Source organism: Erithacus rubecula (assembly GCF_903797595.1).
Source record: "Erithacus rubecula genome assembly, chromosome: 14".
NCBI classification, from domain to species: Eukaryota; Metazoa; Chordata; class Aves; order Passeriformes; family Muscicapidae; genus Erithacus; species Erithacus rubecula.
Window position 1 is genome coordinate 11,319,805 of NC_136666.1, and position 236,931 is coordinate 11,556,735.

A 236,931-nucleotide genomic window follows, 5' to 3' on the forward strand; every position below is an offset into this window, starting at 1 on the left:
TTCTCCACAGCCAGGCAAACCCCAGGCTCCTTCCCCACGCTGCCTTGAGCCAGAGCCCGAGCCGGGGGCCCTGTGCCCACAAACAGCCAAAGGATGCTTGTGCTGACACCCGGCTCAGCCCCGAGGTCACCGTGCTTGGTATGAACGGCGCCCAAACGGCACCGAGGGGAGCAAAGAGCAGCGGGCTATTGAGCAAGAGCAGCGTCACTGCTCTTATTCAGGCCCTGTATCCAAGGCAGAATGTAATTCATTATCCACCAAATGTTATATTCCAGTCCTTGGCAGCAAAGCTGACAATTTTTCGAAAAATTAAGGCCTACAAGATAGCACAGGTTAACACAAAGCAAAAGTAAGCTCTCATTTGAAAAAATTGATCAAATCTGTCAGACAACATAAATGTTAACGTTTCAGCAAGGGCTGCACCACTTATATGGAAACACTTCTGCTCCAATCTCTCAGATGATAGAAGCACTGTTAGCGATAATGAGATCGTGCCTACATGGGCAATTAACTTGTGATTCCTCACCAAACAGCAAACAATTGTGCTGCTAGAAGAGTGAGGAAATGGCACCAAGATAATTGGAAAAGGAGGAAAAAGCAGAGCTGTGTCAAGAGCTAATAGACATTGTCCCTTGTGGTGTCCCCTGAGCTCAAGCCATATATAATACAAGATTCTCAAATGTGCTTAAAAATCTAGTGCCAGCAGGGCTGTCTCAGCAGCGTGTTCATGAGCAGCAGCCTGTGTGTGCTGGGCAGCTGTGGGTTTGAGCAGGTTCACAAAGCTCAAGTGCTACAGCAGTCATGATAATCAGTGGTAATATACAGCCTGTTTTCTATCAGGTTGACCCCTACTGAGCACAGACTGAAGGGATATGTTCCTGTGAAAACCTCCCTAGTGGGGCCATTGTCTGCTTTCTTCATTAAAATTAGCTATCCAGGGCTGTGGCATACACACACAGAGGGATGATGTACAGATATGTATAAGCATATGCAATGGTATGACTTTTTTTTCTAAATTCTGATTTTTTTTCTAATATATTGTCATGATTCCAATCCAGTTCCATAGAAAAGCTTCTGCTAATTTGAGAGAGATGACTTTACCAGTAAGTGTTTGTAAAGAACAGAACAGGTACTTCCACTAAGTTGTGCAACTCTGTAAACACATGTCCAGCCATGTGAGTTGTTTGCACATTTTGTGTATCCCACACAGGATACTCTGCCTAACACCCCAGCCTTGGCAATCACACCCAGAGGCAATGAATGCACTCTGCATTGTTTATTAATACCACCTCCAAAAGCGAGGGGGTACTCTGGCTTCAGTGAGGGCTCTCTGTAACTGTTCTAAGTACTTCAGACCCAGGAATGAACCTTCAGAGCCTGTTCTCCGTGTATGACATTCATCCTGGTGACACTCAAGTAGCACACTGCTGAAGGACAGCCGGGGCACATCTATATTTGTGCCATTGCTCATTGCTGGCGTGCCCCTGTCTGAGCAAAGAGCCAGGGTAAGGTTACCGCAATAAGTCTTCCAACTGCAGTTATAGGAAAGTGGCAAGGAATTGCTTTCATGTGAATTAATTTTTACTAAGGGGAATAGAAGTTAACTTTGATGCCATCTGAGCTATCAGAAGAATTTATGACGTCTTAAGATAGAAGGCAAGTTTTTAGGTAGTAACATTCTTTGTTATGTATTTACGATAACCGACAGTCACGGATCTAAACGTGCTTCGTGTAATTTTATCTGTGCCTGCAAAGCAAGCAAACACTGAGCAACCATCTGAAAATCTTATTTAGGCAGCAGGATTGCAGACAAGCTTAATTATGCTCATTTTAATTTATTTCATTTCATTTTGGTAGGAAAAATAGATGTTACTTCACTTTTCTAATTAGTAATAGCTTCTAAAGCAAGCCTTATTGTTTTAATTATGGGGAAAAAAGTCTTTGCGGGAGCCAGACAACATTTTCTGGTATGTGTTAAGACCTTTTCTCTGTTTAAAATGTTAGAATTTGCATGATTTATTTTATTGCCTTTAGCATAATAGTATTTCTGCCTAACTTCAGTGTTTTTGTCTATAGTAGGGTATTGCTAGCTGTAAAATCCACACCCATGTCGGCAGTGCCAGAAGACAAATGATGAACTTCTGTGTGGGTTTTCTTACAGATCTGTGGGGTTGGACTCACCCAGGGATATAAAACCAGAGAGGGCAAAATGTCTCAGTATTTTTCACTGGTTTGGGAAGTTGCTTTCTACTAAATCACTGATTGTGTTGACTCTGTTAGCTAAGGATTTCTCAGGAAAATTAGTAAAATATTGATGAAATAAATTTGAGGCAACAGCAACTACCCAGAACTAAAAAAACCATAAATATTAGTTTTAAAGCAAACTTATGTGAAGTTTTGATAGAATTGATATATGACTGATCTTTTGGCTTTTCTTCTTCTGTGAGAAAGTGATTAAAACTTTCATATGCTTCACTTACCTAGGACTAGATGTAACGACAGATTAATTATTATTCAGCTGAAATCTTTCCATGAAGTGTTTTGCTTGTGGTACTAAACTTCTGATAAGTTGATCTGAGTAGTTTTGTAGCTGTGATTCCATTCATGCTGGTGGGCAGTGGAAGGCTGTGGGGACATTTCAGCTCAGAGACAGCTCTGGCTCTGTACTGGCATTATTTCACTGCTGTTAATATAGGCTGGTTGGAAAGAGTGGGCTTGGGGAAACAGCATTAAAATTGCCTTTGCACTTTTAATGTTGTCCCATGCATCTGCTTTGTTGTACAGCTTTGCTTGTCACCTGCACATTCTCTCTTCACACCTCCCTTCTTGCACAGAATGTGCAAGGTTTGGGTCAGAGCAGGCATCTCTCAGCCCGGAGATCAATGGCTTGCCTTGCTCCCTAGTTACTGGATGCTTTATATGTTAAAATGCATCTTTTCCACAGCATATGAGAAGCCCCAAAGGGCAGTATTTCTCTGTGGTATTTTTTAGAAAGGACCCAGGACCTGTACTCAAGTTTCAGTATTAAGAATGGCAACTTGAAAAATACAGAGCAGGACTTTTCAGGGCACTTATGAGTGTGTCCTGTGTCATCAGTGGTCCCAACAGAGGACATTCTACATTGTGCCTGACTGACAGTTCAGAAAACATGCTTGACAGCAGCTGAAGGGTGAGCAGGCTTCAAACCAGGCCATTTCCAATTGCACAGAACAGCACTAACTGTGCCTGAAGCACAGTCACAGTGTTTATCTGAGGACAGGACTACTCCACAGTTGGGAAATCAGGCATCAGGGTCACAGATGAGGTAGTCAGAAAAGAGGATGCACAGCAGAGACAGCTCTCTGCTGTGCTTGGCACTGAGGTGAGAGGAAAACAAGCTTCCTGTGGCTTCCCTTCAGAAGCTTCACTCAAAGAGCAAAGCTACTGGCTTTGGTCTTTCCCATGCTTACCTCCTGGACCTGATCAGTCCTCAGCCAAATCTATTCTATCCATATACTTTTAAGCAAGTAAAACTCAATCCTGATACCCAAGTATGTAGCTAAAGATCTTTCTTATCTTTTACAAGCTTGAGACTCATCATCTCAAAGGCCTCCCTGAGGATACCAATGTCATCCAGATCTGGCTATGAGACTAGCGGCCAGTCACGCGATCAATCAGCTTCCCCAGCAGTCCCAGAGCCTAGTGACACTGAGACTGGTTTGATATTTTATCACATGGATCTTTATGGGTCAAAGGAGAGGTTTGATATCTTTCCTGAAGAGCTGTCTGGTCGAGGAGACAGATCTTTGCGGGATACAAGAAGGGAACCTGCACTGAGTAGTGAAAAAGTTCAGCGCCCACAAGAAGTTAGCTATGACTTGGAAAAGGAGGTTGCAGAGTTGGCTAAGATGTATGGACTTGATGAGGATAGAGAAAAAGAGCTTGAGCTTCTTGGAGGACATCTGGAGAAGATGGGGAGCAGATGGCCACCTTCTCGCACAGAAAAACCAGGATCACAAGGCTCCATATATAACACATCAAAAAGCAGCTCTTCAGTGAAGGATCCAAATCAGAGCACAAAGCAGCAAGGACTTCCTGATGAGGTTTCTCAAGGTGAAAATCAGAGCAAAGCCAGAGCAGATGATGAAGCTGAGAGCAACATATGGTCCAGAGGGGAAATAAGCAGTGGTGGTGTGTCAGAGGAGTGGAACAATCAGGCTATCAGTGAGGAGGAGGAAGAAGAGGAAGAGGAGGAAGAGGAAGAAGCAGCAGATGTTTTTTGTTCTACCTGCAAGATACCAATCCGAGCTTTTGACAAACTGTTTGGTGAACACAAGGATCATGAGGTTGCTCAGCTCCCCAGTGCCCTGGAAAGTGAAAAGGTGAGAGTAACACAGATGTACTGTGGTGCCTCTAAACAGTCTTCAGGCACAGTAAGAATCACACTGGGTGTTTTATAGGAGGAGATCCATAAAAACATGTGCAAGTTGGAAGAACAGATTGCTCAGATGGAAAATGTTGCCAGCCATTTGGAAGAAATCTTCATCACTGTAGAGGTAAGGCATTTTCACTTGGGCTAGCTTTATGGTAGTGGGGTTAAACAGTTTTGACAGTCATACTGACATTCATAGTGTTAAGTTGCTAATGAGGTGAATACTTACAGTATAAGAGTACAGAATTATCTTGGAGTTTGTCTAGACTGAAGTACTCAGGAAAACTCATCCTAAAGATTTTTTTTTTTTTAAGTGGGCTTGTAAAACTACATTTATAATTTGCACAGAAGTTTGCATTCAGAAATAAAGTGACCCTCACTCAGGTTATGTTAGTTTTAAATGGCCAAAGAGCTGCAATCTATATACTCCATCCAGAATGCAGCCCTTGTTCCCTCAGCTTAATTCACAGAAGTGTGATCCAGGCAAATCCTTAGACCAGCTGCTTCAAGATGAAGACTTCAAGAGTTGTGCTTCCACTCGGCTGCTCTCAGCTTGGCCCCAGGGGAAGGAAGTCAGCTGAAAGCAAGTTCAAACTGAGCAATAACTCAAGGCACTGCAGTCTTTTCTCTGCTGCATGTGGCACAGGAGGACATCAATGCCTGAACAGTGGGCAGCTGGTGGCAATAAAGACTTGCCTGCTCCTTAAATCTTACTTCCTAATGCTCTCTCCAGCTGTGAGTGAGGATACCAGCATTAGCTGCCCAGCTCCCTCAGCACAAATCCATGGATCCCACTGGGTTGCCATGGTTTCTCTCATGGAAGGATGAGCTTGACGGTGTTGGTGGAGATTATGGCTAGGATATATCCTAGTTGCTCTCCCTGGATTTAGGTTACTTTACATCATTGTTCCTGTTGTATTTCTATTGCTCTTATGTCTGGAACAAAATCCAACACTTTTGTTCTTTGGTGGGGGTGAATGATCAGAGTAAACCCCTAAAAATGCACATAAGTCAAATTACAGCTTCTGTGTATGGGTACTGTGTCCTAGTTTTGTGAATTAAATAATGACATATTACTTAGCATAGAGATGCTAAGGAGAAGTTTAGGCAGAGCAGAGTAAGATTTTCCTCTGCGTGACCTGTGGTTCAGGTTTGATGCCAAGATACAAACCCTCAAATACCTTGCAGGAAAATTTTGGGAGGCAGGAGCAGAACTTTGAGGTGCATTACAATGATGCTGTGCAAGTGCTTGCTCAGAAGTATGAAGAGCAGCTGGAAGCACTGGGAGAAGAAAAGAGGCAGAAGCTGGAAACTCTGTATGAGCAGCTGGTCAATTGTGGGAAACATCTTGACACCTGCAAGGAGCTGACAGATGAAACCCAGGAGCTTCTCCTGGAAAATGACAAAGCTGAATTTATGAAGGTAAAGAGCTTTAACTGTCAAAATGCTTTTTTGCTGCTTGCAAGTAGTCCCCATCTGAAAAGTCCCAAGCAGCCTTATTGCTAGGGAGAATTTGGGATGTTCAGTCCATGATGCTGTCACTGCTCCAGGTGCTTGGCATGATGGCATTGACTTAGTAGGGCAACACAATGGGGGCAAGATGCAGAAGCAGAAATTTGTAATTTGGATGCTCGTTGATTTGTGAGTCACATGGCTTCAAAGAGAAGATATCCTGTTGAAGTGCTTATCTGGGGAAACTCTGGAAGCACTTAGTGTTCCTTGCCTTGTGCAGGCTCAGCTCTCTTGCTCTATTCTGGGCTCACAGCAGGCAGGCTGATGTAATCACTTAGGAAGATGTTTCCTTTTCTTGCTCATTTTGGAGGAAAGTTCAGCTGAAATATGTCAAGAGCTGTAGCAAAGTGATGGATGAAATCCTACTCTTGAGGTGGTGTCAAGAAGATATTTTTCTTTGGAAGGTAGAAAAATAATTGGAAAAAAATCAGAATTTTCACTGATGATGAGTGATTGCGCTCACCTGAGCTGTCTGTGACTAAGGTGGGTGGGAGCATTTCTGTAGCACAGTGACAGTAACTTCTGAACTGGACAAGAAACAAATCTCATAACACCTCCAGTCTACTTCAGTTTGCTGTGACTCCAACCTGCTGAGTTCTTCACATGAGCTTTTCCCATTCCTCTGCATCTCTGGAATAAACTTATTTTCTCCTTAGTTTATAAACAATTTTACATAGTCCCTAAGAACCATTATTCACCAAGAAGTGAATGCTGGTCATGAGTTCTCCGCTGCTTAGGTTTCTCCTGGGACTGTACATCTGTCTTCCAGTTACATGCACTGCTCAGACACCCTCCAGCACAGAGTATTTCACTGAGTTCTTTTGTCAGCTGATTTTGGTTTCTGTTCGTGAGGGATCTTTTGGCACTTTGGACAGCCAAGGGAGGAATCAGTCTAAAATCTAGGTGGGCAGACACTGATGACTCATTATCTTACTGTAAATTCAGCCAAGATCAGTCCATTTGAGTAGAAAGGGCTGGCTTTGTTCTCAGAGTTGGGTAAGAGCAAATTACTTCACTCCAAGAGCTACATTTGGGGCAATTCGTGTAAGACAGATCAACAGCATGATGTAGTCTGACTATGGACTTTTCTACCTCTAACACTCTCTCTTTTTTTCCAACAGGCAGCAGTAACCATGGTTGACAGGTAGTATCACAGTCTGAGATTTTATGTCACATTTCTTCCTGCTGATTGGACAGGTTCTTGGAGATGCTTGCATGTTCTGGACTTTGTTCAGGCACACAAATGTTGTCTAAGCCACTAGAGCTATTGAAATATTCAGAATTTTTGTTTTAAAGTGCACCAGAAAAAGTTGCTCTAAGAAACTTAACACTCAACACTTGTTTGTATCTAATTTCAAGAATCCAAAAGGAGAGTTAGAGCCTGAATAAATCAGTGTTTTCAGCTTAGTCATAAGGAACTAATTTCACTGAGAAACAGGATTGCTAAAGCTCTTGTAAGAAACACTCTGGATCCAAATGACACTAAAACTGAGCTCCCTAAATATACTGTAACAGGTTTATTTATGCATTAATATAGTGGGGTAGAAAGTCAAGCTGTGGGAGTTCAAAACAGATACTGAAAAATCTTGGAGCAATTAGAAGAAGTCTTAGGGCACACTAAATCATATACAAAAAACACCCTCTTAATTGACTGTTATTGTTTATGAAAACACAGGGAAAGGATGTCCCTTTTTTCGAATTTGCAACACTTAGAGCCACGAGGTCATGAATTAGTAACAGTGTAAATTCAAAATAATGCAGGTTCTGGAGCTAAGAGGGTGCTTGCCAGAGCGAGGTGCTGGGCACACCTCAGTCCCTGCTGGGTGTGTGCAGCCAGCTCTCTGCAGGAGCAGGGCACACGAGGGTGACAGTCCCAGCTGCAGCCAGCTCTCTGCAGGAGCAGGACACACGAGGGTGTTCCTCAGTCCCAGCTGCAGCCAGCTCTCTGCAGGAGCAGGGCACACGAGGGTGACAGTCCCAGCTGCAGCCAGCTCTCTGCAGGAGCAGGGCACATGAGGGTGACAGTCCCAGCTGCAGCCAGCTCTCTCTGGCATCTTGCAGCACTGATGGTCACATATCTCCAGGCTATAGGCACGAGGAGGCTGAGCTTGTACAGCTATGAAAATGGTGTTTTAAGGAAATAGATATTAATTTAGAGTCTGCTGTTCTTTTTCTTTTACAAATAGGCATCATAGATAGATATCTTCAACACTATGGTACTTCCAATTAGAGAATTTTTTTCCCCCTACAATTGCAGGCTGGAAGAATTCTTAAAGAAAGAAGTGAATTTAGAGCTTTCAACGCTGCCAGACTTTGAAGAGCGAGTCATAGATGTCTCAGAAGTTGAACAACTAATGAACTCCATTAATGCTGTTCCAGGTACTCTTCCTGCCTGATCATTATTCCACACATATTTACATTTAAGTCAGGACATATATGAAACATTACTTCTTTTAAAGAAGATCTGCAAAAGCAGAATTAACTTCTCCCTAGTTTTCCTTCTTGGTTGTTTTTGGTTTTTTTTTTTTTTAATTTGCTTATATATACAGAGACACTGGAAGATATTTTTGGAATTTTTTTCCATTTGTTTTCAATATAAAATTACCAGAATTACTGCTAAATTGGGACTTCCTTGCTTTTGCTGGATGTTTTCCTAGAAGACTCATGAAGATAACCCACTTCTGTTGAGGGGTCAGGCATGATTAGTCAGTGATAACTTGTTTTACCTTGTAGTTGCTTGAACAAAATAAAGAGGAGCCCCTGATTGCTTTAAATAACTTACACAGCTTCTCTTGATAAACAGATTTCAGTGACTTATTCCTCTGCTTTTTAGCAAGCAGTTTTTTCCCCATAATCCACAGGAAACAGAACAACATAAACAAATTTTGAATTAAAAATGCCTAAAATTTTAAATCTTTTCTAATGCATCACAAATGGTCAGAAAGGACATGATTCTTTTTTACACCCCATACTGTGTTTTCTTAACATGAAACAGCGTTTGGTGCTTGTTTGCTTGTGCTGATGCCCCCCCTGCTGTACAGCTTTTCCCTGGTGCCCAGGGCTGGTGCCAGCAGAGCTGGCATGGCAGATGTTGGGCTGCCTGGGACAGCCCTCAGAGCAGGGGAGGTGGAGTTTACAGAGGAGGGGTAGCCCGAGTATTCTTTATTTTGTTGTTTTGACTTTGATGTGAAGCAAGACTAGTCCCACACACCAGTGACCTGATTACTATCTGCAACTGTTTTCAGAGTCAGCTCCTGACTTTTCTCCATGTGGGAGGAATGGGTTAGGGTTGTGCAAAGCTTTGTGAGAGAGGTACATCAAACCATGATTATACATTCAAAAACTGACCTGGTTTTCCCTCTGCAGCTCCTTGTGCCCCTGTGATCAATCCCCAGGCTCCCAATGCAGCAACTGGCACTTCTTTGAGAGTTTGCTGGGGCCTGTTCTCAGATGACACTGTGGAATGCTACCAGCTGTGCTACAAACCAGTGAGCAATGAGATGCACAGTGATGGGCAAGCAGGTAAGGGGACCTGGGCTCAAAGGGACACCTCAGCCCTCCACTGGCAAAACCAGCTGATGGCAAAGTGCCTCTGCATGTCTTGTGCACTCTGCCATCAAAACTGTCATGTCTGCCACCACCATCTGCTTTGTCCCTCTTCCCCTGGCAGGTCTGCCATGCTGCCAGCTGCAGCAGGACCCATCACAGGAGCAAAGACAGGACATGGCAGCAGCAGAGATAGCAGGAATGGGAAAGGGCCAGTGGATGAAGTCATAAGGATTTCTGGAGGGTGGGCACTGCATTAGAACACATGTGCTGCATCCATGGTCAAGCACAGTATTTTTAAAGAGCAAATCATCATATCATCAGCACTCCCACTGAAACCCCCAGATGATTTTACATCTTATCTTAGTGCTAATAATAGGCTGTAATTCTCTAAGGGGGACAGGCACACAAAGAACCACAGAACTAAAATGTGCCAGCCTTGTGACAAAACTGCCTTTGCTAGTAGTGCTCTTGCAGAACCTTCAGAAGTAGAAGCCAGTAGAATGCCAGTGGCCAGTTGAGAAAGAAAAGCAGAAACTATCCAAATTTTATAAGATGAAGAATGAGAAATAAGCAGTAAAGCAGCTTCAGCTCTTGTCTCATCTGATTTATGCTGCTTTAGAGGAATCATCGTGACACTGCCTGCCAGCTGGTCAAAGGGTGTGGAGCACAAGGAGCTGTGCTGACCTCAGCACCCAAAACAATGCACCCCAACTCCACTGTGTGATGCAGCTTTGGGGAGGAGTGGACAACTGTGTAAAGGCACTGCAAATGCTTTGTTGTTGTCATTTCAGAGCATACACTAAAAGTCAAAGAAACATACTGCACCATCACTGACCTGTTGCCAAACACACAGTATGAATTTTGGGTCAGTGCTTTAAATGCCTCCGGTATCAGTCCACCAAGTGAAAGAGCAGTTTATGTAACAGGTAAAAAATATTTTATTCATGTGAGTTTGTAACTTTTATAGTGAAATTCAAAATCACCTCTGAATTTTATGCCAGTAATGCTTTCTGGGCACTTTCTTCTGTTGTAAGCCTACTGACTGCTTGGGAATTCCCTACTTTTATTTGGAGAGCCTATCATGCCAACTGTTCCTGTTTTAGAGCGGAAGAAACAGAAGCAGAGAGACAAAACAACTTATTTAAATATAAGCATGTAAACCAGCTGTGAATAAGGTTCAAATTTTCTAGTTATGCCAGATGAATCCCAGCTCTCCTTTTATTGGCCTGTAGGTATATTGTGGATACACCTGTTATGCTGTTCTTTTTTAACTGCAATTCAGTCTAGAACATTGTGTGAAATCCTGACATTAGATTGAGAAAGTCGGTATAAGACCTTCAAGTGCTTGCTCCAGATGTCTTTCACATCTCAGAGCAGAGAAGAGATGCACCTTTATAACAAAGATAAAACTAATGACGAAAACAGTTGTGAAACCAGTCTTTATGTTACTTCTCTGTTTAATTCTCTTGGGACCTTTATAGTCTAAATGAAGTCTTTAAATAGCATTGTTAATTATTCTACCTGCTGTTTATTGGGGAAGCAGATTTCTTTAACTATATAGTATTAGCAAACAACATTTTTCTAGTATTTTGTCTTCAAAGCATGTTGCTTGCAAACACCTTCAAGCAACACCTTAGAATTGTTCTTTTGCCTACTTTTTAGCTCCTTCACCACCTACCATAAAGAATAAAAGGATTCAAAGCTGTGAAAATGCAGTACTGGTGTGCTGGGAATCCAGAGACATCAACCCTGTTGATTCCTACACAGTTGAATTGTCCAAGCTGACAGATGAAGAAAATGATGATATTATTACTGAGTGAGTTACTCTTCTCTTGAGCCCATGACCTGTAGAGATGTAACCATTTCAATCGTGTGGCATTGGATAGGACTAAGAAAGGATCTGTGACCTTCTGGTGACTTTACATTTACAAACAATCCTCTTAGTAAAATAAGTTGTAAAATGTAAATCAAAAATTACTATATGAGAATTATGGGTATGGGAAAAGAGCAGAAGCAAATGTAAAAATCTACAGTCTGTCACAGACTCTCTCTTGCCCTGCTACTGGCAGCTGTACAAGGTAAAATGTTGTTGATTGGTTACAAGTTGAAGTGTAATTTCTTCTTTGTTGCTCAGAAAAATAATTTCAAAGGCCTACCTTTGTTTTCTGCCCTATCATTTTCCATGGATTTGTCTTCTGTAGATCTATTGTTGGGATCCCTAACTGTGAAGTCCTAATTCACCTCCAGCCAACACAAAGGTATCGCATCTGTGTCAGAGCCCAAAACCTGGGTGGCTCCAGTGAAAGAAGTGAACCTGTCCTGATACACACCACAGGTACTGTACAGCATGGAACAACTCCAGCAGCCTATTGTAGCATCTATTGTTTTAACAGAAAGATTCCTGCTGCTTTCAATGGCCTCTGGACCAGGTCCTAATCTTTTACATCTAATTACACACCTGGTAACCTTTTAGGAATGAAAAAAAACACTTCTTGTAACAGTAAGTGCATTGCTTTAGCTCTGTAATTTATATTATTTCTGTCTGGTACATTTGATACTTGAAAGTTACTAATTGTTAAATATTTTAAAAGACAGTGTCAACTCAACGCCCACGTATTGCCAGCCAGCAAAGTATGAGACATACCAATGAGGAAAGTTGTAGTGTGATTTTAGTTCAGAGATTACCATGTAAAGAAGCTGCTGCTGGAAATTATGGCTGAGACAGCAATTTCTAGAGCCATTTAGCAGACATCAGTGCTCACCTTCATCACTGCTGCAATGACACTGCAACTTCACTGCTCATCTCAAATCTCCCCCACCACTCATGGATGTGTTCACACCTTACCTGTGTCTCTTCCGCCCCTACCTTCTGTGAGACATTTGAAAATTGTATTTATTCAGCAAGATGACCACACAAAGTTATGTTTCAGTAAAAAAACCTGTCTGCCACACAGCAGTGACACTACAGAAAAGAAATGCTCGTCCTTAAATCCCTGGAGAGGAAGACTGTCATTGTGTTACCACCATTTGTGTGTATTCCAACTGCTTAAATCAAACTCAATATTTGAAATTGCCCATTCTGTTTGCACAGCATGTGTTTGTTTTCAGCAGCACATGCTTGTAATTGCCCTGTCATTGTTTGTATTGTATTTGCAATGAAGTAACTTGCAGTTTGATTATAATGATTTCACTTGGGATTACCATGGGGAGATTTATCTTCTTGGAGTCTACATTATGCAAACAGCTGATGCAAATTGATCTGTCGGCTGCAAGAACCCACCTCCAACACTGTGAATGGCCTTTGATCCTTTCTGGGGTGGATAAACAAACACCAGCTACAAACAGCAGCTGTGCAATCCTGGCTGCCCCTCAGGCCCCAGTGTGTCACACCTGCTCTGTGAACTCTCTGCAGGAAGAAAGGCAAAAGCTCTTTCATCCTGGGCTGGACTTACCTCTCTGAGGACTGGTCTGACAAGGAAGGTGCTGAAGCAGGAGGGATCCTTTCTCTTCAAACTGTGCCCAGCATTTATGTGGATGAGTGAGGCCATGGAAACTCCTTTAAGGCACCTTTCTCATCTCAGTGATTAAAAATAGATTACTTGAAACCAGGCATTGCAGGAGGACCCCTCATCTCTGAATAGCTACTTCCTGCACAATGCCTGCAGCTTTGAGCCCTGGTAGGGTTCAAAACCAGGCTAAGTCCCCTGCTTTTCACAAGGCTGAAATGAAACAGTGTTAAGCTGTAAAACCGCCATTTATAAGAAAAACTTTAAAAATATGATCTTGACCTTTCAATGTCAACCACAGATTCTTTCTAGAGCACTGGTGAATCTTTTTGTGGATCCAAACAAGATTTTATCACACCCTTGCTGCAATTCTAATGTTCTAAGGAGTTATTTGAGTTATCCTCAAGCATTTTCTCTTGCAGGCACCTGCTTCTACCTTAATGAGGACACAGCCCATCCTTTACTGGCAATTCTGGATGATGGATTTACCATTTCATGTGATGAACTGGAAAACCCAGAATGTGATCTGCCTGTCTATGATAACAGCTTTACAAGGTAAACAGAGGCATTTCAATTTCTTTGGTTCTTTTAACAGATGCCAGGAAATGTCTAATGGGGCTTTCAGCAGTTCTGATTAACTTTTTGAGTTGAAATCCCTCTCTCCAGCTGCTCTTTGGAACTTGGAAATTAATGCAAGTTCTTAAATAGGATTACAGATGCAGCAGCCACGATTATGTACAGCCCTACTTACATGTCTGGCACACTGAGCTAAATTTGAACAGATATTTAGGTGCCATAACAAATGCTAAGGAAAGGAGAGGGATCTGAAAACTTACCTCTTGCTGAAAGATATAACTGATACTATTTGAACCAACAGGAATTACTTTCAAAAAAGAATTAGGCCCTTTGCCATTGAAGTGAGAGGCTAAGCTTGCCAAAATGCATATTTCCAGTCAAAACCACAGAAACATCATATAACCAGGACAGGCATCTGCAGATGCAGGATAACACAAGTCTCCAATTTATTCCCTCCATGGAAATGCAGTGCTACTAGAGGGCTCAGTAGAAAAGAGTTGGGAGACTGATGAATCTTTTCATTAAAGCCATCATGGTAATCTTAAATGGGCTTTCATCCCACTTCTATGGGATGCTTTTATTTTTCACATAAACAGCCAGAGCTGGCAGTAATCTCATTCAAAGGCTGAGGTTTTGGTATCACTATGAACTTGAACAAATCTCCTTCAAACCAAGATACTGAAAAGAAAAAAAAAAGCTCCCAAGGAAATTATATGGCGAGCTCTTCAACTCTTCTTTCAACTCTCCTTTCTGAAGTTTGTGTGGCTGATGTATTTCCTAACTGCTTCTTCAGCACAGCTCAGGTTTGCCCTGGTGGCTTTGCAGCTCTCATCACTGTGGTCATGTTTTGTTCACAGATGTTTATCCATCCATTTTGCATCATTCCTTTTCCTTCTCAAGCTGTAGTAACACAGCCCCTCTGAGTTGTGATTTCAGCAGCCTTTAAGTTGTTCCCAAGACAAGTTCATGCACTTGCAATGAACTGTACACTTGCTCTAAGCAAGTGCAGCTGCAGAGTACAGCTATTGTGATGTGTGTGCCCATCCTCACACAACAGGCCCTCCAAATGATGAGTGCAGCTCTCTCTCAGCATTGCCTAGAAGAGCTCAGTGTCTGCCAGCAACATCCTTTTCCTTTGTAACTTACAACTTTAGACACTACCATAGAAACAAGTTTTGGGTGTTTGAAACCTGCTGTCCCCCTTGACAATGACAGTTAATACACCATGTATTTTTCCTCAGAAAAATCTGAGGTGTAAGCTGACAGGACTCACGTTGCCCTCCTAAGAGTGTTTCAGAAGCATTTGGAGTGGGTTTTTTGACCAATTTTCTTGCTTTAGAACCTGTGTTTTTGCAGAATTGTATCTTCAAAGCACACAGTTCCTTTGACTCCAAGACTGTGCCAGTAAATCAAGCTGAAGGGTCTCTCTGTAGTACATTGTCTTTGTCTCTAGTACACAGTTTTCAAGAGTGTTATTTTCTGCACGGTTCCTTATCATACATTTCATGGCCCAGGTACTCAGCATATTACAAGTTCTCCGACCATGTTCAATTCTTCCAAATCTCTCCAAGCACTGTAGACAGGCTTCCTCCTCCCCAGCTGCCTCAGGAACTTCATGCTGTTGCAGTGCTCAGTTCCTGATGGTGAGTGACGTTCAAAATCCTGGGCTGTTTGGAAAGAAAATGCAAAATCTGTAGACTTTTTTCCCCTGCTATGCTGGAGCTCACCAGAGCACTCTCTTTTCTAACAAGCATTAGCTTTTCCAGAAAACCCAGGCACTATGGGACTTCTTCCTGGAAGTGCCCAGGGCACTCACTTATACAAAGCTACCCACAAGTAAAAACAGGGCTGGTGTCACAAAGAAACCTGCAGGCTGAGTGTCAGCTCCTCAGCATGGGGATTTCACTGGAGTCAAAAATTCACTCTGCACTGCTATGGAGACAGCAGAAGTGGCTTTTGTTTATTGCTGTGTAATGTCCAGGTATATACATACCTGAACATATCTAAACAGTGTAAGAGCATTATAGAGAAGCCCTGCCAAAACACATATTCCTGTCTCCCACAGATGCATTGCGATCCTGGGCAGTCTGATCCCGTTTCCAGGAAAGCATTACTGGGAGGTGGAAGTAGAGGAAGATACAGAGTACAGAACTGGTGTGGCTTTTGAGAACACTCCGAGACACGGGCACCTGGGGGCAAACAACTCATCCTGGTGCATGAGGCACATCATCACACCCTCCAGGTAAGGGCTGTGGAGGCTGCAGGTGTGTGACAGCAACACCTCCTGCACCTGCAGGCAGAGAAGCCTGAGATTTTACATCAGCACCTGGGCCTCTAACATTTCATTGCTGTCACTGTAAACTGGGGTTGGAAGGATACTGGAACACTTAAGCAAATCCTCCTGCTTTTTTAGGATGTTTCAGAAGCATTTGGCATAGGTTATTTTGCCCAACTTCCTTGCTTCAGAACTTGTTTTTTTGCAGATTTGCATCTTCAAAGCACCCGGTGCCATTGACTCTGGGAGGATGCTAGTGAATCAAGCTGAAGGGTCTCTCTGTGGTACATTGTCTCATTGAAATGAGACATTGTCACATTGAAACAAGCAGTTGCAGGAACAAATCTGAATAAAATCAGAATTGCAGAATTTAGCTGTAAATGTTACCAAAACCTCACTGGGAAGACAGAGAGTAATAGACCTATGCAACCCTGAAACTATGTATCTGGCTAAACGCAGCCGTACCCAACTGATTTTGATCTGTCCTACCAATGGCAGTATGTCGTACCTGCCTGCAGAAATGCCAGCTCCCCTCTTGCCTCAGCTGCACTGCTGGCTCTCTCCTGGACACTGGTACATTGACATTATTGCCTTTAACTCTCATGAGCAAACTGGGCACCTGTGTGCACAAAGTGCTTCCCTTTGAGAGCAGACAGGGTGCCTTCAGCTCTTCTTTCTTGCCTGCAGGCACAAGTATGAATTCCTGCACAGTGGGATGACACCTGACATCAGAATTACTATTCCCCCCAGAAGGATTGGCATCCTGCTGGACTATGAGAACTGCAGACTGTCATTTTTCAATGCAGATATTGCCCAGCACCTTCACACATTCAACTCACACTTCCAGCATTATGTCCACCCCTGCTTTGCCCTGGAAACACCTGGGATCTTAAGGATACATACTGGAATTACAACACCCCCTTGGACTGCCCTGCCATAACCTGTGTTCTGCAGCTACCACATCTATGTGTAACCTGCCCTGAGCAATGCCCTCTTTCAGCATTAACTGCTCCATCACACTCACTATATATAAACTAGCTGTTTCCCCTGAGTGACCCTAATCCAAACCAGCTGCCAAGCCTGAGCTCTCAGTTCACATCCTCTTAGCAAAAAGCCACTGTGCTCACAAGATCCATCAGCATCCCAGAACTCTTGATAGAAATGAATACCATTCTTCTCAGAGGTGATGCTGTCACCACACAGCAGTGGCAGCTGGATCACAGGTTCCCCCAACACCCACCTAAAGCCTTAGGATCTCCCCAGTTCCAAAGCACTTGTTAATTCTACCCGAGTCTACTCAAGAGCTAAAAACTAGAAGAAAAACAAAAACAGCAAAAGGCATAATCACTGTACAGCTGCTGGAGCTGAAAACACTCCAGCCATGAAGCTGATCTCCCAATCAAGTGTTCTTGTTCCTACATGAAGTCTGTGATACAAGATAATCAAAAACACCTCCAGTGTGTGAACTGCCAGTGCCCAGGTACCCAGTGAGGCTTTCTGGAACACCCAAGCCTGCACTTGTCTCAAATATAAGCCATTTTTACAGAATGCTTGCCAGTCCTGCAGCCAGGGACAAAAAATACAGGCTTTTTGCAGTGCCTGATTGTCCTTATAAAAAAACCTAAAGCAACATTTTTAGCTGCTTCTTTTTAGCTATGCTCACCTCCACTTGGGTGTATCCTCCTTCCACACTTAAGAGATCTGCCCTCCCCCTCAGCACTGAAGAATTCCACTCCAATGCTCTGCCCTTGAAGCTTTGAGTGTCCAGTGAGGCTGGAAGGACTCTGGCCCAGCACACAATTGAGACATCCTTGTTTGGGCTTCTTTTCCAGACACCAATCAAGACAGGCCCTGCCTGTCAAGCAGGCTTGGCCAGCTCTGATCAGCTTCATCCACATATGTCAAAACTACCTGAACTCAATCAAGAGTCATTAACAAAGCAGCTTTTTCACAGATTTATTGCACATTCATTACAAATACCATTTGTTCAAGTTTCCATTCTAGAGAATTGCCAGGAACAAGCAGTGGCATCTACAATATGCAGGGTCTCTACAAATAAACACCACTGGCAAAACTAAAGAAATTTTACACAGAACTGTGTGTGAAAAGATTGTCTTTCTTTCTCAAACAGCTTTAAAAGAGTCTTACCAAACAGGCCTTTAGAAACCACAAACCCAGGAGCTGAGTATGTCACTACAGCAGTGATGAGTACCATCTACTCTTGGATATGTTTGAAAACCCTCAGAAGATTTGGTTTAGCAATACTGAGCTATACCAGTACAGGGTCATTTGTTAACCTACCAGGATTTAAGATATTTTCAGGGCAGAAAAGGTTGCTATGGTCACTTTGTCAGACCTGCTGTAAGCAGGCCAGAGACCTTCAGTTTCTGCCAGTGAGCAGAGCAGCTTGTGTGCCCTGGGGAACAGCAGCTCTTAAGGTACAGCTCCTGTGCAGGGGATTAAAGTGGTGAGAAAGCAGCATTCTTTGCTTAAAAATGCACTCCTTGACTCTGTGTCCAACTTCTACCCACTGGAACATGTTCTACCCCTATCAGCCAAGAACTGAGCAGCCCACTCTTATTTTCAACAAGATACCTGAAAGAGTGTAACACACAGGTATCAGAATATCTGAACCTCCAAAGAAAGCCTCTAATGCACAAAGGCTGCTGGTGAACCCATGATTCCACTCCCCAACACCAGCTTTCACCTCAAGTGTTTAAACCATAGCTGTAACCTAGCAAAATACTTTCCAGCTAGTGAACTGAACTCGAAAATCTTCACAACCCTCTTTCTGGACTGTGCAAGGGCAGATTTTCTGAGCCAAATGTGAGGTGCTCAGACTCCCTTGCAGAGGGACTCCACAGTACCAAACAGCTCTGCTGTTATGCTGCCAGCTTGATGAATCTACTGGAGAATGCAGGCTGGGTGGTTGAGTACAGAGCAGTGTGCTCAGGAGAATGGCCCCATGGTCATCACCAGGCATGGCACAGGACAGCTAAGGCAGTGACAGTGATCTGAAAGAAAGAACAAATACACAGTAATTGGCTTCTAGGTTAAAAACAGTAAGGGAAATGAGTTTTTATGTTTCTGTTTAATAAAAGCCGCACCTATTGGCACCAGCCCAAGCTTTTCCTCCCTTAGGAATCCAAATCCCATCATTTAAATATTTATACAGCAAAGGAAACTTGCTGACAATGTGTATTTCTTAGAACCAGCTGTCGCTCAGAACAATCTCCCTAAAAATCCTTTACAAGGAGGCCACCACTTCCACAGCAGAGGTCTACTAAGCTGTAAGTTCACATCAATTCTACACGTCTCCAGATGTATTCAGTTTATTGGAACTCTGGGTATAGCACTCAACTCGGAGAATTGTTCTGAGCTGTTGATCTGAGATCTGTTTTTCTGCACTGAATGTTATCTCAGATGAGGCAAAAACTTACCTCTCCTGTATACAGGAATCCTGGCTGAACTACATCATGTGGCAGGGAACAGTCAGTTAAAAATGAGTTGTCCTTGTCTCTAACATTATGTGCTGAAAGCTGCATTTTTCCTGGTACCTGTTGGCTCTTTTTTTCCCTGTTCCTTTTCCTTACGGACATTTACTGGCACACAGCAAAATCCATCCTCTGCAAAGGACAAAACCTCATGTCCAAAACTCTGGTTTTGGCCAGCTGAAGCCCACAGGCAGTCCTCATGTGCAGCAGTGATCCACACATCCCTGCAGGACTTGCAGCACCAGGAACTGCCCAAGGACAGGGCACCCCCAGCCATGCCTCCCCCTGCAGCTAACCTTGCCAGGGCTGCCCAAACCCCTCCAGGGCGGGCCAGAAGGATCCGTTTTCCCTGTGATTTCAAATTCACGTTGTTGCCACTGGAGGGCATCACGTGAAGCCCTTTCAGAAGGCCACACTGGTCGCACACAGGTTTCTGAGGCTGAAAACAGTTTTCAAACCGGTTACCGTAATCGAAGGCATGTCCTGTCTCCTCACCCAGTGCCAGAGCCGGGAACAAAGGGCCTGTGAGCAATTACACAGGTGAGACATGTCAAAAGCACAAATACAAGAGACAACACAATAGCCCTGAAATACAGTTTAATGTAGCTTTAAAACAAACACACCCAACCTTTTACTACAGAAACATATGACTTTTAACTTGCTCTCTTTCACTGCAATTAAAACATTGTAGGTAGATCAAGTAAGTCCTGACTTTTATCTCACAGGCAGGCCTTGTTCTTCCACCATTTAATGTAGGAGGATAGTATCAGTGGAGTCAATATAGTGCCACTGGCTCCACTTTCTTAGTCCTCCAGATGAAGCTCCGCAAGAAACTCCTGAAAAGTCTCAGAACAGACTGAGTCCTCCTAAAGTAACTGCAGAGCCTAACCACTCAGCCAGGAAGGCAATTCCCTATTCCTGTCTCCAAACTCAGTTCAATCATTTTATTTCCCACCTGTTTCCCGACAGAAACCAGTATCCCCCATCAGCAGCACACAGCAAAGCAACCAGGGACCACAAAAAGGTGAGGCTGTGCCTCCTGTTCAGACTCTACTGCAGTCCTGGGCCAGTCCGAAACACAACACTGCCTTTTTACTGAATTTCCTCCCCTCGCCTTTGCGGTGCTGTGCTCAGTTGACTCAGCTGTCCCAGCCCACCTTACTTAAACCTTTTCCAAACAGGCTTTTTTTTTTTTTGCTTTACTTGCTCTGATGGAAGCGATACGGAGACCTAAACCGCCTCACAACATGGCTGTAAAGAGCTGTGCTCTCTGCCAAAAGCGTGCTCATCCCACAGCTGGAGCTAAATAAAAGCTAAATAAAATCCAGACGCCAAGGCGTACCTTAAACAGCCCCAGAGGCAGCAGCGGTGGGTCCCGGCTACCTCACAAACCAACACCACGCGCAGCCCGTCCCGGGCGGCAGCGCTTACCTGGGCCCGGGCGGGAGCTCCTCCTCAGGGCCCCGCGGCGGCCGCTCCGCACGGGACACGGGACGCGGGGCTCAGGGGCACGGCCGCGGGCAGCCCGCACGGGACGCGGGGCTCAGGGGCACGGCCGCGGGCAGCCCGCACGGGACGCGGGGCTCAGGGGCACGGCCGCGGGCAGCCCGCACGGGACGCGGGGCTCAAGGGCACGGCCGCGGGCAGCCCGCACGGGACGCGGGGCTCAGGGGCACGGCCGCGGGCAGCCCGCGCGGCGGCGGCGCCTCTCCGTGTGCGAGCGAGCGCGGGAGGCCGTGCCCGAGCCCCGCCGCCGGGGCCCCGCCGCCATTCGCCCCTCACCGCCCCGCGTGGCGCCGCCATTCCCTCCGGCCGGCGGGGCTCGGCAGAGGGCGGGGAGAGGGCGGGCGCTGCCTTCCTGCTTCCCTTCCTCTCTTCCTTCCCGCCTTCCTTCTTTCTTTCCCTGCCTCCCTGTGCCGGGGCGGCGCCTCGGGCAGGGAGGGGCCGCTCGAGGTTCCCCCGGGCCCGGAGCGCTGTTCCCGCAGCCCCGCCTCGCTCACTCAGCCTTTTCCCAGGCATTACGGACCAAGCCGAGCTCGGCACCCACCTGAGCGCTGCCTGACCTCGGCTGGGCCGTGGAGCGGCTTCCCCAGGGATGGCTCCATCCACATGCAGATGAATTGTTGCCTCCAGCAGCCACCATCCTGTGCGGCGCTGCTGTGCCTGTCATCTCCATTCCCTCCCACAAGGTGTGCTCGATCCTGCAGACTGAAGCACGAGAATAACACAGCCCTGGCAAGGCTGGGGGACAGCCGCCCGCTCTCTGCAGCTCCTGGGTCTCCCCCAGCAGGACTGGGGCCGGACAGAGCTGCTATTCCCCAGCCCTGAGATGGGTGTTCACAGCTCCCAAATCGCCTGCACGGCCGCCCTGCTCCCGGCTGGCCTGGGCCAGAAGGACCATGTTAACTCCTTTGCCTTGGAGGTATTCTGCAGCCAGTTTATTAAACTCTCGTTTTCTCTCAATCTCTTAACAAAATTCCTCTCTGATACTGGAAAGTGAATCATCAGGTGATGCCTGGGGCTACTCCAAGACCTGCCTTGTGCCCTGTGCTGATGTGAAAGCTGCAGCCAGGCTGCTGTAATAGAACTGGGTATTGTGCCCACGCAGTGAGAGGCAGATATTTTTCATGGTCTGTGTAATAAAATGCTTGATGAAATAAACATTTTGCCTCTCGTACATGGAAGCATGTGATTTACAGTGAGAATTTAATTTCTGAGCATGCCCAAAGAGATGGCTTATATTGACATAACTGGAAAGGATGTAAGCCCCAAAGTGGGGTTACTGGTAGGCAGGTGGAAGAAATAAAACCCCAAATCCAAAGTCCCTTTTTTCAGACCACCTTCTGCAAACATGATTGACTCCTGTTACAACAAAAGCAACACAAATACCACTTTGCTAATACCGACTGAGCCAGACTTAAACGTGTCACTGATATTTACTTAACAAACATTGTTAGGTATGTACTGTGCTGTGGTTCAAAGAACACTTGTTTATTTAAAACAGCTTATTTTAAAACAAGGCTTTGAGTAGTTTGTTTTTTCTGTTGTTGTTGGGGTTTGTGTGGTTTTTGATTGGTCGGCTGGTTGGTGTTTTGGTTTTTTTTTTTTTGTTCCTGGCATGATAGAGCAGCTAAAACGTCGCATTTTCTGACCTTGCCTTGTCAGAGATCTGTCATAACAGGGGACAGCACATTGGCACTGAGTCTGCCAGCGTGGATTTTGAGGGCCTGGGAGAGACTGCTTGCTTGGTTATCAGGTGAGGAGTACTTCACTCTGCTCTCACAATGTCCTGAAAACTGTCTGTATTCAAGCAACTGGAGCCTTTCCCCCTCATTAACCCCAAAAGCCGTGTCTGATGCTATGTGTGTTGTTCCCAGCCCAGTCCCAGAGGGGTGGCTGGGCATCCTGCCTGTTCCTGAGCACTCCCATTCCTGCTGTGTCCCTGCAGTCTGCCCTACTTACCGTAATCAGAGTGAGACAGCTGGCAGCACCCAGCACAGGGACAGGGCTGGGACTGGCAGCACCCAGGGTGGGGACAGTGCTGGGACTGGCAGCTCCCAGCACAGGGACAGGGCTGGGACTGGCAGCATCCAGCACACGGACAGGGCTGGGACTGGCAGCTCCCAGCACAGGGACAGTGCTGGGACTGGCAGCACCCAGGGTGGGGACAGTGCTGGGACTGGCAGCTCCCAGCACAGGGACAGTGCTGGGACTGGCAGCACCCAGCACAGGGATAGGGCTGGGACTGGCAGCACCCAGAGTGGGGACAGTGCTGGGACTGGCAGCTCCCAGCACAGGGACAGGGCTGGGACTGGCAGCACCCAGCACAGGGACAGTGCTGGGACTGGCAGCACCCAGGGTGGGGACAGTGCTGGGACTGGCAGCTCCCAGCAGAGGGACAGGGCTGGGACTGGCAGCACCCAGGGTGGGGACAGTGCTGGGACTGGCAGCTCCCAGCAGAGGGACAGGGCTGGGACTGGCAGCTCCCAGCACAGGGACAGGGCTGGGACTGGCAGCATCCAGCACACGGACAGGGCTGGGACTGGCAGCTCCCAGCACAGGGACAGGGCTGGGACTGGCAGCACCCAGGGTGGGGACAGTGCTGGGACTGGCAGCTCCCAGCACAGGGACAGGGCTGGGACTGGCAGCTCCCAGCACAGGGACAGTGCTGCATGGGGACAGTGCTGGGACTGGCAGCACCCCCACAGGGACAGGGCTGGGACTGGCAGCACCTGCCGATGGCACTTGGCTCTGCCAGGACTCACCAAGCTCAGCACACAGTGGGCTGGGGGGATGAAACTCTGGCATCTCAGGAGCTCTGACCAGTATCTCTGAAAAACACCAGAGACAAGCCCTTATGAAAGAACCTCCTTTCTGCATTTCTCTTCCCATTTTATGGCAGTCAGCAGGATCCTCACCAGAGCCCTCAGCAGCAGTCAGGCAACCCCAGGACTAGGACAGGGTTTGCCATGGCTTGGATGTCCACAAGCCCCTGTGCTCTCCTGCAGCTCCTTTGACCAACCTGTGAAAGGCCCCTATGGGTTTGCTTTTAAAGCTTAGGGATCTGTAAAGAAAAATTTCCATTTTCTGTGTAGAATAATATTACAAACAAAGTAACTTTTTTTTTTTTTTTTTTTTTTTAGGCAAAAAGGGATAGTTCTTGCTGGAGGTAAAAAGCAATATTCCTCACATATTTTACACAGCAAATACCAATAAACTCTTATCAAACATATTCCATTTCATCTTTAGGCTGAAGACAAAGCCATACCTCCTCCCCTGAGCTGGGGAGCTGCAGGATCACCAGGCTGACATCATTCTCCTTGGTGATAAAATATGCTGCATCCTGAACTTGGCACTCAGCATGCTCAGGTTGAGCTAAGAGCTAATGCAATGAACTCTGGGGAAGGATTTACATCAAATACCACTCCAAAATATTAAATATAGACAGGACCAACTTCTCACTTGAATAATTACACACTGGCTAAATTCCTTCTTTTGTTTCAAAGACCTTTCTCACTTCCTCTTGAAAATTGTATGCATTAGTGCACTATTTCACTTCCTATGTAATAAAAGGATGAAGTGATTTTTGTTAATTACCATGGGCTGATCTGAGTTGCAGCTCTAGCAATGACTCTTGCCACTCGATGGGGGGAGCAAGCAAACCAAGAAAAGGCAGATTCAAATTTCAACAAGTGTCCCCAGCTGCTTGTGCTTGCTAACATAACCTCAAAGGCAGAGGTGCCTGGGAACACTCCTGAACTTCAGTTTGCATGTGGGAGTACAGAAACAAAGACCTTGCACACATATTCCCACTGTCCCAGCAGCACTGCAGTGCTCACAAACTATTCCAGTTAACTGTTTTTGTCTTCTCCTTCTGTCTGTGGATACCTATGTATCCAGTTTTACCACATTTTATCACTGTAAAAGGCTTTCAGCCATTATAAGATATTTCTCCAGGCTCACTGTGAGTCAGAAAGAAAAAGATTTGCTTGTGATAAAAGCTGTAGTAAGCACCAAGAGTCAGGCAGTGTTTATTCCCAGCATTATGGCTGTGTGTTTGAGGGAGGTATTTGGCCAGTGGAAGTTAAAGCAAAGACTCCTAGCAAATGAGCTAAGAAGGAAAATAAAAGCAGAGAAGCTGGAAGAGAGTGAAACATGTGGAACATGAGAAGACCAGAAGACTGTTTCCTAGCCTAATACTTACTGTTAAACCACAATCAGGGCTTGAAGATCCAGGACTTCAAGGATATTTAGAAGCCTCAAAGATACTTTGCTTAGTGGCTCTGGGTTCCCTGGCCTTTCCTAACTCAGCTGCCTTGCTTGCTAAAGAGGCAACTGCCATTGCTTCACAGGGTTTGCAGAGCTGAGTCCACTGAGGTTTGCATGGGAAGTGAGGGAGGAGAGTCTTAAAGATCTTAAACAAGAGGGGAAAAGGAAACCATGAGACACTTTGCCCAAGTAACATTCAAAGCAGGCACCAAGAGAAAGCCTTCAGTGGAGTTAAGCCACAGTCCTTTGCCCACAGGGCCAAAGCTTCAGCAAAAGCATCTGAAACACCTGGACATCCTCTTTGTTCTGAAGCAGCAGCACAGGCTGCACAGGGACGTGGCAGCAATTTGAAAGCTTGTTTTCTGCATCTAAACATCATGTCAGGACAAACTGCACTTCATCCTGCTATCACTTAACAGCACCCCTGGGACCCCTGTACCTTGGAGACATGATGTTACACATCAGCACAGAGATTATTTGTTTTGAAGCTCTGAAACCTCATTTCAAAGCACTCCTTGCAGAGTCATGACTCAAACCCTTCTGGCCTCACTGAAGGGCACAACTCACTGTTTGCCTGTGCTGTTTCTCAGCACCCAGGAAGTGATTATTAGATATCTGTTATCCTTCCTTTTCTTTTATGCAGGAATGGCTTTGCCATTGCTCAATTCCTTCATATTTATGACACATTTTCTTAAAGGTTTTATCAATGATTCCTCTACTGAGACAAGCAGAAAGCACCCAGATGAAAAGGCACTGTGACAAAATACAAAGCATTAATTCTATTTCAGGTGATTTTTAATTTATATATAGTCATAGAGTAAACTGCAGTATGAAAGCCATCTTCAGACCTGTGATAAGGTAGCTGTGCACACCACCTGTCTGGTTTCTTCTTTTGTCAGAATAAACAATTATTATTCTGAATCTTCTACAAGGGAAAAGGATATTAATCTAGGCAATTTGCTGAAAAGCCAACAATTTTTACCAGATCATAATAGTTCAGATTCACTTGGAAGCTCCTAGAGTGATAGAAGGTTTAGGTTTAGAAGCAGGATTACCTGATAGAAAACATGCAGCATGGAAAATAGAGCCAGTCATTCTGTCATTTAATGCTGAATTGTTGAACCTTATTAAGTTTTAAAACACAAAGCTTTATACTAAAGCCCTGGAGATGCATAAAGGACCTTCCCTTCATCATGTCTACCCTGGAATTTACTCTTGTATTAGCATTAAAGCAAGAACAAATGACAAGGGCAGACACTGCCTAAGACTGCCAACCTAACTGAAATTTGGAACACTTCAATCACACTCTGTTTATTCCAGTGTTCTCCCTTCCATGGTGAAGGACCATCAGTAAAACCAGAAGTTCCATCACTGAGTGACAGTTCAAAAAGCTGGAAAGGGTTCAGAGCATGTGATATTGCTGTGTAATCTTGGAATAAAGGATCTGGAATGGCTGAAGCGTTTGCAATGGGATCCAAAGAATGAGCATTGTGGAGCAGGGAATATCAGGTTAGAGCTATTACTGCTCCACAGCAGCCTGGAATCACCCCCATGGAATGGGCACTGCCTCATGGCAGGCTTCAGAGCTGTGGCTGGGAGAGAGAACTTCAGTGGGAACAAAATAAAGAACAGGCATCATGGTTCCAGATTTTAATTATAGTATGTCCTTGGCAAATTTAGATGGACAGGAGAGTGAACAAAGCTGCAATGACTGAAAATCAGTGTTTTATGTTAAGTGAAATTATTGTACACCAATATGGTCATAAATCTGGCTTATAGAGAGAGTTAATTAACACAGTTCTACAGTCCAAGTAATGGAAATAAAGATGCAGTGTGAATTTCAGGGAATTAATCATATTGATCACATCTTTTCAATGACAATACATCAGGCATTTTTATAGCAGATGAAATTAACTGCTTTTTACCATATATTAACATAACCCAGAATATTAACTATGCTTGTGGAGAAATGTTTTGGGTTTTTTTTCTGGGCAGTTCTGTTTAATATCTTTATTGAGGATCTGGATGAGGAGATCAAGTGCACCCTCAGTCCGTTTGCAGATGACACCAAGTTGGATGGGAGTGCTGCTCTGCTTCCCATGACAAGAAGGACACTGAGGTGCTGGAATTTGTGTCCAGAGAAGGCAGTGGAGCTGGGGAAGGGTCTGGAGCACAAGTATTGTGAAAAGCAGCTGAGGGAGCTGGGGGTGTTCAGCCTGGAGAAAAGGAGGCTCAGGGGAGACCTTATCACACCCTAGAACTACCTGAAGGGAAGGAAACTGTAGCTGGGTGGGAGTCAGTCTCTCCCAAGAAACAAGTGATAGGACAAGAGGAAATGACCTCAAGTTGCACCAGGGGAAGTTTAGATTGGATATTAGGATTTTTTTTTTTTTTTTTTAATTTGAAAGGTTGTCAAGCATTGGAACAGGCTGCCCAGAGCAGTGGTGGAGTCACCACCCCTGGAGGGATTTAAAATGTGTGTAGGTGTGACACGGTTTAGTGGTGGATTTTGCAGTGCTGGAGGAATGGTTGGATTCCATAATCTTACAGGTCTTTTCCAGCCTAAATTATTCCATGATTTTTACCTGCAGACAAGTCTCTGGGCCCACATGCTCATGCCCACACTTCCTCTCCCATCCCCATTGCAGCAGATAAGCAGAGGAGATACTGATGGTGTGATGCAGTTTTCCTCTAATGCAGACACAGGAGCCTGCAGGGAACAGAAGAAATTAATACCAGGTAGCAAATTACAGCTGTTTACAATAGATGCAGCATAGGGAAATACAATGTAATATTGCCACAGAAACTGTCAGCCAGTTCTCCCTCTCCTTGCATATTCCCTGTGAAAACAGGATGCTTGTTTTATTGGGCCTTCAATGAAAATATATCTGCTCCTTCAGCACTGACTGTAGAACCTCTGGAAGACTGACCAGAGCAGGTTCTGTCCTATTGCTGCCAGTGTGACAGGGGCACAGTCTGGGCACCCCTCACAGGATCTGAGCCCCCTGGCTTAGGCAGTGTGCACACAACAATGAACTTAATGGAATTAGGAAAGGGAGCTCCCTGCCCTGAGAGCACCAGAGACCCACAAGCAGGGTAAGGGCAGAAAGGCATGACACTAAAAGCAAAAAATGGTGGTAGCCCATCAGTCTCACTGGAGAGGAAGGAGAAACCCAGAAGCAGATAACATCTGGAGAGGTCACCTGTTCCTTTCTTACCTTAAGGCTGCAGTCCCTGAACTGCTCCATCATCCACCTCGCCCCAGCTTCTGCTTCTTCAGAACAGTTCAAAATGTCTCTGAAGTCAATTGTCTCTGCAGTAAGGACAGTCAGCAACTCTTCCAGTGCCTCTGGATTCCTTTGTTGGCTGGGAAGGCTGACAGGACACCCCTCGAGTGGAGCAGAGCCTGGCACTCATGAGCTGTGCAGAGACTTGTCCAGGGTACAGGGCTGTGATGGGCTTGCCACCTTTCACCACCCTCATGCCAGTTCAACCCTCTCAACTTTTCCCTTCCCCACACAAAAAGCATCTTTTTTTTTAAAGAATTTCTTGTGTTGGTTAGTCTGCAAACTACAAAGCGCATATACATTTCAAATGAAATTGGTAGGACTTGACACTTCTTAAAATATACATTTTATTATTTTCTGGTAGTTGCTATGAAGGTTTCATTCAAATTGTGAAGGTACACAGCCTTTACAAACTTCTTGAGTTAAAGGTTTTTGTTGATGGTTTTATGTTCTTTTTCTTTTATGGCAGAGGAAAATCCATTGGCTATAAAATGTTGAAATTCATTAGATGCTTGGTATCACCTCTCCTTATATGCTGTGGAATGCTTTGTAGAAATACTATATAAAATAAGGCAGACTTTACCAGGGAATTAAGTCATAAAATGCCATGGGAGAAAACAGAGTTCCAACATATTATTATTTTTCTAGCCAAGAGAAGGTCAGGTGATCCTCACTGATTTGTGGGAGAACTACTACAGTTCTGGTGCTCAGACAGTATACAGTTCTTGTTTATTCTACTATTCTCAAGTGAGACCTTTTTAATAAAACTTACTTTAATTAACATAAATCAGACAATATTTAAACATACACATCTATCCTTACAGTGCAATAAAAATGTATCATTGTATAGTATTTTGTATTTGCATTATGAAAATAAAAGGTCTGTACATCAATTAAATGTATATTAATGAGTATGAATCATGTAAATTTATAATGCATCTAAAGTTGGCTTTGGCTTTTAAGTATTTATAAATTCATAGAAAATATTGAACATCTAACAAAATAAATAAAACATAACATTTTAATCATAGATGCTAACGATCAACCTCAAAAATTCTCGTGTTATTTTTACATTTGCTACTAAATTTCTTAAGGAGAACTCACTTTCAGTAGTGCTCAGAAGTGAATGATTGCACCTTCTGTGATGTGAAAAAATACAGTACATCTATTTTTCATAGATCAAAAATTCTTTCATAGACAGTTGCATTTTAAATGTCTTGATTGTTCTACATAACTGTCTTAAGTGCTTATAAAAAGCATGTAGCTTTCTCATAAAAGCTGTGAGTCTCTATTGATAGATAAACTTCTAGTGAATGTCCTTTTTAAGAGGATTCTCTTCAAGGTCTTCCAGCTTCACATGCTGGTATGATATTGCAGAAGTATGTCCATAATAAACCCTCTTCAGTACAAGTACTGCAGCAATCCAGTGTAATTCCACTTGGTGGCCTTATTCCATCCGAGTCCACACATGGTACTTTGTGGAAGCCAACTGCTGACCTCGTGTTCTCTTGAATGTCAAAGTTCCCCAAGTGCATGGGCTAGCTTTACTGTAATACTGAAGAGACCAAAACAAATCTGAATTCACACAGATAGAAGTGAGCTTGAATAAATATGCATCTGGCCAGTGAAGGGCACACCATGGTCTAGCTGCTATTCTGGGGGTGGGCGAAGGACTCGCAGGTTCCTTCCATCCAGTCCTTTCCAATATTTGATGTTATTATTCAGATGCTCCATCAGATTTGGCAGGTCTGCAAATGCTAGGGAAGAAAGGGCAGAGAGCATTGAGTCTGCAGAAACAGTCACAGATTCTGTCTGCTTAAGTCTCACTTGAAATGTCTGGGCAACTGTGTTAAGTAGAAAAGCTTAAATTTGCCATACTGATGCTTGAAATAGTTTTTTTTTTGGCTGTATAGCTCTCAGCACTTGTGTAGCACTCAGGCCACTGAGAACTGTTCTGTAAATCTACTTAATACTGGTATTGCAAGTCCCAGCAAAGGAACACAGTTTTCCAGGAGGGGCACAGCTCATTATGGCTTTAATTATCCTGCCCCATCAAACCTCAGTCACATGTCATGATCTGGCATTTAGGAGAGTCACATTTCTGACCACTTTTACCATGGAGGCAGCACTTGGAAGAAAACAGCTGCTGCCCCAAGCAGTTTCCAGACTGTAGAAATTTGCCTTGAAGAATAACCAATATTAACATGGATAAAATGATCGTACTCAAAGAGCTATCAAAGAGAATGTGTTCTATTCTCCACTTACAGAGAAGCAAGTTAAAAAAGTTAAAGATAGCCTGAGTCTAATATATTAAAGTCAAGCCATGAGAATTGCTTGTAGCAATACTTACAAGAAATAATAAAGTTATTAATCTTACTTGAACTGCAGGAATCTTCCCTTTTCTCTCCCTTTATTTAGGAGCCATAAAAAAGACATTTTGCATCACAACAGTTTCAAATGTTCCCAAAATGTTCACATCACAAAAGAGCAGAGTTTTGCTTACCATCCCAGGCATCAAACATATCAATAATGAAGTAATCAATGAATGATAATTGGGATTTAGGGATGCTGCAAGTATTTCTGTCAAAAACTGGCATCACAACAGGTAAACCTTGCCTCCTTTCTTCATCAGTCTGCAAAAAAATTAGCAATTATTCATCTAAGACACATTCTTTTAATGGACATTTTTTAGCAGCAGATTGCTGGCACTGACTAGAACGTGCCTCTGCTAAATCAAAGGAGGAACCTGAACAACTCTGAAGCAGCAGCAACCTAATCTTAAGCACCTGGTTGTTCAGTTTTAGCAAAACAGCAGACAAATAGAGCCTTCCAGTGTTTACCTTCTGTATCTGCACACAAGCTGATGCTAAGTAACTTCACATATTACCAAGTTATGACTACTTTGGATCTAGGACTGCTCAACGATTTTCAATCTCTGATAAAAGTTGTGCTCTGTCCCACTCAGAGATGGCAAAGTACCTTTTTTACTCTTTTGCCCCTTGCTTGGGGTGCCAAGTTCCAACTGCAGTGTTTGGTCTATCATATATAATGATGATTTCCCTCTCCTTTTCCACATCTTCCTTAAACCTTTCCTCAGCACAATGTGCTAAGGGCTTACAGCATTTCTTGGAGTGAGTGCTGCTCCCATCCAAACACTGCTGATCCTATTCCTGAGGCAAAGCCAGCATGTGGGTACTGAGGCATCCTTGCTCTGCCTTATGTGATGGGAGTGCATTTGCAGACAAGGCTTAAAAAGTTCAGTTCCAAACTGAACAATTGAAAGCTTAAATTTTTCAGAAACTACACAATAGAAGTTGTCACCTTTCATCTCTCTGAAGGCACCTAGTTGTGTATCAGCATGAGTAATACCCATCATTTAAAATAAAAAGGTTGTTATTTTTCACATTACATAATGCAGGCTGAGATACTCTGTGACACTGGCACCCTTCTCCTCCCTTTTGAAGAGATGCTCAGCTGCAGTTTCAGCTGCCTTACCTGTGCAAAGTACTCCTCAGAGATGCGTCCAGCCCATTCTATGCACTGTTCTCTGGGTCTGCAGGGATTGGAAATGTCAGCACACTTTATCAGCATGCGCTTGATAAGGATACGGTTTTCAGGAGACCTGAGAACAGTTTTGATTGACTCTCCATCACCATTATTCTGTAACATTTAAGAATTAAAAACAATCCATTAGCAAGTCTCCATGCACTAACCCAAAAGCTTTTGTGCTTTGGGAATGTGCTTTCAGCACATCCTACAGGGATCAGTCCTGCTACTGGCTACCAGATTTGATGTCTAACTGAATTTATAGGTGGATTATCAAAGTTAGCCACAGCTCTGAGCTAGCACTCAACTCTAGTTTCTGGATTCCATCACTGTCTTTGTGACAGATCTCTTGGGCATCTTTGGGCAAGTCATCTAATCCCTCTATTCCTTATCTGCCTTCTTAAAAGTGTGGAGAGGATCAATTCATCACTACACACATAGTGATGAGGACCGTGCAGGCAGAAAAATGTAACTCTCTGCTGAAACCCAAGGATTAATGGACTTGCACATTAAGAGTGGAATAGTTGGTTTGAAAAGAGAGGCTGACCCAAGATGCAGAGTCACTCTTGGCACACAAACCCTATCAGTGTATCAATCATCCTGACAGCACTTCTGCTATTCAGAGAGTCAGATCCCACATTGCCTCCCAGGCACATTCCTCATTCCCTTCCCTTGTTGTTGGACTCTTCAAGGATGGATAGGTACAGGATTTTACAATGCTGTCTACTCAGAATAGAAACTCTTTGAATCAAGGAACATACAAGACTTCTCTGGAACCTAACAAGGTCTTGCTCTACAGTCAGAGCAGGGAAGAAGTAATGAACAATAAATGACAATAATAATGTGCTACCAGTTCCTGCAGTGTTTTGTACAAAGATACAAAGCAGCAGAAACATTCTGACTTTTTATTAGGTCAGAATAACCATGACATTTTTCAGAAGAAAATTCTTGTGGGGAAGAAAGTTCTTCCTAAAGGAAGAAAGTGACAGTAATAAGACAATTATTTGATAGTATAGAAATGGCTCAGAAATACCAGCTCCACAGTTCTCACCAAAATGAGATGCCCAAACCAATTCTTTTCCCTCATTTTTAGGTATGTGGAAGGGAAAGCAGAAGAAACAAAGTGAGATGTATACACCTCCAAATTAATGGAAAAATTATATATGAGAAAGCCAACATAAAGTGATGGAAGTTTCAAAAACACAAGTATGGAAATCAGGTATGGAAAATTAGAGATTGTTCAGTTACAGATAGCAGAGAACATCCTAGTAGGTAAAGCACCAGGAATCAAGAAAGGATGTTCACCTCTGAGATCTGTTCAAACCAAAGGCACAGTTCTACTTGCTGGATGCAGATGTCTTGGGAATGTTTTAACTGTGCTTACTCCCAGCATCCTGCTCAGAGTGCAGAGGTGTCTCTGCATGTCAGATGTTGCCTTCCTGTCAAAGCTTAGGTGACATCATAAGGGGAAATGGGAGGATAAAGGATGCTGGAGCTGGAAAGGGTTTTTTTCAGTTTATGAAACAAAAGCAGAAAGGAAACAAACAGAGCAGCTTCTCAGCATGGCTCTTTGAACAAATTTGTACAAAAATAATAAATAAAAAAATGAAGTGGAACTGTCCCATTTGGAACAGGCTGTTGGCAGCTCAGCCTGCAAACACGACACTGAGTCACCACCATGACTGGAAAGCCAGGCCAGAAAACACACACTGCTGCTGCAGCCACAGGGACAACAGACTTGAAAGAGGGGCTGACAGCGTTGTTCTGCTCAGCACAGTAAATAATTTGCTTTACCCACTCACATATTACAGGCCTTTTAATAGGAACTTGCCAAGCTGAAACTCCCAGCTGAAAGAAGGAAAACATTTTGCTTCTTGTTTTCAATGGAAATTATATATTCTTTGTCTTTCTTCCCATCCTTGGGCACAATTTGCTGTGAATCACAAATGCCTTGTGGGGCAGACAATTTCCCTGCAGTCTCTGGGGATTAAGGGTAGAACTAAACTTTTATTTCATTTTTTTATGTCCCTGTTTGTGTTTTTACTCTCTGATTGTACAGGTCCAAGCCCTTTCTTCAGCAGCACCAGCTGTTCAGCTCTGTAATAAAGAGGAGTTTGGCTCTCTGGATGGATGCTGCTGCTCCAACCACTGCTGCATCCCAACCCTGGGAGCTGGGAGGAGGGGTCTGCACATGCAGCCAGGCCAGTGCAGAGCTCTTCAGCAGGACCACTGCAGAGTTCCACACTCCAAGGGCCAATGCAGTGCACTACACCCAGCAGCTGCTGCCTTGTTCTCCTGCACCAGTGCTGCTCTGCTCATCCAGAGAGCTTGTCCAGCTGGGAACTTAACAGCCTTTCTTCTAATTTATTCACTACAACCAGTGTCCTACTGGGACGTTGGCTTCACATTCAGAGTTCCCATTAGCATTGCTGGGTGCCAAGAACAAAGCTAATTCTAGCCCATACTCCTGTGGACAAAGGCACAGTTCTCCAATTAAGCTCCAGTCTGCTTCTCATGGGTGAAGGAACAAGACCTGTTTCTCTCCCACTCCCAGATAATAAAAAGACTTCACTTCCCCCATTACACACAACAGTCATAAATGTGGTTTTCTAAAAAACATGGTAAGAAAATACAGAAAACCATTATGGCTCCTGCATGACGTTGCCACCAGTGCAAACTTTATCATAACCATTTCTGCAAGTCTTCTCTTTGCAAAAATCATTCCAACAAAATTATACACTGCTCTTACTGGCAACAAAACTGCTGGTTGAAGCTGTTATTGAAACTGGTGTGGTTTTTCAGAAAGACTTCTTAACAGGCAATTTCTTTGTGTCCATGGGGTTCCAGATGGCTATTGATTATGTCTACATGATATTTAATGTCACCATCATCTAGTTTAGAGATTAAAAAAGAAAGCAGGCAGAAACCCCATGCATGCTCCAGGCAGCACTGGAGCAGAGAGCCCTTATTCCCAGAGAATGCACCACATGCCAGCCCACAGACCTGCCCTTATGCTGCACCCCCAGCACCTCCCTTGGGAGGGATGCAGTTCAGCCTCTGCTTGGAAGCAAACCTTGTCTCCTTTGCAGAAACTGCCAACAACAATGCCCAGTCTTGCTACTCTGTCCATGGAGTGACTGAGTTAATCAAAATGACATTTTTACATGAAAACATACAGCCCAGGGTCCTGGATCCAAGTATGACATCACAGTGATATTAATGGATCCAAGTGAGTCCCACTCACCCTCAAAATGAGTGACAACAGTTAAGCAGAAGAGGATTCAAACCCAGAAGTGAAAGATAAATCTCCAGCTCTCTTTCTCCACACTTCTGATAAACTTTCTCAGAACCCCATGTGGGAATTTCCTACTGCCAAGGGCTCCCAGTCCCTGCCTAGGCATTTTAAGGAGGACTTGCAGTGTTGCTTACCCCATTTTCTTCTAGTGCTGCCAAGGGTTTATTAATGCTGTTGACAAACTTGTTGACATGCTCAAAGTGCTTTGTCATTTCTGTTGCTAAGACCATGTCAATAATGACTTGGCGAAGGGTTCGATACTCATTCCTGTTTAAAGAAGGAAACAATTAAGAATGCTGGCTGGGTCACAAAGGGCTGGTTGCTAAAACAAGTCTAACAAAAATGCAACACACCATTCCTGTTTGAGAGAGGTGCTAGGGGAAGAAAGAACAGTACTAAAGGCTTGGGCAGCTGCGTCTCTGGTAGATGGAGTACCTTTGGTGTGTAGAGACACGTGCTCCAGGCATGACTGGATCTCTAGGAGAAACAGATATGCCACACCTGCATGTTCTCAAGGCTTTTAGCACAGACACTCAGCAGTGGCTCACTTCCAGTCAAGTTTTCAGCAATACTTTTCTGCTGTATCTTGAGAGAACCAAGGCAATGGTCACATCCTTGCCCTTAATAATTCTCTGAGGCTGCAAGAGCAACAGGTCCTTCACTATCCTTCACACTGCAACAAGGTATTTTATTTTTGTCTGATGCTCTGTGACTCTTTTTCTCTTTGTTCTCTACCCACCCAGCCATAGCTTGTTCTCTGCATTCAGTGACACAAAATAACTCTCCTAGATTTATTCACATTAAGATTTACACTAAGTTCCTTAGGTAGGGTCTGCCTTTTTATGGACAGGAGAACTGACAGTGGGGAATTACTCAGAAGTCTCTGCAGGACAGACAGAAGCATTCTACTCTTTTAGAAGCAAATTTCACAAGGGCCATGGACTGTTATCCACCAGGCACTGCCCTCTTCTAGGACACTTTTTTGCCTTATGCTACACAGAGGGAAGTGAGAGATGTTAGTGGGCAGACAAGGGGATGAGCTCACCTCTCCATGTTTTTGAAGATGTTGCATTTGCCATCACGGGTGGTGAGCTGGAAGGCCAGGGCAGCGTGGTGGCTCTCCAGCACAGCTGTGTCATTGTACAGAATTGCCAGCTCGCTGCCAGCATTGCACAGGAAAGAATTTGTTCTTCCTGGGTGATCCACGTCATGGACTGTGGCTGCAATGAGCGCTGCAACCTCATCAATCGGATCCAGAGTTTGCTGAAAATAGAAGGGTGCTTAGTTTTCCTGGCAGACTCATTAGAAACCCTATTCTGTCCATAAGACTAAGCCAAGTTGCTGAGGAATAAAAGCCAAAACTCTGGAGATCAGTAAGGGTCAGATGTTCAACACAGAGCAATGGAAAATTCATTATAAGCTTCATTGAACATCGCGTGACTTTTTTGGCCATTTTGTACCTCTAAAATTTTGCCTTAACCACACCTTTGTCACAGCACATCAAATTAAACAAATGTAAAGTAATAAATTAGTTTGTGTTTTCTAGTAACACTGAAACCACCTTCACTTGGATTTAAGGTACTTGGCTTGGGAAAACAGTCCAATACTGCTAAAAATTATTGTATTACCACCAGACTCCTAATTTCCTTTGGCAATTTAATGTTCCTAATCATGTTCCACTTATGTGCTGGCTAGGTTTGTAATTGAAAGGAATGTTATCCATACATGCAGTTCTTTAAAAACAGTGTCCTGAGGTTACAGCTAATGCATATTCTATGGAGAATATTTGATATTTTGCATCCATGGATAAATTACATGACACATGTTCTGTACTTTCTGTATCACATCCTGATTCTGGTAGAATGCTGCACTCCATGCTTTATGTCTACTTGCAATGGGCATTGCTTTATGTCTATTTTTATCTACCCTGTCATGCAATACAAAACTATTTGACTCTTAAGATTTTACACTTAAATGTTAATAATTTATTAAGGAGAAGAACTAAACATCTCAGAAATAGTTCATATACTTTTGGAAACTATCCTTGGTACTATTTTTATACTGGCATTTGTGAAGGACCACAGATAGAAAACAATTATATTAAAAATTTTAATAAAAGGAAGGAGACACAAGAGCAGAAATATTCCCATTTGAATTTGGGAACAGGGTAGATAATTTTTATTCCAATTTGCTTTAATTTTAGGTCCAAATTCTCTATGGGCCCTCTTCTACCATTCAGAATTGTTACACTTGGTAGGTGAAAAGACAAACTCTACCCTCCTTTACAACTGAAATTATGCAATGAGTTGACTTTGCAGGAGCAGGGATATTATTCACTGAAGACTGTCAAGAAAATCTCATGGAGAACAAGGGAAGGCAAATAATTCTTTCTGCTCTAGTTCATATTTAGCATTGTCTGAAATACTCTGCTGTGTATTAACTTCTTCATTCTTTCTTTCAGCTGCTGCTCATGGGGTTCTATTTTTGTGGTCTGAAGTTAGGAGAGAGGGATTTGAGAACAAGCTCTCTCTCCTCAGAGGGACACACTGACCAGCATTCAACCTGGCTGAGGAAGACCTGTGCAGATGGGAAATGGCCAGAAACATGAGAACCCCTGACCTGGAGGACCAGAGCAGTCTACCTGACACTTATTTCCCAGGGATTTACAGCACTTTTACACACAACATCAAGTCAAAGATTCTAACTTTCTTATCTTAACAGAAGTGGAAATGATTCTGAGAATATGGCTTTAATTTGGGAGTCAGAAAATTTTCTTAGGCAAGTTGAACTGAATTCAAATCACTAAAAAAGAATATTCTCAGCATGAATTTCAATGGCAGAATTGGGCCTTCTGTGTTTAGATTAAGTTGAACTCTGAGCAACACAGAAGCAGCTGGGCTATAAATTTGGAAAGATAAAGAGAGAATTCTGAACTTTGATTCTGTTCCTTCTGCTGCTGCAACATGTTTTTTTTCCTCTTCCTATGCCTACAGAGGAATGAAAATAACATTCTGGAAAAAGAGGAGACAGTCATGCTTCTGTGGCATTGAAATGGATCCAGATCTTGTCTGTTTTTCATAGATATTCTTGGGAAGACCAGCTAAACCTCTGGCAAATCAGGGGCTGAAAAAATCCAGTGACACTCTATCCACACTTGGCATAGAGTATTTGTAAATCAGCCTCTGGAGAGCATACTAATGAGCTGCAGCTCCAAGTTAACAGGATTACTACAGTTTAATGAGCTGTCACAAGCATGTTTACAGTCACAGATTTCTCAGCCAGGTACCCATCACTGCTGCTATCCTTAAGCAGGCCAGGTGAGAATTTCTACACAAGACTGTGACTCAGAAATATGTCCCACCACTCTATTGCACACACATTACTTTATTTTCCTTTTCCAGTCTGGGCCTGTGAGAGCAAAAGTTGTTCTGATTTATTCTGTGGTTCTAATACCCCAGTGGGTGTTATGGTAATGACAAATAATTTTTTTCAATACTCTCCTCCAGTGCAGTCTCTATAAGCCTCAGGGCATCTTCTCCAGTGAGTGATACAGCCTACTGTATGGCCTATATTTTCCTGGGAATCTTTTGCAGAATGACCATCACAAGGCATAAGAGATGGTAATTTATCACATTAGATCTGTATTTGCCATGTACCATCACAAAAGTAATTATGTTGTTAGCTCCCCTATCTGAGAAGTTTTAACTATATGAAGAAGTTTTACCTGAAAATAAGATTTTATTATTCTCCCAAGAATTATTCAATTCTGTAATATTAATATCCATCCTTCTTCACATACTATGAGAGAGATCCTAGAATTCATGCAAAGCAGCCCAGTCCTTTGACCCCAGAGTTACCAAACTGGCTGGCACTAGGCAGACTTTGGCTTTTGAATCTTTCTGAGAGATCCCTTTGATTGCATCCATATTTCCCACCTATACTGGTTTCCACAAATGTGAACTCACCTTTACTCTTTCTTTAGACAAGAAGTAAGCAGTAGCATGTAGTACATCTGCTGAATGAGTAGAATTATGGTAGGAGTTGGAGGAATGGTAGTTAGCCTCAATAACTTGTAACCATGACCTCAGAGTGGATTCTGAACAGTTTAGGAATTCACAGATTCCAAAGCGAGCAAATATTTTGAGACCCAGATAAACCAAAGGCCTGTGGAGAAAAATAAACAGAAAGTTTTAAAATGAATGCAGCTGAAAGAATATTATACAGCATAAACTGTATGAATCCACACAGCATTTTTAGCTAATGACAAATGAAATGATGTACAAGGGCTCATTACAGAATTACTGTGTCATATACTGGAATTGCAACATATATAAAGTCAAATTCCCCTTAATCCCCCCCAGTGTCAGACAAAGGTGTCTCCAGGTTTCTCTGTCAGGGAACTAAATGCACTAAAATTTAATTAATTATCCTGGCTTTATTACCATATGTCTGCTTGGACTTAAGGCAATACTAGTAATATATACATACTTGTGAGTCATTGAAAATCACTTTACTTCTCTTAACAAATGAACTGCCATTATTTAAACACAGTAGGATGCAATCATAATTATACTACCTTTAATAAGAGTACAGGCAACAAAGCACCTCCTTTGTCCCTCTGTGGTCTCTCCAGATCAGTAAGAACAGAGAGACCTACCTGGTGATCTCATGCATAGTGGCTGAGATAATTAATTAAGTTACTGCAATGTACCCATTAAATGTTGTAAATCACAAAGACTGACTATATTTTTACATTTTTCTTTTTATTATCTGTATTACTTCCTTAAAAATCAAAATGTAGCAAAAGAAAGAAAACCTAAAACAAGTGCATGTAAATACCTTCATTTAAAATAAAATAATTTTAAAGAAGAATAAAACCCTAGGGGGTTTTGCACCTTTTTGGCTCATAAAACCACAGTATAAAAATAAAGTGCATATTTGTTAACTAAGTGCCTGATATCTTTCTTAGACTTTGGTTTTGAATAACTTTCAAAACTCTTACAGATTTGGTACAAAGAACAATTTGCAGTCTTTGGAGGAGTCTTTGCTGCTAATGAAGTACAGTCTATCAAAGCTGCTGATCTGCTTTTGAAAACTTCCATGATGGAAATTGGTATGCCCTGCTTTTTATCAGTAAATGTTCTTCAGTTAAGCTTATACATAAAATGTAACCAGCCAAGATTTTAGAATAAAGACCTTCCTCTAATCCCAGAGAAAGGTAATGGTAATTCTGCTGAAAGGCTGTATTGGAACTGTTCAGGAATAAAACCTACCCAATCGAATGGAAAGAAAATAAAACCTGATCTGTATTAATTGATCAAATCAAGACCAGCATGTTGACTCTGTGTGTAGTTTGCCATAATAGGAATTTGAATCCCCACAAGAAAATAATTTGATTTGTGTAACTTTTCTATTACTGAATAAAGGAAGACTTTAAAAATTAGGCTGTACTGTCATTATATCATACCAAAGATATATAATTTCACTTATATCCACTGGGAATTTGCAGGAAATAGTGTCTGATGAAATAGAAGGTATTTAAGATGTATACACAACCAGAAATGACAAGTAGAAAATTTCAAACATCTGACATTGAAAATAAAATTAATTCAGTTTTTAAATCACAGGTAGAGAACTTAAGGATCTGATTACAGGATGACATTTAAGTCACTTCTCAGAAACTTCAGTTTATGAGCTCTTGTATTTACTGACCTTTTATGGGTGGCAGCCTCAAGTTCAAAGATATCAAAATCCCACTGCTCCTCATTTTCCATTGCCTGTGTTATCCGTGGGGGTATGTCATTGAGGGAGATTGGAGAGCTAAGACTGCCAGCAACCTGGTGAGTTTCTTTTGAGGAATACAGTTATTACTACATGTATTTATTAACAGCATATTAAGTAGTATATTTAATAGTGAGATACAATTTTAATAAATGATCATGCTTTCTCTTCTGTAGTAACACCCGGCTCAGTACTGCTGCAGAAAAACAATTATAGAAAAAAAAACCCACCCAAACAGAAAAGAAATGCTCATAAAAAAGGACATCTAATCACATTTCCCCTGTTTCTTAAATTTCTGAACATGTTTTAGTATCTCAGTAGCTGCCAAATTCAAACTTACGTTTTGCAGACAGTATATATTCATTCCCTGATAATCTTCGTAAACCATCCTGTTAAACAAAAGTTGCAGGTTAAATGGAGGGTATGGCACAACAGGTCTAGGAGAGGATGACACCAAGCAGTAGCACAACTTCAGAGAAGGCTGAGTGCAGCCTTGACAGTCATCAGAGCTGCCTCTCCCTCACTGTCTGTACTGCTCACGTTTGCCTGGTTTGCACACAGCTCACACAGGTGAGGGAATGGGGCTAGGGGATACAATATGGACTCAGGTAAAACTCAAGTTCCTCAGGTGCAGATGGAGGCTGGAATTGCAGCCTCCCACCTGTCTTTGGCCAACATGCACACCAGCTGTGGGTCTGTGTCAAAGCAGACACAGTGAGTCCACACTTCCCCAGCCAGCCAAGGGGGCACTGGGAGGGAGGATGGGACATTCCCCTGCTCCCTGCCCTGGCATTGGCAGATCCAATCACCTCAGCAGTGTAGGAATCTCATGACTGCAGAGGAACAAATTACTCTGAGGCTTCCTTTCCACACACAGAACGTGTGCTTGTTTATTCTTCAGTTCAGTCCCTCCTAGGCTTCATCCTGGCATGATGCCTAGATGAGAACACTGAGATGATGGATTAAAACTAACAGAATTATGTATTTAATATTTACTTTTTGTTTTATAATTCTAAATGCTGTGGCCCAAATCCTGCTTGCTCTTTTGAGGTTACAGCTGTTAGCTCATGTTTATTTAGCCCATGATGTAAAAAAAGTGTTTAAAAAAAAATTATGAATGCACCTTACTAAATCATTACAAGAAGTAAATGTGAATGCTGTGCCTGAACATGGAATATCTACTCTTAAAAGAACCGTTATATCAGATTTTTGTTTTCACATTTGTAAGTAAATGAGTCTGGAGTTCTGTGATTTAAAAGAAAAGGGAGTGCAACAGTGGCTCTTCATTAGAACTGCTATGACACAAATATTTAGGTCACCAGATGCTGCCTATCATTTAGAATCAAAGATTAGTTTTTAAGAGTTGAAATAGCAGGTGTAATTGTATCTAGTAAATCTATCTTTGAACTCCAAATGCCCTTCCTGCTTGAGAGTTCAAATCCAATAACATATTACTTGTTTCCTTCTCAGACATAACTTCTGAATGCAAATGGAACAATATAATTCTGTTTTCAGCAGACCCTTTGATGGAAAAATGTTTCTCTCCAATAACTTTAAAACTCACACCATGCTATATGCTCTGAAATTAATTTTCTCAGCTTTTCTTACTGCTCCATAAAAGAGCCTTGGGTTTATTTTAGTAAGGATTTTATATTCTGCAATATTGTTACCTTCATGTTCATGGACCAATTGCAATCAGAATACAAATGCATGTAAGAATCAACAATCCACAAAAAGGAGAAAACAGTTGAGTTTATGGACTCTTACATATTCAGCAGGAGAAAAGATTCACTTCAAGACTAATGATTATATGTATCAATATTCTTCCTATATTTTTATAGTTAAGGTACAAATAAATTTTGGCTACTCAGCTGGTAAATACAACCCAATATGAAAAACATTCAGGTCTTCTTCTAGAATTCTTGGAGTCTCCCACATTTCTCCTAATTAGATATTTGCTGTGGTATTTTTAAAGGTAAAAATACACAAACTGTTTGAAGATTCTGACAGATACTGCAAAGGCATTATGATTGTTCCATTATGAAATTATAATAGCCCAGAGACATCTCTGAGAAGCTCACATCTTGTGAGCCTTTTTGCATTCAACACACTGTATATTTTTTTCCTGATGTAGCCTTTCATAAGGAACCTACAAACTAATGAGAATACATATCCTTAGGGCACAGGTAACATTAATCTAAATGAATGGGGGGTCAGACTCCAGGCTCTGAAGGTTGGGGTTCAGTTCTTGCTTCATTATGTGCCCTTTGTTCAACTTTGGGTGCTATGCTACAAATATAATTCCAGAAACAGCAGCAAAATATATATTTTGCATTACTTTGAAAACATATTCTTTTGATAGACTGAAAAGCCCCCCCAGACCATGTCATTCCAATCCTCATTAATAAATACAAGTATCTGGTTCTCTTTCTTTCTTCCTCTCCCATCTATATCTTACTCAAACGAATCACTTTGAAAAACAAAATTGTTTCTACCTTCCATTTTTAGGGCAACTAATGTTTTAAAAGGCCTGGTCAATTTTCTTCCTATTTTCAGAGCTACATTATTCAAGTAGGAGGGTAAAGTCCAGAAAAGGACGTGTGCAGTTCTCTCTGAAAATCTGGCATTGTAGAGGCAGAGCACCTAGCAGATGATAAAGATCAAGTAACTGGGAAAATCAGGCAGTGAACATTAATCAAGAGCTGTTTGTGGCAGTGAGTACTTACTGTCATTAACCCTCCAACAAGGTCACTTGTATGTGGATCCTCATCTTTAGTCCCCAGTTGTGGAGAGTACAATTCAGTGGTTCTTAAAATCTCCAAAGCGCGGTCTAAAGCTTCTGCAACTGGCATGGGACTGCTCTCTTGGGCAGCATTGATGATGTTTATTACCTAATGCAGCATCAGACATATTGTGAATTTAGAAGTGATTGTAAAAAAACAGAGACACTCATTAATTGCTGTGGAAAACTCAGGAAAATAACAAGATCTGAAACTTTAATCCACATGGGGGAAAATCAAAATTAAATGCTGATGTTTGCTACTGACTCTGGGAATAAGATCATGGCCTTAAAGACAGCCATCTTATTAATGACTTTCCCTCCAAGGCACAGCCTCCAAATGTCTCTGAATGGATTTCATGGAACTCCCACTTGCCTTTAGCAATTTGTTAAAGAGTTGTTTTTTGACAAATCCTTGAACGGTTTCAGAAAGCAGTTGACAATGCATAAGTAAGAAGAAGGAACTTTAGTCCCTCCTTCTTAAAAAGGATCATGTGATGGCTGACCCATGGATGACACTCTGGTTTGGGAGATCTTTGTTCAGAGAATCTGCCTTTTGGAAGCTGCAGCAGTGGGTAGGTGGAACAGGGAAGGAGATGCTCCAGAGGTTGTGCTGTTCTGGAGCCCCGTGGCTCAGCACAGCACTGCACAGCAGAGCAGAGCAGAGCAGAGCAGAGCACAGCACTGCACAGCAGAGCAGAGCAGAGCAGAGCAGAGCAGTGACAGTACCTTGGTGATGGGAGCCTCGATAGTCATGGAATGCACCCTGGCCATGGAGGAGCGGCGCCGCTGGGAGCTGCCTGTGTGCAAAACAGAGCAGAATCCATACCCTGACTGCAGAGGCAGGAGGAGCAGCCAGCAGCTCCTGAGGCCTTTTCTGCTTCCCCTGCTGTGCCTTTCAGGGGCAATCTACTGCAGAAGGCAAAGAGATGCTGGCTGAACCACTGATGTCCCTGATTAGAGATGAGTGGCTGTAACAGCCTGGCAAAATCATGGCTTTGCTTTATTATTTTAACTAATTAAAATATTCAGTTACAAACTCAGTTAAAAGATTATACAGATGTGTGTGTATAAACTGGCAGGCACAGGTAGGAAACCACTGAATTTAGATTATTACAGGATGTATCTACTCTTGCTGCCTGATGCAATACGACAAGTCATAATGAGTCAGCTTCCAAACTGAGGTAAATCACTGAAGCTCTTTTGAAGTGGGTACCTATGCCAAATAAAAATAACAGAGGTTCTGGCCTATTATTCATTGGAAATTTAAAAACAAATGTTTTATATCAGTTAGCAATTTTGGTTCTGCAGAGAAAAGGTCAAGATGAGATTTTTCTGGATATTGTGCTAGCTATAAAATGCAGACATATCTCTGTTACTCATTGTGCTGAACAGTTCTTAAGAAGAAGAGTCAATGCTATTTTTGCTATACTGGAACATGACTGTATTCTCACTGCCACAGACATGCTTCACTAGTGTATGCTGCCTAGACTGTGATGAGGTATGATTTAACAAAAGCATGTAAGTGCTAGCAACAGTTTTGAGTATGTGACTCATCCATCAAGTTTGGGGTGATCTAACAGAGCAAAATACAACACAGTGAAAGAAAACAAAATTAAGGAAAAATATCTTTATATCTTTATCAAGGGAAGAGGTAAGAAATGTAATAATTTGTTTATTGAGTTTGCATAACAACTCCAACTCAGCCAGACCCAACATGATGCGTTTCACATACCATCACTCCCACGTGATGTTGTGGATCTGACATCCAGGGATCCTTTCCTCATGTCTTTGTGTCTGCAAGTCTGAGTATCTGTGAAGAAAACAATACTGCATGACACAAAGTTCTGCCTAAGATGCATGTTAAAGGAACTGAAGCTCAGAAAAACCTGGCAGCAGCTGAGTTCATTGACCTCAACACTTCAGCAGATCAGAGCTGACCAAAAGCTTTTAAAGCTTTTGCCCTATTACACTGTCCTGAAGCCAGGCAGAACATGCCTAAACATCTGTGCAGAAGGAAACAGAGTGGAGAGAAAAGCTCCTCTCTTGTCACTGTGACACAATTGCAGTTGTGAACACAACTTGTGCAGCAAACCTGAGTTCACTCAAGTAACCAGTGCCACCAGGAACTGGTGTCCCAAAGCAGAGCAGTGCCAGCAAACAGGGCAGTGTAACCCGGGCTCCTTATGGACTCCAAGATTCAGGCTGTGCTAAGAATACTGCTGACAACTACCTACAGCATGGATGCCAAGGGTGTCCTAGCTGAAGGGCTGATCTGTGGGATGAGGGTGAGTGACAGTGCTGGTCATCCTCCTTCCACCCACATGCAAACTCCCACAAAGCAGCACAGACACAGGTGCCATGTGCAGCAGAGCAGCCACAGCAGCACGACAGCATCCTTCCCATTTCTACTTCTGTCACAGGGATCCACCACCTACAATTGAACTGTGGCACTGAATCCAGCAACACCAGGATACCAACTTGGGGCCTGTGACAGCATTTTCAAAGGGGGGGTTGTTTTATGACACCCCTAAAGTGTGTGTGAGGCAGGTAGAGAGGGGGCTGGTATTTACTTTCCTGCCTTCTGAGTTGGATTCCCAGCTCATCACTGGGTAAATAGGACTGCTCTGAAACTGTTTTTTCAGTCAAATCACTAACAATGGCCTTCATTTGCTCCCCAGGTATGTTCTCCACTTCTTGGGACAAAAGAGACATGTCATACCTGTCTGAGATTCAGCCTGAATACATTCACATGTCTTCTCCACCTACAATTCAGCATGAGAAATCCAGTTAGTCAGAACTTTGCCATTATTTTGTTATACTTAGGGCTCAAACTAAAGTGAGCATAGCACTATTTTCACTTACCTTATTGTTGTCATTGCACAGTCTACTAATTGACACATAGTGTCTAATCTTTCTGTAGGCAAAAAACAGTGTGTTAATTCCCATCCAAACCTCAGCTCTAATTCAGTGCTCATACTTGGGTGCTCCAAAGGCTTGATTTGGGAACCAAGTGGATAAAAATCTAGACATGCTTGAATCTTGCCCATGACCAAAGGACACCAGCTTCATCCCATAACAACCCCTGACAACAGCCATGAAAGGAGGTCAGAAAAGGGAGAATGAAAGGACACAGCTCAGTGAAATAGGTCCTGGTGACACCAACACGAAGCACAGAAAGACAGGAGGGGGCACTTGCACTTCAGGGACAATTAGAAGAGTCAGTCACAAGTGAGCACATCTGCATCTTTGGCTCCTTTTGGGGGAGAATTAGGAGAATTTCACTTTCCCTGTATACAGCTTGTAAAGTTGATTTTGCACAAGGAATTAAGCACAGAGGTCTGAAGCACCCTTCATTGCATAAATTTCCGTTATACTCATTAGCAGAATAATCCAATATCTGTTGAAGGGAACTGAACTCTAAACTGAGCCTTCATTCAGACACAAATCATTACTTTAGCTTTCACACTTACCCTCCCTGTCCAATGACAGGTAGTATCTTCACATTTTGTTGTATGCTATCTCCATTTTTCTTTTTCGCATAGTACATTCCTTGCCATTCCTGAAAAAAAAATAATTCAAGTGGAAGGAAGTTCAGATTAAACATGAAGAGAAGCTGTGGCTTCATACCTTCTTTCCCTGAAAGCTGTCTCACAATACAAAACCAGGCAGGACTGGTTAACCCTCCAATTTCTCCCCTGTAAGTAACCTGTAGGTCACTGTGTTGCTGCCAATCATGGACAACTTCCAGAGGGGCAGCCTGGAAATGCTCTGATGGCACAGCTGTATTCAGGAGCTGTGGGAACTAGCTGCCTTCTCTTCCCCATCCCAAAGGTGTTGCAGGTCATTTTGGGGAGAGCAGGAGTCCAGGCCAGCCCTTCAGGGACCCAGGACAGGAGGGTCAGTGCAAAGCTGTCACCACCCTGATCACCTTCCCTGCTGGATACACCATCTCTCTTGCATGGCTGGGATGTCTTATCACTGATTAACACTAAATGTATCTGTGACTAAAAGTGCTTTGATATCCCAGAACATTTACTTTCCATGCTGTCAGTTTACTATCAAATGTAGAAGAGATTTATTCTGTTTCTTATAAAGCAGATGAGAGCCCAGTAGAAGAGCTCCTGGATTCTGCCTCCCTCTAAATGCCCTCTGGTTTTGGGATTGCCTATGTGTTTCCATCCCTAGAATAGCTGTTGGTGGTCTTTTTAAACAGATGCATATTTTGAGCTGGTCATTTACTAAATACCAAGTGATTGATGAATAATTGAATCCATTTTGCATGTTCACTGCTCAGGCCAACTGCTGTATTTCAGTTGAGTTCAGCAAACTGTAGATCTGATCTTATGTATGTGAAAATACCCTCATGAGGCACACAATATGTATTTATTTATGTGAGACTGACAGATTTCACAGTCAAGCAGGCCAGAACACAGGTACAGAGAGAATACTTTTACATTTATGTTGATGGAGCCAGTAAATAGAGACTCCAGCCCACAGAGAACTGCATGTTGACATGCAGCACAGAAAAAAATATGAAAGGCTTTTCTGAGGATCTATGAGAGAACTGTGCATAACAAACTGTGTAGTGAGCATAATGTCTTCTGTGAGCTACTTGAGGAATACAAATGAAGATAAAGCAAGCACCACAAAATTCAATGCTCTCATAATTAAAAAGTATGCACATCAATAGTTTCCTGACAACCAGGATGAGGTAGAGATGAGTAATTGATCTCTAACCCAGGTAATAAACCCAGGATGTGCACAAAGAGGTGAAGTCATAAACTACAGACTGGATAATTCCCTCATTTGAAAGTACATCCTTTTCAAGGCAGGTTATTCACTAATGTGTTCTTCTGTCAACAGATCGATTTTTCAACTTGTGAATTTCTAAATCCTGTGAAACTGTGGCAGGAAATGTGTGAGGGAAAAGGTCAATGCAATTCTGAGAAACAGGAGGTCCAAGCCAAACTCCTGCTGGTAGGTGAAGTTCTCCCAGGGATGTCACTTAAAGGTATTTTAAGAACACCATATGCTCTCTCCCAGAGCTCCTGTCAGCAATCCAGCAGGGAAGAGCTATTCCCAAGATGTACTGTCAGTCAAACCCATGGTTGTGTCTGCACTGCCAGCACCATGACCAGCTCCTGGGGAGAGCTGGGATCAAACAAGAGCAAACAGCACTCAGCAAACCCCACAGTGTCCCTCCTCACAGACTGAGTCAGTGCTGAGCTGCCAAACTCCACGAAGGAGCCAGGACACAAAATCTAACTGAGATCTCACAGTGAGGAACTCCCCAGCTCAGCCTTTCTTTTAGACTGGGGCTTCTTGCACTAGAGCAAAGTCCAGCAAACTGCTTGGAAAACAGAGCAAACCAAAATAAACACAAGACATCATGAAGACAGTCTCAAAGAACTGAAGGCTGAGCTGGGAAGGTGCTGCCATATCTGCTTTATCAGTGTGACTGCTCTGCCACCCCCTCTGCAAAGACCTTGCAAACAGTTCCCAAAGAGCGAGAGGAATTGCATGCCTTGCCTGCTCTATTAGTAGCTGTTCATCTCACTTCAGAAAAAGCAAAACTGAGAGCAAACTGCAGAGATCAGAGGCAGCAAGAATTCTAAACTGCATGTTTCATCTTAATGGATGCAATTTGAATAGTGAAACAGAAGAATGAAGGAAAGCATAACTCTTTTTTAACTCCTCGAGTATGGATGGATGAACATTTCAATAACATTGCATTTTGGCAAGTTACAGCCAGCTATAGTAATAAAAAATTAACTTCCAGAGATATTTTTGCTAAGAGAAACAACATCCTGACCCACGAATCACTATGTACCTTGCAATTTCCAATTTTTGAGTATAATATCTATGAATTTATATTGAACTTGCTCACAGCACTATGCTTGTCAGCACAAGAGGTGAAATGCTACAAGAGTCCATCTTACTAAATTCCATTTAAAGACAAGATAAATTTCATGCAGTGTAGATTTTTCCAAAGATCAGAAGAACTTGCTTTCTATTATTTTTATTACTATGTTAATATAGTACCACATTTATTCAAAACAGAAAAGTCAAACCTATTGAGAGGAGATTATCACAGCAGCAGAGAGTTTCCCTCTTGATATGCTGTAACCTACAGTAGCCAAAATATGGCCTATTGTAGTAAGAAGTAATATTTTAAATTTAGGATGTAAAGAAATCACAAGACTTAAAACTATGATTCTGACTATGCTGGAATCATCCAGGTAACTCAGGCACCTCTAAAAATGCTGTAATGTCTTGGCACAAATTATTTCAAAACTGCAGGTATTTCAAAAATTGTTCCTCACAGTTAGCCTCTACTTGCAAATGATTCTTGTAATAATTTTATTGGCAATTCATTTTTATATTAATATATAAATGTAAGGTTGTATAGGTTACATATTATAAAATGTTCCAGAGGGAAACAAAGAACACTTGAAAACAGAATATATCCACCTAAAAAGCTTAAGCTCTTCCAGACACACATTTTTAAGTAGGCAGTATTTCATTAGCCCTCACTGTTCAAGCTACACAGTCAGGAGTAAAATTAGTACAAGGAAGGAGATAAATTAGATTTGGATTTCAATCATTCATAGAGTAAAATACATTTCCATTATTAATAAAATTTTTATCAGCTCACTAAAATATTAAAAAATTTATCACTTTATATCTTGAGAATTGATGGTGTGGATATAAAGCCTGGCACATCTAACGTATTTGAATTATAACTTAATAAATACTCCCTCCTAACATCAGTTTTGTATTGTACACATTTGCTGAAATAACTCCATCCAGGCAACAGAGGTGTGAAGCACCATAATCCAAACTGCTGTCTGTGGCTGGGATCTCTTCCAACAGGCCAGCACACATGGAAAGAGCCACAGAGTCTCCTTGAAATGCACATGGAACCTGCACCCAGCCTTAGCCACTGAGTCTGTATCAGCACCCTGACCTACAGAGCTCAGCTCAGCTCTGAGTTTGTGCTTGTGCATCCCTGTCTGGCTCCAGAGGGCCATGACTCCCTCTGGATCTCCCTGCCCTGTGCCAGGGAGATTCCCAAGGACAGTCCCCTGACCCAGCCAGCTCTCCTGAGCCCAGGAGCAGCATCTCACACTGGGCAGCCTCCTGATCCCCCTGCAAGGCACTGTGTCATGTCCAAGGACATCAGGAGCCAGCTCACCTCGGTGCAGTGAGCATTCCTAATGGAAATCCATCAGACAGCTCCCATGCCATTAGGGAATTAAACAGATTGGCAGCTGGCAGCTGACACTGCCTATCACTTTCAAGTGATATTGCAAATGTCTCCTTGGTATTTTTACATTCTGAACTTGCAAATCAGCTTCCACATTTCATGGTGAAATTCTTCAATATGGTACTTTTCTCATTTACACAGCACCATATAACATGTGCTTCCATCTCATTTTTCTTTGCTACTCCCACACCATTTGCTATGAACAGCATAAATTATAAAGAAACCCAGCAAATCACTTATTTTTGTAAAACAAGTACCTCTACCAAGCAAGAAAAGATAAAAAAGCCCTTAAAAAATAACAATTTTTTACTTCCTGTTCTTGTTTTAAGTAAGTTGCAAATGCTATGTGTCTGTGAAGCTGCAAGTCCCAATGTGCATCACTGCTGGACTACAATAACTTCTACAGATAGCAAATAAAAGTGATATAATGCCATTACTCACCTTTCCTATTTTTATGCAGGAATTAATAGTATCTAGGAAATCAGCTTTTTTTTCATTTATAGGCACTTCTGTTAATTCCTTTTCTATTAGTTCACCTATTTGATAGCCCATCATTGTTTCAAAAGCAGGATTGACGTACTGTGAAATAAAAAAAACAAATACCCATTCAACAGCATACTTAAAGCACAAGAGAATTCCTTGTTTTGTCTGCTTAACCAGATCTCCTTCCCAGCCTGAAATAAATATCTGCATGTGCTATTCCTGAGAGATATGCTCACATTTTTTTCTTTGTAAAACAAACCAGGAATTTCCATGCTAGCATAGTTGTGCAGAGTGTGTGCATGTCAGCAAAGAGAGGGAAGTTATGCAAACAGCTGAATATCACACATCCACAGAGTTTAGACAGACAACATAAATTCCTGAAAAAACTGGCTTTGTCAGTTACCACACCAATAAACCTCAAACCTACCTCAGTGTTCCTAAAAATCACAAACTTGGTGGAGGAATACCATAGGAATATTATTCATATCTACTGGCAAATGCATCATCTTATTCTGTGTAAGGGCCAACCATCACTATTCCCCTGTCCAGGCAAATCCCAGCCAAGCAGAGGGGAAGAAGTGGGATTTGATAAAGCAGGATTCCAGAAGGGAATGTTGCATTTCACTGCAGTTTTTGGCCCCTGCCCAATAAAGCTGAAGATTGGAGCCACAGCCCACCCCTCCATGGCCTCACCTGCAGAGTCACAGGCACAGTGCTGTCAAAGCAGCACCTGGCTGCCTTTACAACTGACAATGTTTTAATATGAGAGAAAGGAAAAGGTGCCACTCTATTTCTAATGGCTCTCCACTAAAGCTCCTTCCAAAGGAACCCCTTCCTCCCCTCCCTGTGCAAAAACTGTGCCTGCTGGAGCTCCAGGATTTCTGCAGGTGTCAGTTCTCATACTCCGGGGCTGTCAGCAGAGGGACACAATTTGGTCTGAAAAACGTGTATTTAAAACAACTTCAGGATGTGTTCTGTTATTTTTGTAAAAGGGGTGAAGAAGGCACATCCTTCAATGAAGTTGCCTTTGTCAAGATTTGGCTCAAGAAGGCAGAATTTGTATGCATGTTACAATTCCCAGAGCCTTAGACTCAAGCTCTTTACTCATAATAAAATCACTCATCACTGCTTCACAGCTAGGGATGGAACTAACTCCTTTAAAAAGATGATGGTTTTAGAACTGCAAAACTAAGCTCTATTTCTTTTCCCTGTTTTAAAGAAATTTCTAAGAGAGGATTACATTCAAAAACAGTTGGCCCAAAAATTCTGATACATCAAACAGTATCAGATTTTAGAAAAAAAAAAAAAAAAAAGTACAGTTATTTGAATAGAACATCCATTAGATTTTAAAGAGCATCAAATTAACATACAATATTTCTGGAAAAGAATGCACATAAACCAGTGGCTGCATTCACTCTGGTTATAGAGAAGGAATGAATAATAGAGATAAAGAATCAATACAAAAAATAGAAACAAGAGAGTAAATCTTTATTCATTCAGGAAAAACAATCTCCCTTATAATTTATTTGATTTATGCCAGACACTTTAAATGGAGAAAATTCTAGTCTACCGCTAAACTCACTTCAATCTTTTAAAAGCATTAAGTTATATCCTTGTGCTGTAATCATAGACAAAATAAAATATAGAGCAATCTTCTGTACTTATGACTGGAACAAACCTGTATTACATGGTCTTCACTTGTGATCTCAATGGCTTCTTGACTTTTCTCTAATGCTGTAAATAATGAATTACATGCCCTGGAGAAAAAAGAAAAAGGCATCCAAAAATTGTGTCCACTTAATGCTTCTTATATATGATAAAGTTTTACAACTTCATACTGAATAATGTTGTAGTTTAACAATTAATTTCTTTTCTTCAAGTAACTGACATTCTATAATTAACTACTGCACATTAAAATAAATATTTTATTAAGGATCTGGCTAAATTGGAAGTTCTTTTTTGATAGTGTTTTTGGTAAAATTACCTTAGTTTGAATTGTGCCTGCACCTGTCCAAATTCCAGCTGAATCAACTCATTGTAACAGGCCATTCTACTAGAATTTTCCACATATCTCTGCAAATAAAAGGTTAGAAATATTTCATTAATACACATTTCTGTCTGCAAGGATTTGAAGCTCTGATTTCTCTTGCTTGCTAAAGAACCAGAAAAGGAATAGACATGCTAAAAATGAACATGCTGAGACACGAGCAATGAGAGAAGATTATTTTTTGGTACTAGCAAAACTTTTCAAGTTACTGCATTTTGAAAAGGTGACAGATCCTCATGGCAATGAGATTCAACCAACCTGTTTATTCTCTGTGACTGTCAGCAGGATCAATGTTATTTTTAAAAATCTACTTTTAGCTTTCATGCTGCTTATTTAAAATAACGGTGAAAAAATTGTTGGTAGTTAAAATTATTACAGAATTATTATGAGTTTCTAATTGCTAATATCCCAAATTGTCTATAGAGATGAAATAAAACTTCCTGTGATGTATACCTGATAGACCTGGGGCTTTTATAGCAATGATCTCAGTATCTTTCACTTTTTAAAACACATTTCCTATTTACCAGGTATGAGCCTGAATGGTAAATCTTTGCTCACACTAAATCCCACAGACATGGATAGTTTGGGCAGGAGGATTGATTATCACAGGTAAGCCACCACAATCAAAGCTGCTAAACAAAATTTTCTGTGCTTTGCCATTAGCCCCATCTCCAAGGCTCCATAAATAATTCAGAGCCTGTGCTGAATTACTTATGTGCCCACTTGAATGACTCCGTTCATACAAATGCCATTATCTTCAGGCTGTAGCATTTCCTGGATCTCCTTGCTAGAAATAAGGAGATGGGTGCAAATGGAATGTGATGGGACAGCAAAAATCTGGTGAGCATGCAACCAAATATCTGGAATAGCACTGTAACTCAGGCCTGTTCTTGCTCCATTGCCAGCTGAAGGCAGTAAGGTACCCACTGCACTGATGCACTAACAAGAACCTTTTCTGCTCAGCTGGAATAGTTGCCAAGGAACAGATTCAATGCAATTCTTCCCAGGTGCCTCCAAACAATAGCTAATGGCACTTGACAGTGTGGGAAGCCTGTTTACAATGGGAATTGGCATTTGATAGAAGAAATTTCCCACAGAGCATTCTGCTGTTCATTGCAAGCTGCTCTCTGGCTCTGCCACAGCCACTAATCAATTTGTCAGTGTCAACTTTTCAAGGAAAGGATCAAGTATTTAATCTGAAATAAATGTATGAAGTAGAGTGTCCTGTCAGCCTTCAGAACTGGGGCGTAGCAGAATGAGCAGCAAAAAAAAGATCCACAGGTTGGATCACTGACACAGATGGTGACTGACAGCCAGACTTCTGGAGAGCTCCTGGCATGACAACTTGGAAATGTCAGAGCAAGCCAGCCAAGTGTAGCACATACCCTTGTGAAGCCAGCAGAGATCAGGGGCAATATTGATGACTCTTCACGATCAGGGTGCCTTTGAAACAAGGAGGATAAATCAGAGATTATCTTTGTAATTAACTCAGACCAAATTTCACAATCCATTCATCTGCTTGTATTCCAGATATCACACCAATGGTAATACTGCTAGATCCTTAAAGGATATAGGAATTAAACATTTTTTTTGTATTTTTTATAAGCTTTCATCTTTGTCATGGGTAAGCCAAAATGTTATTTTCCTTCATGCATGTAATGAACTGCTTACATAAAAAAAACTCTAATGGTTCAAGGAAACCAATTAAAGAACTAGATCAAACCAATTAAAGAACTAGATCAAACCAATTAATGAGCTAGATCATTAAACTCTTTCTGTACTGGATCCTTGTTGTTAATGCTGGCATTAGTCAGAAATGCACCTGAAAGTCTGCACAGCCAAAGTTTTAAGAAATTGCTTGTTATCTCAATGTACCAAATCTTAGATGAGCAACTCAAGGTGCCTGAATGAAGATGGATTTTCTAGTGTTGCCTACCCACTCCCTTCTAGTTAATCACATTTGGGACACATTCCCAAGTGAAGTCCCTGAATAATCTGGCTATACTAACTGTGGAAAGACCCTTTAACACACATGAATGTATGTATTTTTCATGGGAAATTCCAACACCTCAGAACTAGTTTTCAGAATTAATGTGTTCTGAAATGTCCATTCCCAAATTATGCTTTGAGGAAATTATCTTCCAGTTATTTAATTTCATGAAATATACACAATTTCTTTATGTTTTATTTTTACATTATTTTGTAAGTAATGTTTTCAAAGGAAGGGGAAGGAAATAGCATATGTAGTACATTACTGAGATGTCATAATCTCTTACAACTTCTGTGGTCAGATGATACTTTGTACTGATCACATTGTTCCATATTGCTTTTCATACTCAGCAGATCTCTGGTTTTTGCTGAGATCAATCATATTAAAAGGCAGGTTAAGAAAGATTCAAAACACAGAGCAGCAAGACAGTTTTGTACAGGATGTTGCAGAAGTTGTTTTAAACACACTCTGAAAGCCTGCAGTGATTGGGGGGAGTGTGAGGAGGAACCCAAAACAAAACTCAAAGTGACATTCTTCAGTGAAAAAACCAGAAATTTAAAAAAAAAAAAAAATCCAGTCAAAGATAGTAAAACATCTGGTACAGCACGTTATTATTAGCACAGTAGGAAGTTCTAATTTAGGTTTAATGTAGTGTTTACTTTTATAATGGTAAGATTTACAGTTTTGATCACAGGTGAAAGTGAAGATATGAGTATTTACCTTTGTACTACACAAATAATGACTGTATTTTCTGAGGCTTTCGTTGTTCTGATAGACCTTTAAATAAAAAGCAAATTAAATTATTTTTAAGTTCACATTTCAGAAAATATGACTTTACAGAACCTTCAGACAGCACTTTTCTTAAAATATCTCTTTTAAACCACTTAACAACAAAAGTCAAATCCTGAGTCTGCTGCTAAGAAAGGAGAATAAATTATATCTGAGACTCCATGAACAAAGATTAACCTATAGCTCAAATACTCTCAGTGGGGGATAGCAAAAAACATCATCTCTGAAAGAGCATATAATGGACTTTTAATGGACTTGCTTTAGAGGCTTGACCTCACTCATTTAAGGTGCATTTTACTGAGTTCTGGGACAGATTGTTAAAAATGGAACAAGGGAACAGTGCTGCTGCCTAGTCTTGGCCTGGCACAGATCTCATCTACTGCCCCAGTGCAGCAAGAAGAGTCTTTGCCCCAGCACAGTGCCCAGGGCACAGTGTCACCCTGCCACCCCAGGGACTGTCAGTCCAGACACATTCCCAAGGGTGATTCCACTGCAAAGCCACTGGAGCAGGCACTGCTGCCTGGCACGTCCTGTGGAGGCTCACAAAGGCAAATCCTCTCCTCCTTTTCCATACTTTACAGCAGTTTCTAAAATTTATTTTGAATCTGTTTGCAGTTTTGCTCTTCATAACATATTTTGAAATGTTGTAGATACAGAAACGTGCACACCAAACATTGTCTGTTTGCATTGGGAGTTATTCAGTTATTCACTTCAACAGGAAGTCATATTGCAAAAAAATTAGAAAAATAATGAAGTGAATGAATTAATTAAGGTGCTTGGTAGCACATGCTACCTTTGCAGTTGATTTGGTGTGAAAACAGGGAACCAGGTAATTGAAAAAAGCACCAAACAACAAAAGAAAACAAAAAAAAAAAATACCCAACAGTTCACTATGGCAAAATTTGTATACTGTGGCTCCAAACCAGATGGAGCTTCAGAGACCCTAGGACACAAAACCAAAAATGCTGCTGCTATCAGATGGAAAGCACTGAAGTAACAGTATTTGATGTTGTCAGTGCACACCTGTCTAAAACGAAAAAAAAAAAAAACAAATCAATGCAGGATAGAATTTATAAAAACATCATATAAAATCAAGAAAACTTTGATGATGTGCTGAGCACTAATTACACTGAAACGGTGCTTACCTGCATAATGCTTCTGCATCAAAGTATCTGGAATGTCTATGGTCAATGATGATAATGTCATGGTGCTTATCTAGAAAACATTCTAGTGCAGACTGAGGCGTCCTGGCAATATTGCATCGAAATCCAGCCTTGTCACACGCCCAGCGGAACCCGTTACTCTGCTCGTCTTCCTCAGCAAACACTAAAAGTACCTGGGGAGAAGGCAGGCAGTGGATCATCACAAACACATCTTACAGCAGATTCTGTGACTTTTCCCTGCTCTTAACATGCTTTTTAAAGTCATTTTTGAGGCTTTATCAATTGTTTTTAATATAGTTGGTTTCTCCGGACCACTGCTGTTTCATGGTTGCCTGTGTACAGAGGTGTTTCAAGTGTATGGAACAGTGTGCCAGAGGCAAGTATATCCACATGGGAAGAACAAGCTTTGGAACTGTCTCTCTTGTCATTGTCTACAAAGAGAGCTTAGGCAATCAGCTGAGACAAGATTCCTGTGTTTCAGTGTACATGAAGCAACAGCAAGTCCACTTCTCCAAAACTGTCTCACATGCAACTTTTTCCTTGGGGTTATTTTTCTTGCCATGATCATATTCCAGAAAAGGGGAAAACAAATAAACAAAAAAACCCCAATAACAACAAAAACCCCACAGTTCATCTTGTGTGATTCAGTATTTAATGCTGCTTCAATGGCATGACAAAAAGTCTGGTTTCCTTTCCATCTCATCCTAATTCCCCAAAGTACTGGATGCTGCCAGCTCTGTGGGGTTTCTAGAAATTCTGGACAGGCTGGTCCAAAGGAACTCGTGCCAGACTGAAATCATAAGCAGCATCACTGTATATGGAGTATGTCCCCGTGTGACTCCTACACAAATCCTGCCATGGGATTTATATCACAGAAGGAGATTATCATAGCTGAAATCCAGAACTGGAGGTCAGATCTGGGAGCCACTATTTGCCCTGTCCTAACTTGCCATGTAATTGCCAGTAAATAATCTCTCTAAGCCTTTTTTAAATCAACACAATGCCTATACACTAAAAGTATGATAAGGCCCAATTCCTTTAAAATGTATTCTAGGATTTAATATAGAAGATGAACAAAGTCTGCTAAGGAAGACTTACTGATGTGATTGTGCTTTGCATTAGGATAATGTTTTGCAGAAGAAAGCTACAGATCTATGTTGTGTTGATTTTGGGGATGGCCCAGCACATGCAGCCTTTTGGGAAAGGTGGGTAACTAAGCCAGCATTTGGTCTGTTTCCCAAAGACACCAATCTTTCAGCAGCTGATTTAAACCACACTCAGATATGTTTTGGTCAGGCAAAGTGAAGCATGTGTAACTCACATCACATCCCACTGCTGTTTATCTTCTGTGTGATTTTAGGAACTCCAGTGCTGTTACACTTTGGACCAGGCTGGTGAAATGTCTATCAGTAAATCTTAATATTTCCATGTACTGCGTATTTTTGTAAGAATGAAGGATTTTGGACACATTCAGTTCAGGTTCCTTTTACAGCAACCTGCAAAACTGTTTGCAAAAACATGTCATAGTCTGGGCTACATTTAGTGAAGTTAATCTGTAACACTCCTTAAGAGGGGAAGAATGCATTTTAGCAATAGCACAGAAAGTCAGCAGATCTGAGTTGTATGATTGAATCTGGCAAAAATGTGATGTTGCCTACCTTTTCCTTCCCTCACACCTGCCAGCTATACCACCAGGATAAATCAGTGGCATTTCAGAGTGGTCCATGACTGGACAGAAGTGATACAATAATTAAAAACAACACAGGTGACAGAAATACTCAAGGACTATTCTGCTTTTGGGGAACAGCTGGATGAGGATATCCAACAATCTGATTTTTGATGATATAACTGTTCTCAAGAAGATGTTAAACTGCAGTTCTTAAGAAAGACATTTTCAAATTATTAGGTCCACATTGCCTCTACTGAGGAGTTTTGCAATTACTGACTGAGGAACATCTTGGATGATTAATGGTTCCTTGGGATATGGGAGAATTTCAAAGGAAGTCCAAAGGAGCCATAACTCCAAACCTCATGTCCATCCCAGGCAAAGTAAGGGGACAAATGACATAAACCTTTTATTAATAAAGGGATAAAAGAGGATTAATTATCAGTCAGTAATGAATAATTTTTTTAAAAAAGTATTTTGCCAAGTTCACTTCCTATCTTTTGCAATGATATTGCAAATTTGGTTGGCTTGGTATCAGTTTGGTGAGATTTTAAGAATTTGACTAGCAGTAAAACACAAAATGAGGCACAAGCTAAGTTGATTACAAGGTAACTGATAGCAAAAAAATAGATAGTTCTATTTTTATGAGCTGAGAGATGGTTGGAGAAAACAGGCAGGGTTTTTGGATAACACACAGACAGAATCTCATTATAAAAATCTGTTATGTCCACATTATCTCTTGAGCAAAATACTCTGTGAAGATCTCTACAATATGAAAAATTCCAGTCATAAATTTCAGCTAACATCTGTGATGTTTTAGAAATCAAGACTTCAGTTTGAACTGCTGTGTTACCTGAAGTTGATCTCGATGAAGTCTCATGGGGCCAAACTGCACATCTGTTACTGGTGCCTAGAAGAAATAAGAAGGGAAATTATTAATTAATAATACCTAAGAAAGAAGAAACATTGTATCTGTTATCTCTCTTATCTACCATTGTCTGGGGGATATATTGCTATGAGGCTGCATCTTGATGAGGGTCTTATTCTGGTTTTGTACATTTATATGCTAAGCTGTCTTAACAGTTAGAAACAACAAGCTAGTCTTCAAGATATTTTTTAATTCTTATTTTAAATGTAAACTAACAGATTAGTCATGGAAGTCTGGGAGACAGATTGTTATTTTTCACTATCTTCTGTATCACTCCAGCTGTTCTGCAAAACACAGAAGTGTTTAAAAACTGCTTCTTTTAAAGTCCAAAAAAGCATTACAGCTCCAGGAGAAATGCAAAAATACATAATTCTGATAGAATTTGAAATGGAACAGGTGACCAAGGGTGCTACAGGAACACACTGATTTAATTTCTCCAAGAGCATTTTGCTGCATTCCCTGCAGCCCACCCAGGGAAGGTTCCAGAACTCAGGAACATTTGGGATGAAGCTTTGTTTGAAAACCCCTGCAAAAATGCTGTCCTGTGTCATGCTTTTGACACATCAGTGATTCCCACATTAGGTTCTGTTCAGTGTAGGACCCAGGGACTCGTTGGCCACACAGGCTTTGCTCTGGTGAGTGGGTAGGTGATTAAAGGAGCACTCCAGGGAGTGGGGCAAACAGGAGTGGGGCAAACAGGAGTGGGGCAAACAGGAGTGGGGCAAACATGAGCATGGCACAGCAGTTCACACAGGCAGGGTGACAGGTTTCCTCCTGCTAGTGGGAATTTTAGTTTGTTGTGTTTCTGTTGGTTGGTTGGTTTGGGGTTTTTTTGTTAGTAAAACAAAAAAATCTTTCAGAACTGCATGCTCCACTCTTCCTATGACCTTAATGCTTCATTGCTCAGCCCCAAGAGTATGCCATTTGTGATTTTATTTATTTATCAACTTGGAAGTCATCACTGCAACGTTAAATAAGCAACAAACATGAGTCAAGGAAAAATGGCAACACAGTGCCTACAAATGCATGCCAGGAACCAGTGTTTGCCTGTCTTAAGGGGGTCTTTAAGAGCTGATGTTAAAATGACATGGAGGAGTTTCAGATTTATTCAGTCATTCTGGTCAGATTGGCTTAGTTTAAATACATTCCAGCCATTACCTTTTTTCTCATTTTGACCAAAAATCTCTCCTCAATTGAAAAACTCAAGCAGCTTTACTGTCCCCTGTGGTACATCATCCAATTATTCAAAATCTGCACTACAAAACAGCAAAGACTTTTGGTGATATAACACACATAGAAGGACAGAATCCAGCTCTTTGCAGCAGTGTTACTGGTTTTGCAGCACTAACAGTAGTGAATCAGTAAGATCAACAGAAATGCCTGAAGGACATGGAGAGAGCATGTCAATTGAGTAAAAGATACTTTTTTACATTCACTTTTGTGTCCAGAACTGTACTTCAAATCAAACCTTGGACTTTCTGTGCACTCTACCTGCCAGCAAGAACCAGTGAGTGTTCCATGTCACTGGGCAATGGCCTGAGCTGGAGGGTCCAGATCCAGAGCTGAACTTCACTGGCATCTGGGGGGATGCAAAACCCCATCACACCAATGCCAGTGTCCCCCTGGACTATCAGTCCCAGCCCAAAGGGAATTTAACAAAGGAGACAGACACAGTATTGCCAGTTACTGCTTTTCAGATGCTTCTTTCTTTTAAGACGTTTATGAATGATCACCAAAGTATTTAAAGGACTGAGCCTGAAAAACACTTTTCTGCCAGAAATCTGTGGCTATTGCTGCAATGAAAATACCTGCCTATGCACCATTTATGCCTAAGTCACAAGAAGTGACCAGATGAGATAACCTGGCTTGTTACACATTAACTTGGTGTCCTGAGTAGAATTAAAGCCTTGGTCTGCATCTCAGCTGGAAAATTTTGGTGAACTCCAGTTAATTCTTAATCCTGTTGAAATCTCTTCAAATAACTTGATTAATCATTTAAACTTTTTGTGTGCTGCAGGTAGCACTGAGAAGTAATATGTTGTTTAGCTATTGTGTCAAAAACCAAGGCTTCAGCAAGGATTAGCTGAAACTCTCAACGATCGCTGAACTAAATGAGCTTTAAAAATACCTCTAATGCTGAAAGCTTCTAACAAAACCAACCACAGCCAAAGCTCACACGTATAGTAACTGCACAAACATATTTTTATTCACTCACACCTTCTTCTACTTCTTCCTGGGAATTACTTCCCTAGACAAAAGCTTGAGGACATTTTCAGACTGGCAGACACGACTTAGGCATGTGACAGCCTTCCAGGCAGGCACAGATTGAGAAGAGTGTCTGAGAAGACAGAGGTAGAACCTGTTGTGGGTTCCTGGAACTGCCTGTGACCGAGCTGGGTCTGGTGCCAAGGAGCTGCTGACGCAAAGTCTGTAAGAGCAGCGTGAGTGACTGTGGCTCTTCAAACACACACAGGGCAATGCAGCCATTTTACCTTCTCTGACCCTGAACTACTGCTGGTAGCACTTATTTTCCCTCAAATCTGCCTTTCTTATTTGAACACTGTTTTCTGTCCTGTGGAATTCATCCCAAGGCAATAGAATGAGCCATAAGTGATTGACAGCTGTCATCCACTGACTGCTGTGAGCAGCTCAGCACTCGCCAGAAATTATCTTTGTGTTGTAGCAGCTGCATTGCAAACACTGAAATTGCCTATAGAAATAGCCCATGTTTCCAATGCCCTGAGAAAAGTGAATGTTGGGTAAATAAAAACAAGTGAAATAAGCCTTAAAAACACAGATCTACACAACTGTGACTGATCTGATTAAAGTACAACAAAGCCAGTGCTGACCCAATGTAACCTGGTAAAGTACTTCTTTCTGTGAGTCATTCTTCATACTTTACCAGAACAGAATCCTGTAGAGGAATAGTCTGTTCATCAGTGCTGAACTGTTTTTATTTTCTTCTTACAGCTAGAAAAACTTCAGATGAATTTGCTCAATGAATAAATGCAGAAAGGAATAAAGGGTGGCCATAAAGTCAGCTTGATTCACATTTGGTGATAAATTGCCTGGCTGGTGACAGGGACAGATGTATGCAGCCCATAGGTCTCCTGTTTGCTAGAAGTGGTGTATCCTGGCTTTCTCCAAAATATCTCTTACCATTACCCATTGGAGAGGAGAGCACACCTAAAATTTTGGGCAGAATCAGCTCCTGAAAAATCCTTTGGCTACTTCCATGCAATACTCCTGCTATGGAGGCATAAATGCATTCCTTCTGGAAGATGATTTTCTCAAGACACCTCTTTGCTGAAGTTTTTTATTTTCCCTAGCATCCACAGCACTCCATCCCTTCCTTTCTGCCACAGCAGGAGCTGTGCTGGTGACAGGAATGGCTCCTGCTCTGACCATTCCATGCACAGCCCTGTTCTCCTGACAGTCCCTCTCCCTAAAGGGCAGCTGGCAGCTCTGCTGCTCCTGCTGCTCTTCTCACCTTTTCCAGGTGAGCACAGCTTCTTTTTCCTGCAGCTCACTTGAAAAGAGGTGCCATGAACTTTTGCTGAATGGATTGCTGATGGAAGCTGCTGCTGGAGGGCAACATCTGCGTTCAGTGGGCAGACAGTCAGAATCTCTGACTCATTGTAATACATGACAAATAACTACAGTGATTAGACACATGACTTCACTGCTGGTCCTAATGGAACACAGCCAGCAAAATTCACGTTCCTCAGATCAACGTTTTAAGACATCACCAAAATTTTTAATCTGATTTTAAAATACATACTTATATTTTCTACATATACTAGGTACATGATATGAATCTGCATGAGTTGACTCATCACAGTGAGAATTAACAGTCTTCATTATCAAGAAATGCTGGAAGCCACAGGACTGTTAGCATACACTTAATTTTTGTAATTCTAAGAAAAACAGATTCATTTCACAAAGGAAAAAAATCCTTTCTCTTAACCTACCATTTTAAGCATAGATTTATCATCCCAGAAAACAAAAGCTCAAATGAACGTATAGATTTATACCATCCCCATTCAGGTTCTATTTGCTGCAGAAATTTGAATTCTGCATGATAATATACTTTCTCAGAAACCTGAGCCAAATCTTCCTGGATGCTAAAAGCTGGGAAATAAACAATTTTCTTACAAACTAGCATGACAAGGTACAGGATCTTGTCCAGTCAGGTCATACCAGCATGGTTTTTTTCTCAACAGAGAGAGGCTTTGTGACTTTTTGTAGCTCATACTACAGAGAAAGAAAGTCTCCATGTTCAGGATCAAGTTTTCACAATTCACATTTTTCTTTGCTTATCACAACATTCAGCACTTCCTGAAGTATATGAATTCTAGTCCAATCCATGTTCATCTACCTATTTTTTTTCCCAAGGAAATGCACCTATGTAGATGACTTAAGATCTTCTCTCCTATTTTCCATGAGCTTTCTGCTAGACACTGAACATCACTCTTCATGTGCTCCTTGTAGATTTTGACAGCATCTTTTTGTTACCAAGTCAACATCAGTGCAAGTAACATGAAATGATGTCCAAGCAGATCTTCCTAACAGGCCACTGTTCAGAGCATAAAATTAATTGTATAGCCCATGGACTGAATTCTGACCTGTCAGGAAATCCTGTGAAATCCAGAGCAATTCCATCAAATGCAAGGAAAATATACTGGATGTACTTCAGTGTAAACAAAGTGGGGGTCCAGCCCTGTGCAGTTCTTTCTTTTGTTGTTTGGAGGCCACAACAGTTTGAATAAAGAATAAGAGAGAACAAAGTGTCCAAGGTTTCTGCCTTTGCTCAGCAATTCAAGGACAAAGGTAAACTTGGCCTTCAAAGACCCTATGCTGTACAGAGTCAGTTTATTCTTTGCTGAAATAAAAAAAAACATGAGTTCTGAAAGGCATTTATTTACCAAATACCAAATTTACCAAAACTGCTCTTCAACCTGGATGAAATCAATTATTCCAGCCCTTGCTATTTTTTTCCTATTTCTGCTTCATAAAAGATGCAGACAAATGTCACAGACTCTAAACTCATAATGTAGCATCCTGACTCAGTGCTTTGATAAAATCTAGCATTTAGATTAATCTAAACCGTGTTCTCACTGATGCATCTCTCTCAGCAAAACAATTCAGATTTATATCTATATCACAGGGCCTGCAGATCACTCGGTGTTTTGCTCTGGTATAGTTTTCCTTTTATCAGTTTCTTGTTTTTAATTGATTCCTAGAAGAATTATCTGAATGCTACCATGTAACAATACAGCAGACAGTAAGTGATGGGATAACACACCCTCTGTTTCTTAATCTCTTAAATTTTAGTGCCCGTTTTTGAACCTATTTACCTAAATGAGCTCAAGAGCCCAACTCTGGCCTCCAATTCACATCATTAGCAGCACACAATTTTGACAGCTTGCAGTTTTTGTGAGAAGAAAAGCTTTATTGAGTGTAATGAGTTGCCAGAGCTCTCACATCAGGGATGTAACCATCTCTCTGGGGATGTAACCAGCCACAGGACTCACTTTCTTATTCCCAATAAACTTGCAACACCTTTACTCCTCCCAAAATCCAGCACCTCTTCCATTACTCACCCTGGGGGTAATTTTTGTGTTAAGCCAGGTCCTGAGGAAGCCTCCCAGGAAATTCCCACCCTGGTGGCACTGGGACTGCTTTAGGGGAGTGTGGGCACACAGGGCTGAGCACAAGGACTGTCTGAGCTGCACCAGGGCTCTCCCTGCCACAGCTGATTTTTGGCTATGTGCTCAGCTTGCCACACATGCCAACCACTATTATAGATATTTGTTAGTTTGTGTTTTGGGCCTGGCTGCCCACTGCCCTCAGTGCAGTAAGTGAAGTTAAGTTAGAACAGAACTTCAACAATTGCTGTTGGGAAATCACACTTGCTACCTTCTTGCACACTTCAGACATAACCAAAACCTCCCACTTTCTACTGTTTGTAAGTTCTTCCCTTATGCTTCACAGGAAACTTTGGTTATCAAACTGCAAGCGCAGCACATGCAAAAGTGAATCATTGTTGGGCTGGAATAATTAATGATGCTGTCCCAAAGTGACTTGCATTATCATCTGCACTGTGGTAAGGCCTGGATGGCCTCTGGTCCATGTGGTCACACTGTACAATGACAGCAGAAAAAGCCAGCCAGCAGTCCCTGCCCACTGGTAAGGGTCTGAACTTTTACACAGAACAGGCTGACAATTTGGGGGACTGTTTCAGCTCCTGATAGGGTATTGAAGCGGTAACATAAATGTCATTATCACTTAGTGTGCCTATGGAACGACTGCACAGATCTCCAAACCTGAAAAGGCAGGTTGCTGGTTTCATTCTGACATTCAGAGGCAGTGAGGCACTGAGGGAGGGGACACCCCCAGCCCTGCCTGTGCTGAGCCCTGGCATCCCTGGGCAGGGTGTCCTGTGCCCCTCCTTGCTGGCCAACTTACAGCAGCAAGCACTGGCAATACTGAGACCATGAGGCTGATGCCTGGGAAACACCCACTTATTTCTGAAATTCAGAAGTGTGTTGGTGAGAATTCAAACAAGTTGTATAACATCTTGGTAATCACAGAAGTACTGTAGGTTTCTAAGCTATGCAGATACAACTTGTGCAAAACAACTGCAAATTTCACACTACATACGTACACAAGAGTCCTCCCTCTCAATGAATCACACATCAAAAAGGGATGGAATACACCAGCCAAGTCAGGAAAAGAGCCATTTACTCATTAATCCACACTTTTCTGTCTGATGAGAACAAAGTAGAATAGAAACTAGTCCTCATATAAAAAACCATTAAAATCCAGCAAATTGTATTTGCTGCAGCATCTACCTGATTCAAAGACCCCTTTTAGACCTGCATTTTATTCACAAGTAAGCTGAGCTTGAAATTTCATCTATTTGTCCCTTTAAAAGAGAAAAAAAATGTGAATCATACACTCCACAACAACAAATGTGAATAACCATAAAACTGGTCTGTGCCTCATGGTTGTCATTTTGCCAAACCCTATTCTGACCAACCAGCACAAAATTTAAAGTGCCCTAAGTCCTCATAATCTTAAGATTTGAGATGGATCACTGGGGTCTTCATGAAGGTCCCACTTTCTGACTGAAAGTGCTGGAAAGAACTTCTCCATTCAAGCCAAACATGCACAGAACTTTGTCTGGAGGCATATTGAATCCTTGGGTTGCTCACTAAACTATAGTCAAGTATTTCTGTGTGGTGAGAGCATTCTGTGGAGCATCTGTAGTTATATCCTGCCCTAAGAGAAAACCAGCAGCTTAAATGATCTGGCTGTGCTTTAGAATAATTTTTTAAACCCTATAATAATGGTTTTCTATACATAGGCTGCAGAAATGGTTGCCTTTATCAATGAAAAAAACCCAACCAACTAGTATGAACATTTTCAGCTGTTCAAACAGGAACAGAATGTGCAACATGCAGAAACTGAATTGGTTCAGTTGAAGAAAAAAAAAGAGGTTATCTTTAAAGCACTAGCACCTAATTTCACATTTTATTAGTTTCTGACAAAATTAAAGGGTCAGACAGAATGCCTGCACTTCAGAGCAAATGTCCTGCAAAGTCAGACATCCCTGGTATTCTGGGCTTATGTACAGGTAAGGGCTGTGATTGCCCCTGTGAGATGGTACCTCATGGGCAGCTGAACAGCACATCTGGGTGGATATTGCAGCTTGCTGAGTTTCAGCAGCTCTTCCCTTGTACTCCAGCGACTCTGAGACTCCTCTGTTTTCCCCCTGGCAATCAGGGCCAGCCACACTCTATCTCACAAAATGCTTTAATGGCAGCCACATAAAAAACAACGTGCCTAGCAGCTCCCAGAAGGCTGAGAGACCTCTTCCCCTCAGCTGACAGAATTCTGGTTACTCCACTGGCTGGCAGAGCTGTGACTGAGCTCTGGGGACCAACTCGCTCCTCGCGCGCCGCCACTGCTATGAAAGTTTCAGTGTGCTGTCCTCTCTCATCTGCTGGCAGCAGCAACTTCTACCCAGATGTAAAGACTAGCCAAGTCAACAGAGAAGAAATTGGTCTGTAAGTCTTGCAGGTCATCAGCCAAGACGTGTTCAGAATCAGAGCATTAAATATATCGGTGTTCACATAACTCCTAACAAATAAATGCAGCCTTTGGCTCCACCAACATCTTTGTCTAACAGGAAAGGAACTTCTCACTCGTCTGCTGTCGCCTCAGGTGTATTCATTTTACAGGCAGGCTGTGGCTGACTTTCCATCCCCCCTGCTTGAGCAGACACTTTAGTACAAATACAACATTCTTCTGGCCCTGAGGGAAATTCTTCCTGCCTGCATTTTAACAGTTGAACTGCACGGCACTCTGGGAGACTTAAATATGGCACAGTAGTTCTATTGTTTAATATTATTAAAACTGCTTGCTCTCTTGTGATTCTGCAAGATCCTGAAGTATAGCAGTAATAGCTAACTTATTTCCTATCTATCAGCTAGTTCTCTTGTTTTTTCTGGTGGATACCACTTACTAGTTTTATTTTAGAGATGATTACAGATGCATCAGAATACAACAGAACTCCATTATCAGTTTTCATTTTTTCCTTATGAATATGAATTTCAGTGACAGTTTTCTTTGAACCATCTGGATTTGAACAGACTCATCTGACTAAAAGGAAGTTCCAGTCTACCAGGAAGTTTTCCAACTACTTTATGCCAGACAAACTTTTCATGGCTTGATCTACCAACACTACAATCCTCACAAACAGACCAAGCAAAGCAAGAGAGTACAGCCCAAAAATAGCACAATTCAGTCAGTGGATCTGCTAGGCTTCCTAGAAGATCTCAGTTTTATCCTAAATCTCAATTGTTAAGGAATAAACTTGCTTTTTTTTTTTTTTTTTTGGTCACTATTAACACATTTTTCGTGCTGACACAGTTCAGGCTTTACTGTCAACAGTAATTTTTTTAACCTGCTGCCATCTGTTATCTTTTCTTAGAGATCTCCAGCCTCTGCATAAGTGGATCAAGCATCCTGGATGTGCCAGTTTAGTCCTCCAAGACTGGATGGTGACAGTATGAAGCTGCCTCCTCCTCTTCCCCCTTCCCTGTTCTCCCAGCCATCTGCCACACACATCATCTTCACAAGCTCACCCAGGTGTCTGTGAACCTGCTGGACATCACTAGAATTCTTTAGGGTCAAGGGGTGGCTCTGCCCACCTTCAGGATGAACAAACTCACCTGTGCTCTATCCTGCCTGGGAACTCCCTGAGCCACAACAAAGGAACAAAGGTGCTGTCTCTGAGATGGGATTTTGTAGATAGAATAAATGCAAAGTCAGTGGGACAGCAGCCAGGACAGCAAAGGAGAAATGTTCAATACTGATAATAAGCATAACTGTATTTTTGTCTAGAGTACATGTTTCTCAGACTGAGTGGAACTGTCAATTGACACTTGAGAAAACCAAGAGGAGTTCTTGGCAGTCAAACCTTTTCTAAATATGGAACTTTGTCTCCAACAAATGAAGACTTGAGACTGCAGGCATATTCAAGATGTCTTTTTAAAAACCTGAAGAAATTCACAACAGTACATTTTTATTTTTTTTTTACTCTAAGGTTTAGCATTAATTTTGTTTGCTCACAGCTATAACCAAGCCAACAGATTAACTTCAGGTTTTATGATAAGGAGCAAAACAGATTTAAGAGTCCTGGGCATCCCTTTCTTTTGACCACTAGGAACCCCAGTGGCAGGGGGGATGAGTGACTGGCTTCCTCTAATACAGATGCCTCTTCATTCCTGAGGACCTACAGGGTAGTTTGAAACCTGACACTGGTTTTCTGCCTGACTCTGGCTCAGTAACACACAGAGCTTCTGCCAGCCCACAGGGCTCGTTAAATATCACAGGCCTGGGGTGGGATCACGTCTTTTTTTCCTTGAGTAGAACTTTTTACAGTTATGCCAATCCCCCTAACTCTGCATGTCTTTAATAAAGTAGGATTTTCATTATAATCAGAACTGCAATTAAGTAGAATTTATTGCAACAAAGGAGTTTTTCATGCTAGTTTTCTTGTAAATATAATTTCACTCTATCTGGATTTGTGGTAGGCACACTCCATTTTATTTCATTTAAATTTTAAAAATCTGTGTAATTATACTATTATCTTTGATACAAAGCAATTTCTGCATCTTCTGCCTATGAGTATCATTTTCTTTACAAAAGAACTGCTGGATGTGCCAAAGGAGATGCTGCTGGTACAAAATAAACTATTATTTTGTACCAGCAGCACGATTTTCTCCATAGAGACACACAAGCAGTCAATATCTTACCATCTCCTAGTAAAATTTCACAGGATTAAAGCTGTGGCAGGCAAGGAGCAACCAACTCCAGCACAGGAGTCCCTCACAAGGCAGCTCTTTAATAAACAATCCATCATCAAGGAAGCTCTGACATTGTAGCCCTTAACTGGGAAACAAATCCAGCTGGGTATCAAATATCCACTTAAGATGAAATCTTGCCCTACTGTCCAAATACACTCTCTCCAGGTACCATGTTAGCATTTCTCAAATTAAGTACATGGGTCATAATTATCAAGATAACAATCTATAGATGTTGAATAGCCTCACAGAAATTATTTAACCTTGAGATTTCCAGGAAAGAGAGAGAACATCTGGAGATACTTGCATCAAATACTTTTACAAGTTGTATGGCATCAGTGAAGCTTTGTAACAGAGCTGCTGCAATCACAAAGTTTGAAAGATTTGCAAAGATCTGTAACATGGGGGGTAAGAAGAGAAGATGCAAAAACAGAGTAAATCTTTAATGTAAATGTGTTCACCTGCAAACTGCCCAGCATAAGTGCTGTATAAACCATGAATGTTTATAAGCACACAGCCAGCAGTGGCTGAAAGGTGCATTTGATGGAGCAGATGTGGACTTTTCATGTGTCACTTGAAGAGACACTACAGAACAGTGCTTGCCTTCCCTATAATGAGAGTGGGTGTCAGAAATTTTTTTTCTCAGAAGCTTTATCAGACTCCTCAGGTTACCAGTCCTCAGACCCTTGAGTGGGCCCTTCCACAGGGCATGTCTGAACACCAGCACCATGTGCTGCCTCTCAAACGAGCAGATTCTCTGCTCCTCCCTGCAAGTACTGCAAAACTTCAGCCAAGCCAAGACTTGAACAGCAAAAACAGCTTCTCAAATATCAGGGTCAGCAGGTGCTCATCACCTTCTGCACAATTTTATTGACACCTAAATTCATCTGTCTCTTCTAAAAAGGTCTGATGTTGCCACTGAGAGTGGCACAAATGTTTCACAACAGGACCCAGTGCTGGAGCTGTGCAGAGGTGGCTCTTCTGTCACAGAACAGAGCTTCACACAGCCCCTTTCAGTCAGGCAGCAACATCCCCATTCAATTTGGGTAACAGTGATGAACTAAAAGGAGGAGCAATATGAAAGAGAGAGGCTCCACTTACTCATTACATAAATAAATAGAGTCCACCTATGCAAAACCCCCATAATTAGCTGCAAGGAACACTGGCCTCTATCCAAAATCAATCTCCCTTGAGATCCGAATTCTGGCATTAGACAAGCTTGTCTAATCTGTTTTGCAGCTATCCAGAATATGTTTCTCACTCTGCTGGTTTTTTAAGCAAAGGATGCAGAAGCCTTGGGCCTTCTTTTGAGAGTGTGAAAGCTTTATGCCAAAGAACAAATGAGAAAATAGACATTAAAGTCCTGTCTGGCGACACCATTAATAAGTTCACAGTCACCATTTCCTTCTTCCTCCCCTGCACCAAGTGCTTCTTCCCAGACAGTGATCCAGACTGCTGATAGCTCTGGCTGGGAGCTTTTACCAGAAATTTTAGCAGGAAATGTTAATTTGCAAGCTTCAGTGTCCTCCCTTGGGGAGGATGGATGCTGTATCTGCACGACCAGACTGTGGGGACTTAACTGGAAACTGTGTGAACTGAGAGTTCCTCAGACCTGCCTGCAACAGGCAGAAGAGAAACTCCTCTGTATCTCCAGCAAAGCTGAGTAAAAAACCAACTGTACTCATTTATTTTCTTTTGCCTTTCCCCCCAAGCTACGAAATACTAGGAAGAATGTCCAAAGCAAACAGAAAAATTCTATTAATGAAATATGCAATTTAGTGCAGTTTCATGGCCTGACTCTGAGCTCAGCCAGACTTTTAAGACACAAAATGTAGCTGCAATTCATAGAACTAAAATAAAACAAATCTATTGCTTTGAGTAAAAAAATATGCTGCATTGCTATAAACCAGCTTAATGGGAAAGATATCCTGTGTGAATCAGTAAATATAACCCGTTACAAATAAATTAGATATCAAAGGCTAATAGTTTTTTAGTATAAAGTCTAAAGTCTCATATGTAAGTAACAGAAAGGAAAAACCAGACTCACTTTATTAACAGTTCCAGTAAAGCTACAGTAAAACTTTAGGTCATTTTGAGAATTAAAAAATTAAAGTAAACCTATAAACTCACTGAAGAATGACATAGATCTGACTCTTGAAAAGTTTATTACTCAGATATATCACCTGATTTCTTTTTCTTCCTCTATGAACTTTGAGCATAAGGCTGTAATTACTTACAGTGTCCTTGATTATGGAAGCTTTTCTCAACCCTGGGAAATTTCATTTGACTAGTTTTATGTGTTTGCATGTTCCTTTAAGCCAGGACAAATGTTCTTACCACATTCATATTTCTGTGGTTAGCAGCTTTTTCTGCATTTCTTTTGTCCTCATCCTCTAAAGACAAAATAAATGGTGTGCTGCTCAGTGTTGAACTTTATAATTTTAGTAATAGGCTGCATCAGGAATATATTTTGACTAACTCTGAGCCACTACCACATACAGTCTAGGCACCTACCATGGAACACCACAGTTCTAATTGTTTTCTTCACTGCTTAATTTGAACCAATATGTCATACTCTGGAAAACCAGAATATACTGTGAGGCACATAATGTAATCCAGTTATATTCTGTAATCTGATTTTGCTAAGAACCTTCAAATATATTCCAACAAAAAATGCACCCCTTATGTGAAACAGCAGGAACACATTAGAGGTGGCATCAAACCACTACTCCATTAGACATAAATTACTCACAGTGTGCTCCCCACCAAAACAGAGTAACAAAATTTGCAGGCCACAGTATGAGGCTGCACCCAGAAATATTTTCCAGATGAAGCAAGGAAGATTTGCAGTGGTTTTGTGACACAACTGGCAGTTTCCTGCAAGTGGGAGAGGTTATCTGGTGCCTTTGCTGCTCGGATTCTGTCCTTGCACATCTCCTTTTCTGAGTTCCACAGAAAGCTGAAGAGGGCACTTGTACAAGCCAAGGTCCATGGTGACTCTGTGTCCTTCCCTCTCTGCCCAGCTGGCCCTGAATGCTGAATAATTGATCACCTGGGAGCTCCTCTGTCAGACAAATCCAACAAATCCATTGCCAGCCAACTGTGTGTGGTATTCCAGCCTGGTGCACTTGTTGATTCTACACAACAAAGCCCTTTGGGAAGGAAGTGAAGCATGGCCTGTTTGTACCATAAATGAATAATGCTTACAACATTTAAGACTAATTTAAATTTTTTACAAGAGAAACATGCCCATATTGGGTAAAATACTTTTCTGATACTGTAAATATGAAGCCATGGGTGTCACAACTCACACTGCACTTATTACATTTATACTTCAGACCAAGTTTCAAGACAGAATTTTACAGTGTTTATGACAATTTAATAACTTAACTGATAATTTTGCTTTGCAATTCTGCTCTGTATTTTTAGCCCATTCTATTTGTTTCTAATCTGCATGGCATATAGGGCATATAGAATTACCAGAACTACCATTGCCTTGCTATTTTTTCCTAGGGTAAGAATAATCTCTTGGCTCTGACAGTCAAAGAAAGACACTTCTTCCCCCAAGTTTGACTTTGAGAATTAAGCTACAGCCTTTGCAAGCAGCACTATGCAAATCAATGTTTCCTACATAAGAAGCTTTTCACAGAGTCTGTAGCAAGAAACACCTTATGATAAGTATAGACCTATTTTTTGCAGTACATGGTAGCATACTTTCTTTCTGAAATGTTCCATTATTTCCATCTTTTCTGCCATACAAGATTATCTCATTTTCTTTTAAATCTAGTTACTACTGTTCCATCACTGCAGTGCCAGCCAGTTGTTTTCTCAACTCAATCCACCCAGTTTCATCTTTTTAGAAAAACTTGTGTCCCTTTGACTGCAAACCACTGGCAATGGAGAGCATTCATTTCACTCTCTGCTCTGTCATCCAACACAAGACTGAACAACTGGAGCCCCAAGCTGATCATATCAGCACTCTGGGAGTTAGAGGCAAACATCTGGAATTTATTTGTTAGAAATAAAATGAATGACATATTTTCAGGAGTTTTAGTTTGCACCTGTACTTATAAATCTCCATGAGGGTAAGGTATGAATAAATTTAACCAGGAACAGAAGGCAGAAGCTCAGATTTTGAGCCCTTTGGCTCAGTCCCTGTCAAGGGCCCCAGGAAGAAGGTTGGTACTAGGATGCCCTGGAGGCACAATTTGTTGAGCTCTCCTCTTCCAGTACAGGATAATGAACAGACTGTGTTAGGCATCCAGTCCAGTTCTCCACATATTGACTATGGGCCCCATTATGGATGCAGGATGCTGCAAGAACAGGAACTCGGTATTGCAAGGGAACCCTCCTATATTCCTTTCTCACTATAATGGAAAATACTCTGAGGTAAGCACCATTTTTGTATCTGCAGAGATCCAAGCAGGATGATGTCAGAAATGATGACAAGAACTCAGCATTTCAATGAGGTGAAGCCCACATGCTCCACACTCAGTACTTCACACACTCAGACTATTTCCAGTTATAAGCGTCAGTGAGACAGTGCAATAAAACTGAATTTAGCAGAGAAAGGCAGTAAGCAAAATGTTCTGGCTGCACCTTAATAAAAACCTTTTAAAAATAAAGACAAACTCAATGTCCCAGTGGTGGGATAGCTCCTATAAATCACTCCAGCATACCCTGTAGTTCTGTCTGTCATCAGATACTCCTGCATTTTTCCAACACTCTGCAATTTGACTCCAAATGTTATGTGTTGTGGGATTCTTATTTTTCTGGTATTTGGGGCAGGGACTGTTTTGGTTTTTTTGTTTTGTTTCTTTGTGTTGTTTTGTTTTGTTTTAATGAAGGATCTTAGGAGAATCCTTACAAGAATTGTTTTCATGAAGTGATCAAATGCTCTTTGGAGAAAGGAAAATAGAATTCCAAGACAGAGCAACACTAAGTGGAGGGAAACCACCTGGAGCATGACAGACCTACAGAGGGGAGGGAAGCACAAGACTCAGGTACCATAAAGCACACAGCATGCCCTATTTTACAAAGGTTGGGTGGGTTTTCTAACAGCAGGTGTTCCCTCTTGCTATGGATGACAGAAGGCCAACATGACAATGCTGGTGATATCAATGAAAGCACCCCAAACTTTGTCTGGAAGACTTGCTGAACAAAGGTCTGCTCTGCTTATTGCTAGTGCTTGCCCAAGTGGAAGGAATGGCCCTGTGGCACTGGCCAGAAGACAGGGAAACCAAAAATGTAAGGGGATCAGCCCCCTGGCAGAGTGTCAGCACTCTGGGCTCAGCACCAGCCTGCTGCTCTGGCAGTAGAGTTAGTGATGAACACACTGCTGGCAGCACCAGCCTGCAGAACTAGAGCACCAGCAGCAGAATGCTGTCAATACCTGACAGAGGTGTTTTCTCATATCACACAGCACCACATTATAAACTATTTCAGGCTGCTTCAGGAAGCTGCTAACACAAATTCACAGAAAAAAAATCCAAAAGCCATTCAAAAACCCCACAACCTGAAACAAGTATTTTATCACTGCTCAATGTTTGAACTGTCAGCTTTATCCCTCTGGCAAGAAGGCAGCTCTGGTTCCCAGCTAACACCTACTTTATTTATTTAGCTCTGCTGCATTAACCCTACATCCTGTCCGCTGGTGCATCCGCTCCACGGATCCCCACGCAGCAAAGCCTGAGCAGAAGGTGGGGGAGCTACTTTCCACAAGCCAAAAAACAGGAAATTTGATGACATTGTTCAGTGAGCAGACGTCAGCAGAGAGTGATACAAAAGAGTAAACAACTTCCTAGCAGCAGCAGACAAATGGGCCGGAACTACTGGAATCCTGTGCTGTCTGGTGTGTTGTGCATGAAAATTACTGTTTCAATGAAACAGGGAGAGATCTTTGGCTAATGCAAGCTGGAGCTGCCCCTTAGAAATCTAGGAACTACACCAGTTTTGTCTGTTTAATATCTGACTCCAAGTCCTTACCTTTCTGATCCTGAAAACATAATTTTTAAGAATTCATATTGGCATTCTACATATTTTGCAAATATTCTCAGTCATGTCTAGAAAAGTTGATTTGAGTAAAAAGGATTAACTTCAGTCAAAGTATGGAAGGCAGTGCCAATGATGCAGGTGCCACTTCATTCTGATCATACTACCATCAATCTTATATATACAATGAATATCTAGACATATGACCTATAATCTTGTCTAAATACTTTGATATGAAGGAAGCTCTTTGCTGGTGGAACCACACAGTAGGTATTACATCTCCCTTTTGGATTTCAGTGTTTGTTTTGTGAAATCTGCTCTCCTATTTTCCAGCTATGGGCAAATGTGAAATGTGATCCGAAAAATTAATTTCTCAGGTAGGCATATGATGAAGGTTCAAATCCAGGTTACAACAGGCAGGAAGGAAATGTAAGGGAGGATATTTCTACTCCAACAGAATTCTATTCTGCCCATCTCTGTCCAGCCTCTTAACTGCAAGAAGTAATATTTTACCAGTGGCCACAAACATGGAGCTTCACCAATGAATTCCAGTCAACTGTGTTGAGAAACATGGTAGCTCCTGGAAAAACTCTCTTGCCTGCATATCTATATGTAAAGAGACCACCAAGGCATGTAATTTTGCCTTCTGTACTATCCCTTTCAAAGGGATGCAGAGAAATTAAGTTCTATTCTGAACTAGTTCTTAAACTGTTGACAAACAAGTCAGACCAGGACTTAGCTGTGGCTTTAGAACATGGAAACATCTGAGGATCTTACAGAAAATACACAGGGATATTCCCAGGGGGATGTAATTCAGCAGGTACCAAACCAGGACTCTCATCTCATTCAACTATCCCCTCTAGCCAAAATCTAAGCAGAACTGACTCCTAAGATGAAAATTAGCAGCTAAATTTAGAGCTGTCCATGAGACTGCCCAACTCTCAGTAACAGAGAGAGAGAACAACAGGAAAGAGCCAGATGCTTCTTGGCTGTCCTTGCCAAATTCTGCTCTCTTTGGAGACAGAAAATGTACTGCATAATCGTGGGGAGGAAGACACACCAATAACCATGTCAACACTGCACTCAAATGACAAGGCAAACACACTGGGCCAGATCTATCTGCAATATAACCAGTGATTTGAGCAAACTTTGTTCTTCCTAAATCCTGGCAAGTAGCTACAGGCTAACAAACAGCTAGGCAAAAATAAATAAATACATGCACCCAAAGAAAAAATGCCAATAAAACACAGCAGGTCTATAAACAAAACAAAACTGCTTTTCACTCACCACTCTACCTACATCAGAATCTTCCTGGCTTCAATTAATTTGTTCTTTCAGCAGAGTATGAGTTTGCACCAGTTCTGTCATTCTTCCCTGTATCCTTGGTTTGAATGTAAGAATAAAGAGTTTAGAAAACAAACTCACCTCTGAATCTAATCATTCTCAATCTTCTTCTGTATTTGGTTACATGGTGAAATTACAAGTGTATACATATCACTAGCAAAAACTTCCAAGAATAAGCAAATCAACCTGGAGGAACTCCAAAGTGTTTATCAGAGAATGATATTCACTTGGGTGTGCCAACAATGTCAAGAAGTCACTTGTGTCAGAAGACAGGTTTGCTGTGAACCCCACACGGCTTCAAGACGAAATAATTATTTGGCTCAACTCCCTTTCCAACGTTCCACTGCACCAAAATTATGGCTGGGGGACAAGACCTGGCTCTGAGCTGCAGAACTGTGATGATGGTGCTGTGACCCCGTGGAGATACATGGCTGCACAAACCTGTCAGCCACATGGACCACTCATTTAGGGCCTTCATTGTTAGGTTCTGATATATACCAACTGAGGTGACCAAAGGCAGACAGCATGTGGTTTTAAATATAAATGAGACCATGCAATGCCATTGTGTGCAAGCACAGAAGCAAGCACAGTGTAGGAAGGGTGGGTGCTGTGCTGAGCATTCTGCAGGGCAGGGACAGGGATTAGTTTCTAACTCTTCTCAATAGGATCTGGCACAAAGGACAGCAATTTCTACAGAAATTCCCTCTCCCTTCCAATGGGCTGAGGCCCCAGACTAGCAGGTAAGCCACAAAACACAAAATGCTTTCCAGTTATCACAACAATGCCATACTGCTAAGATTGATTCAGCAGCCACTGTTTCCTGCTTTTTCCTGTGCACCTAAGCAGAGAACTCGTTTTAACATTCTGTGCCTGGCATCTGTCATTATCCCCCATGTTCAATTACATTTCTACATATGATTTTATTTCATGGAGGTGTATTTTGAAATTTTACTTCTTCAGTGTAATATAAAAGCAGTTTTTAATAAGATTAAATTAGTTATAAAAACCCAACCTAGGTTTAGAATGGAGTGAAGCTGAAGACCACTAACTATGGTATTTCCCCAATTTCCCCTATTTCAGGTCACTTTACATTAAATTAGCAAATGGACTAAACTATGTTCTGATATAAAAAGAGTTCTTGTCATGAAAAACAAGAGCTCCAAGAGTTTGATGCACCTACCATGTGCCCATCCACAAAGGGGAATGTGTTTCTTACAGGATCACTGCACAGTGGTAAGCTTTGTTTCTGTAGAGATTTTGACATATGGCTGAAGTTAGACTTAAATTAGAATATTCCTCTTTGAATTGAGAAATGATCTTTCTGTGCAAATGAATAGTGTATTCAGTGTGAATAAAGCTCCTGCTATTGCACAGCTCATCTTATCTACTGATGTAATTTCCTCTTAGCTGATTCTGTAATATTAATAATCACCATACAGCCAAAGAGGTCATACACTAGGAATGTATACTTAAAAATTCTTCAACATAGCAGAAGAGTTGGAACAAAATAATCTATGTTTCTGTCTACATGAACACACTGAATGACTTGCATGAACATGACATTATGCCATTTAAAGGTGGGGATAAAGAAACCTGGCTGCTCAGGGGAAAAAAGACTCCAGACTGCAATAGAAACACAACAATTGAACATAGGAAGGAAAATCACAAATGAACAGTGAACCTAAGCTTCCTATAAAAGGGCCATAAATAAAGTAATCATGCTGATATAGGTAACAGATCATGCACAAAATTATGATTTGATTTATGGATTCAGGACATTTCTTATTTGATCCTTGATAAGGCAATTCTTGTTCTAAAACTGACTTCCAGCAGTGACTTCTCTTTCCCTGAACACAACAGAAGCAGCATCCTGAACACAGTTATTTTCAGGACTCAATATCTGGATGCACAGACACTCCAAGGATCCCCACTTACTCATCCAGCTGAAGAGCAGAAAAAAGGAAAACATGCAGGTGCAGAAAAATTGATGTTTTTAAGGCACACTGGTACCTTTCAGGGTATAAAGCTGGAGTACTGGTTATTTTCCTTTAAGTCAAAGCATTTAAACCATTTTAAAAACCGCAAAGAAAGGTTGTAATTTTAAGTTAAGCTTGTGCCTAAACTCTTGCTGAAACACAGCTTGGTGTTGCACACAAGCGACTTTGTAATAGACATTCATTTCCAATCAGACAACCTAGACACTGCAGGAATTACATCTTACTCTTAGGATTGCACTTGGACTGATTCTGTCAGTCCCCAAAGAGAGAATTCCACTGTTTATTACCAGAGCTGGGATTAACTATGTACTCTAGTAAAGACACTAGAAATCCTAGCAGGATATAACTGTATAATTACACTTCTCACAGACATCTCAGAACACAATACAAATCTCAGTTAGTGTTTACTGACACCCCCAGAGCATACAAACTCATAAATGAAGTTTTTGTAGATTTATAAACAGATAGAGAAAAGCTTATTGGAAAACAACAGACTAGCCACACTTACCACACTTAAGCTCAATGAGGTTCTGGCAAACTAGAAAATATAAAGGAAATAGTTGTGTAATGCCTAATATCTGCTAAAATGGAAAAAAAATGTTTCTTTTATCTTGGCATGTTTTAAGGGGATGGTCAGAGAGCACAGCACTGCTTCAATATGAAATCATGCCTATGATCCACTGAAGTTTTAAAAGCTGTGTGCATGCACTGTACAGTACCAGGTTAGCTTTGTTGAAAAGAGAGCAATTTCTATTTGCTGGGAAGCTGTGGCTTTAACCTAACAGCTCAAAAGCAATACATTGATTTTCCTGCAACTAAGCCAAGGAGGATGGAGTAAATATTCTCAGCAGACTAGGAAATAAATCTACATATACATTTATATCTATAAACCTGTTTGATACTGATAAATCTATATTCCATTTCTTTGCTCTTTCACTCTCTATACATTAAACAGCTATTGCAAATTACCAGGAAACTGTCATTATTGTATACTTCCAAAGCTTCCCACTTTCATATATCCCAGCTCCTGGAAGGTGCTATCATTGAGCACCAAGAAGGCAATGAACAAGGGGAATCTTTGTGAGAGCACTCCTTGGTATTGGCCCTGCTCAGGAGATGTGAGGCATGTGCTGCTCCTCAGCACAGCTTTTCTGAGAGTCACAGGGGATCTGTTTCTACAGATGCAGCAGAAACAAAAAGGTAAATGTAGTCCTGGCCTATACAGTCACAGCTCTCACAGCTCTGTCTCTGAGCTGTCCCAGCAAAAAACTTTATTTTATACCACATAAATAGGCTTTGAGTGTCCACAAACAATATACTCTTTTTTTGCACTGCAATATTATGCCTTATATTGTATATGTCCAACCAACTGCTTCACTCTATAAATATTACCCTCAGATCAGCCAGATCTGAGCTCTCCCTCAGCTGCAGCTGGACTGCAGCACCCATGAGCCTCCCCTTGGGCAGGCATCTCTCTCCAGGTTTGAGATTCTTCATCTAAGAGAGCCTTCCCTGCCCAAGGCAGAGATCCCCTTGCTAAGTGACTGGTAGCACACTGAATTAATTCTAATGAAACATTATTAAACTATGTAGCTACTCAATATTAATTAGCATAAGCTTAATAGAGATAATTTCATCAGACTTATGCCTTTGTCCAAGTCTAAGACTTAGACTGGCCCAGTTGCACTAAGGCTCTATAAGGGGCTCAGAAAGCAAGGGGGTCCACTCTGAACCTCATGACTCAACAGGAAGATCTGTGGGCTCTGTGTGAATCATACTAACCAGATTCTCATCCAATTTTCCTTTGGATGTTTCTTCCATGCAGTAATTAATAAGGTGAACCTTGCCATCAAACTTACTGACCTGTAGCAAACCCCTGTTAAATTTTATTAAATATCATCAAATTTATTGAACTCTGCCAAATTATTATTTCACCTTAATAAAACATACTGCTACTTCTGTCTTTTGAATGAAGTGCATTCTACTCATCCCCAACAGCCAGAATAGCTCACATTCCAGGACAGAATAAGAGCAACTAATTCTATGTCTTCATTCCAACACTTGGACATCTTTTTGGAGTTTTGTCTCAGGTACCAAAGATCTAAGGCTGCCCTGAAGCTAATGCATCCCTTCTCAATTCAGCATATTCTCCACCAGCATACTGTCCCTGTGACAGATGAAATCCATCCCTTTCCTTTGTTGTTTTTCCTCAGACAACAAAGAAATCTCACAAAGGGTCAAAATGTATCATCTCTGTTGCCAGCTAACAATTCCTTATCACCATTACTCATTTATTCTGTTTATGTTTTCTTATTGCCATAGTAACAACACAGCTACAAAAGGCTTGCATGAAATAAATCAATGGAGTCTGCAGACATGAAAGCTGCTCAGTCAAACAATGGTCCAGCCTGAGGAGAGAGGGTGAGGAACAAAACCTGCAACACATTAATACAGCTTTTTATCATGCCCTGGTAACTAAAGAAAACTTATTTTATTAAAATCTAATAGGGAATGTAATACAAGGAGGAAGACTTGAATGAGATGGTCCTGAGTATATTAATTAAGTGTTGATATTACATGCAAACATCAGAAATTTGGCCTCTAGCCTAATGATCCTGCAGTTTAAGAGACACAGCCCTCAATTCTTCCTTATACTAGTGTCCTTTTTTATATGAAAAGCCTCACCACTTGAAATGCAAGACAATTCCACAAACAAAACTTCACAATAGACAAGACATACTGAGAAAAATAATCTAATAATGGTGATCTGCTAATACTTTAGGGAAAGCATGGAGAGAGCCTGTTGTATAAAGGGCAGGTAGGCAAGTTCGGTTCAGTTTGTTTTAGTTTTTTATCTGCTCTCTCTGGATTTCCCTTTACTGCAAGTCTCAAAATATATTTACTGTTAGTCTTTTTACTTATAATTAAGTGCATCACAATGTTGATACACTAAGAAAAATGCCCAGAAAGAGAACTTTTAAGATCACAGCCATTTTCATCTGAACACAGGCAATTTGCCCATTTGAGGTGCCCTGGTGTCTCCACATGATTTTTCCCAACTGGATGGGCAATGTCTCACAGATCAAATACATGACACAGAGGGAACATCAGGGACAGGTGGATGAATGTAACACAGGGGGAAAAGCAGTGCCAGAGTGGAAGGCAGTGCTTTCCACAGGCTGGAGACAACCACAGTTAACTGGGTCTGGCATGGCTGCTGCTGTCAGCAATACTGGAAAGCTTTCAGAGCAGCAAATAAACCCAAGCAGGTATCAACTCACTGAAAATAAGTTTAGCCTTGAAATAAGTTGTTCTCAGAAAGAACAACTTCTAATAGAAACAGGGACAGGCTGAAAAGTAATTAGCTTTGAGACAGTGCAGGATGCATTTAAGAAAGACATTTAATGCTGTGGCTGCCCATAATAGCAGAGGAGTGACCTTCATGACCCAGGTTATCCTCCTACTCCAATAACTGTGTATGTCCCCAGAACACAAAAAAAAAATCCAAAAGCTTTTGTTCAAAGCCCTTGTGCCTCTATGTGCTTGTTGTGTGCTTAATCCATTCTACAGTGGCCAGTGAAACAGTGAACAAGTGGTATGAAAGAAGGTTTTAAAATGCAAGAAAATGCATTAAGCAGAAACAGAGTAAGGTACTACATCAGAACCCCAAATGTACTCTATTTGAAATTTAATTTTTAAATCTTCCATCCCCAACTCCAAAGCAACAAGAGCACAGAAGTGATTAGGGAACCAAATCTCCTGGTTTTATGGTTGTCATTACACAGGTCATAAAAATTTCTGGCTCTTTATGCCTTTAATACATTAAACATAATTACAACCATGCCCTAACAGAAAAGTAATCTCACCAGTCAGCATGTGATTTTAGGGTTTGGAAGAAGAGCAACTGCTCAGCAGCACACAGAGCTCACTCAAACCAGAGAAGAGGAGCAGGCAGCTGCACAGCCACGTGATTGGGAGTGCATCTTACAACAGTTTGTGTAGTCCTCTGGCCTGAGCTAAAATCCTTCATTACCACCATTACCTCAACAGGCAGCTACTCCCTGAAACTACAAGAGAGTTGCTTGAATTCTAATGAAAAAGAGAAGGAAGGTTTTTCAGACAGTTGGGAGGAAAAGTGGTCCCAGAGACAGCACTCACAGTGTAAAGAAAAGCTGAACTCCATTCAAGAAGTACATTTATAACATATTGTAAGTTATCTGTTTATTCCTGCTCCATACAGAATTCCCACAGGTACTGAAGGGGGAATGGGACTGAGTCAAACATTCTGACAACATTTGAGGAATTACTTCCAATTCTGGATGCTTTCCATTTTGAGAACCTCAGGTGACACTCCTACAGCTGATACTTGAAAGGGCTGCAAATCACTGTTTATTTTCTTACCTGCCCAGGCAGTGTGATTCTCAATTTGGCAGCTCCACACACAGTGAGTCTGTTAGATCTGCTCTGGCAAAGTGAAGCAAAATTCAGACACCTCAAGTTCCTTTTCCACAGCAGAGGTTGCCTTACTTTACATCTGTTCAACTCAGCTAACTCTCCTTAACACTACAATGACTACAGACAAAATTTACCTTAATTACCTTTAAAAAGCAAAGAATTTAGCATCAGTCATCAGAATGAGAAACTTCATTTGTTTCTGCTTTCAAGTTCTGTAAAGGCCAATTCAGCTCCAAATTCATTGAAAGGCACTCAAATGACATTTCAAACCTAAAACACAGACAGGCCTTGGAGCAGTCAGCATGTTCAGTGAGAATGGGATAACTCAGCATTTAGATAGAGTATTTCTAAGTTAAAAAAAACAACATTAATCTTTAAGTCCCTCTTCAAAATCACATCATCCACCCTTGGAATTAATGCCACATGAAAGTTTTATTTCTTCTTAACATTTCATTCAAACTGCCTAACTGCAGGTTTAAAGCTCTTCCATCAACACTTAGATTTGAAAATTGTACTGATTTACTCTCACCTGAGATCATATAGAGTAATCTGCTTGCTACCTCTTTGTTGCAGTGTCCCACTGTGAATGCATTAGCAGCATGAGGTGTTGCTGCTCTCCAACCCATTTCAGGCATTTGCAATTTTACCAGCTTTTGAAGAAGTTGGTAAAACTTAGCAGTGAAGCAGGGAAAAAACTGACTTTCAGGGACTTCCAGTGTGAAAATCTCACCAGCTTTTTGTTCATAAAAGTCTTTTTAAGGATGTGGATATTTAAGTTCTTCAAAAGATGTAGTTACAAAACCTCTCTGTTCACTTTTAGGTTCTTGTGGGGCTTTTTTTTTTCCCCATGGTTCAGCATCTGGACCACAAAGCAGATAAGACTATTTGGCAAACATATTCATCAATACTAAGCCTTTTTTGTAGGTACATTGATATTATCATATTAACTCCATCAAACACACCCACATCAAAGGCTTACATTTGCTCATAGCATGAAGCTACCTATGTCTCATTTTCCTGTGGAACAAAGACATCAGTACTATAAGTGGTAGAAACATTCTCCTTCACTTGTCAGTCAGGGTTAAAGGGGGAACCCCATGGCATTTGCATCACATGGCAAATCAAAAGAGGAGACTTTCTGTTCCTCATCCTCATTTTCTGGTTGCAGATGCTTCAAGACTGAAGCAGCAGGAGGCCCAGAAGCAGCATCCATCACCATGGGACATGTCATGTGCCACACTCAGACCCACAGCTGAGCAGCACAGGCCCCCACTCCACTAGAACCTCAGCACCTTCTTTCCAGCCTTCTGGACAGATGAGTGTCTCCAGCTGCACAGCAGGAACTCCTTCCCTCAGCTCTTTAATCCACCTCACCATTTCCCGGTTGCTCATTCTTTTGTTCTTTGAAAAATGATTCCTCCCAGCTCCTGTAACCGGGTCATAACTTCCCATCTGGCAGGAAAGCAAAGCAGCTTTCCAGCACGAGCATGGGCAGGGCTGTGGTCCAGCCACTTCCCTGGAAATCAGGCTGCCTGCTTAGCCTCAGTCTCTCCTGTCCTATTGCACCAGAGAAATATTTCTTCCTATTTCTTCCCAGCCTCAAGCGGCATGTCATGCACATGGCACATCCTTTCAGCTGATAAAACAGGTTTTCCAGTTAAAGGCTGAAAACTAAATTAGAGAAGAACATAAAAATTCACACATACCCAATTAATGATCTTTGGCAAAGCACTGCTTGAACACCATGATGGGGTTTTACAAGATTATTGTTATTGTTTGGCAAAGCTTTTAACTGACTGTTACATTATTTTTAATGAGTAGTAATTAAGGGGGAGTTTGCTACTGAGTTTTAATTTGAAAGACATTTTTCTTAACACATTGGTATATTTAATTGGCACACAGCAGTCCGTGTGAATGCATGCACACAGCAATGTACACCTTCCTCACCAGCAACTGCAGTTATTCTAGTGCACATGGCCATAAATTTACAAAAAAAAAAAAAAAGAAAAAGAGACAAGCAGAACAGGAAGGAGACAGTCACAAGACACAGGGCCCAGCTCTGAGACTAGGCAGTAATATCCATAGCTTAGTGAGGTTTGCCAGGAACAGGAGAGCAATAAGTAAGGAATCACAAACAGCTGGGGGTAGGGGGGAGCTTTGGACTGGTCCCTTTCTAGCCCAGTCACAGCCAAAGCAAAGTCCACATTGCCAGACCAGGGGAACAACAGGAGGAGTCTGACACTACTTTGAGGCAGGAGCTCAAACGTCCATGGACCTTGGAATGACTTGCAAAACCCTTGTGTGCTGCAAACCATATTTACCATACTGAGAAATGTGGTCTTTGAACCCATTCTCACCTTGTCTTACCACAACCAGTGGTGCCTCAGTGTGAGCAGTGCATCTGCCAGCAGGGATGTCCCCTGCCCTCCCTCTGCCTGTACTGTGCCAGCTCACACTGATCACACTGGGAAACAACAAAAACACAAACCTAAACTTCCCTTCAAGGAGATGACTTTTTGTCTCCTGAGTGTGAAACAGAAGGCACTGATGCTGTGAAGGATCAGACCTTTCAGAATGCAGCAGGAGCAGGCAGACCTGGAGGGTTTTCCCCACTCCTGCAGACCTTTTCCTCCACAAGGCAGGTGAGGGTCAGGCTGTGCTGAGAGCAGGGAACAGATGGGTACTGTGCCCTGGGGCAGGGCAGTTCACAGGGAGGTGCAGGTGAGCTGGCTCAGCAGGGTCAGGGCAGCTGAGGAAATAAGCCCTCCTCCTGTTCACTGCTTGCCATACATTTCTATACTTTTTTCTTATTTTTGTCCTTCCTACCTCACATTTCAGTGGTTTTTCCTTTTATTTTTTTCCCTGCCTCACTCTCACTGCCTTATCTCCCCCTCTCAGTCCTATTGATTAGCTCCCCTTTTTAAGCATCCACTTGTCCTCTTGTTCCATTAACCAGAGATGGATGGAGGCCCCAGCTGGACCAGTAACAGCCTCAGCAGTCAGTGGCAGAGAAGTGCAAGCCTGTCCTACGGCCACCACAGCCTGCCCACCAGGCAGTGCACCCAGCAATGCTGCAGGGAAGCAGCTGCCCTCACATAAATCAGCTGCATTTCATTATTTTAACATTCTGAATGCCTTTGCTTCTCAGCTCCATCACTGTAGCCAGGGATCATTCTCAGTCACCCCACTTTCCTTCACAGGGAATTTTTTGCTCCTCTGGGCAGAGCCCAGCAAAGAGGATCTACCACAAGCAGATTAATTGGGATTTCCCTCCCTTTTCAGCAGAGCCTGCTCTCCCTGACCCACAGCTGGTGATGCTGGCAGACATGTCAGAGAGTGTCACCCCTCCAGCACAGCTGCCCTGCAGCTCCTAATCCTGTCCCTGACAGCACACAAAGCCTCCATCCCTGGCAGCAGCCCCACTGCTGGGTTAGTTGCATGCACAGAGCAGTTTAACACTTACAGTCTCCATGTCAGTATTGCAGTGGAGTGTGATGCCTATCAGCTATAGAAGACAAACACATTTGGGGCCTCTTGAAGCTCAAAACTGAAATCTCCCTCTGTGAATACTCCACAACTCATTATCAAGATGCAGGTTTGATTTGTGAAAAACTATTCTTTGCCCATTCCCAGACAGCACTAAAATCCTGAAAGATCTGGCTCTGAAGAAGTGTCCTTCTGGGAAACATGACCTTTGGATGGGGCAGAACAAAGACTTTTTCAGTTTCCTCCATGTGTACGAGGCATCTGCCCCACTGGACATCAAAGAAAGCCACCATGATGATAGGAATCTTTACTTTGGCAGAAAATGGCATGCAGCATATAAACAACATCAGACTAAGATGAGAGCTGACCTGCTGGGGTTGTGTGTGCTGCCTGTGACTCCTGCACATGGCTGTGAGCTGGCTTAATTTTGATTTAGTACCTCTGTCTCATTTGTGTGGATTTATTTAGAAAATTCTATAAAGCAATAAATAACTAAATAGCTAAGGGACTTGAGGATAATTGGACACAGAATGCCTCGTTCACATCACATATTCATATTCCTGCTGACTACTATATATGATTTGTTGTTAAACCACAGAGATTCAGCAACTTCTGATTGTATTTAATTTGTCTGACAGTGCCTGTTTTGCTGACCCCCAGGGCTCCCTGCAAGGCCTGTTTTCCCAGACTCCCAGAGGGGTGGACTGAGCTGTCCTGAATGAGGAGTGTCACATTTACTGGGAAAAGATGAGGATTTGCTTATGGCTGACATGTGTCAACTTTAAACCTGTAATAAGGGCGCTTTTAGAAACACAGTTGCCTGGAGCTGACTGCACTGTGTCACCTGGACAGAGGAGGCACATGAGGAGTGAGAGGTTACATAAAACTCGTTTATGACAATGAATCCACAGGGCATTAGGAATCTGCTAATTAGAAAGGAAGAATCTGCATGTACACACACACCCTGCTAATTGGTGATTGTGGGAATGGAAGGATCAAGGAAATACATGGCAGCTAAATAGGATTTTAACACGATCCTAAAGAGACAGAAAGACTCTTCCCTCAAGGCCCAGTAAGCACAAAAGTGGCAGACAAGGTTGGTGAGAGCAGCCCTGCTGTGCTGCAGCTGCCCTTCCATGAACAGCATGGCTGAGCTCATCTCAATTCCAGGGCAGAGGAGGGACCTCAGCCACCTCTGACCCCAGGAACAGCCAACACCATGGCAAGAGCCTCCAAAGCATGCTGATTTCTGTTTCACTTCCCACCAGAGCACAATGCTCCACTGCAGAGATGTGACTTCACATTCACATGGGATAGTTCTTGGGGAGAGTGAGGGATCCATCAAAAGCTCCAGAGAGCCACTGGCACCATGAATTCCTGAGCAGACCATGCTGACAGTAAAGATAAAGAGAAAATGGATTACATCTCTGCACAAATACCCCAGTCATGGAGCTTCACTGAGATTCCTCTGAGAGTCTTCTGACTTCCATGGTGTTTATACACTGACTGTGGCTTTTTCCATGATGCTACCAAGCTCTCCCTCCCTCAGGCAGATAATGTCTTTGAAGTGGTGTACAATAAATTGTGCAAAATTGCCCTCCTTTTTCATTTTTTAATCAAGGAGAACAACAGATCCTTAAAACACAGAATTAGACCTCGAAAAAAGAATTGTTCTATGCTAAGAAAAGAGACTTTTTAGCACCCAGACCAGCTCCAATAGTCTGTTCTTACACAAAAAAACCTGAAGCACAGGTAAAAAAGACAAAGCCAACTTGCAAAATAATTAAGCAACAGTAAAATGTAGCACAGGTGAAAGCAGTAGAAACTTTTAAGTTGATGTCTAACACTAAGTAGCTGAAGTTCCCTCCCCAAGCAGGGTGTTGAAGAACAGGGCTCGTGCAGCAATAACAAGAATTGTCCCCAGAGAAGATGCAGAGCCCTGGCTCTGCACCATTCACAGCCCACTGTGCAGTGCAGTGCTGCTCACAGATCAGCTGGGACCAGGAGCACACTCACCAGGGGCCATCTGTTATCCTCTGCTCAACAACCACTGTTAACTCATTGTCACTGTATTACTTATTAATACACGGAGTTGGCTGTTCTTCCTGCAAAAGAAAGTTGTTCCATAAACATAAGGACTTATTTCCAACCCTCAGCATTCAACACTTGCTTGCTTGCCTATGCCAGAGTCTTAATTTTTAAAATCTCTTCTTGTGATACAGACTTTTAGGAGGAAACAATTTATGCAGTAGTTTGCTTCTGGTATTGAACAGCCCTGATGAATAAAAAGATCAAATTAGTGTTCCCTAAGCTACTTGTCAAGGTGGAGGAGGAAAATTAATAAGGTTGCCATTCTATGAACAATGACTGGGTAGAACTGCCTTCATTTTAGTGGCAGAGATTTACTCCTCACTTTCCTCTCCATAATGTTATTTACTCATGGTATGTTTTTTTACAGATGGGGACTCTTGCTTGTGAGAACACTTGTGCACAAGTAGCAGATTTTTTCTCAGAGATTCATTCAGAGATATATTTTCTGCAAGGCTACAGCTGCATTTCTGAATGCTGCTGCAGTATAATGAGTGCAAAAACAGACACAGTGTCAACAAAACCTCCAGGTAGAGCAGCTCCCTGGCTGTTGACTGAACTGTGTATCTCTAAAGGACTGCAAATGATGCAATCAGGGCCCTTCCATTACCTTACAGCAGCACTGGCAAAACTAGATTTAAGGTAAGTCATGGTCCCCAGCACTCCTTTAAAAAAACAAAACAAAGGCAAATAAACAATTTGAGACAAAATAATAATCCGAGCTGACTTTGCAGTGTTTGACATGCCTTCAAAACCATGTTGTGTTTTCAGAGAATGCTGTGGGTTCTGTGCTCTGTGGTGTTTCCAGGGGACACAGCTCTTCCTGTGGTATCAGACCTGGCACTGCCACAAGAACTTTGCCCCTGATTGTCTCAGTGAAAACACCACAAAAAGGAACACTTTCCACCACTGACTGAAAACATCTAAAATATACATCTGTACAGGGATACATTTATATATTCAGGCACGAATAAAAAGAAGAGAAAAATCTGGGAAATAGATGAAAATCCAATGAACTATTTTATCAAAATCAAGTAAAAAGACAACAAGGATTTGGGTAAGGATTTTTGTTTGTTTGTTTGTTTTTGAGAGATTCCAGTCAGGCTCAAAAGCTTTGCTCATTTTTAGCTGGTGGATTTGAGCCAGAGCCTTTCCTTGGCTCTGACTCAACTCTACTCTATAGCTTTGATTCACTGAAATCTCAGCTGCAGCTGGGGGAAGGGAGACAAGTTGGTGCTGCTCCTGCCAGGGGCAAGCAGGAATTGGAGGCAGCAACTCACCCACCACTGTTCCTCTCCCTCCAGGGTGGAGTGGGGTCTCTTGCTCCTGAAACCCACTCATCTGTCCCTGCCAGGCAGAGCTGCTGGGTCATCCAGCCTCACCAGGTCTTGTTTGATGTGTGAAAGAAGAGTCAAAGGGAATCAACCCAATTATAGACAGATTACATTGGGTTCAAAGAGGTTCCAGTAATGTCACACCTCCCTGGGAGCTGGTGAGGATGCCCTGCAGCCACAAGACAGGTACCTTCTATACACTGCAGGCAGCAGGGTGCTCAGTGTGTGTCCAGACTAAAGCTTGGCTTTTTCTGTCCAGAAAGACTGTGCCTGGCAGCATCAGCTCCCCAGCACAGCCTGCCAAAATGCCCCAGCCCTGCCCAGGAGGGGCCAGCTCCACAGATGAGAATGTTTCTTCACCTGGTTTGTTCAGGAATTTGGCTGTGGCCCTCTCCAAGGCTCCCAGCACAACCCCAGCAGGGTTGTGGAAACCAGCAGAGCTGACCTGAGAGCTGCTCTGAGCCCACTGGCTACACACACCAGCAAGGCTGGAGAGGACAGTGACTGCAGCACAGCCAGAGATAAACTGATGATGTAAAGTCTGCAGCTTTCATTCAACTGCTCAGTTATCCAAGTCACACATTTCCCTCTGTGAGCTCAAAAAATTTCATTATAGAGAAAGAAAATTGTAAAGGGAAGCAGGTCAGGCTTAGACAGACACACACAGTCCAGGGCACGTGGCAGGGAGGCAAGGAGAGCCACACAGCTAATTGCAAATTGCTGCCATTGCCATATTAGTCATGCAACATAAATGCTGTCAAGTAACAAGCTTTATGGGAACAGACTCTGATTTCTCTAACAATGCCAGAAAGTGGCATTGTGGCTAAAGGCTGTAAATTAAGCATTGTCAGGGTTGACAGAAATTTGCCAAGATCTGTAGACTAGCAGGGGAAATGGGGAGTGTTTAAGACCAGGCTCTTTCTGCAAGCATGACTGGCTGCTGCTTGGGATGCCATGGAGGGGAAAGGGCAGAAGGAAACAGAGACATCTCAGTGGCCAAAACACGTAGTCTCAGAATGATTATGCATGCAGAAGCCCTGGAGAACTCTTTCTCCAGAAAAAGTAACCATAATCTAATGCTGCTTGGCCAAATACTTTCCTCCTTTTGGTGCAAACACAATCCACACTATCTACCCACATTTTTCTCTTCATTATGCAAAACTCTTGACTTCCCTTATGCCCCAGTGCTGATCAAAAGGGTAAAGGTACAGCTGTGAGTGTTAGGCATGTCTTACTTCCTTCAAAAGAAATAGAGATTTCCTTCAGATTCATTTCTGACTGCATAAACAGTTCAGCTTGCTCCATTTTTCTGTACTCTGCACTAATTAGTATCATGACTCCAAAATGCCAATTTACAGCTTCTCACTCAGGAAGTCTTGAAGAAAATTAGAGTCAGATATATTTCTTTCTGGCATTTATCCTCTTCCAAAATGAATCTATTCTTAACACAGAGCCATGTGGCAATGGGGAAGAAATACAGAGCCTTTCACCCCAAGTGGGCGATTTCATCAGAATTAGTATCTCTCTACCTACAGCAAACTCATTTTTGTGCTGCTGTGAGATTCCTGGCTGTGGGACCATTCCCAGACTCCCCAGCTAGGCTCCTTTCTGTTTTAAGACAGCAGTACTCAGCCATCCCACTCCAGCAGATGAAAAAGTTCCATAAGTGTCTGTATAAAACACCAGCCAGTAAAAATAGATTCTAACAATCAGAAAATGCAACATTGAGATTAGAGAGTTGCAAAATGAGAGAGAGACCATCACTCCAGAGGGGTAGCTAAGCAACAACTGCTTTGTTTTGTTTTGTAATCTATATGAGGAATAAAAATACCACAGGCCCAGAAAAAATATTCTCTGTTCTGAAGAAGAGCTGGGGCAATGTCAACCAGTCCAGCTGCCTACAGTGCATGAAAAAGTGTCATTTGTTTTAAACCTGCCATCTCAGCTGCTCTTGGCAACCTTGCATCTGACTGCTCAATGTGTCAGATAATGATGGGATGGCTTTATTGAAGTTTGTGTGATTTTTTTGGAAAACGTATTTAAGTTAGGTGTGCTATTTTTGAAAAACTGATAGGAAGTTTGTTTGCTTAGAAAAAAGCCTCCCTTAGAAGGGACATTCTTTGAGTAGGTTAATTAACCTAAGAAGCACTACATTAAAACACTATTACACCAGGAAGTTCCAAGCACCCCTCGAAGGAAACACTATCCTTTCCAAAGTCAAATGTACTCCTAAGTTCTTTAAGAGCCAAAATAATTGAGTACCCAACTAAATTCTGCTGGATGAACTCTAAAACCCAGGCTGAGATAGGGTGAGGCACCTTATACCACAAAGAAATGGAAAGTGCTGTGTACTTGTTTCAGCCAGTTCTGAAAACTTTTGCCATTTCCAAGGACAGACTCTTCCCCACCAGAGAGCAAGTCCAAGATAAGGCACAAACATCAGAGCAAAACTCCTCACTCCTTAAGCCTTGGGGATGGCTACTTGCCCAGTTAGGAGTCACAGCACATTTGCTGCCATGCAGCAGAAAGTTCTCCTATAGAGGAGAAAAACACTGAGAAAAAATTAACAAAAGAAGATGTATTGAGCCTACTAAACTGAAATTCCTGCCTCTTAGATGAACTACACAGTCCATATCAAGGTAGCTTCCTAATTAAATCTTTACAAGGCTGAGATTTTCTTAGTGAACAAATACAGAATCTTTATGGGTGTTTAAGCACATAAAGACAGAGAGGTGACTCATAACTTCTTAAAGCATCCAAGAGAATTCACAACATGAATTGCTGAAAATCCTAGTTGGTGCTCACATGCATTTCAGGAACCTGTCAAAGCTTGTCCTTTAATCCCTCAATGAATAATCATAGAATAGTTTGGGTTTGAAGGAACCTTAAAACCATGTAGTTCCAACATTTGTTTTCAGGTATTTACTAAAATCTCTTTTACCTCTGGACCATTTTGAATATTGTAATGTAATATAAGAATATCTGAAAACTGAATGAACTTCTCTTACTTTTTCTACCTTTTACATGGATGTAACTGTATCAGTAGTAACTGAAGAAAAGAACTGATTTATAGGCAGTATTGTCCTTTCATCATAGGAAAAGAAAAATATAAACACATATTATTTTAACATTTAGAAACACATTTTGTCCAAATCACAGCGTTGCCCAATCCCTGCTAAGTCCTGTGGTGTCCATGACACCCTTCTTGACACACCAGGACAGGCAGAGGTAGAGAACTCTCCAGAGAATGTTCTCTAGGGTCAGGAGGGAAATCTCTCTGAGGAGGAAGATTCTGAACAATCAGCTTTTGAGGAGAGCTCCTGGGGAGGCTGCACAGCCTCTCCACACTGCAGCCCCTGGCAGGAACATTCAGTGTAGTTTGGGTGAAGTAGGACAGAAACTTCTTCTATTTCCAAGGCCCAGGTCTGTTCCTTACTGAAGTCAGACAGTCAGACCCTGACTGGCATTGGACCCTAAGTAATTTATATCCCAAGTATTTCTAAGTTCTTCACCCTGCCTTTAAGGAGACAGAATCAATGTTTGAGCACCTTAAGAGGTCTTGCCACAATTGTTATTTTCCAATGAAGACAAACTTCTCCCTCCACGGCAAAGCAGACCATCAAGTCACTGCTGTTGCTGATGTTGGTTAAACTGAACATGGTGGAAGAAGAGAATAAAATAAAATTACAATTTCCATGTGATGGGCCCAAACAAACAGCCATTGGGGCTATGCCCTTCTCATTCCAACAGATGGAGACAGAGACCTTTGGGTTTAAGCACCATGCCTAAATCTTAAAATCTACAAATTCAGATATCACCCTAATTTATCCATGCGCTCTCACAAAAGCTTCGGCTTCTCACTAAATTTCCACCAAATGAACAACACTAACAAGGGAAAAAATCAGTTTACAGAAATATGTATAGAAATAAAATGGAGGCATAAACTAAAAGTAAAAAAATTTAAAAAAAGAAAAAATATGTATCTTTCTCTCCTATACTACATTACACTCAGCCATAGCCCAAAAAGCAGTCTTAGAATGAGAAGTAATAGGTTTACTGAAATTGTATTTAACTAACTTAACTAAAAATACTCACGAGTTCGGGGAACCAGTCTCATAGTTGGAGGAAAAAACACAAGTCAAACATTTTCCCTGTTTATTGTACTTTAAAGGTTTGGATACTCTTTGTGCTTCATAGCTGCTGTTTAAGCAACTGAAGCCATGAGGGCTCTGAGGTGCTCAGTGCTTCAGGAGAGCATGTCACACCCCCACGATATTCTGGGTTCCCAAAAATAACCTTGGGAAGTTGTGTCTCTGCATTTCAGCCAGCCATGGAAATGTTGCAGTAGGTCCTGTTGACCTTAGTGCCTTCTTATGGCCTCCAAGGAGCCTTTCCCAGCAGCACGGAGCTCAGAAGAAACTCTTTGTCTGGGCTATGTAAGGTTACTAAACTCAAGATACCTTTCAAATATATTTATCTGATGTATTTTTTTCATATAGCTCCCTCTGCTTTTTCTGGGAATAGCAGTGAATGTACTGCCATTTGAACCATGACATCTCCCTGGTTTCTAAAGTCATCTGTGTAAGCATTTTCTGGGATGTTGCAACTGGCTGTTATTGCGACATGCTCTCCCCCCACCAGCACTCTCTATTGCTTCCAGGTTGTGACACTCACTGGCAGTTTGCACTCCTTCCTCCCTCCAAGCTCGAGTGTTTCACCTTCAGGAAATGTCCCAGCTCCTCTGGTTTCTGTACCTGGTTTTCATGAAACAATCAACAACACTGCCAAGTTTCCAGGCTGGCCATTTGTAAATCAATTTATTACTATACATGCCACGTGCTTCTGACCTGTGCAACAACCCACACCATGAGGAAGCAAACAACAGAGACAGTTCTCCTCTGATACCTGTATTACTCTGCTTTCTGATCGTTTGCTGGATTTCATCTAAAAATTGCACTGTTGATTAAAACAAAGAAAAACTTGTTTGGACTATTTAAGGCAGGAGGACTCTGCTTAAAAATCTTTGCCTTGAAACTAAAAGCAAAACTTACAGTTGTTTACTGTATCAGTTTTAAAAACACTTTGCAAAACTAGACAATAAATTTACTCTGTACATATGTCTTGTGTTTCTCCTCTCCAGCAGCTCCAAGCTGTGCACTTTCCTTACTGCTAAACCTCTTTGTTACTGGTTCACTGTCCTGACTGTTCAGCTTTTATTTATTTTATTTATTTTATTTATTTATTACCTCTAGACTTTTCACTCCACCCTAAATTGAGCAGCTAAAATCTCTGAATTTCTCCAGTGGTTCTCCTGTTACTGCTGCAAACTAAAGAAGCCTCTTCCTCATTTACAGTACTGTCAATACCACACGTTTTTCACACCATCTACATCTTTGCTCCCCTCCAGCTCCTCCCATACCATTGTCCCCACTATTATCTTCTCAGCTTTCTACCTTTTCTTCCAGAGTAGCTTTTCACTTCTCTTCAGCCAGTTTATGCAAGACCCTTTTCTTCTTTTTGCTCTTTACATGGCTTGATTTTGCCTCTCCGTACATTAACTTCTGGCCTCTTCAACACAAGAATCCCATGATAATCTCATGATAATCACACAAAATTATCCTGAGAATAATTTTGACATTTCTTCACAGGGACGAAAAGGCTGGAACAAATAACCACAGTGCTGTAGGAGTTTCTTGAAGATAAATGTACTGAATCCAACTGGGAGTTCAAGTTTTACATTAGAACACAGAAGCAGATCAAAATTAAAAATAGAAGCTACTCCATAAAGGCAACCACTAATGTAGTTACACAGTTACAGGAAAAAATTGTGTGTGGGGGAAATTTTACTTAACTGTAAGCAATCAGAGATGAACGTCTCATATATTTATTAGTCACCATGACTGTACTTTTATTTTTTTGCTCAGGTGGAAATGGCACAGCCTAGATGAATCTACAAACCAGCTCTCCCTCCTAAAGTCTTGCCACCCTTGAAAAGGTGATCATATCACAGGGGAAAGAAAGACTATACTTTTATAGCTTCTTGTACAAGTAGTTCCTTATTTTTGATTTCTAACATTGAAGCATTTTTTTCACTTGGCAATGTTAATTAATTTGATGCTCTTTTTTATGCAGTGACCACAGAAAGCCAAAACAATGGAAAATTACTTGAGCAAGATTCATCAGTCACAAAGAATGATACTTATTCTGGATGCTCACTCTATTGTCTTTATTCAGCAATCAGATTATGATTTCATTTTTAAGTCTTTCCCTTTTTCTAAAGGCACAGTTGAAAACTGAAGCTGAAGAAGTTAAGAAAAGGGAAGTTCTGTGCTTCACTAGGGACACTTCCAGGTGGTCTAAATCTGCACTTGTGTTAGCACAGTCAATGAAGTGATGACAGTTCACCAAGGAAGATTTTACCTTCAAAGATGTATATGGCCTTTTTGTTTTGCACTTTATTCCATTCCAGAAGTAGTGTTGATTTTGGCAAAACATCCAAAGCATTGCTGTCCCCTTTTAAAATTCATGTAAACTGCTGAAAAGACAGGTCCAACAGGAAAAGTCTAAAGCCATATGACCAACTTCCTGCCAAACAGAACCAACAAAGATGATGCACAGCAACATAAAATGTGCAAGGTAATAAGCATGACACAGCTCTCTGAAGAACTTGCTGCAATGCATCAATAGGATGTAATGTGACATCTTCAAACACTTCTAAAAGAATAACTGGTTCCATGCAATCATTCACGTAGAGACTGCAGCAGTATTAAGCTTTTACCAACCCTTTTATTATATCCAGAAAGCAACTCAGGCAGTACTTGAGTAAGGCTAAGAAATGTGGGATCAGTAAGTACCACCAAGGTGTCACACATGCACAGTAAAGACTCTGAAAATACACTCAGAGACAACTTTCTAAAAAGATAACAGTAATCAAAACCAGCACTTTGTCTTTTTCTCAAGTGAAAGACAAACATATATAGAACTGTATACACTGGGAACACAGCTGTCCAAATCTGCCTTCTTTTCTAGTCATAAAATACCACACTGTTTGTGCACAGGAGAGAATAGATGGAAACAGCCTCACATTTGTACAGAGGTCAAATGCTGAAAAATGAAAGAGGAACCTCCACCTCTGCACAGCTCACTGGACAAGAGTGTCAGCCCCTGGCTTCTGGACAGACTTCACAGACACAGCAAACCCAGAGACAACCTGCCACCCCTGCTGAAACCATCCTGTGTCCCATCCAGAGGAGAACGTGGCACTGCTCACACCACACCATGGCCCTGGGCTCAGCCTGAATGTCCTGGCCCTGCTGCCCCTTTGGCCCCCAAAGTGTTGACTGCCATAAAAAGTGTCCCACGGACACCAGGAGGACAGAACAGACCCCAGGTCTGTGACACACAGCCCATGATGACAACAAAGCAAGCATGAAGCAGAGCGTGTTTGATTTTTGTGGTAAGAAAAGTGAGCACCAAAAAAGCAAGAAAAAGAGTAGACAGGCAGCTGAGGAAGGCAGGGTTCAAGTTCCTGGTCTACCACAGAGTTTTTGTGTGACCCTGGTGGAGTTGTTTATTCCCTGCACGCCTGAGCAATAGCTCAGTGGGTGGTGTAGAGGAGAAATACATTAAAAACTGGGAGGTATCTGCATACAGGAGCACCCAAGAGCTCTGGGACTGGCATATTTATACACAGAACAATCAGAGACAATAACTCAGAAAGCATAAATGCACTGACAGCAAATGCTAAAGTAAGCATAAACAGAGGAAACTAGGAGGGGACACAAGAACAACGATGACTTCCCTCAGCTAATTACATGGTCCAAAAACTCAAGGAAAGGTCTTTTCTTACAATTCTAACTTTGGGGTTTGTCGGTGTTTTTTTGGGTTTTTTGTGAGGGATTACAGCTGCCCATAAAAAGATGAGCAGAAACACACCTGTGTGCTGTGTCCTGTCTGACCTGGAAGGACTGCAGAGGCTGCAGAGCAAATCACAGTCACTGTGCAGCTGCAGCCAGATTTGTGCAGACTGTCCAAAGCCACTGTAAAGCCAGGGAGCACGAGTTTAGATCTCTTCCTGGTGGAAACACAGTTTGGCTCCTATAGCCTCTGCCCAGCAGCTAACAAGAAATCCTCACTCATCAGAGAGAATACAACTCTCATCCAAGAGCTCACTAGCATTTCTTGGGATGTGTCAGCTGAAAAAGCAAGACAAATATATTTCACAAATACATACCAAGGGGTTTAATTTTTGACAGCTTTTCTCTTAAGTGAATAAAATATTTAACAATTACTTTTTAAATGTGAGAGAGATTTCGAGTTCAAATACTGTAATCTGCCATACCATAAGCAAACCATAAATCACTTGTTTGAGAATTAAATTCTAATCGAGAAAGGGAACATTTGCTTTTCAAAGTGCACTTCTTTTCATTCCTCACTGATAGGGCAGTTTTAAAAGAAAAATCACAACAGAAAAAAATAGTGCATGTCTACTTTTTTGCACCTCACAAAATGGTTATAGGTTTTTCTGTGAAAATGTATACCATGGCGTTAAAGGAGAGGATATTTTCCCAGTATCTTCATCTTTGTTTTTAAGCCAAAGGAACATGATGTTAAAGTCTGTGCAAATATAGCACAAACCACAGTCCTTTGTGCATGTTCTTGAACTGTTTCAAGGAGCCCTAGAGATATCACACATTATCCCATGATTCAAACCTTTAACCTTGAGGGAAAATACACAAAGCAGCTTCAGATTTTTTCCAACTCAATACAGCATTGAAAATACTGTAACAGCTATTTGATAAACACAATGGAAGGACTTTTAAAGTGAATGCATCTCGTTTGCCATGTTTATAGTAAATGTCTCAGCAAAGACTGTTTTAAAATGCAAAACATAATTAACTACTCCAGTATTTTTACTGTACTGATTTGTCTGCTTTAAGAGGAATCTAAGCATGTCTCCAGAATAAGGAATGCAGTATCACTCGTTTACTAAAAAGGTGCTTGATAATTTTTAAAACTAAATAAACTTGGGTTTAGTCATCTTTGCCTGATACAAAAAATATTTTAAACAAAACACATTTTTCCCAAGTACCTAAAATGATTCTAAGGGCTAATAGAATGGAAAATCTCCTACAGCATGAAGAGGGGGGCACACAAATGCACCCCCTCTGGGTTCATGCAGCTTGTACTGCATGGTATGGATTCAAATTAGTAGCAGACCTTCCATAATTCACAACCACTTACTAATGTTTTAGCAAAATACTTGATATAGTAACAAAGATTTTTAGGTGAAACTATAGTGAAATACCTGCAAGTAGAATATTGAAGTATTTCTAGTCATGGTGCCTCACTTCCTTATAAATGTGAGTCTAAAATTGAAAAAGGTCCCCTAATTTATACTGCTTTTAAATTCACTTCTATTAATTAGGAAATTCGTCTGATTCTTCAAGAATTGCATATAGTTAAGGAACTTAAAGACATTAATTTTCATTTTATCATCATTCACTCAGGCCAGAAATGGCAAAATAGCAAGTTCCCTTTTCCTGCCTTACTCTGCAAATCACCTTCCAAATGAAGTGCAGAAGTTATGGTAGAGCCACAACCATCACACATTTGAAAAAATAAAAAAGAAAACAGTGGCAGTCTGAATAATCATTGCCATCATATTTCTACAGAACTATGAATTCTCTTGGGTTACTGACATAGTCACCAAATGTTGAAAAGCAGCCTAAAGTTTTCAGCTTTTATTTTTTTGGCATGAGATATGGGAGCCAAAATATTGTAATATGACAATAACTTTTAAGAAACTCTTCCTTCTGCAGAATTTTTCACTATGCCAAATAAACATCTGTGGTCCACATGAAGAGAAGCTGGTGGTCTTAAGGAAAAAAAAAAAAAAAAAAAGGCTTCTATGAGTCCAAAGTCTGTCATTGCCAGCATAAAATCAGTGTCTTTTGAGGCCCCAGTGCACAGAACACACACTCCATCCACACTTACTCCTGTGCAGGCTGGGACAGGAGCAAATGCATTTGTTTTGTTCTAAATCTTCACCAGGTAAGAGATTCTCCTGCAGGAGACAGAGCCCCTCCACTGCCAAGGAGGGATGGCTGCCTACAGAATTGTTTCTCCTGAAACAAGCAGTGCCCCACACCAGTGACATTTCAGCAAAAGGAGGAAACTGCCAACCTGTGAGTCAGGGCTGTGTCCTGGGGGCACACGTGGAACTCTCACAGCTCTGGGGGAACAACTCGGGCTCAACAGGACTGGGGAAGAAGCTGCATAAATACATTGCATTTTAGAGCAAGCCAGACATTGCAGGAACACCACTGTATTTATTTCCTCCTAGAAGCATTAATAATTTACCATCTACTTTTTTTCTTTTTTTAAAGCTGCATCACTGCATTCAGAGCAAATACTAGGTATTCATACAGTTGTTTGTTTTCCTTTATCTCTTAGTTCAGTCCTGTGTTTCAGCCCCACTGGCCTTTTGTAAATCCCTGAAGATAGCTAGATGGAATGAAACCCAAGGTTTTATTAAGCTACAAAAGAAAATAAATTATGCCTAAGCTCATGTGAATATTTAGAATTTTTTCCAAACAAGAGGATAAATGTGCAGGACTTGTGATGAGCTACAGGAAAAAACAATTCCATTAAAGGGCCACTTATGCCCAGAGAGAACATTCAGAAAGTTGATGGGAATGAAAGTTAAAGCAGATGACAATGTCAGGGTCTTAAATACCCACTTGCCTGTCCAGCAGGAGCTTTCCTGGGAAGTGCTCTCACCTTTTGCACAAATGGAATCATATTTGTCTCTCTCAGTTCCAGGCTGTGTCCGTGTGGGTTTTCAGCTGAGCAGCCTGAGGCAGGAGATGCTCACGGAGCCTCCTGCTGTGCTGGGGACACTCTGCTGCCAGCCCTGGGCACCTGTGCAGGCTGCCCAAACCAGCCTCACCATGGTGCTACTGAAAAGGCTTTGCAGCAGGAGGGGCACCTGCCCAGAGCTGAGGATGCAGGGGCAGGAGAGAGGCAGGACCTGTTTGAGAAGCAGCAAGGCAGGTGCAGGAGCCAGGCAATGCTGCTCCTGCCCAGTGCAGCCCAGGAGGATGGCAGAAAATGAGGATGGGGAGGGAGGAGACCTGAAAGCATTTTGTAGTCCAGGAATGGTTTTTTAAAGGTGCTGCTAGAAGAATGCAGTCATCAGTTTAACAGCTACCTGTACAACCTTCTGACATGATATAACTACCAAAGACACTGAAGGTTCCCCTTGCACCTCACCAGGCTCCCTTTTCCATTCACCCTGGGAGGGACTAATGCACCTCTTGTGGTTAAAATCAGGAGATCTGGTATGTGGCTTTAAAGTCCTGATGTTTCTTCTCCACTGCTCTACCAGGAATCCAGACCTTCATGAAGAAAATGGAAATCTCTCATTGGGCTCTGCAGGGACAGAACCAGACCCTTCCAGCCTGGCATGAGAAGCAGCCAGAGGAAATGTGTGCAGCTCTCTGCTCCCTCCCCACTGACTGTGGGCACCAGAGGCTGCTTGCAAGGCTGGGAACACAGCATAAAGCTTCTCTAGTGCAGACAGTGATTAAAAGTCTCAGCTGTGGAGGAGAGATTCTTCCAAACAAATCCTTTCCTGTTGTGAGATATTTATTTTTTTTTCTTAGCAGACATCAGAACTGTCTCATTTGCAAATGCATGTACAAGTCTCCAGAGGGAAGTTTGAACTTATCCTTAAATTACTGAAAGTTTATTATTATTATTTTCTCATGGAAAAAGTCACGGATGTCTCGTAATCCCTCATGTTCCCATCTTTTATAATTAAATGCATCTTGACCCAGAGAAAAGCTTGGGAGCCCATTAGAATAGAAGGTGAAAGACAATTCTGAAACAATTTACAAGATGTTCTTTCCTTCCAAACTTCAATGTTATGACTCACAACTGGGTGCTAAAAGTCCCACAAGAGCAGCCAGGAATCTATACATTCAGTTTATGAAGTTTCTACAGCAGGAATGGGCTTTCCCTGTGTTTTACAAAGTGATGCAAAATACTTTGTGTCAACAGAGCTAATCTGCCCAGTATCTTGGTATGTGCTGCTGAGTCTGGGGTACAGACTCTGACAACACACATTTTTATTTCAGAATAAGAATGTCTATATATTTTTAGGGGATGGAAAGAGAAATGGCAGAGGTTGGAAGGCAAGTGGTGTGCCAAGAAGCTCAGTCTCTTCTGTAAAATGTCTGATGTGTTTTCTTAGGGCCTTATCCAATGCCTGTTCCAGCTAATGGGAATCCCTCCAGGCCTGAGCTTCAGCCTTTACTCTGATGTACACATCTTCATCACTTACTGCAATTATATTCTTGTCACATCTGTGGCAAAATGGTTGTGAGATTCTCTGATACATAAAATACATCTATGAGAGTTCTGCCTTATCAGTTTGCTTTCTTGGCTTCTACATGGTGGTGCTCAAAGCCTTGGTTAAGAAAGCAAAGAAAATTCTTGCTTTCTGTCTCTTAAAAAGACTTGAGGGAGAAACTATAAAACAGTGAGTAACAGGACTACAGATGATCACCAAACATGCTCTTGCCAATGACATTCTGTGCCTGGATGGCAAATAATTTTGCTTACTTTACCATGACTACCATAAAAATACAGTCACATCAGCTGCACTGGTGTCCTGCACCTACTGCACTGCTCTGGATTGTCAGGGCAGGACACACATGTCCCTGCAGAGGAGGTGCCCCCAGCCCAAATGGCCGGCAGCAGGAATCACAATCCAGATCCTTACAGAAAACAGGTAAAACCACCCAGCAATACAGGCTGTTCACCCTCCTCTTGGGGCAATCCACCAACCAGAACATAATGCTAAGAAAGATTCCTCATCCTGTACACTGATTTAAGAAAAAATGCATGATTTAATTATTTTGGAAATGCATGATAGACTCATATAAGTTGGGTGTTTTGGATCTCAGTTGGTACAGCCTGTGGAAGAGCTCAGTATGGAGCTACCACTGACTGGCTTCCAGAGAGTTCCAGCAGGGCCACAGCAAACATTCCTGCATTGGTTTGGGCTTGCTGTGGTTAAAGACGCCTATGCTGAGGCTCAGAATTAGCAGAGATTAAGGGTACTCTGTAGGTGAGATCTTATCTTAGTGATAGGACATCTTGTGGAAAATATGTAAATATATCAAGTTACAAGTGTACACAAAAGCATTTCACAATTACACTAGATATTTAGACAGTTGATCCCTCACACAACAAATGCAAGTGATACAAGCTCTTAGAACTGGAAACAAGACTGCTTTTTTGCCAAATTAGCTGGTAAACTAACACAACAAGCTTTATCTTGTTCTTATTAGCCCACCTGTCTTTGCCCCTTTAATGTCAGGCTTTAAAGAGGAAATGAGTACTTAACTGATACTGTCTCTTCAAAGGAAATATTTGCTTCAGTTACCTTGCGTTTTTAATGAGATTGTTTAGTCACAGCTTGGCATCAGTTCATAGTATACACCATATCAAAGCTTTCAGGTTTTCAAAGTACAAAAACACTTCAAGTAGTTTGAGCCAGCAAAAGTGAAATTCTTCCTGGTTGGCAAAAAATCATGGTGATGTTTAACTCCCATCCCTGGTCAGTGCAGAGACAGAATTAACAGGAGAAAGTTATTCCTTTAATAGTGATCTCTCAGCCATCCTCTGGGGCCTGTTTACAGAAAATTCTCTGCAATCCAGATTCAGCTGAGGAATCACCCAACCAACTGCAATTTGCTTGTGTTTAGCATGAGGGTAGGAGCTGCTGAAGTGGCCTCAGCACACCAAGGAGCCTTAATTTATTATTATGTCATGCTAGTGATAATGTATGATAATAATGTACCCCTCAGGCTGGGTGGTTTCTTTTGTTAAAGGGGACCATAAAAGACACAGTATTTTTATTTGCTCTTTGTTTTCTTATAGGCCCTAAATCAAAGATTTTTCCTTTGTAGGAGTCTGACTCAGCACACAGTACATGCATCTTTGACAAGCAGGGCATCTTTTGTACACAAAGACAAAAGTCCTGAGAACAAAAAAACAAAAGTGCAGCTCCAACAACCATCTCAAACCCTCTCACAGTGCACTTGTAAGCAGGTGACCTGCAGCTGAAACATGAAGTCTTGCATTCAAACTTCTTTTTTAAAAAAAGAAACCACTCATTAATATTTGACATCAACACCCAAAACACATTTCTTCTAAGTTTTGCCCCACCAGTAAACACCAGAATGGTTTTACAAGGCAAATGATAAAACGTACTGGAAGCTTTACAGAATAACAAATGCATGCCCCTGCCTTTACACCTTGCCATTCAAAGAACAAAAGCTACAGCAGCAGCTGAAGAGGAGACCTTCCCTAGTAAGAACCTTGTTCAATTTTTTTACCCAACTTTTGTGAGCAGTTTTTGTGGCAAACACACACACACGTCCAAGAGCCACTCCCTGCCTCAGCTCCTCTGGGGCAATACTGAGAATGTTCTTCCTCCACTGATGGAATGGGCTCATTCATCTCAATGAGGGGTGGAACAAACAGTATTTAAGAGGGAACTGCTAAAGGAGCTTTCAAAGACAAAATGAGTGTACAGGTAGAAGAGCAAACAAGACTACCTAAGACACAGCACCCACTGCAGAGCTGAGCAGCTTCATTTTTTTCACTGCCACAAGTGCTGGGAAGAAATGTATCCTGACATCCTCATTCCCCCAGGGGGAATGCAATATACTCAGCAATTGATGTGTTAGAGAGGGTGAATGGATAGAGAATAAATAAACTATTTGCATACAAGTACATAAGTGCCTAAAAGAACAGTTACGTCTTAACATCCTATGTAGCAAACAAAATGCTAAAGTAAGTCACAGCTGCTAACAAAAGAGGCTTCTCAATAAAAACTTACCAGTTTCAGGGTACTAGAATATATTACTTACGGCAAACAATTTTTTTTTTAATCAATAAGCAATCCTGTAAATTTAGACCAATGAGTTCCTCAGTTATGCCCAGCTCAGAGGCCAAAATGGTAGAACCAAAATAGGTCAGGCCTGGAAAAAGTCAACATAAAAAATAAAGAAATGTTCTGCAAAGTACCCATGCTCCCACTCAAGTTCTTTGAGCAGAATATTAATATATTAAAAACCAACCAAACAAAAAACCCAACAAATTCTGGATACTGTAGCTGTGACTCTCAAACTAGCACAGACAAAGGAGATGCACTAGAAAGAAACCATGGGCCAACTCTTGATACCACCACAGATGAAAAGGGAGAAAACAAAAATGGAGGATTAAATGTGCAATTCTCACTATGTAAACAAGAATGTGTTGCATATAATTTTGCACCAGTATTTGCTTTCAACATTTCATTATCAGTGGTACCATCAACACCAGCCTGGCACAGTATGGCCACTCCCATGCAGGTTGAGATACTCTCAGTAGCCTTTCACAAATGCACTAGCTGTTAGCTCCTAAAGCTCCTTCAATTTGTTTAATGCTGTGTGATAGAAAACCTAAGAAAACAGGAGTCAGAGAGATTTACATTAAATAATATACAACTTGACCTGCAGGTGGGATAGGCTCAGCTACATGGCTGTGGCTTAATCCATGGAAACTGGATTTCAAAGTCCTACCTGTTGTGTTGCCTTTTCTAATTGATTTTTCAAGGCTTAACTGAATAAAGTCTTATGCTAAAATGCAAACAGCTTTGGGGCTTAATTTAACATGCACTTTGATAACTGGTGAAACTAGAAGTAATAATGTGTAGCAGATGTGTTCCCCTCTGTCCCCCCACTTCAGCAATAACCACCCTAGGTTGGACTTTTGGGAAATGAATGGAACTCAGTAGCAAAAGGCTGTCTGGAACAGCAACCCAGATGTTTTGCTAGTATGTAAATATGATTTTAAGTATCTTACTCTATAAGTAGTGGCCAGCCCAGGGCTCTCCTGCATGGTGGCAGCTGCATGCCAGGCTCTCCCCTGAGCAGGGACATCTCCCAAGGTTACTCCCTCCAGGCTGAGATTCCTTCCTGCAACAGATCCTGGGTGAGTGGCTAAGAGCCTGCTAAGCTTCCCCAGCATTACATCTTAGATGGGTTGTGCACAAAGTAGTCCTTGAGACACAAACCATCAACCAAGTCTGTGCCTAGACTTGATCCAGCTGCACCTGGACTCCTCTGCACAGGAGGAGCCTGAACCTCACAACTCAATGGGAGATGTCCCTGACACATCTGATTTATGCTGTTCTCTAAGCACTAAATAATCAAGAATACCTTGCCATCAAATCTTGTTAAATCACTGCTAACATTTACCATTGAACTTTGTTGACTCACTGTATCAATAAGACATACTGCCCCTCTTGCAATGAAGTGCCTCACTCCATCTGGGCAGCAAACAACCCCAAAGGTCTTGGAGAAAAATCAAGTGCAAACACAAAACGTAGAGAAAATGTTTTGCACTGATTTAAAAATGTAGGCTCAGATTTCTAATCAGTTTAGTGGCAATTTAGGCAACATTGTTAACTTCCAAAGCCAGCTCTTAGAAACACTCGTGTGTGTGTGTGTGTAACCTCAGGAGGATCTCAGCCTTATGTGTTGTAAAGAACTGAACAAACTCCTTCAGGCAAAAAGAAGTATTTCATTACCAGTCTGATGCCAAAGAAATTCCGGAATGTATGTCCAGAGAAGAGGAGTTAAGATCTCCCAGGGAAGCCAACCAATACTACTGCCTAGTTACTATTATCCATTACAGCTGTATTATCCATTCTGTGATAGAGCCCAAGGACCCCAGCCCTATGCCAGAGCTCATTCTGCTTGGGGCTGTGCAAACACAAAAACAAAAGTCTTTATCCTGAGCAGCTCAGTGAGCAAAATCACTCAGCCACAGACCCACTGCATCATCTTCCTCAATCATAACTTCAATTTTTAACTCACTTTAACAGTGCTGCCCATGTAACAAACTAAAATAAATGACTTCTGGATTGCAGTTTGGGAAAAGAGAAAATTAAAGCCTTGCCAAGTAACCCAAACCCAAATGTCTGAATACCTGTAAGCATGAAAGAGGTACCACCTCAAAAAGCACTTCCATTGACCAGCTCCTGCAAAATCCCATTCTATGTCTGTCCTTGGGCTGCTGTCTTTTTTGAAACACAGCTAAATTAGCAGCAAGTGGCATGATAAAGGGCAGGAGACAGTAGGCATTACTCAGGCCTCTAATTCTTGGTGACATTCATAATGATACATCAGATGGTTGTAATTCTTTTTAAGGCTCTGTTCACATTAAATCATTCAGCGATCTCATTTTTGCAGTGCTGCTGCATTTCTGGTAACAGACTCATGAGCACACTAAATCCACTTCAATCCTCCCCCATCAGACCAAAGCACACTACTAATTACATTTATTTGAACTTTTTTGAAAATATTTTTCTTACCAGATAACTGGTAAGAATTTGTTCAGCTTGAAAAATTGTTTTCACCCCTCAATGACATTTTTATCTCCACATTGAGGAGCTTATTCTACTAGTTTGCTATGCAAGCAGATTTAAAACTAAAAAGAAATTTAAAAGCAGACACATTTCCTAAAGTTTTCATCTGTTTTTAAATTTATCTTCATAACTGCCAGTCCACTAAGAGGAAAAAAGGTTACTCATGGCACATATTCAGAAAAAGCCTGTGCACTCTGTAGTATTCAAAGGAGACAGAGGTTGAGGTCTCCCCCCAATAAAAAGGTGAGACAAACTTCCAGATTTTTCCCTTCAGTAACTTCCAAATCCTTGATTTATTATTTCCCATGTGAGGTGTGCTGCTTATTCCATACACTCCAGTTTTATCCCTCCTCTCTATCTACTTTCCATAGCATTTCTGTTCATTTTCTGGTCTTCATTTTCTCCAGCCTCACTTTCCAGTTTTCATCTTCCTTTCCCACGATTCCTTTTCATCTTTCAGAATACTCTTGTCTGTTTTGGTTTCTTCCCTTTTTATAACCACAGAGTCTTTCCTTCACTGTCCCTGCCCACATCAGTAACTTCACCTGGACAACCTGGCACAGGAGCCCTGGGAGATCCAAGCACCTTCCAAAGGGAAGAGGTGACAATGTTTTGGTGACTGCTCTGCTGACAGAGCTTGACTGTGTCACTCCAGACATGAGCTGACAGTGCTTGAATTGGCTTCCCATTTTCACAGCAGGCCACTTTCCCTTTGCACTGGGAGGCCTCCTGCAAAGCTGAAAACTGCATCTTTTAGGGTTGTATAGACTGAAAAACCTCAAATATTTTCTGTGGGATAGAGCCCTAACTAAGGGCTCTATTCACCAGAAATATGATGCCATGGACTTCCATAACCCAGTATGTAGGCAGACTGCACTTGATAAATGTGTGTTTATCATAGCTGCAAAACTCAGCTCTGCTTTTCCACCCTCCTTTTCCCTTAAGATTAGGAAGAAAAAGGTCAGACTCTAAAAAGACAGGCCTTTAAAGCTATTTTTTAGCAGCTAAACTCTTTGTGTGAAAATATCCATCCTTTTCTTTTAAATTAGGCTGCACTAAATCAACATATTTTTAAGAACTGGTACATTATTGACAATGGCTTAAGAACTATTTCATTACAGTGATATACAGAGGGTAAAAGAAAACCTCTGCTACTGAAAAAGGAAGTCCCAAAATACTGAACTGGAAATTCCAATATGGGTATGCATTCAGATCATATTCCAACCAAAATTCCTGTACTAATTAGAGACTGATTTTTACAAGGTTTCAAATCCTCTCTGCCTCACAGCTAGATTACAGAACTACCAGTTTTCTCTCTCTTACTCTTTAGACAAAGATTCATTTTCTGCTCAAATCAATACAAAGAATCTGTTGCGCTCCAGCCAACTCTACACCTTTCAAATAAACACTCATAACTCTATTTTAAAGATAACCAAAAGTCCTCACCAGCACCTTTTTCATTTCAGCAAGGGCAGCACTTTGGAGTGTCACAGAGCAGAGGCAGAGCCATCCTCACCCTTGGGGGATGGAGCAGAACTTGTTTTTCCCTACTCAGTACCTAACAGGAAGATTTGCCTTACTTTGACCATTTATGCTGCCCTTCTACTAAGAAAAAGTGTGTTTCTCTCAACATTTAAAGTATGCTCAAAGATCTCCTTATTCTTTACTTATTCAAAAAATCTCAAAGAGCAAAAATACTACCATTAGACAAGAGGTGAATTTTTAGTTTCTTAAGGGAATATTTGCACTGTTAAAATGCCATCCTAATCTGCTATCACTCCTTGTTCCAGTGGATCTCTCCTGACTTTCCAGGCAAGTAGTACAAGGCCAGTAACTCTATTCTGCTGACTGCCTTGGGCTCTGGCAAAGAGCAGCTGAGAAGAAAGACTTTTACATATTCTTGATTAAAAGATAACTGATAACCAAGATCCAGATGTTGGTCTCTGCTGGCCAGCACACAGTGCAATTATTATTCCGTTTATAGAAAGAGATGTTGTCCTGCCTTTTCCAGCCAACCAAAAGGTCTTCCACAAAATGCTCAAATACTCTGAAGAGAGGCATTCAAAACAAGGAATGAAGAGGGAAGGAATCATATTTGCTCCACAATTATTGCATTATAAAAATTTAGCATGGCCTCAGCCCTAGAGCACTACCCAGTCCCACAAACTCCAGGTTCACCGTGTCAGGGTGAGCTGGGATTTCCCTCTGAACTCAGCACTGGCTCCCACACAGGGGGTGTGGACAGCACTGCAGCACCAAGTGAAAACCAAGCAAAATGAGGTCTAGGAGAGGTGAGAGCAGCCCCTTCACATCCACAGCCCTGGGCAGTTAGAACGAGGTCAGTGGGAACAGGCACAAATTGTTGAAGCCAAATGAAGTCCAATAGTGTTATTAAAGCTCTTCTCTCTCTGAGCTTGACCTTGGAAAAACTTGTGAATTTGTTTAAAGAACTGACTAGTATTCTAATTCTCTACGTTCCTGACAAAGACCAGTCCAGCCAAAGCATAGGCTCTCTTTTGGGGTTTTTTGGTTGGTGAGACTCCAGGCTGGAGGAAAGCAAGGGAATAAAACTAAGTAAGGCTGAAAGTTTTCAAAATAGTGACTTAAAAATTATAGTTACGAGGCTGAAGAATGGCCCACAACTTTAACAACTGTATTATGACAATTTTAACTGTTTGACGTCTGGCTGACTATAATATTTTCATGATTTATCTTAATAAATTGTCAGCTTATTAAGTCCACTCACAAATTATACCAGTAAGTAACACATTTTGGCTAAAAGCATCCACAATTCCATAAGAAAAAACATGTTAGAGAGGTTAGAAATACTTGAAAAATTCTGACAATCACTATGAAAAAGACTGGGAAGAGTAAAACTTTACACCACATACACAGACTCTGCATGCCAATACATTATTAATCTTATTTTTCAGCTGTGGACAGGAAGATATATAAACTGTTAATCCATTACATGTAAGTCTTGTCCCTTGGGTATTTCTATACAATGGGAAAACAGAACTTATTGAAATTTTAAAATAACTTTTTGTGTACCAACATTTCAGTTTCCTTTGAAAAATATGTTCTTTGCAGCCTTTAAAAATATGCTTCACTAGGTATGTAATGGTCATTTTTTTACTTACTATCATAAAAAGTAAAGTGTTGTGGTTCCTATTAACATCACAGCTTTATAACTATACTGTGCATGCCATTTCAAGCATTAGTGGAACTTGACACAAATGTGATTTCTTTCAATTCTGTTGCATTTTCTCCTTTCTCTGTCAACAGTTTATTTCCTAAAATGCACAATATGCAGCAAATTCTGCTTTGATTAAATAACTGATTTTAATTTTTCCCTCTGTTATAAACACTGCTTGTTCCCATGTAACATCCACATCATTTATATAACAGAAAAATATTTACAGTCAGATCATTCAAACAAAATGCCAAAAATTAATATAGAGAGCTACTCATCAAGTTGTTCCTCCTTAAAGTGTTTTTTTTTTCTCATAAAGCCTCAAATGAATTTGAATCCTTAAAGACAGCATAGATCCACCAAACTTCAGATAATGATCAAGTTCCTAGTCCCAAGCTATCATAGATTTTAACAGAGAACATTTCCAGGAGTTTTGCATGGCCCAAATTAATATTTTATGACACCACTCTTAGAAACAATGGCACTATTTTGGCTGAAGATTTTGCACACAACCAAACAGAAACACACACTACCCCTGAAGCAGACCCCAGACAAATTAAAATCAGTGCTTGAAATCTGATGAAATAACAATAAAACAAAATAAAACCCCCAGAGCTTACTGGTGTACTGTGTCAGGAAACATTTACAGCAGTGACTCTACACACCCCACCACAAAATAAATTCCTACCCAATTACGTTTGCTTTGGCCTCTGTTAATTTAATGCAATTTCAGCTGGATCTTGGTGGTTTCAGCTTTGCCAGCTCTGTCAGGCTTTCCCAGCAGGGCAGGAAACCAGGTTGATTTGGATGAGCTGCACAGGGGCAGCACAGGGCACTCCCATTGCTCCAGTGGGCTTCCCATGCACACTGCAGGAGCAAAACTCTCCTGGCACAGGGAAAACCCTCAGCCAAGCAGCATGTGTGACACAGAAAGACTGCAGGGGAAAAAGCAAGGATTTTACCCTTCCATCGTTTAAAAAAAAAAAAAAATTAAAGAAAAGGAATAAAGAAACGTAAAAGGGTGAAAATCATTATCTATATCACAGTTCTTTAATGGAGCAGAAGCTTCTGGTACTGCAAAAATATCTCAGAAATTATAGTTTAAGAAATAAAGCTCTTTCATTAACTCATTTCCTAAAGGCAATATTTTCTGAGTATCTCCCTTTCTCCCCTTTTACTAACATGACATATATAACTACTTTATTACTGGTCTGATTTAAGACTTAGAAAGTGGAGTTTTGGATGGCAATGCAGACACCATTAGCTAATTTAATGGCAAACTCTTCCAAGAATTGTAATTGAATTTCAGCCTTTTTCCAAATTTGCTGCTTTGTTACTGTCTGTATTTGAAGAATTAAAATTTTACAACTTGTTTTTAAAAATATTCGTATTAATGATTATGCAATATTCCTTAATTTTAAAATACATACTTTTAAATTTTATTTTTAACTCAGAAAACTCATCCAGATACCCTAACCAAAATGTTGCAAAACAGCTCTATGGTCTCTACAATAAGAATAGTTCAAAACATCAGAAGGAAAAATTTAATCATTTTAAAATAGATACCATAAGTAGCACTTCTATTAAAAATTACAGCTCGATTGTCTATACAAGATTTCTAAAAGAACATCACAAACCACTATAAATCTCAGAGTTTTGTATATTAAGAAGTTATATTGCCAGTCTCAAAAATGCTCTGTTTAAAAGAGGAAGATAAATAGTCTGTGATTTTGTTACAAAGAACCAGCAAGTCTTACATTACATACACAACTGGGTAGCTGCAATGTTTATAGAAAGACAGTCATTTAAACCTCCACTGAAAGTACTTAAATCTTTGTTGCTGACAGTTCAGAAGACAAGGAGGAAAAGGCTTTTGCCAGAATCTGCTGTTTTAAGAAAGCAAGACATTTCATTTTTGCTAAAACACCGCCTGAGCTTGTGTAAAAATATTTATGATTTTCTACAGAAAACATACAACAAAAGGTGGGGGTGATTATAGAAACAGAAATTTAATTTTAGAAATGGTCTTCTCAGCCAGGTAGCATTAGCTTCTGTTTCTGACTAAAGAAACATTCCAACTCCTTTTCCTAAAGGAAAAACAACACTGGGCTTAAGGATACACCATGAACACTGAAAAATGAAAAAAACTAGATGCCCAGGATTCCACTAATCTGCAAAAAGTACAAGAATTTGTGCTCTCCCGAGGATTTCACCTCTTTTTATCTTGAACTGTACATCTTTCTGCACAATCACCTATCAGCTTCTCACACTGAGCTGCACAGACAGCTCTCCTTTCCCAGGAGCAGCTCCTGTTTTACTTAAACACGAGGAGCAGCCTTGTTCCAATTCCAGCCTGGCACTGCCCAGTGCCCAGCAGCTCCTCTGTGCCCCAGGGCACCTCCACCCACTGCAGACACTGCACGGGAGCAGCTCCCGCACCTGAGCCAGGTGTGTGCTCAGGGAGGGACGGAGGGAGGGACCTGCGGGTGGGGATGCTCCAGGATGGAGGGACCTGCGGGTGGGGATGCTCCGGGATGGAGGGAGGGACCTGCGGGTGGGGATGCTCCGGGATGGAGGGACCTGCGGTGGGGATGCTCCAGGATGGAGGGACCTGCGGGTGGGGATGCTCCGGGATGGAGGGAGGGACCTGCGGGTGGGGATGCTCCGGGATGGAGGGAGGGACCTGCGGGTGGGGATGCTCCGGGATGGAGGGAGGGACCTGCGGGTGGGGATGCTCCAGGAGGGAGGATCCTGCAGGGTGGGGATGCTCCGGGATGGAGGGAGGGATCTGCAGGGTGGGGATGTTCCAGGAGGGAGGATCCTGCAGGGTGGGGATGCTCCGGGATGGAGGGAGGGTCCTGAGGGTGTGACCCCCGCTCTGAAGGTCACCGTGGCAGCCACAGCAGCGGGACACTGTGGCAGGGGAGCTCACACCCAGCTCCAGCTCCCCGAGTTCTGCCTCACCCCACAGCCCCTCTTCTTCCTCCTGCCTGACCTGCTCCTGCTCTCTGCTTTCTGAAGGTTATCTGAAGGCAAGGATCATCATCTAGAAACATTTTTTTTTTCCCCCCAGATAATCAGTGTTTTTAAACTGCAGATTATCTGTAGTGCAGCTTATGTGCATGAAAACTGACATGCTGTTGTTTAAAATCCCCTTTCCAATAAGATGCATTAGCAAACAAATGTCTGTTCATGTAAGGAAATGATGACCATTCTTATTTTGGACATAAACCTAGTATTTTATCAAGTATAGTTTCATTTAAATCTTACTAATGCTGAATGACTGTGGGGGGAAAAAAATGAGGGTTTTTTAAGTCTTAGAGATTTACATCCTTATAAAACTATTTTGCTTTAAATCTCAGCCCTGGCATAGAATAAATTTCTACTCTGCTTGGTTACAGAAGGTATAGCTTACCAATTCTTCTTCTGGGTACAATAATTTCAAAACAAAATTAGGTTTACTTAATGTAAAGGTCTAAATTAAAAGACAAGAAAAGGAATGTATTTCACAGCCTTATGTAATTGCTTTTCCTACGAGTTAAATTTCTTCTTAAACCGGTTTCTTACTAAACAAGACACTGACATTTTGCATTTCTTCTTTGTGTACATAAGAACTTCACCAAACTGGATACAGTTACAAAATGCTGCCTTTTCTGAGTGACATTTCCTTAAAGTGACCATTCTTCATGGCACGCTCTCGAAAAGCAAATACATAATCTAGAAAATATGCCATATTTGCAAACTCTTTTGCTCCACTTGCTCCATGGAAAGGAAGAGAGCCCTGTTTTCCAGCAGCAGCTGTGGTTTCCATGTCACTGAGGGGCACAGAGCTTGGCTGGGCACCCAGCCTGCTGACTCATCAGGACTGGGTTTGGCTGCAGAATGCCATTTTCTGTCACATCCACGTGTGATTGACACAGACCAACAATCTTGGGTACAGAGCTCATGCTAATCAGCCACATGCACAAACAAGAGTACTCAACCCACACAAGTTTATCCAACCTGCATGGCCCAGAAAATAGCTGTTCATACCCAGAATGTTGATTTTTAGGACTACTACTTTTTCTCTTCTTTTTTTTATTTTTTTTCTTTCCTCACAGTAGCTCAAGAGCCATATTTATTTCTCTGCCACGAAACACCAAGGAAGTTTTTATTTAACAAGCCCATCTTCCTTTAATACCCAGACTGTAGCACCACTTGATCAAGGAGAGCTTGTTCTCCAAAGCAGCTAAGACACCAGCAGTCTTGTTCCACTCGGCTGCAGATGACCCTAATTCTAACAGAAAAGCAGGTCTGTGGCATCTCATTAGCAGTGTGTAGATGCCTGAAGTTAGCTGAGACTGTGCAGCAAATTTCTGAAAATCTGTTGTTCGTTTCCTTCTTCCCTGTATTTGAATAGCAGTGAAAGCATCAATGTGTCAGCTGAAAGGTTAATGCCTCATCAAAACGAGGAGCATTTGTCACACTGAGGTGGATCATCAAAAGCAGCACTCTGCTGCTGTTTTATCCAGAAAATGTTATCTCCTAAATAATCAGGATCGTGTACATGTTTTCATTCAGTGAGAAAAATTAGCTAATCTTGAATAGAAAGAAGAGATATGTATCACCATGCACATTAAAAAGTTTGAGATTTTTTCAATACAGTAAGTTGTGGGAGCTTCTCCAGTATTTTATAATGATTTAGGACATGGTTAAGAGGTATTCACTCTTGCAGCTACCAAATTTTTTTCTAATAATGCTCATACCCAAAGGAAGGGTATCAGTAAATTGAGTGTCATGAAGGAATAGTTTGCACAGAAGCATTGAAGCAGTCTGAGCCAGAAAGTTTGATTGAACTCTCAGCTTTAGTTAAACTATGCCAGAAATAAATGTGAATAAACAAACAGATTAGGAAAAGAAGGCAGTAGAAAGTAATAAGAGTCATTAACGTAATCTTCACTGGAGGAATGGGGCAAATGTAAACTGAAAGGGTCTCTGTGTGTAAGAGACTATAAAAGGAAGACTGCTTGGTACTAAAACTGTTTTGTGTAGGCTTCTGAAGAAAAAGAAACAAACCCACTGGCCATCCAAAAATTTTGCACCTGGCCTGTGAACTCATTCGGTCCCATGAAGAGAAATAAAGAAATCCCTAAACCTCCCCTAGACCTTGGAAACTGGGGCCTTTAGAGTTGCTAACTTTGCAGGAAAACTGAACAATGGTAGAAAGATCAGAGCAAACACCATTTTCCCTGCCAGACTCTCAGCCATGGCCTCAGGAGCTCAGCCTTTGCATGGGATGGGAGATTGCTGCAGCAGCACAGTCGCCTCCTTTCACAGCTCGAGCCCAGGAACCACAAGGGCCCTGCAGAGGGGGAAACCTCAAACTGGCAGTGTCTAATTTGGTTTTGTTTATGTTCCTATGTTCTCTATTGATCTGCACAGGGCTTAGAATCAACAGCTAAGACCAGCAACCACCCCAGTACAAACTGCAGAGGGAAAGTAATCTCAGAATAATTCTTCCTGCTCCAAATCAGAAGAGACAATCAGATCCAGCAGCTGGCACTGCTGAAAGTGGCCCCAAAGTCCACTTGTCACAAGGCCCTGCACAGAGATCAGTGTGTGTTTCAGTTTGGTGCTGCAGGCTGGGATCTCTGTCAATCACTGCAGATGGTCTTTTAATCTTTTGAATAAGGCAGAACAGGTAGCATCCATGAAGGTAGTGCATCCACCCCATAATGAGGTGAAACAGGTTCTCAGTAGAACAAATGTAATGGGGAGGAGAGAGAGCAGAACAACAATGCTGAAAATAATCCTTTGGGAACAGTTAAACCCCCAAGTGTTTGCTACCAGAATCTCTAATTAACAGATACACCAACTTCAAAACAAGACACAAATGTCTGTCCTTTAACGAGGACAGGGACTGAATAACTTGGACATGCCACATGAGAAATACTTGACAGTCACTGGGACATGCCCCACTAGAGAAGCCTTCACAAGCTCCTCAGGAGACCACAAAACACACAGTATCTGCACAATAAGACACAATCCTGCTCTCACCACATCATCTCATTTTTTCCACATATCTTAGACCCTTAACAGCTTTCTATAAATTCCAATACAGAAGGCACAGTACATCCAGTGGTTAGAAAAGCCCCTTTGTATTTGCTAAAATGGTAAACAAGGCAGTTAGGAAAGGCAAACTAAAATATCCTGCTTGCTGATTTTCCACTAGATACTTGTGGGACTACCCGAGGTCTGTGACCAGGCAGCCCATCCACCAAAAAACACATGACATTTTGGAAGGTCTTTCCTTCCTAAATAAGGGTACTGCAGATGTCAGTGCTGTCAGCCCAATTTACAGGATACAGGTGCTATTCTTTAAAAAAAGAGCCCTCCATACACAGGGTACCCTGCTGTGTTCCATCTTACAGAGAAATCAGACTAGGAAATCTTTCCAGTGATACAGATCACACTGCCCCTGTGGAGCCCTGGAAGGCCATATCCCTCCTCTTGTCACTTAGGAAGAAATCCATTCATCATTGAGCAAAATCCAAGCACCTGATAACATGCTTTTCAAGCACATGGTATGTGCATTTCCAGCCAGCAGGTACCTCTGCACCAAGGTATGACCATCATTTAACAGATGAATGCCCAATATTTGCATGTGAACCACGATTCTTCACATTATGGAATAACAAATGGACTTCACCCTCTTCAGCTCTTGCAGCAACAGCCTTCTCCATAACTGGTGTATCATCAATACCTTCAAATTAAAAATACACTCTCAAATAATGAATTTTATTGTATTAAAAAACACTTGCCTTGTTAATTTCTAGGAGTTAAAAGTGAAAGGAAAGAATAAACCAGACCAATGACTTTGGAAATACATTCTGACTTCAAAGGGGCATTTGTATGTAGGTAGCTTCCTTCACAGCAAGAAAACTACAAACAGCAGGAGGCTGGGAAGACAAAGAATTCTGGTGACAGACTGCAGAGAAAACAAATAAAAATTAAGCAGATATGTTTTTCATGTTTCTTTAAACCAAATTTTCATCTTTTCTTGTTGTCGCCTCTCATAACAGATCATAACAGAAATTGTCTGCTGTCACTGAAATAAGGAAATAATAGAAGTGAGAGGACATACAAGAGAAACAGAGGCCATCAGCATTTTAATAGAGCTTTAAAAATTCTATGAGGAAAAAAGTACTGGTTGGTAACATATGGTTTCACTTCAGAGATTCAAATATTGGCATTAAAACAAGAAAGTAGAGGAAGTATGTCCTGTAACACGAGTATTTTTCTTTTTTAATAGTCAGTAATACATGGCAAGTGGCATAAGCTTCATTAGTACTTCCACAGCAAGAATCTCTTCTTCACCTATGCAAGGCAATGCACAGGGGCTGAGGTGGTAAAAGAAGCATACAGTGGTTTCAGTAGTGTTTGGTTCAAGCTAAGTCACCAATAAAAAAAAGAAACAGATTTTTCTATACATTTGCTGACTGGGTGATGTTTCTCTGAGACCTAATCTACTAACTTTGTGGACAAAAACAAGATTTTACTACTGTTAGCTCTGCAAAACCAATATAACCATGGCTGAACGAGCTGGAATTTTTATTAGTGGCAATGAAGTAAAATTCAGACAGAAAACAGCTTGATTGTCAAATCCAAATGTGTGAGTTCGAAAGACTGGCTGTTAGAAAAATCACCTTTTGACTTGTAAACTTAGCAAAGTTTTATCAGAAAGATGGACAGAGTGCAGATTCTCCTGCTGTTATTTTCACAGTTATGTCTGGAAACGTTTCTGCTGTAGGGTTACAACCCTCTGCCCTTTTCCCTTTCTGCCAGCCTTCATCCACCACTCACACACACAGCTGCAGAGTTCTGCAGAGCATTCCTGAGCTGTGCCAGGATCACACTGGACTAATTGGAGAGGCAAGAGATGGAAAGTAAAGGTGCAGCATCCTGGGCAGGCAGAGCTCTGCCCTGCTACACTGGGCTCTGCCACTGCCCCCTGAGAGAAAGATTTCCCATCTTCACAAGACAAAAAGTGCAAGCCTAGAAAAACCCCTTGCAGACTTGCTGACTCCTGTTAGATTCCTGCACACTGAACTGCCCAACCCTTGGGATTCAGCCTGCTCCTGACAGAACTGGAGTCCTCACTGCAGGGCTGGGAGCTGCTGTCCCACCCTGCCAAAGGCAGCCCTGGTCAGGCTGAGCTGAACAAAAAGGCAGCTCTGTGCTCCTTACTCACCTCATTAAAGGCTTGATCTCAGCTTTTTGTGAGAGGACCTGCACAGCAGGATGCAGGGTGGTATCAGAGGCAGCTCTGAGTTTGCCCAAGGACTGAAAGCTCTGGAGCTGCATCCCCACAGTCCCCTGCACACACCAGTGCTGATGCTCACACAGCTCTCCTACTGCTGCCCAGGTCATTCCACACTAACTCATCTTTTTCTGGGTATTGTTGCTCCATTTCTGCCCTTTAGATGCAGCAAGAGATTTCCTTACTGGTTCAGATGAGAAAGAACCAAGTTGGAAAAAGCACATTCCAAGAATACAATCCTCTACACCTGGATGTGAGATAAGTCTCTCCTGCCTCTCTGAAAACAAAAGAATGTTGCCAATTGGCCCATATTAAAACATCCTTCTATATCAAGGAATCAGTTTTTAAATCTCTGCACAGCCTAAGATTGAGCCAAGAACGTGAGTTCAACAACAATCTTTTATGTATCTGACTTAATCCCAATTTAATAACTTAAACCCTAAATAAATAACCTTTTTTTCTCAGGGCATTGAGCCACCCCAAGGTCAGCATTCTGTTTCAAGAGGAACTGCCAGCCCCCTTATCCATCCTTTAGGGACTTCTTTCTCAGAATATATGTGGACATTGTCCATTCCAGCAGGGAAGAAAAAAATGTTATGAGAAGATGAAGTTCCAATTTAGACCACATTGCTTGAGACCATGTTTTTGGATATCTTCCTATCAAGATGTACTTTGGGTGATTTCAGCACTTGCCTTAGGATCCAAGATCTTATCAAAGAAACCTTAAGTTTTTTAATTTTTAACTATTGTTTCTTTTCCAACTACCTAGCATATCAAGTACTGAGGCTACTCTGGGCTTCAGCTGTGCCAGGGCACCCAACCCTGGCAAAATCCACTGGCCAGCAGAGCCCCAGAGAGGAGGGCAGGGGCAGGAGGGAAGCACAGAGGGCTGTGCCAGCCCACACCAGCCAGGAGCACTGGGAATGCTGTGGTTAACTGGTCACCTGGGTTTGTTTCTCAAGGAAGATTAGCCAGTGATTTTTTTGCCTAGATTTTTTTTCCCTCATTGATTGCTAACTTCAGTTTGATGGCTTTATTGTTAATTTCCTTTTTTTACTGTAAATATCTGGGATGCTGGATACCCATGCTATCATTAGTTATGCCACCAGACAAACAAGTCAGCTATTTCTGTACTAAATTACTTCTAACTGCACATTCAACTCTTGCACTCTCCTTGTGCATAAAGAAGTTTATGTCTTTCTTTAAAAAAGTGCATGTCATTACAGGGAGTGAATTGACTGAGAGTTCACTCCCTGACATCATCATCACTGGTTTTATTTTACTTTTACATTTGTACTATGTAAGCACTGAAGTGTACAACAGTCCTATAAACAGACAAGAAAATATGAGCCTTGTCCCAGTGAGTTTGCATTCCAAGATGGGATTTCTTGTTAGCACTAATTCTTTCCACTTTCTTGGACTGATTATCAAAGACAGTTACAAAGACCTGAACATAAAAACTGTGTGCTGTCGCCTGCTAACACAAATAAGATGTATCATTATTTGGGCTTTTTCCTAAATCCATTTTCCACAATGCAGTATGACCCTCTCCTCAGTGTCCTCTCCAGCAACACATTTGGAGCAGAAATTACCCAACTGAGCTCAATACACTGAACTCCCAAGCACATTCCTGAACATTAGCAATGGCATCTGAAATGCTCAAACTATTGGACTAAGAAACAGTTTTTAGATATTTTTTTTTTTTCAAATATCACATTGATTAGGCTTTTGAATAGCAAGTTGCTTCAGCAAGATCTAGTATCATTTGTATCCAGAAGAAAAAATAAAAACAGAAAAATAAATAACCACAACTCAAGTCACAGGGAAAAAAATAAAAACCAAAAAAAAACCTCTTACAATTTAGACAAAGCTAAATAGCCAAATAAGAATTTTTAATCTAAAAACCACGTGTAGTCCTTGCACCACCACAGTTGCTTATCTCTCACAAAGCAGACAAGCCACGGCCTTGACTGACCATTATACATCATTCAAAGTTAACATTTTTCTATTTGACCATCTTATCTTCCTTTATCTCCCTGCCTAAGTGAGGAGACCCACGAGTCACTAAGTAAAATATCATTCCAGATCCCAAAAGCCTTTGCCAAGGCACAGTGTGACCAGTCTCAAGGATTTTGCAAAGAGGAATCTGATGGGTTGAAAATGATGTCTGGAAATACTGAAGGCCTTTACTCAACAACTCAGTGTTTATCTGTGCTAGATTTGCTGCTGCTAAGTTTCTGTGGGGGAATTTCTAATTCTATGATGTTAATCTTTTCTAGGGAAGGATTGTAAAGTTTAGAAAGACCTATTTAGTAGTCCTAAAAATCAGCTGTTTGACTAAGAGCAGTTAAATCAAGCAACTCTTTCTCTAAAGAGAGGGGTATTTCCAAAAAGCAAGGAACTGCTGACCCAAATAATGGTCCCAGGTGGGAAACATCATCATGGAAGTGACATGAAAACAGGTAAGGGACTCCTGATCCCAGGGCATATGAGGACAGAGTGGACCACAAAAGACTGAGCTTGCTCAGTTTCTGGAGGGTGTTTACCCTGAAAATGCAAATTCATGATCTGTGGAACAACATTGTCATGAGCTTTAAAAATTTAACAGCCTAATGTTTAGAGAAGGCAACACACTTTGGAAGGATGATATAAAAAAAAAAGGTGAAGAAAATTTAAAGAGCAAAAAATAAAACAGACACAGTAATTAGAGTTTAGGTTTATTTTCCGTGGGCTGAACTGGAAGATGATGAAGTGTAAGAGAAACAACTGCTGAGGTTGAACAGAGCTTCCCCACAGCACACAAACCTCCAGAACTGGGTACAGAGGGACAAGAGGCTTCAACTCTGAGTCCTGCACATGGATCTGGTTTACTCACAGAGCATCCCTGAAATGAAATATCACCCCACCCTCAAAGCAAGGTCTCAGTCTGTTCACCTTCTCACAAGAAAACAAACTGAACCAGTTTCGAGCCCCAAATCAGAGTAAGGAGTTCCTGGGTGAACCCCATAAGCAAAATAGCACTTTCAGTAATGATCACCAACTCCAGAAATAATGGATATCAAACATATAAAAGAACAGTTAATTACACTAGAGACACAGTAAACATGACCCCATGAAAAAAAAATGGGAATTATGGCAGTTATTGGAAGTGTATCTGGAGGAAAAGTAACAATTTCTTTCACTCTGCCCTTGTCAAAAAGAAAGCTGTCACAAAACCAGCTTGAGCTTCACTACTTTGGAAAGACATTGTAAAATTCCTAGTAAGGAGAAAAATCAATTTCCATTTCAGATCAAAGTTCAGTTTGATCACAACTATTCATGCAGATATTCCCTTTACACAGAAAGCATCTGAACTGACATGGTTACAAAAATAGATGAAAAATGTCTAGTTTTTATTATGAAATTGTGTCAGCATCAGCTGAATCATACAAAACTAGGAGTCCATGATTAGTGTCATTTATGACAGTTTCTATTTGTAGTTAAACAAGTAAAATTCATGTCCACAAACTACAATCAGGCAATTTACCCATCAACTGATTATTTATGTTTTGTGCTATGAAAAACAAAATTATTTTTCCCCACTATATTACTTCTTTCTGTTAAGCAACACAAGAACACACCTACAATTTAAAATGTCAGTATGGAAAACATTTTAATCATAGAACAGCACTGAAGTTTTGAAAGCTTCATGAAAGATGAAAAAAATCCTTCCTAGTACAGCAGATTAGAAATATGTTCACTGCCTTTTAGCTGAAGTCAGAGAAAAAAATTACTGGTTTGTTTATTTGTGTTTGTCTACACATCTATTAAAATACTCCTCCAATATCAGATTGATTTATAATAATGGCCCTTTAAGGGCTATTGACCTTGGTGCAAAAGATGAAGAGTACACTGTGTATACTAAATAAAGATTTTCAGGGAGACATCTGTTTACTAGCTGTGTCTCTTTGTAAGCAAGATTCTGCCATTTCCAGGATAGTGTCCTATGCCAGAGGGGGGGAAGAGGCTGGACCTTCCTCAAAGACCTTCACCCAACAAAAGCATTTCATGAAAAAAAACACTGACAGGAGTTGGTATCAGTTTTGTCAGTGAGAGGACACACACTGTTTGTAACCCCCCAAAATTAGAGATATATGCATTTATGAGCATTAGGAACATGAAAATGGTAGTTGAAGGTAGAACACAGTGGCCAAAAAGAAGGAAAGGGGAGGAAGCAACTTCTGCTCTGTGTGACTGAATAAGTTAAATAAAAACTACAGATCACCACGGATGACAGAGTAAGAAGGTTGAGCAGAAAAAGGCAGTAAAATGGGGGGTTTTGGCACAGAGGCAGCTGTGATGGGACATTTCTATCACAAATTACCATGATTTGGCATTGCAATCAAATTTTCACAAAATCACACCTCATAATTCAGTATCTTCCACACTTATTGCATGTATTATTATATGTACTTGTCCCATACTCAAACATAAATCTGGAATAGTTTCATGAGATAATTATTAACATTAAGTCAGTTCTAAACAATGCAATGAATTAACTGATACTTCAACTTTTCCTTAATAACCTGAAGTCACAGAATGCAGAGCCACTAACAGCCTGTTCTGAAGAGCAGTGTCCTATAGCAAAAGGCAAACAAACAGGAACAGAGGACAAAGGCCATTAACAATCATTTATTTGTCCTAATTCAAGGACTGTTCTGCTCTGTTTGTTCTACTGCCTGGTCTAGCCTACAAAGTCTTGCTGACAAAAAATACCTTTTCTCCCCAAAGGTTTGCAAATATTCACATCTTGATTTCATACCTCAGCCAAACTATTTCCTGTTAAATCTGTCTGTCCAAAAGAGGAAAAATTCCAAAAGAGTACCAGTGTGGTGGCAGCATTCAGAGTGCCTGAGAGTTCCTTGGAGCTCTCACTGCTAGCAATGCTGGCTGTAAAGGCATCATAAAAGGAGGCAAGTGGCTCATAGGCATCAGCTGCCAGAAACTATTACAGTCCAAAGGCTCAACGAGGAGCAGAAAGTTCCATGTGCTCACTTCACTTCCATTTCATTCCTGGCACAGGTATAACACAAATGTCCTGGGAAACCTTCTTATTGCAAATGGAGCTAACATTAGCAAAACTGGTTTTGCTGGTATAGTTTACACCAGCTCCTCAGCTGAAACAAGCTATGCTAACAAAAGCATGCTTCCCTCTATCCACTACAATATTCATAACAGAGATCTTTTCCAAAATTAAATATAATTAAAACCCAAATCCTTCACTGATATTTCTAATCTAGGCAACATTCCTTGTACAGCCCTGTCCTTGACTGTATTAAGACTTCACCTGAACATGTCCTAAGTATAGTTCCATATGTCAAGAAATACAGGAAAGCTTTCTGTTGTGGAAAAAGCTGTATCATATTTGTGCTCTCAAACAGCATAAACTATTCTGCAACAAGCACAGTAGTATCAGTATTGCTGTAATTGGAAGAGGACTTTTCCCTCCTTATGCCAGTAAGAAATGTCCAGCCTGAAGAACAGACCATTGCAATAAGTGACACTTGAGGTGAGAGGAGATGCCTCAGCAGTCAGGACCCTAAACACTTGTTTCTCTAACATCTGATGGGGCCTTTCAAGGTCATGGGCAGAAGATGTTTGCAAATGTCTGCAAGAGTATTTACTCCTTCTCCAAGGACAAACTGAAGAAACCCAGCAAACTGAACTGCAATCTGAATTGTTTAGTAGCGCTCAGACTAAATTGTTCTATGCTGTCAGAAGAGAAAGGGACTCAGGACAAAGCACAGAAATAAATATCCATTATTTTATAAAGAAACAAGTTACAATTAAAAGAATTGCACATGTACCATCTTTCTTTTTTAAGGTGGAAAAATACAGTAGATCTTCAATCAGAATCACACAGGAGCTGTAATCCACTGACTGTTTTAGAGTGCTTATGCTTTTTAACTGTCTAAAAATGGAAATAACTATGAAACTCCCCAACATGCTGGGACAGCTGGGGGCTTTCTTTAAACACGTTGCAAACTAGCACTCCCTTACCACATGAGTTCTTAATTTCTCAGTTCAGAAAAGCACATAGCACTTTCCTACAGTGCATAGCTGGGCAGTTCCAGAGCCTGCTTCTTCACACAAAACCTTTGAAAGATGACTGGTAACTAAACTTGGCTTAATTAAGTTGACAATTTCACAGCTACTTTGAACAGCTCATTAACTGCAGGCTAAAGCTTCTTTGCAGCCAAGGCTCCACAATACATCACACAGTGAACCTGCTGACAAGAGCTGCAGCTTCCAACTCATGTTTCAAGAGATCAGATTTATTACTGAAGTCCAGCTTCTTCTAAAACCAGTTCAGGCCTCTTATAAGAGACACTGAAAATACTTTTCTCTGCAGTACAGTGCTACACATCACTGCAGACAAACTCTGTGTGTTAAAGGCAATGGTGGTTTTTTTTTTACATGGGCTGCCAAGCTGAGAGTGGTGCTGGGGTGAGGACCAGTGGCTGTGGCTGAGCTGCCACAGTTGAGGGTTTACTAAGTCGGGGGGGTTGTATTCTACTTAAGCTAACCACAAGCTAATTGGCAAATATCCTGTACATATGTATATAGCCATTGGACAGTCTGCTCATGTCTGTTCTAGGACAAAAGTATCTGCAGTTATAGCAATCAATTAATCTGCATTTAAGAACTTATGTTTAAACAAATCACTACTGCTGGCCTCAGATAATTCCTCAGTACAGAGGTCAACGTTTCCCAAACCCAACTCAGACTCTCTTAAGGATATGAAGACCTCTTGCAACATGCAGCAAAAGCATTGGGGCAGTGCTGTAAGCCAAAATCCCTTTACCCTGGCAATCCTCTGTCATGCTTTTTTCTCTACGTGATTGTTTTATTGGTTTGCCTTAAAACAAAACAAAACAAAACAGAACAAAACAAAAAACCATTAGGCCCATCCTAAAGTAATTTAAAGGACCTTCCTTTAGAAGAATCTCTTATAAATTCTACCTGCTGTCTTGGAACACACTGACGTTGGGAAAGATGAAAAAAAACTGCCAAGCCTTTCACCCACATCCCCCTCTGCAAAATGGAGGGGAAAAAAGAGGGAAAAAAAAAAATAGGTATGATACAAATCCTTTTACAAAGTGGCAGGAAGCAATAGTCATCAAGCACTTAAAGATTCTCAGGTAATATTTCACATGAGTATTTACTGAGTGTACTGTTACAGGGGTAAGTGGAAACCAGATCCCAAAGTAGCCAAAGTGATTATTGGCCATGGCCAGGGAAGCACCATTCAGCTTTCAGGTGAGCTCAACACAACTCTCTTCCTTGGTACCTTTGTCCTGGAATGGAACAGCCCTGGCACAGCAAATCCTAACAAGTGGATGCAGCTGGGTACTTCTCTGATCAGTCAGCTGGAATATCAGTCAGCTGGGGAAAAAATGTAAGGGACCATTGAGCAAAAGCATCAGGTTTCCTGAAGGAGGTTGATAGTTCTTCTTTGCAGCTCATCCATGGAGAAATGGTAAGAGACTACAGGGCCTCACTGCTAAACACACACTTGAGAAAACAACAGGCTGAGGAAGACTGTGTCCTTGTTCAAATTGATGATGGGAGAATTTATGAGGTTTCTCAACTTTTTAGGACAAATTGCTTTTCTGTAACTAGGTAAATATCCCTGTGGAGACAACTGTGACTTCTGGAACTAAACCATACTTCACAGAGAGCTCTGAGACTTGCAAGTGCTGGACCCCACCACTTACACTCTCCACTGGCCTCTGGTCTTGGTTTAATTTCAGAGGGACTGACAGAGCAGTGCATAGTTTCAGGAAGGCACTTAACCCACAATAAATCCTGAGCACCCAAGAAAAGGGTGAAAATCACAGCTGCCTCAACACCCACAGCCTACACTTCCTAGCACAGCTCAAAGACTTTCAGAAGAAATGGAAGAAAATATTGCCATTCCCTGACCCTGTACCAGGTCTATTTCATTTCCACACTCCTTAAAACTCTCTTTGTAGAACAACCAAACAAGGTTACCCCACAAAGCAAAAACTACCCCATGAAGAGTGTCCCACAAACTCAGCAAGGCACAGCAGGGAGAGTTTATATTGCCCAAAGAGCACAAGAGAGCCTTGTAAGAGCTCTCAGCAATCAGAACAGCCAAGACAAAGTTAGCAGAAAACTTCAGAGCTATGTAGCCTCCAAAGAGAAGCTGCTTTTAGCTTAATTGGCAAAATAAGAGATTGCAATTTCAGCTTGCTTTTCTTGACAGTCCTGCTATGAATCTCACTGCAAGTAATTCAGAAGAGAGCTTAGCTTTTCAGAAAATGTGAACTTCAGTCACGCTTCTCTGAAAATTTGGTGCTTGGCAATGTTCCCGTGGTCACACTGTGACCAGAGGCTAAGCCTGAGGATGTGACAAGCCTCTGGACTTCCCACACCTCCCACCAACCCCTGGCAGGGCTTGCTCCCTCTGCCCCACTCCAGCTCTCAGGCTCTGCACTGACACAAACAAACAAGGAAAAAAAAACCCTTCCAGCTGTGTTGGCAAAAAAACATTTCCAACTCACAAGCAGTGACAGCAGAATTATGTTTCTCAGAAAACTATCATAAGCGGATACATCAGTATTTAGCTCTCAGAACCAAAAGTATAGAATGCCCAACAAAATTTCTTTTTTTCTTATTTGCCACCAAGCCAGCAGGCTGCCACTACTGCCTGTCCTTCAGAGACAGACAGACAAACACTACCTCAGCCCTTCTCACCAAAGTCAAGGGGGAGAGGGGTGGGTCAGCTTCCTCACTGAGCAGCTTCATTAGCTCAATGAGTTTTTAGTAGGATGAACAAGGATCACAAACGCTGAATCTCTCTTATCTCCAAGAATCTGGTTTTTCCTACTAGGCACCACTGTAAGAGGCAACTGATTTTTGGATAAAACTTAGTTCCTGACAACTTACAGCTCTAATACATTAATTTTAAAGAGCTGTAACATGCAGTAAACTTTCAGAAAACATAAATCTCTCCTAAAAAGTAAGCAACTGCCCCATAGTAAAATATTCCATACTTTGGAAGAGGTACAGTGTGACATTATCTGCTGAGGGAAGAAATGTCATTGGCAGATTTAGGGGCTGTGAGTGACAGCAGTGCCACAGAATTTGAGCTGACTGTTCTCCTGACAGATCTCAGCTCCACAGCACTGCACAGCAAGGAACAAGACCACCACCTCCAGAACTCAGACAAGCAATAACATCACTAATTGTCAGTGTAAGAGAACAGCCCTTCCACCTGAAATCTGCAGAAAGCAGATCCGTTCCTGCCAAAGACAAAAAGAAAACCCTGAAACCTGAATATAGGAAAAGTTTCAGCAGCATCAATGGAAGGATGAAGCAGTATCTGAGTTCACAGGACTTACTCTTCCTTTTGTTAATGAAACAAAAGCTGTTTGGGTTTGCAAAACCCTCTCTGCCTGGCTTTGAAATGTTTCATTCCTCTAAAGTATCAATGTTACCCTCAGATTTTTTCATCTGGAAGACACTCTGACCTATGTATGGAAAAAAAAAAAAACAGCTACTCTGGTTGTGAAGTCCTCTTCAGAATGTTTCGTTTCAATTCATGCCCCCTGCTTTCTTCTAAACTCTTTCATTGTTTTTTCGTGGTCCCTGCAACAGTATTTGCAGAAACAAATACATCAACCATTCACACTGGTGTTGCAGCGTTAAATATGTGCTAATACTGGTTTGGAAATTAATTCTCCATTCACAAATTCCACTCAAGAGTACAGTTTTCATTGCACTCATCAAGCAAGTGTCAAGGACATAAAACTAAAATATCAGTATCATATTACTCGCCAAAACGGCGAAAAAATGAAAAGTAAATCAGACTGAAGCCAGAAGAGGAACACGAAGAACTCCTCTCAGTTTTGTACCTTTAAATAGATCCCTTGCATGGTTCTTCAAAGCACAGTGCAGAGGGCAGCTGCAGACAGCCCTGCACACACGGACACGGCTGCAGTGAGAGCAGCCCCTGCTCCTGGGTGCAGCAGCCCTGACCCTGCAGGCACAGAACCAATGTCAGGAACGGGCAGCCACACTCAGCAGGCAGGTCTGCACCCCTGCTGCACCCCTGCTGCATCCCTGCTGCATCCCTGCAGCGCCCCTGCTGCACCCCTGCAGCATCCCTGCTGCATCCCTGCAGCGCCCCTGCTGCACCCCTGCAGTGCCCGTGCTGCACCCCTGCTCACCCCTGCTGCATCCCTGCTGCATCCCTGCTGCACCCCTGCTGCACCCCTGCTGCATCCCTGCTGCACCCCTGCTCACCCCTGCTCACCCCTGCTGCACCCCTGCTGCATCCCTGCAGTGCCCCTGCTGCATCCCTGCTGCACCCCTGCTGCACCCCTGCTGCATCCCTGCAGCGCCCCTGCTGCACCCCTGCAGCATCCCTGCAGCGCCCCTGCTGCACCCCTGCTGCATCCCTGCTGCATCCCTGCTGCATCCCTGCTGCATCCCTGCAGTGCCCCTGCTGCATCCCTGCTGCACCCCTGCTGCATCCCTGCTGCACCCCTGCAGTGCCCCTGCTGCATCCCTGCTGCACCCCTGCTGCATCCCTGCTGCACCCCTGCAGCGCCCCTGCTGCACCCCTGCAGCGCCCCTGCTGCACCCCTGCTGCATCCCTGCTGCATCCCTGCTGCATCCCTGCAGTGCCCCTGCTGCATCCCTGCTGCACCCCTGCTGCATCCCTGCTGCATCCCTGCAGTGCCCCTGCTGCATCCCTGCTGCACCCCTGCTGCATCCCTGCTGCATCCCTGCAGTGCCCCTGCTGCATCCCTGCTGCACCCCTGCTGCACCCCTGCTGCATCCCTGCAGCACCCCTGCTGCATCCCTGCTGCATCCCTGCAGCGCCCCTGCTGCATCCCTGCTGCATTCCTGTTGCACCCCTGCTGCATCCCTGCTGCACCCCTGCTGCATCCCTGCTGCATCCCTGCAGTGCCCCTGCTGCATCCCTGCAGCATCCCTGCTGCATCCCTGCAGCACCCCTGCAGCGCCCCTGCTGCACCCCTGCTCACCCCTGCTGCACCCCTGCAGCGCCCCTGCTGCATCCCTGCAGCGCCCCTGCAGCATCTCTGCAGCATCCCTGCTGCATCCCTGCTGCATCCCTGCAGTGCCCCTGCTGCATCCCTGCTGCACCCCTGCTGCATCCCTGCAGTGCCCCTGCTGCATCCCTGCAGCATCCCTGCTGCATCCCTGCAGCACCCCTGCAGCGCCCCTGCTGCATCCCTGCAGTGCCCCTGCTGCATCCCTGCTGCACCCCTGCTGTGCCCCTGCTGCATCCCTGCTGCATCCCTGCAGCGCCCCTGCTGCATCCCTGCTGCATCCCTGCTGCATCCCTGCTCCCAGAACAACCCTCAGATGTGATGAAGAACAACACAGGTATGAACACGTGGGGGAAAATCCTTTTGAATGCTTAGAAATTTAAGGGTTTACCTTCAAGAGTCATCCTACCTAAAGCCACAGGCACAACCCTTGAGCCCAAAAATCTTAACAGGGTTGGAAGAGTGTCATTTTAGTAAGAATTTGGCCTGCTAATAAATCTCTTCAGTATTTGAAAATAATACTTTGTTTTGGTTTGGTTTTAAAAATAAAAAGTAGATACCTTGCCAGTAATCCCAGTGCCATCCACACTTCAGTACAAGCTCTGGGTTCCAGTATTAATAGACCTACATTCTGATACTCATCCTGTGCTGAAATATTTATCTTTGAGTTAAAGCTCATGGAAAAGGGCAGTTTTTACCAGAACTGTGTGCAGGACACATTACTTCTGCTTCAAGTTACCAGACTAATAGGTGTGGCTGTCCTCAACCATTTGTGGAATTTCTCACCAAACTTATGAAAAGTTATGAAGGAAGAAAATAAAAAAAACAAAAAACAAACTTAAAAATTGGAAGGAAGAGCAGACAGTATTCCAAAAAGAACATACATCTGCAAACTAACCATCTCAGCTCAACATTGATCTTGACCTACCTACATATCCCACTGTGCATTTAAACCTGGAATTAAAATCACTGCTATAGAATAGAGCTCTACACCTCAGCATCAGAAGAGCCACAACCCTGAAAATTCAGTGTGAATGAGGAACATCTTTCTGATGATGCAAAAGTGTAGCCACTCCTACATACAGGAAGATTGCATTCAATGCAGATCAAGGTTCTCTTCTTGTGTTTTAATTAACAAATGAGCGTGGGTTTTTTCAAACAAGATTGTTATAAAGGTTTACTTTGCCAATCACTTACTGAAGTTGTTTTGGTGATTAAATTTTGTCAGAGATAACAGAACCTCAGACTCAAAGACAGAACAGGATAGTAAATGTGTAACTTTAAAAATTAGTTGTCTTTTAGTGGCAAGTAAGATGGGGCCTCGTAAAGTTTCCACCACATCCCAGCAGGGAGCTAAAGGTCACTGCTAACTCAAAATGAAAACAATGGGAAGTAGAGGATACCATTCTTTCATATTTGTCCAGTGATTCTGTGTTTTCTTTGTATGGATTTACTTAGGAAACTGGGAAGTCTAAAACACAATGAAAAGATTTCAATGGCACCATTTTCCCTGTAACAAGACCAATAATCTGTTAATGTCACTAAATAAAATGTTTGATTTACAAAGCAAAATACATCTTCCTTGAAAAAGGCATATAAGATGTTTGGTTTCCTATGCAGCTTTCAAATTAACATGCAAAATAATTCTGCTTTTGCCAAGGAAAAAAAAAAAAAAAAAGAGTTCACATTTCAAATAAAGAAACAGATATATCTTAAATAGGTTAAAATACTATTTAACAAACATATTAAGATACATAATGATTTTAAAAATAGTATCAGTTTAGTTCTCACAGAAATTAAAGGCCCATCTGGCCAACAAAGAGATTTTCTTTACACCAACAAAAATATGTTACCCCAATGTCTCAGGATCTAGTGCTCAAAAGTTGTCCATCAGGTAATAAAGTGGCAGAACCAAAAGCCACTTTTCCTCCCACTCCAAGCAAGGGTGGGAATCCTTATTTGAGTCACTCTTGCTGGAATCAGTCTTTTTCATGAGCAACATTTTATTCCCAAAACTGTTTTTAAATCTTGAATATTCCTTTTTCATTCCAAGCTCTTCTGCTATGCATGGACATTAACTCTCCACATATATCTGCAGACTACCTTTGAACATTTAAAACACTATCAAAACCCATCTCAAATTACCTTGTCTACCACATTTGAACAGATTTAACCTAATTTATGTCAACACATTTCCATGTCAAAAAGCAGGTTCTAGCTCTCTTCCTTTCTCCTGGAACAAAGCCATACATGTGGGAGCTGGCTGACAGAATGCTAAGCCTTTTACTTTATGTAGAGTGACAGAGTTACAGATTTTACAAGAAAGAGAAGAAAAGGGCCTGGGAGTTTGATTTGAGGCCAACAGTACAGCCCATAGCCAAAGAGAAGAATGTCTGGAAGAACACACAAATTAGAGGCTCCACTATTTAATTTCACAGCATGTGTAACACCATCATTTATTACATTTTGGCCTTAAAAGGGTATCAGGAAAGAGCCTAAAAGGGGATGAATGCTGAAATCTTTTTGCAAAGCAAAGGATTTTAACATCACTTCCTTGGTGCCTTTGAAAACTTAAAAATCTGACTCTGGGCAATAAAACTCTTTAGTATATCATGCACATTAAAGCTATTCAATTTGTATCTTGTCATCCTGTGCCAATTTAAATTACAGTTAAATGATACCTAATTATTTTACCCAAAGAACAGACAGCAATGTGTAGAATGCCACAAACCAAGCAAATTCTTACTGAACCTCCACAGATGAATGGGTCTTACATATAAAAACACTGAAATTCACATGGAAAACTGACATGAATGACGTGATTTGGGCCATGAAACCAGGCTCTGTGTGCAACCTTGGAAACATTGCTAACAATGTTTTAATTCCATCCATGGCTGGTAAAGCAGTTTACAGTGTGGGTATATTATATCCATACACACAGCCAAAATAGAACACAATGCTAAATTGTTCTCCTATGTGTGCAGGTGTTTCTGTGGCTCCCTGATAAAATGACAACTTACGTAAATCTTGTATTGAAACTATTTCACCTTGAGGCCAGTCTGCTCATTACCATATTTGCTTTAAGTTTCTTTCACTTTTTGCTAAGAGCTAATAAAAGTTTTAGCTGTCCATATCTCAAAATACTTACTTTTTCTTTAAGGACTCGTTTGAAAGTCAGTCGAGATTCCAACTGCTCAAAAAGTGCAATATTTTCAGTGTATTGTTACTATTGCTTAAGCAGCCCAATTCTGGAGTCCTTTCTCAATGTGACAGCCAAGAGAGGTGAACAAATGTTCATGTAATAACTAAAACAAAACAGCTATTTATCATCTGTTGGTGGTGGCGACTGCTGGATATAACAATTTCAATGGATGTTAAAAATAATTCTCATTCAAATACCTCTCCCTTTCTTGACATGGACATTTACTTGAGTATGAGTAACAAATATTAAAGCATGCAAAATGGAAAGCAAAATAGTTTCCAAACAGTATTTTTCCTTAGATTCAAATGAACCATGAACAACTTTCTAAATAAGACATTTTTCATTGTCACATAGATTGTAAGCATCCTCTAATCCACAGTTTATTGAACTAGAAGTAGTTGCAAGCAAGTGTAACCAGTTCATATCTTTACTTTATACTTAAACTTCATATTTTGGATGTAAAATCCAAATTCTTGGTATCTTAAACAGCAAGGCAAAGCTGTTAACCTGCATTGGAATTTCACACCACATGTAATATGGGGAATGGTAGAAATTCATTGATACATCACCTCCTGTTATTCTGCCTGGTTTATAAGTACATTCTACAAGTAAAAAATTTCTCACTGTAGATGTACTTACACTTCAATCTGAGCCATACAAGAGTACAGAATAAGAATACAAAAGGTGCAAGAGAGAAAGAAAAATTCCTACAACTGCAGAAATAAAGGCCTGGTTTTAATACTTCCTCTATTGACAGATTCAGGTGGCAGAAAAGTTTAGTGCTTAACTACATAAAATGGCCAGGGAAAAGATGCAGAGCAAGCTCAGACAGCAGCACTGAAGAATAACAGAAAAGGCACAAGAATTTTCAGCTGAAAGTAGTTTCAGTGACGTTTTTATCAACAGTAAAACCCAAAAATTCAAGGTCTAACCTTGCTCATCTCAGTCACACAAAGAATTGCCCTCAGATGCAGTGATACATTTTGCATGAGTTGGTTTGCATGGCAAGAAGCACCAATAATAATGTTTTAAAAACTGAAATACAGCTTATGCTGTCTTTGTAGCGTAGTAATCTATATACTGTGAATGATTTATAGCTTGGGTTTTTTCCAATTTCTATAACAAACAACAGGAAATTTTAAAAGATAAAAATTAGACCTAAATATGAGCCCAGTTCACACGTTGCTACCACTTCACTCCATGCAATTTAAAAATTAGAAAATTAAATTTAAAAAATGGAGGAAGGATTCATGCCTTACAACAACAGCATAAAAAGTATCAGTCTGAAAGTCTGGAGCCCTGAAAACTGAGAAAAGTTCATGTATCTCAGCGTGGGAAGGATCCTGTCAGTGGAAGCAAGGATCTCTGTGCAGGAGAGCTGACGTCAGTGGAAGTGGGAGGGAAATGGTGATGGGAAGTTTGTTGGGGAAATGATTGAGGACAGTTTCAGTGGGAACAGGGAGGATTCCAGAGAGGGTGGATGGCCTCAGTGCAAGCATGGACAGAAAGTGTGGGAGTATCAAAGAGAGGGAGTGCTCATGTGTTCCAAGGGAAAGGAATTACCAGGCAGGGAGGAAAAGAGCAGACAGCCTAATGGACTAAACAACGTGCTGCTAACTGCAGAAATGAGATCCACTCCAGCACTGCAGGTGCCATACAGCACACAGCCTGTGCAGAATTACCCAACTTTGCAGGGACTGCAAAATTCACAAGCTAATTTCAGGGCTTGAATGCAGAAAACTTACTGGCTGCCTGGGCATGGATTTAAACTGGCTGCCCCACCCCAGCTGATAAATGAAAAGACTATTTCACATTCAGTCCCTCTGACTTGACAGTAATTTCAATTTCAAAGAAAGGAAGTTTGGATTTACTCTCTGATCCCTTTGCACTCAAATGCACATATTTCTGCATTAAATGTACCCAACAGGGAGAGTTACTCAAGGAAAGAGGAAGGAAATCTTACATATGTAAAAGAATGACAGAGCAAATTCAAGGTGCTACAGTGTATATTAATGCACTGGAGAAGAGCCACACACACACAGGATGTTGGGGCTGCATATGGTTATGAATATCCAAGCCAATTTTAAATAAATGTCTATGAAGCCCTTATGCCTTTCAGCTTTTACTCCACTTAGAGATTAAACAGTTATTATTCTAATGGAGTTTAAGCAGGTTTCTATAAATCCCAGTATCTTTATCACATATTCAACTACAAAAACATCTGAAAATCATAACTAATATATATGAAAAGGACAGACTGTCGCAATTTTGAGTTCACTTTCTTGAGATTTTTAGAGTTAAAACAAAAACCAGGGAAACTCCTCTTCGCACCAATACTGGTTAAGTGTAATTTGATATTCCTTATGTAGCACTGGATAACCAAAGCCCAGTCCTTGCAGCCAAGTCCTGCTCATCTTCCACTAGTACAGGGTTTAATCTGCAGAGGCAATACATTGAAAATTAAGGGAAGAGTTTCTGTGGTTAGTTCACTGTTTAAATATGGCACTTATTCCAAGATGCTATTATTTTTCAAATAAAAGCCACATATGAAAATACTACTCAAGAAGGCAGATACAGGTGCCATGACCTAAAAGAGGTCTTCCATTTTTCACTTATTGTCACCATATTCATACACAACAGAAATAGGCATTATGGCATTTACCTCTGCACACACACACTTACAGGATTATTCTGCAAACTGGGTAAATTAATTAGGGTTTCCCATACTAGAAAAGAACATGTCACTTTTTTAGCTACAGTCCATAAATTGATGTAAATCACAAAATACAGTATGCTCACACCACCCATCCAGAAAATGATCCTCTGCTATTTGACCAGGAGAAAGATATAACAAGACATGAACACAAAACCAGAATAAGTCAGGGGTTAATTAGCAATAGTTATAACGCCATTTTACAACTAACACACGACTTTTTTTTCTTTTTATTACATTTTCTCACTTGAAAAATGTGCACTATAGCTAGAAAACCAATGCAGTAATAGCAATATTAATAGTAAATATTATTGTACTATGTATTATACATGTTTTAATAAACATAACAACTAATGCCAGCCGAAGTGAAAACATGAAATTTACACACAGGCCAAGTTTTGTTCATAGCTTTAACACAGCATTCTGTTGGCTTTAATCTAAGAATATACAACTTAAAGCACCCTGTAAGCAAGTAAAAATGTCATTCAGGCAGATTACTGGTGACTCACGCAAAATCTGGGTGACACCACCAGTGCCCAAAGCACACCAGGTTTGCAGCATTTTGTGTTTGTGTGAAGGAATCCCCAGGGCCACAAAGAGAGTACTACACACTCTGAGAAACAGCAATGGCTCTTAGTAGCACCCTAACTCTTACAGCTCTTCCTCGAATCAAAATTCCTTTTAATTACAAAACAGCACAACTTCCTGCCCAATGCTCCTTTTGCCTTCAGGAATTTCAGGCTCCTGCACATTCTTTTCAATTTTCTCACACTTTCATTCTTTCTGACCAACTTCACTGCGCTGTGAAAACTGCTCTGCAGTGATTCCTCACCCCAGCACAATCTCTGAGACAGCACAGTTATCCAGCACTCTAAGAACTGCAAATCTGATCGTACTACACATGCTAATGATAAAAGCAGAGAAAGGAATACCACACTGCCTGACAGCTCTAAAGACTATTACAGGATTTTGCACATGAAAATAATGTAGACGTGATGTGTCCAACAGATTTTGCATTCAACTGATCACAAATTGTACTCCGTTTTCATTTCTCAAAACCCATCTTTCACAGAACTGTGCTAAAGTGATGACAAGGGCAGAAAATGTGACTGAGTGATAAAAATCTGAGTGATTTTCAGTGAGATCACAGCATGCATACAAACCAACAGCAGCCTATAGTCTCTGAATCATCCAAACCTAGTAACAAGAATTTGTACAAAGTTCTTGAAGGGGAACACCAAAATTTAACTCGATTAAGAGCCTTTCCACACATACTTCTGAAAACAGGTTTGAGTGATTTTTTTTCCCCTTAAACAATCCCACAGAAGACAAATCCAGGGAACAAAAATTTTCAAATACTGTTTTTGATTTGGTTTTCGTAACCTGCAATTATAATCACTATTAAAATCAGCTAGCAAAACAATAGTCAGGTCTTTGATGACAACTTAAGCTTCCCCAGCGTGACTGCTGTGTTAAACATGCCGTGAGCACATCTATCGCGTGTGAGCGGGACCGTAAAGTTCATTTCCTGTGCACTGTTGTTAACACAAAAATTTAGGTTACTACACCACCATTCAGCTTCATGTTCTGTGTTAAGTATTGTTAATTCCTCCCCAGCTCGCTACTCTCGAAGTGTCTGCTAGTTTTCTAAACTTTTTTTCAACTATGAAACTTATTAAACTATGAACAAAGATTACTAAATCTGAAGGGAAGCAATCAAAGAAAATCACCCACATAACTGAAATAAATTATTCCAGGTCAATACTCTGGAAGTCATCTTAATAAGCAATTAAAAACCCTACCAAAACAACAGATCATTAGAGTTTCTGTTAGTCTGCAAAACACTTGACATTCAGCTAGATCTCACTTGCATCTCAAGCCTGTATCTTATATTTACAGTGTGTGTATCTCAGTTCTTATCACAGCAACCAGAACAGATCAGCCATGTTATATAATATCCCCAGGGCTGCTGCAACGTGATTTTTCTTACATTTGTAACTACTCATTTTTACAAAATAAAAAGAGTTTCCAAAAAAAAAGCAAAGATATAATCCAAACCTGTAACATTAGGAGCTGAAGTACAACCCTTAAATAAACAGTCCGTCAATAAAAAGCAAACAAGCAAGCACTCCACACCACTAACCATCTCACTTCCAAGAAAATAATCACAAATCACAATTTTTTTTCAGTATGTGTCTGTCAACTCCATATAGTCTTGTGCCATAACCTCTACTCAAAAGTATGGAAGCAAACACATAGAAAGAAAAAAAAAACCACCCTGTTTGCAGCAACAGACAAGGTCAACAAGTTGTTAATGTAAATCAGTACCCAGAGCAAAACACGCTGCTGCTCTCCCTTCAACTTTCCAAATGGAAGAGCTCTTCAAAGCGATCAGCCCAGCCCGCAGGTGGCTTCAGACCGCATCTGCCCCTGCTCCAAGGGGCCGAGCGCCGACAGCACGGACCGGGCTCGGCGCAGCCCCACCGCGGGCGCACGGACCCCCGGGCTCCGAAACAACCCCCGTGCCTGGGCACAATTAACACCGCTCTCCGTCCCAGAATTAGGAAAACTTATTCTGTGCAATAAATAAAGAGGCTTGGGTACCTCTACAAAGTCGCCAAGACACTGATTAGTTTGTAAACGAAAGTAAAGCCCAAGCCAGGAAAAGCTCCCACACAAGGGCAGGGAGATTCCTTGGGCTCAAGCGCTACAGCCAGCTCCTGTTCTGAGAGAAACAGCGCTCGTGTTTAGCACCCTTTTTACCTTAACATTGGCTCTGCCGGTCTGGGCCTCTGCCTCCATGCTCTGGCTGTTCTCCCTCTTGTCTTTCTTAGAGGAATTAGTCCTCGCCTCATAAGTGGATGTGTTGTAGCATTTAATGAATAATCCTGGGACGGGGTTGCCTTGCTGCTGTTGAGACATGGTTGTGTTGGTCTGGTGAGGGAAATTGTACTCCTCAGACTCATTGCTACTGTGACAGATCACTCTGCTGTCAGAGAGGTTGGTGCTTGGAACACAGCCCATGCTTTGTGGCCACCTGGGGAACACTTCTAAATTGTATATATATACGTGTATATATATGTATATATAGCTTTCCTTCCCGTTGATATTTTCCCCCTGCTTAATTTTTTTTGTTAACAGGTTGAATCTCTCTCCTGCGTCTCCGCTACACTCTGAAGCATTGCCATCGGTCCCTTCTACACCACCAGAAACGTGTCTGTTCTCCTTGTCCTCCAGGAAACAGGTCCTTTTAGCTCAATCTCAGCAGTGGGCTGGGGAGCTGGAGGGGAGGGAAGGGGGGAAATCAAGAACCGGTCGACTTCGTATTTTCACAGATTATTATTAATTTCTCTAAGCCATCTGAGAATCTTGGTAAGGTTTTCTTCCCTTCTTGTAAAAGCGGGGGGAAAAAATACAACAACAAAAAACCAAAAACAAAAAAGAGGGGGGGGAAAAATAGCAAAAGCAAAAATAACCAAAAAAACCCCAAGCCCCAAACCACACACACCCCGGCGTCGGCTCGGCGCTCAGAGCGGCCGGGGGCACGGCCCCATCTCCTCCCCGGAGCCCGGAGCACGGCGCATTTTCCACCCGGGCTTGCTCCGCGTTACCGATTAACCCGGGACGGGCCGGGGGCCGCTCCCCACCTCCGCGTCCGCCTCGCTCCTCGCGGTCCCGCTCGGCGCTGCGCTGTGCCGGGGGTGCGCTTTTGGGGCCAAAAAAAAAAAAAAAAAAAAGAAAAAAACCCCAATGATTTATTAAAAAATAACAGCGGAGAAGAGCGAAAGCCGCCCGGCCGGCCCGGGGAGCCGGCTGCGCTCCTCACGCCGCGCTGGGCACGTCCCGCGCCGCCTCGGTCGCGGGCGGGCGGGCGGCCGCCGCGGCGGTGACATTCAGGTTCCCGTCGTCGGAAGGAAGGAAGAGCCCCCCGTCAGGCGGCAGCGCGGCTCTCCGGCCGCCGCAGCGGCATCCCGGGCAGCGGGCGGGCAGGGGCGGCCGGGCCGCGGGGAGCGCCCGCGGGGAGTCGGGCACGGCCCGGAGCGCTTCCCTCAGCCCTTCAGCGGGGGCAGCCGGGCGCATCAAAGGGCCTCCATGATGCGGTTGGCTTTTTGGGCAGAGAAGTGATGCGAAACGGCGAGAGGGCAAAAATTAAAAATTGGACCAAAAAAAAAAACAGGGCGAGGAAAATTAAAAAGAGCGAGAAGTAGAAGGAAAACGATCCTAGCGTCCCATCCCGGCGGCAAGGGCTGCAGCGGCGAGAGCTCTGGTTCCCGGGGCCGTGGTGTCTGCATCCCTCAGCAGGGAAATGCCTGGCTCCCCGCAGCCGCCGTCCCTGCGCCGCGCTCACCTTGTTATTATTGCCGTTCCCGGCGGCGGCGGCCGCAGCCCCTCGCCCCGCCCGGCCCCGCCCCGCCGGGCTCCCCCCGCTCCGGCCCGGCCCGGCCCGGCCCCGCCGAGCCAATGCGCCCGGCCGCGCTGACCTCCGGCCGCGCTGGCGTCAATGCAGATCAGCGCCGCGGCCAATGCCGCCCGGCCCCGCCCGAGCCGCGCCGCCCGGGCTAACCCGGGACAGCGCCTGGGCAGCGGCGGCGGCTGCCCGGGACACCCCGCCGCCCTGCCGCACAAACCGGACAGCGCGCCCGCCTGCTGCTTCCCATCGCTTTCCTTTTCGACTCTGCCCATGCCAATTTCTTTGAAAATATTTTTGAAAGCGAAGCCTGTGGAAAGGGAAGATGGTGCTATGGGTGGAGCCAGGCCCCGGGGCTTGGGAAATCGACTGCATGCAGACTTTTCCTGGAATATGTATGTAAAATAAACCTTTTCTGTTTCTATACCATATGAAAGTAACTATGCTTCCTTATCCTGTAGATGTGCTGGGAGACTAGATGTCTGTGTGCACTTTGAGAGAGAACACGCTGAATTTAAAGCCCTTTAGACCCCGTGCCCAGGGCCAGACAAGTTACTGCCACAGATAATTCACGTTCCAAAAAAGTTCCAGCTCAAGCACAGCCTGAGTTCAACAACAGACACACAATACCATATTCTTACCAAAGACCACACACGACCCCATGGCATCTTCACGTGCCTTTCACTTTTTTCACTGTTATTCCTAGCTTCTGCTACCTTTATTCTCAATGACTCACAGAGGTGCTTCTCCAAGGTCCTGCCTGTTGTCACAAGCTGAGGAACAGCTCAGAGGCAACAGCAGTTTAGGGAAGGCCCAAACAAACTTTAGATTTATGAACATGGTGTAAACCAAATATCAGAGACATGAGTTTTATCAATAAGCTCCAGCATCTGAAGAGGGGAAAATGGTGTGTTACACAAGGGAACAGTTTAAATTACTCCAGTTTTGTACCATGAACACTTCTGTGGTCCCCTGGCAGAATCACTGTGTTTCAGAAGAGTCCAATTCAGCAGGAGCACTTCTGTGCATTCAGGACAGCCACACTTTTAACAATGTCTTAACTACATGACAAATATCTTGAGGTCATAATTATAAGCAAAATGTGCAGGTAAGCAATGACTGTGGACAACAAGAGAAGCAAGAAGCAGCTTTTCACTCATATATGTAACAGCATCACTTGATCCAGATGAGAGCACCTTGTAAAGTGGAGAGATGCAAAAAGCCAAAAGTCAGTGCTTTTGAGAAATGTGGTTTTTCAGGATAACCACAGTACTTGCAATGCAGAAATGCTTTTATTTACTTCTCATAATTGCTAGCATTAAAGGCTGGAAAATCAAGTCTTTCCTTCCCTGATGTTTCTACTACTGTGCAGTTTTGAGTATAAGCAATAGTCACATAAACTTCATCCACCCCATTAATTTAGCTGATCTATACAGCCTGTTAAAACCAGAAAAAGAAGTCAGCTTCCTGTGCCCTCTCATCACTTTGGACACCCACTTAATACAAGCATTTAACAATAAACAAAGGGAAAGGCTTAACATAGCCTGAATCAGTGGGCACTGTTTGGAGATGGATCTCACCCTCATTCTTTCCTTTACATTTAACATTATTTACTAGATGCCATTAATAAGATCACACTTATGTGTAGCTAGAAAAATGCTGTGGAAGAAGAGAATGTTCAATTCCTACTTGTACCATTAAGCATTAAGTGCAGGCTCCCTTCCTCAGCCCTAATGGATCTGTCAGCAGAACTGCTATTGCACTTTATTTCTGGTGGCACTGGAGGAGTCAGAGACAGCAAAACTTAATTTTCAGAGCTGCACATTCGGTTTGCAGTGCTGACACCTAGAGTTAAGCTCTCTACTTTGTAAAATAAATGGGTCTGGTTTGCAGGTACATAGAGATGAAATGTACAATTCATGGTGCCATTTTAAAAAAAATCAATATTGAAAAAATCTCTGCTTTCCACTTTGAATGCAAACAAATTCCCACTCAACTGATACAAAAATTTATGTCAATGACAGGCAAATACCAGGGGCAGGAAACAATGCTTTGTTTGATAACAGCATGACAAAACAAGAAAATGTACCTGCAGATATGATGTACATGACCACTTTGCTCTTTCAAAAAGTTTTTTTACACAACTGTCCATTGGCAGGTACTACAGCTTCATGAAATAAAACAAACCAATTTGCAAGATTTTTCAGACAAGAACTCACACTGCCTTGAATGGGAAAATGAGATGAGACTCAATAATCCCTTAGTAGTTCAATAAAAGCCATGGAAAAATCACTGGAGTTTTTGTCACACTGATAAAAATTCATCTAAAGACAAATAATTGTTCTTTGTACAAGACACTGGCACTGGAACTGTCCTGTTTTCTCTACCATTTGGAAACACTGGTGCTGGGATTTTATGCCAATAGAAAAATACAGTTGAAAGTATAGATTAACCCAGAGCCTAGAGTCAGAGAAAAGGGGTGAAAACATCAAAATCCTTGCCACTGGGAGTAATTTGTCAGTGCACTGTATGAAGTTTGTGGATAAAGGGCCTTGTTCACACTTATTGCTGAATTGCAGCTCAGGAAATGGTGGGCCCTATTATAACAAAAAAAAAAAAAAAAAAAAAAAATCCTGAAAAATAGCAGAGGAAGCCTAGGAGTGTAGACACAGGCAGATTAGGGCTGTGGGGGAAGTGCAAGGTCAGTACAGAGTCAGTAAGGGAGAGGTCAGAAGAGAACTAGCTCTAGGAGACAGCTGGGAGAATGAGAAAGGTTATTTATGGAGAATAAGGTTGAATTTCATTCAGGACTGCAGAATAAGAAAGAATGCTAGGAAAAAGCTTAGAATGATTGTTGTCAGCTTCATCTGCAGACAAGTGGGTGCTGGGGAAGATCAAAGTATTTAGAGAACAAATACATAAGTGTCAAAGTTTAAAAAGATTGAAAAGACACTATTCAGCCACATCCTCATCCTTCTCACAGATAAATTACATTCGATCCTGCAAGTTCTTTGACAAAAGACTGAACAACACGCTGCCCCCAAGATATCCCCCACAATTCCCCATATCTGCTATCTCCCCCAAGTTTCCAGAAGCAAAACCACTTCCCTTGATGTATCAGCAGTGTCCATCCATTTCACACAGACCTTGACTAATTCCCATTGCTCATTGCAAGAGCTCATGCAGGAGCAGTGGGACAGTTCACTCCTGTCCAGTTACACAAAAATGCATGCAAAGGCCCAGAGCAAAACTTTGTTGCCAAAATCCAATTCTGTTAAACTTCAGTACCCAAGACACAGGCAGGCATAATTATGCAGAAGGAAGGATGGACTAACATCTGCATGAACACAAATATCAGTGTCCTTTGGAAAAGTGTCTGTTCAGCAAAGGCAGAGCAAGCATGACTGCAGTCTGTGAGCAAAGTAGCAGTCTTGTAAGAGATTACTCTATGTGGTTTTAATTGCTTCTCCCCCCAAGTCAGCTGTATGTTCCAACTGTGTCTTTTGGCCTTATGAAAAGTTAGGCAATCCTGTTGGTCTCTAGGCCAGTGAAGGAGGAGGAGGAACTGTGGAAAATGTGCCAGCACGCAAACAGCTGAATGGACTCTACAACACTAACTACTGACACGTGCAAGCTGTGACAGAGTATGTCTCTCCATCCCAAGATATTCTAGAAGAGGAAACAAAGACCACATGTTGCTTTAGCCACAAGTGAGTATCAGCATTACACCCCACAAGGGTACATCTGCTTGTTTGTGTATAACATCAGGTATCCTGGAACAGGGTGTTTTCAGGTGGCACAGGAGTAAAATTTGTCCTGAGACAGCTCATCTCCAGCTCCTGGAATGTACAGAAGTACAATGAGTTTGTTTCCTGCACCACTTTCCTGATGTCCTGAAAAGCCCCAAAGCAGCTGAGAGCAGGCTGTCCTGCTGTCCTGGCAGGCTGCACAGCTGCTGCTGCTGCTATTGTGTAATTGCAATTGCAGAACACAGACAGTTGTCTGTACCACTTGGAAATCAGAGCCTTAAGGCAGTCTAAGTCAGCAACTTCTTCAACTCTAGCACTAAAGACATTAAAGTCTAAAGCTCAGATACTTCATGTGTGTACAAGCTTCATCATCATAACTGGTGTCAGAGCAGCTTTTGCAGCTGTGGTTTACACATCACGCTCAGCACTGCTCAGCGATCAGTAGGACAGACACACTGTTTCTAGGAGAAAAATGTATCCACTTCTCCACTGTAACTTCTTTCCACTTTGACCGCCTTCTTTGCTGTCCATCTGTCCAATGCTTCCCAACTTTCCCTCAGCATTACACTTCCTTTACTTTGTTTTTGGTAGGCTCTTCCACAGCAGAGGCAGAGTGAAGGCAAGCAGATCTCTGCCACTCAACTTTAGTGGCTGACCACAAGCCTTCAGCTGCTGCTGCTGTCCCTCCCTCTCCTCCTTCCCCAGTGCCTAATGCTCACCCCTGTCTTTCCAGGGCTGGATCCTGGGAGCCCCCCAGCCCTGGAAGTGCAGCACCCCAGATTCAGGAGGCTGCCCTGTATCATCCACTGCTCCAGCTCTGCCAGCCACAGAGCCCAGTGGGAAGGAGGAGCAGCAGGAGGGGGACCTGCTGCCAAAGCAGCCTCCAACAGCTCCTACTGCCTTGAGCTGACCAAAAATTTGTGGGGAAGGGAGGAACAAAGCACTGTCATCCCCTATAATTACCCTGTACTTCACAAGCAGTATTATCTCTCTGGATACACAGTGCCATGCAGCCAGCTGTGACCATAGAGAATTAGCTGTTCTGCTCTTGGAGAATTTTCCTTTCTCTCTTCCTAAGTATTTTAAAGCCAACTTACATTTATTTAGCATGCAACCTTTTCATTTTGTGATTTACTAAACCAAGGATGACAATTGGTCCTTTTAGGTGGGGTGGTATACCCAGTTCTTACACCCTACAAGTGCCTGTTGACCCTCTGCTTCCTAGGAGCACTGGATGCTTTTCTTAGCTAGTCAGCCTCAGCCAGGCTCAGCCCAAAAGTCACCACAGCCTCAGGAGCCTTCAGATTCCTGAAGTGGTTCCCAATGCCACAATCCCCTATATTGTGGCCTGCCTGCATCCAAAAAGAGAAAACAAAACAACAACAAAACAGAAGTCAGTAAAAGAAACAAGCAACTTGTATCCTCCATCAGTAAGTCAGTTTCCTTTGGTCATCAGAGCTAGGACAAGCTCTTAGTCTGTTGTCTACCCCAGCAACTAAGAAATTAGTTCAGGCTAATGAAGGAATATTCACTCAAGACAGGCTCTCAAATGCACAGACTCCTTGCCTCTAAGTCCCTCCCAGATCCCACTGTCTCCTGCCCAGCAGCCACTTTGGTTGGTCCTGGTTAGCCAGAAGTATTAGTGGTCAGCAGCCTGCCTTCCTGGGCCAGCATCCTGAATCCTTCCCAAAGGCAGACAGAATAAGAATGGTAAAGTGAATAACAAAATATGGAGCAAGAAATTGATCCCTGCTGTATGGCAGCAGCAGAGGCTGACAAATTCCCTAAAATTACTCTAAGACTAGATGGCCCACCTGCAAAACAGATGGCTTTCATGGTTGCTGAATTTATTGTTTAAGGAACAGATACATCATCCATGGTCATACTGAGCAGTGATTTATTCACAATAGCAAAAAATCCCATGTCCTGGCTGGGAGATTTATGTTCTTAGTTCACTGAAGAATTTATGCTACAAAGTTGTCCGAATATAACACAGGGAACTGGACCTCATCTGAATACTTAACTCGTAACTGTGTTCTCAAGTATGTTTCCTTTCTTTGGGTCAAAACAATACCTTCAAATGCACTCAGTCATACCCAGCTGTGTACAGACCTTCCCCAATGCCAAGTCTTTCTCTGGAGCACATATGCAACCACTGCAAGAAGCTGAACCCTTAATTAACAAAGAGGATCAAGCCCTACCACCAACAGATAACCCAGAGATGACTGTGCAATTGAATATATCCCTTTTCCCAGGAATGTTTCACATCCACTTTTCATTGCAATCAGGCTCTGATTGTCCAGCAATGGCAGAGCATTTGTCCAACACTACTCTTTCCAACTGTTTTTCCAACTGAATTCTCAGTTTTATAAGCTCCCACCAGGGAAGTTGCAGTCCTGGGCTCTTGCCAACACGCAGTTCTGCATGCAGAGAGCTGTAAGGAGGAATGTACAAGAATCTCTGTGGTGCCATGGCACAGCACCCATAGATAATGTTTTTTGTAAACTCCATTTTATGCTGTCTGTGCATCCAGCTGAGCAGCAGGAAGAGCAACACCACAAGAACTGCAAGAGGAGATGACAACTTGGGGGACAGATAAGAAGAAACCACATTCAAGGGAGAGGGCAGGTGGAAACACCAAGGCATGGAAGTTTTCTGGGGATAGCTATTTTAAAAAAAGAGAGAAACAGACTCAGGATGCGTCGGGGAGATAAATCTTCTGAGTTTTTGAAAAGGGGAAGGCAGCAATTGCAGGCTCACTCACCACAGCCCTAACAAACATAAATCTTACTCACATGGGCACCATCCTTCCCACCACACTCACCAGGGCTGGTGGCACAGCTATCACGGAAGGATCTGTCATATTAAGCAGAGCAGCACTTGGCAGTTTGTGTGAATTATGGTTACAGCCAGCACAGCTGGGTGCTGCAGGGGCTGACAGGCTCTGCAACACAAGCACAATAGCAAGCACTAAAAACAAAACAAAAGAAAAATATCTCCAAAATGTTTTGGGAACTGAGTTGAAAAATACTTATAAAATGCATCCTTTAAATTTGTGAGACTTCCAAACAGATGGGGCGGGGAATGATCTGATGAAGTGAGGGGGCTGATCTCATGGTTTAGATCTGCTTTTGGAATGATCTGATGAACTGAGGGGGCTGATCTCACGGTTCAGATCTGCTTTGGCAAGATCTCCTGGGTCTGCATTTCCTGTGCCCAGGTGGGTGGGTTCCCAGTGCTCTATCAAGAGGCTTTTTCATCCGTGCTCACTTGAAATAGGCTGTGGTGTCATCTCTGTCTCCCTGATACATCTCCAGGCACAGCTCCCCACTTCCCATCCCTTCACATAAAAGCTTCTCACTCTGGTGGCTGCAGGAAACCAGGACCAGCCCTTATCTCTCACATAGCCCAAGTGCCAAACACACCTTTCCCCACAGCCCAAATCTGGTTTACACTTCTGCTTTTGGGGAGTTTCAGAGCAAACCACTCCAAACATTATCTTCACAGTGAATTAATGCAACCAAGTCAAAACAATCAATCACTCTTAAATTCACTACCACAACAAGTATACCAATCTGGACAAAGCAATTGAAGATTTATTCATCTCTTTGCACTCTTGGAAGTTCATTGGGCAAGTGTTTGGGAAGGTCAGGATCAAACCATGCACATGACAACTCTTCACACCCCATGCAGGCTGCTTCCCTCTTGCTCAGCTGGTATAAACACCAAAAAATCACATTTTCCTTTGGACAGTCTTCAGCACTAAAGGAAATAACCATTTAAAAAAAAAAAAAAGCCAAGTCTTTAGGACTTCAGAAATCTGATCTAAATTGATTATCCTTTTAAAAGGAAACTAAGTTAATAACTCTGCATTTCACAGATGCACAGGGGAAAAGCTATGTGGTCTTTTAGGAGGGGAGGTAAATTGAGAAGAAAAAAATGTACATAAGACATCTATTGTAAGATAATCTCACTATAAAAGTGCTTTTCCAAACACAGCCACATTTCTTTTTCAGAAGGATCAACAAATCTCAGAAAAATCAGTCTCTGGGGAGAAATACAGGCATTCAAGAGAAATACTACAAGAGAGAACAGTTTAAACTCACCTTAGCTGGCGTGGGCTGCAGACTGGTGCAGGGGCAGTGATGTGTGGAGCACGGACTCAGCTGTGCCTGGCTCTCCAGAGGATCACTGGGCAGCAGGAGGGTTATTCCCCACATCCTGCACCCAGAGCTGCCATCCTACCTGATCTGTTTTCACTCACCCAAACATTAGCACAGGTAGGCAAACCTTGCTGGGGCTGCCACCCTGGCTCACTGCCACCCAGGGGGAATTTTTAGGAGATTCTGGGAGAGGGACATCAACACTTGCTTACTCTTGCAGGTTTTCCCCCAAGATAGCAAGTTATCCTGGACTTATACCTACCACTGACTAAACAAAGCACCCTTCAGGTCTCTACAAACTCCCCCCAGAGACAGAAAGAGGAGAGATACACCACCCCTTTACACCTGCAGTTAATTTAGTGTCTAGGCAGAAGCCCAGTCTCACAGCTGAAACTCTGGGTCCAGCTGTGAGAAATTTCACTGATGGTGTAACAGATAATCAAAAAGAAAAATAAATTAAGTAAATAGCAATATAGCAAATTCCATCTCTCATAGCTTTTTCATTCAAGTTTTTAATTTAATTTCAAGTTTAATATTCTAAGCTAAATAACAGAAAACAGTTTACAAGGGGTGTTTTGAAAGCACTCTGCTTGGAGAGAAACTGTAGGTGTACACACTTCAACTCCTTTCATGTAGATGTTGGTTTTAGGAAACAAAACAGAAAAATGCAAACTGTCCTGCCTGTCAGCTCAGGTTGTTGAACATTTAAGAATGGAAAAGGGCATTAGCCTCCAATGACAATTATGGGATTTTCATCACTGTGTGAATTACCTGCAAAATTACATACACAGGGAAATCACTGACACACAGGTTTAAATAAGATTGCAAGTGCTTTGCAAAACACATTGTTGCTTGTTTGCTGGCTGTGTTGGCTACCTGCTAACATGTGGAAGAGAGAAATGAAATTGTTACCAAAAGATGGCTCTGGGATACAAAGGAGACCCTGTGGAAGTGCTTGGGCTGCCCCAGCATCCTGGGCAGGTTGGGCAGCCAGTGTGAGGAGCTCATGGCATCACCTCACTGCAGCCCTCTACTATATGAGGAATATATAAATACTAAATGTTTTCTCCTGGCAGCCATTTTTTTTTTTTTAATTTTCTCACCCTTTTGTCACGTGACACATTTTTATTATTTTTATATAGGACCCTTTTGATAATATCAACTCATTAAGAATTACAGTTATATTTTCCCATCTGAGGCATTTATCTGATGCTGCTATTTGAGCTGCCCTAATTAGGACAGATTGATCCCACCTTTATCCCAGTGCAGCATTTTGCATTAGATCTTTGTATTTACAAGGCACTGGTGCCACTGGGTGCAAAATATATCAACCTTGCTCTCCTTTCCAATTGGATTTTCTGAATCAGCAGTGTCTGCTCTCATGCAATGAACTTAACAAAGAATGGAAGCAGAGCTAAAGACTGTGAAAATTATATGTGTGAGAGAAAGTAAATTAAGCAGGACTTTTCTACACAGAGACTGAAGCAGAAATAAAAATTATTTGCAGTGCTGTAGATTTCAGACAAAACCTAAATCCCCAGACCAGCTTCCTGTCAGAGTATAAACTGCACGTACTTTGGCCATTTTCTCATCAGTTTAAAGCCAGCATCATATTTGTTACAATGACAGCATATTTACTGATGAAAGCACTCTGAAAGACATTTTGGGAAGAAAAGCAGAATTTTATCAGGCTAAATTCAGATTGCACAAACAATGTTTTTTCAATACTTTTGTGCCTCCAGCATTATTGAAACAAACCTGAGGTAGCTCCCACATCACAATATATTCTTCAAACAAATAAAGGCAGGAATTATCCAGCTCTCCCTCCACTTGAGGAGAATGTGAACTTCTGATAACTTCTGATTACTTTAGTTGCTCTGCCAAGTGCTAGGCCCAGAACTTGGGAGGATTAATACCAGGAATGGGCTGGAGACACGTGATTGAGTTAGTCTTGTTTGCAGTTCGCCTCCTTAGCAAGGTACAGCCTGACCTTAGGTGACTGTGGCTAAAAGGAACAATTATGGAGCTCAGCAGTGGAAAAAAAAGGTTAAAAAAAAACCAAAACAGACAGACCGGAGCCATATAGCTGAAAGAATTTAAAGTGTTCAGCTAAATTAGGCACATTAGGTTAGAATACATTACATCCAAGCTTTGTTAACCACTTCAGTGAGAAAAGAACTTCGGAAAAGATTATAGAAACCATGGATTTCTTCTAGAACAGATGCTGTACTACTTCCTTTTATCTCTTAATAACAAATAAGACTAAACTTCCTTTTATCTAAAGTTATATGGCCCTGTCTCACAGACATACTGGAACACATCATAAATACTAGTTGATTTATGATTCCAATTCCTTAGAGAAGGGAAAATATTGAGTGATTTGCTCTTAATGACCTGGGAAGTATTTGTCATTGCTCAGAAGCAAGGCTGTAATCTGACCTCTTTCATCAAAGCCTCCACCTTTTGAAGCTTTAGTGGTTTCTGGGAAATCATATATTTAAGTCAGTTAGTATAGCCAAGTAAAATTCCATATTTTTCAAGTGCAACAAAACTTATCATTCTGCAGCAACACTTTGTCTCTGCTAGAATTAGCACATCTTGATTTGCACCAGTGAAAAAGCTTGGGCTGACTAACGATCATCTAACAGGTTTTAAACAAAACATCTTTCTGATAAGAGTGCATTTCTCTGAAGGTCAGTTTATCAGGAGAATGCCAGTAACAGTCAAGGGAGATGACATTTAGTCTAGCAGGTTTGCTCCTAGAAAGGAATGTCTCCCAGCTTTTTTACTAATGGGGAACCACTGCAGGAAAAGGAGTTGGTGGCTGTGGAGACACATGCAGTCGGTTCATTCATATCTGACTTGTATCTGGGGAATAACATGACACTTCTGAGAAAGCTCAGAAACCTGGAAAGGACATTTACTCAGCTGTACAAGGAAACAATTCTCATCTCCATCTATTTTCTTGACTCTGCTTGTTTAAAAGACTTCCTAATTCTTGTTTGAGCATGGAACTGTTGGTATTTTCTGTGTATCAGTTCAATTCCTGTTTGAGGGGGCCTTGGAGAGCAGCATTCCTGGTGGGATGGAGCCCAGCCCAGAGGTGTGATGGTGTGTTCTCTGCAGCCAAATCAGGAGTGCCTGAGTGCTGGTACCAGGGCAAAGAGCTCTTGGATCAGCAGCAGCTCCACTGAAGCCACGGGAGATGATTTTGGTTCTGTATGTGATGCCTTCAGTGCTGTTTGTGGGCACAGAAAAACACAGAGGCATGGCTTTGGGATATAGTCATCAAACACAGGCATCCTGGGACACTCACAGATGCCCACTGCAAGCCACAGAACATAGGCCTGCTGCCTGCTGATCTGCTTTGGGGAAAATTGCTAGGGTTGAAGGAATTTATTTTGTTCTGTACTTCCAGGCCTCCTGTGGCCAGGCAGGCGGGCTGGATGCAGCTGGAGCTGCACTCCCTCCCTTTCCTGGTGCAGAGAGGAGCCTGAGCTCCAGGTCCAGAGACTGGGATGGGTCACTGCACTGCCTGGGAGATGGGAAAATCCCCAACCCTTCCATAGCCCAGCCTGCCAGGCAAGAAACTGGTGGGTGGAACCCATAGACCCTACTTCTTCCCACTGAAAGCAGCTATTTGAAGTGTGTTTCATGACTGTTGAGTTGTATGAGTTTAAAATTGGCCTTAGCTAGCCAGTGGATGGACCCTGACAAAAAGCTTTTAAGCCTCAGTGAAGACAGCTGGTATTTTAAGGAACAGGTTGGGACATGACAATAGCTCCTTGCACTGGTACAACTGGTTACTGACTGTAATTCTCAACAAAGATTCATACAGTAGATTCATGTATCCATAAAATTGAATAGATTTATACCAAAATTCAATGTTACCTATGAAGACAAGGCAATGCAATGTATTAGCTGGGGGTGGGAAGCTTGGGAAGCCAATTTCACTGGTGCATGGCTCCCTCCTCACGTAACTGGGATGGAGGTCAGCTCATCCCCTTGGATATCCATCCTGTCTCAGTCAGACAAGAAAGTACTGTGACCTGATCCAACCCATCAAGCCCTGATCCAAACAGGAGATACAAGGCAAAGGGTTTCTATATAAGGGAAAAAAAAAGGAGCTGGTGGAGTTCAGAAAAAAAAAGCAGGATCAAAAGGAGTATCTGTAGCACAGTTCAACTTGTCAGCACAGCCTGCACAGTGCCATCTTTGGCACATTATCCCACAGTATAAGAACAAAGCTAGATCCAAAAAAGACAATTAAAAGGAAACCACGCTATCTAGACAGGACATCTCTTCTGCAGAGCACTAATGATTAACCTTTGGAAACCACAATAATTTATCACTGAAGTAAAAAGTGCAGTGAAACCCCAAAGATCATTGACATGAACCAGAAGTAGCCTCTGGGAGATGTACTGTCTTCAGGAAAGCATTCAAATACCTACAGGATGTTGTCAAGGTCTGGATATATAATTATGTTTGGAAAACAAATAATATTGCACCTTAAACAAAAAGAAAACTCCCATGAGATGAAGCTTGAACACACCCTGGAGTATACCCTGAGACAGCTCTCAACATACAATGAAAGAATCACCCCAGCCCAGTTTTAGGGAGTCCCTCAGTAAATGCAAACAAGCAAGGTTAGGTAACAGAGCAGTGTCTGAGCTTGGGATCTCTTGGCAGAAAGCATGAGCTCTCTTTTTCTGTAAATAGTGTGATCTGGCCTGACCAGTGGCTGATCCCAGAGCACTGTATTGTTAGCTCACCTCTGGCCATAACAGGTAGTTGTCACTTGTGTGGAAAGGAAAACAGAAGTTAATGGACTAATTCATTCAATCTGTGTTTAAAAATCCCTCACTGCCCATGACTCCTAAGTAAACTGTAAAGAAGGGGATCTGATTCCCTGCATGTCTGACTTGTATATAAATGTAAGCATACACACAATGGTCCCTGTTCACAAGGTTATTTTTGTTGTAAAGGCACTGTGCCCTGGCCACTAACTCTGCCTACATCCATTACAGAACCCCTGCACACCTTGCTTCAGTGTGCAAGACATTTGGTTCCCAAAAAACAATAGGATGGCTGGAGTAACCACTAACCAGACATGCTGGAATGCCTGAAAGTGTCCAAGATTAGTCATTTGGCAGCAGTCTTGAGGAAATGCAGCTTTACATATCCCACTCTGGACAGAAGGGTTTAGTGCTCAGGGCCTTCTGGCAGGTCTGAACCTGACTCCTTCCCTTGCAGAGCACAGCACAGTTTGGATCAGCTGTGCCTGTGACAGCTATCCCAGAGCTGGGATGCAACTGCCACAAAAATCTGGATCACTCACTTTGTCAAATCTGTCTCCAGCAAATTCTTTACTTCACCAAAATAAAGAAACCAAAACCAAAACAAATCCTTTCCTGTGCTTGGCCTTGGTATTTATTTTTTCTGGATAATTGCAGCTTCTGTGTTTGTCAACTGAAAGGAAAATGCACGTGTCACATAAATCTGATGGGTGTTTGTATACTATACAAGAGATCAGATTGGAGAAATTTCATTCTAACCTGAGCACAACAACACCAGGTTACTGCAGAGCAATGTGCCTGCTCATCAGCTGTACAGATCCAGGCAAATGCAAGATCAGCACTGCCAGGACTGAGCTGGGGATGCTGTTTTGGTCACTGGAATTTGATGCAGGGCTTGCATGGACCATCTGGCCAGGAAGGCTGGCACCTGCACCTCACTGCACTTCTACCAGGGGATCAGTCCCCTCTGTGTAAGGTAAGCTGTTCACACAGCAGGAATTGTGCTCAGCACTGAGCCTGTGCCTCTGAGCAGCCAGCACAGCCAACCCAGCAGCTGGGGATGGCACCAATGGCTCAGGAAACCCCCCAAGGCACAGCCAGAGCAGCCTGTCCTGGCCCCAGGCTCAGCCTGCCTGACCCTCAGAAGGACCACTGGGCTTGAACTTAGTGCTGAGCCTAGGCAGAATGAGTCCCACTGCTCCAGAGCTGGAATGCTGACCATGGCACCACAAGCCTGGGCACCACACCATTGATGGGGCTGCCATGGCCTGAGCACTTCTGCTGCAGAAAATGAACCAGGTAAAACATGCAGAAAGCAGCAGCTGCAGAACTGGCACCAAGCACTCAGCACTGCACAGCTGATCTTGCTCCTTCAGTGCATGATGCTCATGTGGCATTCCAACACTGGGAGAAACCAGCACAACCAAATGGATGAATGGAAAAACGAATTGCTTCATGGTGATTTAAAGGAGATCTTTAGTCATGCATGGGAAGGAAAAGAGAGAATAAGTGACCAAAATAGAACGAAGCAATTGGAAACAGCTGATGTTTGATGAAAAGAAAGATATTTTCTGGGGTGAGAAATTTAAAAGCCTCGAGTATTTTTAAAGGGCAAATTATGCATGGCTTTTTAATCCTTCAAATGGTACCAGGTTATCCAGAATCCACTCCAGAAAGGTTTCCCAAGCAGTTTATTCTAAAACTAAGCCAAAACCTCCAGCTAGCTCTGGAAAATCTTTAGAGTCAGACTAACATATTGTGAACTCATGTCACTGTTGGAAAACTGCTCCAGCTGAAAGCATGAGGGAATAGTTTTGCTAAGGAACCTTGGAATTTTAGCCATTTGTTTTTTGTTGTTAGTTTTTGGTTTTGCTTTTTTTTTTTTAGTTTGCAATAAGAAAAGGCAGGAAAGGAAATTAAAATCCTTGATAAAAGAAGTTACGTTTTATGAGATTCACTACTGGGTTTCCATCTCACAAAGAGTGGACAAGTTTCATGCTGTATTGGGAGTGGTTTCCTTTCCATGAGGCTGACATTAGTGCAGTTCTCATAGAGAGGTGAAAGACAGTTCCACAGTCCCAACCCACAGCACTCTGTGACTACAAATGGGACAAATACAATTGTATTGCTCCAGCCAGTGCCCAAATCACATCAATTACCATTAAACAGCTCTGCCAAAATGGCAGCTCAGACAGTGCCCTCACCCCTAACCAGTAGGAATTGAGGTGTCAAACCCCATGGGACACCATGGGTGACACCAACAAATGGATTTCACAAAGCAACAAACTTTTTTTTAGGCTTTGTGTAAGCTTTTGAGAATATCCAAGTCTGAGGCATCCTAGTCATTCATGTTTCTTCCTCAGCTGTTCTTTATGTGCTATGAATATTTTGCATTTTTTTCAGTTTGGGGTTGTTTTTTATTTTAACTTGGCAAAAAAAAACAAGTGGATAAATGACAGATACTACCTTGTCCCTTTAGTAAATCATTGGCAGACATGGGTCAGCATTTGGAGATGAGAGGAACACAGTTTAGTGGTGGAGTTGTTGGTTTTATGGCTGGACTTGATGATCTTAAAGGTCTTTTCCAACCTAAATGACTCTGATTCTATGTATGGACATAGGTAGGAAGCCAACCAGACAGGATATTATTACCTTTTCTAATAAATGCTAATGTGTTACTCCCATGAGTGTCCACATCTTTTTAAGTCACAAGTGTCCTGTAATAAGCAAATAAAAAAGTCAAACACTTGTGGTTATATAAAGCTATGTGGAAGAAGAAAAGAGGAGCTTTGTGGAATCCATGACATCTGGAAAACACTTTCTACAGGGAGTCTGAAGACAGCATACATTGCCAGCCTAACATGGAGGACGTAGATTTCCCAAATATAAGCCTAAGAAAATAAAAATCACTAAATAGGAAGTTGATCCCAAAATACAGTTGGGGAGGGAATACAGGTTTCTTTAGAAATTCAAGCCAAATTTAGGAAATTACTGTGGACACAGATAAAAATTCAAAACAGAAATGTATAGCATATTCAAATATGCTTTGAGCAGAGTGGTTGAACTAGATGATCTCCAGTATTCCCTTCCAACCTCAACTATTCTATGGTTCTGTGAAATGTTTTGCTTTGGTATTTTCTAAATGAAATGGGTTGGGTTTGATTTCTTTTCCAAAATGAAAGAGGACAAACAGAAACAGTTTATAAAGCAAATGCAGGAATTATGTTAAGGACTGAATAAAAACATTTTGGAAAATTTAAGATTTTTCCTCCTAAGCCTTTTCAATTTTCTCCAAAGCAACTGCTGCTTTAGTTTCATTAGACTTATATTTATATTTCATAGCTGGGGGGGAAGGGTCAGAGAGCAAACAAAAAAACTCACCATTGATCCAGCTCTGCTCTCAAGCCCTATTTTCTTATTCACAGATAAACTCTTTCAGATGTATCCCAGTTCCTTCAGGGCTGAAGGTGCAGAGCAGGCGTCTCTGCAGCCAACAATAACAAACACTGACACCAACTTTGCATGTTTCCATGGCCATGGTGCCCCAGAGACCTCCTCTTCCATCCACACACCCCTCCCCTCCAAAGCTACCTCATCACCATCTCTCTGAGGCTGGGGAAGGAGGGACAGGTCAGCTACACCCACGTACCAATAGATTTTCTTACTAGGGGGAAGAAGAAGAGGGGAAGAAAAAAAAAGGAGTTTCTGGTTTTTCATTCTTTTTCCACCTTTCTTATTTGCTCAGGCCTTGTTACCCATCCCCTGTGGTTACTGGTGCAAGAGATAGGATGTCATTAAAGTGCAGAGAAGTAGCACAGGGAGCACTGTTGCACAACCAGCAGCCACCAGCATCACTCTGGAGTCCCCAGGGCAGCGTGGCAGAACGCAGCAATATTTTCCTATAAACACTGAAACCACTCTCAGCTAAGCCCTGTGCTTGGTCTGGCATGGGAGTGCATGACACTGGTGGATCAACCACACCAGAGACTGGCTCGGATCCATTTGGGGTCAATGACAGCTTCAGCCAACCACATGCTCATGGGCAGCACTGCAAAAGGTGCTGCACAGGCTGGATGGGACACCCCCAGGAACATCCCAAGGGCAGAGGGGGAAAAAAGTCCCAGGCCTTTACTACAAGCACAGAGGAGCTTCACCACTCCTAGGAGGGAGTTAGGATTGGTACAAATAGGGGAACTGTCAAAGAGTGAGGAAAATGCCAGCCCTGGGGAGGGGAGGCAGTGGAGCTCAGCTCATCATATTAGCACTTGTTCGCTCACACAGCAACACTTCAGCACAAAGAAAAGCAAACGTCCATTATAATCTCTCATTTCTGAACTAGTCTCCTGAACATTAATTCCTATTGACTGACAAGTGGAACAGCACACATTGATCATCTTGTTAATCAGGTATTCTTGCAGTAATGCGTGATGCAGTTTAAATAAGCCAGGTTAAGTTCCTTGTGTACACAAGGAAGCTGTTACAAGAAAATGTAATGATGAAACCACTTTTTGCAAAGAGCAAGCAGAGTTTGAGCACCTTATATGCTTTGGAAAATTTTGCTTCATTTATAAGTTTTTCATGACCTTTTGCTTAGCATGATGTGGTGCTGTGCCCCAGCTGTGACCAGTTTGGCTTGAAAATCAAGATTTTGCAAGCCTAAATAGTGAAACCTCCTGAGTCTCTAAGCTTTCAGGGAACTCAGTATCTTCCCTTTCAGGGGGCATCTCTTCTATAAAGTGTGTTTTGGTAGTTCAAAATAATGACCACTCCTGAGGCTATTGCTTAGATGCACAGCAATTCTTGGCAGACAGGACTGCTGAGTTACTGTGGTCCTGTAAGGTGCTCAGAGAAAAAGCTCCTTCCTCCCCATGGCACATGGAGGAGACAGCACTGCCACAGAGGAAGAGCACTGGTAACAAACGACCCTGCGCAGCTGCCCAACCTCCCAACACAATTATATTTCCAAAAGCATCTGATTTGCAAATAGTGCTCAGTCTCAGCCCCTGCTGAGAGACTGCAGACACTGGGATACTGAAAAACCAGAGCAGCATCACCAGCCTGTGCTTCCCCTCTCCCACTTTTACAAGGGTGGCTCAGCCTCTTAGGGACCATAACTGGATCTTTATGAAGCCCTTGGATGGGTTTTACTGCAAAACAAGGCTGAGAATGCACATGCACGATTACACCAGGACAATAGGCTGGAGTTAACAATCGCTTCCTGTAATTGTCTGGGGCAGCCTGTAGAACTAAGAATCATCTCATGATAAATCCTTGTTGGTCATTTACCATCATTAATCTATACTGTCAGAATGAATTAGGTGCAGAGGAGCATATTAATTACAATGCAGATGACAATCCAGCTTTAATTATCAGGACTTCAAAGTGAACAGTGCCAGTTAATCAAGCTCAGTGCCACGGAGGCACTGAAGGAAAGCTGGCAGCACTGACATCCAGCCTGCAGGGTCTGCACTTACAATGATGCCATTCTAGCTTTAGTTTTCCAAATTGCTCTCTATTTCTATCCACATTAGTCAGGTCTATGGGAACACTTTTTCCACTGCCTATGACATGCCTTAAATTAGGGGTGACCAATTTTGCCAATATGTAGCCACCTAGCTTTATTTATAGAACATTCAATATTAAACAGCAAAAGCTCCCACTGTCTTTTTATGCCTGTTGCATTAAATTTTGCATTTAACAGCTACTTACTCATTTTACTTACCAGCTAAGGCTACATTTTTACAAGTTGTTGTTCCCATTTCAATATTATTTTATGGCATTTTCTGGAGGGCTAGGATTATGGAATTAACCTAAACATTTGGACAGTTTGCAAACCACTGGCAGAGCAGCTAGCAGTGTTGCAAAGGCCCTCAAACCCATCAGCCAGATGCAGCCCTTTTTTATTGTAGGAGCAGAGACAAACTCTCAAAGCCCATCCATTCCTGCTGACACTGTGAATTCCAGCAGGCAGGCTGACCACTGGCTATTCCCAGCACCAGGCTCTTGGGGAGAACAGGTAAAGTTGTTCTCCCCACTGCTGCAGTCAGGACAGACAGCATGGTAGGGAAAACACTGCAGTGCTAAAGCTGTACAGGTGTTGGAGTGTGCTGCTCAGCAGGGCTGGGGATTTCCAGCAGCACAGACCTCAACAAGCTGGGTACCCACTGCAGAGCCCCTTGGTGGGGCTTCACTCCTCCCTGCTTCCTGCTGCTTCACACACCTTGTGAAAAACACTCACTTTTTTTCCTGAAGCTGGTGTAGAAAATGCAAAAGCCTGAGGAGATCCAAGTAGCCTGTGAAATGTCCTCAAGGAGAGGACAAACCAAGGAAATAAGGAGTTACAAACAAACCAACAAAGTAAAATTACTGTGAGGAATTCAATCACCCAGGAGACAGGAAATTCAAGGCTATGGTACCCATGACAACTACTATTTGTCCACAGTGTATGGAACATTAACCTTAACTCCATATGCGGAAACAGAAGAAATTATGGGACACACCAGGTATGAGTGCATATTTCGTGCCCAGGGTACGCTTTGAGGGCTACTGTGGAAGCAATAATTAAATTTCCTGACTGCAAAGTGAGTAAGTTCGTGCACAAGCAGCTCTTCTGGGACACCAGTGAACATCACCAGACAGAGCTCCCTGCTTGCCCCATGGCTCAGGCAGGGCAGATTCTCAGTTTGCTCACAGTATCATCTCCTGCCCTGTAAGCTGCTGGCTGCTCTTCAGACTTTGTTTTGAGAATTGCCATGTGTTGATTTAGGAAATGTTGTGATGTTTCTTTCAGTTGTTGGGTCAACAGGGATTCTGCATTTCTTGTATGTTTTCCTTTTGAGCAACTAAAGCAACATTCATCCTTCAACAAGGCAGAGGTCCAGTTCCTGCTGGGTGATCAGTTTACTCGAATGCAAGAATCAGATTATTGCTGAGTTAGACAGCAAACAAGTTATCAAAACCCGAGAGAGTTTTGCACTTGTCTTGAGCTGAATTTTAACTCCTGGCTGGATACTGTGGAGTCAGATTACTTACACCAAGAGCCAAAACCAAAGCAGCCAGATAGACAGCAACTCTCTGGATGGAACTGTTGTCCTTAAAGTCTCAATTTTTACATGATCTTAGACAATTGCTGACTGGTATATCTATTGCTGCTAAAATTTGGAAGATGATTTGTGAATATAGACACAAACAGCAAAAGTATAGCAGCTGAGAAAACCAATTGCAAGAGAGTTTTAAACAATAAAAAAACAAATCTACCTTTTGTCACTGCCACAGGACACAGAAGGTTATGACCTGTCACTAGCTGACTCTGAGGTGCTGTGTGCTGATTCCTCTTTGGGCAGCTAAACCCACAGCCCAGCATCTCCCATGTGGGACTTTCCAGCAGGAGCAGGGCCAGATGCTAATCCAGCCCATCACTCTTAATAAAGTGATTTAATACATCCACAGCACCAAGCAGTGTAGCTCAGGTCTGACCTCTGTCACCACTTCATGGGCAGCTGGAAGGTGCCAAAATCCAGCCATGCTTACCTAGGGGCTGCTGGGTCTGGAGCTGCAGCTGCTCCCCAGAGCAGGCTCAGGTGCTGGGGATGCCCTGCCAGGCTCCCACCCCTGCTCATGCCCCACTCAGGATTTGGGGTTTGGGGTGCTCCGTGCTCTCTGCTTGAGAGGAATGACAAATTCATCTTTACAAACAAGAAGTGGGTCTACCAGGTAAGACTAGCACTGAGAGATAGAAGAAGCAATGGGAAGGATTCTGCTGATTGATGAATGGAAAAATATATTTGCCTTTACAAACAAACAGTGTTTTTGCTGATAAATGAAATTGGATACGGAAAGATGAAAGAAACAAGAGGGAAAAGCTGTGAATTCTGTAAGAATTACAGTTAAAAGGAAGGGTTATACATTAGAAGGGAATCTCAGGTATCAGGTGTTCTGGGAAGTCTGTACCTCTCAAGTACCTCAGGCAATGGGGAAAGAGAGAGGGAAATGCAGCTGGGAAATTGGGATAAAAAGGAGTCTGTGTCCTCCAAAAATCCGAAAGACTCCAGGGGAATGCCCCATGGCCTCTCCCTTTATTCAAATAAAGTACAAGGACTCCTCTATCTCCTTTTGGACATAAACCTCTGGTGTTTGTGGGTTAATTTTCCTGACATGCTCAATGTCCCTGTGGGGACAGGGAGCAGTTTGGAGCAGTCAAACTCTCCTCCCAGGCAGCATCTTCAGGCAGCACCCTGCCAGAGGGCTTCCATCCAGTACTTCTGGACACATTTGACCGAGTCAAGGCCACATTTATTTAGCAGCAATTCAAAGTGAGGTGATCTCCCACTCTGGAGAAGATTGGTGTTTCTTTCACCTGCACTTCAAAATAAGAGCTGCCATGACCTCCCTCTGCCAAGAATCCACCTCAGGGCTGCCCCTGCCCACAGGCCCAGCCGGAGCATGGCTGGGACAATGGCACACCCTGCACAGCCTGGACACATGGGGGGCAGGAAGCAGCAGTGCCTCTCCATGGGTGACCTGCTTGGAGCTCAGGCTTGCCCAGGGGCTCTGAGCCGTGTCCTGTGGGCTGCTCACCACTCAGACAGGCACTAGTTCACATTCTGCCCACCCTCCTACTCTTTGCTGAAGTCCCTGGAAACCTCTGAGTCAGCTCAAACAGAGGCTGATGGCCCCTCACCAGCAGCAGCTCACAGGTTTGAAACTCCCCATGGGGCCATAAAAGCCAGAAAGGAACAATTTTACAGGAAGAAAAAAAATTATGAGGCATCCTTCTTGCAAATACCCACTGAGACAACACAAGAAGGGTGCCAGGGTTAGCCCAGCTGATCAAGAGCCATGGGGTAACAGCAGCATCCTTCATGAACATCCTGCTCAGGAAGGAGGGGATTCCCAACAGCAGATTTTCCCTTTGCTCTTGGAGGCACAGGCATGCTCCTGCAGCAGAGTTTTCATCACTATTGCAAACCCCAGAGCAGTTTCAGGAGGGCTGGGCTGAAATCACCAACCTCATTTCCAGAGAGGGGTTAATAACCTTGGACTCTTCTCACTGTGTCTTAAATATGAGCTGTTCCTCATCAGGGAGACATCAGGATTTGATGCTGCACAGAAATTAATTTAGCTGAACAACCCAAGTCTTGGGAAGTGGCTCTGCATATGTTTTCACAGAAATCATGGCAGGTTCTGGAATTAATCTGGCCAGAAACCACCAATACATCTACATGCTAACCCGAGTTGAGGCAGGTTTGAATACTGCTGAAAAATCCCAGCCTGTGAATGATTTCCATTTCTGAATCTCTGCCCTGCTGTTTATGGAAAGGCAAAGAAGTGCAGTGATGAGGTAAATGTGTTTATGAATGCACTACTGTTACCTTTCTACTCCAACAACTTACAGGAATTACTTTACCACCCTTATTTATTGCTAATCGAGCTCAGCACTGGGGGAGGAGAAGGAATCAATTCTGCCACAAAGTTTGTGCTAAGTCATTTTTTCTTCATCACTTAAAAGCCATAACCCAGGAAATCTTTTTTTGCAGCCTGTTAAGGGTTAGAAATACCCCTTTTCTAAGAGTTTGTTCTTCTTTCTTAGAAGTGCTCACATTTTACCCAGCACCTCTTCTGCAGAGCAGCCTGAGCTGCAGCAGAGCAGCAAAGTCCAAGTGCTCAGCACTGAGCTCCTGCTTGAAGAGTTTCCTCAAAAGCTGCACCAGCTCCTTTGCCAGCTAATCTTTCCAGCCTGCAGCTACTGAGCAAAGCATAGCTGTGGACCTGTGTCAAAGGTACATTTGTTAACACATTTCCCCTGGAGTGCTAATTAACATTTACATCAAGTACTATGAGAGTGAAAAAGCTTCAACACAAACACACACTGCAGGGAAATGTGGCGAGTAGTGTACTGTTTGCCCTTCAGGAGCTGGTGAAAATCCAGTTTGTTTTGTAATCTTCTGTTCTCTAAAATCAGATATTTTTTCAAGTTAATAACTAACCAGTTCTTTTTCATTTAAAAACCTCTGAGTGCATTTAGAATTGTATGACACCAAGGCCCTGCTGGCTCTGGTGCAAGCCAGCCCACGTGCAGATCTCAGTGCTCAGCCACAGCCTGGGCTAACCACAGAAAATGACAGTTTCATGATTTTATAATAAACATAAACAAAAGAACATCAACACACTTTTGCTTAAGATTCAACCCTCTTAAACTAAACACTAAGATAGGAAACACAAACAGAAATATTTGTAGCTGGATCTTCTATTACCACATTTTGGGATGCTGACAAAAAGCTCTAATGAGCAACACTTGTACCCACAATGAGAGGCAGACAAAGTTATTTGCAAACACAAATTTGCACTTGAAAGATGTGAAGGCAGTTGCTGAACAGCTGAATAATGAGCTATTCTCAATATTATTTCTCAATATTTATTGAGAAAAAATATGCTATTACAGTGAAGTAAAAATTTTAAGACTGCAACCAATATAACTAAAATATGGTTGAAAATGTCCTCTAGATTTTTCCCAGAGCAGGGGGGAATTTTTCCCATTTTTTTAAAGGAAAAAATAGAAAATACAAGGTTCACAGAGAGAAAATCATAATCTATGGAATCTAAATCTTCACCTACTCTGTGAACTTTTAGGACATGACAGAGTGCCTGTTGTTATTCAATATATTCTCTTCTGCCACAGCCATGCATCCTGCCCAGGCTCCTGTGAATTAAAATGTGCTAAAAAAGCAATATAGGCACACTTGCAGATCTAGTAAAAATTGACTGAGCACACTACTTCCAGAAATCAGTTTCTAGCCCTCTACCTCCACAGAAATCAGGATCTGAGATGAGTAATACATACTATAAAAACACAGACTTTTTGATTGCAAACTGCTCTAGAGTTCTGTGAGCATATTTTGTTATTGTTGCCCAGTTGCCAAATATTTGAGGTGAATAATTTTCAGCCTTGATGTTTACAAACTACTCTCATTGTCTTTTTCTTCCTTTTTTTTTTTTTTTTGGAGTGTTGCTTCTGCCTTATAAAGTTGGATATCCAACTTCATAAACAATAAAGATAAGCATAGCAAACAGCAAATGCTGCAGCAGTTTTTTTAGTTTTATTGGACATGCTGAAGTGAAGGGCCCTAAGCACTGATGAGAATGAGTGTCTGGGCAGTGCCTTGGGAGGTGCACCAAGCAATCCATGCTGAGATGTTCCAGCAGGACAAGGTGTTTGTGTTTCTTCTGTTTGACCAGCTCTTCAAGGTTCTTTTCATTAGATACACACATCTGTATTCACTAAGAATATTTTCAACAAGTAGCAAGCACTCAGATATTTTCAGATTTCCAGTTTCCTTAGTTTTCTGTCTTAGTTTCCAATAACTCCTATGAAGAAAAGGCAATGCTGAGCTCCAATCTAAACTGGCACATTTATGACATGACCTCCCAGAGACTCCTCCACAGCAGAAATGTCTGGACTGAAATCCTGGCCTCAGCACAGGCAACAGAAAATCCTCCACCAGTCCCCTCCAAAATTTTGAAGATAACAAACTCCAATATTTTTGGGGAAACCAAAGTGGGAGTAGAATGTCCAACTTCCCAAATGCTAATGGTTTAATGTCAAGTAACAGGATGAGATTAATATAAACACGCTAACCTGTCCAAACTGGAAATCTTTCAAACGTCAAGCACAGGAAACAACAACAGATTTTTTTCAGGCAGGATGTCAGAGTTCCCCCCGTGGTTATGTGTGAGCCGAGGACAATGTTGTTATACGAGATCCAATTACAAACACAAGCAAACAGAAAACAATCTCTGAACGTCACAGTTTGGGGTTTGACAAGCACAGCTGACCCACTGGGGAGGCTCTCTCAGCTCTGGGGGATACCAGGAGCTCTGGCTGGACACTGAGTTCCATGCAGCTCCATTGGCAATTTGTTTGCCCAAGTTAATGCTTATCTTACCCTACGGTTTTACTCAACGTATTTGACCTGCAAATCTTAAAGCAGTGGCTTTGCTAAAATTATGTGAAGTTTCTGGATTCTCCAAACACCTAAGAAAATTATTTTGGTACTTTCCACAGCACAGAAACCTAGAGTTGCTCAGATATGTGAAACTTCCAGTGAGGTGGATGACAGTCACTTAACCACACACATTACCATTTTATTTCTGCTCCTGATGTTTAGCACAGCCTTGCTCTAAGGAATTTCTGGAGTTTTTTACAGAGCTGATGCAGAGGTTGCATTCAGTCTTGTCCACGGGCAGTGGTTTACTGAAGTCACTTGTAAACAGCAGAAAGATATTATTTTCTGTAACTGAGGGAGGAGGGGGAATTAAAGTTCTCACCTTGCACCAAGGACCATTAGAGACAGAGCTGGTTTCGAAAATATCTGCTCCTTCATTTTCTTCCATGTCTGATTAGCTGCAAAACTTTGCTCTCCAATGAAAAGCATTAAATCACCCTCCAAGCAAAAGCAAAGCAGACCATGCAGGCTCCAGTATCCCAGTTTGTGGAAGCCCTGCAATAAGTCACATGTTGGTTTTATGGTCACTGGTCTAATCCAAGGCTGCAGATCCTGGTTCTATGCTGGATTTCACAGAGCTTGGCCTTTCTTTTAAGCCTTAATAGTTCCTCTTGCCAGGCATTTATCTCCTTCAGCCCTTCCTTGTGGATCCAGGTTGTCACATAACAAATGGCAAACGTTTCCAGCTTCCCAGGTGCTGCAGGACTGACTCTGAACCTCTGACCATCTCAGGAGAAACCTGACAACAGAGTGCAATGTGTGGCCACACCTCTCTGCTGCCAGAGCTCCCTCCACCATAAAATCAGAGCAAGGTCACCCAGCAACCAACCTTTCAACGTCACTGCAGTAATAAAGCCAACTTACATTCAACTTATTGCCTGGGTAGAGAAATATTTTGTTTAGAAGAAAGAAGCCCAGAGCAGATGGCAGGGTGTTGACTGCTCTGAGCTGAGATTCATAAATTCTGATTGATGCAGAGCTTTCAGCAGACATTCATGGGCCACATACAAACCCACAAGGCTCTGTCTGTGGATGCCATTGGGGTCAAAGCCCTGAGCATTCTTCCCTGAGGATGCATAGAACCCCAGCAGGCTGGCTGGGTAATGTCCACAGACAATTTCAGCAGAGATCACAAGTTTCCTTCTAGGTGCCCACAAGACTTTCATCTGCCACGTGCTCAGCTTTAAAAAGTTCCACTCACTCTCAAAAGTCTACATAAAATAGGGATGAATTTACAAGCCTCCATTCCCTGCCAGAGTCACTAAAATCAGGTCATACCATAAGACTGCCTGCAGGAGCTTTCTCAAGGAAATGGATTCTTTTTCTCAGGAGCAACCACATACCTAAAGGAGCACACTCAGTTTAAGAAGTGACTTTTCTCTCCAAACACAGCAACACGATAGAGAGAAGGGCTACAACAAATAGAAATAAAAGCAGATAACAAAAGATCGACCCTCTTTGTTCTGTTTGCACTCTGTATCAGGCAGTGCCACTGCAGATAGCTGGTGCCCTGAAATTTCAAAATCAGCTGTGATCTCTGACATCTATTCAAAGACAAACATGGCTTCATTTTCAGTGCAGCCATCTGGTCTGTCTAAGGAAAGCTCTCTCTTGAAACAAAAAGAGAGAAATCCATGGTCACTGGCCACTTTCTCTCCTCTCTGATATGCAATTTTTCTTTCTATATGGCAGGAAACAATTTTTTTTCTTGGTTTTTTTGGGGGGAGCATCATATTGGCAGCATCATTAAAAATTAGCCATACAGGAATCTGATTTTCAGACCTATTTCTGCCACTGAAGCACAAAGTGCATAAGACATTTGGTTGAAATCACATGCTCAATTATACCCATTATTAGTTACATAGGATTTCATGAGATATTTCTCAACAGTTTTTAAGTAGTTTGAGATTACATTTTATCGAACTTGTCAGTAACTGGAAGTTTCTCTCTTGTTGTGACATAATAGTTACAGGTCCTCAAACACTGAGTAGGGGATATCTGACTGACAGTGTACACGTTGCTTGATTATGGATTTATTTCAAGGAAGTGAAGACAAATGTGACAAAAGAGAAGATTTGAGAATTATGAGGGCATAGGTGTGTCTTTAGGGAGATTGCAAGGCAAAAGGTGAATGCAGATTTAGAAACCAGCAGCTTAGCTTGTCTCTGACACTGATTTTGTGACTTCAAGAGGTAAATCAAAAGCCCAGTGCCTCAGTTTCCCCTCCTATGCTTTGAGACCAGCAATACACAGCATTAGTATCTTAACCAGCAAACAGTGCACTGGAGATGCTCAGTATCTTCACAAACTTGCACCTCTCTACAGACAGACTCCTTCTATGACTTGCTCATAGAAACTGAAGGAAAAGCAAAGCTGATTTAGCCCCACATGCTCAAGTGTAACCCAAATATGCACAAGGTAACCCCAACATGCACAAGGTAATCCCAGCCCAGCCTTCCCCCAGAGCCCAGCCTAAGCCTGCAGTCCCTGGCTGCTGGGCACTGCCTCATTTCACTGCAGCAGCACAGCTGAGCAAGTTTTGTCTTTTTTGAAATAATTCACATGAACTCACTATCCAAACCAGCAGATAACCAGATGAGGTACTCCCTTCCCAGCTAGAAGACTCTGCTACAAATATTCACTAGGTTTAAACGTCTCTTTCTGTGATTTTACATGCCCAGGTCATTTCCTGAGAGCCAAAGAGCTTTCCCAGCACAGAACCCCAGAGTGTCTCAGTCCTGGCTCCCAGCTGGGACCCAGCTCAGGCTCAGGCAGGGTGCAGGGCAGGAATGGGGAGGGAACTGTCCCAATCTTTGCCCCAATTATTCACAAGGACTGTTTATTACAGCAGCTTCAAGGGCTCTTTTTTCCACCATTCCTTTAATTCTCTTGTGCAAAAAAATCTCTGATCACTAATTGCCATTTGAATTTAAAGAGAACAGGGAAATATCAAATTGCTTTGCATTTTGTTTTTTCTCTGGTTTCTCTTTACTGGTCACTCATTTAGTGACATATTAGCTAGAGTAGACAAGCACAGCCTTCTGAAGTTTGCTTGCATTAAATACCAGGCAAAAGCTCTGTATCTCATTATCCACGTAGGTGTCCATGTTATGTCTTCTGCTTTGATGACATTCTGTAGAAGTCATTTTCACAGGTTTTTTTTCGTTTTGAATTGGCCATTTCCTAATTTAAAACAGAGCAATCAAAGGAAACATTTTCCACATATGCAGCATAAGATAAACTTTCCTATGGTTGCTGTGGAGAAGCAAACTCACAAGGTTTTCAGCTTCAACCTTCAGTGTAAACCAGACATCTGTTTCGAGTTGTGTCAGATCACAGGAAGGATAGCCCACAGCTTGGTTTACTCCAAACTAACTTAGGAAATCAGGACTCTCCCCATGGATGAGTCACAAGCTTCTTGGGCAATGACAGGCCAGACACATTTGTCTCTGCAGCCTGGTGGTTTTCCCTGTCAAAGGGGGATGGCTCTTTCCCCATCTGGAGATGACTTTGCAGCCCCAATACCCAGCCCATTTCTGCATCTGCAGTCCTGATGTCAAAGTCCAGCAGGAAAGGATGAAAAAGAAAAGGGAAAGTGCAGAATGGGTCTAAAGATGGCTTTGAAGTACAGCCCAGGAGCAGAGATCAGGAAGTGAGAGCTGTAATTGCAGCTGGGTATCAGTTTCCTTTTTTATTTCAGGATCTCCCACAGCACGCTGGAGTTCCTCCCCCAGACAGCAGCAGGAGCAACACTCACCTCTACAGGAGAGCAGAAGCTTCTGGCAAATGGAAAAGCCACAGAGACAAAACAATCTTTGCATTTCTAATGCAGAGGCAAACAGAAAGTACCTTGAACACATCTGAAATTACTTGTGCTACTACTGAACCAGCCAGAAAAGCTAAAAATTATTTCTTATTTTGTTTCCTAAGGAATTTGCACTGTATTGCTTGTTGACACTGCCTGAGTTCCTTGAAATGGGTCCAGATTCAAGTAAACTCAATAGAGAGGAGACAGCAGGTTGACAAAAGTAGGTGGTGCAGCAGACCAGAGAGATCCTGCAAATATCCCTGGAGTGGAGGCTCCCAGCTGAGCTCACCCCATCAAGGGAAGGCACCATTGTCATTTGGCATCAGTTTGGGGGCAGGTTTATTCCAAGTGCCCTGAGCCTGGCAGTGCTGGCCATGAGTGACACCCCAGCACTGTGCAGACCTCCCCAAACTGTTCAGCTGCCCACATGGTGGGTGCAATTATAGATCTGGGACCTCAGATGTGACAGGGCTTTGACCCAAGCTCTGGCAAGGCTGTCCTTTATGGAGATGCCCTGGCCTGGCACTTCCAGGCTGCTGCCTCAAGCAGATGTGTCAGAATAGGTTAATAGACATCCTGCAGTAACTTTAATGCTGTTAGACAACATTAAACAAAGGTTTAAATTTTTTTTCCTTCCCAAGATAAGCTGTAAGGCAGGGATCAGGGCTGCTGTGAGAAAACATGGACTCTTGGTATAGTAAAATAAACCTGTTTGTTCCAGTTAGGCTGTGAGCCCAAGTTATCAGAAAAATGACAGCATCTTGAAGACCATTGCAAAGGATTTAGGTTTCGGTATTTGCTAGGCATACCTTGAGTGTTTGACCATTATAAATCTTTTCTTGTTTAGGAAAGAAATCTCATTTTTCATGATATTGTGCTTATCTTTTAGCAGAAGCAGGGGCAGGATTTGAATATGCTGGTGTTTGCAGACAGCAGTGGTGCAGCACAGCCCATCTCAAATTCACAGTGAAGAAAATGAGCTACAGTTGTGAAATCATTGCCTAACAATTGATAAGGACAACTGCTGCAATCCTCTCCCTGCCTCCCCTTGGCCAGCATCCCACTTACCACACTACTGGATATACAGAAAAGAGAATGGCAATGTGGTTAAAGTACAAGCCACACACATAAAAGACAGAGAATTTATCTCCATGTCTAGTCCAGTTTCCTCTTTTACCTTTGGCCAAGTAATTCTTTGCAATTCTTTTTCCTCCTTTCATAGCAATATTTACCATCTTTCTGGCAGCCCTTGAGTTCTCCCAAGAAATGGGGCTTTGTAAATAGGATTGGGGGAGAAACTTGTCCCTTTAATAAAAGCTATGTCAGGTGCCTTGTACAAGGTGGTGCAGGAGACTTTTAGGAGGTCTTTGCTTTGCAGAAGAATGGGATTTCTTTATGCCTTGTTTCAAGCCAAGACAGTCACTCCCACTTCACCCTTCTTTTCAGGAGCTGCCTAGGGCACCATGACACCTTGCAGCATGAGATGCCAGCTCTTGATGTCAGCAATCCCAAGAAAAGTCCAGCCCACCACAAGACCAAAGAAATTTTTCACACATTCTCACCCTGAAGAAGGATGTATGCAGTTTCTCAGTCTCCAAAATTTATGGCTCTTGAGAACAGCAAGCCCACACCCTCTGTTGCCACTACCACACTGAAGGATGCAATGACTGTTTTCTCCCATGAGAGAAAAGTGGTAAACCAACTACTTGTATGTATGAAATATTAGATAAATACTGATGAATTGTTAAGTAACGATACTTTCAATGATCCTTTAAAACCCCAAATTTTTTATCCCTTCCTGTTCCACATGGATGCCCCAGGCTCAGTGGCAATTGTATTGCTCACTAGACAACTGCAGGACAAAACCTCACAAGCTCTGCATGAGCTGAGTAACAAAACCTGGGCCACTGAACTGCAGCTCCCTTGAACACAGCTCAATATTACAACTAAATAGGGCCAAACTCAGCCCAACATCCCTGTAAACACCAAGCAGGACACCTAGCAGTTGTTTCAGTACCTTGCTGACTCAGAAGTATATAGACAAAAGAGGAAACAGGAGAGATTGCATTTGGATTTAAATTTGCTGTTCAAAAGTGCAGCATAAATTAGGTCTCTACCCAGATGATATTTCAACTTACAAAAGAAATAACGTGCAATTTGCAAGCAATTCCTGCTTCTGTAAAAACTTAAATTGCATTTTGTCCTAATGAGTTGGAATGTCTTAAGGGTAATGTGAATAGATTCTAGTTCATCTTAAATTCTAGTTCCTCCAAATACACTTTATATTTCTAAGAGCAAGTGGTGTATTTTCATTAACTGAAGGAAATACTCTGAAATTAATATGAGGGAACAGAAATTGCTAAGATAATCACCCACAGAAATCTCTCCTGTATTGAGTCTCAATAAAGTATCAATATTTGATCTTAATTTCCTGTAAAGAAGGAGGCATAACTGAACCCAAAATAACAGGGAATGACCCTATAAATATGTGGCTTTTGGGCCATAATTTTATAGTTAATGGCTCTGTCAAAACATGTGATACTCAGCCCATGTGAGGGAGGTTTAAAAAGGTAACAGTCATCCTCATTTGGTCCTGATTTGATTTCTGACAACATATGTAAGCCTAAACAACAGAGGCAGCCCTTAAGGAAATGTCTGTGTCCCTGCACTCAGAGCCATTGTTTTCACATGTATAGATAGGCACTTTTGTGATGCTGAGAAACAGTACTTTATGTGTTATCAAACCAATTATATCTGCAGCTGGGAAAAATCTTGAGGTATTTTCAAGGTCTTTAATCTAAACATCATCAGAAACAAGATGAGCAAACAAAAAATGGTTCTAAAACATCCCTTAGAATAGGCTGGAGGAAAGCTACTGGTGTCATAGCAGCACCCTCTAGTGCTGCTGTCACTGGGCTTTGCCAGCACCTCCTGGATAAAAACTGACATTTAGAGTTGAGATTAAACTTCTTTTGTCCTAGACACAGCTCACAATAAGGTCAGAATATCAACATCATCTTATGGACAAAATGAGACATAGATGGCTGTGGAGACAAATCCACCATTACTAACAAATATTTGAAGAGAGAGCTTGCAATCAGCTGTGTTAACAGCACCTACAGCCCAGTAACTCCCAAGTTATGGAAATAAAGACCAGTGCAAAGGTGGAGATTAATTTTGGTTGTCAGTGGAAAAGAAATGAGACTACTCCCACAGACCCCAAGAAATGTTGAGACATAGCCCAAATGAACAAATGTCAGACTGCTGTGTTTTACCCCCAGAGCCTCTTGCTCACCTTCCCTGGTGGGATGGGGAACTGGAAAGGTAAAAGTGACAAAGCTCATGGGTTGAAATAAACAATTCAATGGGTAAAGCAAAAGCTGTGAACACAAGGAAAGCAAAACAAGGCATTTATTCACCAATTTCCATGGGCAGGCTGTTCAAGAGAGCAAGGCTCCATCAAACCCAACAGTGACTTGAGATGACAAACACCATCACTCTGAACATCACCCTCTTCCTCCTTCCCCCCCTGTGATTTCTAAGCTGAGCATGGTCAGGGATATTCCTCAGGCCAGTTGGGATCAGCTGCCACAGCTCTGCCCCCTCCCAGCTCCTTGTGAGAAGCAGAAAAGACCTTGGCCCTGTGCAAGCTCTGCTCAGCAATAACTACAACATCCCTGTGTTATCAACACTGTTTCCAACACAAATCCAAAACAAATCCCGAGACCAGCTACTGTGAAGAAATTAACTATGTCCCAGCCAAAACCAGCACACAGCCACCACAAAATAGACACAAAAATCTAGGTGTCCATAAATGAGCTAAATACTCATCTGCCACAGATGTTAGCATAAAAAGATGAAGGCAATGTATGTAAAACAGGGTGGGTGAGATACCACACTTGAGAAGGGGGTTAAGCATGACTTCACAAAAACAATTAATGCTCTCCTAAAGTCATGGAGCAGCTGCAAGGCAACAAAGCCACAGTGACCACCACCCCTTCTCCACCTCATCCCCTGCAGCTGTAGGGAAAGCCCAGCAGGAATTAGGTTGCTTTAAGTGACACACCCATCCAAACCTGCTAACAACTCGACCTTCATCCCATTACATGCAATTTTCACAATATGCCTTTCTCCAAGTGCCTCACATGGGACAATTCCACAGTTTTAATCACACTGGGTTTGTCACTGCAGCATCCAATACATCAAACAGATGAGGTGAACATCCAAAACTCCCTAAAGGTAAGTACTGGAATGTTACAAACAAAAAATCCTCTGATGCAGTTGGACTGGTATAATACATGTTGGCAAATGTCACCAGTGAGATACCAACACAAAACCACAAACCAGTATTGCTACACTTTTTTCCTACCTGCAGAAGCACAGTTGAATCTATCATGTCCTTTACTCATCATCCTTTTATATAACAGATAGATTACCATACCTGAGGGAGTACCTCAGTCTCTGCCAGGTGGAATCATCCTCATGTTACTCTCTCTGGGTCTCAGACAAAGTTTCTCCCTCATTCTTGTCATTTGAGACACAGAGTGAGTAGAGAGGGTGTAAACTGTTACAGAGCATGCCTTGGATTTTGTTAGTTCATTTTTTGTGGTGCTGCACAATTCATCACATTCCAATCTTATGAAAATAACATAGCAGTGAAAAACTCTTTGGCAGGTTGTGTTTCTCATTCATATATTTGGCTTCATTAAGTCATAACTTGTGACAGTTTGCTATAAACTAATGAATGAACCATTGACTTGGGACATCATTCATTATCATAAAGCTATTTCCTGCCTGCTTAATTAAGCTCAGAGAATGCTCTAGCAGAAGGAAAGCAGAAGCAGACCCTCTTGGGAAGTGATAAATGCTGGAGGCTGAGGGGCATCCTGACACAGTTCAGCACAGCTAAACACACTGGGTTTCTCACTAGCAGGAATAAAGTGCCTCAGTCTGGAATGCTGGAACAGCAAAATCAACTCTAGAAGCATCTTTAATTACCAGAAATATATGTGAATCCAAGATACTCAAATTTCCACCTAGACTGCTTAACACCAGAAAAAAAATTCTGCAATGGCCCTAATTTCTGACCTAAAAACCAAGACTCATTTTAAATTGAGGTAAGTAGAAATCAGCCTACCCTTGTTAGACATTAACAGCAGTTGCAGAACTGTCCACCAGGCTTTCCAGTTTGGGTTTTTAATCATAGGGGTGGCAACTAGTGGAGCAAAAGAGAACATTTTAAACTGGACAGCAGAAACACTCAGAAAACACTGAAGCAAGAAGCAACCAATTTCTGCTAGGACAGACATAGCTCAAAGGAACTGACTGGAAAAAACCCATTCTTTCCCTTTTGCCCACTAAGTAGGGCAAACACCCCCCTTTCTTCCCGCAGTTTGTCTCCCATGGGTTCTCAGCATTCCCAGCCATGAACTCCACACACAAACAGAATATTCCTGCCTCAGAGACTTCACCTTCTTCCCACATCCTCTCTGGCTTGATGCTGTACTTGAAGCATTTTATCTTACCTGAAAATCAGCCATGGAGAGTCTTTATTACAGGCATCTGTGTGAGTACACATGCCTTGTCATAACCAGCAAGTTTACTGGAGCCTAGTTTCAGCAGGAAAATGGGAGAAAAATGCCAGTTTGCCAGGGAGGGGTCAGCTAATTCCCTGCAGCTGATTGAGCCCACTCTAAAAACCTCTCTGCAAATTGGCCAACTCATTTATCATCTGTCCCTACATCTCTAACTGCAGATTTAGAGTGTGTTTTGAAAGCTGAAGCTGACCTTCTCTGAAGCAAGTATTTAAGGCCTACATGTGCAGTGAAAAATAATTATGGACAATTCAAGTCCAGCCCCTATTCAGCTTGCTTTATTTACATCCAAACTGCAGTCTGCAACAGAGGTGGTCAAACACCACATGCCTGCTTCCTGTGGCCAGTAGGATCTTGTTGCCCACATGTAATTTGGCTTCATGAAATTGCTTGTAATTCAATATCAGAGCAGAAACCAAGTCTGTTTCTCACTGCAGACTCCCATTTCCAAGTTCTTGTCTAACCAAAACCAACTGTGACACAGGCTGACCTCCCTCCATGCAAGAATAAAAATAACTTGGAAGATTATATGTATTACTATTATGTGGTGTCATCTACCATAACACTATTACATTTCATGCTCCCTTCATCATTCCTCTAAAGGCTTTGCTGTCTCTGTGTTACTCCCTCTTGATCAGGTTACTGGGGAAAATGTTACCTCTTATCAGCATTTATTAAGTTATTCCACTATAAAGTCCCTTAGAGCTTTAAAATTTACCTTTGAACTTTTTTTATCATTGCATTCCACTTCACAAATTCTCTCCTATAGCTGCCCAATCATATCTCCAACTAACACTGATAGCACAGATGAGATTGTAAGACAGGGCAGTTTTTGGCAATTCAGGCATGCACATCCACCCAAGGGACATTTGTAAACATGCCTGTGAACAAACTGCTCCCTGTACTGATGGGAAAATATAACTGTTCCAGGAGAGATACAAACTTTGTCCTCCCTGATCCTGTGCTGCAGGAGACTCAGAGAGAATCCCACATTGCTCCTTGTTTTTGTAGGCTGGAGTAGATCCCAGCACTTACTTTTTAACCCTCACTGTACCTCATGGAGCACCCAGTGTAGTTCCCTTGCAACTTAACATGGAAATAGGCTGGCTAGTTGACTGCTTTATGGCCACTGAAAGAGTCAGGTCTAAGAAAGTCCCAAAAATACTCACAGCACCAGATCCTGCCCTCCAAAATGATGGTAGGGACACTTCCTCAGGTCAGTGCATTCCTGCTGCTGTGTGTCTACAGTCTGTATTGTGACACTACTGCTGATATTGAACAAGAAGCTTCTGCTCAAATGGAACAACTTTTCTGCCTTTCATGTTGAAGGAAAGATGACTTAACAGGCAAGTCTGTTACCAAACCAGGTATTCATGGTGTGGTATCAGGGTACCCATGGATTAGGTAAAAGAACTTGTATTACTGGCAGAAAAAAACCCAAACAACTTTAGAAACATAATGATGGTGTTCAAGCTGAAAGACTTACTACAGTGTGCAGTTCAAGAGGGAAAAAAAAAAAAAAAGAACAATTAATAAGGAATAAACAAAAAAACTGGGTGAAGACTGAAATGTTTATAAAGTCAGAGTGTCATGTATGACATGACACAAAAATACAGTCTCCTTAATCCTGGAGACATCCAGGGTGCACATTTCTGTTATTAATGCACATTTGGCCAGTTTCTAGTGGTTTCAACCATAGTTGGTGGTATCTGATGCCAAGCACAGACACAGAGATATTTTGACCTGCTGTGTATGCTGCTCCAATGCAGCTGCCCAGCTCCAGTGCCAAGAGTGGAAAACACAGCTTGGTTAGAGGAAGACTCAGACAAATTTCCATTGTCTATAAAGCCTTGATTTTAAAGGAGAAATAGGCACCATCTCTACCTCATTAGGTGCTGGCAGCTAATGTGTCAAAGAATTCTAGGTTGTTGATATTGGACCTGTTTAGCCCTACCCAACTCTAAGATGTGGTCACACATCTTGTGTGTGAGCATGTTCTGCCTGACACCTTTTCTGTCAGGGTACACTGTAATTGTAGAGCCCTCCACAGTGTAGCACATGGTACTTTCCCCCACCAGTCACACTTCTGTGAAAAACAGAAGTAGAAACATGGTGTATGAATAATACACTACAAAGGTTTTCTGCATTATACAAGAGTTTAAGATGTTACCTATTTTACAGGGAAAAAATTTTCCAAGTGTATTTTGTTACCATCCAGACATTTCATACTTACACATTAACAGAAGGGCAACAAATTGAGAATGCAAAAAAACTTTATTAGCATAAAAAGTACATATTCAGGAATCAAAACTCAAATTCCTCCATGGCCTCAGGCACGTTTGATACATATTTCTGTATCTGCTACAGCTGAAGGAAGTCTGGGTGGTAAGATGTCAGAAGCTTAAAGTTGGGGGGAGTTATTGTTGGGTTTCCTTTTGTGCCTCTTTTTAAGTTATGTAAACAACTCAGAGTGAAACCTGTACAAGCAGAATATTAGCTATCATTTGTACACTTAAAAGTTAAATAAAACCCAATTTCAGCAATACAAAAAGCAATATAAAAAGTACTCAGGTGCATAACATGCATCAGAAGAAAATGTAGAAGAACATGGCAAGTAAGTGAACATGTCTTAAAAGTTAGATCATACTAAAAGTTCTCTGTAAATATCTGTATGGCTAGACATGAAAAACATTATAAAACTGCTTGGTTCCCTAAGACTTCTATACAGTTGCATCTATTTCAACTTCATTAGACATGAATATACTAGAACCATGAGGTGGTTAAAAGGAATAAGAAAAGTTTACTCAAGTTTCACATTTCAAGCTGCCTATTTGATAAGGTAACTAGACAGAGGTAGATATCCAGTATTAGTGGACAAGCTGTTCTAACAAGACCTTTTAGCTATCTTGTCAAGCTTTTATATTCAAAGCCTGTGAAAAGGCTTCACAGATGAAGGATGTCTTTCAAAAAGGCAGCCAGAAAAACCTGTATTGCTGATGGAAGTAATTATCCTACTGAAAGTGAAGGGTATTTAAGAACAAAACATCACCCAGACCATGATGAGGACACCACTTATCAAGCACTAGAGCTCATGCAGCCATTTTAACAAGAGTGACAGTGATTTGCTCATTTCCTATGCCTATTTTAGAAGCTGAACACTGCTGCTGTTGGGCTGATCCCTAGTCAAAGTAGGACTGCAGGGTGCCACGGCGGCGGATGTCGCAGGTCCAGCAGTGGAATCCCCCTCCCAGAGAATTGGCGTGGCGAATGTTCACCTTAATTGTGGAAATGCCTGCAAGAAATATTCAAGGCACACTTCAAAATCAGATTCTCAGCTCCACATGGCAAGCTCTGATCAGAAATATTAGGTGATGCTTTATCAGATCATGTGGTTAGATGTAGATGTGGAAGGTATTTCCTATGAGCTCATTAAAAATTTGTTTTCCCAAACTCTAGGCAGAGAACAAACTATGAACATAGCTGGCTTGTTTATTCTGGTGAGACCCTCAGCAATATACAGTGCTAGGAGCACAGCCAGTGTCTGATGTGTTATGACATGCCAGTACAAAAAAGATAAATTCAGGTTTTGCAGTATATGAAGAATTAGCTGAAATTCTGCTACAATATATCATCAGGACACGTTTTCAGAAATATGTGAGAGGATTTATGATTCAGACACTGAATGTGCTCTTTCAGGTGCCTCTCAAGAAAAGAAGCATTCAAGGTCTGACTCCTTCTTTCTCTAAAAGGGAAAGAGGCTTTTACTACCTAGGTTAAGCTTCCCACCCCTTCTTTTCACCTCTGATGGATGTCACAGCTGTGGCTCAGCCTATACAAAGTCCTTACAGAAGGATCAGACTTCTCTGTTACAGAGTTTGCCTTTTTGCTTCTCAGCACTTTCAGGAGCAGCTCAGTAGAATCTATCTCCTAGATCAGCAATAGTTTTGTTCCCAGTGGACTCATCTCAGTCCTATGAACTTTCTGACTACCAGGGTTTATTTAGAATTTACATAGACTGTGAAGTTCAAGGGTGAAAGATAAGCCATGATTAGCATTAATAGCCTCGTTATTTAAGTACTTTCAAGTATTTTTAAATCCTCATCTCCTTGGTCATGCTATGAAACAACCTAAGACTGAGCAGCTGTGCTTAACAAGAATTCCAATTTTTATATTCAAATGCACTTCTCCTGTCACTGTATATCTGAAGGAATTCCTCACTGTCATGAAGTTACATCCCACAGGATTGAGATTCTCCATAAATGAGCAGAAATACCTGGGTTAAGTGGTCTTAATCTGAGTTTTAAAGTACAAATTTGCAACTAGGAAAATCTGAAGGCATTTTGGCAATGATGGATTCCCAGCTCTATTTCATTCTGCAATATGTGCACTCCATCTCTGCAAGACAGATGTTGACCTCACACTGGACAGTTTACATTAAAAAAACTCATTCAAAGTTATCCTAGCAATACCTTTAGTTGCTACTCATACCTTCATGTGCTGCAAGCTGTAGGGGGCAAAAGAAGACCACATTTATATGATTGAAATATTCAGGAGAAAGATCACTGAATCATTCTTACTTGTTAATGCAGCTGTTTGACTACTTTTTCCAGTGCTGGCTGCTTAGACTACTTTAAGTGAAACTTCCATTTACCCTGGCTGGTAGCACAATAATTTTCTTTTAAGTGTATGTTGTGTTAGGACATACCCAGCCTTTCAAACATCTTCTGAATTGATGTCTCGTTGGCATCCACCATCACACGTTTCTCATCCAGCATCAGGACATTCATGGAGAGCCACTTAGAAGACATCCACAGTGGGTGATCTAAAACAGGAGAACAAACCCAGTACTGCACCAATGTCACTCCATATTAATACCCTTAAGGGTACTCTTGGAATCCTTAGAAAAGGAAGAGTGACTGTACCATCTGGGATGAGTGGCACTGGGGGTTGAATCACTGTCCAGCCAGCTTTCTTGAAGAGCTCAATCTGGAAGAGCAATTTAAATATATTCTCAAGAGGGTTCTCAGAGTATCACATTATGTCCTCCAGCCTATGCCAGATTTTCCCAGAATATTCCAATATGCATGACATCCCCTGCCCTCAGTTCACTATCCTGGCCCTCATTCAGGATTCATCTACAAGCTTTCATACAAGCATTTTTAAAAAGTCTTTTTAGATTTTGCATACCAACAACATTTATTTCTGTTGGTTTTATATATGCTAGATATGTTAAAGACAAAGGTAGCATTTGCAGTATGGAACTTGGTAAGTAAATACATTGGTAACAACCAAAACATATTCAATTATCTTTTTTCTGTGTTATTTCTTCCCATGATTATAAAAGCCATTAATATGAGTTACCTGATGTTTCTAAAAACAAACCCACCAGAAATAACACAAGATTACCTTTCCTTCACACTTTCTAAGAAAATTAATATGCAGTTCATTTAACAAAGGGAACAATGTAAGGGTATCCCAAGGAATAATTTGTGTCTCTACGATTTACACAATTAAGTTAAAATTAAGAGGAGGATAATTTGGCTAAGGAAAATTGACTTTTCATCTTCATTGATGAGCTGGAAGAGAATTCGCGAGTGTTCCAGCGTTACCACGAGATGGAGCTCCAATCCCGAGATAAAAAACTCTACACCAGCCTGAGCTGCCAGGATTTTAAAGAAAAGTCCCTTTCATCGTCACCACTCAAGAAAAGTCCCCTTTCATCGCACCATTCACACACACCCCCACCACTCCATCCAGAACTGCCAAACCAGTTTTTATGAAAGCAAGCTGCATTTCTCTTTTCTGCCTACAAAGACAGCAGGTTTCCCTTAAAAAAGTCGCAGGACATGGTTTAATACAAGGAGAATAGAATATCCTCTTTCAAGTAACATTATGAAAAACTGTGGAAGGGAAAAGGGGAGGAAAAAATAAGGTTGTTTAAAAAATTATATTCTGGAAAGGATGCAGTAATTCAATTAGACTATTTTCACTGACAGTCTTGGCAAAAGGAGATTAAGGCTCTTTTAGGAGCTGTGCTCTGCACTTGGCTTCATCCCTCTGGTTCAGTGTCAGCTCAGCTCTTCCTGTGTGGTTCTACAGCTTCAGGAGTCACATCCTCACAAAACTCCTCCAGCACTGCAGTGCAGGTAACATGACTGCAGCAGAGATGGTCTCTCACTCTCTGCAAGGCTTTCTGATCTCATTGTGCTGCTCAGCAATATTGGCTTTTTTCTCAGTGTAGCAGCAGGTTTTATATATCTCTCCTCTTCCCCACTCTCCAGAAGGTATTCAAAGCTGAATGCCTCAGCAACCACCAGCTTCCTGCCATTTGTTCAATTAATACCAAAGGAGAGGCTTCCAAAATGGGAATAAAAAGGGAGATTTCCCATCGGAGCAGCAGAAGCCCTTCAGTTTCTCTAGGATACAATTAAAGTATTTAAGCAGTGGAAGTGTTCAGAGAAGTAGCATAGCCCAGATGCTTGCTTTGATGAATTATTAAAAATTAGATTACTTCCATCACATTTAACCATGGACCTACAAACCAACACAGTGGAATGTGTGTAATAGTAATTCCCCAGCAGGGAACAAACCCAGCTGAGTGTTTTTAAACACAAAACACTTTCTCCCCTTGTGCACTCTCACCTGGTGGCAGGGACGGTCTGGGTTAGAGAGCACAAGACCAGGCCCTATGATATTAAAAGTGGCATCAATGTGCATAGGGTTGGGATCCTTAAAGGATATTATGTGCACTCTGTAGTCTGGTGCAAGGTGTCGCCTCATCCATTCAATACCCATGCAGTTTGTAACCTGAAAAACAGGAAAAAATTCAGCTTTACTAGGCTGGAATATAAACTGCATACAAGTTTAGTTTGTCTAAGGTTTTGTTTCATTACATATTTAAAGCCAATATAATAAAGAATTTTGTGCCTTTTGCTAATCCATAACCTGGAAGGCAGTCTTATCCTGTATATATCAAACATTATATGAAGAGCAATTTCTTTTATCAATTCTCTTATTTTAATGCTGCTCAGGAATTTTAAAAGACAAAATACCAGTCATTAAGTGAGATACCAAAACTGTTGAAAGAAAGCTTTGTTTACCTGGCTCCTTTGTACAAAGATATCTCTTCCAGCTCTAATGAAGTCAGCAGCATCAAAACATGGCTCAAATTCAGTAGTTACAAATTTTCCCTGAGCAGCCAGTTTATGCCTGTCTTCAACAGAGTGGATTGGATAATTCTAGTTGTGGAAAAGAGAACAACAACTTTAGGTTGGAGATTTTAAAAGAAAGTTTTTTAATAATTTACTAGTGGAGAGTAATTTGAAATCAGGAAAAGATGTTAATATTGATAGCTAGTGTGTTCCTTTGGTTACTTCTTTTTAGAATAGAAAAGAAAATCTAAATGTGGACATAAAAGTGAAAGGTTTTAAGCACATTCATGCTGTCACCAAGGTTCTGGTGCATTTGGGGGCTTATAGGATACAACTAAAATTGTCCAAGTCAAAATTATTAGGAAAAAAATTAAGAAATTATTCATTAAAATATTTTGAAGGTAAATATCGTTTAGATCCTTCACTATTTCTTTTATGTAACTTTCAAAACACCAATTGTCATGCAAAATAAGGTTTATAAGTTGGGGTTCTTTGTGTGACAAAATATATATTCATTCCCACTTTGCTAATGCACCCAGGACATATGGACATTCTCAGGGGATCTTTATTCTTGAAAGTAATCTCTGATGTTTTTCTAGCATTCCTTCCTCTTTAGTAATGCTCAGTTACAGCCAGTAACCAAAACAATTCAAAGCAGAAGAATTCAATAGACACAACTTCCTGTTCCTTGTTCTCTAGCTGCACACACTGAGTTTCAGCTGGAAAGGCTGCAGCATGCAGCATACACTAGGAAAAAAAAAAAAAAAATCCAGTTCTTTTGTGCCATTCCCCTTCACAATTGTGTGAATCCTAAATATCAGGTTGAAGCTATCAACAAAATTCTGTACAACAAGAACTGAAGTTCTGAAGGAAAATGAGAGCAGTACCTGATCATAGAGTTCATCTGCCATTGTGGGTTTGGGGGCAGTTGTCCACTTAGCACCACTGTTGAAATAATCTTTGATTAGTCGTCTATATGCCCTGTACTCAAAGAACCGAGCACGCCAAGCCATAGGTGCTTCAATAATTTCATTTCCCACCACTAAGAGGATGTCTCTTGGCATGGCAGCATACATACCTGAAAGGAAAGTGGCCATTAATGAGACAAATATGCCTTTCTCAGCATTTTCAGCTCAGGTACTTTTCCCTTTCTTTTTACCATTATATCTATCCAAAACAATGACAAAAATAATTCTTAGCAATGTGAGGAAGCCAGTGTATAATATCAGGTCCTTACATTCTTCAGTAATTTTTCAAAGTAATATTTTTCATTCAAAATATGTGGAACTTTTGCTACAAAGTCTCACCCATAACAGAGTCACAGCTAAAAGAAAGCCATCCATTAGGCCTCCACTTCATAATTTGGCAAATGAAAATTAAGTAGAGCAAGGCTTATGCATTATCCAGATGACTTTAAAAAGTGATGATGGCCAGCAAATTTTCCAAGTGAACAGAATTTCTTTTTATACTATCCTTTCAAAAAGTAAAGGCTCAGAAGAGGAATGTGATGGAACACAGAACTAGTACAGAAAGTAGTCCCATTAGACTTTTCCTTAACATTATCTGTTCCTTAATGAATTTGAATTCCACATTTTTACATGAAAGAAGCCTGAGGGCTACACTTGATGCAAAGCTTGGTATGCTCTCCCTGCAGATAACCAAAGCCATACATGGAGGAATTGCATTCCAATTCCCTTGACACTAGTGAGGATCTTCCTGGCAAAGTGTCGCCTCCAACTCTTTTGTCTTCCATAGTTTAGGATGGATCCAACTCCAGGACCCAACAGAGAGCTATAAAGAGGGTCAGACTTTAATGTGGCAGGTGGGGGACAAAGCAGAAACATTCTACAGCCACTCTGGGGTCCATGACAGATTAGCACTTCTTGGCAATGACAACATAGAGAAGAAACCTGGCAAGAGCTGCTGGTGTGGGAAGTTCAGGCTGGGTACCAGGCAAAGGTTTTTCATCAGGAAATTCACCCAACACTGAAGCCAGTCAGCAAATCAGGTGGCAAAATCTCTATCCCTGGAGACCTTCCAAGTCTTAGCTACAGAAACCAATCACTGACCTCACTTAGTGCTGGTGATAATCCTGCTCCTAGCTGGGAGGTTGACTAGATGACATCCAAAATGTCTCAGACAAGAGCTAAACAGACAAGACCTTCAATAATGGAAAGACATTTACCTGTAGACTCAAAATCAGGTGTTTTATACTTCACAGACCAGTCAATTGGATCAGGCCTCTTGACAATAACACCTTCTCCCTTCAAAATATTGCACATCTCTTCAATTTCAGCAATAGCTTTTTTTAAATGGTCTTTGGGGAAACTATGGCCTCCAAATTTCTGGTAAAATCCCCAATATTTTTCATATGTGTTTGCCTAAAACAGAAGGACATGAAGTGACAAAGAATAACCACCAGTTCTTTTGGAGTTAAATAGATGCATAAAACACAATTCCTAATGTTTAAAGTTTCTTGTTCTTGGTCTTAATATGTTGGAGTGTGCCTTTTATCTGATTCCTGCAATATTTTGTCTACATTACACTTCACTAACTATTGAGTGATTAATGTTGCCAAGTGGCCATTTGGTCCCTATTACAGAACACTTGTGCAAACACTATGGACTCTGCTATTTAATAAGGCTATCAGACATGTTTTTAAATTAAAACAACCTTGAGCTCATCTGCAAAATGCACATGTCTGTAGTCACCTTCTTACAACCTCACTTCAGTAATATCACAGTGGTGACATCAGAAATGCTGAAGCCATCCCAAGTACAGGGACATGCCTTGCTGGGCAGAAGGGTCCATACTTCAGGTGCAGCAGCATTCTAGAAGATGCAAAAGATGCTAAATTCACCTGCCAGGGTTGGATTAAAGCATGCTCATCATTTACAGACCTAAATCCTCTGCTGAAATGCTGTGATAGCCTTCTTTTATTAAATACAAATTCAAAATAATGTCCCAGTTCTCAGAGGTGAGAAAAACCAGACATATAATCAAAACAAATGATGCTGCTTCAGTTTGATGTATCTGATGTTCCTCTGTCATGTCAGTGTTGGCCGAGATGCAAATGCACACGGACCCTTCTGGAATGACAGCAGGAGGGGTCAGGACAGGTCAGCAAGTTGGAGAGACAGCAAGGGGATGCAGAAGAACCTGCCCTTCCAAACATGAGGTTGTCTCCTGACACTGCAGCCCTGAGCACAGTGTTCTCATCAAAATCAGCTCTTTTGTGCCAGCTCTGCCATGAGCCCCAAGCAGGCAAGACATGCCTGATCCCCTTTAACAACCCAGGCTATTCACTCTGTCCTCTGCTATTTCTGCACATTTGCCTCATGCTATAGAGGTTAGAAAGAAGAAAGAAAATTCAGCCTTAGCATTTACACAGAGAACCTCAGCATGGCCATCCTGCTCCTCCAGTACTGGAGCTTCTTCCCATCCTTCCTGAGGGAATTTGTTCTTTTTCTGTGAGTGAGGTCTTGGGTAATTTGATCACCTCAAACTCGCCAGCTGGTCAGGAGTCACATGCAGGTCACATGAAGGGCTTAGCATTCCTATGGCAATATGTTCTGCTCATGAGACAAATCCATCCTGTGGATTGAAGCTGGTTATTTTCAGAGCCAGCCATGGTGTATGTGAATATCATCAGTCCCTAAGAGGAGCTCCTCTCTCCACCACATCCTCTAGCACTGCTTTTTTTCAAACCTGAGGAACCCCACTGGTGTTGCAGTAATGGGATGGTGTCATCTTAAAGCTACAACAGAATAAAGGTTACCACTGTGACACTGCTCATATTCCCTGCCTTCCAAATAGCTGAGAAAAGGGTATTTGGCTGGGACATGTATTTCATAGCAAGTCAGGGTTGACATTTCAGGCCCCTTTGATCACAGACATACAAGTCAGTTCAGAATGTTCAAAAAGGACCATGGATAGAACACACAACATTTAAAACAAATTCTTTCTTTTCAAAAAGAAATTCAAGAGTTTTCTGTAAGGAAAGATTGTATTTAAGAAACAGCAGTATTGTTCCTTATCGTTGCTATTTACTTTAAACATTTGTCATGGAAAATAATTAACATTATCAAGATGTACCTTTAACCTAGTAAAGAGTTAATAGATTTAGGATATTAAAACCTACATTCAGTAATAAACACATGTACACACTCTCATCTTCTCACTCAAGATATAAAAAACTGTGTTAATAATACTCCTCACCCAAAATGCATTATTATTCACAAAATATACTGAAAAGCATTGCAGAGTACAAAGCTATAAAGTTCAGCTGGTTGACTCAACTGCACCAGAATACATCTCAGTTTTTTCAGGATTTTTCATTGCAGTGCTGATTCAAGAAAGGGCATCTTCCTGATTAATGTTAAGATTTTTCAACTTTTCAAATATTGCATTTACCTCTACATAGCCTGTTTCAAGCTCTCAAAAGGATATGCAATGAAGTGTCAGCTCATTAATATTCATCAGAGATGCAGAGCTCCCTATTCAATTCCTTCCTTCCTCCTTCTTATGCCAAGCACACCATTCCCACATCACAGCAAAAACACTTGAGTAAACCAAACCCTTGTCTCAAAGCAAAAGAGAGTGCTGAATGCAACCATACTTCCTGCATTTAAATTTGTATCAAATAAACAAGCATACAATCTTAAAATACAACCTCAACACGAGTATTTACCAAACTGCTAAAATTTGAGCAGTTTTTAGAGTGTCTCTAAATTGAATTTTCCTTATAAGCATAGAATTCATTAGTTTTAAACTGCAGTTTTTATAAGCAGTGACCCTCATGCACTCAGCAGACAGCAAGTGATACCCATCAGCTCCAGTTTTTCTGCTTACAGGGGCAGGAACAGGGATTTATGGCTATTGTGTTATATTGGAGCTACACACCCCTTACCTTTCAGCCACATGGAGATTTAAACAATCATGACTCAATTAATAATAATAATAATAATAATAATAATAATAATAATAATAATAATAATAATAATAATGCCAAGGTAGGACTGCACCACTGCTTGGATTATTCAACAACACTCTCCAAGTGATATTGTTGCAGTTTCTACATCAATATTTAAGACAAAAGCAGAGAAAATTAGAGGAAACCACATCTCAGCTGTCTCTGTTCCCATTATCTGCTGTGGAGTTGGCATTTGACATAAAGCAAATTTGAATCTTGCTTTAACCTTAAGTCATAGGTATTTGAATTTCAGAGGCAATCCTATACTTTGACATTCCTCACTGAGCTTTTGATATCACATGTAAGAGAAAGTGAAGTTGTGACTACATGTGAGTAGTTGTGGCTTAATAGGCAGTAAAACCTGGATAGCATGTGACACTTCAGCAAGTTTAACACTTGAAGTATTTTTTCTGGTGCTAAAGCAAGCCCCTGGCCACTGCTTAGGAACTGAATTTTCCCTAATTCAATGCCACAGTGTAAAATGTTAGACCTTTTCTCCTTATTTTTTCTATACATTTGTTATATCAGTCTTACATAAATGCACATACATACACTAATATATTAGAAATGCTAACTCCCATTCACCTCCTTCTCTGAAGCTGCTAGGATATCTTTGGAATCTCTGAAAGACATAACCCAGATTCTTTTAAAAAATATATACAGAAATATATAAAGGGCTAAGAGAAGAGAAGTCTTTTATACAAGTACATCTCAAACTTCCCCTAAACAACCATTTCCAGCATTTTAAACTTATTTTTGCTATCTTTGTTTGCCATTCTTTCAATGTCAGATAATTTTTTTTTTTTTAAACTTTCAGTTGAGGTCTTCTGATCAACTTTGTCAGGATATCTTAAATTTTTTACTAAGGTCATTGTGCTGTGATAGCCATGGATTACATGCTGCTCTGCAGGTAGTGCTGTACTCTAACAATGAGAGAGAAAGACTCAAGAACATGCATACAAATGCAGGTAACACACATACTCAGCAATTTTAAAGTCCAGGTGAAGAACACAAAAATCTGGAGCAAGCCCACTATTTGAGTGTTACTTTTTAAAATACAACATTCCAGAGAACACAGAATCAAGAATTTATTTAAGCTGCTGACATAGTTTTTGGTACAGAAAAATCCTGAAAAAACAGTGGACAACGAATTTCCATAAAATATTTACTGCAGCACGTAGGATTCTCAGTAAACTACTTCAGAGCTGTCTGACACAAGAGTCCTGTTGGTCTACAGCCCCAGAACTCAATCTTGCTCAGACTACTAAGTAGAAAACTGCACTTTTTTTTTTTTTTTTTTTCTAGTGATAATTCTACTTAGCTTCAAGCCAAATTAAAGTTTCATCAGTCCAACCAACTATCTCAAAAGTCTGTGTGTGTGCTCTGATAACATCAGGGCTATATGACCAGAGCAGATTGCATATATTAGAGGTTGTCTTTGCTAGTGACTTCTGTTAAAACAGCTAATTCAGTTGAAAGTCCAAAGAAAAAAGCACATCCCTCGCTAACTTAGCTATGCTGTAAAGTTTCACAGATGTAAACAACTGCCTTGGAGGAAGAATTTCCAAGAGCAAACACCACACCTTATGCATTGTAAACCCTAAGAAAATTTTAGATATAAACTCCACATTTTTTATTTAAGGTTAGTTTTTCTCGTTTACCTTAACCTCCACAGAAAAAGGTGGGACACAAGCATTTTCAGCTCTTCCCACAATGACCTCTTCCAGTGGATCCCATTCATTGTAGGAGCAAACAAGACAGTCCTTGGGCACAGGGCTTGTAGCCTTGTCATCAGCAGCACAGGTGTTCTGGGAGGCTGCAGCTGCCTGGGTGCTCTGGAAAGTTCGCTGCACCCATCTTGTAAAGACTCCTCGAAGCTTAAAATAAAAACAAGAACAAAAATTATGCTTCCTTACAAAAGACAAAAAAAGCCATGGCTCAGCCCACAAATGCCTTCACACTCTAATCCCAATGTATGTTATTTGGAGAATTAGCAGAAACACGGCTTCTAATTTACAGCCATTCCAATTCATTCACAGCCTGGCAGATGCTTAAAGGAAATTCTGGCTTTTAAAATACGCTCGGTTTAGAAGGGTAAGGAGATGGGAACGCGGCGCTGGCAGACTGAGAGGATGCTGAGTGAACCTCAACCCGCACCCTCCCGTCACCGAGCACCCCGGAGAGGGGACACGGTGACACGGGACCGCGGAGCATCCTCAGCCCGCACCCTCCCGTCACCGAGCACCCCGGCGAGGGGACACGGTGACACGGGACAGCGGAGCATCCTCAGCCCGCATCCTCCTGTCACCGAGCACCCCGGCGAGGGGACACGGTGACACGGGACCGCGGAGCATCCTCAGCCCGCATCCTCCTGTCACCGAGCACCCCGGCGAGGGGACACGGGACCGCGGAGCATCCTCAGCCCGCATCCTCCTGTCACCGAGCACCCCGGCGAGGGGACACGGTGACACGGGACCGCGGAGCATCCTCAGCCCGCATCCTCCTGTCACCGAGCACCCCGGCGAGGGGACACGGGGACACGGGACCCCTGCGCATCCCCGGGCGCGGCTGTGCGCGGCACCAACCCCGGAGCCGATGTAATGCGCTGCCTCGGCGCCCCGGCTGCCGCCGCGCAGGCACCGCACTCGCAGCATCGCCGCCGGCCGGACACGGCAGCGCTCCGAGCGCTCCGCTTTATGAGCGCCCGAACCGGCCCGGCCCGGCCCGCCCCGCCCGGGGCAGCGCCGCCCGCGGGGCCGGGCGGGGCCGGCAGCGCTTCCCCGAGCCCGGCCCGGCCCGGCCCTGCTCTCCCCCTCCCGGCCCGGCCCGGCCCGGCCCGGCCCGGCCCTGCTCTCCCCCTCCCGGCCCGGCTCCCCGGCAATGCCGAGGGAGAAGCAGCTGGAGCGGGCGGGCTCACAGGCAGCCCCGGCAGACACAGCCCCAGCGCTGACCGACGGCTTCCTCCAACACACCTGCACTTCTTTTCCACGAAGGACTCGTCAGCAGCAACCTGGCTTGGGAAAAGTCACTTTTTGAAATTTTTTTCTAAAAAGTGTACTGAAGTGCATCATGCTGTTATTTTTAGTCAAGTGCGCATATTCTTCATTAAGCGTTTAGTCGACAAATTCAACTTTACCAAAAATTCCAATATTTTGTATGTTAAGAATTCAGATCTTTAGACTACAACCTAAAGAGTTTGTGATTCATCTAAAAATATTTGAATTCTTTCATTACCCAAGGGGTGTTTCAAGAATATCCCAAACAATTTCGAATTCTGGCTTCTCAAAGTGATATGATGAAAAGTCATCCTAAAATTAAAACCTAAACTGGCTAGCTCCTAGTAGACCTGCACATTAAGTTTCCCTGCAAAACCTCTCCATGATAAAATCAAAAGACTTATCTTCAAAAATACCTCTATCTCAACAGAAATAATCTACAACAAGAAATGTGTTTGCAACCAGCTCTACTCATATTTAGTATATCCTACTTAGCCTATTCTGCGTTTTCTCTACTTTGGACATTAGTTCACTTTTAAATAATTTCACTTTGCCAAGTAAAAAGCACACGTAGCAAAAATCACTCTTGTCCAAAATATTCTGTTTAAAGTTGTAAAAAATCTGTGTCTTTCTTCCAATATGATTTTTGGTTCTGCCTTTATCATCCATGCAGTGCCTTGCTCAATACTCTCCAGCCTATGCTCTGCTCTGCAGAGCTCTCACAGTGAGGCATGGCTTGAACAGACACAATATTTAACATTATTTCTACATGCACGATTGCAGGTAGTGCTGGTGAGCTCAGCACACATATATATAGCAGGAAAAGGTAAACATCACTAGTGGTAACATATATTAAAACATAAGCTATGGTCTTAGAATACAACAAATCAGCCACAGTTTTAACATGCCTTAGATACACAAGTAACTGTGTTTACTTGGTAATTATTCAATTCAGCAATTTGTCTTTTTGGCACAGGTAAACACTACACCTTCCCAAGACAAATAACAGTGTGAATTCTCCATGAATTTACACAGTTGTCAGAGAAAAGTTAATTATTTCAACTGGCATAATACCAAGTATGCACTACCCAGTTTCTCACAACTTCAGAATTTTCTCATAGCTCACTCAGCTTGTTGGGACTCATTTGTAACATAATTGCATCAAACACTATTCTTGTACCAAAAACGACATCGGGATTATTTTTTCAAGTTTCAAAAAGAAATTTTCTTGATGCTATTTAATTCCCAGTTAACTTTTTCGGTCATCTAATTAAAGAAAAATCCTTGAAGTTTATGCCAGTTCTGCTTAAATTCTTGCTTTTTCATTCAGTTGATTTTGCTAAGGTCACTCTACTCACATTGACCTTCTAAAAAAATTAATGATTGGCTTTTGGCTAAATCCAAAGGTCTTGCTTCCTTTTCTGCCCTTTTCAACTTATCAGTTAGTTTTGGACCTTTGAATCATTCTTTATCAACTCAGTTTACATAGTTTTTCTGACTGCACAACAATTCTTTACCTACTTACTACATATGTCTGATGCATTACAGAGTCCTCACTATCACTGCAACAAGTTTTGCTGAAGGCTCTAACATTTTAAAAATTTTTCCTCTGGGCTGCATTTTTTATGCTCAGAATTTTTTTGGTGAAAATATTCTTTTTCATATCTCGTAGGTCCCTTTCTTCCTCTTTTAGGTTCCTCATAGAAACAAACCAATCTTCATCTAAGTACAATCAAAACAGAATTTTTTTCACTTTCCTAACTGGCACAATTGCAGTCTGACCATGAAGCCTTTTCCTATGGTAAATAGCATTTTCCTCCCAGCCTTTATACCTGTCCTCTGCCCCCCAGACTGCCCTAACCATCCACAATGCACTCTAGAAATATCACTATGCTTCTCTCCTCACTTGACCATCTTCTGGATCACTGGGAAAAAAACCTCATTTGTTTCCTTATTGTTTCTTTGCTTACATCTTTTTATTCCTTAACATCCAATACAGGCATCATCAGTTTGCATTTGTGGTGTGTGTCATTTCTTACAGCTCCCTCTGCAATCAAATCAAGAGTCCCCTTGCTTTTTGTATAGTAGGCAGCTCTTTATTCCTCTGCTTCTACAAGAAGGACTTGATCTAGCAGCGTACATTTTAACAGAGACATAAATCAAGGAGCACAATACCAGTAATGATCATTCAAATTTAGAGAAAACCAAGTTCATTCATTCAAATACAAGAAGCTTATGTAAACATTTGGCTGTCTAAGCAGGCACAGAGCTTTTCAGATCAAAAATCTTTTTATGAAGATCACATGGTTAGTTTCATTACACAAAATTGTTAGAATTATTGTAACACCTTGAAAGTTCACCTCAATAACCAAAAGCAAGCCAAAACTTACTCTGCAAACCTCACCTTAGTACAGAATTTTAACAACAGCAAGTTTTGCATTGCTACTGCTGAGATTTGGCCTATGAATAATAACTAGCAAGTTGTGATTTGTTCTGGTTTTTTTTTTGTTGTTGTTGTTGTTGTTGTTTTTTAATGGGGCTCTATACATGTTTTTTAATAGTCTACCCATCATTTTTGAATGACACAAGGTGCCTTGAATGGCTTATATAAAACCACCTCATTCTGACAACTAGGTAATGCATCTAAAACACTTTAGTTCCAGCTACTGAAGAGCAACATTCTGACCCAACAGAGAGAATAAGAGAATGAGAAAATAAGATACTAAGTAGAAAAAATCCAGGTTAAAACTACAGAACTAGAAAAAGCAAAAGGAGATGTAGAGAGAAGTCATCCTTGGCAAAGAAACCAGATATACTGTGAAGTTCAAAGTATAAACTCATCTGTTTTAGGACAGTATCTTTTCTTAGCTTCACCTGTCTTATCTCTAACACTTCTCTATTTGAGAAACAGAAGTCTCCATGGATTTTACCTGCTTAGGTGTGAATTTCCATCTGCTAGTAACTGAGATCCGCAATTGTTTTTAGATTTGTAGTATGGTACAGCAACACATGTGACTTGGGAGATATGATATTTAAGGCTAAGGAACAGCTTACCCTTTCTTATCTGTATTTCTGCTATATTAATGATTTTTTAAAAACTGGTGAATCCAGTGTGAGCTGGTCTTAACATTTACATCTACTCAACAGTTTTAATGTTACTTACAGAAACTTAATCTGCTCAAAAATACAAATGCAAGAGACTTCAGTTCCTTCCTTCTACTGCCTTGTCAAGGATACTGCTTGCTAAATTCCAACACCCAGGAAGAGAATTTGGCCCTGCAAATCTTATCTGTTAGCTATCAGAAACAGCACAGAAGACTCCAGTATGCTTCTTAGAAAGCAAGTTTCAAAATTCCTGAAGTTCAAATGCCTGAACTGTTCCAAATGGAAAGAATAAATGCACCTCAAAACATTAAAATTACTTTCCCCCCTCCTTTAAGCTCATAATTTTATAGTTAACTGTGAACTCTAAAAACAGTCAAAATACTGTTACACACAATGAAAATGATTTCTCTAATTTAAAATGTCTTACTTTAACTTCTAACTTATTATAGAGCTAAAGTAGTGCACTATTGTCAAAGTACTTTGAAAGATATTTCTATTTCAATTTTATAATATAAATCTTGCTTTATCATTCTTCACACTCTTCACATTTAAACTTCCTAGCAAACTCCTCATGAGTCCTGCCTATTTATCTTTTACAGTTATTGAAGGATCCTGTAGTTTTCCCCAAATGCCAGTTTTGGATACTTCTTGGGAGATTTTCTGTTCCTCCTTGACAGGACATCTTCCCTGTGTGACATGCTAGTGCCAAATTATCAATCAGACTGGACACAATCTGCTACTGTGGAGTTTTGGCTACAGAATTAAAAACTCCTATGAGCACAAGAACTAAAACAAACCTGATCTCCTATATTGTCATACTTCAAAATATACTGTCATACTTACCATCATTCATATGGTAAATGCTAAATCATAAACTTTTATTTACTGCATTTACATTTACTACAATCACAGATGAGAATTTATAAGGAATCCCCATTTTGTGGATACACCAGTATCCAGTAGATCTGCCCCTTTTTGCTAGGGCAGTTAAGGGGTCTCTTTATTCCCACCCAGCTAGCTATTATCATGAAACTCCTAGAAACTGAATACCTATGACCCTTTCCCAAGTGTGCCTGAAAGCAGCCAGCAGGTTCAAGTTGCAGGGAGGGGAAGGAGAGAACACTCATAGATGCACACACACAACCCATGGCCTTGTAACCTCATGTTCTTGGAAACAAGGCCAAAACCTTCCTTGTCTTCAAGAAATCTTTGCTTTGGTCAAAGTAGGTGACTTCTGTAGATGTTTTCCACAGGAAACTTAGGTAGCAATAAATCAAATTTTTGTAAGATTGTAAATCTGTTGGTATGAGGGAATTCTTAGTGCATTATTTTATTTTATTTAAGCAAACATTGCTCTTCATATCTATTTGTAAAAATGTCTTTAAAATTAACTGCAGAATGCAATCAAAAATGCATTTCAACATATATAATTCAAAATAATATATCAATATAAATATGCATTGCACTGAATTTCAAGCATGCCTGATCACTTTGGAAATAATTTAAGGGGTTTTTTTTGGGAACCAAGTAGCTGGAATACGAAAAGGAATATAGAGAAATACAGTTATGTAGCCCTACCAAAGCAAGGCTCAGTAACTGAGCCAAGGAAGCAGTAGAGGTAGCAGGGGTGCATAAACGTGAAGGGCAGGACATGGGCCAGTGAGGAAATAGAAGTTGCAATAAGATAGAAAACAGAGTGGCAGAGCTATAGTGAGATAATTGCTAGATTAAATTTTTGGCTTAAAAGTAGTAAGAAAACAATTTGAAACTTCAAGCAAATAAAATAGCTCTTGTTAACTGAATCCACCTGATTTCAGGAAGATAAGAGTTTCCACTGTCCTTCTAGCCAGTCATAAACTATGCTACATCAAAGAAATGACCAAATTAATAATTAACTTCTTTCCCTCCCTGAGTTTGCAGAAATCTACATTCTGATTTGCTGCACTGTATGTGCATATAGAGCTGAGTTTCAGCATACATAGAAATACCTGTTTTAATTTTATATGTCACGTTTCTATTCTAGAAAGGTGACAGAGCTGAATGAAGTTCTATGGAGGCAAAGGATTTGGTGGCCATAATCCCTGACATTTTACACTCTGTCATTTCCAGAGGCAGTGCAGTGCTGACTACTGAAAAATGCTGGTGCTTCGTGCTGCAAGAGGCACATCACTTGGTGGGATAGATTTCATGCAGCCCAGTATTTCCATGTATACAGTAACACAATCTGCCAGCATTTTCTAGGGTCAGTACTGTGACAATGCTTTCTCTCAGGGCTGCCAAGTGAACTTCACGGCTCTAGGACATTTGAAATTTCTTTAATCTCAAATATATGGTCTTGCAACACAGCTTGTACATAAGCATTTAAAATTTTAAAACTGCTTTACATCTTTCTTGAAGAATATTATAGAAATTGTTAATACAGCTTTGCTGTGTCCCTGAAAAAACAACTGCATTCAGATTTCTGCTCACTTGCACTAGAGTTAGAATTGCAGCCAAATCACATTATACAAGTTCCTGGCTCCTTTAACCATTGTGTGAGTGGGAACTGCAAGCAAGCTACTGACCCCATAATTTGGAGGGGTTTATTCATGTGAAAGAGGCTGAGTACCCTTACACTAAACCTGATGGCAGAGCTCATCTATTCAGTTTGCTGCTGCCCAGGCAGTAAGGCTGTGAGAGCAAAGCCTCTTTCCCCACCCCTCTTTCTAGGAAAACACTGTTCTTTGATAAGCACACCCTGTCATTTGATGCTGTTGTTGGCAGCACCTGTGAACATTGCTCATACTGTATGCCTTTGGAAAGTTTGCTGAGTATAATCTTGCCTTGATGGTGGGATAGCAACAAATTATACAAGGAGGATTTGACTTGACTGTCTCCTCCAGAGGATTTATTAAATTCATGGGGAATTTTATGCTGAATCTGAATCAAGCTTAAGTTTGTGGTTAAAAAAAAAAACCAACACTGGATTTGGACACACAGAAGTAAATGACTTTTTCATCTTATGTGAAAAAAAAAGGCAAAGTCAAAACTTGGTGGAAATTAATACTTTCAAATTCTCAGCTAAAATTTTTGCTTAATCCTTATCCTTTCATGTCCCCATGGTCACTCCTGTTCTTGACACATTAACAGCAGAGGAGAGAGCAAAGAGTTTGCTGTGGCTGGGGTACCTGTGCTAAGCCAGCTGAGCTCTGAGCTAACTCTGCTGGTGTGGCTCTGGAATGAGCTCCACCGTGTGTCTGTAAGGAACCAGCAGAATGCAAAATCTATTCATGGGATGGAAACGTTTTCTCAACTTCACAAAAGAGAATTGAGAAAGGCTCCTTTAGGAGGTTCTCTTCGAGGGCAGGAGGTAATTCCTGAGCTTTGGCAGCTCCCTCCTCTGATCCTGGAGAGCACATCTGTTCTGATGAATTCCAACCATGTCTATATAAGAAAGATGAGGATGGGTTCAGTGCCAAGAATTTAGTTACCATCCAGCACCAGGAATCTCTCACATGTCACTGCAGAATATTAAAATTTTGTTCCTAGAACTTCATAGCAGTTGCTTCTAACACCTCTGCAACAGAAAGATGAGCCTCAGACAGCTTCACCTAGAATTTCTTTAGCCAGTCACAAAAACCAGAGAGCTAAATCTATGCTCACCACTCAACCAAAACAGTTGAAGAATTTTAGCTTCAACAGCCTAGAAAGCACCATGGTTTCAAAGATACCATCCTCTGACCAGTGGGCTAAATGTCAGGATATGGAGCAGCTGAGATCCATTGTTAGTAAATGCGTATGTATTGTAATAGTACTGTCATTTTATGCTACCCTAATCACAACCCCTCATCTTCTGTGGAGGGTAGCAGAGTTGCTGTATGTCTCCACTTTTAACACACAAATCTGGACTGTCTATATGGCTTTGTCTAATGGGTCATGGCATGTTTATTCCCAGCCATGTTGCACCATTTTATCTTTCAAAAACAATGGCATTTACATAAAGGGACATATAAGAGCTTGTAACAGAATGCAGCAAAGGCACCCTGTAACATCTAAATTTCTAGATTTTGGGAGGGACCTGGGTAATCTGCTAGACAAGGAAGTGGCTAGTGGATCCACTAGTCACAGGAGTGGCTCACTCCAACTTTTTCAAGGTTGGTGATTGCAAAGTATTCCAGTGGTGTCAAATCAGCTGCAACTGGACCAGCAAATCAACTCACTTGACTGACCTACCAGAAACCCTGATGCATTACAGATTTGTGAGCATCATCCCTCAGAAGTGGGGAAAGATGTGGAAAAATACCTCTAAACTGCTGATGTAAGCACAGTTTCAGTAGTGCCAGAGCATGTATGCACTGACCTTCATCCCCTGAACCTCTGCCAGGCAAGGAGGTGAAAATGGAGTGGCTTGAACTCTGCTGTGAGTAGGTTTGGTGATTTATCTCTGCACAGACTATAAAATTGGTTCTTACATTTACAAAAATTATTTTGGTTAATAGATACTTTACACTCCTTCCCAAGTGGGAAGGGAACAGAAGAAGAATTTGAGATGTAGGCCTATAGAGAAGGGAGATCAAGCTGTTGCTTATTATTTCCTTATTCCTTCCTTTGTACTAACCCTAGTATTGGTACTAATATGACTCCTCAATAAGCCAGTTCTACTCAGTGATTCAACAGAGAACTCACCCCAAAAATACAGTTTTTGCTGGCTCAGTAAGCTGAATCCATCACTGAACTGTCAGAAGAGCATCACAACTGGAGCAAGGGAGGCAGTGGAACTAAGAGCTCACATAAGGAGGACAGGGAAAGAGAATGACCCCTTTTGGCAACACCAATTAATTAGATCAGGTCAACCTGTCTCATCTGATTGAAACCTTAGAGAAAACCTGTGGTAAATCTGCAAATAAACCTTTAGTAGAAACTGTAATAGTTATTAGTTTGAAATGGGACAGGGCATTTGAAATGGAAAAATGAAGCTTGAAGTCTTCAATTTAGCAATCCTGAAAAAAACCCAGCTGGGATTTTCTGTGGGAATGGTCAGGTGAAACAAACAAAGAACAAACCCAGCTGACCTGTTACACGGGTTCACTGAAGCCACCAGTCCGAGTCCCATCTCTCTGCCATTCCTCAGCAATTAGGTAAGTGTTGTTTTGTGGTATGATTGTTGTCCCTTGAGCTGGCTGGAGTGGTGCATTCTGACTTGTAGCAGTACAGTGAAGGCTGCCATTAAACCATAATAAAACAGAAAAAATAGAAGAGGCTGTCTGCACAGAAAATGCTGCAGTCTGGAGCATCCTTTGTCACCCAGCATAAGGAGTGTTGGCTTTCCCAGGCTCTCTTTCTACATACCTTTCTCTTAATTAATTGTACATTGAGCCTGAATCCAAGTTTAACACAGATTTCCAGTTACTTGTTGCCCTCTGGTGACATCTCGTGGATCACAGCAAGACATCTTTGCCTTTTGGCAAACCCGGCAAAGCCTTGAGCTAAAAACCTTTGTGAGAAACATGTAGCTGGAGAACAGTGGAGAATGTTCATCTCAAGGAGCTTAGTAAAACAATATATTGTGCAAAAACTGGTGAGTAAACTAAGTATTTATTGTGTGAAGATTTAAAAGTTTTGAAACAAATTAGCCCTGAATAATAAGGCAGACTAGGGTCCTTCAAAATTCATGATCAATAAACCCGAGGGCTTCAGCTCTCTAGACTGCTGATTACAATTCCCTACTGAAGTTACAGAACTAATGCCACATCCCACGTGAGACAGTCAGAAATTTAACAGAAGAAAAGGTTACACAGAAAAACTTCTACAGAATTCCCATTGAAGGATCATAGCACCAAACTGCTACACACTGAGCAGGAAGCTGGAATTAGTTATGGAAATTCAGCAGTGCTTTGGAAATACTGGCTGTTACCCTGTCTGCTAATCTCTCCTGTGTTTCCCAGGCAGTTGCCCTCACATACAAAGCTTCCAAAAAGGTTCTGTAGTGTTTACACTGTGAAGCAACTTCTAAAAAAATCCTGAGGCACCAGTTGGAAATAGTAGCTCTGTTACAGAAGTGTAAAACCCCTCTAATTTATCCAAATGCTAAAGTCTAGTGGTAGTCCAAATTTACCCTAGACACAAATCATTTAATTTTCTCCCCTGCCAGCTGCCTGGAGCAGCTCCTCACTCAGCCCCTTGTGCTGTGAGGTCCTGGCAGCAGAGTGGGAACAGGAGGGGCAGTCCTGGCCACCTGAATCACCTGCTCAGGTTTCAGCTGCAGCAGCTCCTTGGGGGTCTGAGCTCTGCTGAGCTGCTGGGATCTGCCCCTGCCCACCCTGCTTGGACATCCAGGGCTGCTGCTGCATCACAGCCACAGCTCAGCTGGCAGCAAAGCAGATTTATCTAGCAGGGAAAAGAAAGTCTGCAGTGAAGAAGTTTCCTGGAAGATCAATTATCTGAATCCACTCAACTTGTGCTGGAAAGATCAGATTTGGCATAAAAGGGCAGCAGAAGGCTGAACAAGAGGGAAGCAATTTGTCCCCTTAGTGGCACACAGCAAAATATAAAATTAAAAATAAATTATTTTTTAAAAAGCAATAAAGAGAAAGCCATCCTTACTCACAGTAATGGTTGTTTAGACTTCACCAAGAAGCACAGAGCCCTGGTCACTAGGTCCAGTCAGAAGGGTGAAATTCATGGGGTTTGCTTCAAGATTTTCTGAGTAACTAAAGAAATAACTATGCTGAATTCAGCAATACAGTTTTGATGTCATCAAAGTAACTTATCTCTACAATAAAATATGGATTTCAGAGTTTATTGAAGGGTTATTTATCTCAGTGAAAGTTTATTGGGGGTTATTTACCTCTAAGGTGCCATTAGATATTTGCATAAGCTATGCAGTGTGCCACAGGCATCATTAAACACCTTTTTTTTGTGTTTGCTAATTAAATAACAGGGAATATTGGTTACATTTTGCTGAAAATCTAACAATAATGGGAGAAGACGGAAGCCCAACAAAAACCTTTCCTAATGAGGTCTGTAATTTCACTGCATACTAACATTAAGTTTTTGCAAGTAAAACAAAGGAGCTTTTGGCTTCAATGAATCATTCTTTTGCACAGGGGCACAATGATAATCCATTAACTGACACTGTTAAAATGGATAGAGAAAACACTTACCTTATGTGAGCACCTCAGCTTCACACAAAAAAGGAGGAGTTCTCTAGAAACCTGTGGACCTGTGTTTTGGGTAGTGTGAGTTTGGGGGTTTTGCAGCCAGAATACCCTAACCCAAGCCAGGTGATCCCCAGGTGAAAGTGTTGATGTGAGAGTTTATAGAGTGTCCCTTTTGAAGATGTACTTTAAGCTATTGTCTGCATGGGGTACCTACTCCCAGGTGCTTCATAGATAGTTTGGATCACTGCAATTATATCAGTTCATCCTTCATTTCAGAAACATTTTTCCATAAAATGAATGTGACAGTGGTAGAACTGCAGTTAGAATTTAGTAAGGAAAAAGGGATCAATCAGTCTTTGTAGCACCTTATGAAAACCATAAGCCAGGACAGAGAATCAGGTCTGCAGTTTCCTTGCCATTTATGCACATTATTTATCTTTCCTCAATGGTTCAGATTTATTTCTTGAATCACTCCTTGAAACAGTGTTTTGCAGTTCCAGCATTCCATGCTCATCTTTGACTTCTACCATCTACTGCATTGCTCTCTGCCCTGTATTTCCTGAAAGACATAGAGCCAACATACTCATTCTGCATAAATACACATTCTAGTCTGTTGTTGATGGAAGTCTTATCCTTTCAAGGAAGTATTCCAATTTAAGAAGCCAATATATATTTTAAAAGATTCTTAATGTCTAATAAAATACTATTAATTTACGTAATAAAAGAAACAGGTGGAGGAAAGGACAGGAAGTGGGGAAAAAAGAACCTTTCCATAATTTTGTAAAATTCTATCATGTTTTTGTTACTCACTAGCACATTAGATATGTTTATAGATTACAAGTGTCTGACTCAGGGCAGTACTTCCTATTGCTGAATATAAATTTAAACATCTAAAACTAGGCACAAAGGGACTGCCATCCTCACTGTGTGTTTATTGCTTTATTGTGTAAACAGAAAGATTTAATAGCACTATTAAAAGTTATATGAGACGTGGTTATTGATTTTTAGTAGAAATAAAATGAATGTAAGATTGTTTTAATGAAACAGAACTACTCCAACTCTACCTGCACCTTGGCTGATGAGTTTAGCTGGTGTTGTTTAACATTAGGTAAGGGTCTAACATTAACCAGGCTCATTATTTATATAACCTGGGAATTTATTTTTTTTTTATCAGAGGGAAGATCCATCTGTCTGAGTGTGCTGCTTTCAAGACAGGGTGACTGTAGGTGTCTGGAAACAACAAGGAAGGAAGCAAGCATCTAGCAGTGCTTTCCCAGATTAAAGTCCTAGCAATCACCATGCTTCCTGACTCAACTGTACTATCCCTAAATTGAAATTTGTCCTTAATAGATGTTTCTCCACCCCCCCCCCCCCCAATATTTTATATACATAAATCCCTGGCCTTTTGTAGAAAACATTTGTTTGCTGTATACAGACAATTTCTTCCATAATGCCTCTTTAGTTCTCTGTTATGAGAGAGGGAAATACCATTCCCCCTCTCTTTCCTCATGCAGTTGTGATGTACAGACCTTAGGTAATGCTGGGAAAGGCCACAGGTGCTTTGCAAGGGCAAGTGTTTTGCAACGTGGTTGCACAAAACCTCCCTTGGCTGATTAGAACAGATGGACTGGCAGTGCTGCTCTTTAACTCTGGGAAAATTGCCCTACTGCAGCAAAACCTCTTAGAGAGGTTACATCCTCCTTTTTGCACAATTCAGAACTCATGTTGGCATTGTCTCTGCACGCACAGGTCCTAGATTAGTCTAGAGATTTTTAAGTCAAGGTATCAACATCCCCCCACAAAAAAACCAAAGCCAAAAATCAAACCTAAGCAAAATAAAACCAAACAAAACCAAACAAATAAATAAAGAGACAGTGGTGCAAATTGAGACCTAAATTGTTTATCCCCTCCTGGGGCAGCATATTTGACAAAGTGGTTCCAGACTACCAGCTGGAAACTGTCCATTACTGGGACTGAGAAGATGAAAATTGGCATTTTCTTTTCCACAGTCTACAAAACAGAAAGTTTCATGCTATAGGCCTACAAGATTTATTTGGCATTTTAATCTATAAATACATGAGGTTTTCAGCAGTAAAAGCACAGGCATTTTCTCAGTGGTCATTGCCACAACATACATTTTGAACAAAAGAACATGTAGTATTGCATGTGAATAAGCAAACTTTGGTTCTCTTTCTAAGGACCAAGCTCTCTTACTTGTTAAACAATGGCCTGCAAAGGACAACAAGGCAGCTGAAGGCCACACTGAATGCTACACTCTGGAAAGCTTGGGACACTGTAGAATTTAATTAGTTTTTTGAAGGCACCTTTTTTGAATATCATCATGTCTTCAGGCAGCCTGGAAAGAACTCTGGCATTTGCACGAGACTCCTTCTTGTCAGTGGCTGCTGCTTTGGGGTTACATTGCTCCAGATTACCAGTCATTGGCACACTGGTGCAGCTAAGGGAACGTGCTGTCTTCTTCTTGCCTTGAACAGATAAATAACTGAATAAAAAAGAGGTTAATTTATGTTTGGTAACATCTTGGGCATCTTCTGGAAAACAGTCATCCAGAGGATCCTCTTGACCTTTCACCTGCTGACTAATCACACACGTACTGGGACTTACTGATAATTTCTTAGGCTGAACCACTGTTTTTCTGGAAGGTGTTTTGTATTTTCCTCCCTCTAAATAAAGCTGAGGAACATCATTAATGGCATCAGAAGTAGGCTGAACTATTGTAGTGGGGATTCCTGCCCCATCATCAGAACTGATGTAGTGCAACCCATAATTCTGCCTAATGATTTGGGCTGCAGTGTGTTGAATGATGCTCCAGTCCTGCAGAATATCTTCCCTGGTTGTGAACTGAGACGTCACAGTAAAGCGAATGATGAACTTGTCATGGATGGTTGCTGGAATGAGGAAGAGCCTGCCAGAACTACTCAGTTCTTTCAGGAGTTTTTCTGTCAGCCAGTTGGGACCCTGTTTTAAATATCAATAATAAAAAAAAAATACAATAGTTAGAATTCCACTGACATCCAAACATATCTAAGAATTGTAACCACAAATTTTTACATGGAAGTATATTCACAGTTATTAATGTCTGGGGAGAGATCAGCTGTGGTCAGTTCATTCCAAAGAGATTGCAAAGAGTGGGCCAATCTTTACCTTTAGGCGAAATACAACAAGTCCAAGATGTCTCTTGGCAGGAATTTCAAAGAGTGGGTCACTTTTAACCAAGGATTCGAAGAATTTGGCTGTTTCAGTACCCTGTAATTAAGGAAGGGGGAAAAAAAAAGTTATCTATTTGTCACAAACCTCCTGCAAGATGCTGAACTGGGTAGTTAAAAGGAATTCCTTTCCTTACTAAAACACAACATTCCAATGCATGAATAAGAGCAAACAGAAAAATTACATCAAAGCTAAGAATTTTAAAGTCTGTCTCTATTTGCCCAAACCCTTGACAATGAACATGACTAATGGGCCTATACCTAAGGATTTTCTAGAAGGTTTGAAAACAGAATGTGCCTTCTCTTATTAGAGTGCTTTTGCAGCAACACACTGTGACCCCTCATATTTACACTCCATCAGAGACTTAAGCCTGTCCATTTTCACAGTGATGGGTTCAGCTATTCATCACAGCCTGCCTCCCAAACAGCTGCCACTTGACCTCAAAGAAAGCTCCCCCAGATCATGGCTCAGCAAAGTGCAGAAGGCAGTGACTGACCAAGTCCCTTTCCATTGCCCAGTGCTGTCAAGAAGGGGATTGGAAATGTTTTGTTTACACAGTCAATCTTTACAGATTGAGAGTAAAACCAGCAGGCATTTAGAATTCACATGCATGTGAGAAGATTTCTGTTACTCATCTCTGCATCTCTGCGTTTACTGATCTCAGCTGCCAAGAACTGCACATAGCCCAGTGGTAATTCACCCAAGAACTGGCCATAACCCACGGGTGATTCACCCAAGAACTGGCCATAACCCACGGGTAACTCACCCAAGAACTGGCCATAACCCACTGGCAATTCACCCAAGAACTGGCCATAACCCACGGGTGATTCACCCAAGAACTGGCCATAACTCACGGGTAATTCACCCAAGAACTGGCCATAACCCACGGGTGATTCACCCAAGAACTGGCCATAACCCACGGGTGATTCACCCAAGAACTGGCCATAACCCACGGGTGATTCACACACCTGTCGGACATGAGCCTGAAGCTTTTTCACCCCAAACGAGCGCAGCACGAACCACAGCTTGAGAGAACGGAACCGACGACTCAGGGGAATCTGCCAGTGCTGTGAAAACACAGCAGCACATCAGTGAGTGCAGAAACAACAGAAAGGAGAGTTCCCCTCCCACTGCTACATCTCTTGCTTCAGACTCAGGTCAGAAATCTCTCTTGAGGTGAATAGTGTCATATTACTGAAAATCTGCTAAGCCTAGGAAACAGCATTCAAAGAAACACTGTGTTCCCATATTTTTCAATTATTTGCAAAAATAAGATTTTGGCTATTCCCCTTAATTTGTGTCTTAGGTATGCTTAGAATTTTAAATTAATTACCAGCTTATAACAACAGCTTTTAGCATTTAAGAGCATAATCAATTTAAGATGTGGCCATTTACACTTTAGGACTGACTAGTGCTCACATCAACTCCTGTAATTTCCTGAACATTTTCCCAAATCAACTATAAACAGCAAGACTTGATAGTGGGGTAGACAGCTGCAGACAAAGCAACACCTACTCTAAGGAAAAGAGTGAGAAAACATGTAAAGGAGTATTTCAGAGAAGCTGCACAATCATGTGTAGGATCGCATTTAACCACAAGAGGGACTCGATATCTTTTTTTCTCTCTCTCCCTCTCTCCACTATAGTGAAAAGCACTATTGATTTCAAGAAAACAATTATCTTTTCAGGACTAGGGTGAGATCATAGCAGAAATAATTGGCAGTGAATATTCCTTTGTATTACTGTACTGAAATCTGCTGTAAGATGTATCTGCAGTGAAATATCTTTTAGCTCTCCTATGAATACCTTAATCCAAATTAATAAATCTAATTCATTCTCCTGCTATTTCTGAGTATGGCTTTCTCTTTCATTACATATCAGAGATACAAGAAATCCAACCAAAATGGCATCAGTAGGAATTACTTCAGCAACACAATATACAGAAATGACCCTTTGTATTAGAAAGGCAAGGCTGGATCTCCATCTGTGTAAAAATCATAAGTACTTCAATCTGAAAGCAATTTTATAATTAATCTTCAGAATCAAGGCTTACTGCAAAGTTTTGCTATTTTCTCTGCATTAGTGTAATTTGGTTTATGTAGACCAGCTGTAAGATAAACATAGTCCAGAATGTGAGAGGAATTTCACAGTCTGAAAATTTTATAGGCAAATAAAATATCAATTTAAAGAATAACTTACCATGAAGTCAATTGCAGCTCCTGAATTGGCATGTCTGAGGTAGACAGGGTTAACACTGAAGGTTTGATGTAGCTTGAATTTATCTTTAACCCTATTGATTGTACAAGGAACTAGATTTAGCAAAATAAGTGCAGAGAAAAACTTTGCAATTTGTATGTCATCCTTTTGGTGTTGTTTGTGCTTTGACTGTACTCACCAAAATCCAGTGCAGTCAAAATGGACCATCATCCACTTTGAAGGATTGAAAGTAAAGGAATCTGCATATTCAATTCCTTCCAAAAACAATCGAAATTCAGGACATACAAATGCTGTTCCTGCATATGCAGCATCAATGTGAAGCCAGAGTCCCTCAGCAGCACCTGTTGGAATTGAGACTGTAGTTATGTAAGGGATATAGGGAATCAAAGTGCATGCTAATCTCTCCTCTCTGCAAACCAGGTGCACTGCTCTGGAGGAGGCAGACAAGCAATTGACAACCCAGTTTTGTTCTAAAGATATAGATCCATAATGCCAAAATATAGGATAATGCTGAAACCAGGTGGACTCTGTAACAAAATTCACTGTTCTGTATTTCATGTGAGTCTTTTAAACATTTGATTGTTCTCACCTCCCCTTTCACTAAGTGAAATTCTGCAGTATCCTTCAGTTGCACAAAGCCAAAATAAAGACACAGTAGTAAGCAAAAAAGGACCCAGAAATAGCAACCACAACCTGAGCCATAGCAGAAAGCTCCTCAGGTCTTCAGCAGCTACTGGTCAGAATTTATGCTAGAATAGAATTTGCAACCATGTCAAATTTACCTATGAAATTGGTTGATCCAGAGGATGTCCTACCAGAATCTACCTTCAAAACTGCTTTGCTAGATTAAATATTAATGTATCCATCCTACAACACTACCACACAGTCTGTGTTTCCTGAATAACCCCATTAAAGATTTATCAGTTGGCAAATTTCATCCATCTCAAATAGAATGTATTTTAGAATCCTCATCTAAATCTTACAGAAATCACTGCAGCCTTGTACTGACTTCAGCCACCCCTGAGACACGTCTGAAAAACTCAGCTCTCCTTGGTTTGGCATGAAAAAGTCTAAGAGAATCTTCTAGATGCTTTCATAGATCAAAAGCAGGGGGAAAAAAAAAAGACACTTACAAACTGGACCCAGTTCTGAGAGATTGTCAAAAGCACAGACACCAGTTGTACCCAAGGTTGCACACACCTAGGAAAAAACAAACCTGCTATAACAGATTTGGTTCCTTTTAATACATGGATGCAGCACTTTAGAAATGGGCAGTTTATTGCAGACAAAACATTAAAATTTTTTATTTAGTAAAATAGAAATTCTTATATACATTTGAACCTTCGGTTGATGTATTTTAACACAACAAGACCTTTTTCATCCTTAATTTCATGTTGACATTAAGAATATAACACTATGTCAATTCCCCCAACCAGAAAGTTGAACATACAAAGACTGGCACTAGGCCTTTCTTTCTGTCTTCTGCAATGGCTTTCTTCAAAGTTTCACCTCTGAGGGAAAAATTCTCATCCACAGGCAGAAATTTTATCTTCACAAGAGAAATCAAGCCAGCCTTTTCTACAGAGGAATGTGCCTTTAAAATAAGAAAAACAGTGAGAACTCAAGATTTGAGTCTGAACAGTTGTCATGGCTTTATGAAAGACATTGATGGCAAGAAATATAGAGATAATGACCTTATTGTAATCCATTTTTATACAAGTCTGAAAGCATCTTCTTTGTACATAACAATAAGAAATAGTACACTGTAATTCCAAAGAATGATTCAATTACTTGGGCATTGGTTTCAAAATATAATAATAGGCATCCTCATCTTGTGTTTGGGAGGCCATTTATCAAAACTCAGCTCTTAAAGGAGTCTCTAGAAATGAATCAACCTCAGTTTACTCCCTCCTCCTTGACATAAGAAGATAAATTCCCCGAAGTGTGTTCACTCTTGGACAGAGCAAAACACCTTTCAAGATAAAGTCCTTTTAGTTATACTAAGAGACAATGAGCATGAGTGCCTCTTCTGTGGCAGTTTTCCCAGGGGAATATAATTGTTCAGCTCAGGAAGGCAAGGACAGCACAAGTTTGCTGGCAAAAGCCAACAGTGGAGCTTAAAACCAGGAACAGCATTTAGGTAACAGTGCCTTGAGCATGCCTGAGGGGAAGAAGGCTGGGAAGAAACACGAGATGAAACAGCATGAGATCAGCACCTAGCTCATGGAGTAAGGCTTTGTGAAAAACAGGAAGGAAGTGCAGAAATCAGTCATGTGAAACAATCTCCTGAGGACTGCCAGGACCCTAAAAACCTCACCTCACATGATTTAGTTTCCCCATCTGCAGAAAGCAGCAGTAGGGGAACTCGTCCATGCTTGTGAAGCATTCCTGTGTTGTACAGAAATGCAACTGCACGTGGCAAAGGCTGAGTGAGACAACAGAAGCAATTTGTTTTCCTTGGAGTCATAAGAACTTACTTGATCAGATGCATAAGCGATGAGGCGAGAATTGAGCGAGGACTCGTCAGCCTCTGGCTCAGAAACCTTCATCTCCAGAATTTTGTTCTTCCTTGCTGCCAGCAGTGCAACCAAGGTTGACTCACTCACAGTGCTCTGCAAAGACATTGCTCATTTACTGCCTCTGCTACTTTATTGCTATTTCGCCAGGGATGTGCTGAAGTCAGTGAAGCCCAGCTGCCCACTCCCTCTTTTGTTCCTACTCCTGCTTTTCTCTGATGCAGTGGACAGTCATTAACTGATGAGCAGCTCTCTGGTCCAGCAATACAAAACAAAGCCTTTTAACTGCAGTATATTTTAACATGCAGCACTGAGTTCTGGGGTAAATAAACCACATTTTTCTTTTGTTCTACAGATAAAATGTAGTATTTCCCATAAAATTACAAGCATGATCAAAGGCCCTTATAATAACAAGGACACAGCACTGATTCCAGGATGAACACACAAAGGCTTATGCCTTCTGGAATGAGATAAAAGTTCAGGCCTTGATCCTGTACTTCTCAGAGACAAAAAGTAGACATGAGAAAAAGAAAGAATAACTTCTTGTGTGGCTAAAGGCTGTGGAAGAAGGATAGTGACAAGTATTCATTCTGTAATTATGTAAGAATTACTTCAGTGCAAAATTTGAGGATGTGAAACAGATTGAAGAAATGAAATCTAACTCATTTATCCTTAAAAACACCACAAGAATACGTGCTGTTTGCCCATAACACAGCACTAAAAGCAATAGCAGTTTCTATTCTATTATCTTCCATATTTAATACTAAAATTTGGGAAAATACCAAATTGGGATTCAAACCCATATAGAAAATTTTGTTGGTTCTGTCTCTAGGAAAACTACCACCCAGAGAGAAATTCAATTGAAAACAAAATGTTGAGGAGGCCATCTCTTGTCTCCCCTACCTGTAATACTCCTCCACCCACACTGTCAGGATGGTGGTGCAGGAATTTATCTGGAAGGCCCAGCATTTTAGCTAACCAATCCATCACATTCATTTCCAGCTCTGTACAGGCTGGGCTGGAGGCCTAGAAAAAAAAAATTAAAGGAGAATCATGCTGTAATTCACTCTGGGCAGTGATCCCTTGTCCAACTGAGAGTTGAAAGAAGCAACGAGCTAATCTGATACAGCTACATGGAGACCACACCCACCAATTTATTATAGGGTTATGAGTTTCTACTTTCTTACCCAGAGACACACATCTGAAAATCTGGGCAACTTTGGCACTGGGAAAAACACTGGCTTCAGAAACTGCTGCAGTGTGCAGAGCCATAATCAAGTAGTGCTCTGTAGCTGCAGCAGGAGGATACAAAATACGCAGATATTCTGGCCCAGGCCACCAAACAATTATTTTCAGAAGAGGAAAAATAGGAAGTGTGTTCTCTCAAAGGAGCAGGAGAACTGGAATGGAGCCCAATCTAGCCTGCAGTCATGGATGGTGGCTGCTCTATTGCTTACTTTGCTTGTGTAACAGTCTTGGCACTAAGACTAGATGACAAGGAACAATGCTCACAGTGGGATATGCAAATAATTTGAAAACAGACATTTCTAATATATTTTCTTCATTCACCTTTTACTACTATGTAATGCTTGTTCTTATACGTTCTTTTGGATTGGTATTTTTTAAGTGTCAATTTTCATTTATGCAACAATATATAGTTGGTTAAAACAAATAATTATATTGACTCAGAGAACAAGAAAGAATGACTATGACCTGCTCTTGCACATTACACACACAAGAGAAATGTCTAAAATAGCCGCAAAAATTTACCCATGTGAATCCCAAGCAGTTAATTGCATCAGCCAACATATCTCCAAGGAGTGAAGGCCAGGACGTTAGAGCTGGAAAGTAGGCATGCATGTGTGGACTTTGCCAATGGACTACCTAGAACAGAATTATGTAGAAATTAAGTCTGAGAATGTCACAAATCTTTGCATGAGATGTATTAGTTAGTATCAGTTTAAAGTGAGAGAAAAAGATTACAGCAGCATAATATGTACAACTATACATGTGCTAGCAGAGAGCTGCAGAGATAATATCAACAGAGGAGCAGCACCAGCAGATGATAACACTGCATTATTAACAGATTAATTGCAAAATACAGCAAAAGCATTTATCTGAATTAAACAGGCATTCTGAACAGGAAAGAATGTTGTGCTGTGTTTGAAAGATCAGAATGAGAAAGATGTATCAAAGTATTTATCTTTATAAAGGGAATCCTTGCAACAAAGTTGCTCATTTTGTCAAACAACAACTTGCCTTTAGCTGCACACAGCAATTTACAACTATATAAAGCCTTCCATACACCTGAAGGAGCTTGTGTGTGGGACACCAGCATAAGTACATGTAATCTGATTGCCTCTCCTACACCAGATCAAGTTTCTGCAAACATCTATTAAAAAAATCTAAGAACAGACTTTGAAAAAGCTTCTTAGATAAAACATGCAGTTTGATAATATGAATTCCCTCTGCAGTATTTATGTACAAGAGGAAGTAGACTTTCACATTCCAAGTGCAGGAGACAAGCCTTGTATGCACATGAAATTGGGTAAGAGTTGTTTCACCTTGCTGTGCCAAGTTTCCACCTCTCTGAAATTAAGATTATATGGTTCAGCAGGTAGAGACATTGTGAAGCTAATGATTTTCTCATACTGGTGAATGTTTCCCTATAAGCAAATATGAGTTGTATACAAAGTAGTTTAAAAATGCAGTCACAATCTAACCTCTAAAATTATAGTTAGGAACACAACTGTGGACATAACAGCTACAAGATTTATGCAACATTATTGGGTATTTTACTTATTTAGAACAATGTTCTGCAGAACCTGTGCATTTGGTGTTCACCCCAGGTAGTAATGTTTTTTTCCTGTCATGATTATACTTTATTTCTTACCCCTGGCATAATAATCTTCTCTATATCTCCAAAGATGTTGTCCCAGCTGTCTGGGTCCATTGGGGCAGAGTCTGGCAACTGGGCTCTCATGTAACCTGGCTGTACATCAGGAGTCACCCGTCTCTCTCTCACATTGCTCAGGTACTGGCAAATGTAATCCACCATCTCCTTCCCTGGAAGAGGCAAACCAGTGGTTTTAGTTTCAGTTATGGAAACACTAACTAGCAGTACCAGCATTCCACACAGTCTTTCCTTAGCATTGGACAGAGATTCCAATAGCATTGGAAAACTGCTTCCAGCTCCTCCCTCCTACTGGTCCCATCTAATAATGTTCTACAACAGGTTCACAGGGATTTTTCAATGTCATTGAATAGTTCAAAGGTACCTTTAAAACACAATAATGGTGCAACTACAGTTTGGTTGCTGAAAGGTTAGATTTTCTTGCCTACAAATTAGCTGAAACTGTATTTCACAGGAATCAAATTTTCATCATGTCCTACACTTCCACACCATTATAGCAAACGCCCTTTTGCATCCTCTGAAATCAACTGCATAGCTCCACACCTTTTCTCCAATGTAAAAAAAAAATCTCCTGCAGCCCTGGAACCAAAGTTAGCTCTCCATCTTCAGAACTGTCCAAGTACCACTGCAGTGTCAGGGTGTCAGCCTGACATATATACGCTGACATCATACTGTGCATAACCCCTTATCACAAGTTTATTCAGAATTACAGTTTTGCAGCTTTCCCACTGCATCTTAGATGCAAGACCAAAAAGGCTAAGTTACCAACAGTCTCTAAATTAATTAAACTCAATCATGAGATACATTTTTGCCTCAGCAGATCCAAGTCCCAAGGACAACTGCACAAATAAATAGTATACAGCTCATCCTAATTTTGACTATCACTTGCAGTCCTACAACAGTCAATCTCCATGAGCAAATGTTACCTATTTGCAAGAGCCACAGATCACTTACCTCTCTGTCTGTACTCCTCAGGCTCCATACTGATTCCTTAGGAATTGTGGAAACTTTGAAACAGGAATGAACCTCTTCAAACCTGTGCCACAACGTTTTGGGAGCTGTGGTCAGTTTGGTCTGGTGCCCTCCCAGCTGCTTCCCCCTTTATAGTTCCCTTTATCTCTCAGACTCACACATTCTGGAAAAGGTTTAACAGGCAGGTTATTGGGGAGTGTTTATCTAACTCCTCCCAGCTGAGGGTTTTTACAATCTCTCATGTTCTCATCTGTGCTCTTTTGATGTGTAAGATAGTGTATCACTAAGAGGAGCTGCCTCTGCACTTTCCCATTTTCAATCTTTCAGAAGTCTCACAGTAATCCATGCCATGAATATAAGGCACATTAACATGAGACTTGCAGAAGAGAGAGAGCTTTCAAAACCAAATAAAAACTAGCTGATGTTATGCCAGCACTCCCAGCTACTATGCTAACAGTAGCCACTAAACCAAGGTACCAACAAAGAATAAATTTGACATGGGAGACAGGGACTTTTCCTAAGAATTGTTTTGAGAACCCTTTTTTTCCCCCCCAAAAAGGGTATACCTATATCCCCACAAGTCTTCAGTCCTTATGCTGTCAGTCTCATGCTGCTAAAAGAAAAGGCTTCACAGTTATTGCTAGTTCCAGGACTACAATGTGCAGCAGCAATGATCCTCTTTGTGGATTTCCTGCCTTTCAGATCAGAGCAGGGTGATGTTCCTCCATGGATATCACCCTTGACGACTGAACTGGGAAAATGCACCTTTCCCCTCACTGTGCTTTCTTGTCTTCTGTATTATATGCACAAGCACTGGGATTTAGCTTTGTCCCTTCAGAATTCCTCCAAGCCCTCCCCCTGGATTGTTCCCAGTTTGAAAGAACAGCCTAATACATTGCCTCATTTCTGTTTTAGGACCTGAAAACACATCCTGACCTCTCTCTGGCAGCACAGTCTTTGACACTACTCAATGCTGAATTCTTATCCATCTTGACTTGCTCTACACTGTACCAGGCAGCCCTGGGAAAAGAGAGAGGTAGGACTTGAGGACTAAGCACCAGAAGAGAAATTATTTTCCATACACTATATTCTTACCTATTTTTGCCATACCCTAAGCTCCTGCTTGCTGGAGACAGGATGCCAGGCTAGGCAGACCCTGTGTTTTGTTGCTCTCTCACAGGTGAGTACTGGCTGCCAGAGTACTTTGATTTTCTGCCTCAGGTACTCTAATGCAGCACAACTACTCACATAGTTCTAAAAAGTTTTTACATTGTTCTCACAGCACACTGACTACAGAACAGTGTGAAACCTTTCCTACTTTCTGCTGCAATTAGATACTTGAGAAGGAACTGTTTTATAGATATGAGAAAGATGCTGTGACACACACATCAGATAAATGTACTAAAATAAAAAAACCCAAATTGATAAAAAGGCATTGAGAGAAGTGCAAAAACCTACTATAAGCATATTCATCTGTTTCATCTGATATTGCTCTGGAAACATTAGGAAAAAAGTAACAAGCTGCTCACATGTTTAATACAAATTTATGAACATTTCTTGGCTGTAGTGCAAATGATCCCATAAAGGGGAATAAGTTAAGGGACAGGCATCAAGCATAGGACCAACTCAAAATGAGCCCAAAGTTCTCAAAAACTGATTTTAGCTCATTACAAGCGGTTAATATGCTAATATATATGGACATCTGTTCAAAGAAACAGATGGTAGCTAACTAATGTAACATTTTTAATTTGGAACAGCAAATAAGGAAAAATATCTTTAACAATATTTTCAGAGCTGAACTATATAATAAATATTTCATGTAACATATACCCTACACTTTAGCTCAGAGGTGATGGTTTCATTGGGTTGATCTCTTGTTCTGTGCAGAAGAGAACAAACAGCAGGTCCTGTTTGGAACTAAAATAAAATAGCTGATAATAGATTACAGGAAGGGTAAATATTGCTGGTGATAAATAAGGTTTTGTTATAGAGACGCTGCACCAGAAGTGTTTTGTTATGGACAATGAGGAATATTTGCTCAGAGGAAACAGAATGAATAGAAAAGGTTCATTTCACTGTTTGCTGCCAACATCTGCTGTCACAAGCGTGGGAAACTCTCCACTTGGATGTGAACGTTGCCACTATCACCACTCAAACATTGCCACTCTTATCATTATTAAGAAATCACAGAGATTACACTGTTGTTAAATTTGATCTGAGGACACAAACATTATTTTGATCACAAAATAATTCATTGGAGCAATGCCTGAGCAGCACATTTCCCTTGGTTAACTGGTTCCTCAATCTGCCAGTGATGCAATGGATAGCTCCTGAAACAATCCCTAAAATAGCCATTTCCAGTTAACCACTGCACAAGGTTTGCTTCAAGCCCTAGTACAAGCACAATGATGTCCTTGAAAATAGTTCTTCTAAAACCCACCACCACAGATTTCCAATTTTTATCTTCTGATTATTTTTAGATCGAATTTGCCAATCAAAATCAAATTTACCAAACATATAACAATATGAAGATATTCACAATTTTTCCTAACTGCCAGATCTATAAACCCAAGCCAAATTTTGACCAGTTTGACAAGGTTTTGTACAGTACAACTCAATTCTTTCCCCATTTCTCCCTCCTCCCATTTAAGGCCATTCTACACCCAAAACTGTTTTTTTAATGTTTTTCCAGATGCTTAACACAGAACATTCACACACAAACCAATTGAATTGATTCTACACTATATATATGTGGAAAAGATATTTAATTGTAAAATAGAAAAAGTAGGCCAGAGTACAGTTTTAAGGGTAATTCTTCCGTGTACAGTATAGATAAACCAGACCTTTTGCTTAACTTTATATAAACAATTCCATAAAAGCAGTGAACATGGAACAACAAAGCAAAGCACAAAGAGTTTTATCTTACAAAAAAAACGAATCTGCACAGTAGTTCAAAATTGAATATAACACAGCACTGAACAATCTTAAGGCAGCTCAGTCTAAGCACAGGACTAGAAGCCAGGAACTCCTGAGATCCATTCCCAGGTGACCACAGGTTGACATGGTGTTAAGCCAGTCATTTCACACTCCCTCGTGTTGCACTTAAACCAGCTCTAAAACTGAGACAGTAACACTCACTTACCTGCCACAGGCAGTGCAGTAAGGGCTCTCTAAAAGATTTTACAATGCTCTGAAGATGTAACGTGCCATATAAATTTTAAGCATAATAGATCACTGCACAGACACACACAAACACAGTATCACAGTGAGGAACGATGATGCTGGGTAGGAAGAGCATCACTACAACATAAAAAAAATTACTTGTCCAATTGCATAATTAAAATGCAAAAGTCCGTTAAAAAAATGCATCACTGAAGTAATTTCAAGGTTATTGGGAAGAGACCAATAGGGATATTCTAAAATGGCTACTATTTGTGTTCCAGTGGAGACATTCTTTTCTATTCATTACTGAACTTTAAAATGTTTGTACAGGAAAATTGTAAGACACACAAAGTGAAGTTTCAACGCCTCCACTATCAAATTTTGCCTCTTAATATGTAAATTAAGATACTTTTTTGTTCTTCTTAATTACAAATTACATTCTTCCAAGAAATATACCATCCACAATAAAACTGGCTGCTAGCTTACTTCAAATGACCTATAGGCTAAACATTTTTCTCATAATTTTTCTCATCTTTGCTGAAAAATACCTATGCAAGATGTTTGTGTAGAAATTATAAAAACATGCAGCATATGTACAAACTGAAAAGTTTAAAAAATATTAGCTTCATATACATGTAAATCTACTTGGATATATCTGAAATTAAATATAAAAATTTCACCACCTAAAATAAAAAAAAAAAAACCAAAAATGGTTTTCAGAGAATCTGAGACAACTACTTAAAGCTGTACAAAGATTTCCACCTGGAAATGTCTTATTCAGAGAAGTTGAGTTGTTATCATGTAGAAATAACTGTTAATTAATTTTGTCACATAATCAAATTTCAAATTGTCAGCTTAAATCAATATCACCCTTAAAACTGTTCTGTTTTTCAGAAGTTAGATTCATACTAAAATCAAAAATTTCACAAAAACATTGGCTTTTCATGTTTCTGGATCCCTTCAAAAAGATTTATCAACTCATTTTGAAACTGTAAAAAAACCAACTATTTACAGTATTTTATTTTAAATACTTTTCACAATTTCTAAATTCAGAGTTTTTATGTTACAAGAAATTAATCAGAGCTCACGGCTTAAGTCCAGTTATCAACTTGTAGCATCTTCTCTATCATGAAATCCCATGGCTGTACCTATACAGTGTACAGTTCAAGATTGTACTGCAGGTTTTTGAAAGTAACAGGCTTTGCAGTGTGTTCATTTTTTATTAAACAGCTTCTTTATTAGTCTGGAGGCGGTTCATTGCCTCTAACTTCTGCCGATAGGCCTCTGCTTCTTGTTCCTTCTTTAGAAGCTGCTGACGGTATTTTTGTGCTTCTCTGTTTGCCTCATCCAGCTGTTTCTGAAGAGTTTCTCTTTCCTATTAGAAACAGAACCAGCAATATTTTGTCAAATAAGTATCAAATACAAGCTAAAATGGCAAATACTTTTCCTTTACATGCAGTTCAAGTGTTAGGGTATCATGGAGAAGCTGTTCAGTTCTTACTCAGGCAAACCTGTATGAATGCAGCTGTGTAAATCAGACCCCAATTATCAACCAGCCAACTCCCCACACAGGGCTGGAAGTGTGGAGACAGCAAACCCAGGTCTACTCAGCTGCAAAGGTACCACACAAGCCTTCACCAAAAAAGAGCTAAATGAAGAAAGTGTTAACTGTGGTGATTAAACATTAATGGCATATATTTACATTTCTCCAGTCACTCAATCTAACAGGCTTGTTCCTTGCTGTTGTATTTCTAATCTGACAGTAAAAATGACAAACTGTTACTTATCCCCATCTGCACTGGAGAGTGTCAGCTGCCCACTGACCAAAGCACAAACCTAACTGTTTCTAAACAGGGATTGATATTCTGCAATCCAGAGGTCTAATTACATCCCCAAGGACAATGTATCTTTATGAATTAACAGGCAATTAGCCAGATAACCTTTTTTTCCTTTTAAAAGCAGCTAGTAAAGAAATCCTTAAGTAACTGTAGAAATCCTGCATACAAGTTTGTTGGGGGTGGATATAAAATGGTTTCCAAAGCAAAATGACACGGGAAATGCCACTTCCTCTGAAGCTGCCTTAGGAACTAAAGAGAACACATTTCAATCTCCAGTGATGTAGGTACTGTCATTTTGTCTGATGTTGCCCCGAGCCCAATTGAAAAAGCAATTTGCTTGGGAAATAGTTTTGTTTTGATCAAATATTCAATTAAATACCATTTCATTGAAGTGCATCATACTTTTATGAGTAAGGTAGTATTGCATTTGAAATCACTCTTTCCACTGCAGTTGTTAAGTAGGAACAGTAAGGAAGGCTGCCAGAGAAGCAAGCTATCTCCCAGAAAAGAAATTAATCAAAAAACTCAGGTCCAGTGAAAGCAAGTTGTCTTTTCACCATATTCCCATCCCAGCAGTTCAATATCACATTCCCATTAAATACCTCTAACAGTTGTTAGAAGTTTCAGCCCCCCACACTCCCATAAGAGCATCCCTATTCTTCACCTCTGCTGCATTCACACATTTTCATGGTCAGAAAAATATAAAACTGCTCTCCCTCCCCCTTCTACTTGCTACTGTTCTCAGTACTTGTCACAGTCACATTTAGCAGTCACATGTCAGCTGAATGTGCTGAAATACAATGACAGAGGTGGTCAGATCATTGCTAACAGCAGCACCTGAGTGAAGAAGATGCTATTAACAGGTTATAAAGAGACTAGCTAGAACACAGAACAAACTCCAATAAATGCAACTTGATTTTCCAAGGGGCTTTAAGAGCTGAAGCCAGCAGGCTAGGGTTTGCTCCATATGCTAATAAAATGAGAGCTCATCTGATTTTGTTTACTTATTTGAAAAGAAAGTTCACCTCCTCTGAAAATTTGGATTCTGTTTTTATGAGGGGACCAACATGCTGTGTAAAACAGCCTCACAGCTTAGTGCCTTGGTGAACAGAGCTACAAGACAATTCCCAGGGAATTAGTCAAAACAGTTGATCCTTCCACATGTGGAAAGTAGCCTTTCCTTTTTGAGACTGGGATGTATGAGCTGGGCATTATCTATCCCATGAATTGGTCTCATAAAAACCATCAAAAACCTGATACTGTCAAGAAGCAAAACTGCTCTATCTACTGGCCTGCATTGAAATAAGAACCACTGGTAGTTCACTGGCAGAAAGTCCTTTGGAGCACTACAAACAGCAAGGGGCTATCCCTGCTATGGACTGTGTGCAAACATTTGGGGATGGAATCACTGCTGTGGAGTGTGCACACAGAGCAAATATTTGGGGATTGAATCCCTGCTGTGGAGTGGGGGCACACTGCAAACATTTGGGGATGGAATCCCTGCTGTGGAGAGGGGGCACACTGCAAACACTTAGGGATGGAATCACTGCTGTGGAGTCTGCACACACTGCAAACATTTGGGGACAGAATCACTGCCATGGAGTGTGTGCACACTGCAAACATTCAGAAGTGGGGAGGTTCTTGAACATTTTAAGAGCTGCGTACCCAAAAACGGTACAGCACATTAAGGGAAGGGTAAGAAATAAAGGCAAAAACCCAAGTCTTCAAGTTATGGCCAGAAGATAAAACCAGTATCTACTACACAGCCTAGACTTCAAAGCATGTAGATTAGTCTAACAGCTAACAGGTGTAGTTTTTAGACTGTCACAGTCCCAACAAACAGAGTGAGTTAAGGAGATGAAGCCAACTATTCTGTGTGACTAGGCAGTGGAAAGAACCCTATGCTTCTGGAGGAGCAGCACACATCTACTGTGGACTCAGTGGTCAAAACTGGCTCTCTAACTTTGACATCTAGAATAGGGAGGACGGTATCTCATCTACCAATTTAATCAAACCCAGAGAAAGTCTTCTTGGGACATTCTTTAGAATACAACCAGAAGTGTTCAAGAGATCTGGAGTCCTTTTGTGTCACCTACCCAGATAAAAATCAAATTAGAGGATGCTCAGGGCTGTAAAGAAATCTTCCATTTTACCAGGAAATTTTTTTCATTACATGTAACTTTCCATTGACAATAGGAACACCTAAAACTAAAATAACCAACTACTCTTAAACAACACAACAACACAGGATATGAATCCATTAATAGAACTAGTTTACAATTATGATTATTTTTTAGTCTAATCAAATGATTGTCTTGGTTCTAATGTGTGTCACCTTTCAAACATGCAACACAGGAGAAACAGTCAAATTAAAGAATGAAAATAAAGATCACTGTATGTTAATGAATTATGCATGAAAATGAAAAACAGAGTATCTGTGTGACAGGGTTTTTTTGCTGCCATCCCATGTTTAAAATATCAAACTGCTTAGGAAAACTGCTGTCACTCTTCAAAATGAGCTGAAATGTTTTAAATTAACAGACCCAGAATAGAAAATTTAAAAACACCACTACAGCTTTAGCTGTTCCACAGTACTTTCACAGGAAAGTTTGCCCCTCAAATGGATGGGAGGATTTTCAATTACAAAACCTTTCAAACTAAACTGTTCACACACACTATGAACTTAAAACAGCTGAAAAAAATATTCAGCCTTGAATCAACTCTTTATAATAAAATAAATAAATGAATTAGTGCAAGGCAAAGAAAAAGAATATGTTTCCTGTATTTACACATTATAAAGTAATTTTTTAATACTTTAATGAGGGGAGGGGTCCCACTCTCTCCAAATTTTAATATCTACCACTGTTTGTGATTAAGAAATTTGAGGTGAACCAACTTGGTGTGCACTTCTTTAATGCCACTGTTACTAAAGTAACACCATACCCCTGTGCACCACAAGGCCCCTAAAGTCAACCAGCCTTTACACAGAGGCAGAGGTCTGCATGTGCATTTCTACTTGTACAGGCAGGGACAAGAAAGCCATCACAACTTCCAACTAAAAGTAATGGACCAAGTAATTAATCAAAACCAACTTCCTTCAATATTCAAGAAATATGATTTACAAACATAAATAAAACTCATAATCCCCTTAGAAGATTTATTGGTATTGTTACACCAATTATCTGTAATTAGGCACAGGTCAATTTATCCCTTAACCAATCTGGATTTTTAAAAAATTCATTTAACAAAATTACTAAAATACTTAAGGAAATTTAATTTCCTTTATGAATAATTCAGGCAGATTTTTAAAAGTGTGAATAAAAGAAATACTTTTATTGTAACAGTTCATACATCTTAAAAAATGCAGCAAGAAAATTTCAACTGTCAGGATAATCTGTAATGACTACAAAGCTGCAAAGGCCAAAAGTATTTGATGTAACAACTTAGGGACATGGAAAGCAAATGATGAGAGGTGGTAATTATTGTTATTAGACATGGATAACATACAGCACATACTGTACAACAAAAAGTATTCAATGAGGCACAAATTGATAATATGAACAGAAGTTGAAGAATACAACCTTTCATAAATGAAATAATCATGGAGTTGACAAAATGAGAACTTACAGTCTAGTCAAAGCAGACAGTAATTTTCATAAACTTTTGACCATAACTGGTCAGCACAGTTAGAAGTAACACGGGAAGGAATGAGATGGTTGACCTTTAGAGGCTAGTATAAAAAAAGCTACAATTTTAAACTGAACAGCTACATCCATTTGTCATATAAAAAGGAAGGCTCTCCCAACATTTTTAGGGATTTTGCAGTATAGTTTAAAAAAAAAATGGATGGTGCAAAGTTGTGTAATAATAAACTGCTTCAGAATTAAAAAAAAAAAAGGTGGGGGACATCACACAGATAAAAATTAACAAACACAGAATCTTACTGTTTCACACTTCCATTAGCAGTTATCTAGATACCCTGAATGGAAAGGAAACATTGCTAAAAATGATCTGACAATCAGAAGCATGTGGCTGTAACAGAAGGATGAGGGTACAGGGCTCTCATTCACTCCTAGCGGAAAGAGTTATGTCACTTGATAACGTATCAGCACCCAGTTTTAAAAAGCAGCTAATGATCTTCAACAAAAACAAAAAATATGTTTTCATATACTTAAACACTTTTACATGCATGACCACAGGATCAAGCAAACTGCCCTCCTATTTTCTTTTTACAACGACTTTGTAAAAGATGAATTTCCATTACAGGAGAGAGACTGAACAAGTTAAAAGTTTCACACACTTCATGCTGTGGTAACACAGCAATTAACTTTCTGAACAATACAAAAACCATAAGCAGATACTCAGTCCTGAATACTGTTCAACACAGATCATGTAATATACTCCTTACTTCTATTTCTGCAGACTCCACACGATTTTCAACAATCTCAATGCACTGTCTCTTCACTGGCGGTTCTTCACTTATTACAGTTTCTTCAGCAATGTCTGTTGCTGGAACTGTTAACACTGAAAACATATTTGTACATGTAAACACATTTACTTTGAACAATATTTGCACCATATAAAACTCATATTATTTAAGTAATTTTATTAACAGCAAAAAATGCAGATACTTTTACTTGTGAAAACACATCTATATAATAATGTCCATGATAAGCTCTGTGAAAACATACTAAAAACTTCAGGGTTTTTTTGTATGTTACTAAAGAAATTTAAAATGACTCATTATTGAGATCTACAGTAATTAGCTATGGAATATCACTGCAATTTTTCACAGAGTAAATAGACATGGCAGAGAACTGCAGTCACCTGTCTGTCAACTCCAATTTCTGTAGCAGACCACTTATATAATGTTTCTTAAATAAATATCAAATACAAATCCTGCTTTCTTTTTTATTAATACACCTTAAGCAATCTTAAGAATCCAGTAGTTATTAGCCATGAATAAGAAAAGCAGGGTTCTCAGTAAATACTCTAAATCCTCATGCAGCCATCTGACAAATAAAGGTGACTATCACCTCAGTACTATCTACACCCACTCACTCATAATGATAACAAGGTGTACTAGTTCAGGCAGACTGTGAACCTAATAATTTGCCTCCTGTGTATAACTCTTCAAGCTTCACACTGCGAGTCCTCATAAGGAAATCAGAGAAGGGATCCTTTTTATCTAAATAGTGGCAGAGCATCTTTTACAAAAACCACCCAAAGCATATGCTTTCATCACAAAATAGGATTTATCACACTAGCAACTTCTACAAAGTACATATGGCCCAAAGGCATGTAAGACCTGACATTTGTCAGATCAGTGTATTGACATTGCATTGGACTTGCACAGATTGCTTAATGCATTGAATTTCCAAACTCAAGCCTCACCTCCACACAGTATTTCCAGTGAGGCAACAGTGTAAGAATTAGAAGGAGGCTTTTGTTTTACTCCATCTTCTGTTTTTTGTAATGAGTTTGTAAAAATCAAACTTGCTGAAGGCAAAGCAAGTTACCACTTTTCACTTAAACATCCCATGTCTCCTCCATAGTTTAGTAACTCTTCTATTCTCTCTGCTAAAGCAGAGGCTCAGCTGACGTGTTAACCCACTGAACTGCAGAGGCTTGTCTGAGCCTTCTCCAATCTAAGAATTCATAGTTGTACACAAAATGGTCCAAGCTATTTGCACTTACAAAGCTATTATTATTGCTGTAGCTAAAACAGTTCCTCAAGCTGGAAACCTAAGTGTGCACTCACCTTGCTGCCCATCTGGCATGGTCACAATGATGGGTTGCCCTATCCCACTGGTTGGAATGGAATGCAGGTTGCCCAGCTGGATGCCATCTGTAACTATGGTAATGACCTGCTGACCTCCAGAACTGACCACCTGCTGAATGGCCCCATCCACGGATTCTGCAGTCACAACTTCTTCTGTGGCCACAACTAGCAACAAATTAGTAAAGCAAATAAGTCAATTTACAAATTAAGCTTTTATGATTTCAAATGCATTTTGATAAAGCTGAGAAAAAACTTCTTCCATGGTTTTCAAATCTTGACCCCTCTGATGAATACCTTACTATGTATTTAAAGTATTATACTTTAAAGAGAGTATTTCATGAGGCCAACATAAAGCACTCACATTTTGACATACACATGCAATACGATCCTTGCTCAATATAATAATATTGATATACCCCACTCAAAATTGATGCTTTGGGTTCATTGTTAACAGGTCAGCAAAAACAGCAGCTGCATTGCACACGAGCTGGACTAAGTTACACTAATAGCAGAATAAAAAAAATTAGACTTGAAATACTACCTTGAAGCTACTTTTCAACCAATGGTTTGCCTCAGGACCAAACCCAGATTTCTCTATTTAATATAATGGTCTTCAAGATGGTACCAGACTAAAGGACCCCTAGAGAATCTTAAAAGTTTTGTCTGTACTGCATGAGTACTTCAAGCACACAACTTTATTTCTTACACAAAGTATGAAACAAGACTAAAGGAAAAGTTCTGCAGAGCTGGTATTTTTACACATTTGAAGAAGAAACATAAATCTTAAGAAGTAAAACAAATCCTGTATGCAAATAATTTTATAGGTAAAAGCAAAAAATTTTAGCTCAACTATCCATTTCAAATTCATGATTCATAAAGAGTATAAAGCAGTGAACTCTCACAGTTCTGTATCACTTCTACAAATGAAGGTAGGACAAGGAAAACCTGCATTCAGAATTACAGCACACACCCCAGCTTGCACTGTATGCTGCAAATGGGATATTGTGCTACCATCCTTCCTTTTATAAAACAACAAGATGCTGAGACAAAGAGCAAGATCACTGGTAGCACAATAAAGGAAATTCAAGAACACTAGCTCTCTATTTTATTTTCAATTTGCCAGGATAAAAGCAAAGCCTTTGATTTAAATAACAGATATTAGACTGTTCTCTATCTACAGAGATGAAATTAAAACCCTATAGACTGTGTTGTGATGTTCAAGATGACAGAAGGTAAATAAAACTCTGAAGCTTTCATCTTTTAAGTTAATTACAATATAATATACACAGAAAAATCACTCTGTAGTTGAAATAATGACTACAGACATTGTCTCCTGAAGATCTTTATGTTTAGAGATTACTGTCCTATAACACTGCTTAAATATTCAGAGTTTTATTCAGGAAACCAAAACAGCAACTCCCATGACTAAGTGGTGTTGTATTGAACTTGTTTTGGCTTCCAAGTTCAGACCCAGCAGTAAGGAAGACCACTGTCACAAAAAAGTCCAAATTATAAGTGCCAATACTAGGTGCTGTGGCAAACACTTCTGATCTTTCAGTGTCAAACTCAAGTGCTGGGTTTCAACTCTGGAAGCAAACATTGCTAGAACTTCTTCAAACGATGAAAGAAAAGGGAAGATTTTGTCTAAAGAGAAACTATTCTATACAAAAAGAAAAAATAACCCCATAAATATTATCATTATTCTTTCCTTGCTCTCCTTCTGTATCTACACCCATAGACTCATCATTTACCACACCACTACATGTGTTGAAGGAAACTTGAAGTTATGTACTTTAAATTTAATAAATTAGTTTAAATGATTTAGCTTTCTAACCTGGTGTTTCTGAAGAATTAGACAGTGGAGCTGACGCTTCTGCTAAAGCTGCCAAGGTAGCTAATACTGATGTTGATGAATTTCCAAACTGTACAGCAGACACTCCTGTTTCATCTAGAAGGATGGAAAAAAAAAAAAAAAAAGCTGATAAATTTAAAACCATCAAAAAGTCCCTTTTTCTATTTTAATTGCACTGAAACTTCTAGTACATACTCCATTTTCAGCAGCATTCTGCTGAATCAAAGAGCTATTCTGAAGTGAAGTTCATTAAGCAAACAGAACTTCTGATAGTTTATGTCTGTGAAGATTGTTGGTTTAGGTATGCACGTATTTACAACACACAAAAAACACCAATGAGGAACATGGTAACTATTCTTACCACTGTTCCTCCTCCAACCTTTTCACTAAATAGCGAAAACCAGTGAAAGTATAAAATCCCAGTAGCATCCCTTAAGCATCTAAATACCTGTTCTATTGGATGTATTTGCAGAAGATACCAGACCTGTTAGGTTCACCACCCCTCCAGGTCCAATGATGAACTGCGGTGTGGCTGCGTGTATCGTCACAGTGTCTGGACTCTCGGGATTCGTATTGATTTGGTTCTGCATTGCAATCTGGGACACAAAGGGAAGAACATCATTCCCACTGCAGCTATAAAGGAGTTGTTGACCTTGTGGAAGAGCTAGAATTCTTACACACTTCACATATACAAGGAGGATCTCCCTTGTTATACTCATGCAATACACATACATCGTGTCCTATCTCTAAGTATATTGGAAACTTGCTTTTTGTTGAAATCTAAAGAAAGTCTGTTGGAGTGAAAGAGTTTAACAACACACTACTACTTCTACCTAACAGTTATTATAAGAGGACAAGGCTCTTTTGTAGATATGCAAGTTCACTTATCTAAAGAGAAGTCTGAAGAACTAAGACTGCTGGGGCAGATACACATCATGAAATCTACTCTGACAGCTTTGCAGTTGCCATGAAATGTACATGTCAGTCTTTCTATGAATAATTATTAACTTCTCTTTGCTACACTCTCTTTGCAATCAGGAGGAGGCTAAAGGAACACACCAGAAGTTCAGACATTTAAAAACATAGGGAAGCTACAGATTTATACAGTGGCATAATGACATTTTTCATTTGCTTTGCATTCTTTTCTCAATAATATTTGTCATTTAATTTGCCTTTAACAGCACTATTGAACAGTGAGCACACATTTCCATGGAATTATCTATTATAATCAGTTCTCCAACAACTCAATCTTAGCTTTTCTAATTCTGGAAAAATTGGCATCTCTTCTCTCCTGTCTGAACTCCAACTGTTAGGAAATTAATATCCAAAGATGAAGCTAACTGAATACTAGAGGATACTCAAAATACACTGTCAGAGAAGGGAGTTATTTCTTTACACCTCAATTGGAAAGAGTCCACCTATCTCTGTGTATTACATCACTCAAACTAAAGAAAATAAAGAATATTTATACTTGACATTGTAGGTGATGAAAACATTCTTTGACCGAGTAATGTTTACTAACATTAACCTCATTTCATTTAATGAACTAGATTGGAGTGTGGCATTATCAATATAATGGTGTCACAGCTGGTACAGTAAAAACTTAGTTTATGACGTGTAATCAAGTACTTTGCTGTAAATTCCTTAACATGAGAAATTAAAAGTTACCTGTAATATTTCTGCAATGTCTTCATTTCCATTGTCTACTGCAATATCTAATGCTGTTTTGCAAAATTTACTCTGAGCATGAACATCTGCTCCATACTTTATCAAGAGTTCTACAACTTCTTGGTGGTGATGTTCAGTAGCCCAGTGAAGTGCAGTCATTTTGAGCATGTCCTTCGCGTTGACATCAGCACCATGCTACAAACAAGATCATTGCTTAAATTATGTCATTAGAAATACCTTCATTAAATAATGCTGGTCACAAAGTAAGGCCCAAAATTGTCTTTCTCAATAAAAGCTTCCTGTTACCTTACATTTACATGTTTATTAGAAATGATCCAATCTATCTACCACATACATCATTTACCTCAAAAGGATTACAGATTCCCTAAAGCACATCTTACTTCTAAAATCTGTTACCAAACACAACATCCAATTAGGGAGTATTCTTATTTTGAAACAGCAGTAAATAATTCACTTGAAATCATGGTGATTTTAATGTAAAATAAATTACAGTTCAATTGGAAAATGAAGCTCCCGATGCATAAAGTTTAACTATTCATATAATGTCAATGTTGGTTTCACGACTAAAAGCAAATTGCAAATATCTCATCATAAACCATCACAATAACCCCACTTCAGACTTGTTTCAGCAGTTTCTACCTTAAGTAAGACTTCTACTATGCTGGCATGGCCTTCTGATGCTGCCATATGTAATGGAGTTCTGTCCACTTTGGTTCTGGCATCCCGACTCACACCGGCTCGCAGCAACACTTCTGTGGTGGAGTAGTGTCCATACTGTGCTGCTAGATGAAGTGGAGATGTTCCCAACTGTAATGGAACACAAAACATGCACATCTAACAGATGTCAGTACAAAGCATTTCTTCTTATTCTGAAGCTACCAAACCCAGGTGTCAAGCCACCACTTCAAAACCATTTTCCCTTGCAGTCTCAAGGAGAGAAGCTGTTGGGGCTTTTACAGAATATGAACAGGGGAGTGAAGTTTGCTGCTGCTTTCCTTTTGCTCTGTTTTTTCTGTCTTTTTGATGTGTCATTTCAAGGGGTCTAACCCCATTTTTAGTGTTGGTCAAAAGAGACCTTTGAAGTCAAGTGCAATCTCCTGCTCAAAACAGAGTTAATTTGAAGGCTAGGTCACTAAGTAGATTAAGGCTCTTAAGAGCTTGTAAATGCCCTAGGAATTTTGGGTACCTGACCTCTCTCTACAACCTATTCAAAAGTCAGCACCTCCAAAAGAAAACTCAGTACCCTTATATCAGGGAACTTCAGCTGCACGTATTAGGTAGTTAGGACTGTTTTCATAATTCAGACCTCTTACTATACTAAATGCATAAACACAATAACTAGGAGAATAATTGCTACTTTTTCCCATTAACCATTCCAAAGTTCATCCAAATCACCAGAATGAGTCCATTCACAGTCTGTTACTAAAATCAGTAGGAGGTCATATGAATAAACAATTTTGATTTTGAATTAGACATTAGATAATGTGGATGCAGAATTCCAAAAATATAATGTATATAATATAATGTAATATAAATGCTGAATTGTAAGAAAAGTATTTCTATCTTCAGGTGAGAAAATTAAGATGATTTACATTCTCCACTGCAAAAGTTTTCATTACCCAGTCTGTGGTAAAAGGTGCTCCATTTGCCATCAAAATGCGAACTTCATCATCTTGACCTGCTCGTGCAGCTTCTAAAAGTTTCTTTCCCAAATCTACTAGTGACATCTAGTGAAGAAGATAAAGGAATATAAAGACAAAATAATAACAGTAACACTACTTTAAATACAGACAGGTTGCCTTTCCTTTTTTTTTTTTAATTATCAGTTCTGAACTGCTCTGAAGAGTTCAGAAACTGGAGTTGGTATTTTAACCATAATAAAAAACTTTATTGATTGCAATAAGCAGTCTGATTTTAGAATTGCTTTTGCCAGCCAAACAGAACTGATACTGGTGTGAAGATTTCAGTATTACAATGCTGTAACCACTGTAGCCATAAAGTTAAACAAAATTTAAACTGAACTGGATGCACATTTCTTATAGCAGAAGGTGATTTCAAAACTCTCACCTGATACTGCAACATTTGCAGCTTTCTCCAGCTTTCAAGTGGTACTACATTGTGGCTGCTATGTCTTGCACCCAAAGGCACTACACCCACTCACCCAAAATGCCTACATGAACTTAGGAGGTATCACTACGTAAATGCACGGAAATAGATATGAAACACAACACCTTTCTGACATCCCATCCATCACTATTTTTGTTCACCCTAAAATGCAATTTCTGTACCCTCAGATGCAAAATGACACAATAAGCATATTATTGTACTACATACAACAGATTCATGAGGTAAAATCTTTGCCTGAAAACAAATATTACTACCTACTGCTTTAACTGTCTACAGTTACTAAAAACATGTGAAGTACAAATGTGAAGTTCTGAGACATGACTGAGATACTAGCTGAAAAACTTTCACATCATGCTTGGATAACGTCCCTTTTACACCAAGATTCCATATAATACTTGGAATAATATATGTAGACAAATTACACCTGTTTCTGTTGCATCAAAGATTTGCTAGAAACACAACTTTTTAAACTCATCCCATCATACTTGCTATTAAATTTGTTCAGAAAAAAAAAAAAAAATCAGAACTGAACCATAACTTATGCTACTAACCAAAATGTGCTACTACTAACATTTCAGTATACCTATAGCTATGTTTTCCACTACCAGGATGCTAAAATTGGAATTGCTTTCATCAGTTTAACAAAGTTAAGCCTGTATTACTAATAAGAGCACTTGTGAGGCCATGCAGCCAATGTCCTACACATTGTATAGAGTATATTAGTCCAGGAAAGAAATCCCTTTAAACATACAAATTATCACAAAAACTGTATCTTTAGAAATTTCTCTGTACCTGTCTCAACTGGCACATTGCTCAATAAACTGGGAGCTGTTGACTTTGGAAGAAACTAGAAAGGAGACCCAAATACTCCAGTACTGAACACCAATCAGTAGGGCTGTGAACTAGAGCAGATTGATTGCCTCTGTCTACAGAACTGACTGCAGGCAGCAATACCCCTGTCACCAAAATACCCTATTTATGTCCATCCCTCTGGTACATGTGAACACACTGATTTGTCTCCAGCTAGAAAAGGGAAGAGAAGCAGGAAGGTGGCAGGACAGGACAAACACTGACAATGGGAAAAGGAAGGAAAAAAGGAACACAGTCAGAGGCAGAGAAGGGACAACTGCTGTCTCTCTTCCATAAAGAAAATGAGCAAAAGAGAAAATTTATAAAAGATCCTAAGGAATGGAATAAGAGAAAATCTGCCACACCCATTGAAGAGAAATACTAGAAGTAACAATGCCAAACATAAGGCAAGAGATGGCCCTTGGCAATTAAGGCTGAAGGGGACCTCTCAAGGTTAACTAGTTCAATATCCCAGTCCAAGCTGGCCCAGTCCTGTTGAGTTTTGAATGCCTCTCTATGGATGAACATCCTACCACTTTTTCAGCCTCATTCCAGTGTCCAACCACCCTCATGGAAGCACTGCCTTCAGTGTACACCCATCTTCCTCCACTAACCAAAAACACACTCATGATAACAAGCTTACACTTGATGTCTGTAAAACTGAAATAGGTGAATTAAATTAGTCTGTCCATTTAACAGCCTATTCAGAACTCTCTACCCACATCTAAACACTACTGCAATGAACTGCAAAGTTGTTATGAAAACCCTATGCAGCCAAAGTCAAGCCACCCCCCAAAAAAAAATCAATTATAGTGGCCTGCAAATTACCAGTCTCACTCCCAGGAGATGTTAGGGACAAACTTTAGATCAACACCTTTTCAGAGCCTCCCTGAACTCCATGAATTACTGTGGAGCACAGTCAATGAAAACACACCAGTTCTCTTCTCAATGCAAAACTAAACAGCTTTATACTACACTTGATAAAAATGTTCTAATCAAGGAAAAAAAAATAACCATTACCACACATTCCTTACATTAACCAACAATCTCTTGTTTGATATAAAGTGTTTGTATTTTAAACAAGCACAAAGTATCATACAGGTTGGTATATAGCTCATAATGTAGAATTTTAACTACAATTAAAGGAGAAATGAATTAAGTTTCAGTTTAATGGAGTACTTGGAAGCATGCTTGGGCCACCTAGTGGAAAAAAGAAAAAACCCAGCAAAAGTCCACTGTTCAACTAAAATAACAAAAAACACACTATACATCACTAATGCACTAACAGCAAAAAATTAAGAGGCATTTCCAACAAAACTCATGCATGTTTAGTCATTTTAAACCAATGAATACTAGCACTCACAAAATTTCTGAAGAGTAATCAACTCAAAGCTGATTTCCACTAGGCAGCCCATTCCAAGGACTGGTACTGTAAGAAAGCCCCAAATAAAAACACACCAAACTTCCCCTATACTGATGCACAGACACAGCCAGAAGGGTGTGAGAGTCACAACCTCCCATCCCAGAAAACCCTTCCTGCTGCTCTCTCCACATCACTCAGTAACACTACAACAGTGCAGTGATACTATCACAAGCAAGATACAATACTACATTTCAAATTGAAATGAGATTGCTATTTCAAAGAGCACTCTGCTGCTACTCCACAGTGTTAAAATCAACTCTGCTGAACAGAGTAAGAGGGTTCTCTTCACTAACTGTGTCATTTCCATCAAGCTTTGCTAGTATGACAGCTGTGTAACACTTTGCATGAGGACTTTTTCTGAGAATAAAAGCATCACTGGCTCTGAAATAAAGGCTTGAGACTGTTGCAGTAATTCTTATGGCAATGTGATAATGTTTTCAGACTTCTAAGAGCTCCTACACAATTGTGTGAAGAGAGGGTTTTGTCTGCAACTGAGTAAATAGGGAAGAGCTTCTGCTTGGTTTAGACTTTTTAGACTTCTCTGGATTAATCACATCCTGAACTTCCACATTACTGCAACGTATTCTGCACAGTATCATTAGCCAGATGCCACAATTAACTGGCAATTTAAAATAACATCAAATTATTATTTCTATTTTACTTATGTTCAAAAGAAAATTACACTATTTTTTGCATCTGAGATTTATGTTTCCATACACTCTATGAAACTCTAAATATCACACTCTTACCAGAAGGGCATAGAATAGCAGTCAACAGGAGTTAGGTTGAACTGTCTGTGAAACAGACTCCATGGGAAGCAAGTGGAGCTAAAAACCTGGCAACTTGGGATGCCTGGGCTACCACACCACAGTCTACAGACAACAGAGTAGCAGAGTCTGCAGTCCAAATTAAAAATAAGTTTGGCTTAAAATGTTGCAGCATCTCTCAGACTGGTGTTCTGCCCCAACACCCAGACTGTTCCTCTCAGTACTGAGCTGCACTGGTCAAGACACAAAACAAGCTATTGGAGAACATCTGCCAGCAGGGAGATCTCCCAGCCCAGCCTTTGTCCCAAGGTGCACTCCTGAAAGGGAGACCCTTACTCTAGAGGACCATGGACTGCAGAAGTGCCACCTACCAAAGGTACCCAAATCAATACACACCATACCTCTGATAAGGATTTGCAATCACAAAGTTTCATTAGACTCATTTAACACTTTCCCCTGCTCAAGTGACAGATGGCAGAATTGTACCTAGAAGATGGCTGGAGACCTATCACCCCTTACATCCACTACATGTGGAAAAACAATGCCCTTTCAGAATGTCTTTTTCTTTCCACTACTTAAAAAAAAAAATAAAAAACAATGCAACCTGCTTTACCAGACCTGACCCCCATAAATGCTATCACCCTACTGATTTCAACATCTCACAGTATTGCTAAAAATTCAGAATAGCTATTTCTAATAGCCTGTCCATACCAAGGTCAATAATATTTTGAAGTACAGCATGCAGCAGTTAGCATCTCTTGAACACTTTGGCATCATTTTAATGTACATATCAATTAGCAGTACATGGGATAAACTCAAAAAGTTCCAATCCGGTCTCCTACGTGAATCAAACATCTTCAATGATTTCACAAGCAATGCTTCATATCTTAATATAAATATCACAGGCTTAGACTATCAATGTTTCTATCGTGATAGTAAAAACTACACTAATGTTAATTGCAGTCAGATTTCATTCCAGTGCTTTCAGCTTTCCTCCGACTGCTGTATTTGTAATTAAACTCTCTCTAGTTTGATTGAACAGCAACACGACCTTCATGTCAGACATGAATCAAATGAAAAATACCTGATCTGAGAAAAGCAAACATTGTTGAATAGCTTAGTGGCAAAGACAGCCAAGCCTGTTATTAATGAAGGTCTGTCCTCCTATTAGGCTCACACATTAACTTAAACAAGCACCAATCCACAATAAACTCAATTAAATAACAGAGACTGTAAAAAAGTCTCTTCTCACAGAGGAAAGCACAGATTTGGCCATTATCTGTAACAGAACAATCCAATGGCTTTTGATGTAGCCTTTGAACTGTACCATAGCCTTAGGAGGCTCTCAGGTTGATCAAGCTTGAAAATACCATCAAATAAAAATCATCCACCTCCTACCTACAACATCTGTTTTATCTTGAGGAATCTTCCTCGACAGCTTCTATCTGGCACATAGGTCTAAAAAAAAATCCAACTAGAAAACAAACTGTTTTCAGAAAAGAAAGTGGGTCACAAACAAGTGTCTCTATTTTGTATACGCTGATCTGCCACATATACTCTTAACCTTACTCACATGGCAAACTTATGTTCTCTTACAAATATTTGTGCACACAAAAAACTCAGCTAACTGCACAGTCTTACCAATAGATCAGAAGTAACTAATAACTTAAAATAGGCTGAAGAACTACAGGATGTGCACTCACAATTCTGAAGCATTCACCGTTAAATCAAAGCCACCTTAGTAAGCAGGTTACAGGAAAATACACAAATACTTTAAGAACTACGACAGACGACTTCCTACAGGGGATTTCACCGACGTGCCACCACTGTCCCACCAACGGAAACTACTTTGACTATTTAGGGACAGCACAAAAAAACGACAATCCGCACTAACATATAGTATCTCACTTTTATGCTCTCATCATACGCTTTATTAAGGGTCCAAAGCAAGAGTTACAGACTGCGGGTGAGGGGCACTGCGGAGGGGAAGCCGCTCCCTTCCCGCCCGAGCCGCCTCTCCCCAGGGCACCTTTGGCGCCAAGCTCGCGCACGAGCCCCGCCGCCTCAGGAGCGCGGCCCCCCCGCCCCCCGCCCCACGCGGGGCTCGGGCCGTGCCCACGCGGCCCGCACCGCGCTGCCCGGCGGAGACACGCGCGGGACGAGCCGAGCCCCGCTCTGTCCCTCCGCTCCCGGCTCCCTCGCCGGGCGCGTCGCGCTCGCCCGCGCCCCGCGCGCCGCCCAGGCCGCCGCCGCGGCCCAGCGCGCCGCCCGCGCCCCCCGCGCGGCGGGGTCCCCGGAAGGCCGGCCGGCCGCCCGCTCTCCCCGACAGGAAATCCTGGCTGGGCTGGGCGCTGCGGAGGGAGCCGCGGCGCCGGGTTCCGGGGGAAGTGGAATTATTTTTTACCAGCGAAGAGATCAACTTCCACATCCGGTAACAGGGCCCTATACAAAGGCGCAGACTGACCTGGAAAAGCTTGGCCGGCCCGGGGGGGGTGAGGGAGAGACGAGGCGCGGGGACGGGCCCTTACCGTGCTGCCGGCCCGGCCGCCGCCGCCGCACCGACCCGGGGCTCCGCAGGCCGAGAGCCCCACACGAGAGTCCGCGCCGCGCCCGGCGGAGGGACACGGCGGGCGGAGGGGAGTGGCGCGGCTCCGCGCGGCTCTGCCCCGCCGCGGGCGCGCGGGCGGGCGCGAGACGGCGCGGGGCGCCCCGGGCGGGCCCGGAGGGGCGCCCGGCACTTACCATGGGCGCGGGAATTACCTTATTAACACAGACATCGAGGGAAAAGGGGCGCGCGGAGGGATACGGCCTCGCCGCCGCACAGCGCGCATGCGCGCCGCCGCGGGGAAAGGCGGGGAAGCGCGGGCTGGAGGGGCCCCGCCATGTTCCGTCCCGCTGCCCGCCCGGCGGGGGCAGGGCCGGCCCCGCGCTCTCGGCGGCCCGGGTGGCCTCCCTAGAGGCGGCTTAGGGAATAAGAACAGGGGTCGCTGTCCCGGGTTACTGTGTGCCACAGGGTGGCGGGGTTTGCGTCTCACGCCTCTTGGCTGCTGGGGCTCCGCTTGTGCTCCCAGGTGAGGGTGCACTGTCTGAGCGTGGATTTAGCTGCCTTGCCTGTCTGAGGCAGGGCTTTAGAGATAATCACGGAATCAGTTCGATTGGAGAAGGCCTCAGAGATCGCAAGAGTCAAACGTCTGACCCAACGCCACCGTGTCAGCTTAGACCATGGCACTGAGTGCCAGGTGGAGCCTTCAACACCCCCAGGGACGGTGACTCCACCACCCCCCTGGGCAGCCCGTTCCAAAGTCTAATCACCCTTTCTGTGAAGAAATTCTTGATGTCCAACCTAAACCTTCCCTGGCGCAACTCAAATCTCCTCTTATTCTTGCAATGGTTACCTGAGAGAGACCAACTCCCTCCCATGTGGCCACATCCTCGTATCTGGGATTGTAAAGAGCAGTAAAGTCACCCCTGGGTGTCCAGGCTGACCCCCAGTTCCCTCAGCCGCTCCTCACAGGACTTAGTTCCAGGTCCCTCACCAGCTTCATTGCCCTTCTCTGGACCTGCTCCTGCCCCAAGATGTCCTTCTTGAGTTAAGGGTCTGAGAACTGATTCTGTACCTAAGACGTCGCTTCACCAGTTACAAATACAGGGGAAGCTACACTTTGGGATCATAGAGATAAGACTTGATAGGATGACAGCTCCAAAATAGTCTTCAGTTGTTGCTCTTTCAAAGGGCTCTGCCATCAGTTCCAGGCTGGTACTGAACCTGACAGCCCAGGCCCTGAAACATTTCTCTCCCAGTTTTGTTTCAACAGTGCAAAATGGTTGTGTTCACATTCTCCCCAAAGCTGTTCCAAGTCATACATCTGCTACTGTGAAGCATGGCTCTCATAATGGCCGTGCTTCAGGAAAACATACCAACCACAAAATTCCGGTCTGTTATTTTGGAGATTATAGTGCCCACTAGATAATCAGAGGAATACCTGTAATAACATTGTTTACAGAACCATTATTATTTGCCTTTGACCTACCTAATGCAGCTTTATACAAAATACAAATAACAGTATTGGAGTAACTGTTTCTTCCCGTGTTGTCACCTGTAAACTGGTTTTTCTGGGCGTCCTCAGCCAGAAGGCGGCACTAGAGAACAAATCCAAACACCTCGGGGTCACCACTGTTACCCAGGGCATAGAAACCTTAAATCCAACCTTCAGCACGTTTCTCTTTCATTCTTGACAAGTGTCTATGTCTCTCAACAAGGGTTTAGCATGTCATGTTAGGGTTTTCATTTACGCAGTAGCAGTAGACACACAAAATGTTACAATGTCTTCACAGGCGTGTGCCAATTAACAGGAAGAGTTTGGTGTTAGCAGCAGTGCTACAGAAAAAACAAACTTTCCATATTAATGAAAATGTTTCATAGAGGTGAAGAATGCAGTCTGCATTTAGTCTATTAGCACTGTATATCACTTTTCATTATTATGATCACAAAATAATCGTGCCTGGTTTTTTACAGGATTCAGCAAAACTAAATGTAAGAGAGAAACACT

General features: G+C 41.5%; 5 protein-coding genes across 16 annotated transcripts; 1 reads left to right on the forward strand and 4 right to left on the reverse strand.

The window, feature by feature from the left end:
* Positions 1–1,387: 1,387 nt before the first annotated feature.
* On the forward strand, positions 1,388–17,924 carry FSD2 (fibronectin type III and SPRY domain containing 2). Of its 5 annotated transcripts, none has more exons than XM_079317670.1 (13): positions 1,388–1,505; positions 3,566–4,361; positions 4,440–4,535; positions 5,600–5,833; positions 7,045–7,067; positions 8,181–8,302; positions 9,290–9,445; positions 10,264–10,398; positions 11,135–11,288; positions 11,674–11,807; positions 13,401–13,533; positions 15,620–15,796; positions 16,517–17,924. In XM_079317670.1, exons 2-13 carry the CDS (start codon positions 3,606–3,608, stop codon positions 16,767–16,769), a joined length of 2,373 nt encoding a protein of 790 aa, XP_079173796.1. In that variant the 5' UTR covers positions 1,388–1,505; positions 3,566–3,605; the 3' UTR covers positions 16,770–17,924. The 5 variants fall into 5 exon arrangements, with proteins under 5 accessions (XP_079173796.1, XP_079173794.1, XP_079173795.1 ...); XM_079317668.1 differs by lacking the exon at positions 1,388–1,505 and adding an exon at positions 1,517–1,656; XM_079317669.1 differs by lacking the exon at positions 1,388–1,505 and adding an exon at positions 1,518–1,668.
* A 10,778-nt stretch (positions 17,925–28,702) lies between these two features.
* PDE8A (phosphodiesterase 8A) lies at positions 28,703–166,816 on the reverse strand. Of its 4 annotated transcripts, none has more exons than XM_079317839.1 (22): positions 149,427–149,784; positions 60,042–60,098; positions 57,505–57,695; positions 56,291–56,347; positions 54,966–55,023; positions 53,518–53,606; positions 53,212–53,290; positions 51,492–51,629; positions 47,254–47,342; positions 46,646–46,697; positions 46,503–46,545; positions 45,516–45,593; positions 44,510–44,580; positions 43,728–43,892; positions 41,342–41,390; positions 40,933–41,068; positions 39,186–39,384; positions 36,266–36,483; positions 35,355–35,487; positions 31,875–32,039; positions 30,883–31,012; positions 28,703–30,136 (listed from the first exon to the last, which is right to left on the reverse strand). In XM_079317839.1, the coding sequence occupies exons 1-22, from the start codon at positions 149,538–149,540 to the stop codon at positions 30,030–30,032; spliced, it is 2,418 nt and encodes an 805-aa protein (XP_079173965.1). In that variant the 5' UTR covers positions 149,541–149,784; the 3' UTR covers positions 28,703–30,029. The 4 variants fall into 4 exon arrangements, with proteins under 4 accessions (XP_079173965.1, XP_079173966.1, XP_079173968.1 ...); XM_079317840.1 differs by lacking the exon at positions 149,427–149,784 and adding an exon at positions 166,604–166,816 and having other exon boundaries at positions 29,960–30,136; XM_079317842.1 differs by lacking the exon at positions 149,427–149,784 and adding an exon at positions 139,927–140,404 and having other exon boundaries at positions 29,960–30,136.
* Positions 166,817–177,938: 11,122 nt separating this feature from the next.
* On the reverse strand, positions 177,939–190,517 carry GATM (glycine amidinotransferase). Its single transcript, XM_079317853.1, has 9 exons — positions 190,392–190,517; positions 189,468–189,683; positions 185,020–185,215; positions 183,722–183,912; positions 182,784–182,921; positions 182,326–182,490; positions 180,606–180,669; positions 180,389–180,505; positions 177,939–178,975 (listed from the first exon to the last, which is right to left on the reverse strand). The coding sequence occupies exons 1-9, from the start codon at positions 190,458–190,460 to the stop codon at positions 178,863–178,865; spliced, it is 1,269 nt and encodes a 422-aa protein (XP_079173979.1). The 5' UTR covers positions 190,461–190,517; the 3' UTR covers positions 177,939–178,862.
* Positions 190,518–201,670: 11,153 nt separating this feature from the next.
* Positions 201,671–213,167, reverse strand: HDC (histidine decarboxylase). 3 transcript variants are annotated; one of them, XM_079318303.1, is made up of 13 exons: positions 212,875–213,167; positions 211,900–212,072; positions 210,777–210,890; positions 209,910–210,032; positions 208,968–209,102; positions 207,941–208,084; positions 207,624–207,690; positions 206,669–206,831; positions 206,473–206,563; positions 205,243–205,341; positions 204,212–204,313; positions 203,371–204,025; positions 201,671–203,056 (listed from the first exon to the last, which is right to left on the reverse strand). In XM_079318303.1, exons 1-13 carry the CDS (start codon positions 212,900–212,902, stop codon positions 202,947–202,949), a joined length of 2,004 nt encoding a protein of 667 aa, XP_079174429.1. In that variant the 5' UTR covers positions 212,903–213,167; the 3' UTR covers positions 201,671–202,946. The 3 variants fall into 3 exon arrangements, with proteins under 3 accessions (XP_079174429.1, XP_079174430.1, XP_079174431.1); XM_079318305.1 differs by lacking the exon at positions 201,671–203,056 and having other exon boundaries at positions 203,339–203,532; positions 203,672–204,025; positions 212,875–213,163; XM_079318304.1 differs by lacking the exon at positions 201,671–203,056 and having other exon boundaries at positions 203,088–204,025; positions 212,875–213,163.
* A 2,471-nt stretch (positions 213,168–215,638) lies between these two features.
* GABPB1 (GA binding protein transcription factor subunit beta 1) lies at positions 215,639–235,277 on the reverse strand. 3 transcript variants are annotated; one of them, XM_079317553.1, is made up of 9 exons: positions 235,142–235,277; positions 228,835–228,942; positions 227,855–228,022; positions 227,195–227,389; positions 226,011–226,122; positions 225,509–225,622; positions 223,654–223,839; positions 222,301–222,416; positions 215,639–217,429 (listed from the first exon to the last, which is right to left on the reverse strand). In XM_079317553.1, exons 2-9 carry the CDS (start codon positions 228,940–228,942, stop codon positions 217,277–217,279), a joined length of 1,152 nt encoding a protein of 383 aa, XP_079173679.1. In that variant the 5' UTR covers positions 235,142–235,277; the 3' UTR covers positions 215,639–217,276. The 3 variants fall into 3 exon arrangements, with proteins under 3 accessions (XP_079173679.1, XP_079173678.1, XP_079173677.1); XM_079317552.1 differs by lacking the exon at positions 235,142–235,277 and adding an exon at positions 234,910–235,096; XM_079317551.1 differs by lacking the exon at positions 235,142–235,277 and adding an exon at positions 234,846–234,985.
* Between the last annotated feature and the right edge of the window lie 1,654 nt (positions 235,278–236,931).

Bases quoted from the DNA above. Each gene is read 5' to 3' on its own strand.
- FSD2 (XM_079317670.1), top strand. From the start codon at position 3,606: ATGTCATCCAGATCTGGCTATGAGACTAGCGGCCAGTCACGCGATCAA. The intron at 10,399-11,134 runs GTAAAAAATATT...CCTACTTTTTAG, and splicing joins AAGAGCAGTTTATGTAACAG to CTCCTTCACCACCTACCATA. The intron at 11,289-11,673 runs GTGAGTTACTCT...TGTCTTCTGTAG, and splicing joins AATGATGATATTATTACTGA to ATCTATTGTTGGGATCCCTA.
- PDE8A (XM_079317842.1), bottom strand. From the start codon at position 140,187: ATGGGCTGTGTTCCAAGCACCAACCTCTCTGACAGCAGAGTGATCTGT. The intron at 46,546-46,645 runs GTAAGTGAAAAT...GCTGAATTGTAG, and splicing joins TGTGCAATGACAACAATAAG to GTGGAGAAGACATGTGAATG. The intron at 31,013-31,874 runs GTAAGGCAGCTG...ATTTTTTTGCAG, and splicing joins CTGAGGAGTACTTTGCACAG to ACTGATGAAGAAAGGAGGCA.
- GATM (XM_079317853.1), bottom strand. From the start codon at position 190,460: ATGCTGCGAGTGCGGTGCCTGCGCGGCGGCAGCCGGGGCGCCGAGGCA. The intron at 185,216-189,467 runs GTAAACGAGAAA...CTTCTGTTTTAG, and splicing joins CTTTTTCTGTGGAGGTTAAG to GCAAACACATATGAAAAATA. The intron at 182,491-182,783 runs GTAAACAAAGCT...CCTGTTTTTCAG, and splicing joins TCTTTGTACAAAGGAGCCAG to GTTACAAACTGCATGGGTAT.
- HDC (XM_079318303.1), bottom strand. From the start codon at position 212,902: ATGGAGCCTGAGGAGTACAGACAGAGAG. The intron at 206,564-206,668 runs GTGAGTACAGTC...TACAATCAATAG, and splicing joins TTTGACTGCACTGGATTTTG to GGTTAAAGATAAATTCAAGC. The intron at 204,026-204,211 runs GTAAAGATTGGC...TATTTAAAACAG, and splicing joins TTGTTGTATTTCGCCTAAAG to GGTCCCAACTGGCTGACAGA.
- GABPB1 (XM_079317553.1), bottom strand. From the start codon at position 228,942: ATGTCACTAGTAGATTTGGGAAAGAAACTTTTAGAAGCTGCACGAGCA. The intron at 228,023-228,834 runs GTAATGAAAACT...GTTCCATTACAG, and splicing joins CACCTTTTACCACAGACTGG to TTGGGAACATCTCCACTTCA. The intron at 227,390-227,854 runs GTAGAAACTGCT...TCTTGTTTGTAG, and splicing joins TAGTAGAAGTCTTACTTAAG to CATGGTGCTGATGTCAACGC.